The sequence below is a fragment of the Lithobates pipiens genome, unplaced genomic scaffold, assembly GCF_037356315.1.
Source record: "Lithobates pipiens isolate NorthernLeopardFrog02 unplaced genomic scaffold, aLitPip1_a1.2 Scaffold_28, whole genome shotgun sequence".
Lineage (NCBI taxonomy): Eukaryota > Metazoa > Chordata > Amphibia > Anura > Ranidae > Lithobates > Lithobates pipiens.
The window spans coordinates 174504205-174792562 of NW_027507789.1; the positions used below are offsets into that span (position 1 = coordinate 174504205).

At 44.6% G+C, this 288358-nt stretch overlaps 1 protein-coding gene and 1 pseudogene across 3 annotated transcripts; one reads left to right on the forward strand and one right to left on the reverse strand.

Moving 5' to 3' along the window:
- Positions 1-15766: 15766 nt before the first annotated feature.
- Positions 15767-205826, forward strand: LOC143935836 (NXPE family member 4-like). 3 transcript variants are annotated; one of them, XM_077459955.1, is made up of 7 exons: positions 15784-15871; positions 110248-110368; positions 158996-159099; positions 173681-174384; positions 179065-179126; positions 199499-199717; positions 203469-205826. In XM_077459955.1, the coding sequence occupies exons 3-7, from the start codon at positions 159010-159012 to the stop codon at positions 204002-204004; spliced, it is 1611 nt and encodes a 536-aa protein (XP_077316081.1). In that variant the 5' UTR covers positions 15784-15871; positions 110248-110368; positions 158996-159009; the 3' UTR covers positions 204005-205826. The 3 variants fall into 3 exon arrangements, with proteins under 3 accessions (XP_077316080.1, XP_077316082.1, XP_077316081.1); XM_077459954.1 differs by lacking the exons at positions 110248-110368; positions 158996-159099; positions 173681-174384; ... (1 more) ...; positions 199499-199717; positions 203469-205826 and adding exons at positions 46676-46786; positions 46876-47591; positions 58083-58144; positions 68427-68645; positions 84332-87416 and having other exon boundaries at positions 15767-15871; XM_077459956.1 differs by lacking the exons at positions 110248-110368; positions 158996-159099; positions 173681-174384; ... (1 more) ...; positions 199499-199717; positions 203469-205826 and adding exons at positions 46676-46786; positions 46876-47591; positions 58083-58144; positions 84332-87416 and having other exon boundaries at positions 15767-15871.
- On the reverse strand, positions 176138-176243 carry LOC143937547 (U2 spliceosomal RNA; annotated as a pseudogene).
- Positions 205827-288358: the final 82532 nt, after the last annotated feature.

Consider the following 288358-nt stretch of genomic DNA (forward strand, 5'->3'; position numbering starts at 1 on the left):
TACAGTCTACCTGGCGGGGCCCCCCACATAAGCCTGAACCTGAGCACCCCTCCCTCTAACCCGTGGACTGTGTACAATGGAGAAATGCAGGGTTTAATATACATATACTGTATATTAACACAATAGAAAGTACAGCAAGGAAAAGACTTTCACTCTGGGCACGGTGAATACCCACAATATTTTAGATATGTGGGAGAGCAGTATGCAGTATGGCCAACTTTATGCTCAGAGCCCGGGCCCAGTCTCTACCTCCACCTAACATGACCCCGACTTCTCAAGTACCTGGTCCTGCTGGCTTCTTTTATCTGGGGTCCTCATGCAGGGCATCTCCTGGGGTGGGGGGCTTGGATCCTCTGGATCTGGGAGCGTGGGGACCGGCCAGAAGCTGAGCTCCTCTAAAACCTCTGCTCCTTCCACCTGGGCACGAAGTTGGACAGCCGGAAGCAGAAAGCAAAGTATTTAAACACTTTCGGGAGTAATCTGCAGCCGTACATCCAGACAATTACATTACACAAGTCCCAGCCGGCGTATTGATATAGAAGAGACTGGGACTTGTGTAATGTACTGTATGTAATAGTCTGGACATACGGCTGCAGATTACTCCCAAAAGTGTTTAAATAATTTGCTTTCTGCTTCCTCTCATGCACACTACATGGGGCCCTAGCTCAGAATTAGTATAGTCCCTATAATGTGGGAGTCCCCCCTCTGCCTCTGGGCCCCCCTACAGGGCAGGGCCCAGTACAGGAGGGCTGGTGGTCCCCCCCTATCAGCGGCCCTGGTCAGAGTATCATTATGTGAGTGTGCTGTGCGAGAAGATAACACCAGCAGGGGTGTGTCTGTGAGTAAATGATATCCATGGTGTTTTTAAATTGTGAGACAAAGTATGCGTGACCATTAAACTATCCAACCAATTAGTAAACCCAGGTTCACGCTGAGCGATGCGAGTTCAGCTGAACTCGCACAATTTCACTCCCACATGTCAGTCCCGGTTTTGGCCGCGATTTCAGAGACATCTGTGCAGGTTTCTGAGGATGTCAATGTAAATCGCACCCCGAAATCACAAAAAGTAGTACAAAAACTACTTTTTGAAATCGGTGCAGCACCGCAGATGCGGCGTCGCACCGATTAGGATGGTGCCATTGCCGCTGATTTGATATGCGATTTGACATCAATTTGACACAAAGCATCAAATCGCATGTCAAAATGCTCCAGTGCGAACCAGGGCTGAAAGGGAAAAAAATGATCGTAGTGCTAAAAAATAAAGAAAATGCATCTGGACTACGTAACTCTATTACGAAATGCGTAGGGAGGAGTGACGCGCTGACGTAACTTCGCATTAGTGGTCGGTGGATCCAGGAAGGACGGGTTTGTCCGTGTGTGTGTCGGCCGATGCACCGGACTTGAGGCTCTTGTTTTCTTCGCATATTGTAAGTGCAATACTGTATTTTTTATTGAAATAAATTAAAGGCTTTTACACTATTGGAGCCATTATATGTTTTCTATGTTGCTCATACGTACCCACGAGTCTTGGGTTATGTGAGATAAGCTGAAGAGTTCTGGATACACAGTCTATATGTTGGAGATGGTGTTTTAAGAAGACCAGCGGGATCGGTTCGAGAACTTGGGAAATGCATTATTTATACACTCTTTGTGTGACCCTCTGTAGTGGGGGGTCACAGACTTCTGATAAGAAGTAAATCTTCACATATTGGTGGTAGATCGCACTTAGTTCACAAGTGGAGGAATCTGCTGTTTTTCGTCTTCTTTATTGAAGGACTCTCACATTTATTTTTTATATCTATTTGTGTTAAATGCACACGGGTGTAAGTTTAATGGTATTATCACTTGTAATTGGACTCTATTCTAATGGTCACTATTTACAATTTTGTTGTTCATAGACATCATTATTTATTTATAGAGTTTATCTAAGTTTGGATTTATTGTTCTATACATATATGGGTTTATCCAAGATTGATTATTGTGGCATTTGTACTACTCTGGTCATTTGATGTGGCTGCTGTGGTACAGCACATTGGTGAATTTCCACACTTTTTTATTCAATGTCACTATTGTAGCGTGACTTATTTATTTTTCTTTATATTTTTTCTGTAGTTATGTGGTACAGTTAGAGCCGGTTCACACAGCGGGCGATGCGAGGCGACACGACTCGCCTCGCCTCGCTCCCGCAAGTCGCCCCCGTTCTGTACAATGGAACCGTTCTGAGAGGAGCGACTCGAGTCGCTCCGACTCAGAAAAAAGGTTCCTGTACTACTTCTGGGCGACTTCGGGGGCGACGTGCATTGACTTCTATACAGAAGTCCTCTGCAAGTCGCCGCTGAGCTCGCCGCAGGTCGCGGCGAGGCAGTTCGGAGACGCCTCGCCGCGCCTGCAGTGTGAACCGGCCCTTAAGCTGCAGCTTCCAATAGGTCCTCATATAGACCATTTCCAATGCATTTGCGTATATTTACACACCGTAGCGCAGCTTCTTTTTCTATTTTTCCAGGTGCTTAAAAATAATCTGCTAAAACTAGCAGGAAAGATGAAACAACAGCACTAGCTTTAGCAGAGTCTGTTTTTCACTTTTACTAATTGGTCGGTCACACATACTTTGTCTCACTATTCAAAAACACGATATAGATATCATCAACTCACAGACACACCCCTGTTGGGGTTATCTTCTCTCACCACACACACATAATAACATTTTCCCACACACTACAGTATTTGCACATTCTATACTGATACATATTGTAGACATGTCACTGGAGAAGTGGTCGAGGGGGTGTACATCTCACCTAGGTTGCTACACAGTGTGAGATGGTAAGTCCAGGATGGATCAGTTTCTCAGCAGCAATATGCTGCTGAGTTGTTATTTAATCTTGCCGGGCCTGGGTTTATATGGAATGGCAGGTAGGTTTGGTAGAGGGACCTGTCATTCCACACACCCCCCGGTCCAGTTCTGGGTTTTGGATCAGGTGAGCTTTGATCCTAATTAGCCTGGGAAGGTAAAGGCTCTGCGGGGCCTGCAGGTGCTCGCTCTCAGCCTGGGAATGAACAGTCTGTGTGTTGGAGGAAGCTGCGAGCGCAGCCACTGCTGGAGCTAAAACCCACCCTGCGATATCCAGGCGAAAGACGCTGTGTTTATAAGTGTCAGATAGGTGAGAAGAACCTGTAAGTAAGCGCCCAGCCGGGCTAGGTTGTTTTTTTTTATTTATTTCTGTTGTACTTAAAAAGCACGGTGTTGCCGTATATTTTTGTTTGTTGGACTGTTTGTACCACGAATAAACGCCAAGGTCTGCTTTATAAATTCCAAGTCTGCTGTGAACTGTGTCCAAACTCACCCTACCCCGGGAAGATCCCCTACAATTGGTGGAGAATGCGGGCAACACGGTTGCTAGGGGCAACGGTGTGGACAGACTTGGCTACAGCTGCTTATGTCCTGGGTGAAAGCTGCAACTACACTCCAAGAACGATCCAGCAACATGGAGGAGATGTTGAAGCAGTTTATGCAAGTGAGTTTGCAACAACAGCAGGCTCAGACAGAGGCCAATAGACGACATGAACAGTCCATGGCTGCACAACAGCAGATGCATAAGGAAGAGTTGCAAGCTTTGCGCCAAAGCCAACAACAACTTATCGAGCACCTGATAGTAAATCGAGAGGCGCCTGTGGTTGCTAATCCACCCACAGTGGAGGGAGCCGCTCCAGAGATTTTTTTTGGGAGAAGGACTGTGCAGCAAGCGCTGCAAAAGATGACTGCTGAGGACGATGTTGAGGCCTATCTAACAGTATTTGAGCGCGTGGCTGAGCGAGAGAAGTTACCAGCCGCTGAGTGGGCAGAGGTAATTGCGCCCTATTTAACAGGTGAACCTCAAAAGGCCTACTATGACCTCAGTGAGCAAGAGGTTAAGGACTATACTCGGCTAAAAGAGGAGGTACTTGCCCGACTAGGAGTTACTACTGCAGTCCGTGCCCGGAGGGTACGCAACTGGAGCTACAGTCTGGACAAATCAGCGAGGTCCCAGATGTATGACCTAATCCATTTGGCAAGAAAGTGGTTGGAGCCAGACACTTCTACTCCTGCACAAATCCTAGAGAAGGTCGTGATGGATCGCTACCTCCGAGCGCTTCCTACTGACCTGCAACGCTGGGTGGGACAAGGTGATCCTAAGAATGCAAACGAACTTGTCAACCTTGTCGAGAGGTTCCAGGCGACTGAGGACTACCTCCGTGATGTTCCTGCAGCATCTTCACCTCCCCGGAGCGCCAGATCTGTGCCGTCAGCTGGTAAGAGACTTCCATCTATTGGGGGAGTGTGGAGGGGTGCTGATGGAGGGAAAAGGGCTCAAGTGGTGTCTCAGGGACAAAAGACTGGTGATGGTCCCGGGTGGCTAAGGGGCTCTAAAAAGGACTCCTTGCCAAAGAGACCAGGCCCTATCCAGTGTTGGAGATGCCATGAGGCGGGACACGTGTCTGCCCATTGCCCTCTTACCACTGAACCCATGGAGTGTGACGCTAGCCGGCGTCAGTCGCTATTTGCGGAACCATCTTGTGCTGCAGTTCCTGGACTAGAGACTGAACCGCAAATCTGCAATATTACAATTAATGACCTTCCTGTTAAGGCGTTAATGGACTCGGGAAGCCTCGTAACCTTGGTGCATGCTAGCCTGGTGGCTGGGGACTTAGAGTCTAAAAAGCATATGAGTGTTGTGTGCATACATGGTGATACAAAAGTGTACCCTATAGTGCTGGCTAAAGTCGGGACTGAACAAGGCATCGTACAATATGAAGTGGGTGTGGTTAAAAACCTCATGCATAATGTAATATTGGGGCGCGATTTTCCATTATTCTGGGCTCTCTGGGAAAAAAGAAAAATCCCCAAAAGGAGTGAGGATACCTCTAAGGGGGTTGCCTTGTCCCCTGTGAATGATAAAAGTGTGCAGGATGAAAATGATTGTTTTCCTTTGCAGGTCCTGGCTGGGGAGGAGGAGGCTCCTCCCACTGAGCAAAATATACTAGACTTAGAGGTGTCTAGGGATAATTTTGGCGCTGCACAATTACAGGACCCCACTCTCAAAAATGCGAGAGAGCAGGTTGCTGTTATGAATGGGGTACCTCAGGAACCAGATGCTGAAAAAAGATTTCCACATTTTTCGGTGACTAATGATCTTTTCTATAGAGTCAATAAGATTAAGGATGAGATTGTGGAACAGCTTCTGGTACCTAAGCCGTACCGGCGTCAGGTGCTTGACATGGCACATAACCATGTTCTTGGGGGACACTTGGGGACTGACAAAACGCGAGAGAGGGTTCTCCAGAGGTTTTTTTGGCCGGCGGTATATGATGACATTAAAAAATACTGCGAGTCGTGCCCCACATGTCAGGTTAGTGCCCCAGTGTCACATTTTCGCAGTCCTTTGGTTTCGCTCCCTATTATAGAGGTGCCTTTTGAGCGTATTGCCATGGATTTAGTGGGTCCCGTTGTAAAGTCAGCCAGAGGACACCAGTATATTTTGGTCGTCATGGATTATGCGACCCGCTATCCTGAGGCTGTACCCTTAAGAAACACTGCATCTAAAACAATTGCGCGTGAGTTGTTTTATATGTTCTCTAGGACTGGGATCCCCAAAGAAATCCTAACTGACCAAGGTACGCCATTTATGTCAAAACTGATGAAGGAATTATGCAAACTATTTAAAGTCTCACACATCCGTACCTCTGTATACCACCCCCAGACGGACGGATTGGTGGAGAGATTTAATAAAACTTTGAAACATATGTTGAAGAAAGTGGTGGGAAAAGATGGTCGTGACTGGGATCATTTATTACCCTACCTCATGTTTGCTATTAGGGAAGTGCCCCAAGCGTCCACAGGGTTCTCACCATTCGAGTTGGTCTATAGTCGTCACCCTAGGGGTCTACTGGACATTGCAAAAGAGACATGGGAGAATGAGTCCACCCCATACAAGAGTGTTATTGAGCATGTAGCACAAATGCAGGACCGTATAGCCACTGTAATGCCCCTGGTAAGGGAACACCTCCAGAGAGCTCAAGAGGCCCAAAGTAGAATTTACAACCGGTCCGCAAGAATCAGGACATTCAACCCAGGCGATAGGGTCCTTATACTAGTCCCCACTGTTGAGAGTAAATTCTTGGCGAAGTGGCAAGGTCCTTATGAAATTGTTGAAAAGATCAGTGAGGTGAACTACAAGGTGCACCAACCAGGTAGAAGGAAGCCTTTCCAAGTTTATCACATAAACTTGATCAAGCCCTGGAAAGACAGGGAATCCTTGGTGGCGACAAATACTGTTAATAATTTGTTACCACCAATCCCTCCAGTCAAGGTAGGTGATACTCTATCAGTGTCACAGAAACAGGAGGCTCAGGAATTTTTACAGAAAAACAAAAACAAGTTCTCTGACCTCCCAGGGCATACCCACCTCATCCATCATCACATTGAAACTGAGCCTAGAAGCAGAGTAAACCTAAAGCCCTATAGGATACCGGAGGCACGTAGGAAAGCCGTATCTGCCGAGGTAAAACGTATGCTTGATCTGGGGGTAATTGAGGTGTCACAGAGTGAATGGTCCAGCCCGATTGTGCTAATCCCAAAGCCCAATGGAACTTGGAGGTTCTGTAACGATTTCAGAAAGTTGAATGAGATCTCCAAGTTCGATGCTTATCCTATGCCCAGGGTAGATGAGTTGATTGAGAAGTTAGGTAACGCCAGGTACATAACCACCCTCGATCTCACAAAGGGCTACTGGCAGATTCCACTTTCTGGTGAGGCTAAAGAGAAAACTGCATTCTCCACCCCTGATGGGCTATTCCAGTATGTAGTGATGCCATTCGGGTTACATGGAGCGCCTGCAACTTTCCAGAGGTTGATGGACTTGATTCTGCGACCACATCGGGATTACTCAGCCGCCTACCTCGATGATGTGGTCATTTTTAGCCCTGATTGGGAAAGTCACCTCTGTAAGGTACAGGCCGTGTTGGATACCATAAGTGATGCAGGGTTGACCATAAATGCCGAGAAGTGTGCTCTAGCCCTAGAAGAGGCCAAATATCTGGGCTACATTGTTGGGAGAGGATTGATTAAGCCACAGCTAAATAAAATTGAGGCAATACAGAATTGGCCTAGACCCCTGACAAGGAAACAGGTTAGAGCTTTCCTGGGTATTACGGGTTATTACCGTAGGTTTGTGCCGAACTTTGCCTCAGTTGCTGCTCCACTAACTGACCTGACAAAGGGCGGAAAGACAGCAATGGTCACGTGGACCCCAGAGGCCGAGAAGGCTTTCCAAAGCCTTAAGTCTGCCTTGTGCCAACCACCTGTGTTAGTTACCCCCGATTTCAGGCGAGAATTTCTGGTCCAGACAGATGCCTCTAACACAGGCTTAGGTGCAGTACTCTCACAAGTAGTGAATGGTGAGGAGCATCCGGTGACGTACTTGAGTAGAAAACTAACCCCGGCCGAGAAAAATTATGCCATTGTGGAGCGAGAATGTTTGGCAGTGAAGTGGGCCCTAGAATCTTTAAAGTATTACTTGCTAGGCAGGAAATTCAAGTTGGTGACAGACCATGCCCCCCTAACATGGATGAAGTTAAACAAGGAGAGAAATGCAAGAGTGACCAGATGGTTTCTGTCCTTACAAAACTTTAATTTCACTGTGGAACACAGGCCAGGGAAATTACAGGCAAATGCTGACTCATTGTCGAGGGTAAGTTGTCTGTGGGGACAAAAGGCTCAGCCCTCCGGTCTGAAAAAGAGGGGGGGGATATGTAGACATGTCACTGGAGAAGTGGTCGAGGGGGTGTACATCTCACCTAGGTTGCTACACAGTGTGAGATGGTAAGTCCAGGATGGATCAGTTTCTCAGCAGCAATATGCTGCTGAGTTGTTATTTAATCTTGCCGGGCCTGGGTTTATATGGAATGGCAGGTAGGTTTGGTAGAGGGACCTGTCATTCCACACACCCCCCGGTCCAGTTCTGGGTTTTGGATCAGGTGAGCTTTGATCCTAATTAGCCTGGGAAGGTAAAGGCTCTGCGGGGCCTGCAGGTGCTCGCTCTCAGCCTGGGAATGAACAGTCTGTGTGTTGGAGGAAGCTGCAAGCGCAGCCACTGCTGGAGCTAAAACCCACCCTGCGATATCCAGGCGAAAGACGCTGTGTTTATAAGTGTCAGATAGGTGAGAAGAACCTGTTAGTAAGCGCCCAGCCGGGCTAGGTTGTTTTTTTTTATTTATTTCTGTTGTACTTAAAAAGCACGGTGTTGCCGTATATTTTTGTTTGTTGGACTGTTTGTACCACGAATAAACGCCAAGGTCTGCTTTATAAATTCCAAGTCTGCTGTGAACTGTGTCCAAACTCACCCTACCCCGGGAAGATCCCCTACAATATATATATATATATATATATATACACATAATATAAAACAACGTTATGAAGTACAATTATACAAAGATAATTATATATATATATATATATATATATATATATATATATATATATATATATATATATATATATATATATATATAAAACATATGTCAGGAAGAATAGGAAACACGCCTGATCGCCTGATTGCCAACATCCAATTAAAAGCACAAGAATTTTATTAAAATTTGGATATTGATTTTTAATATCATAATGACAGTGAAACATTTTGCTTATTTTATCTGTTTTAAGTGAGTACATACATATGAGTGCAGCTGTTGGGTCATTTATTTATATTTATTTAATTACTGAGCGCAGAATTTTATTCTTTATACATTCTGTCAAAATCGCTTAAAATTCAATCCTTATCTCATTTATTAATGTATTGTTACTATCTGGGAAACCTGCTGCAGGTGCTGTCTACCCTTCCTTCTGAAGGTGTTAAAAGTGTGGCTTCCACAGCTTGAACCCAATTGGGGTGAACGTGTGGTTGGGAATTCAGAGATGTTTATTTAAAGTTATATTAACATTCCTTCTTCTTTGTATATTAGTTGTCAAATATTATATCTATATTTGCTCAAATGTCATTATATCTAAGAAGTTCTGATTATATTGTTCTGTGTCGTATCCCATGCTTGTCATTTATTCTCATTTCATTTTCTAGACATTATTTGTCTTTTCCAGTATAAAACTCAATAAAAAGTTTGAACAAGAAAAAGTGTGGCTTCTTGCAAGCCCTTCTGGGCTGGATCCCTTTCTAGGGAGATGAGGATGGATCATGGAGTGTTCTGGACTATTCAACTATTTTTAAATTTCTGGTTCTTGGATCTTATTTTCAAATACCATCTTCCAGCAGTAAATATATTATTGCTGTGTACATAGATGTTTGTGCACCATGAAATGTTTTGAATTCTGAGTCTTTTGATCTATTTCTTTAGAGCCAATAATTTTCCTGAGGAAGACCAAGACTGTATGGGTCGAAACGCATTGGGATACCAATGTAGCTGACATTCTCTAATGTAATGTTTTGCTCTATCATGTGAACATCGCTACTTTGTGGAATATGTATTGTATCTTACAACCAGAGCTCATATTTTAATTGGAATGTGACATTCAATTTCATATTGTTAATAAATAATAAAGACCTTTTATAATTAGCTACTGTCTTTCGATCCATTAATATTGCTGTTTAACCGGTTCCCAACTGGCGCACGCCGATGTACGTTGGCAGAATGGCACGGGCAGGCATATTGGTGTACAGGTACGTCCAATCTTCAATGCCGCCCTGCCATCGCAATTTCAGTGATTGTCAACAACCAGTATCCAAAACAGAGGAACAATGAGTAAAAACAAGTCCAACATGAATCAGCTCTAGATATTTCCAATCGATCTATATGAAGGGTACATGCAGGGTAGAGGAAATCATCCCCTGTTGTAGATGTTAGCAGGGTTTATCCTACACCGTCACCGTTTGCACCGCAGTGTGGGTCCCCTTAGATGGCAGCTTACCAGAAGCGTTTTGCTTTGAAGCCTGTCTATTTAATCCCACTGGGTAGGCGCCTCTTATCTCCTCCTGCCTCCTTCGTTTTAATTGGCTGTCTTTAAAATCTATATATTAAAAGCATATACATGGGTTGTCAGTACTTCAGATCGAACGTTCTCACAGTCAGGCTGATATCCTCTCTTGTCACTGCCTGTCAGAAGAGTCCCGGGTGTTCGTCTGCTTGATTTATTAGATCAGTCACATTCTGTTACATAGTTATTTTGATATATAACAGCTGCTAAAAAGAGAGTGATTTTTTTTCTTAAAATTCAGTTATAACAGTTGCTGCCATACATGAGCGCTGAGGTCAGGTGTATGTACATAGAGTATATATCCCTGATATTTGTTTGAAAATAATAATAGATTGGTCTGGCACAAACGATCCTCAATGAATCCATGCTGATTATTGCTAATGTAGCACTGACCCCCGAAGGAGTGGCTGGTTATTTTTGGGCTTACCGTTACCTTCTTGACCTCATGTGCATCTAGGGGTTTCCCGAGGTTGATGGCCCAACGAACTACAGAGACTGACACTGAATCCACTTTAGGGATTTTTATTTGCAAAACATTGAACAGAACACAGTCCCTCAGTAGGGAATAGAGGGTATGAGTAGGAAAGCTCAGGTACTCTTGGAACTGCTGACACTTGAATGTCTCTCTCTATGCAATCCAGGGAATAGCCATTCGCAACTGGGTATTACAACTACCGGATGAATCCCCTTTTGGTGAATTTAGCAAAGTCTCTGCCACAGACTTGGTTGTAGAACTTTAGAATGAAAAGTCTCTGCCACAGACTTGGTTTAAACTGCAGGATGGAATTAGAGAACTCTCATACGGTACCAGTATCTTGCAGCCGGTCCGGTGATACCGTACGAGTGTAGATTCACCTGGTGTCCTTTCCTGTTTAGCTTCCAGGCTCTTGCTGAGCAGCCAGCCTTGTACGTGGCCCTCTTCTGAAAAGTCCTCCCCTGGTTGCGTTTTCAGTTGCTGGGCCTCTCCAAAACCGAGACGGCACTGGACCACCTTGGAACCCTCCTTCCAGTTACTGTGTCTCAGGCTAGCCAGCCCCGAGACTCGGAAACGGATGGATCCACACCCCAGGCCATGAGAGCCTCTGGGGGCTGGTCAGGAGGACCAGGACCAGGCAGTCAGAAAGAATCCTCTGGACTGGAACACCAAATTACGTGACCTCAGTAACTTAAGTACCCTTTCCCAGAATACACAGCGAGATAACGCACCCACTGATTGGTTCCGAGAAAGATTGGCACCCAATGCGTCCAACCGGACTGCGTTCCAATGCCTGCCAAAGGTGACACCCACACCTATGGCCAAGCAGAACACAATACAGTCCAGCCAAACTGATACTGAGACCATAATTTACTACAGTTAACCCTAAAACCCAACTATGGACTTAGAAACATAGCACATGCTCTTCAGGAGCCCAGCACTATACTAATGATACAATTTTCATCAGTAAAATCCTAGTTATGGTCCTTTATCATCCCTTACAATAGCTTATAAGCTATTGATTTTATGCCGCGTACACACGACCGGACTTTTCAAGGGACTAGGTCCGACGGACTTTTGGCGGAGTTCTGACGGACTTTCCGAATGAACAGACTTGGCCACACACAATCACACCAATTCGAACGTGATGACGTACGACCTGACTAGAATAAGGAAGTTCATAGCCAGTAGCCAATAGCTGCCCTCGTGTCGTTTTTTTGTCCGTCGGACTAGCATACACGCGAGCGGATTTCTTGGTAGGAACTGGGTCAGGCAGAGTTCCGGTGGAAAAATTTAAAACATGTTCTATTTCTAAAGTCTGCCAGATTTTTGGCAAGCAAAGGTCCGATGGAGCCCACACAAGATCGAATTGTCCGACGGACTCGTTCTGTCGGACCTTTGCTGTCAAAAAGTCCGGTTGTGTGTACATGGCATTAGGCTTACTGGCCTGTAGTTTCCAGGGATATATTAGTGCCCTTTTTTAAACATTGGTACCATGCTGGCTTTTCTAAAAATCAACTGCTACCATTCCAGTCAGTATACTGTCCATAAAAATTAGAAACAATGGTCTGGCTATCGACATTTGTAACAGTTCTAGATATAAAACTTGAGTCTCTTCAACAGTAATAACTGAGCAGCAGCACTCACTCAGGAGATGCAAATCTAGCAGGAGAACAGAAGACCAAGGCTGGCAGCACCTGACACAGAAGCGAAAGGCAGGCAGATGCAGTAAGCCCAAAAGTAGAGAAGTCTCCAAGGTAGTCTTTATCAATCCCTATACTGTCTCTCCTCTGGAACCTGTGCCTGCCATAGGTTCGATCTCCCTGACCAGTAGGTTCCTGTCCCTAATCTCACGACATGCAGAATGCGCATCAACTGCAGTGAGCCAGGGCTTTTTGTAAGCTCTGCTCTCACCAAAGATGACTGCAGGGTTCACCCAGGTGGCCATGTCCATTCGTACAGTAGCACACCCAATGACACATACAGAAGCCTTAGAGGAATAGGTCTCCTTCCTGTCCTCCACTCTCCCTGCAAGGTGGTTGCAACAGTGCCACTTGTGTAACGCGGTCATTCTGCACCTGGCTACAACCTGAATGAGTTTGTTTCAAAGCACCCAATCTGTGCTTTGGAGCTTTTTAGTGCTTTAAGCGGTGCACCAGGTTGTGTGTATATGGGTCACAGTCCAATATAAGCTTGCGTGAAAAATTTCTATTTCACATATAGTGTAGGGCAACTTTTTTGGGGGTCACTGAGTGGGGGAGCCTGGAGTTGGCCTTTAAGTCCCCACTCAATGAGTGTTCTCTGTATTAGCCGACAATTCATTCATTGATAAAAAAAATAAAACCTGCGTTACATCAGAGGGGGGCAGGGTCACCCATCACTGGGGAACCCCATGGCTTCCCTCATCAGCGTCAGAGGGGGCGGGGTCAGGTGACGGGTGGCCCCGCCCTCATAATATAAGAAACGTCAGCGCTGGGATCCCCGCAGTGTCTCCACGGTGGAGACAGAAGATGGATGTATGGACAGCGCTGGACTGAAAATCACCCGTCGCTGGATCAGATCAGCCATCGCTGGACCCCGGGGAGACGATCATCCATTGCTGGATAGCAAGAGTGGATTACCACTGCTGGAATCTTTTTTATATTTTTTTTATTTTTAATAAAATAATTTTTCAAAAGTGTGTTTGTCTTATTTAACCATTTTTACACTTTCTTTGTGAAATGGTAGGTGTACTTTTGTACGGGGGGGCGGGATCTGGGGGTCCTCTTGTTAAAGCCCCCCGCCCACAGACCATCACAACCACCGGCCAGGGATGTGGGGATGAGGCCCTTCTCCACATCAACATGGCGACATGGTGCTTTGAGGGATCACAGACCCCCAAAGCATCCTCCCAATGTTGAGGGCATGTGGCCTGGTACGGTTCAGGAGGGGGGGCGCTCTCTCGTCCCCCCTCTTTTCCTGTGGCCTGCCAGATAAAGGGTCTGGTATGGACTTTTTAGGGGGACTCCCATGTCAAATTTTTTTTTAATTTGACACAGGGTTCCCCTTAATAACCATACCAGACCTGAAGGGCCTGGTAATTGAATTTAGGGGAACCCCCACGCTTTTTTATTTTGCCGACCACCGATAATAACACTTTCTTTTTTAAATCTTGTTTAGCAGGGGGGTGGGAGGGGGTTGGGGTATGCTGCCGAGTGCCGACCACCATAGTAACCCTGTGAAAGTGGAGGGGGCACCAGCGGCAGCGCTGAAGAAATAAAGAAGAAGTGGTAAGCAGCCATGCTTGGAGGGGGTAGGTCACTGTACTAGTGGGGAAGGAGGGGGGCCTCTGTAATAGCAGGGAGGGTGGGGGGATTGCTGGTCTGTACTGGAGGGGGGAGGTCACTGTACTAGTGGGGAAGGAGGGGTTCTGCAATGGCAGGGGGTGGGAGAGGATCTGTAAGGGGGGTGTCTGTACTGGAGGGGGACCTCTGTACTGAAGGAAGGTGATCTCTACTGGATGGGGGATTTGTCTTGGAGGGGGTAGGTCACTGTACTATTGGGGAAGGAGGGGTTCTGTAATGGCAGGGAGGGTGAGAGAGGATCTGTATTGGGGGGGGGGGGTCTGTAGTGGAGGGGGACCTCTGTACTGCAGGAAGGAGATCTGTACTAGATGGGGGATTTGTATTGGAGGCGGTAGGTCACTGTACTAGTGGGGAAGGAGGGGGGCCTCTGTAATGGCAGGGTGGGGGGATCACTGTACTGCAGGAAGGAGATCTATTCTGGATGGGGGATTTGTATTGGAGGCGGTAGGTCACTGTACTAGTGGGGAAGGAGGGGGGCCTCTGTAATGGCAGGGTGGGGGGATCACTGTACTGCAGGATGGAGATCTATTCTGGATGGGGGATTTGTATTGGAGGGGTTAGGTCACTGTACTATTGGGGAAGGAGGGGTTCTGTAATGGCAGCGAGGGTGGGAGAGGATCTGTATGGGGGGGTCTGTAGTGGAGGGGGACCTCTGTACTGAAGGAAGGAGATCTGTACTGGATGGGGATTTGTATTGGAGGGGGTAGGTCACTGTACTAGTAGGAAAGGAGGGGGACCTATGTAATGGCAGGGAGGGTGGGATCGCTGTACTGCAGGAAGGAGATCTATTCTGGATGGGGGATTTGTATTGGAGGGGGTAGGTCACTGTACCGGTGGGGAAGGAGGGGGGCCTCTGTAATGGCAGGGAAGGTGGGAGGGGGAATCTCTGTACTGCAGGGAAGAGATCTGTACTGGATTGGGGACCTGTACTGGAGGGGAAAGCTCTGTACTGGTGGGAAGGGAGTGGGTCTGTATTGTTGGGGAGCATTGAGAGGGGGGGCTGTGGATGGGGTATGTGCTGTGGGGATGGTCTTTACTGGGGGTTGGGAAGGGGTCTATGCTGAAGGGGGTTTAGGGCTGTGGGTGTAAATCTGTCCCGAGGGGATTTGAGGCTGTGGGGGGGGGGGGGGGGAATCTGTATTGGTCGAGATATGATCATGGGGTTGTACTGGGAGAAGGGGATGTGTTCTTCTTGAATGTGTTACTGTCCGTATTATGATAAATATTCCAGTGCCAGATGGGGGATTTACTAAAGCTGCTGTAGGAAAAAACCACACCCATATGTCCATACCAACTTTCATTGACAGCACCTAATTTTTTTTTGCTATGGCACGCTATATATGCCACATTCTGCCCCTATAAATGTGTCCTTTTTTAGCACGTTCAGAAGTTGGGAGGCATGTGAATGTTACAACAATGGATCATGCCTGTGCAATATGTGTTGGCATGGCCACTTGTAGTCTTCACCAGGGGTGCATGTGACCACTAGTAACAATGTAGGAGCACATCTGGGAGATGTTGTCACCCCGTGACAGGAAGTGCCTGAACAAGGATCTTCATGGCAGGATCACCGGGCATTTTTAATAAAAGCTGCAGATTTAAACATTTTGACCACACTTTTTCAAATCACCTGAAAAAGGTTTTATAATTTTTTTGTTTATTCTACTGTAACAATTCATAGATGGATCCTCGGCACACATGAAAAGCAGGAACTGTGAAAAAGGAAGTTTGTGCAATATATAGCTTAGGCATGGGGACCATCAAATACTGAGTGTAGAGGAAAAAATTATAACTCCTTCCCCAAGAAGGTTGGAGCAGATCCCAGCATTCACCCAAAACAATTAACCTCCATCCTGTCTGAGCTAGCTGTTTTTTTTTTCATGTTATCAAAATGTAAAGAAAAAAAAAAATACTCGTTACTGCAGAGGAAACTCCTCCCTGATCCTGTCTATGAAACACAAAAACGCTTCAATGTTATTAGCATTGCACAAGTTCTGCCTTTGGACAGAGAACTTTGTCCAAATCTGACATCACAAGGTAAGAGATCCAAGCTGGGTACATTGCACTAATTAATGATTGCCTTATGTGAATTTTGGAAAATCTTTGAAAAAATGTTTTAATTTTTTGGCTGTTAAATTCCAAAGAGCAAAATTATTATTTGGGAATAAATAATATATAACATAGAATATTATTGATCCATTCAATATGTTTGTGTTTTGATTGGGTTGTCAGTATAAAGTTTATTTTTCTGTTTTGCTGTGTGTATTAACCACTTGCTTACTGGGCACTTAAACACCCCTCCTGCCCAGACCAATTTTCAGCTTTCGGTGCTCTCACATTTTGAATGATAATTATTCAGTCATACAACACTGTACCCAAATGAATTTTGTGTCCTTTTTTTCCCACAAATAGAGATTTCTTTTGGTGGTATTTGATCCCCTCTGGGGTTTTTATTTTTTGCGCTATAAATGAAAAAAGACCGAAAATTTTGAAAAAAAAACACATATTTCTTTGTTTCTGTGACAAAATTATGCAAATTATTAATTTTTCTTCATAAAATTTGGCCACAATTTACACTGCTACATATCTTTGGTAAAAATAACCCAAATTAGTGGATATTATTTGGTCTTTGTGAAAGTTAGAGAGTCTACAAGCTGTGGTGCGAATCATACAAAATTGATCACATCTGATGTACTGGTGGACTATCTCACTTCTTGTGACCCGAACAAGCCAGGAAAGTACAAATACCCCCCAAATGACCGCTTTTTGGAAAGTAGACATTCCAAGGTATTTAGTAAGAGGCATGGTGAGCTTTTTGATGTTGTCATTTTTTTCCCACAATTCTTTGCAAAATTAAGATTTTTTATTTTTTTTATTTTTTTTCCACAAAATTGTCATTGTAATAGGTTATTCTTCTCACATGACATGTGTGTACCACAAAAAAATTCTGCTACTCCTCCTGAGTATTACGATACCACATCTATGAGACTTTTTCACAGCCTGGCCACATAGAGAGGCCCAACATGCAGGGAGCGCCATCACATGTTCTAGGAGCATAAATTACACATCTAACCAGGACAATGACACTGATGACAGATGGCACTGATACGTGGCAATGATGACAATTATACATGGCACTGATGACACATGGCACTGATGACAGATGGCACTAATATGTGGCACTGATGACAGATGGCACAGGGGACAAATGGCACTAACAGGTGGCACTGGGGACAGATAGCACTAATAGGTGGCACTGGGGACAGATAGCACTAATAGGTGGCACTGGGGACAGATAGCACTAACAGGTGGCACTGGGGGCAGGTGGCACTGCGGTGGATGGTACTGGGGCGAATGGCACTGGGGGAGGATGTCACTGGGGCGGATGGCACTTTTTTTTTTTCCACTTACAGCCGCTACAGCCGTTCATCTCTCCCCTCTCACACGCTGTCTGTGTGAGGAGAGAGAGCGGCGCTGAGAGATGATCTCATATGTTTACATAAGAAATCATCTCTCATTGGATAGGCTGATTGCGCTGTAAACGGCCGCTGTGATTGGCCGTTTACAGCGATCTGTGTTTGCCTGTCCCCGGGGGACACAGCAAACACAAAACTTCCCCGATGCGCGCCCGCGGCGGCGCGCATTGCGGAAGTAAACATGAGGACCTCCAGGGACGGCCTCCCGGACGAAAGCGCCTTCTCTATAGCCGTCATTCGGCTATAGGGCAGGCGGGAAGCGGTTAATATACACAGTTTGTTATTGTAGCGGCCATAACCCGTTGCAGGGTGACCTTAACTGAATGGGCTTACCGGTTACTAGGGATGAGCTTCGTGTTCGAGTCGAACATACGTTCGACTCGAACATCGGCTGTTTGCCCGTTCGGCGAATTCCGAACGTTATGGGCCGTTCGCGCCAAATTCGTGTGGCGCTCACGGCCCACAATGCACTGCGCCATCGCAGTGCATTGTTGGCTCATGATCGGCCAAGCATGCACTGTGACCCCGCATGCTTGGCCAATCACAGCGCCGGCAGCGAGGAGAGCTATGATTGGCCACAGGCAGGATGTCTGTTTCTCTCACTTCCTGTCATCTCCCTCTGTTTGTAAGTAGGAGTCGTTTGTAAGTCGGATGTTTGTAACTAGGGGACTGCATGTATTCCATATAATGGTATAATACATGATTTAGATCACTGTTATTGATATATTTACTATATCGCGTATCCATTTATTTATTGTTTGGGCTGTCAATTCCAATATTATGTTATTAATATACAGTATCTAATTATGTAATATATGTTTGTACGTATGCATGTGTTTGTTTGGCCTGTCAAATTCCAAATGTGAGGGGTTAGCTCGGCAGCGGGTGTGTGTGACCCCCTGGATGAGTTCACAACACAAAATTAGGCACATCAAACAGCATTGCAGGTCAAAAGACAAGGTGTGGTTTATTTACACTATGTATAAGGTAAAAAAAAATTGCAACAAAACAAACAGAAACATGAAAATAAACCCTTGCCAACTTGGCAACTTACTACACGCAGGTTCCTTGGCTATCAACTAGTTGTAGCCTTGTGCTGCCCCCAGCACCTATCTCCGTGTTTAAGAGGATTGCCACATGGGCGTTGTCCAATTGTACAGGACATAGGATTGGTCCCACCGTACAGGGCATAGGATTTGTCCCACCATACAAGTCATAGGATTTTTTCCACTGTACAGGTCATAGGATTGGTCCCACCGTGCAGGTCATAGGATTGGTCCCACCGTACAGGTCATAGGATTGGTCCCACCGTACAGGGCATAGGATTTGTCCCACCGTACAAGTCATAGGATTTTTTCCACTGTACAGGTCATAGGATTGGTTCCACCGTACAGGTCATAGGATTGGTCCCACCATACAGAACATGGGATTTGTCCCACCATACAGGACATGGGATTTGTCCTACCATACAGAACATGGGGTTTGTCCCACCATACAGGACATAGAATTTGTCCCACCCCGCAGGACATAGAATTTGTCCCACCCCGCAGGACATAGAATTTGTCCCACCCCGCAGGACATAGAATTTGTCCCACCCCGCAGGACCCACCACGCAGGACATAGAATTTGTCCCACCCCACAGGCAGGTGTCAAGCTTCCCCCAGTCTACACAGGCACAAAACCGGTTCCAGGATGGAGCAACTCCCTAAGCAGGCTGGGAATGTTTGTAGAGGCCCTAAAGAGCCAACTTACTTCAGCTGGGCTCATTATCCCACCACTGATGGACTCTCAGCACTTCCCCCTAGTGGAATAAATCTGCATAGAGCCTGAATCTAGGATACACATACCTGCCATCCTGGACAGGGTGATTTTACCTACTTGCTGTTGTGGAAGTGGGGGTTAGACATCCGTGTTCACCGTAACGACACGGTTGCTGCTATCTGACATGTTTTCCGATACCACTTGCTCAAAACCCACCCCACCGTCACATAATATGCTGAGCAATAGGGTTGAGCTTCGTGTTCGAGTCGTACATACGTTCGACTCGAACATCAGCTGTTCGCCCGTTTGGCGAATTCCGAATGTTATGGGCCGTTCGCGCCAAATTCGTGTGGCGCTCACGGCCCACAATGCACTGCGTCATCGCAGTGCATTGCTGGCTCATGATTGGCCAAGCATGCACTGTGACCCCGCATGCTTGGCCAATCACAGCGCCAGCAGCGAGGAGAGCCATGATTGGCCACAGGCAGGATGCCTGTGGCCAATCATAGCTCAGGCTGTGTAGTACACGCCCCACACTATATAAGGCCGCCAGCGCGGTGGCCTAGTGTAGTGTGTTGGCGTCTGAAGCAGTTAGTGGGTGTTCTGTGTACCTTCAACACAGTACACACCGATCGTTATCGGACGATTTTCGATCTTGCTCTTCTGTAGTGGTTGTTGTCTGCTTGCCCTGACCGCAGTATACACCGCTATATTCACCTCACCTATATAGCTAGTGATCTATCTTTTATAATAGAGCTTGCAGTCAGTAGTGTTAGGAGCTTGTGCGTGCTGTCTGCATGCTCTGTACCCAGTACACACCGCTATATCCACCTACATAGCTCTTCTCTATTTGAGCCCACTTGCCATCTGCAGGAGTTATTGGAAGTTGTGTGTGCCTCCAGCACAGCACAGTATACATCTGTATATACCCCTTTATCTCTGGTGTTCTATAATAAAGGCATCTGCAGGAGTTAGTGGGTGTTGTGTGACTCCAGCACAATATACACCTGTATCTACCGTTTATTGCTGTTCTCTAATAGAGCCATCTGCAGGGCTTAGTGGGTGTTGTGTGACTCCATTACACTGCTGTTTTACCCAACTCCCTTCAGGCCATTACCATGTCTGGAAGGCCAGCAAGGAGAGGCAGACAGGCGAGAGCCGATAAAAGAGGGCAAGCAGGCTCTGTGTCTAGAGACAACAGTGCTGGTCGTGGACGCGGTGCATTGTCATCAGCACGTGGCCATGGGACACGCTTGTCCTTCTTTTCGGCAGCTGGACATGTTGAACCGCAACATGCCAACGACTTGGTAGAGTGGATGACCAAGCCCTCTTCATCCACCTCATCCTCTTTCACCCAGTCTCAGGGTACTAGCAAAGCAGCTGCCAACGCATCGTCTTCCCTCCTCTCAATGTCATCATCAGTGACTCCTTCCCTAGACCCACCACGTCCTCCTGACGAGTCTCCTGACCTCTTTGAGCACAGTGTTGGGTACATGCTCCAGGAGGATGCCCAGTGTTTTGTGGGCTCTGAGGATGACACTCAGCTAGAGGAAGGCAGTAGCGTGAGCGCAGAGAGAGGGGATGCTCAAGAAGGACAGCAATCTGGCAGTCATGTTCCACAAGCTGCAGCATACTGCCAGGTTTGCTACAGCGATGAAGAGGGAGGGGATGATGAGGGGACTGACTCCACATGGGTGCCTGGTAGGAGAGAGGAGGAGGAGGAGGAGGAGGCACATGTCCAACGAGGCAGGATGCCCTCCGGGGGCCAGCTTAGGGGCAGCACACCGACTGAATCACACCGCAGAGCTCCGCCTGCGATGCCGCGATGACGCAGTGTGACGCAGTGTGACCTTCAATGTTTTGGCTTATCATAAAGCCATCATTAGGAAGTGGTCCAGTTTTGTATGGGCAGAAGTGATGCGATGACCCAGTGTGACCTTTGACGTTTTGGCCCATCACTAAGCCATCATTAGGAAGTGGTCCAGTTTCATATGGGCGGAAGTGATGCGATGACACAGTGTGATCTTCGACGTTTCGGTCTATCACAATGATTTCATCAGGAAGTGGACCATATGGACCACTTCCTGATGATGGCTTTGTGATAGGCCGAAACTACCCAGGAATTGAGCTAAATGCCACAAGCGCCGGCTTTTCCTTTCAGGGACGATTACCCTTAATAATCATCTGCTACACACGCCAGGTGCCAGGACTATAAGGCACTTTTAAATGTGGGTAAATTATTTGAATTTGTATATTTAATAAACCCGGTTTTACGGCATTGCGCAATGAAGGTTCTTTGTCATTTCCATCCATACTTATGAGGTGCATTTTTGCATGAGACGTCATCTCAACAGGCTCCCTACAGGTATCCCCACATGCCTAAGAGATCATACTAGCGATAGTTGGTCAACATCCAGGGTGAGTGTACATCTATGTGGGGCACCCAGTCTGAACACCATTGTACAGGAGGTGTCAATTTAAGCACAAGCACTTTGTTTCATCACCTAATAGGACTTTATTAATATTTTTTTGTTTGTTCTGCATGTTTACATGAATGTGATCAACCCTGTACAGGAGGTGTCAATTTAAGCATGAACACTTTGTTTCATCACCTAATAGGACTTTATTAAAGTTTTTTTGTTTGTTCGGCATGTTTACATGAATTTGATCAACCCTAAGCGCAGTAAACTGTTTTTACAAATATAGCTTGCTTGCTGATTGTTAAGACAGATATGAAACTGCAAAGGGCAGCAGCTGTGAAAGACACAGGAAGCCTTACAGAAATATGCTATACTGAAATGTATTTATACCACGTACACACGATCGGAACTTGTTGTCGGAAAGTCCAAACGTGTGTATGCTCCATAGAATATTTGCTTTTGAAATTTCCACACACAAATGTTTGAGAGCAGGTACTCAAATTTTCTGACAACAAAGGAAAGTCCGATCGTGTGTACACAAGTCCGACGCACAAAGTTCCATGCATGCTTGGAATCAAGTATGAGACGGTCTTGTAAAACTAGCATTCGTAATGGAGCACATTCATCACGCAGCAAATTTTCAAATCTTTCAATGCAGCGCATTCTCTTCTTCTTTATAATGCTACAATAATGAAGTTGCTTTGCTGCTGATATTCACACACAGTTCTGACAAGTGGATTTCTTATTATTTCACTTGATCTCCTGAATAATCATTGTTTTTTTGGGGGGGGGGTTTTCTCAAGATCTCCAGAATAATCTTTATTTTTTTTTATAGTGATCTACTTTTTTCTTGTTCAATCTTTTTATTGAGTTTTATACAGGAAAAGACAAATAATGCCTAGAAAATGAAATGAGAATAAACTACAAGCATGGGATACAATACAGAACAATATAATCAGAACTTCTTAGCTATAATCACATTTGAGCAAATATAGATATAATATTTGACAACTAATATACAAAGAAGAAGGAATGTTAATATAACTTTAAATAAACATCTCTGAATTTCCAACCACACGTTCACCCCAATTTGGTTCAAACTGTGAACGCGCATGGGTATTTTAGGACATAAGATAAAATGTATCGAGACTAACAGTATATTATTTAAAGTAAAGAGGAAAAAAGAAAGTTATGTAGTAGACTATATGATTCTCATTTATCCTATATTTGATAACATAAGGAATCTATTATAAACGAGAAATCAGCAAAGTGACAGAGAAGAGTGACAGAGATTCTAAGATATATATGTGAGTAAAAAGAGTGATAGTGATCTACTTTTTATTTTTCATTTTTTTCTCAAGACCTCCTGAATTTTTTTTTACAGTGTCAAGTTACCACAACACCATTCTTATCTTGTATTTTTTAACCTCAAAGAGGTTGTTTGGTGTTGGTGTACCTTTTTGAAATGTACCTGCTTACTCACAAACAAACTGTCCTTTTTAATGTAAAACACATCCAAGTATTTCTCAAAACAAAAATGAAAATTTAAAATTTAATGGTGTCCTAACAAAATAAAGAGGAAGGCAACACTGGAGAAACAGTTGGAATTGGTGAAGTCTTTGTACCCCAGGGCAGACATCAATTATTTGAAAGGCAAAATTGGTAGCCTGAGAAGTCCTGAGGAGTCCATTTAATAGGGAGAACAATACGGTCCAGGACTCCGAGAGATCGGGAGCAGCAACAGATGACATATATGTCCTGAGGCTGTGGTCTTACAACAGCCTACATCTTTTGCCAGACCACACCAAACCCAGGCCATCACTCTCAAGACTTCCTTGCATGCTTCCTTCCAGGTTGTGGCTGTGTTGTTGGAGGTGTTGCTGGAGGTGGTGGAGGAGTCATATGATCCAATTCACAGACGTGGCTTTTATTGGTGAGTTGGCCCCTCACCCCCTTATTTAGGGCCTGAAATATTACCTCCTCACAGATGAGGCATTGGCTCTCCTCCATTCCTTGCACTCTACTGGCTGCCATACACGCAAAGGCCTCATGGACACTAGGGGTGGTTTTGAGGACTGCAGTAGCCTGCTGAATCAAAGTAGTCACTGACTCCTCCATGTTCCTTGCCTTCCTGGTCCTTTTTGTTATAAGGCGGAGGGGAGGAACCTGGGATTTGTTCAGGCTACTGTGCATGGCCACCTCCTGGCTGCCATTTTCCTCAGCTACCTCCTGGCTGCCACTTTCCACGGCCACCTCCTTCCTGCCACTTTCCACGGCCTCCTCCTTGTTGAGACTTTCCATGGCCTACTCCTGGCTGAGACTTTTCTGTGTATGATAATGGTACATAGTTTTAGTTTTTTGGTCATCCATCACACACAATTTTGAGCTCATGACTATTGCAAATTGAATCTTAACAAATAGAAAAGACTATCCTTCTGACCCCAGCAATTTTCCTTCTTGCCCCAATCATTTTTGGCTACTACTATCTATTGATATGTAAACCACAAGAAATATGTTGAACAGTGCTATATCTGGCTCAAGCTGGGCTCCTCTACATCTTCCTGGGTGTAAGGCCCAGGTTGTATGTCGGAAGCCTCATCTGATGTGGAAGGAAGTGTGGAAGGAAGTGTAGATAGTGAATGCCTGGGTTCACTCTGGTCTGACAAAAACCACAGTCTGTCGTAGTACCACAGCCTGGGGACATAAATGTCATCTGCTGCTGCTCCTAATCTAATGGAATCCTGGACCCTTTGTGCTCCCTATTATATGTGCTCCTCAGGCCACTAAGTTTGGCCTTCAAATAGTTTATGTCTGCCGTGGGAATCACCGGCTTCGCGAAGTCCAACAGTTGATCCAGCGCTGCCTTCCTCTTTAGTTTGTTGTTATAATATTGGTGTTTTATTTGCCAAAGACAGGTTAGCTCTCTGTGCTTATCAATAAAGTTTGGCAAGATATCTGGATCAGTAAATGTATCCATTTTATCTGCAAGACACAACACAAGATAAACACTAATGTCAGGCTAAACTCTTAACACAGGCCTCAATCTATAAGCAGTATAGGCCACTAACCACTGATGCCCAAAGTTAAAACTGTACCTTTGTTTGCACAATCGGTGCTTACGCTACTCCATCCTCCGCTCACAGATCGTACGTACGACGCAAGCGTGTTATGCTTTATATACACTGCGCATGTGCAAAACTCCTGACCTTCTTTCTAGTGTATTCCCCCACCACTTATCTTTCGGCCTATTGGGGGAGCACCTGGCGGAGAGACAACAGGTGCGTGAGAATAGCAGCAAGACGATAAAAGCCCGGAGCCAGAAACTTCTTGATCCAGGAGGAGATTTAAGGCCTCAAATATGTCCTTTGTAGAGATGGTGGACATCTTGAAGAGGGCCGACTATGATGGGAAGTATGGACCGTGCATAAACCCAGATGTAAGAAAGGCCAAGATCATGACTACAGTTGTGAGAAGTCTGCAGAGGAATTTTGGGGTACGACGATCCAAGAAGAAATTGAGGAAACGCTGGCCAGACCTTAAATTGAGGGAGCACGATCAGTACAGAAGGATCAGGAAACTGCTTCTAAAAAGTAAGTATTTGTCATGTGTTCCTATTATTATTATTACTTGCATGCTGCTCCATGTGCTTTTCTTTACTGTTATACAGTTTAAAATGGCAAGTTTTAGGTTTGTGGGCACAGTAATCGTTCGTAGTAAACATCATTCGTTTGCCCACTAATACGATGTTTTTGGCAGATGCAGGTTAACTACAATTTGTTCATGCCTATTTGTATTAAAAGAAGTTTATTTTTAGTTTTTTCACAATCAAGAATTTTATTAAAGAAAATGTTGCAAACATTTGACAATATGCAAACATAAGGTATATTATGAAAATAATGTCAGTTAACAGTGTAACAGTATACAGTTAGGAAAAACTAATTGTTTGTAATGTTAAATTAATCTTGTATGGGAGAATGGGGAAAAGGGGGGTGGGAAGAAAAAAAAAAGAGATGGGGGGGGGGGGGGGTAGGAGTATAGAGAGATGTGTTTTGAGTACAGACTAGTAAGTAAATATCATAAATGGCATTCTTTCTTTTTTTCCTCCTATACTTTCCTTGAGGGGAAAGTTTCTAAAGCAAGAGTAATTGTAACAGTTTCTTAAGGTGAGAAGAGCTTGAAACTCAGACATATAGGTAAATAATAGCCATGAGTTGCCATGTTTTAATAAAACCAATGCTGTTTTCCTTTTTCATCGCTAAGATTTCTTCCATTTTGTATATGTATTGGACTCTGTCCAACCAATCCTTGATTGTCGAAATTTGAGTGGTTTTACATTGCAAAGGTTTAAGAGTCTTTGCTGCAGTTAAAATATGTCTGGTAAGGGATTTCTTGTACTTGGTTATTGTGAAGGAATTAATATGGATCAGACATGCAGCTGTGTTCAAGTTTATCTTAGTTCAGTGACATGTTTAATCCAATGTGAGATTTCTTTCCAGTAAATAAGGACAGGGGGACAGCTCCACCAAATATGCATAAATGAACCTGTCTCCTACAGCGCCAACAAGAATCTGATGATGTGTGGAACCAACTGTTAGCGTTTTGTGGAGTCATGTACCACTGTGTGAGAATTTTATATGATATCTCTTGGTATTTTGTGCTCAATGAACATTTGTAAGCCATAATACATGCCTTTTCCCATTGGAATTCGCTGATTTTAATGCCCAGATCCATTTCACACTTTTCTCTATGTTTTTTATCAGTAATAAGGGTTGACCAATTCAACCATGAGTAAGCCATGGAGGTTGTTTTTAGGATCTGAGATCTCTTGTAGCAAATATACTCTAGGGGCGTCAGCTGTAAGCAGTATAAAGCCTTATGTTTGCTGTTGAGCAGAAAATCCTTGAGCTGAATATAAAACTATAGGCCAGGGAATGAATCTCCATATTCAGTTTTTAAAGTTTCTAGTGGTTTCATCTTTTTTCCACTTAGGCAGTGTGTGGCAAGGAGTTTTGTATTGCATTCTGGGGACCGTAGCATTTTCTGGTTTAAGCCGAGAAGAAAATCCGGGTTATTGGAAATTGGCTTCAAAGGGCCAGGGATTGAGGCTAGTTTAAATTGTGAAGCAATTTTATGCCTGATGTTTAATGTAGTGGCAACTAGGGTGTGATCTGTGTTCTTAATGCGCTTGGAATGAGTGGACCAAGGGTAATATAATAATTGTTGTGTAGCTGTTCAAGGTGAATCCAATCTTTGTCTTGACTGTGACAATGCCAATCAATTAGTATGGTGATGTGGGTGGCATAATAGTATTTTTTTGACGTCTGGAAGACCTATTCCTCCTTTGTTTTTGGGTTGAGTAAGAAGACGGAAGTTTATCCTGGCTCTTTTATCAGCCCAGAGAAATTTCCTTTGTAACTTCAGTAGTTTGGAGAAGAAGGAGCTGGGAATTGATATGGGTAATGCATTAAAGAAATATAACAGTCTTGGTAATATAGTCATTTTTTAAAATTGCAGCCCTTCCGAACCATGAAAACAATTTAGGGGTCCATTTTTGTAGACCTCTAGTTATAGAATTTAGCAAGAGAGTCAAATTAGCTGAGTAAAGAGCACCACTATTGGGCGTCAATTTGATTTCCAGGTACTTGAGGGTGGATTGTTCCCATTTAAAATTATCATTTGTCCTTCAGGAGGTATAATTTGTCAGGGGGTAAATTGAGATTAAAGCGGGAGTCCACCGGGACTCCGCGTTTTTTTTTTTTAAAAGCCAGCAGCTACAAATACTGCAGCTGCTGACTTTTAAAATAGTGACACTTACCTGTCCAGCGCGCCCGTGATGTCGGCACCCGAAGCCGATCTCTAGATCGACACTCGAGTGCTGCCGCCGCCATCTTGGGTATGGGAATCAGGAAATGGAGCCTTTCGGCCTCGGACTAGTAGCCAATAGCTTTGATGTAGGAATTTGATCTGAGCATGCGTGGCACTTGGTCCGATCAAAATTCTCTACACATGATCGGAGTATGTCCGATCGAACCAGTTGGTCGGAAAATATTTCCAACATGTTGGAAAATTGGGTCCGACGGATATTCCGACTGAATCAGTCCGATGCATACCACACACAGTCGGATTATCCGACAACACGGTCCGATGGGACACATTCCGACCGATTCTCTGACCGTGTGTACAAGGGCTAAATGTTGAACCATAGGGTGATACCTTATCCGACGCCCATAACTAGCATCTGTCTGGAAGGGCAACCAGGAGACCCCCCCCCTCCGACACCCCTAACAGGGAACTTGCTGTGTCGGGGCAGGGGTGCGGCCCCCCAATCCCCCCTCCCGCATGGAGTGGGTGTCCAGCGGGCAACGGGCAAGGGGCTCTCCAATATGCAATCTGTCTATATGATAAACCTGTCTTTTGTCAAACTGTTGAGGTAAACAAATGAAGAGTGATCAAGAGAGATAGAAAAGAGAAAAGAGGAGAAAGAAAGGCGGACAGAGGGGTGGAAGCGGAAAGCTACTCCTGAGGAAGGGTAAGAAGGGGGGGAGCGAGTTCGTCCACCGCTCAGTCAGAGAGAGTCTACTCTATTGTTTAGATTGTGATGTCCGGGAGGGGCCCGGGGGCACTCCTGGCAGGAGGGAAATTCCCATGTACCGGTCCCATGGATCCCACACCTTTCTAAATTTAGGAGTAGTGTCTAGCAGGATGCCTGACAATTTTTCTTGGGACATAATCCAGGATATCTTCCTCTTGGCTGTGAGGAGAGAGGGCCTGGGTTGTTTCCAAGCAGTGGCTATCGCAATTTTGGCACCTAGAAAAATAAAGTGGGTCAGTTTCTGAGTGTTTTTAGGTAGCGAAGGAACATGGGTGTTTAGCAACGCTACTTCTGGGGTTCTAGGGACCTGGCAGCTCGTTACCCCGAAAATCATGTTAAAAATTTTGCTCCAGAACGATCTAAGCCTGGGGCATTCCCACCAAATGTGGATCATAGAGCCACGATGTTGACACCCTCTAAAGCGTAAGGGGTTTGCCGTGGGATACATTTTTGCTAACTTGGAGGGAGTGAGATACCATCTAGTTATCAATTTGATGCTGGCTTCCATGAGTGAGATGTTTTGGATCCCTCCAAAGGATCTAGCCAGGGCCGTCTGCCAGGTCTCCAGACTGATGGAGGTTTGAAGGTCGGCCTCCCAAGCTACCATATAAGGAGATTTGCCCGTTGGGCTAGTGAGGGCCGAGTAGATTACTGAAATGCTGCCCCTCTGCTCCCCGATCCTACCACACCAGGCTTCGTATTCAGTAAAAGCGGCAGGAAGGGGCTTGTTCTTCCATAGCGAGTGTAGAAAGTGAGATAGTTGCTGGAAGTGGAATCTCTCTGATTCAGGGAGCTCCAAGTGTTCAGTACAGTGGGATAGGGTGATTGGACCCTTGGAGGTAAAGTAATGTCCTATCTGGTATAGTCCCTTGTCCAACCACCATTTGAAGGCGAAAATATTGAGACCAGGGGGGAAATCGGGGTTGCGAAAAATGTGAGCTAGGGGATGCATTGTGGAGACCAGGGACAACTCCCGGCGGAGAGTGTCCCACAGGAAGCAAGAATGGGAAAGGGTGGGAGAGAGGATGGGCGGCCTAGTTTTGGAAGGGCACCACAATAAGTAGTCTAGTGTGAATGAGGGGACCGCCCGGCGCTCAATGGATATCCAATCCGGCTTCTCATATTTGGAGTAGATCATGGAGAGTTGGGCCAGACGGGCTGTGAGATAGTATTTTTGGAGATTGGGTAAACCCAACCCACCCCTGCGTCTATGAAGGAAGAGTGTGTTTTGTGGGATACGATACCCCTTGTTACCTCATGTATACTTCAGTATCTTGCTTTGCAGAGATCAGAGGTGATCCTTCCGTACTGGGATAGGGAGTGCACGGAAGTAGTATAAGATTTTAGGGAGGAAAGTCATTTTAATGGAGTTAATCCGGCCAAGCCAGGATAGTTCATGTTTGGACCATGACCGGAGGTCAGCTTCCAATTGCCTGTATAGTTTGGGGTAATTATGGTTATACAACATCTCAATCTTAGGAGTAAGTGAGATGCCCAAGTATCTGATGGAGGTATCACTCCATTGGAACGGGAAGGATTGTTTGAGCGAGTTAGCTAATTGAATGGGGAGAGATATATTAAGTGCCACAGACTTAGAGTAGTTGACTTGTAGCCCTGAGATTTTGGCAAAGTTGTCTAGGACTCGGGATAAATTAGGCCAGGTGGTGAGGGGGGAGGTGAGGAATAGTAGTATGTCATCAGCAAAGAGCCCACATTTGTGTGTTTGGCTGCTGCACTGGACTCCTCTGATATCCGTATTGTGGCGGACTGCTATTGCTAGCATTTCATTTTTGTCTGGTACCCCTAGTAATGGGTATTGGTGTAGAGTGGTAACTCTGAAGTCTAATTTGGGCCCTCGGGTGAGAGTATAAAGCTTGTAATAGGCCAAGGAAGCGATCCCCAAATCCCCACCTTTCAAAGAGCTGGAAGATGTACTGCCAGGAGACCGAGTCAACGGCCTTCTGAATATCCAGGGAAAGAAGGAAGCCCGATTGTTTGGGTCCCTCCCTCCCAATTAGACTGCAATATTTAAACAATGTCTACCACCCTCCTTATTTGATCTGGGCCCTGCCTGCCAGGGATAAACCAAACTTGGTCCTTGTGGACATATCTTCCGATGAAGGAAGCCAACCTATTGGCCATTACTTTCGTGAGAATTTTGAGATCATTATTAATGAGAGAGATTGGTCTGTAATTGCTGACATCTTCCAAGTTCTTATCGGGTTTAGGTATGACCGTGATGAATGCTGTGTTTAGGTGGGGATCTAGGGGGCTTCCATCAGCTTTGTGATTGCCAAGCTTGGCTAGGTGAGGGGCTAAGGTATTAGCAAAAGCTTTATAATAAGGGATCGAGAGTCCGTCAGGACCGGGAGCGGAGCCTTTCTGGAGATCCTTTATGACTCCCAGAATTTCCTCTGTCCTAATAGGGGAGTCCATTATTTGTTTGTGAGTATCCGAGATAACGGGAATGGGGAGTCCTTCCAGAAACTGTGGGAGGAGGTTGGTTTTGGGAGGGGAAGGGCTGCTGTAAAGGGAAGTGTAAAAATCCTGAAAGGCGTTCAGTACTTTGATCGGGTTGGAGGTGGGCGGCTGACCCGCAGTTCTAATCCTAGGGAGGGTATTCAACTTGGTTCTGGGAGATAGTCTGTTCACTAGGAGTGTGCCTATTTTGTCTGCCTGAGTTTAGAATTTGTGGCTGGACCATCGAATAGATTTTTCAGCTTTAGTGGTTAGGACAAGGTTGATCTCTAATCTGGTCTTGTCGAGTAGGGCGGTGGGGACTCGAAGAGGGTCTTTTTTGTGTAGGGCTCTGAGTTTCGAGTATTCCTTTTCAAGTTTGAGAATATCTGATTGCCGTTCACGTTCATTTTGGGTTCCCAGCTGTATAAGCTTACCCCTGTTGAATGCTTTGTGCGCCGCCCACGGGGTTTCGGGAGAAATATCTGGCGTCGCATTGATAGAAAAATATTCCTGTATTGCTTTGTCAAGTTCTGCTATTCTTGTCGGTTCAGACAGGAGAGATTAGTTTAACCTCCAATGTCTGGAGTGTCTCCCTCCCGATCCCCCCGAGGAACGTCACGATTACCAGGGAGTGGTCAGAGACTACCATGTCTGTGATGGAGGCTTTGATGACCTGGGGCAGGAGCGAAGTGGGTACAAGAATGTGGTCAATTCTCGCGTAGGATTGGTGTGGGGCTGAAAAGTGTGTAAAATCCCTCTTCGAGGGGCTCAATTCCCACCATGTATCAGACAGACCATAGGCGTGAATCAATTTGGCGACCCGCAGGCTTGCTTTAGAGGGCCGGGTCAAACGAGCGTGTAGGGGAGAGGATTTATCGAGACCTTGATCAAAGGCAACGTTAGAGTCACTTCCGACAATGACAGTCCCTTCTAAATGGGGGGCTAGGTGTGCGCAGGAGGGATTAAAAAAATTTGACTTGGCCTGTATTCGGGGCATAGTAGGAGACCAGGGAGTAAAGGTGGTCTCCCATAGTGCCCTTTATAAGTAGGAATCTACCCTCCGGGTCTGCCATTTCAAAACTTTTGTTGAATTTTCACGTTTTGGCTACCAAAATGGCTACCCCTTTGGTTTTAGATTCTGCGTTGGCTAGATAGAACTGGGGGAAGTGTGTGTGGAGGAACTTGGGGCTATACCGGATAGGAAGGTGCGTTTCCTGAAGTAGGATTATGTCCAGTTTCAGGGACTTATAGTAATCAAGAACTTTTCTACATTTGATGGGGGAATTAAAGCCCTGGATATTGTGGGAGGCTACCTTAAGCCTGGCGTCCTGGTGATCAGTCATGGAGCAGAGGGGGAACCCAGCATCTGAAGACGGCCTCACTTACCCAGTTAATGACGGAGCTCCCGGCAGCAGTAGTGGGATCCTCAGCTTGTGGTGGTCATGTTGAGTGTAGAGCAGCATGAGTGTTCCAGTGTATGCCTAGAAAATATGACAGTGTCAAACAAACAATTCGTAGAAGCAGCTTATCATATGGGGGGAGAGAGGGGAGGATAGGATACGGAAAGAGAGTTCTCCTGGAGAGGGAAAGAGGAGAACGGGGCAGGAGACACCCCCCGAAATCCCAAGAATAATCAGTAACATCAACTGACCCATGAGCTCAGATGTCCCGACCCTCAGGCACCACGACAAAACGTGATTCACCTCTCTCTGGGCTGCACTACTCCTCGTGCCCCACTGGTGATTGATGTAAGCCACAGCTGTGGCGTTGTCGGACTGAATCCTGACAGGGGAGCCCTTTAGTCTGCCCGCCCAGGCTCTTAAGGCCAGATGGATTGCCCAAATTTCCAAAATATTGATAGTCCTTTCCAACCTGGACCACCTTCCCTGGACAGAATCCTCTTCCAGGACCGCTCCCCAGCCTGAAAGACTGGCATCTGTGGTTACTACCTTCCAGGTAGAAGGCAGAAATGTCCTTCCCTTTTGAAGGTTGCTAGACATCAGCCACCAATTTAGGCTCTGACGTACATGGGGAGCAAGCTGAATCGGAATATCTAAGGCCTGAACCTTTTTGTTCCAGGCTGACAGGATTGCGCTTTGTAGCAATCTTAAATGAAACTTTGTGTAAGGGATGGCCTCGAAGGAGGCCACCATCTTCCCCAATAATCTCATGCACAACCGAATTGAAGGCTTTTTCTTTGCCTTGTTGAGGTGAATTAGTTCTACAATGGAACTGATTCTCTTTGGAGGTAGAAATACCTTTCCCTGCCTGGTATCTATGATAAGTCCCAGGTACTGTACTCTCCTTGATGGCCTCAAGGACGACTTTTCTGGGTTGAGAACCCAGCCTAGAGATTCCAGGTAGTTTACCGTTGTCACCAGACCGTGGTCTAACCCGGAAACCAAATGATCTACTAAGAGTTGGTTGTCCAAATAGGCTAGGACCATTATGCCCTGTGCCCTTAACCTGGATAAAGCAGGAGCCAGAATCTTTGTGAATACTCGAGGAGCTGTGGCAAAACTCTGAACTCTAGTTTGTAACCTAGAGACACCACAGAAGCCACCCATTTATCCTGACATTGCTCCAGCCAGATCTTTGAAAACTGCAGGAATCTTCCCCCCACCCGAGCGAGCGGGGGCGCCCCTTCATAAGGAGGCTTTAGTACTCTGCTTGGTGGGCTTCTTTCCCCAAGATCTTTTCTGACCTTGGTGCTGTCCCTGGGGTTTCCCCCTTGAACCTGACGGCTGAGGCCATCGTGACTGACTAGAGGCTGATGTCCCTGATACAGGAGAAGAGGCCCGCTTAAATGAGAAATGTCTAAACTTCTTCTTTACTGGCAACAGAGAGAATTGGAAATCTTTTGTAAGTATTTATCCAAATCTTCTCCGAATAGCCTTTCACCATGAAAAGGGAAACTGGCTAGGAGCTTCGGCTGACCAATTCTTAGGCCAAAGAACTCCGCGAGAATCCACTCGTTCCAACATCAGACGGGGGAATCTGAATGGACGCATGTCTCATAGCATCTACTGTGAAACACAGTGTGTCTGCTAAATCAGCGTATTGCTAAACCTGTTCAACAGGTAAAAATGTAAGCATCTCCTCAAATTGCTTCTTATTGGCCTGGAATACACCCATTGCGGCCAGAACCGGCTGCACTGCTAAACCTGCTAAAGCCATCTGGTTCTTAGAAAGGTGCTCCAGCTTCTTATCCGCCGAGTCCTTCAACATGAGTGCATTATCAACCGGACATGTGAGATTCTTATTTATGGAGGTAATCCCAGCATCAACCGCTGGAATCCTCCATTTCTTATAGAAATCCTCTTCCATAGGATACTGTTTGGCAAACCCTTAGGAGGATAAAACTGTTTAGGATCTTGAGCACTTGAAGGGGATGTACTGCGTTTAACCCCGCTCTGAAGGGATAAAATCGCATCAAGCTTTTTCTCTAAGCCAGCGATGATAGAGGACAACACTTCACGTGTGACATACTTAGGGGCTGAAGCTTCTTGAGCGACTGCAGTAACAGCTTCCCCTGATGGCTCAATCTGACCGGCCGCAAGACTCTCCGAAGAGTAAGACATTCTTTTGGACAGGGTCTTAGTTTGTTGTGACCCCCTGGAACCCTTAGAGGAGTTCCTGGCCCCCTTGCCACTCATAGCTTACAGTAAAAAGCAGAGGCACTACCAGCAAAAGAATGCAACACTTGCTAGGCTATAGTACAGTACAATAACTGCTATTAGTCCTAGATATACAGTACAATGTTGTCAACAAAAGGGAGATGTCTGTGTCAACAAACCTGACTAGAAACCACTCTGCTCTGTCCCTACACCACCAGACTGCACCTCTGCTTGTGTAGCTAAAAATACTTCCTCCACGTGTGGCCGGCATCTGACGCCGTTTAGCCACGACCCCCCACCCCCCGTGCGAAACCCCCCCCCTCCTTCAACTAGGGAAGAGTATGAGTGCCGGCAACATGGCGGCCGGCGGTGGTGGGGGTAAAACGGCTGCGATTTGCCCCAAAAACAAAACTTTTTTCTTTTGAAAGCTTCTGAGGTTTCCAGCATCAGAATGGTGAGTGCTCAATACAGCCTCCAATGGTGATACATAGACATGATATGGCAACATAAATACATGGAAGGAGAGATTCCTTGCAGAAAATATCCCCTCCCTTTCGGTGCAGGGCTTTATCAGAGATAAAAAAAACAATCTTCACCCTTCACGGTAGGCTCCGAGACCTTGAAAGGAAACCTTCAGGAACAGGGGTACACTCAGGTAATCCCGCAATCCTGGACCTGAAAGAAGACCCTGCCAGTAAACTTTTATTGGCCTTACTACCAAAAAGTACTGGATCCCAGGGCCCAGCTTTAAAGCATTTTCAAGCAAAACCTTGTGTCTTCGGAGGCCGAGGCCAGGGTACCGTTCATTTAGTCCATTACAGAGACATCAGAATGGATCCAGTCAGGATGGCTTGCTCGCATCAAAGGATTACTGCCCGTGGAGCTCAGTACACGCATCCTTACACATGCCCAACACCTTAGACACTGGCAGAAAAACTGAGGACTCTATGTAGTGGGAGAGCTTATATGGGGGAAGTTCATGCCTTAAGGGGTGTGCCAGTGTCCAGCAGTGATGTAAGTAACTCAGTTAAAATAAACAGAGTTACTTAACCCAGTTACTTTAGAGAGTAACGAGTGATCTAACTGGTTACACTTCCCCTCAGGGTAACTCAGTTCCCATTACTTGGGCGGAGTTACCTCAATTACATCTACCACCCAGGAGGCCCGCCGTGGCCGCGCTGCCTGGCCGTTCATTCCGCCGCAGGGAGGGGGGCTTTTGCTGAGAAGAGGATGAGACTCGGGGAGACCGCCTGGACCGCCCCATTACGCCCCACCTATCCAGAGAGAGAGAATGTAGGGAGGTGGGGCGGACACTGAAAAATAAAGTCAGCTGACCAGCTGACACCAATCGAGTGAAGGGGAGGGTCTATCTCTCTCCCTATGAGGAAAGGCATCCCTGGAGGCATTCAAGTAAGTGACTGTCTCACGATTCGAATTGCAGTGCAATTGATCCATCCCAAGTCCTCCACCACTTCTGCTTCTTACTGATCCCAGCCCTACCCACCCACCATCACTTCTACAACAGAGGTGATGGGGGATAGGGTAGGGATGAGATAAGTGGTGGTGGGGGGTGGGATCAGTAAGAGGCAGACGTGGTGGTGGGAGAGGATGGCACCACCACCGCTGCCACCACAAAGTACCACCGCTGCCTGCCACCCCCCCAAGTACACCACCACTGCCACCCCCCCAAGTACTGTACACCACCACCACTGCCACCCCCCAAGTACCACCGCTGCCACCCCCTCAAGTACCACCGCTGCCACCCCTGTCACAGTTACTTTACTGAGTAACTAATTACTTTTTCAATGTAGTAACCGAGTTACTAACGCAATTACTTTTTGGGAGAAGTAATTTGTAACTTAACTAATTACTTTATTAAAGTAAGATGACCAACACTGACTGTGACATACTGAAACAGAGCATGATCCCCTCCCTTCAGAGACTGGGCCGCAGGGCAGTATTCCAACATGATAACGACCCCAAACACACCTTCAAGATGACCACTGCCTTGCTAAAGAAGCTGAGGGTAAAGGTGATGGACTGGTCAAGCATATCTCTAGACCTAAACCATGTTGAGCATCTGTGGGGCATACTCAAACAGAAGGTGGAGGAGCACAAAGTCTCTAACATCCAACAGCTCTGTGATGTCCTCATGGAGGAGTGGAAGAGGACTCCAGTGGCAACCTGTGAAGCTCTGGTGAACTCCATGCCCAAGAGGGTTAAGGCCGTGCTGAAAAAATAATGATGGCCATACAAAATATTGACACTTTGGGCCCAATTCTGCCATTTTAAGTTAGGGGTGTACTTACTTTTGTTGCCCTCGGTTTAGACATTAATGGCTGTGTGTTGAGTTAAAGTGCAAATTTACACTGTTATACAAGCTGTACACTCACTAATTTACATTGTAGCAAAGTGTAATTTCTTCAGTGTTTTCACATGAAAAGATATAATAAAAGATTTACAAAAATGCGAGGGGTGTGCTCACTTTTCTGAGATACTGTACATATTTATACATATCAAAACTCATATTAAAAACATATACTGTGGGTGTAGAAAAAAAAAAAATCACCCCCCTTCATTGCAGCCTTAAATGAAGACAGACACAGTTTTTGTTTTATTCACTGTATTTATTCAGTGCAACTTATAACATCTAAGTGAAAGATATAACACCAACAAAAAATAAAAATAAATCAAAAACAGAATAACTGAGTTGGAAAAAGGATCACCTCCTCCCTCCTAAAAATGACTTGTAAACCTAATCAGGTGTAGCTAATCACCTTCTCAATGGCATACAAGGCCATTTGACTTTCAACTGTGATCAGCTGTGGTCATTTTGATTAGCTCAGCATAAAAAGAGCTTTACTGGAGCATTTCAGTCCCTGGTAGTGCAACTGAAGAAAGCAATCAACTGTGGGTGACAAGGCACTGTTAAATGAGCTTCAGGATAAAGTTGTGGACAGGCACAGTCAGGAGATGGATACAAAAAAATGTAAAGGCTTTACCAATGCCAAGAAGCCCAGTGAAGGCTATTATTAAGAAGTGGAAGGTATTTGATACAACAAGGACCCTCCCTGGATCAGGACGTCCAAACTGGAGGAAGGAGCCTGGAGGAAACTGGTCAGAGAAGCTACCAAGAGGTCTATAACAACTCCGAAGCAGTTGCAGGAATTTATGACAAAGAGTGGTCATTGTGTACAAGTGACAACGATATCACAATTTTTTCACAAATGTAGCTTGTATAGGAGGGTTGCAAGAAAAAAGCCACTCCTCAAGAAAGGCCATATGCAGTCATGACTGAACTTTTCCAAAACGCACTTGAAGATTCTAAGGCCACACGGAAAAATGTGTTATGGTCAGATGAGACTAATATTTAATTATTTGGCCTCAACACCAAACGATATGTCTGGCAGAAATCCAATACAGCTCACATCCAAATAACACGATTCCTACAGTAAATCATGGAGGGGGTAATATTCTGTTATGGGGGTGTTTCTCTGCAGTAGGGACTAGAAGGAAAAATGGACGGGGCAAACTAATGTCAAATTCTTGAGGAAAATCTGCTGCCCTCTTCCAGAAAATTGTCAATGGGAAGAAGGTTTACCTTCCAACATGACAATGACCCAAAGCACACAGCAAAAATGCCCACGCAGTGGTTGAAGGAGAAGAAAGAGAATGTCCTTTCTGGAATGTTGGTGTTATACCTTTCAATTGGATGTTATGAGTTGCACTGAGTAAATGCAGCTGAATAAAACAAAAAATGTGTCTGTCTTCATTTCAGGCTGCAAAGCAACAAAATGTGATTATTTTAAAGGGAGGTGATTTTTTTTCTATATCCACTGTACAAAAAACACACTTGTGCATTGATTCAGACCCACCTAATGTTTAAATTCGAAGCGAGGCTACCTTGATGATGCGCTTAAAGGCAATGTTCACCTTTTCGGGCAGAATTTCACTTTTCATAATACATTGCAGAATTTCCTGTAGATCATGAGACATCCAGGAAGCTTCATATCCCATCGTGCACTGGCTTGCTGCATCACAGAATAGAGCTTGTTCACCACTCTGGACTACACCTCTCTCATGACTAGAGATGAGCTCAGTGTTTCGACTCGAATGCATGTTCGACTCAAACATTGGCCGTTTGTCTGTTCAGCAAATTCAGAACTTTGTGGACCATTCGCACCAAATTTGTGTGGTACGAACGACCCACAATGCACTACACCATTGCAGTGCATTGCTGGCTCATGATTGGCCAAGCATGCACTGTGACCCCGCATGTTTGGCCAATCACAGTGCCGGCAGCGAGGAGAGCCATAATTGGCCACAGGCAGGATACCTGTGGCCAATTATAGCTCAGGGGGTTTAGTACATGCCCCACACTATATAAGGCCGCCAGCGTGGCGGCCTTGTGTAGTGTGTTCCGGCATGCAGGGAAAGAGCAAGATAGGCAGGGACAGTTTTCTTTTCTCAGACATCTGCAGGAGTTAAAGTGGGTGTTGTGTGCTTCCAGCACAGTATGCACCTGTATCTACCCTGTTTTGCTGGTGTTCTATAATACAGGCATCTGCAGGAGTTAGTGGGTGTTGTGTGCCTCCAGCACAGCACAGTATATACCTGTATCTACCCTTTATTGTTGGTGTTCTCTAATACAGGCATCTGCAGGAGTTAAAGTGGGTGTTGTGTGCCTCCAGCACAGTATACACCTGAAGATACCCCTTATTGCTGGTGTTGTCTGTTGCATATCTTGCATATTAGCCTTTAAAATTAGCACTTTTGATTTCAAATGTTTGAGTCCCATAGACTTTAATAGGGTTCTAAAGTTCGCACTAATTTTTGGTCCGTTCGAAAAGGTTCTGGAGCAAACCGAACTGGGGGGTGTTCAGCTCATCCCTACTCATGACTATATTACCCCTTGTTTTATTTCCACCCACTTTTCTACTTCTCCCATTAAGGTGACCATACCCTGTACAATCTGATTGTACAATCTCCTTTATATCTCCTATCAGCTATGTAGTACAACAACCTGTCTGATTTTATACAAATTGAATGGATTGTTCAGGTGGGTCATCCTATTCCATAGTTTAGATAAATCTAAAGGAAATTGTACAGAGAGTGGTTGTGTCAGACCCCATTCACATCTCTGTATAGCAGGAACTCATGTTCCTGCATATGTTTTTTGGGGGGCATTTCTGCTTATCACGCATAGGGCAGCACATTTACTTGAATTAATTTTGACATGTTGTTGGTTGCATGTTTTTTACTGTGCATTTTGCTGTGTTTGTCGCTCATTTTTTTCACGCAGAAAAATGTGTGTGTGCTTCTGCATTTGGATCGCCGTTAACAATTAAAGGCACCGAAAGAGCGACTAGTTCATTTTAGGTGTATAAAGGTGGCCATGCACTATACAATCCGATTGTACAATTTCTGTATAATCTTTAGATTTACCAAAACTATATAATAGGAGCCGGAGGACACACCTATCCATCAAGTCACTCTGTATCCAATCAGGCAGGCCTTTGCATTACATATTTGATGGCAGATCTAAAGGAAATTGAACAATCAGAGTGTATAGTATATGGTGAGCTTTTCAGACTTCCAGAGACACACGTCTCCTGTTTTCAATACTACAGCTCTGCTCCACATAGGCTCTTATGTGATCACTCAGCTCCTGCACACTGAAGATCTAAGTAAGATGAAGGAACAAAGATAATTGATCATTGGCTGTGTATTTAATAAGAACAGATAATGATATATAGGCTGATAATGATTGCATGTGAGTACAGAGGTGGGTGGGAGCGATGTCAAGGTGTGGGAAGGCAGGTGCAGGGTGTAAGTTAATGAAGTCGGCTAGTGAAGTACTTCCTTCTATTGGGTTTTCCATCTTAAAGGCTAATTTTACCTTTGTTCTATTTTTTTCCCTAAATTCCAGCTCCACTATGTACCAATATAGCATTAAAGCGGGAGTCCGCCCGGACTCCGCTTTTTTTTTTTAAAAGCCAGCAGCTACAAATACTGCACTTTTAAAATAGTGACACTTACCTGTCCAGCGCGCCCGCGATGTCGGCACCCGAAGCCGATCTCTAGATCGTCTCTCGGGTCCTGCCGCCACCATCTTGGGTATGGGAATCAGGAAATGGAGCCTTTCGGCTTCATTTCCCGGTTCCCTACTGCGCATTCGCGAGTTGCGCTGCGCAATAAGGACGATCCCCGCTGCCTCTGGGATCTGTGTGTTTCCCAGCAGGCAGCGGGGCACTTGCAGAAAGGGGCGGGCACTTGCGGAAAGGGGCGTAATCCACGCCCCTTTCCGCAGAGAGCTATCCCGGAAGTGGGTGCAGATACCTGTACTGTACAGGTATCTGCACCCCCCTGAAAGGTGCCAATTGTGGTGCCGGAGGGGGAGAGGGATCCGATGAGCGGAAGGTCCACTTTAGGGTGGACCTCCGCTTTAATGTACTTATTTTTCAAAAACAAAACAGCTTTCCATTGATTCTATACAGGCTTACCTCACTCTCTTCATAGCTGTTTAAAAACCCTGCTTGATTACTTCTGCCTTACTTCTTGGACAGACTTCAGGTCATGACACAGGAAGGAGTTGACCAGCTGATCTCATTAGCACATACCCTGCATCATCTACCCTCAGCTGGTCAACTCTTTCCTGTGTCATGACCTAAAGTCTTCCAGGAAGTAAGGCAAACTTAATCGAGCCGTGTTTTTAAACAGCTTTGAAGACAGCGAGGGACAGTGAGGTAAGCCTGTGTAGAATTGATGGAAAGCTGTTTTATTTTTGCAAAATAAGTACATTAATGCTATATTGGTACATAGTGGAGCTAGAATTTAGAACAAAAAGGTGAAAATAATTTCAATCTTATTAAGATGGTCTACCTGCCGAAGTTTCTCTACCTCTTTAGAAACAGTCCAATCGAGATCCCGGGGGCTTATTTTAACAAGATAAGATCTATTATTACCTCCTTTGTGTGGCTGGGCAAGGTGCCGCGTTTGGCACTGTCCACCCTGCAACTGGCAGTTGAGCAGGGCGGGCTCGCCCTTCCTGACTTCCAGCGCTACTACTGGGCAGCGGTGTTAGTTACTGCCCGGTGGTGGTTTTTGCAGCCGCGGGACAACCCAGCGGTGACTCTGGAGGCTGCGATTCTGGGGTCTTACGCAGCTCTAAGCAACCTACCTTATCGAGGGGTCGGAGCGCATCCTAACATTACCTCCCTGATGCGTACGACGGTTCGGGTGTGGAGCCGGGTTGGGATGGCCCATTGGATTCCTGGGGTAGTCTCCCCCCACATGCCCCTGTGGGGTAATCCGAATCTGTCTCATTTTCAGAGTATCCCAGATCCGCAGGTGTGGGCTAAGAGGGGGATAGTCACTTTAAAGCATGTAGTGATAGGGGTAGGTTGGGTACGTTCCCCGAACTCTAAATTTGATCTACCGAACTGGATGTTTTTCCGGTTTCTGCAGCTGAGGCATGCCTTTCAGCACCAGTTCCCGGACGGGGTGACTCTTGGGAAAGATCCGGTGGAGGCATTGTTGACTGCTAAACTTCTACTGGCCCCCCTATCCACAATCTATTTTCACCTGACTGCCTCTAGGAAGCCTAGTCTGCCCCGGCTATACACTAAATGGAAGAGGGACATTCCGTCCCTGAGGGAAGAAGATTGGGAGTCTTGTGTCTCTTCCTATGTATCAACCTTGATATCGGCTAGAGACCGTTTTATTCAGTTAAAGTTTTTACGGCGGGCCTATTATACGCCGCAGAGATTGGCGGTTATATATAGAGATAGATCCCCCGCATGTGCTAGATGCGGTAGTGAAGAGGCCACATTTATGCATATGGTGTGGTCCTGCCCGGAGCTACAAACATGTTGGGTTCAGATTTTGACTGATATTAATCAGGCTGTTGAGGGCTCTCTACAGTTGAAACCAAAACTTATGCTTTTGAATGTGGTGGATGACCAGACTGTGGGGAAGTATGGAAGACTATTTGTGGCTTTTGCCGCTTATTACGCTAGAAGGGAAGTGTTATTGAAATGGAGGTCTGAGCTCCCGCCCACCGTCACCGCCTGGAGAAATACCTTGAATGCTGTTTTGCCGCTGTACAAAATTACATATATCAATAGAAATTGTCCGCACAAATTTGACAAGGTCTGGTCCTCTTGGATAGACTCGTGGGGCTCTCTGTCGTTGGTGGTATCCCCCCCTGACCCAGAGGAGGAGTGAGGATCCACCGGCAGGGAGCGTGGGACGTGCGTTTGGTGACTGTTACCCGTTCCCCGGATGGCCCTTTCCCGGTCCTCTCTCCCCCCCCTTTTTTCCTTCTCCCCCCTCCCCCTCTTTTTCATTGGATGGGCCCGCGGCTCAACCTTGCCCTCCCCTGCTTTCCTGGCCCCCCTGCATTTCCTTTTTCCCACTACTACCCCCCCCCCCTACGCCTCCGGGACCTGGCGCATCCTTTTTCTCCCCCCTTTCCCCCTACCAAACGCCGCTCACTTTGGTGTAGAAGATTGAATAATTCTATGCATAGATCTGAGGTATATCCATTATCTAGTGATAAGTGTCCTGTTTGATGTATGTACATGGATATTTTATTGACGGAATGTATGCCTTGAGCTGACCCGTATGTTCTTCTTTGTTCAAATAAAGTTCACTTTTGTAAAAAATAAAAATAAAAAATAAAATAATTTCAATGACACTCTTTAGAATTATAATGTGCCTCCAGGTGAGCAATGTTGGCACATGTGACATATTAATGTTCTGTGTGGAGGCGCTTTAAGACTGGAGTGACCATATGGACACTCCATCCTCGGAGCAGCTGGGCTCCCTCCCACCACTGCATTGTCACATAGACAGTACAGTGGCATTTTGAAGCTGGGTGGATAGAGCCTGATGGGGATTCAGACACTTGTTCCCATTCAGGTCCTCTGCTCTTGTGATTATAAGCAGGCAATGGGCATATCCTTACCCAAAAGACACCTTACGAACTGTAGGTAATTATTTTTGAATTTGCTGAATTAAAATCACAAGTTTGGTCCCCGAGATGCTGTCAAATAGTTTAGAGTTCTGAAGAGATGGACTTTTTCCCTTTGAGGGAATGAATCAATGAACTAAGAGGAGGGGAGCTGCTTGCCCCTGGCACCCTTTGGACTGGATGCTGGGTTTCTTTACAAAAGGCTGTCCACCTATGGACTGATCTTGTTCTAGGATTCTGTGACTAGAGCTTTCTGTCTATGCTGCAACTTAAAGCAATTTCATGGCCCCTAGCCGTGAACCTCTCTAACTATACCTGTGCTAAAGCTACTTTATGGTCCCCAGCCATGAACCTATCTAGCTATATCTGTGCTAAAACTACTTCACGGTCCCTAGCTGTGAACCTATCCAGCCTTATCTGTGCTAAAGCTACTTCATAGTGCCCAGCCATGAACCTATCTAGCTGTATATGTGCTAAAGCTACTTCAGGGTCCCCAGCCATGAACCAATTTATCTGTATCTATGCTCAAGCTACCTCTGGGTCCCCAGCCATGAACCTATAGACTATTCCAGTCTAGCTCTACCTGTGCTGAAAATAATTTCATGGTTCCCAGCTGTGAGTAAAAGACTGTGTTGCTGCTGTTTAGAGAGAGAGAAATTGATATTCTCTTCAGAATTATGCTAAAAGCATTTAGAGTAATCCACAGTACCCCAAATGCCCTCCCAAGTTTCTATAAGCAACAAAAATGTAAAAAAGACAAACTCCTAACTCAATGAGCAAGAGTGAATGGACTGTTGCTATGTGACTGGCTGCTTCTGCACTGTTTTCGGAAAAAAACAGTTAAATAAACAGCTGCCCCTGCAGGGATAGCGCTACGCATGCGTATAAAATTAATACAAACATACAAAATAATAGGATATCTATACATTTTAAATTAAGTGCAGGCCATACATTGGTCGAATTCCAAACAAATTTTCTGTTGAAAATCAGAAATTTTGTTTGTTTTGTAATCCAATAGTGCCACCTTTGAATTTGATATTCGACCAACCAAGCCTTCAATTTCACCTCATGTTGCTACAGAAGAAATTTTGTGGCTGGGCATCTTGTTTTCTTGTTGCCCAGCCCTGTCCCTTTGCTGGTTGAGGGGATCCTTTGGGGATCCATGGACTTTCCGACACTGGGAGGGGAAACGTTCACATATATGTCTCCCCTCGTCTTAGCCCCTTCAGTATCTAAAACATCCACTGGAGGCAGCAATACCAGTGCCGGCGGCGTTCTGTGATCGCAGCTGGACAAGAGTGTGGGGACTGATGTGCGGGCCAATCCTAGAATTGTCTCCCCCCCCCCTTGGGAGAGGCAATGTGCGGCAAGCTCTAGGACCACCTTCAGGAAGAAAGACGTGGGGTTCTTTTAAAGGAAAGTCTCTGGTCAGTGCAGAAAGAGTCCTTGGTGGATAGGGTAAATATAACAAACAGAAGGAAATAATAATGATTATAATTAATTGAATTAAATGTTAAAACGTGTCCTCTTGTGTATAGTATCCTTCTATGATCCACAAGTGTGCAGGAAATATGTTACACCTCCTTTCTGAAAAACTTGTGAAATAACCACGTGAAGATTCCCGTCACCAGGCGAATTGAACGCTTACCGGAATTATTGGATCCTCACAAATTTATATTTGGGGGATCATACAGACTTTTGCAACCATATGCAGATTCTCACAGCAACCAGTTATCCAGGGGGGCCTCGAGTATAAACAATCCCTTCATATGTTGAGAGGTATTTTAACTCCAGCCAGATATATCCATAGGCATGTTTAAATACATACGAAGAGAAAACAGGGACCAAAAATAGTGTAATTCCGTTTTTATAGAATCTTTTATTTTTCTATAAAAACGGAATTACACTATTATACTATACTCGAGGCCCCCCTGGATAACTGGTTGCTGTGAGAATCTGCATATGGTTGCAAAAGTCTGTATGATCCCCCAAATATAAATTTGTGAGGATCCAATAATTCCGGTAAGCGTTCAATTCGCCTGGTGACGGGAATCTTCACGTGGTTATTTCACGAGTTTTTCAGAAAGGAGGTGTAACATATTTCCTGAACACTTGTGGATCATAGAAAGATACTATACACAAAGGACTCTGTACTGTGTTATTGGGACTCTGTTTTCCCCTTTTTTCTTCTTTTTTTCGTTTCCTGGATTTTTTGGAAAAGTCTTTTCTTTCATTTTTGAGTCACAAATATATGTTTACATAGCAATTAACATTTACGTAAGAATTTATGTGTTATGTGCACCACTCCACAGTGGAATTTTCTCACTGAACACATTTGTATAATTTTGCACTTATAAGGAAGGTATAATTATGTTTGGTGTCTAAAAAATTTTTGTTAAGCGCTACACTTTTATATAGCATTTGTTTACCTTACACTCGATACCCCAGTGATGTGTTAGCAGCTCTCTTGTGTGTTTTATATTTTTTCATAAGAATAGCGCAGTGTTTTGTTACAAAAAACGTGTCCTCTTGCTGTACTTGCAGAAATGTGGAAATCATTTTTCCCTCTTACCCCCCTGAAGAAGACCGCAATATTTCCAAGGTCGAAATGCATTGGGGTATCTTGTATATCAGATGGTGATTCAAATTATATGCTATGGGAATTTATTTGTATTTAATATATTCGTTTTCTGAACGGTGAAATTGTATATGCATTTCCCTCTACCAATATTAATTTTTCGCACTATGTATACCAGAGCTCATGTTTTAATAAATACTTTTTGTACCTCATGTTAACTAATCAGTGTTTTGGATAATAAAACCAAGACATTTTTTATAACTCCTTTGTTTCTCATTTGCTGCAAAAAAAAACCCCATGGGGAAACCTCTTTTTTGTTTGTATTTTCCATGCGACACGGGGTGTGCAGCTAACTCAGATCCCTCCTATGTGCCCTTTTCGAGGCATCTTGTTTTCTTTCCAGGTCACAGCTCTTGCAATTCTTTTTTGATAATTTTTCTCCCACAATTCGCCCATCATTGATCAGAGATTTGTTAATTTTTAAAAAAAATTCCAACATGTCTGATCACTCAAATTCTATGGCTGCACGAAAATCCACCATTGCTGTGGCCCACTAAATTTTAACGACAGTTCTTAGTTTTGATTTTGGGGAAAAAAATCTTTGGGAATGCAAACCATGTTCATCTTCAGTTGTAACTTGCAATGTAGGTGATATATCACAAAACATTGTACCATTGAAAGTAAAGAGTTCATCAGGACACTCTCACAGTGGAATAATTAGAGAGGACTGTCTGATGGAAAGCTCACAGAATAACCCAGGGAAAGCTGCTCTTGAAGTTTAACTAGGTTTAAAGACCTCTACACATGATGTGCCCATGATTTATTAAGAAAAACTTTAAAGAGCAAACGGGCACAATGGGACATTAACCATCAAAAGGTAATTAGCATGACAGCTGCCTAAACTTTGGGTTGGCCAATGTTTTTAAGAACTCCCTATAATTGTACACATCACTTCTGTTTCAGGAAACTAATAGAATGTTCAAATCAACCAGAAAAGGCCATATGTTCATTTTGTGTTGTACAGTTATCGTTATGGTGGTGTTTATCTACATCATTCACATAAACTTCAGTCAGGTAAGTTCTATGTTGTAGACGTCGCAGTTAAATTGTGTTTGTGGATAAGGCTGTGTGTAACAGTAGAAATTTTAATGATTTCTCATTAGCTTTCAAACTTTCACTTTATCAATGTAAAAAGTCATCTGGCACCTGCCTGTGGATACAGTGGGTACATGACAACAGAATCCAAAACCATTGACCAACAAATAGCAGAGATAATGACTTTGATGAATTGTACAATTCCCCAAAAGGATACCATGCATTTTAATGAAACCACCAGTGCAATAAATAGCAAAGCAATACTATTGAGCTATAAACCGAATTATTGTCTTGGAGACACCTTGATTGTTCAGGTTGAGATGTTCAATTATTTGGGGAAAAGGAAGACTTATGGAGGAGACTTTCTACAAGCCCGGATCTTTTCACCAAAGCTTGGAGCTGGAGCTTCTGGAAGAATCAAGGACTTCAATAATGGAACTTACCATATTTATTTTACATTATTTTGGAAAGGACCAGTGCAAATATCTGTTCTCCTAATGCATCCCAGTGAAGGGGTATCTCTATTGTGGAAAGGGAGGAACATGGGATACAATTATATCAGGTTCACAGGAAAATTCCTTAATAAAAACCAGGAAGTGCAAACAGAATGTGGCTTTTACTTGAATTCCCAACAAGAAAAATGTAAATATGTGGACAGGAGATATAGAGAAGTGTTCTACTGTATCAAGTTACCAGAAGTACCTTGTGAAGCTTTCATATCATTAAACAGTGAAAACACACGGTATACGTACCTCACCAACGCGAACAAGACTTTGTTTTCCAAGTAAGTATTTCCTAAAATTAGATTTTCCTGGCACAGTTTGCATTTTAGTTTAAGAAGTTCCACACCTGTTTGTATAAGATGTTGCTAAACATTAAAAGTTATACCCATGTTTTGGAAAGAGGACCATTCATTAAAAGTATATGTAAGGATTGAGAGACCTCAAAAAACAGGACCAAACCTTATAATAATACATTATATACTTTATTATAAATAGGTTAAAAGCATAGAGGCATACAAACACCCTATATCAGGGATATGCAATTAGCGGACCTCCAGCTGTTGCAAAACTACAAGTCCCATCATACTTTTGCCTCTGGGTGTCATGCCTGTGGCTGTCAGAGTCTTGCTATGCCCCATGGGACTTGTAGTTCTGCACCAGCTGGAGGTCCACTAATTGCATATACCTGCCCTATATGGACACAGTCATAAGAATTTCAGAAATGGAGGTTGGATCATTGTATTAAGAGTAAATACTCATAAATGTATATCTGATTAGAGAAGTCTGATCCAACACGGCCTCCACACTTGCTTGTCAATGCGGTTAACAAAATAGTAGCTTCCTCAGGACACTACTGGGTAGGTGCTGTTGGACCTTGAATCCAAGGATATAGAGACACCACACAACGCAGACTACAAATAATCAGGATGATCCTAACAGGGATCAAGTGTATATATTTGAATAATCAATGTGCAAATATAAATATACACTTGGCTTCTGCGTGTAAGGACGTGGATGAACGGTGGCATGCCGCTTCAATAGGAACCACAGTCACCACAAATATACCTAATAGGTATTGAACATCTGAACAACGGAGTGGGACTCAAAGCCAGGAAGAGATATATGGTCATAAAAGTATCAATAAGACAGCCAGAAACAGATACAATAGATATATATCTCTACAGGACAATATACTGTAAGAGCCGGTTCACACAGGGGCGACTCAGATCCGACTTCAGGTCGCCCCTAGTCGCGCTACATGTAAAAATCAATGTAAGTGAATGAGAGCCATCTTAATGCACACTACTGAAGTCACTCCGACTTCAGAAAAGGTTCCTGTACTACTTCTATCCGACTTGTAACCATTGATTTCAATGGAGGTCACCTCCAAGTCGGATCTCCATCTATACGGAGGCGACTCTCACAGAATTATCAGCTCTCAAAAGGGAACTCCACGCCAAATTTATTAAAATTATATAAAAACTCCTCCGCTATCTTCTGCTAACTCTTTTACTAGCGGAGGAGCCGGGCCCTCTTCTTCTGACTTCGGGGGTCTTGTCCCCCTGTTCGGGGGTCTTGTCCCCCTCTTCGGTTCTTCTTGCCAGGCCACCGCGCCTTCTTCTGGCTCTTTTACAAGCAGTGGCCCGGTCATTTCTGTCGCCGCTGCCGCTGTCGCCGTCTTCTGTTCTTCTGTTCTTCTCTTCTGGAGATGTTGCCTCGTTGCTGTCTCCGGTCATTATGACAGGAGACGCGGCATGCGGCGACTTATATAGGGACATCACCGGATGATGTCCCCGCCTATTATGATGTCACAGTCCCAGAAGATGCTGGGACTGTGACATCATAATGGGCGGGGACATCATCCGGTGATGTCCCTATATAAGTCGCCGCACGCTGCGTGTCCTGTCATAGTGACTGGAGACAGCGACGAGGTCTTCTCACCGGACTCCTCCGCTATCTTCTGCTAGCTCTTTTACTAGCGGAGGAGCCCGGCTTTTTTCTTCGCCGCCGCCCTCTTCTTCCAACTTCGGGGGTCTTGTTCCCCTCTTCGGGGGTCTTGTCCCTCTCTTCTGTTCTTCTTGCCGGGCCACCACGCCTTCTTCTAGCTCTTTTACAAGCGGTGGCCCGGCAAGAAGAACCGAAGAGGGTGACAAGACCCCCGAAGTCGGAAGAAGAGGGCGCCGGCGAAGAAGAAAGCCGGGCTCCTCCGCTAGTAAAAGAGCTAGCAGAAGATAGCGGATGAGTCCGGCGAGAAGACCCCCGAAGGCGGAAGAAGACCCCCGGAGCTGTGCAATAAACTTTAACCCTTGTGTGTTGTGTTTTTTTTTTTACATTTTTTTCACAGGTGAATGGGTAGGGGTGCATTGTACCCCATACTCATTCACATAGGGTGGGGGGCCGGGATCCGGGGGCCCGTCTCATTAAAGGGGACTCAGAGATTCCGATAAGCTCCCTGCCCGCAGACCCCGACAACCAACGGCAAGGGTTGTCGGGAAGAGGCCCTTGTCCTCATAAACATGGGGACAAGGTGGTTTGGGGTGGGGGGGGCCACGCACCCCCCTTCCCAAAGGAAACCATGTAAATTCTACGCTGCGCGTGGCTCTGCCAGTTGCCGGGCGGCGGCAACCTCCACTCCAGTGCGTGTCTCCTCTGCTCCTCTTCCTAAGTGCCAGGCATCCAATAGGGTTGCCTGATGCTTTGGCCAATCAGGAAGCAGGTCTGATGCCCTGCCACCCCTTAGGGCCACAGAAAACTGGGATCATCCTACACAGCCAGGCACACCAAATTTCCACAGGCACTCCAGAGCCAGAGAACAGTCCGCAACTTTTTTTTTTGTATTGAGGGATAATAACTTAGGATAGGGATGAGATATTATGGGATGCTCACTTGACTTCAGAACAAACTTCAGAGAAAACTGTTCCTATATACAGTCTCTACAGTATATACAGCTCCTCTCTTCATCCAGCACTCACATGCTTTCAGAACCCAGTTAGAACACTGTAGAAAAAAGCAATGGTCCATTATAGGCAGGAACCCAACGCCCCTTGGTTGTGTGGCCAAGTTCAGTGTCAAACTTGCATCACTCCTTTGGCTAATGATCCCAGCACAACCTCTTCAGGCACTGTCAACCCACCTGGCTGCAGCTTCCCCTTTCACTAGAACTTCCAGGCTAACTTCTCCCTACAGTCCTCCAGTCCACCTGGCTGAATCTCAGGAGATCTCCCAGCCATGCTAATCTGCTCCCACTGTCCTCTCTCCTTGCTCCTATGCCTCCAGGAAGGGCTTCCTCTGTGTGTTTTGGTGGATCCTTCCAGCACCCGAGCCCTAGGCCCAAAGGTCACCCCCCAGACTCGGGGGGGCCCTTAAGGGCCACCAACAGCCTCCTCAGCAATCTATCTCCATCTTTCACCCCACTCCTCTGCTGGAAGGACTCATGCCTGTTTATGAGGTAAATCTGCCCCCTGACAGCCCTTTTTTGCTGGGTACTGGCTGAGGCCCACATAAATATTCCAGACATCCCCTCCAAGCTTCCACACACTACATCTAGCACATTCTCCAATGTTCCAGAAAACAGGGGGAGGCACCAGAAGAGCTGTTAGGATGGGTCATCCAGCCCTGAGTCACTCAACCCTGACCCAGATTCACAGCTCAGGTTTGGCCCTTAGCCAAATTGAATTTTCCTACACTAACAGCCTATTCTACAAAAGCTTATCTACATTAGACATGTGCATTCCTTTTCATCTGAATGGATTTTTGTCCGAATTTCAGGTATTTTCGTTTTTGTTTTGACAAACGATAACGAAAGCGCAGAATCCGAAAAACGAAAGATCTGAAATAAATAAATGCTTTATTTTCATTTTCGTTGTTACAACAGTTCGATATACGTAGATAGGAGATTCGCTGTGACTCTGACAATAACAATCTGTGTCTATTGAATCTGTGGTCGAATGTGCCTAACCTTACCTCTATTAGTCCATGTTTATATAGAGAAAAGATTTGACAAAGAGAAAATATTCAACATAGAGAGAAAAGATTCGATAGAGATAAAAGATTCTGGAATTGGGTGGGGGAAGTAAAATAAAAATAATGATGATGAATCTTATTGGCTGACTGTAACCAAAGAGGAGGAGCGGTAAAATAGCTAGAACTAAGTACACACGTACAGCCAACTTACTTTCACTTACGATAGCAGCTAGCAGAGAGAGACACACACCAGTGGCGGCCCGTCCATAGGGGGCGCCCGGGCGCCGCCCCCCCCTGTGTGGTCACAAAAAAAAAAAAAAAAATGTAAAAAAATAAAAAAAAGTTTTAAAACTGCCCCTTTAAAAAAAAAAAAAGTTCTTTAAGGAAGTGCACTGTGCTCGAGCGCCGGTCACAGTGCACTATGGGAAATGCCACGTCAATGCAATCATGAGATTGCAGGCGTGGCGCTTCATTTGCGGGCGTTTAGCCCGCCTCAGGGCGCTTTCTGAAGCGCTGAGTAGCTTCCGCCCGGCGCTGTAGTATGTGTTACTACGGCCGGGCGGGCAGTTTGATTGACATCTGAGTTGACTCAGATGTCACTTCCTGTCTTCTCTCTCCCATTTCACCTGAGAGAGGAAACAGGAAGTAAGAGGAGTAGAGCGGTGTGCAGGAGAGGAGCGGCTGCGGAGAACACCGGAGAGGAGCACACAGTCAGGTAAGTGTTTGCTGACTGATCAGTGTTCTATACCCAAGTCTTGTTCAGGTGCCTATAATTCTATCTTTAGTGTATAATTAGTGCTCAATTAGAATCTCAACCTTGGTGCCCAGTGCATGCCAGTCTGAGGATAATTTATAGCTATCAATGCCAGTCTGTCATGGGCTGCCCTCTGCTTGTTTTTACCAGCTAATGCATTGTTTGCTGATGAAGTGTTCTATAACCAAGTATTGTTCAGATGCCTACTTCTAGCTTTAGTGTACAGTTAGAGCCCAATCAGAGGCTCAGCCTTAGTGCCCACTCCCTGCCAGTCTGAGAGGAATTAATGATCAATGACAGTCTGTGTAATGGACATCTCCTGTCGGTTTCACCGGCTAATGTACTGTTTGCCTCCAGATCAGGTGTTCTATGTCCAAGTTTTGTTCAGATGCCCTTCCAGCTTCCCTATACAAGTACTGCAAAATCAGAGGCTCAGCCTTTGTGCCCATTCTCAGAATAAATTGATCAGTGCCAGTCTGTGTAAAGGGCCGTTTCCTGCCAGTCTTGCCCGCTAATACTGCTTGTGGCCAGATCAATTGTTCTTGTTCTGAATGCCCACTTCCAGATTCATTGTAATTATACTGGCAAATCAGAGGCTTAACCTTAGTGTCCACTGCCTGCCACCATCAAAATCCTTTGATCAATGCCAGTCTGTGTAAGGGACAGTCTTCTGCCAGTCTGAGAGTCTTACCCTGTTTGCTGCTAGATCAAGTGTTCTATGCCAATTCTTGTTCAGATGCCCGCTTCAGATGTCCAGGTGTCTATGTATAACTTTTCAGCCTCAATGTACAGATACTGCACAATCAGAGCCTTAGCCTTAGTGCCCACTACCTGCCAGCATCAAATTGATCAATGCCAGTTTGTGTAATGGCAGTCTTATCAGCACTGTTTGCTGCCAGTTTAAGTGTTCTATACTAAAGTCTTGTTCAGATGCCCACTTCTAGCTACTGCACAGTCAGAGGCTCAGTCTTAGTGCCCAGTCCCTGCCTGTCTCAGAATAATTTACTGTGATCAATGCCAGGCCAGCCTGTGTAATGGACCGGCCCTTGCCAGTCTTACCAGCTAATGTACTCTTTGCTGTAAGGCTCAGTCCTAGTGTTTGCTGCACCTAAATCTTGTTGAGGATGTCAATTTTAATAATATACTGATCAATGTCAATCTATGCAATGGACCACCCGATGCCAGTCTTACCAGAGAATGCACTCTTTGCTGTCAGCTCTAGTGTTGGTTACACCCAAATCGTGTGAAGAATGCCCACTCCTATTGGTAATGCCAGGGTATCTTAATGAACATGCGCTACCTTATCCAGAAGCTCCAGTCCCTTTACTAACAGCAACAGCTGTCCTTGTGCCCTGTGCCAGTCATGTCTGACTTTGCCCCACTGCCCCCAGCAGTCTCAGGAGACGGATCTGCCCTTGCCAAGCTCAAAATATAAGAGTTCATATGCCCCTGGCAGTCTGTACCCCCTGCATATATCCTAGCTCAAGCAGAGTAGAAGACAATCAATGGGGGAGATTGCTTATATAAGACGTCATTGTCTTGGGGGGAATTTCAGGGGCTGGCTATCACTAAGAGAGAGATTAATTTACCACTTTCACAGCTGTGTCTTAATAAGATTTACACTTCATACCAATCAGTAAGGTGTACATATATTATATATATATATATATATATATATATATATATATATATATATATATATATATGTGTGTATAGGTGTACCATTATCCAGGATTGCAGAGTGCTGTATATATATCTATGTATAGTATCCATGTGAGTCTGCAAAACTTGGATAATATCACATCTACAGTGGTGTGAAAAAGTGTTTGCCCCCTTCCTCATTTCCTGTTCCTTTGCATGTTTGTCACACTTAAGTGTTTCGGAACATCAAACCAATTTAAACAATAGTCAAGGACAACACAAGTAAACACAAAATGCAATTTGTAAATGAAGGTGTTTATTATTAAAGGTGAAAAAAAAATTCAAACCATCATGGCCCTGTGTGAAAAAGTGATTGCCCCCCTTGTTAAAACATACTATAACTGTGGTTGTCCACACCTGAGTTCAATTTCTCTAGCCACACCCAGGCCTGATTATTGCCACACCTGTTCACAATCAAGGCATCACTTAAATAGGAGCTGCTTGACACAGTAAGGTCCACCAGAAGATCCTTAAAAGCTACACATCATGCCGAGACCCAAAGAAATTCAGGAACAATTGAGAAAGAAAGTAATTGAGATCTATCAGTCTGGAAAGGGTTATAAAGCCATTTTCAAAGCTTTGGGAATTCAGCGAACCACAGTGAGAGCCATTATCCACAAATGGCGAAGACATGGAACAGTGGTGAACCTTCCCAGGAGTGGCCGGCCGCCCCAAATTACCCCAAGAGCGCAGCGACGACTCATCCAAGAGGTCACAAAAGACCCCACAACAACGTCCAAGGAACTGCAGGCCTCACTTGCCTCAGTTAAGGTCAGCGTTCATGCCTCCACCATCAGGAAAAGACTGGGCAAAAATGGCATGCATGGCAGAGTTCCAAGGAGAAAACCACTGCTGAGCAAAAAGAACATCAAAGCTCATCTCAATTTCTCCACAACACATCTTGATGATCCCCAAGACTTTTGGGACAACATTCTGTGGACCGATGAGACAAAAGTGGAACTCTTTGGAAGGTGTGTGTCCAAGTATATCTGGCGTAGAAGGAACACTGCATTTCATAAAAATAACATTATACCAACAGTAAAATATGGTGGTGGCAGTGTGATGGTCTGGGGCTGTTTTGCTGCTTCAGGACCTGGAAGACTTGCCGTGATAAAAGGAACTATGAATTCTGCTGTCTACCAAGAGATCCTGAAGGAGAATGTCCGACCATCTGTTCATGTACTCAAGTTGAAACAAACTTGGGTTCTGCAGCAGGACAATGATCCTAAACACACCAGCAAGTCCACCACCGAATGGCTGAAGAAAAACAAAATGAAGACTTTGGAGTGGCCTAGCCAAAGTCCTGACCTGAATCCTATTGAGATGTTGTGGTATGACCTTAAAAAGGCCGTTAATGCTCGAAAACCCTCTAATGTAACTGAATTAGGACAATTCTGCAAAGATGGGTGGGCCAAAATTCCTCCAGGATGCTGTAAAAGCCTCATTGCACGTTATCACAAACGCTTGGTTGCAGTTGTGTTGTGCTAAGGGTGGCCCAACCAGTTATTAGGTTTAGGGGGCAATCACTTTTTCACACAGGGCCATGATGGTTTGGATTTTTTTTCACCTTTAATAATAAAAACCTTCATTTACAAATTGCATTTTGTGTTTACTTGTGTTGTCCTTGACTATTGTTTAAATTGGTTTGATGTTCCGAAACACTTAAGTGTGACAAACATGCAAAGGAACAGGAAATGAGGAAGGGGGCAAACACTTTTTCACACCACTGTATACATAGCTATACAGAAGTCTGCAATCCTGAATAATGGTATACCTATAAATACACAGTATATATCTATACAGCACTCTGCAATCCTGGGTAGTGGTACACATATACACACAGATGTGTCTATCCAGAAGTCTGTAATCCTGAATAATGTTACACCTATACATATAGAACTCAGTAATTCTGAATACACAGCTACAATGTTGCACTACTGTTTTAATATATACAGTTTCTATACAGCTCTCTGCAATTCTGGGGCAATGATACGCCTATACACAGTTATACACAGGTATGCCTATACATAACCCTGTATTTCTGGATACATAGATAATGTTAGTACAGTATGTCTATGTACACAGCTACTGTATTTGCAGGACAATGAAATTCTGGATACACGCCAATATCATTCTACAAATTCTGGGTGTGGCTTATGAGAAGTGGGAGGGGCCAACCGTGGATGGGCGGGTCTTGCGCCCCCCCATCCTAAAACTTCACCAGCCGCCACTGACACACACACTGAATCATTTCAGAAGACAGTCAATCTTAGCTGGTCCGTTTGAATTGTCACTTGTCAGAGAACCCAAATTATTATTAAGCATAAGCACAGCAGCAGAACAATAGGGAAGCAATTCAACTTAGCTTTTTCCTAGTAATCTGCTGCTATTGTGTTAGTGTGAGAACCTTATAGTGTTGCTGCTAGTGTTGTTGTGATAGCCTCAGAGGCTGCCTGTGTTGTGGGGGGGATTTATTATTATAGAATCTTGTTACCCGTCTGATCAGTGATCGCTATCACCACAAATTGGACACTAAGTGACGCTTTTTTGTGGACACTTTTTTGGGGCCACTTTTTTGCTGTGTCCAAATCACAGCAGGAGCAGTTTGCCCGTGGTGTGTGACCCAGACCCAGAAGTGTCAGATAATTTACTAGGTACGTTATCTGACACAGAACAGCCACCCTACCACAGTATATGTGTGTCAGGTCACCTGAGACCAGGTGACAGATGCACTCCGTAGGAGTCGGAAGTGCACCGCTAGGTAGTGGACCTTAGGACTGACTGCTGTGGATAGTACCCAGGGAGATTCAGGACACAGGTCTACTGGATCACTAAGACAGATCTCAGTAGGAGCTAGAGCATAGATTCCCCAGGGCGCGGAGTCTAAGAGCCAGCAGGTGTTCACCAGAGCCTCCAGTGGTGAGGATGGACTTGGCTGCAGTCTGGCTCCAGGTCACGGCCCCTAGGATCTCACAGCTCACACCCACAGTAGACTACAGGAGAAGGAAGCAGCAGGCTGGAACAACAAGAATAGTAAGGGGATAAGGCAGAGGTCAGGGCAACTAGCAGACAGGAACAACAGAGTACACGCCAAAGTTTCAGGGTCACAGGCAGACAGGGATGGTCAGGGACATGCCAAAAGTTCAAGGTCACAAGCAGACAGGAATCGTTGAGAACACGCCAAGGTCGGTAACAGAGACAAACGAAGAGCACACGGCAAGCAGGAAACAGGAAGCCAAACACACAATGAATACACAATGGTTGATCAGCACTGATGGCTTGCAGTGCACAGGTTAATATAGGGTTCCCTGATAGGGCCTGGGGTGGAGCCATGCTTAGAGGAGAGGTTATAAAAACCACCAGGTGGAAGTGGCTGGCCACTTAGTCAGAACACATGAGGGGAGGTAAGAAAACACAGGAAGATCACTGCATAACCATGACAGTACCCTCCCTCTTAGGAGGCCTCCCCCTCCCCCGCCTGGATCCAGGCTTAATCCAAAACTTGACTAACCTCGTATTTTAGATTTTCCTCAGAGATGGAACTGAGGTATGGAGAGGATGAGAGGGCTTGAGGAGTAAAGGCTTTTTAGGAATGGGTAAGGGCATGAGAAGATCAGGAGTCTGAGCAGGGTCCCCCAGACCCTTAAAGATGAGCTGGACATCCAGCACAGGACCAGCAGACTGGGCAGAGGTCAGTGGATCCCTGAGGTCAGGTTGGTTAGAAGGTGACATGTCACAAGAGTCAAGCTGGATAGCTGAAACACAAACAGAATGCAGAGAGCCCTGAGAAAATGATTGAAAACCCCACCTGGCCGAATGAGGTATTCTATCCAAAGGATGGATTGAGCCTCTTAAATGGGTTTGAACGGGCATAGTAGCAGTAGGGTAAGGCCAGGTTACAGAAGGTCCTGAACAAGAAGCAGGAAGCTCATCGGGCATGGGCTGGACTGGCATAACTGGTGCAGAGGCCGACTGAATAGTATTGTCAGGTGTAGCGACCATCTCTATCGCATCACAGGGCATAGCGACTGTGGAACTTGCAGACAAGTTAGCCTGGCTGTGCGTCCAAGGGAGATTAGGGACAGGCAAAGGTAAATGGTTATGCAAACTGGAGTGAATGATAGACTCAGGTTCACAGGTGGGCCCCTCATCCAGAGTATCACATGACCTAGAGAGTTCATCAGTCCGACTATTGCAGGAAGCATCCCAGAGATTGTTTTATACAGCTGGAAGAGCAGAAGATAAACTTTTTTTTAGGGGGCGGGGGCTCTAGATAAAGCTACAATGAAAGAAAATTGGCAGGACTGAAATATTAAATGTATTTCTTGTTTTTTTTCATCATTTATAATTAAAGGTCCAACATTGGCATAGAGATTCCCAAACAAGTTGAAAGTATTGACGTTTTAAATTGCTCAAGTAAGTCTGCATTTCATATTGTATTTTTTGTTAGTAAATTTAAAGGATATTGTATAGTGAGATGTAATGTCTGTGGCCAGCTTTACACAAATGTGAGCAGACATTTTGGGGTTATTTTATTAAAAATAATTAGCTAAGTAAATGTTCACTTTGTAAAGTGAATGTTACTAAATAAGGCATGCATGTGTTCAATTTGAATCACCCAATCTGGTGCGTGGGAAGTAATAAAAATGTATTTTTGTTACGACAGACAGTTGATTGCTCTGTACCACCAGTAGTTATGCCCTTAGCGGGAATACACAATACAGCCAATCGCGCATAAGCTGCTAAATAACCACTCCATCTACATATTTTGAAGTGGAACTCCCACCAAATTTATTGTATGTTTGTTTAAGATAGAGTGGGGAAAGGCTTCTCTATTTGTCCTTGTGGCAATTTTCCAAGGACATAAAGTGAATAGAAACCAACAATTATTTGCCACCAGAACAAGAGTAGATCTTTTAAAGATCTTTTAGTAGAACTTTTAAATGTCAAAGGCCTCTTGGAAGCATGGAAGGTGGTTTGGTCTCAGGCTTCCAAAAGTTCCCTTTGGAGTTATTTTATAAAGAAAATGCATATAAAATACTCTACTTTTGGTACCTGACACCAGATAGCTCAACGCTATTTAACCTGCCAACTCCGGTCACTGCTGGCATCGTCAGTTGGTGAAGGGGTACGCTCCTTCATATCTACTGAATCTGTCCTGCACTCACCCCTTAATGAAAATCAGTACAAAACCTGTTAGGTAGGAATGGGCAAACGGTTCGACCAGAACGTCAGTTCGGGTTGAACATTTGTCAGTTCGGCCCTTCGCCAAACACCCGAATTTGCAGGGTGTTTGCCCCGACGAACACCCTGAAATGCACTGAGCACTGCACAATGCATTCTGCACCCTGATTGGGCAAAGCTTTGTGTCCTTAACAACTCATGAGACATCAGCTGTCAATGGGTTTCCCCACTGACAGCTGGAAAAAAAAAGTGGTGGTTAAAAAATAAAGGGCCAGTCCATGCCAGGCCCTTCGGGTCTGGTATGCATTTGGAGAGGAACCCCACGCTAAAATAATAAAATGGCGTGCCCCCCCCCCCCCGAAACCCATACCAGACCTTTATACGAGCATGCAGCCTAGCAAATCAGGAAAGGGGGGTGATGAGCAAGCCCCCCCCCGAACCATACCAGACCACATGCCACAACATGAGGGGCAGGTGCTTTAGGACAGGGGGGGCTCTGCCCCCCCTACCCCAAAGCACCTTGTCTCCATATTGATGGTAACAAGGGCCTCTTCCCAACATCCCTGGACTGTGATTGTCAAGGTCTGTGGGCAGGGAACGTATCGGAATCTGGAAGCCCCCTTTAACAAGGGGGCCCTCAGATCTGGACTTCCCCAATGTGAATGAGTATTGGGTACTTAGAATACCCATTCATCAAAAAAGTGTCAAAAAGTAGTAAACACAATAGATAGTTTTTGACAATTCCTTTATATAAAAAAAATAAACAATAGCGTCCCTCGATGTAAATCCATTGTTAATCACGCTGTCCACCAACCCGAAAAATAGAAAACCTTCTGCCTCCTGGGAGGCCTCCAGCTGACTGCCTGCTCTGCGCTTAGACATTTCTTATATACACCCCAGAGTGAGTGAGTACGCCCTGACATTTTCTTAAATATTTTAGCTGGGGGTGTATATTCTGTCTTGTGATTTTGGGGCAGTATACTCTTTCCTGTGATGCTGAGCTGAATACTCCTGACATTATGGGTGGAAGCAAGTGGAATACAGGGGACGGAGTAGGTGGATTCTATAAGGGGTGGGGCTTATGAGACGTGTGAGTGGTCAAAAAGGAGGGGGGGTCTGGCACACCCCCATCCTAAAACTTCACCAGCCGCCACTGGTTTTGTCAGACTTTAGAATAGGCCAATACCTTCTCACAATATGTTCCAGTGACTTACAGTATATTGCCAGTTGAAACCCGTCATGAAGGCCATATCTATATCTTGCTTTATATTCTTCTCCTTTGTTAGCAAGGAGTCCCTATTCATATTCCTTATGTCCTTCTTCAATTTCTTAGTGTCCTTCTTTGCTAGCCCTTTTCTTCAAATTTTTTCATTAGGGCTTCAGCCTGTTGTCCATAGTCTTCCAGGATGTGACAATTTCTCTGCAGTTTTATTAACTGACCTTAAATGGACGAATTGACCTTAAGCCTTATGACCCCTACACACGATCGAAAAAATTCCGCCAGCAAATGTGAACTTTTGTTGTCGGAAATTCTGACCGTGTGTATGCTCCATCAGACTTTTGCTGGCAGAATTCCCGCTTGCAAAAGATTGAGAGCAGGTTCTCGATTTTTTTCACTCGGAAAAAGTTCAGAACAGAAATTCCGATCGTCTGTACTAATTCCGACACACAAAATTCCTAAGTATGCTTGGAAACAATTCAATGCATGCTCTGAAGCATGGAACTTAATTTTCTTGGCTAGCTGTACATCACTGCGTTCTTGACAGTCGAAAGTTCAGAGAACGTTTGTGTGACAGTGTGTATGCAAGCCAAGCTTGAGCGGAATTCCGTCAGAAAAACCATCCAAAAATTTTCAGGCGGAAATTCCGCTCGTGTGTGCGGGGCATTGGGCATGTTCCCCTTCTACTTAGGATGCTGGCAACTAGAAATGGGTATACCTGTTTGAAAAAGGTTCTAGTAAATAGTTTGTCTTCTGCTTTGTATATTTGAAGGTCTAGATCAGTGTTACTCAACCTTTTTACGTTTGAGGAACCCCTGGCAAAAAGTTTGAGATCTCGATGAACCCCTGAAATAATGTTCACATCTACAGCTCACGGAACATTGGTATGGTCAGCAAGCTGTTGATAGAAAAAATTATTTGTAGAAATAGCATTAAATAAAGAATAAATATTAAAACGTACCTATTTAATGTGAAAAGTGTGCTTTCTTTTCCTGCAGAGCTGATCCAATTAAGGGGACATTACATGAAACAGAGCACATGACAGGGGACATTATATGGGGCAGGGCACATTACATGAGACAGGGGACATTACATGGGGCAGGGGACATTACATGGGGTAGAGCACATTACATGGGACAGAGCACATGACAGGGGGCATTACATGGGGCAGAGCACATGACAGGGGACATTAAAGGGGACATGAGAAGTCAGATCGCTTTGGAACCCCTAGGGGCCTCACGCGGAACCCTATGGTTGAGAATCACTGGTCTAGATATTCAATTTGTTGATAATTCCAACTCCCTGTCAAGGAGATAATTGAGAATAATCTTCTCAAAAAATTTCTCTAGTGATCCCTCTGATTCCTCCCACAAGATGATTTAGATCTATGTAGCGTCTGTAGAATCTCAGATTGGGTCGAGCAGTATTGAAAACCTGTTCCTCTTCCTACATGTTCGTGAACAGGTTAGCAACACTGGGAGCATTTCATGCTCCCATTGCTACTCCCTCAGTTTGGACATAATAGTTGTCCTTATACCAGAAGTACTTACTTTATATTGCTGATCTGTTCTTGTTTCAGGTCCATTTGTTTTTTTATTATTTATTTATTTCAGGTACTTATATAGTGCCGTCAATTTACGCAATGCTTTACATATACTTTGTGCATTCACATCAGTCCCTACCCTCAAGGAGCTTACAAACTAAGATCCCTAACTCACATTCATACATACACATACTAGGGACAATTTAGACAGGATCCAATTAACCTACAAGCATGTCTTTGGAGTGTGGGAGGAAACCGGAGTACCCGGAGAAACCCACGCAGGCACCCGGAGAACATGCCAACTCCAGGGAGGTAGTGTAGTGGTTTGGTTTCGAACCAGCAACCCTTTTTACTGCTAGGCGAAAGTGCCATCCACTACACCACTGTGCCATCCTTTATGTAGTGACCTTTTGACACCACTGAGTCCGTCCTTTTGTACTATGCTGGTGAAGAGTGAGTTAACATCAATGATAACTACAAAAACAATTCTCTATATCACTCTATCACTCAGTGGTGTCACTAGGCGGGGGCGGGGGGTGTGGTCTGCTAGAGGGGTGACACTATCCCTTTGGCAGCTTTTTCTTCAGCTGGGACACACCTCCAGTGCGGCAGCTGTGCCTGCCATGTTTTTTCCTCCTCCTCCTCTGTCTTTCACTTCTGCCCAAGCCTGTCTCGATCTGCTCTCCACCCGGGCGGCATGACTGCACACTGTCCTCTCCTCTCCAGCTGCTGCCCAGGTGGTCTGTGTACCTGAGCTGCCCAAGCTGGTGTGGTAATGGGCGGGAAGTGTCGACTTGAGATTGGGGGGAAATGTCCTCCACCGCCCGAGGAGAGGTGTTGTGAGGGGGGGGGGGCATGCTGATGAGGTTGGTTTATGCTGCTGGTCACAGCTATATCATATGGGGGGTGGTTTGTTCTGGGCGGGGTTTGTACTAATGCAGGGGGTGGTTTATTCTGGAGTCTGCAGTAATGGAGGGGGGTGGTTTGTTCTAGGGGTCTGTACTAATGGAGGGGGGTGGTTTGTTATGGAGGGGGTGGTTTGTTCTGGGAGTCTGTACTAATGGAGGGGGGTCTATACTGAGGGGGGCCTATATTGAGGGAGGGGAGGTCTATACTGAGGAAGGGGGGTCTGTACCGAGGGGGTGTTCTATACTGATGTAGGGGGTTTATACTTCGTAGAGGGTCTGCACTGATAGAGGAGGGTCTATACTTAGTGTAGGTGAGTCTGTACTGGGGGCGACACCAACCCTTGTGATGCCAATGCTATCACTTGTAATTCTGAGATTAATTCTGAGATTAATTGTGTACTATCCAATAAATAGGACCTCCCCTCTTGTACTAGGGGTTGTAAATATTGATCTAGGTATTCGCCTAGTCTGGAGAACAATGTGTCAGCTCTGCGTCAGCTCTTCTAATAATGGATCTAACCAGACCATTATCCAGTTTTTTTTATGAATCTTTGGTAGGTAGTACATTACTGGAGTTCTAGCAGCTTCAGGTAGGAGGTACCTTGCTTCTTCCTTGTTAAGGATACCACTTTCTTTACCTCTCTTTATATATGCTCTCAGTTTCCTCTCATATAGTTTCTTAGGATTGTTATTCAGCTTTTTGTATGTGTTCTCTACCTTTATCAACTTTTCCATTTCTTCCTCGTAATCCATTTTATTTAAACTCACCGATCCTCTGCCCTTTTTCACCAGGCGTATAACTGCCCCTTTTATCTTTTATAGCTTTTTAACAGTTTTCACTACATTTTTATTCTTATGTAGAGATGGGCTGAACGACCCCCTGTTCTGTTCAAGACAGAAGTTTCAAACATCTCAAATGTTCGGAACCAAATAACAAACCTGATTGAAATCTGTTTGACCCAAACTGAAAAAATCAAAAGTGCCCATTTTGCAAGTATGCAATTAATTGGGCATACAATGGTTATGGGGGTCCAGGTACTGCCCTGATGAACATGTACCAATGAAAAAAGTTTCTAAAAGTCTGTTGCTTTAACTGGCAATTGTGCGACACTGTACCTAAACAAAATTGATGTCCTTTTTTCCCCACAAATAGAGCTTTCGTTGGGTTGTATGTGATCACGACAATTAAAAAAAAAAAAAGCTGCTATATATTTATCTACGTATATATGGTTAAAAAATATATTTTCACATCTTTCACAAATCAACCAAATAATTCAAATGTGTTTATCCATGCCAGTTTGAAGACACACATTAATACAGCGATGTGCTAAAATATATATATTTATTAACTAAAAATTCAGTGCAAAATAATATCAAATATAATTGGTGAAAATACAAAAAGATATAAGTTAAAGTATCAAATATATGGGTAATATAAATGATGAGAAATTTTACCACAAGCTCTTATTACAAAATAGTATGTGTCTCAACACTTCATGACAGCTTAGTATATTTACTAAGCTGCCATGGCTTTACAGATTATGAAAACAAACTAGATGTTGATTCAATATGTGCGATTTCTTCTCAAAACAAATAGACCTTCAAGTTAAAACCTCTATTACGGTATATGGACAATTTTGCTAACCATATACAAACTTGGTAATTTAAGCAACACTTATTTTTAAATAACGATACATTTAGAATGAATCTATGGTTCAACACATACTATAACTAATCCAATTCTAAGACTTTGAAGTCAGTTTTGTTGAGATATAAAAAGATATGTATCTCTCTTTATTTAAAAGGGAAACAAAATCGTGCTGCAGTGAGAATTAATTTCACTCCAAAACTAAAACTACCAACATTGATTGGGTTAGTTAAGCATTTTCTCAAACAACTTCAATTACCAAAAAGGTAAAAATATAAATGAATACTTTACCAAGGATTTAAGAAATCTGTTGTTTTGAGAAGTATCAGCTCTCAAAGGACTTCTCCACCACTCCTACATTTTTCTGTACTGTTTTTGCCCTATGCTCTCGCCCTCTGTTGTTCCAATCCCCATCTTGATTTTTTCTCCCCCACTAGCATGTGTACCCAATCTTTATTACCCCAGGAATCTGTGTGGAAATGTCTTTCACGTCATGAGTGATGTCAAACACATGTTATTTCCTGCCAAAAACCTATAGGGACATTGAAGTGTCCTTACACATAGTTTTCAGTAGAGGCAGTATAGGTTTAAAAATTATATTGAAAGTTGTTTTAACTTGTCAAAAATCAATCTCCATTTAACCTTTAACTTAGGCTTAACAGAAAACTATAACATATCTAGAGCTTTCTCTTATGTGTCAAACTTGATAGACTTTGCAGCGGAAACTCAGATATATGATTTTTAAAATGTCCAATCCACATAATTAACTTCCCCCCTCACATCTCTGGAGAATGAGATGTTTGTGGCTGGACCTACAATAACCATTATTTACACAGTTTCACACCCAGAATTCCCATTCACTTAAAAATATTCATAATGTTATAAACATACTATCCTTATGAATAAAGATATTCCAATATATTTATATGAATATATCCAAACAATATATTATAAAAAATTAATATTAAAAAATATTAAAATACCTAAACCAAAATATATGTAAAATGATTCACTCAATTAGCATATACTATCTCCATTATAATATAATAATAAGATAATGAGAATTATTGCTAATTTGTATATTTGCAGTAATTAATATAGATCATTTCAAAAACACAATTTGTTAATATGTCTCTTTCTCTAGCCCTCAGTCAAGGAAAGAGAAAAAAATATGTGTTTCTATCCAGTGTTATTTTAACCCTTGGAATCAACATTTTCTTTTCTAACATAAACATCAACCTTCTTATAATACACATTAGTCCATGGCCCTTATCTTTAAGTGTCTGATTAACGCAGAAGAGCCGACCTGCCGCAGTATATCTGCGTGAGCTGGTCAGCTAGTGGTTAAAGTGAAACCATAAAAATGAAAAACAGTTACAATTTTAAATTGCTTTAAATATAGTGTCTGGGGGGACCCCTCTGTCTGTCTATAAAGTGGCACATCTGTGCCGTGTATAGAACCTGCTGAAGCAATAATGACATTTATAAAGCCAAAAAATTTAATTTTCCCTACAAACTTACCTTATTTTGGCTTGGGGAGCCGGTCTGTATGATGAGGCCACAACTTGGTGCACTTAGAAGAAGATTAGAGATTTTTTATTTTTTGAAGTTCTGGTGACTCTTTTACAGACTTTGAATACAAGTAACAGGTATGGAAAAATTGGGTTTTGGGTGTCGGTGGTACCTTCATACTGCAGAGGTACTCTTGTTATAAGCAACAATTGTCATTGCTGTCAAAAATTGAAATTATATGAACATATCAAACAGGTGCAGAAATATTGGTGTTTTCAGTGTTGGTGGTGCCTTCACACAGTAACCCTATAGAGGTACTCTTGATGAAAGCAAGAATTGGCCTTGCCATCAAAAATTGCAATAATATGCACCTGTCAAACAGGTGCAGAAAAATAGGTGTTAATTGTGAACATGAAACCTACAAAATATTTCTTCCAGATTAAATCAACACCCACAAAGCTAGACAGCCTAGACAGTCTTTCAGAGATTCAAGATTCAGAAAGCACTTAATCAGTGACATCGGCATCAGGGGCTTGATAGCTGCTTGTAATCCAGGACTGATTAATTTTGATAAATGTCAGCCGGTCTACGGAGCCTGGACAGAAGCGCTCTCTTATCAGCCACAAAACCTCTGGCAGCACTGAATGCTCGTTCAGGAAGCACGCTGGATGCAGGGCAGCCCAGCAGCTCAATTGCATACTGGGCAAGTTCTTGCCAGTGGTCTATTCTCATAGCCCAGTGGACCGTCAACTGGAAATCTCTCCATGTCTGTTTTCACGCCTAGATAATCTCCCACCATATGATGCAGCCCTTGCCGATGCTATGTGAAAGCTGGCAGCCCTGGGCGCCAAGGACTAAAGAAAAAGACAGCGTGGGGTCCCCACAAAATCCATACTTCACCTTATCCGAGCATGCAGCCTGGCAGGCCAGCACAGGGGAATGCCCCCCCTCCTGAACTATGCCAGGCCACATGCCCAAAACATTGGGGGGTGGGTGCTTTGGGGAGGAGGTGCTCTTCCCCCACCCCAAAGCACATTGTCCCAATGTTGATGGAGACAAGGTTCTCTTCTTCACACCCTGGGCTGTGGGTGTGGGTGTCTGCGGACAGGGTGCCCGCGGAAAAAAAAATGCTCTAATATCCATGAAGGCTGACCGCCTACTGAGGGCCCACCCCCCTGTAACATTACTGACCCAGCATGCACCTAGGTTCAAGAGGGGGGGGGGGCGCTCGCTTGTCCCCCCTTTCCTGGCCTGCCAGGCTGCATGCTTTTTTTTTAGAGGGGCCCACATCATTTTTTTTTTACTTTTTTATTGCGGGAAAAGTATTTTTTTTTTTATTCAGCTGTCAGCAGGGAAGCTGATGACTCATTGGTTGTTAAAGGCTGGCATCCTAGCCCCACTCCTTAACAATCAGCTATCCACTGCACCCTGATTGGGCAAAGTTTTGCCCAGTCAAGGTTTAGAATGCACTGTGCAGTGCAAACTTTTTCTCAGCCTGAACCATTCACTCAACTCTAGTAGAGAGATGGAATAAAGGTGTCTGCATGCAGTCCTTGTAGGGTGTACTGAGGGTGGGCTTCTGCCCACTCACCAATCCTGATGACACCAAGGCTCAAGGGAATAGGATGTCCCGCAATAGGCTCTTGAAGAATCTACAACCAGAAGACAGTGCCTAGCCGCACACCTCACAACACTGGAATTCAGCAGGGTCTGTATCGGTTACAATGAGAGTGACCCCAACTGTCATTCAGCTGACAGGGAGCTGGCGATGATAGATCCACTCACACACACCCATCGGAGACTTTCTACACCACCTCGGCCTCGGCACTCATCCGGGTCCCTGCTCCCACTTGAAGGCCGTGGTCCCAAGAGAAAGACTCCTCTCTAGGCCAGGCTATATATGTCCTCTCCCAGTATTCTGCTCTCTCTCCCAGCTGGCTGGAACTTGTAGTCTGCAGCAGTCTGGCTCCAGTGCAAATCCTTGCTTCTCGGACCACATATCCCAATATTTCCTGCTCTTAGCTGTGATCTCTGCTCGCTCATTCAGGAGATTATGATGCAGTGTCTGTGCTGAGCACAGAGGGAAACAGGCTCACTGCAGCTGATGTTAGAGAATGTTCCACAATGACACAGGCAAAGTTAGCCACTGCCAGGACCTGGCTACACATCCTTGTGTTCTTCCATCCATATTATACAATTCTAGATGGGACTCCTCAACCATATATGTGGACATAGGGGGGAATTCCATCATGGTGTAGCAACATTTTTATTCAGAATGAATATAAAACATTGCACTCACTTTATACAATATCATATGTACAGTATGCAGGTAAACGGTCTCCGGCCTTGACTGAGCTATTATATTACTAAAACCCCTCCTATTCCACCCAAAGCCTGTATAGCCCCCACCTACTCCCTTAAGTACTGATCCAAGTTTCTGTTAGTATACTATTCTTCTATACTCAAGCTTTACATAACAATGCTTCCATATGTATTAAGTATGATTTTATTATAGATAGCACTATGAATATATTTCAGTATACACTAAGGGTGCTTGGGCATCTTTTTAACAGCTGCTGTCTGAGAGGGGTAATTGCAACACCATTGGGTGTGGGTGGAGTATATAGCGTGGGTGATTTTGGATTTAAAAAAAAAAGTATTATGTTAACACAATTTTTTTTCAGAAACCTCTATGAATGTGACATCAAAATGCCAAATTGGGACCTCTCTTCCCTTCCCTAGTGGCTACTTCTTGAAGAACCAATGGTTCCCCTCACATTGCAACCTTTCTTCCTTTGAGCCCTTGTTAAATGCCAATAAATGTTTGGCTGGAAAAATGATATACTTGATGGGTGATTCAACAATTCGCCAATGGATAGATTTCTTCCCAAAAGTCATGAAAAGTAAGTTTACCCTAATGCTGTATTTAACCCCAAATCAAACATGAAAAATATTGCAGCTTACCAATGCTTAAATGTGCTGGCTGTGTTAGTTTTCTTTTTTAGTGTTTATTCCATTATTTCTACCTGGGGATCTGGCCAGTAGCACATCTCCTGTCTAAAGGCCTGTACACACAAAAGGAAAATTGGAAGTCAAATTTCATCCGACGAACGATCTGCCGTTTTTTGGATTGTTATTATGGTGCTTTTGACAGCCGATTCCAATTTTGCAGCCGACAAAAGCTGGATGCGCAGACTATAAAATTAGGGTGTCGCTACTCTGGATGGAGGAGACACCTTTGGACAGCAACATTATCAATATAGGGAAAGGGTAGTGCTATGTGCACTAGATGTCCAATTAATACTCTTCAATCAATTACAGCAACAGCATTTTTTTTTCTTTTTGGGATAAAGATTTTTTATGTATATATGTATGCGTGCGTGTGTGTATATATATATATATATATATATATATATATATATATATCTAGATATATATATATATATCTAGATATAGATATATATACCGTATTTATCGGCATATAATACGCACCCCAAGTTTAGGAGGGAATTTTAAGGGAAAAAAACTTTTAGGAGGGAAGTTTAAGGAAAAAAACTTACATTTAAACAAAAGTGAACTTTATTCATGTTCAGTACATACAGGTCAGCTTGCAGTACATTGCCAGTTAGAGTAAAATATCAATACATATATAGCTGCAAAATTCACGGTTACATATAATGTTCATAGTCAATAAGTGCGTATTTGGAACCAGAGTTCGTATATCCTGAATTGTTCTGCATAACATAAGGGGAGAAAAAAAAAGGGGGGGGGGGGTCACCAGGGAAGGATAGGGAGAGAGGGCAGGATCCAAGAAGAGGGGGAGTATGAGGAGAAAAGGGGAGGGGAGAGGAGAAATGGGGAGGGGGGGCAGAAGGGGGGGACATACTCCACTAGCTCCCAATTCCTGATCCACACCACTGGATTAAGAGTCTGCATCTGGGTCAGGGGGAGACAACTCCAGTGACAAGGATACCCAAGAGTCTATCCAGGAGGACCATATCTTGTCGAACTTATTCGGGCAATTTCTATTGACATATGTTATTTTTTACAGTGGTAAAACAGCATTCAGGGTATTTCTCCAGGTGGTGATGGTGGGCGGGAGCTCGGACCTCTATTTCAACAAAACCTCACTCCGGGAATAATAGGTGGCAAACGCCATGAACAATTTCTGGTATTTCCCAACAGTGGGGTCACCAATCACATTTAACAGCAAGATTTCTGGCTGCAGTGGGAGAGAGATTTTTAGCTGTCTGATTGACAATCAGCTGGGACCTGTTCCCAGAACCCTTGCAGCGTGAGGCATGACCAGGTCATGTGTAAGAAGGAGGCTTCTGCACCTCCACATCTAGCGCAGTTTGGGGATCTGTCCCTATAAATGGCTGCCAATCTCTACGGTGTATAATAAGCCCGGTGCAAGAATTTTAGCTGTATGAAACGGTCCCTAGCTGAGATCATTTTTGAGACATACGAGGAGACACAGGACTCCCAGTCTTCCTCTTCAAGGGATGATATGTCCCTTTTCCACTTTGCATACATTTTATACAGCTTAGTGGGTAGAGAGGCTGACAAGTGGAAGTAGATCGGGGAGCGATTAGGACCTTAGTGGTTAGCAGTCTCTCAACTGGATCTGACTCAAGGGTGACAGCACCAGGAAATTGATGTTGAAAGGCATGCCTCACCTGTAGGAACCGAAAGAGCATCCTGTTTGGCAGGTTGTATTTAGTTTTAAGTTCTGGGAATGTCCTCAGTTTGCCCTCCGTTATTAAATGCTTTAGGCCCACTATTCCTCTATTAGCCCATATTTGTGGATCCGGAATGCCACTGAAGTGAGAAAGGTTAGGATTGCCCCACAGGGGCATGTGAGGAGAAATAGTGCCCGGGGCCCGGTATATTGCCCTGGCTCAGCTCCACACCACAATGGTTGTGCGCATCAGGGTGTTTAAGTTGGGGTGGGCTCTGACACCATGGAACACTAAGCACAGCGTATGACCCCATAATTTCTGCAATGGCACCGCCGAGATACGGATGTCCTGTGTCCTGTGCTCGGCAGCTCTCGGGCGTTCTTGACGGCTTTCAGCCGCTCTTGCCGGCTTTTCGGACTGCGAGAGCAGCCGAAAGCCACCAAGATTGGCCGAAAGCTGTTGAGAACGGCTGAAAGCAGCTGAAAGCCTCCGAGAACGGTCGAGAGGCTTGCAATCGGTGGGAGATCGGCGTATAACATGCACCCACGATTTTCTCCTGATTTTAAGGGGAAAAAAGTGTGCGTTATGCGCTGATAAATACGGTATATATATATATATATATATATATATATATATATATATATATATATATACACATACTGTGTGTCTGTGTGTGTGTGTGTGTGTGTGTATATATGTATATAATATATATAAAAATATATACACACATACATAACATACATACACACACAGTGTGTGTGTGTGTGTGTATATATATATATATATATATATATATATATATATATATATATATATATATATATACATATATACAGTGCCTTGAAAAAGTATTCATACTCCTTGAAATATTCCATATTTTGTCATGTTACAACCAAAAACCTAAATGTATTTTATTGGGATTAAATGTGATAGACCAACACAAAGTGGCACATAATTGTAAAGTGGAAAGAAAATGATAAATTGTTTTCAACATTTTTTACAAATAAATATGTGAAAAGTGTGGCGTGCATTTGTATTCAGCCCCCTGAGTCAATACTTTGTAGATCCACCTTTCCCTGCAATTACAGTTGCAAGCCTTTTTGGGTATCTCTTCACCGGATTTGCACATCTAGAGTGACATTTTTGCCCATTCTTCTTTACAAAATAGCTCAAGCTCTGTTAGATTGGATGGAGAGCGTCTGTGAACAGCTATTTTCAATTCTTGCCACAGATTCTCAATTAGATTTCAGTCTGGACTTTGACTGGGCCATTCTAACACATGAATATGCTTTGATCTAAACCATTCCATTGTAGCTCTGGCTACTTTCTTCCACATGTTTGCTGTGTCCCCCACAGGCTACAAACTACAAATGGGACGTCTTATGGCTTTCTTTCAACAATGGCTTTCTTCTTGCCACTCTTTCATAAAGGCCAGATTTGTGTGGGGTGCACGACTAATAGTTGTCCTGTGGACAGATTCTCCCACCTGAGCTGTGGATTTTTTCAGCTCCTCCACCGTTACCATGGGCCTCTTAGCTGCTTTTCTAATTAATGTTCTCCTTGCCTGGCCTGTCAGTTTAGGTGGACGGCCATGTCGTGGTAGGTTTGCAGTTGTGCCATACACTTTCCATTTTCAGATGATGGATTTAACAGTGCTCTGTGAGATGTTCAAAGCTTGGGATTTATTTTATACCTTTTTTACCTAACCCTGCTTTAAACTTCTCCTCAGCTTTATCCCTGACCTGTCTGGTGTGTTCCTTGGCCTTCATGATGCTAATTGTTCACTAAGGTTCTCTAACAAACCCCTGAGGGCTTCACAGAACAACCATATTTATACTGAGATTAAATTACACACAGGTGGACTCTATTTACAAATTTGGTGACTTATGAAGGCAATTGATTCCTTTCGATTTTAGTTGTCGTATCAGAATAAAGGCCATTCTAAGCACTCCTGCCTGTGTTAAACTGATTGTTTGTCTCAACTCTCTAACTGCTAATTTGTCTGACAGCTTGGTCTGCTAAGGGAGGTTAAAAAATAAAATACTTACTGGCAGGATCACCAGATGAAACAAAGGGAAAAAGGAAACTGATGCCACCACATCAGCTGACTGACTCTGTGTCAGCATATGTTTAGGGGAAAAGCTAGCCAAAAACAAGGTTTGGAATACTAAATATAGCACTAACCCCCGAAGGAGCTGCTGGTTATATTCAGGCTTACCGTTACCTCACCTGCTCGCCTCTTTATCTTAGGAGGTTCCCGTGGAAAGTAGCCCAAATGTTGATAGATCAGACACGTGGTCCTTTTTGAAGATTTATTTAGGGATAACACCAAAGAAAGACACAAGACACAGTCCTTCAATAGATGGTTAGAGGATAAGGGGGAGTTCAGGCACCTGGAAATTACGGGTTAAAGGTTTTAGTCAGATCCAAAGGACAAACAGCTCCACAGACTGGATCCAGTAGTCACCGGATAGGTCCCTCTCACTTGACCTAGCAGCTGATGAGATGCTAAACAAAGTCTCTGCCACAGACTTATTATTTAAACTTAGTGGTTTTGAGAGTAGATGCACAACAAAGTCTCTGCCACAGACTTGTTAACTGAACTTAGAGATTTTTGATAGTTTTTAGGAAGGACTACTATACAGTACCAGATTCTTTCAGCCGACCCGGCGATACTGTAAGGATATTGATCCGGGTTGCATCCTCAAACTGAGTTTCCAGGCTCCTCCAGAGACATCAGCCTTGCGCTCGGTCCTCCACCGGAAAAGTCCTCCCCTGGATCCGCCAGCTTTCTTGGCTTCTCCCCGCAGGCGAGACAGCACAGGATCACCCCTGGATCAGCAGGCCCCAAGACATTCCTGGGCCTACACTCTCAGTTGCGAGGCCTCGGGCCAGCTGGCCCCAAGGTGCAAGACCATGCAACACAGATCCCAGGCCAGGAGGACCCTGGGGTTGAGATCATGGACCATGGAAAACGAACCCAAAAAAATGGCGTCGGTACCTTTAAATACCCTCTCCCAAAATGCACAGCAGGGAAACCACGCCCACTGAACCATTTCCAAGCAAGAGGTGGCATTCAATGCATCCAGCCTGCTGCTGTTCCACACCCACAGATGGTGAAAGCGACACCTATGGTCAGGTGGGAATCAATGCAACCCAGCTGAACTGGTACAGAAACCAGAACTTTTAGAGAAATTAGTCTGAGCCAAACTACAGCTTCAGACAATTAAACTTGAAAAAGAACAAGTGTCTGCTCTTCAGGAGCAGGGCGCTACATAAACAAAAAAGCCTTTAATTGCAACTATTAGCTCAGCCTTTCTCAACCTTTTCAACACAGAGGAACCCTTGAAATAGTTCTCCGGACTCAGGAAACCCCTGCTAAAAATAAGAAATCTATAACTCATGATACAATAGTGTGATGGTCAGTGGGAAGAATGGTCCTTATACTTGTTGTCATTGGGAAGAATTACCTTCTTACAGATAGCTAAAAAGATCCATGATGTCAGTGGGAACTTATCTGAGAGGCAGAAATTGCCCAATGCTGAAGGAACCCCTAGCAACCTTTGGAGGAACCCTAGGGTTCCACGGAACCCTGGTTGAGAATCACTGTATTAGCTGATGACATTTTAAGGCCAAATTTAACTGAAGATAACAAAGCTGGCATCATGTAGTAGTAAGCCATAAATGTAATGATGTATAACCAAGAATATCACCTTACAAATCACCTCCTTAGATGTCCTTTATGCCGCAGGAAGCTGCCAAAGTGTTGGAATACATTGTTCATGTATTTTGTAAAACAACTACATCAGCCAGTAGATGGTATTGTTTATACGTTTGTAGCTGCATCTATGGTAAAAGTTATGTCTTTTCTCTGATAATAAAGTTGGTTTCCTGTCTGCAATTAAGCAGCAGATAAGCCCATGTGGAGAGTGCACTGTTTGTTCTGTAGGGTCACAGAGCACTGTCAGAGCCCTGATTGAACAAAGTGATGATTACTTTGTCATGGCTCAGTGCTTATAGTGCTTATAGTCTCAACCCACACTTTTGCAGTTGAGATAGTTGAGATAGATTGAGCAGGGCACATTTTGCTACTAGTGAGTTGATTCAAGAGTACCTCTAGAAGGATATGGGGTGAAGTCACCACCAACACCCAAAATATTTTTCCACAACTGTGTGACAGGGGTGTCAAATTGCTATTTTTTACAGCAAGGCAAATTCATCAAGAGTACCTCTAGAAGGTTACAGGGTGAAGACACCACCAACACCCAAAGACCAATTGATTTTTGAATCAACTCACTAGTAGCAAAATGTGCACTGCTCTATCTATCTCAACTATCTCAACTGCAAAAGTGTGGGTTGAGACTATAAGCACTATAAGCACTGAGCCATGACAAAGTAATCATCACTTTGTTCAATCAGGGCTCTGACAGTGCTCTGTGACCTAATTGGCAAAGCAGGCTTGATCTAATTAGGGCCCTAGAACATTTGCTCAGGCCCAAACTGTTTGCCCAACACCAAGGGACCAAAAACCTATGATTATGCCCAAAACCTTTTTGTGCTTTTGCTCAGAATGCAGGAATCAGGAGTGTGTTGTGTTCAGAATGCAGGGATCAGAATTGCATTGTGTTTAGAATGCATGGTTTGGGGGGAGTGATGTGAAGGGTGGTAGTCTGATAGAAGACACTGCTATGGGGGTGGCCCTGCCCATAGCAGTGTCCTCTGCCCCTTCACATCCCCCCCCCGCCCCACACACACACACACACACACACACACACACACACACACACACACACACACACACACACACTAGTGCCCTCTGCCCCCCCCTCTCCCTTTGCCCTATAGCAGTGACCTCTGGCTTCACTCCCATAGCAGTGCACTACCTGTCTACAGTGCTCTACATGGTCATGCTTCAGGACCCGAGCCCCTGCACAGGCAGCCGCTCTCTTATTGCCTCTCAAAATACAGGAAGGGAGGAGTCACTCTTCTGTTCCTCTTGTTTACAGAGGCATTGTGGCGCTGCTTACAGCAGCAGATACTCAATGTAAGTCCTTTCCACTGGGCTGCTCTCAGAGCATGCAAGGAGAGATTTAAGTAAATCGCCCGCAGATCGATCACACTGATGCGATGAAGCAAGCCTGCTCCTCCATGCCGGCACTGCCAGTGCAAGTGACTGCCTAGCTGGGGGATTTCCACCCCTTCTATCCTGGTGTCACTGGTGCCATAATACTGTTACTTAAGCCACCTTATGGAAGCTGGCAACTTTGCTCGAGTGCCAACAGAATAGGCTCTGCGTGCCAGCTATGGCACGCGTGCCATAGGTTCACTATCACTGCCCTATATAATTTATAAAAAGATATTAAAACGTTTCCAAATGCCCCCAGGCTCAGAAACCCTCTTGACTGAGTTAATAGCCATGAGGAATGCTGTCTTGGTGGACTTATTCAAGATGGACTGGTAGTAGTCAAATCTAGCACTAGAAGCTGACAACAAGCCCACTTAGAAGTTCTCAGTTTTTTCTGAAGTCTTTTTCTGATGAGAGTCACAACCACCAGTAATACCCAAATAGAACTAGAGAGGTGGAAGTTGGGGAAACGTGAAGTGCCAATCCTCTTGCCCAACCAAAAACTGGAGAAACTCTCACCAAGGCTTTAGTATGGGAACATGAAAATAAACATTCTTTAATGGACGGCCTGCTTTACGTCTACGCTATTTGAAGGTATTCCCTTCTTCAGCGGGTGATCCGCTACAAGATAAAAGTGGTCTCTGTGGTGGATTCACCGCAAGATCACTTTTATCAGCAGTGGGAGAGGGCCCCCCCTCCCGCCGCGATCCGGTGCCCTCTGCCGCTTACCAGAGCCGTCGGCAGAGGTGGAGACGATCGCGTCCTGATGCTAGCTGGGAATGGAGACAAGTGAGGGGAAGATGACCCCCACCCATCTCCATACAATTGCTGGGCGGAAGCAACGTCAAATGTCACTTCCGCCCACAGCTCTTAAAGGGACATTTTTTAAAATAATTTTTTAAATGACAATTTTTTTATTGCATTTTAGTCTAAATGAGATCTGAGGACTTTTTGACCCCAGATCTCATATTTAAGAGGTCCTGTCATGCTTTTTTCTATTACTATTACTATATTTTCTAAGGTATGTTTAGATTCCTTGTAATAGGAATAAAAGCGATTTTTTTTTAAACAGTGTAAAAATAAAAAATAAAAGTGTGCAGAAGCAAATGCATACGTGAGTAGTGCTCGCATATGAAAACGTTGTTCAAACCACACATGTGAGATATCGCCGTGATCGGTAAAGTGAGAGCAATAATTCTAGCCTTCTGTAACTTAAAACATGCAACCTGTAGAATTTTTTAAACGTCACCTAGGGTAAGGGTAAAAGTTTGTCACCATTCCATGAGCGGGCGCAGTTTTAAAGGCTGACATGCTGGGTATCAATTTACTCGGCATAACATTATCTTTCACAATATAAAAAAAAATTGGGCTAACTTTACTGTTTTCTTATTTTTTCATTTAAAATTTTTTCTTTTTTTTCCCCAAAAAGTGCACTTGTACGACCCCTGCACAAATACGGTGTGACAGAAAGTATTGCAAATGTATAATGTTTGGGGGTTCTAAGTAATTTTCTAGCAAAGACAACTGTTTTTAACTTGTAAACAACAAATTTCAGAAAGAAGCTCGGTCCTTAAGTGGTTAAAACGATTGAGATGAGACAGTCACTTGGCTGAAATGCCTGGAATACAATGTTTTCATCTTTAATTTTTCTTTTAGCATGAAACTGTTTAGTCAGATCAATAATGGGCCTTAAACCTCCCGACTTCTTGCTGACCATGAAAAGTGGAGAATACATGCCCTGAAACCTCTCTTCTGCTGGGACTGGCACCACTGCCCCTTGCTCTACACATAACACTTGATATAAGACAGGAAAATGCTTCTTCTGTCACTGGGGCAGGGCAACTCTGGTGGCACAAACCTGACGGACCATTTAAACACTGGGCAGGTCCTGCGGAAACTGTTCTGAAGATCCAGGCATCCGAGTTGAGGCCACCCAATTATGAATTATGCCAATAAAGAAGAAACCAGACTCTTACAAGGCATGTCTGGGCAGGTGTGACCTCAAAAGAAAACATCCCAGATTCTTGATGCAGGGCCTTTCGCCAATATTTGGAAAGAAGCCGCCTTTCCAAAGCAGAGTAACAGCATAGCTAAGAAACCTCTGGACTTATTTCTTAAAGCAAATCTTTGCGATCCAATGGAAAAACTGACTCCAGGAAAGAAAAGAGATTTTCTCCGTTTTATAAATGATTACTCTATGTTTCTCTGGTATTTCTCTTTTGTTGTGTAACAGATATAGTGAAGTATACTTGGAGTAATCATTTATAAAAGTGAGAAAATACCTTTTCTTTCCTGGAGTCAGTTTTTCCATTGGATCGCAAAGATTTGCTTTAAGAAATAAGTAGTTGGCTGCAGTAAGCAACAAATTTGGCAAAATGCTGAGTTCATTGCGCACAGACAATGGAACTGAATATACAGGTGATAACACGCAGGTGATTCTTAGAAACAATGGCATAATATTTCAAACTATTGTACGATACAGCCCAGAACAAAAGAGGGTTGAAGAAAGAATGAACTGTACTCTATATGAAAAAGGAAGAACCATGCTGTTTGATGCAGATATTCCAACCACATACAGGGAGGGAGGCAATTATGACCACATGCTATCTCCAAAATCGACTATCAGGATAATCAGCTGTGGACTGTGAACTCTCTGTTCTGTAGGGCTATATACAAAATTTCTAACAGTTAAAAATATAGAAAATATTGAAAATGGGTTGAAGTCCAAAGGGACAAGAAATATGTTCTTTGGTGTAAAAATGGAAGGGGGGCTGTCTGTTATAGTGCTCACCTCTTCAAGGCAGTGTTATGTGTCTGACTAATGTCAAGAGAGCAGCATTAAATAAGGGAGCCAACTCTATATGCTGAATATCCTTATTCCTGAAGAAATAAAGCTTTGCCTTTATGCTTTGGAACAATATTTTCTTTTTCGGTCCTACTCCATTCCTCCAAAATGACATCCTTAAGCTCCAACAGCAATAGAAAGCTGCAGCGCTTGTTTGTAAGGGGCCTGAAATATTTCTGTTGTTTTACTGGGGATTCCACAGGAAACTACCATTTTAGGACATCTTTAACAGCTTTCACCAAAGGGAGAAGTTGAACCCCACATATATTGCATCATTGCACCTCTTAATCCCAGAAAGTATCTAGAGAAGGGCAATTAATCTGAGTAGGCTATACTCCATAATTACAGGTTCTTTGAGGCAAATTAGCTGCCGCTGTGGCTGGGCATGGCAGCCCGCTTTTTACAAAGTGTCTTGAATACTTGAGGGGAACGACTACGATTGGTTCTCATCCTTTTTACTCCCTGGAGTGAAACAAACTTCGCACAGAGTAGTCTGCAACAGGGCCCAACCTACACACACCCAGCAAGTACCAGGTCCAGGACAATCATAATGGGGGTGAGAGTGGTGCCTAGAGGAAGAGTAATGCCACGCACACACGACCATTTTTTCTGCCAGAATAAACTCTAAGCCCTTGTACACGCGGTCGGACATTCTGACAACCAAATCCGTTGGATTTTGTCCGACGGATTTTGTCCGAAACTGTTACATACACACAGTCGGACAAAGTTGTCGGAAAATCCGATTGTACATAACGTGATGACGTTATTTCATTACGATGGGACTATGTTCAGGCTAGTAGCCAATAGCTTTGGTCTAGGAATTTGATCTGAGCATGCGTGGCACTTTGTCCGTCGTAGTAGGCTACACATGATCGGAGTATGTCCGATCGGAAGCATGTTGTCGGAAAATTTTATAGACAAGTTGGAAAACTTGGTCCCTCGGATATTCCAACGGAAACAGTCCGATGGAGACCACACATAGTCGAATTATCCGACAATACGGTCCGATTCTGTCGGAATCTCTGACCATGTGTACAAGGGCTTACGGTTTTTCTGACGGAGTTCCAACGGAGTTTGGCTGAAACAGTCTTGCCTACACACAATCACACCAAAGTCCAATCATCTAGAACGTGGTGATGTACAACATGATGGGACTATAAAAAGGAAGTTCAATAGCCAGTAGCCAATAGCTGCCCATGCGTCATTTTTGGTCCGTCGGAACAGCATACAGACACCGGTTTTCTCGATAGGCATTGATTCCGTCGGAAAGATTTAAAACATGTTATATTTCTAGGCCCGTCAGAATTAAAAAAAAAAAAAGTCCGATGAGGCCTACACATGATCGGAATATCTGATGAAAAGATTCCATCTGACTTTTTTTGCCAGAAAGTCCGATCGTGTGTACATGGCATCAGAGCTGCTCCCTTACTGCTTTGATCTTACAGGCACTAGAGCCAGGGAAAAACAGAAAGCTGTGTAAAGAAAAAAAGAAGACAGCAGTGTCAAACATACCATGGCTGCCCTATTCATGCATCCTGGACCTCTTTTGCGGGGCAGTTGATGCACATGTGCGCCACAATCGGAATGATTCTAAACCACCCGCTGATAGCTGGACAATTGTCTAACATATTTTTTTTTTTAGTTTAGTGATACTTTCAAGTATATGATTTTTTTTAGTGGAAACTTATTTGAAAAATATGCAGTTTTCCATTGGCCACTTTCTAAAGATGTGAATTGCTTAAGGTCAGCATTGCAGGAGGAAACAAGGGAGCTAGAGAGCAGGAGGTCTTGGGAGAAGGGGAGAGGACAATTTGGGTGATATATTGAGACCAAATTATTGATGTACAGTAGCTTGGGGCAGAGTTCTGGATATTGTTGTTAGTATTTTGAATGTTATTTGTTGGGGATAGGAAGTCAGTGGATGGATCGGCAGAGATGGGTGACAGACACTGGTAAGGTAGGTTAATCTGGCGGCAGTATTCATGATGGACTGAAGGGGGGATAGCTTATGGAAAAGTAGGACTATGAGAAGGAAGTTACAAGTGAATGAGTTGCTTGGTGGTTTCATCAGTTAAAAAGGGGTGTATTTTGGAAATGCTACACAGGTGACACAGTCCACAAGATTTGGACCCTGATTGGATTTAACTGCCATAGTGATCCTTATGCTGATTTCTGACTTTTTTTTATTTATTTTTTTAGATTATTCTTAATTACTAACCCCTTATCAACAAAAGGAAAGAGAAAGCACTATCCCGTGTTTTTCTGTAAATTTGAGATTGAAAAATGTGCTTAATTAACGTGAATGCTTACTCCATTTAAGAGTAAACCTTATTGTATCCATTGCCAGTAGCTAGTAGCTTCCATCTCGTAGTTGAATCTGAGCATGCATGGGTTTTTGCGTGTTGGAATTGCATACACACGATCAGAATTTCCAAAAGAACTTTTTTCTGTCTCAAAAATTGAAAACCTGCTCTCAGTCTTTTGCTGGTGGAATTTCGGCCAGCAAAATTCCGATGGAGCATACACGCGGTTGCATTTTCCGACAAAAAGCTCTCATCGGTCCTTTGCTGGATGAAATTCCGACCGTGTGTACGCAACATAAGGGTATTTTTTTTTTTGCACCTTGAGAAAGACAGCCTACCTGTTTATAGTACTGAGCATCTCTCATTGTGCCTACTCTACTTGCTCTGCAAACCACTATTCACAAGACTTCACATATTACCACTTCAAACAGGATACATCGTTAAAAATCTTTATTCATTTATATTTGGAGGTTAGTACTAGTCTAATTAGTGTACAATGACAAGACACACACCCACAACAGGCACTGATGAGCAAATACAAAAAGAGTACAGCGCTAATAAATATTAAACCAAATAACCATTAAATATTGAAATAAATAAATTAATTAATATGAATTAATAATATAGATACCTATCTAACAAGAATAGATCATATATTAAGATGAAAAAAAATCATAAATAAATAAATAATAAAATTCATACAATTTTACAGTAGTAGTGAAACGAATCTTAGTGGATAAAACTAAGGCAAACAATCACCAAATTCATAAATAAACAAATAAATAAATAAATGCATACAATTTCCCAGTAGTGGTGAAAAGAGCCTTAATGGGTAAAACTAAGGCAAGCAACCACCAAAAAAATAAAGTGAAAAGAGTGCTTACTCTAATGAAAGTAATAAATAAATATTAAATCAAGTAATCATTAAATAAAACAATATTCAATATTAGTGATAAACAATTAAAGTCCATGCAACAAGTGTATAAAGATAGTCCAGTCTCAAATAGATGTGAAGCAGAAACTCCTTAATCCCAACCGGTGAGTAAAGGTAACCCTTACCGACTCCACATGACCACAAAACAATGGTCTCTCCAAGCGCAGGGAAACTTCGCAGGTGTCCCCAGAACCTTAAGGTTCCTCTAAACTGCTCATAAGCTCAATGCAGGTAGCATAACTATGCCGCTCATAAGGAAAGAACAAAAAGTGCCTCCATAGTGTAATCGTTCAAAATGATTTTTTAATAAAAATAGATAAAATTACACTTACAAACACAGGCTTTAGAATGGCATGTAACATCAGAGATAAAAATTGGGGCGTCACCACTCACTCCCTGCTGTATTCCTGTAGCCGGACAATCTCGAGTGCAGCGTGATGACGTCAGCGTCACTGGCTCCACCCTACGCGTTTTGTCATGAAGGGACGTCGTCTGGGGATTGGCCAAGTCAATATTTAATGGTTATTTGGTTTAATATGTTTTAGCACTGCACTCTTTTTGTATTTTAGTTTTTGAGTTGGTGTATTGGGACTCTAGTGTTAGCTGCTTTTTCTTAACATAGTTTATGATATTTTTATTGATGGGCAAATGCAGCATGCTTTGGACATCAGTTTGAGATGCTTATGGGATCATTTAGAGTTTATTGAGAAGGTGCAATTAACTGCAGCTGACCTCCTTTTGAATTGCCTATGACTTGCACCAAGCAGCTTTTTTAGTCCTATCGACTTGCGCAGGGAGAAAAACCAGAAATAATTACTTGTTCTGTTCATATTTTTTCAGTGGTTACATTTAACTGTATCAAGTGGTTATTGTTTTGTAGTGGGCTGCCATCTAGGGGTTGGTTTAGTTCACTGCAACTTGTTTACTTATGTGATTTGGTATCTCCCTCTACCCTCCCCTCCTGTTTTTTCCTTCCCTCCTACTTAATGCTGTTTAGTTTAGTCTTAGCTTGACCCTACCTGTTGCTCCTTTACAGAACAGGTTTTAGAAAAGTAATTTCCTTCTTACACTTCAAAAGAAAACATCTTCTTTACTGCAGTTATGTCAAGTAAAATTGTGTTGGATTTAACTTCAGTGCTTTATTATAGCGTTAAGCTGCCTGTGAATGGTGTCAAGTCTGTTTAGACAGAGTTACACGATGTGTCAATGTATAAAGTGCCATTTTATTAACCACTTTCAGACCGGACCAATTTGCTGGTCAAAGACCAGACCACTTTTTGCGATTCGGCACTGCGTCGCTTTAACTGACAATTGCGCGGTCGTGCGACGTGGCTCCCAAACAAAATTGACGTCCTTTTTTTCCCACAAATAGAGCTTTCTTTTGGTGGTATTTGATCACTCCTGCGGTTTTTATTTTTTGCGCTATAAACAAAAATAGAGCGACAATTTCGAAAAAAACGCATTATTTTTTACTTTTTGTTATAATAAATATCCCCCAAAAATATATAAAAAAACATTTTTTTCCCTCAATTTTGGCCCGATACGTATTCTTCTACATATTTTTGGTAAAAAAAATCGCAATAAGCGGTTATTGATTGGTTTGCGCAAAAGTTATAGCGTTTACAAAATAGGGATAGTTTTATAGCATTTTTATTAATAATTTTTTATTATTTTTTTTTTACTAGTAATGGCGGCGATCTGCGATTTTTATTGTGACTGCGACATTGTCGGGGACCCATCAGACATTTTTGACACATTTTTGGGACCATTGTCATTTATACAGTAATCACTGCTATATAAATGCAGTGATTCCTGTGTAAATGACACTGGCAGTGAAAGGGTTAACCAGTGGGTGGCAGTGTAGGGGTTAAGTGTTCCTAGGGGTGTGTTACTAACTGTGGGGGGGTTGGGCTTTCATTTAGTGTACACTGATCTCTGCTCCAATCACATGGAGCAGAGATCAGCGTCACTAGTTGCTAGGCAGAATGGAAAAATGTTGTTTACACAGCATTTCCTCCATTCGGCTGCTCCGTGAGACGATCGCGGGGATGCCCGCGGCGATCGAGTCCGCGGGTCCCGCGACCGGACTCACGGGGGTCCCGACCAGCGTGGGAGCGCGCCGGCGGCGGCGCGTTCCCGATGGCAGGGCGGCATCGAATATTGGACGTACCTGTACGCCAATATGCCTGCCCGTGCCATTCTGTCGACGTATATCGTCGTGCGCTGGTCGGGAAGTGGTTAAAGAGAACTTTTGTCAACATTGGCCCTAAACTCGCAGAGAAATATAATTTAACACATAACTGGATACTAATACATCAATGAAATAACACAATAAAAAACTGCAACCTTAAAAAAAAGGCATGCTTACCAACAAGGTTTATTATATAACACCCTTATATTCACCTTGCTTTCACTCTCTGGACTTTCTCCTACAGAAAGTATTTATTGAATTGAATGCTATTTTTATTTTGAATGAACTGCTTTTTTTTTTACTTTAAATTATTATTGTTCTTGTTGAGGTTTTATACAGTGATTTGATAAGTTTTCTCACAAAAAGTTTGGAAACTAGTCTTTTGCTTAACAATAAATCAATAATTATGTAATTTTTGGTGGATTTTTGCCAAATCTGTAAAAAAAGGACCAATAAAAAATCTGCTTTTTAAAATATATAACCATTTGTTTTTTGATCTTTTTTAACAGATTTGAAATTTTTTAACACCCACAATCCTGGTATTTATTGTGTTGCATTTGACTTACAAAACAACATCTACATTCAGTCGAAGAAACATGGACATCCATTTGTAATTTCGAGATTCTACAATGTCAAAGATCATGCTTACATTGCCAATGAACTTGACCAGGTTGCTGGCGGCTCCAACACAATTGTTGTGGTAACTGTAGGACAGCACTTCCGGCCATTTCCTTTTCCTCTGTTCATCAAAAGGCTTCTCAACATACAAAGGGCCATAAAGAGCCTATTTTTACGAAGTCCACATACAAAAGTTGTCATAAAGTCTGAGAACACCAGGGAGATTAACCCTAATGTAGAGCGATTCAGTGACTTTCATGGGTATATTCAGTACCTCTTAGTAAAGGACATCTTCAGTGGACTTAATGTTGGGATGATAGATGCTTGGGACATGACCACAGCATTTGGCTCTAGAAATGTCCATCCAGGGGAGGATATTGTTAAGAATCAGATCAACTTGTTTTTGTCTTATATCTGTTAAATATTTTTTTAAATATATTTTTACATTTATTGTACTTTTAATATAAAATAATTTTATGTTAACATTAAACCCCTGCAAACAATGAAATACCCAGTTACTGTAGGTCTATGGCTGATTTTATCTGCCATAGGATTTGTGATTTGGCAAAGCCATTTTGGATTTACAAAGCCCTGTGAGACAAGGCCAGGTTGGTCATTTTTCTCTACTATAGATATGCACTACAGTTAGGTCACATTCCTGCCCCAGCCTGTGAGTAGGGGCAGGTCAGGGTGACAGGGTAGTTGTCATATCCTCCATGTTTCCCTTTCATTGGGTGTCAAGCAAGGGTCGCATGAGAAGTCTACCCCGGGGTAGGTTCTTCTGGGCTACACTAGGCACTTTGAAAAGGAGCACTACCATACACATGGAGTACCTTTACTTAAAGAGGAAGTAAACTCTCCCCCGCTGATACTTCTTTTCATTTAGTCCATTATAATTAGTGATTATCAGACGATAGCCACTGTAATCCAGCCCAAATCGCATATTACTTACTGTTTAAAGAAACTTTAAAAAACTTGTTTCCAGGGGTTAGGCAGCGCCATCTTAAGTATTGTTTTCTGAGTCCACACTGGAGTGAATTTCTGCCCTTATATTGAGCACTTCCTGTACTGTTAACCAAGCCTCCTTCTCAATCCAACGTTTCTTTGGCAACCCTGTTTCCTTGTTCATAGCTTACTTGTTTATTTCATAGTATTCACTTATGCCGATGTCTAATGTTTGCCTTTGTTAGACTTATCAGCTTCAGCTGATAAGACTGCAGTAATGGCCAAGTTTAGACTGTATGTGAGGTGACATGGTCACATGGTGTGTAGGAGGAAGCTCTGAGTGATTAGCAGAGTTCAGTGCTGTGTGCCGTAGCAAGTCCTGATAACAGATAGATAAACACATAGAGAGTGTGCCGTAAATCAGGGGAGATCTGGGCATGCTCAGTGACTTCATTCTACAGAACAACAAGGATTACAACAATACTAAGCAAGTAAGGGATATCTACAAGCAGCGTTTATTAGGGTTTTTTATGCTGATTTACATGGGACAAAGTTGTGGGGGAGGGTTTACAACCACTTTAAGCCAGTTTTTTGACCCAGCAGATGAAAAACATGAACAAACTCTAGAAAACTATTTTGATTTATTAAGCATCACCATGGTTACTTTTGCATTTAGGAGGGACATACAGAGCCAATGGCCTCTCCACCTGTCCAGTGTATCACTACCACCTCACTCCCAGTAATGGATCGGGGTCCCCCATGCACCTAGCATGGACTCTATGAATGCATTTTCCATACCTGTGTACAGAATGAGGGCTTGGTGGTTGCAGATCTGTTCCTTACAAAATTTCCAAATTGACATCATCACAATTACAGGTAACAGTTTGGAACAAAGTGTAGACAGCATACATTTAGAGGAAAGAGTCCATGAACAAGAAAGGATTATATGTTGTATCTTGTCTGTGTCTCTTCTTTCTATCCAGACTGTGTGTGCGTGTGCAGAGCCCTCCTCCCTTTTATTTACAGCACAGCGAGAGAGTAGAGTAATAAATTGCCTTTATGTCACATCCATAATAATTGTATACCAACAAGAAAAAAACAGTCAGGCAAAGAGTTTGGAATTCCCCCCAGGTGCCCAAACGACAGAGGGCAAGCCCAAAAGCTGGCAGGTATCAGTCTCCAGTATAATGGTAGTCGGAATTCTTTTTCATGATAGCTGGAGCATTTGCACGTCTGGTTGCCATAAACGCCCCTTATCAGGAAATCCACCAATCAGGAGCTGAAGCATCATGCAGGAGCCAATCAGTAAGAAGACATATGTGCATGTAGTATGCGTAGCCCCACATTGGGTGCCAAATGTGAGCAAGGTCAGGTCTGCTAATTGAGATTATGTGTGGTTGTCAATCAAGATATGGGCCTTTGGTGAGTATAGTCCGTTTAGGAATTGTCCTAGGGTTCTGGGCTCACTTTATGCCCAATCTAATTCTCATATTGATGTTGTATTATACATATTGCAGGCCCCCCCCCCCTTTTTTTTTTATATTGCTGTAGGCCAGGGATATGTGATTAGCGGACCTCCAGCTGTTGCAGAACTACAAGTCCCATGAAGCATAGCAAGACTCTGAGAGCCACAAGCATGACATCCAGAGGCAGAGGCATGATGGGACTTGTAGTTTTGCAACAGGTGGAGGTCCGCTAATTGCATATCCCTGCTGTAGGCCATATTTGTACATTCATTGTATTTAATATTTGAATTGTTGTTAATGAATTGTTATGCTTTTCTCTTCCTTTTTCCTTCTACACACCTAAGGCTTTGCATATCTTGTCATTTTATGTCTATTGGATATTCTCATCCTTTTCCGGATGAAGCCGACTTGGTGAAATAGGACAAGAGAATAAACCTGTATGTGACCCCAGTTCTCTGGGCAGTTAGGGTTGAGATGTGTGTTATACCCAGAATGTTGACTGTAACTGTGGTGCTTACTTTTATCTTGTTTATGTTTAATAAATGATTTATATATTGCTTTTTTACATTGTTGTCTGTTTGTGTATATGGTGTACCTTTAAAATCCCAGTTCCTCAACTCTTTGTGCCTTATTATAAAAACAGTGAATAAAAATGATAAAAATAGGTAGGGATTATTTCAGTAACAGATTAGTAATACTGAATAGGGATGAGCTTCGACTCGAACATTGCCTGTTCGCCTGTTCAGCGAACAGTGAACAATTTGGGCTGTTTGCGGCAAATTCGAAAAGCCGGAACACCCTATACAAGTCTATGGGAGAAATCTAAAGTTCTAATTTTAAAGGCTAATATGCAAGTTACTGTCCTAAAAAGTGTTTGGGGACCTGGGTCCTGCCCCAGGGGACATGGATCAATGCAAAAAAAAGTTCTAAAAACGTCAGTTTTTTCAGGAGCAGTGATTTTAATAATGATTAAAGTGAAACAATAAAAGTGTAATATTCCTTTAAATTTCGTACCTGGGGGGTGTCTATAGTATGCCTGTGAAGGGGCGCATGTTTCCCGTGCTTAGAACTGTCCCTGCACAAAGTGTCATTTTGCAAGGAAAAAAAGTCTTTTAAAATCACTTTCCATTGTCTGCTCTCGTAATATAGAGAACACTCAATGAGTGTTCTCTGTATTAGCTGACAATTCATTCATTGATAAAAAAATTAAAAGTTAAAAAAAAAAAAGTGCAGGGTTCCCCTAAATTCAATTACCAGGCCCTTCAGGTCTGGTATGGATATTAAGGGGAAGCCCGTGTCAAATTTTAAAAAAATTGACGTGGGGGTCCCCCTAAATATCCATACCAGACCTGAATCTGGTATGGATATTAAGAGGAACCCCGCATCAAATTTTTTTAAAAAATTGACGTGGGGGTCCCCCTAAAAATCCATACCAGACCCTTTATCCGAGCACACAACCTGGCAGGCCGCAGGAAAAGAGGGGGGGACGAGAGAGCGGCCCTCCCTCTCCTGAACCGTACCAGGCCACATGCCCTCAACATTGGGAGGATGCTTTGGGGGTCTGTGAGCCCTCAAAGCACCATGTCCCCATGTTGATGTGGAGAAGGGCCTCATCCCCACAACCCTGGCCGGTGGTTGTGGGGGTCTGCGGGTGGGGGGCTTATCAGAATCTGGAAGCCCCCTTTAACAAGGGACCCCCATATCCCGCCCCCCCCTGTTTCAAATGGTAAGGGGGTACAAAAGTACCCCTACCATTTCACGAAGAAAGTGTAAAAATGGTTAAATAAGACAAACACACTTTTGAAAAATTCCTTTATTAAAAATAAAAAAAAGATTCCAGCGGTGCTAATCCACTCTTGCTATCCAGCGACGGATCTACGGGGTCCATCGATGGCTGATTTGATCCAGCGACGGGGGATCTCTCAGTCCAGCGCTGTCCATACATCCGTCTTCTGTCTCCACTGCGGAGACACTGCGGGGATCCCAGCTCTGACGTTTCTTATATTAGGAGGGCGGGGCCACCCATCACCTGACCCTGCCCCCTCTGACGCTGGTGAGGGAAGCCAGGGATTCCCTAATGACATATGGGTGACCCCGCCCCCTCTGATGTAACGGAAACCTGCGGAGATCCGTCGCTGGATAGCAAGAGTGGATTAGCACTGCTGGAATCTTTTTTTTAGTTTTTTTAGCTTTAATAAAGGAATTTTTCAAAAGTGTGTTTGTCTTATTTTTTTTTTTTTTTTTTTTTTTTTTTTTTTTTAATTCTTTATTTATAAGATTTTCCAAAATTTACAAAAAACCACAATTCATATATAAACCATTTCGCATAATAAATACAACATCATTTCTTATACAGGTTATCTTCCTTTTCCCTCCCCCCCCCCCCCTTCCCACCCCTCTCTCACTCGATCCTACTCCATGGGACTCCTTTTGACTAGCATTCCACCATCTTCAAATAACTTTCAGTTTTACCAAACAATACCCAAAGACGCCATTTATTCTGGTACCTTTCCTCCAAGTTATCCAGTTTGTACATTGACTCTTCTATGATTCGAATCTTTTCTAGTCTATCTGCCCACTCCCTCATTGAGGGAGGGTCAGATCTTTTCCATCTAAGCGGTATCAATGATTTAGCAGCATTTAATAAAGAGGGTATCAAGGAATACCCATACTCCTTCTCTCCTTTTTCTATATCATGAAACAAACATACCCATGGATCCCTCCTAATCCTTTCCCCTGTTATTTCAAAAATAGTTTCTATTACTTTATCCCAAAATATCTGTATCTTAGGGCACAACCACCATATGTGGGCAAAAGACCCCTCCCCCATGCAGCCTCTCCAGCATAGCCGGGGGGTCGCACTACATATTTTATTTCCTTGTTGTGGGGTTATGTACCATCTTGTTAAAAGTTTATATGACATCTCTCGTGTTTGCGAATCTACGGTAACCGAATAGGTTCGTCTAATTATCCTATTTCTATGGCCATCGTTACCTAAGGACCCGATTTCGCTTTCCCATTTTTCTAGATAGGGGGGGTAATTTTGCTCTATTCTTTCTATTAGAATTTTATAAAATTTTGAGATTCTTTTTTGAAGGCACTGACGGTTCACTAATAGCTTCTCCAACGGTCTAAGTTGTTCCATACCCCGTAGTGGCTGTGGTAAAGACTGAATGAAATAATATAATTGAAAATATCTCCATTTGTCTAATGGTTTATGTCCCCATTTCCCTATAATTTCTTCGTATGTGCACATCCTATTACCTTCCATCACCTCCTGTACTTTAATGTTATCTTTCTTAACCCAACTACTATAATATAAATATTCCTCTTGACCTGGGATAAAAAATTTAGTATCCAGTAGTGGCATTAATGGTGAGTTGTGTTCCCAGTTGTGTCGCTTGTTTATTGTGTCCCATATCTGAAATAAATTTTTTGTGAGTGTGCTTGTGTTAGGGCCTAATTCTCTGTGTTTTGCAGGTATCCATACTATTTCCCCTAATTCCCTTCTACTTAACTTAATTTCTAATTCAGCCCAGTCCTTACCCTTTTTATTATAAATCCAGTCCGGTATTCGAGAGATTGCTATGGCCTCATAATACTTTTGGAGATCCGGCATTGCCAGCCCTCCCCTTTCTTTACTTCTAATCAGGGTATTCCGAGCCACCCTCGCCGCTTTTTTTTTCCATATAAATCTATTAATCAAAATTTTTAATTTATTTAGATAAACCTGTGGTAACACTATTGGGATCATTTGGCATGTATAGGTGAAAATTGGTAAAATAAACATTTTAACTACGTTTATTCTACCTGTCCATGATAGAGCTTTATATTGACACCTTTCCAAATGTTGTTTAATTTTATTTAATAAGGGTATGTAATTGGCCTCGAACAGATCACTCACCTCTGCTGTCAGCCTTATTCCCAAATAGACCAATTCCCTCCCACACCATCTGAAGGGGAATTTAGACTGAAGGCGGCTCTGCTCTGTTATTGAAATATTCAAATTCAAAATTTCGGATTTAGATATATTAACCTTAAAGTTAGAGACCTTCCCATAATTTGATAGTTCTTCCATTATTGCTGGTATGGAAGACCCGGGGTTGGAAATGTAGAGCAAAAGGTCGTCGGCAAACGCTGCGACCTTGAATTCCCTCTCAGCGGCCCATATCCCATGAATGTTTGGATTCATCCTGATGGCCCTCAACAGGGGTTCAAGCGTCAATATAAATAATAATGGGGATAACGGGCAGCCCTGTCTTGTCCCATTGAACAACTCGAGGGGGCAGGACAGGGCCCCATTTATTCTTATTCTAGCTTTAGGGTGGGTGTAAAGGGCATCTACCCAACCCCTCATACGGTCCCCCACTCCATACCTTTCCAGGACTTCAAACAAGAACCTCCACCCCACTCGGTCAAATGCCTTTTCCGCATCTATTGACATGAGTACCGCAGGGGTACCCCGTCTTACCGCTTCTTGGCATAGCATAATGGTCTTTAGTGTGTTATCCCGACCCTCTCTCCCCTCGATAAATCCAACCTGGTCCTGCAATATCCATTCTGGCACATGTGGTCCCAATCTCTCTGCAATAATTTTTGCAAACAATTTAATATCTGAATTTAATAAAGAAATTGGCCTATAGCTTTCTACTGCCGCCGGGTCCTTACCCTCTTTTAAGATCAGGACCACATGTGTCCGAAGTGTTTCTTCGCGAAATTCTTCACCCTTCCCCACTGCATTAAAATAGTCGCATAATTTTGGGACTAGCTGTTTTTGGAATTGTTTGTAGTATGAGATCGGGAAACCATCGGGCCCCGGGCACCCTCCTTTAGCTGTATTTTTGATCGCCCTCTCAACCTCCGCCCTTGTTATTGGGGCTTCTAATGCTTCCATTTCTAATTGCTTGGCCCTGGGGATATCTAACCGATTTAAGTATTCCTTTATTCCCTCCTCTACTTGATTCTCAACCTTATCCTGTTGCCCGATATTATACAGGCCCTGATAATATGTGAAGAATGTGTTAACAATATCATCTGGCATATTTTGTAAGTCCCCCGCAGCATTTCTTACTTTTGGGATGAAAGTTCTATTTTTTTTTCCTTCACCCTCCTAGCCAGCCATTTACCTGATTTATTCCCCCATTGGTACCTTTCTCTTCCCAGAATATGATAGATCGATCTCCTATTCTGCTCTAAGCAATCCTCTAACTCACGTTTTTTTGTTATTAAGTCTTGGGTGTCCCGAAGCCCCCATGGTCTCCCCAACTGTTCCAATCTCTGAATTTCCTCGTATAATAGGGATTTCTTCTTCTCCCTCTCTCTCTTTTTCCCTGCGCCAATCCCTATTAATACGCCTCTTATGACTGCCTTGTGCGCTTCCCATAATACAGGGCTAGATGTTTCCGGTATATCATTCAGACTAAAAAATTGTATAATCTCCTGCTCAATCCTTTCTGCTGTATCTTTATCCTGTAGTAGAGATTCATTCAGTCTCCAATTCAACCTCGGTCCATGGTCCCCCCCGATCTCCAACTGGATCAACACAGGAGCGTGATCTGAAACAGTTCTTATCTTTATTTCAGCCTTCTTAAGTGCCCTTAAAAATGAATGCTCCAGGAAAATATAATCTATTCGGGAAAAGGAACCATGGACCGAGGAGAAGCATGGCCCCGCCCCGCCCTCCCAATATAAGAAATGTCAGCGCTCGGCTCTCTGCAGTGTCTCCGCAGTGGAGACAGAAGAAGGAGGTATGGACAGCGCTGGACTGAGAGATCCCCCGTCGCTGGATATGATCATCCATCGCTGGACCCCGGAGACCCGTCGCTGGATAGCAAGAGTGGATTAGCACCGCTGGAATTTTTTTTTTATTTTTTTTATTTTTAATAAAGGAATTTTTCAAAAGTGTGTTTGTCTTATTTAACCATTTTTACACTTTCTTTGTGAAATGATAGGGGTACTTTTGTACCCCCTTACCATTTCAAACAGGGGGGGGCGGGATCTGGGGGTCCCCTTGTTAAAGGGGGCTTCCAGATTCTGATAAGCCCCCTGCCTGCAGACCCCCACAACCACCGCTCAGGGTTGTGGGGATGAGGCCCTTCTCCACATCAACATGGGGACATGGTGCTTTGAGGGGTCACAGACCCCCAAAGCATCCTCCCAATGTTGAGGGCATGTGGCCTGGTACGGTTCGGGGGGGTGCTCTCTCACCCCCCCCTCTTTTCCTGCAGCCTGCCAGGTTGCATGCTCGGATAAAGGGTCTGGTATGGATTTTTAGGGGGACCCCCACGTCAAATTTTTTTAAAAATTTGATGCGGGATTCCCCTTAATATCCATACCAGACCTGAAGGGTCTGGTATGGATATTTAGGGGGACCCCCACGTCAAATTTTTTTTTTTATTTGACACGGGGTTCCCCTTAATATCAATACCAGACCTGAAGGGCCTGGTAATTGAATTTAGGGGAACCCCCACGCTTTTTCATTTTACATTTTTTTATCAATGAATGAATTGTCAGCTAATACAGAAAACACTCATTGAGTGTTCTCTGTATTACGAGAGCCGACAATGGAAAGTGATTTTAAAAGACTTTTTTTCCTTGCAAAATGACACTTTGTGCAGGGACAGTTCTAAGCACGGGAAACATGCGCCCCTTCACAGGCATACTATAGACACCCCCCAGGTATGAAATTTAAAGGAATATTACACTTTTATTGTTTCACTTTAATCATTATTAAAATCACTGCTCCTGAAAAAACCGGCCGTTTTTAAAACTTTTTTTTGCATTGATCCATGTCCCCTGGGGCAGGACCCAGGTCCCCAAACACTTTTTAGGACAGTAACTTGCATATTATCCTTTAAAATTAGCACTTTAGATTGTGAACGTTCGAGTCCCATAGACTTTAATAGGGTTCTAAAGTTCACAGGTTCTGGTGCGAACCGAACAGGGGGGGTGTTCGGCTCATCCTTAATACTGAACGTGTGTGTACGTGTGTATATATATATATATATAAACCTGAAATATTTGGCTTGTGCATGTATGTGAAAAACTTTAATTGCGCAACCTACGTGTGTGAAATAAATGACGAAAATTCCACCAAGGGGTTATTAATAATAAATATTAAGAATAATCCGTGTATCACAATGTTCAAAAAAGATTATTAAATGCTGAATGTCTTGTGAAAAAATAGTGAAATTAATAATACATAGAAATAAGTTCACTAGGGAATTGATTACTCAATAGGTTCAGACACATGAGAATGACACTTTATGAAAATATATTCACTGAATAATCAATTAATCGATCAATAGGTTCAAACACATGTCCATGTTAAACCACAATGTCCATGAACCTAATGTTGCAAAAAGTTCAATGTATCACAAAAGGTTCTTTCCAGTGTTGCAAGGATGGCTAAATGATACCAATTATGGCAGAAATTCCTTTCACTCTTTTCCTTCACATGAAGCACCATACGCTGAACTCATTCAGCAATACATCAATCAAGTGAGGTCTGACCAGGTGGCCGCTTACCAGATCTGAAGGATCTCAAATAATAGAGATCGTATGAGCATGAATGAAAGGTGAATCCTCACCACCAGGCAACCCGTTCAGGAGATATGACCATCCAATCCCATTCATCCCCACCCCTGATGTAAGCAAGCGGGACAGTTCCTCCACACAGCACTCGTCTGCTTACAGTGCTGTTCGTGTTCCCTAGAATTCTGAACACGCTGGGATCCCTCACACGTGATCACATAAGGCAAAAAAAGAAGGGGCGCATGTGCGACTTTCACAGGACCGGCTGCATGACTGAGTAGCTCTGTCCTACTGCACGAAAATCTCCACAACTGCTCCCAACACCCCCCAGACTGCGGTGTGCATGCCGCCGAAGTACAAAAAGGGTAAGAAGACTGCGCAGAGGTCATTAACCAACTATCTTCTGCGGACTCGAGAATGCTACAGCATGTCCCAAAATGGTGCCGGCAGCCCGGCCAGTCCATCATTACAGGCTTCACAGGATGTTTCTATTCCTTTACAGGACTGTGAGTACTCCCCCCCTCTTAGCCCTTGTACACACGGTCGGACATTCCGACAACCAAATCCAACGGATTTTGTCCGAAACTGTTGCATACACACAGTCAGACAAAGTTGTCAGAAAATCCGATCGTACTTAACGTGATGACGTTATTTCGTTAGGACAGGACTACGTTCAGGCTAGTAGCCAATAGCTTTGGTCTAGGAATTTGATCTGAGCATGCATGGCACTTTGTCCGATCGGAATTCTCTACACATGATCGGACAAAGTCCGATCAGATCATCAAATTTTATAGCCCAGCTGGAAAACTTGGTCCTTCGGATACTCAAACGGAAACAGTCCGATGGAGCCCACACACTGTCGGATTATCCGACAACACGGTCCTATCGGACATTGTCCATCGGAATGTCCGACCGTGTGTACAAGGGCTTACAAAGGCTGATTTAGACAAAAGCCTGGAGTCTATCTACAGTAAAATAAATTTCTTTGTTTACAAACTTTTTTATTGAGTACAAAAGATGGTACAAAAGCGATATGACATAAGTAAAATGAAAGTTTAAAAGAGTCAGATATAGACGTGGATAATATAACATACATATGTGACAGTATTAAATTTTGTTATATACGAAAAATTAAGACAGGTATTATAATCTTTGTTACAGTGATTTATATATGATCTTAATCAATAAGTTATGGAGGGGTATGTTGATCTGAGTTAAAGAACTCGTTGCTATGTTCGAACCAGGGATCCCATTTTATATATATATATATATATATATATATATATATATATATATATATATATATATATATATATATAATATATATGTATATATGGTTCGTGTTCTGAACATTGTAATATATTTTTTCCATTAGATTAATGTTAATAATTCTTGTTTTGAGATGTACTAATGGAACTGTTGGTATTTTCCAGTGAAATGCAATTAGCCAGTGGATTGCTACACATTTAGTGTGTATTAATCTCTTATTGTGGGTAAAGAGATCTATAATGGGAGAGAAGAGAAGGCAGTTGTGTAAGGTTAAAGTAATATTTTTATCTGAGATTAATTTGGAGAAAATTGTTGTGTTCCAAATCAGGGATTTGGTGTTTAGCATTAAGGGATGAGAGAGAAATTAAATTTGTGCCTTCTATAAAGTTGAAAAGAGATGTACGATTATTATTGTGCAATTCAGAGGAATTTTGGGTCGCCTATAAAGGATGCGTGTGGAGGGGTTTTGAATGTAAGATTACATTTCTGGTTATACATTTTCCATAATTGGTATGACTGTGAGACTATTTGATTTAAAGAGTCCATAGCTTGGTTTGAAATTTTGTTTCCTTACAGTAAACCTAAGATTGAAAATGGCAAGATGGAGCTCTTTTCAAATTCAACCCATGGAACTTTTAGATTGGGGATGTGCCACTGTGCCATTTGAGTCCATCTAGCAGATAGGTAGTATAACCAAAAATCTGTGAGGCCTAGTCCTCCATGTCTTTGGGATCTATATAGGATTAGTCTTGAAAGGCTCGGGTGGGAGTCCGACCATATGAATTTATTGACATCAGATTTATAACGTCATTTTTATTGCTGTGATCCTGCCCAAGAATGATATCTTATAGGATTTCCACATTTTTAGTGTCGATCTTAATTTATGCATCAATGGTATTTTGTTTTTTGCCACAAGATCATTGAAGATGGGGGTGAGGTGAATACCTATCTATGGTAGGGACTCTAATGAATAGGAAAAATTGAACGAGGAGCGTAAGGACTCTAGATTGGAGGGTAGGATATTGATTGGCATACCTAATGATTTGGATACATTGACTGTTAAGCCCGATAGGGATGAAAAATGATTGAGGGTGTATAAAAGATTAGGTAATGCAGTATTAGGTTGGGAAAGGAATAGTAACATATCATCTGCGTACATGCTCATTATATGTATTATTGTTTGTTGTATAACCTTTGATGTCTGTGTGTAGTAGGATTACTGTGGCTAATGGTTCGATCGCTAGGAATGGGGTAAGGGGGCATCCCTGACGTGTACCCCTGCCTATACTAAAAAAATCTGAATTGCAGCCTGGTAAGCCTTATTCTGGTGACAGGACTATGATTTGAAGCCATATCTCTGGAGTATTAAAGCTAAAAAATCCAGGCTCAACATTAAAAGTGGTCTAGAGTGTATATTCTCGTCTTGGATAATGTTTGTAACTAATCTAATGTTGTCAGTAGTCTTCCAGGGATAAATCCGGATTGGAATGGAGAGATAAGTGTAGGGATAATTGTGGCAAGTCTATTAGCTAGAAGTCTACTAAAAATTTTGAGATCATTATTTATAACGGAAGTTGGCCTATAATTTTGCTATAATGTATGATCCTTATTTGGTTTTGGGATGAGTGACATGTTAGCGAGTAGCATTTCTTCTGGGAATTGTTCTCCTTTTAGAATATTATTATATAATTTCACTAGGTGAGGAATTAGGAGTTGGTGATATTGTTTATAGTATAGAGATGAAAAACCATCTGGGCCTGGTGCTGAATTTATTTTAAGTGATTTAATTGAGATAGTTCTTCTGAGCATGGTGAGTTTAGGACATCTTTTTGTGTTTGGTTTAATTTTGGAAAAAGGAGGTTATTCAACCAAGAAAGTGAAGATGGAGGGATTGGTGTGTTTGGTGCTGAGAGAAGGTCAGAGTAGAAATTTTTGAAGATTGAAAGTATCCCCTGAGGGTGTGTGACAAGCTGATTCACGCTATTTTTAAGATTATAGATGTGGGTAGGTTTTATTGATTGGTTAAGTTGACGGGCGAACATCGTAGAGTAGGAGTTACTAGATAGGAAGAATTTTGCTTTTGACCAGCGGAGAGTTTTTTCTGCTCTAAATGTTAGGAGAGAATCTAATTTGTTGCTTTTATGTGTGGTCAACTTAAAGATGACCGGGTCGTGTGTATGTTTGTGGTCTTTATATAAGTTATGGAGGTCTTTAGTGAGGGAATGGATTTTTTCCCACTTAATCGTATTACATTGTGCCGCCCTTTTAATGAGATGGCCTCTTATGACAAGCTTTATGTGTGATCCATAATGTGGAGGAGGAGATATCAGGAGTGACATTACTTGTAAAGTAATCTTTGATTTCTGATGCTATCTCTTGCTGTTGAATGAGGTCAGCTAATAGAGATTCGTTCAGTCTCCATGAATATGGAGTGGAGATAAGGCCAATAAATTTAGTACTAAGGGTTACAATATGATGGTCTGACCAAGAGCAAGGGTGTATTGTGGCGTTTAGGGCATTAGCTAGAATTATAGGGGTGCAAAAAATATGATCAATACGTGAGTGTTGATGTTGTAATGTCTCTCCCAGCTAATGTGCCTTTAATAATAATGAACCTACTTTCTTGGTCTTTATAGACTTGCTGAACCTCTTTGGGAAAAGAGTGATGAAAAAATATTGCTACTCCTTTAGTTTTAGTGGTGGAAGTGGTGTAAAAAGATTGATTGGATTTTTTATGAAAAAATATAGGATGCACGTCTGTCATAAAATGTGTCTCCTGTAACATTACTATTTTCGCATTTCATTTTTTTATATTGTAAAAAGGCCTTTTTCCTTTTATTAGGGGAAATGAATCCCTTTACATTATGTGATATTATTGTGATCGTCATGGTGTGGCTTCATATTTTTGTGGGAGCAACAGGAGGGGTGTTACCTGAAATCCTTTAAGGTGGGGGGGGAATAAAGATACATATGTTATAAGCCTGTTTAACTACTTCTCACCCAGCCAATGTATATATACGGCCAGGTGGGAGCTCTCTACTTCTGACTGGATGTTCCTGAAAGTCCTTCGGAAGTAAGGGGATCGCGTGCTCAGCGATGCGATCCCGATGCGCTCGTGTCACCCGGACGGCGCATCTCGGATCGGCAGGAGGGCTCTGTGATTGGCCCTCCTGATCACATGACGGCCGTGTACAATCACAGCCATCATGTGATGTAAACAAACAGCTGGTTGCTAGGCAATCGGCTCTCCTCTCCTCACACGGAAGTCGTCGCTGAGGAGAGGAGAGCGGATCACTGCAGCCGGCTGGTGGTCAGTGAGTATGAGCTGTTTTTTACAGCTTTTTACTCACTGATCACCAGTCTAGTGAAAACACACATCACCACACAGTGTAAACACAATGTCCCCAAAACACACATGTCCCCAAAACACACATGTCCCCAAAACACACATGTCCCCAAATAATAAAAACACATGCCCCCAATAGTAAAAACACATGTCCCCCACATATGTCCCACTAAAATCACATGTCCCAATCATTATCTGCACACATATGTCCGTGATCACCTGCAGACATCTGTACATGATCATTTGAGTACATATGTCCGTGATCACACGAACCAATTATTATACACTTAACCCAAATTTTTTTACCAAAGACATGTAGCAGAATACATTTTGGCATAAATTTATGACAAAATTCGATGTTATTGGATTTCTTTTAAAATAGAAAGAAGAAAATATTGTTTTTTTCAAAATTTCCGCAATTTTTTCGCTTATATCGCAAAAAAAAAAAGAAAAAAGCGGAGTCATGAAAAAATACCACCAAAATAAAGCTCTATTTGTGCAAACAAAATTATAAAAATGTAATTTGGGTACAGCGTAGCATGACCAAGCAATTGTCATTGAAATTGCGAGAGCGCTAAAAGCTGAAAATTGGGCTGGGAAGGAAGGGGGCGAAAGTGCCCTGTATTGTAGTGGTTAAAGAATATAGGGTGCGTAGAACCTTGTGTAGGAATGACTCTGTTTTTTTTTGTGTCTGGTTTATCGGTTAATAAATTTTTTTTTTACCATATTTGAATAATCTTATACAGAATGAATTAACTAAAACTTTGCATGGAATAAAACCTGTTCCAAAATAAAAAAAACATTTGGGGTTGGAGAGAAAATTATTTCCCAACCGACCGCGAAGTAATAATAGACCTATCGGTCCAAGACACAGTCTTGTCAACTTACAAATGCGAATTAAGTTTTTATGAAAAAGTGATATAACCAAATATATGAGAAAACATGTATATTCGCATTTCAGTTGTATATGAGCCTTCCCTCTGGGGAGAGGGATCACTCTAACTGAGTGGAGGAAAATAATGGCGTCATAGGGTGGAGAGCCACAAAAGATAATCTTCGGAAAAATACCTTAGACAAAACTGAAGTCATTAAATCTTCTTTAAACAGAGGATGTACCACTTTTTTAGAACATTGGATAAAAAAGGTACAATAAAAAATAGAGGAGCAAAGTATATTGCTATATTTTATGCAGGGCAACAGCAAATAGTCCCTAGGGTATACATGCATTGTAGAAACTGGAAAATTCAACCTGAAATAAATGGCATAAATGATATAAATCATATAACCGATCTCCATGTGAGAGAAAAAAATACCTTTAGATTCAGGAGATCCAGTAAATGATCGTAAGTGGCACTATGACCGCATTAGTATTTAAAAATAAATAAATAAATAAATAAATAAAATTAAAGAAAAAAATAAAAATTGTATTCAGCAAAATAAATAAAAATAAAAAAATAAAAATAAAAAAACGGGGGTTGCTGCCCTAGGAAGTGGTCTTGAAAAACCCATTGAGTAATCAATTCAACCAAACACCTTCAGAGACATTGTTAAAGTGAAACAATAACTGTTCCACAATGAGGGCGGCAGTACCAAAGTGTTGGCGGAGAGAAAAAATTCACCAACAATATTAAAAAGGTGTTGGTGATACGAGGAGGAAAGAGAAGAAGAGAAAAATAATAATAATAAAAAAAAAATTATGAAAAAGTTAAAAGTCTAAAATGTTGCAGTTCCAGGTTATGACAGTAGATGTCAGCTTAGCACCATAAATTATTAATCTCAACTTTCAACTGAAATGCTTAGCACATAGTAATTTACATACCAGGAAAGCTTGTGCTTACTGCTGTATGATACATAGTTGCCAACATTGTAAAAAAAAATTTCGGGACACTTTTTTGGTAGTAGGCGGAGTTGTGTTATAATTGGGGGGAATGCGGTTATAGGCGTGCCATAGGAAAAGGATAAAATGCGGCGCGCTGCGTGTGCTGCAGCAAGATATGGGTGTGGTTTACGTAAAATAGTGGGCGTGGCTTACATGGGGCGTGGCTCAACGGGGTGTGGTTAGCGTCTGAGATGAATGCGGGATGGAGAGGGAGAGACCTGGTGTTAGCGCTTCAATCATCCCGGCGCCATGATTGTTATGGTGTCAGGATGATTGAAGCGCATTATTTCTGTTATTACATTGTAATATGAAATGAAATCATTCAACTCACCATAATGCAGAATCAGTGGGAGCCCTGAGCGCGTCACTAGCCACGTTGCCTGCCACCAGATGCCATCAGGTGCCCCATCAGAGCAGCCTTCCTCACATCTGGTGTCCATCAGAGCAGCCTTCCTCACATCTGGTGTCCATCAGCGGAGCCCCTCCTAACATCTGGTGCCCCTCTGACATCCAGACTCTGACTGCGCCCCTCTGACATCTAGACTGGCCCACTCTGACATCCACAAACTGGCCCCCTCTGACATCCACAGACTGGCCCCCTCTGACATCCACAGACTGACCCCCTCTGACATCCCATCCACAGACTGGCCCCCTCTGACATCCCATCCACAGACTGGCCCCCTCTGACATGACATCCCATCCACGGACTGGCCCCCTCTGACATGACATCCCATCCACGGACTGGCCCCCTCTGACATGACATCCCATCCACGGACTGGCCCCCTCTGACATGACATTCCATCCACAGACTGGCCCCCTCTGACATGACATCCCATCCACAGACTGGCCCCCTCTGACATGACATCCCATCCACAGACTGGCCCCCTCTGACATGACATCCCAACCACAGACTGGCCCCCTCTGACATCCCATCCACAGACTGGCCCCCTGACATCCCATCCACAGGCTGGCCCCCTCTGACATCCCATCCACAGACTGGCCCCCTCTGACATCCCATCCACAGACTTGCCCCCTCCTTCATGTTGCCGCGCTGCGCGGAGACTAACTTTGAACTGTGGCAGCTGGGACAAACCGAATTTCCTGGGACATTTCCCCGGGACAAAATTAATTCGGGACAAATGTCCTAATCCCGGGAATGTCCCGGGAAATTCGGGACAGTTGGCAACTATGAAGATAGGTATATATCCAGAAGGGAAAAAAGAAAAAAAAACTTGTTATAAATCAAGAATAATAGTCAGTTCTAGAGAAGCCTGAAGAAAATATGAACACCAGAAAACCGCCGAAAGGTTATGATTTAATTAAAGTTCAAAACTCCAGCCTCATGTCTGAATCTGCGTCTGTCTGTATGTGATGCCGGGGTGTTCCAGATGGGAGCTGGACGAGACGAGGATCGGGTACGTGGGAGATTGCCTGCATCCAGCAGACCTAGTTTGACCAGGATGTCTTGGCCTTCAGGGATTGTGGTGGCAATGTAGGTGGTGCCATTATGAGGTACAATCAGTTTAAAAGGGAAACCCCATCTATATCTGATCCTTGCTGTGGAGAGCACTGTAGTGATTTCCTTCATTTTTCTGCATCTGTCCAGTGTTGCTTGTGAGATATCTGGATAGATCTGTAGCTGCACTCCATCTAAAACAATGTTTCTCAGATCCCTGGCTGCCCTCATAATGTCTTCCTTTACCAGGAAACCTATGTCTCTAGGAGGTTTATCAGGGGGAGGTTTAGCTCTTAAAGCACAGTGAATGCGGTCACCAGGGCCGTCTTTAATATTGATTGGACCCTGAGCAAAAATTTTCTTGGGCCCCCCTCCCCATGCAGTTTCACTCTCCACCTACTCTGAGACATACAATAAATAGCAACTAGACCTAAAGCGTGACTGCACTGCGGTAAAAAATATTAAAAGCCAGCAGCTACAAATACTGCAGCTGCTGACTTTTAATAAATGGACACTCACCTGTCCCGGGGTCCAGCGATGCCGGCAGCCGAGGCCGATCGATCGCTCGGCTCTCGGTTGCTCCCGCCACCATTCTAGGTGAGGGAATCAGGAAGTGAAGCGATGCAGCTTCACTTCCCGGTTCCCTACTGCTCATGCGCGAGTCGCGCAGCGCAATAGGGATTGTCCACGCTGTCTCTGGGACCCGTGTGTGTCCCAGCAGACAGCGCGCAGGGACAGGAAGAGGCATAGACTCCCGTGGGAGTCTATGTCCGGAAGTGTGTGTAAATACCTGTCTTTGACGGGTATCTGCACCCCCCTCCCCTCTGATAGGTGCCAATTGTGACACCGGAGGGGGGGAGGGTTTCCGATCAGCGGAAGTTCCACTTTAGGGTGGAACCCCGCTTTAAAATCAGTTTACTGTATCAGATCAGGCAGCAATTGCCAGCAGTTACAACATAACATTACTGCTTACTGACTGGTTGCTAAAGGTCCAATGGAATATTCCGGATTCCAAAGTACCCTGGGTCAAGTTTGAATCAATATCTATCAAACCTTATTGGCTTCCTTATATACTATGGACTCCCACTAAATCTATACAAAAAATTGCCTCTCTAAATACCTTAGTGGTGCATTCTCTTATACTGTGGAACCGTTATAAGTGTAGACTCGGCCTGGTGTCGCCCGCTCCGCAAGGCTTATCTTTCCTAGGAGATCCATCATTTACCATAGCTTTTAAACATCCAGAAGGTTTCTGTTAGCGGATCTCTAACTCTTTGGTCACTTTAGCTGACCTTCAAGTGGGTGACTCCTTCGCCACGTTTGACCTCCTCCGCACACAAAAACAGATTCCACTCAGGGAACACTACCACTATTTGCAAATAAGACATTTTACACTTCCCACTTTGCCCTCTATCCATCTTTCCCTCCTACACTGTTTGAACAGATCTGCCATGACTCCCCCAGAGGAAGGGGCCTTTTTTCCACCCTTTATAAAACAGCACTATCTGCGGGGTTCCCAGGGGAACCACCATATAAAAATAAATGGGAGTCAGACTGTAATGAACAGTTTGCCCCAGAGTAGGGATGAGCCGAACACCCCCCGGTTCGGTTCGCACCAGAACTTGCGAACGACCCCCGCGTTCGAAACGAACGTTAGAACCCCATTGAAGTCTATGGGACTTGAACGTTCGAAATGGAAAGTGCTAATTTTAACGGCTAATATGCAAGATAGTGTCCTAAAAAGGGTTTGGGGACCTGCCTCCTGCCTCAGGGGACATGGGTCAATGCAAAAAAAAGTTTTAAAAACTGCCGTTTTGGCGGGAGCACTGATTTTAATGACGATTAAAGTGAAAAAAAAAAGGTGAAATATTCCTTTAAATATGGTGCCTGGGGGGTGTCTGTAGTATGCCTGTGAAGTGCCACGTGTTTCCCGTGTTTGGAACAGTCCCTGCACAAAATTACATTAAACGGAAATAACACCATTTAAAACTGCTTGCGGTTTTAATGTTATATCTGGTTCCTGCAATATGGTTGAAAATCATTGAGAAAAATGGCATGGGTAGCCCTCCCTGCCCATTACCAGCCTATTTGGGTCTTGTACGCATATTAAGGGGAACCCCGTACCCATATTAAAAAAAGGAAATGCGTGTGGCCCCCAGGCCCTATATACTCAGAACAGCAGTATACAGGCGGTGCAAACAAGACAGGGACTGTGTAGGTTTGTTGTGTTAAGTTGAATCTGTTTGTAATTTTCAACCGGTACATTTTTAAAGTGTAGCTCCAGTCAAACAAACTATTTTTAAGCTTTTTGGAAAACATAGGGAAGGGTTATCACCCCTGTATAATTTGTTTTGTCGTCCATCTTTTTTCATCTCACTTGCTGCTGTCTCCTTGCGTTTGCAAGTAGGAGATGTTTGTAAGCTGGATGTTTGAAAGTAGGGGCCTGCCCTATATTATAGCGGTATGTACTGGGTACAGGGCACGCAGACAGCACGCACTATCTCCTAACACTACTGACTGCAAGCTCTATTATTAACCACTTGACCACTGGGCACTTAAACACCCTTAATAACCAGACCAATTTTCAGCTTTCGGTGCCCTCACATTTTGAATGACAATTACTCATTCATGCAACACTGGACCTATAGGAAATGTTTGTCCTTTTTTTCACACAAATAGAGCTTTCTTTTGGTGGTATTTAATCACCTCTCAGTTTTTTATTTTTTGTGCTATAAAAGAAAAAAGACCGAAAATTCAGCGAAAAAATGAATTTTTCTTCGTTTCTGTTATAAAATTTAGCAGATTAGTAATTTTTTCTTCGTAAATTTTGGCCAAAATTCATACTACTACATATCTTTGGTAAAAATAAGTACAAATTGGTGGATATTATTTGGTCTTTGTGAAAGTTATAGAGTCCACAAGCTATGGTGCCAATATCTGAAAATTGATCACACCTGAAGTACTGACGGCCTATTTCCTTTTTTTTTTTTTTCCACAAAATTGTCATATTATCAGGTTATTTCACACACACAGCATATGCATACCAAAAGACCCTGGAGAATACAATGGTGGTCGTTGCAAATTTTTATCTCACACGGTATTTGCACAGCAATTTTTCAAACGCGTTTTTTGGGGGGAAAAAACTGTTTTGTGCTTAAAAAACAAACAAAAAAAACAGTAAAGTTAGCCCAATGTTTGCATAAAGTGAAAGATGAAGTTATGCTGAGTAAATAGATATCAAACATGTCACTCTTCAAAATTGCACATGCCCGTGGAATGGCGCCAAACGTCGCTACTTAAAAAATCCCCATAGGCGACGCTTAAAATGTTTTGAGTTGCAGAGGAGGTCTAGGACTAGAATTATTGCTCTCGCTCTAACGTTCTCGGCGATACCTCACATGTGTGGTTTGAACACCGTTTTCATATGTGGGCGGGGCTTACGCATGCGTTCGCTTCTGCATGCGAGCACATGGGGACATGGGCGCTTTAAATTTTTTTTTTTTTTTTTTTTTATTGTTCATTTTACTTTATTTATTTTAGTTTGACATTTTTTTCCCCAAAAATATATTTTTGATCACTTTTATTCCTATTACAAGGAATGTAAACATCCCTTGTAATAGGAATATGGGGTGACAGGTCCTCTTTACAGTGAAATCTGGGGGTCAATATGACCCCACATCTCACCTCTAGGCTGGGAAGCCTGAAATAAAAAATAAAAAAAAGATTCTGGCTTTGATCGTACTGGCGAGTTGGTAGAAGCACCGGAGGGCGGTGAGGGGTGGGGGGCGTCTATGGCTGGGTATTTCAGGGTATCACCGAGTATGGCTGGGTATCTCCGAGTATGGCTGGGTATGGCAATTTATGGCAGGGTATTGCAGAGTATTGGCGGGGTACTACAGAGTAATAGCAGGGTACTGCAGAGTATTGGGGAGTACTACAGAGTAATGGCAGGGTACTGCAGAGTATTGGGGGGTACTCCAGAGTAATGGCAGGGTACTGCAGAGTAATGGCAGGGTACTGCACTGCAGAGTAATGGCGGGGTACTGCAGAGTAATGGCGGGTACTGCAGAGTATTGGGGGGTACTGCAGAGTAATGGCAAGGTACTGCAGAGTAATGGGGGTTACTGCAGAGTAATGGGGGGTACTGCAGAGTAAAGGCAGGGTACTGCAGAGTAATGGCAGGGTACTGCAGAGTAATGGCAGGGTACTGCACTGCAGAGTAATGGCGGGGTACTGCAGAGTAATGGCAGGGTACTGCAGAGTATGCACTGGTATTGCAGAGTATTAGCAGGGAATTGAGGGGTTAAATTCGGTGAGCAGCGATGTGGGCACTGCAGATGCAGCCCACATCGCTGCTGACACCGATCTCTTTCCCTTCCGCTGTACCGATCGGTACAGAGAGGGGAGGGAGGAACCGGCGTCATAACATGACGCCGGTTTGTTTACAAGTGATCACTCCGTCATTTGACGGAGCGATCACGTGGTAAACGGCCGCGACGAGCGGCCGTTTACCGTGATCCGTGATGACCGGCGGTCACGGATGCTCTCGAGTGCGCGCCCCAGGGGGCGCGCGAGAGCAGAATTCTGGGAGGCCGTTAATTAATGGCCTCTCAGAGTTAAACAACCGCCCTGAAGCCGTTAATCGGCAATGGGCAGTTGTTAAGTGGTTAAAGCTAGATCACTAGCTATATAGGTGAGGTGAATATAGTGGTGTATACTGCGGTCAGGGCACAGACAACAACCACTACACAGCAGCAAGATAGGAAATCAGCCAAAAACGATTGGTGTGTACTGTGTTGAAGGTACACAGAACACCCGCTGCTTCAGATGCCAACACACTACACGAGGCCGCCTCAAAGGCGGCCTTATATAGTGTGGGGCGTGCACTACACAGCCTGAGCTATGATTGGCCACAGGCAGGATGCCTGTGGCCAATCATGGCTCTCCTCGCTGCTGGCGCTGCGATTGGCCAAGCATGCGGGGTCACAGTGCATGCTTGGCCAATCATGAGCCAGCAATGCTCTGCGCCAACGCAGTGCATTGTGGGCCACACGAATTTTGACGCGAACGGCCAAAACGTTCGGAATTCGCCGAACGGCCGAACAGCCAATGTTCGAGTCGAACGTAGGTTCGACTCGAACACGAAGCTCATCCCTACCCCAGAGGACTGGGACACAATGCTGGAGAACTTGCGCAAATCCTCAAAATCCTTAACTGTTAGAGAAACGGCCTATAAAGTATTAACTAGAAGGGATTACACCCCATCCAGACTTCAATCCATTTTTCCGGGGACATCCGGATTATGTTTCAGGGGCTGCCAGCTCCCGGGTACATTTAGGCACATATTTTGGGACTGTGGCCTACTTTCTCCAGTTTGGAAGAAAGTAACTGCCATAGCATCTGCAATTTCCGGTTCATCTTAATGCCACGTACACACGACCGGACTTTTCAACATCAAAGGTCCGACGGAACAATTCCGGCAGACCATTTGATCGTGTGTGGGCTGCAGCGGACTTTTGATTTGCAAAAATCCGACAGACTTTAGAAATGGAACAAAGTTTCAAATTTTTCCACCGGACCCAGTTCCTACCGAGAAATCCGCTCGTGTGTGTGCTAGTCCGACGGACAAAAACTGGCGCGAGGGCAGATATTGGCTACTGGCTATGAACTTCCTTATTCTATTCCGGTCGTACGTCATCACGTTCGAATCCGTCGGACTTTGGTGTGATTGTGTGTGGCCAAGTCTGTTCCTTCGGAAAGTCTGTCAGAACTCTGTCAGAACTCCGTCGAAAGTCTGTCGGACCTAGTCCCTCGAAAAGTCCGGTCGTGTGTACGCGGCATTACAGCTCACAATCTCCATGTGCCTACTTGGAGCATCAATTAAACGTATCTTCCGAAACAAAGAATGCTTATTCACACTATTTGCATAGCTACTCTGTGGGCCATTGCTCTGCACTGGCAATCCCCTGCAGTTGCCCTTTCCTCTGTTCTAAACAGAATACATTCCATTATGCTAATGGAAAGTTCAAACGTAGATAGAATGCCTGGAAAAGTCATAGGAATATCTTACTACCACAGGACTAATCACCAGTATGGGTTGTCAGACCTCGCGCAATTGAAATACTCAGGTAAACACTCCCTCTATGTCTAATAGGATATGCTGTGTCAGATATTAAAGATCGGTAATTTGTTTTGTTTTTTCTTTGATGATCTCTTGTATGCTTCGAAATTTTTCTTTTTGTTTTTATTTGACTTCTATAAATGTACCTATAACATTTATTATATGTTAAGTACTGTCAAATGACTGTATAATCTTATTTGCCTCAATAAAAAAATGTTTGAAAAAAAAAAAAACCTTATGGTGCAGTACTAGGTTTAAAAGGCTTCTTTATTCCAATTTAAAAATAGTAGTTGAATGGGTACAGACTTAACATCCCAAAAATATTTTTCCAAATATTTTAAAAAACAGTGTATTGATATAAAAACAACAGCTGCGGCACAAGGCAGCTAGCTGTAACGTACGTCTGGTCCTATAGCTCCACCCAACGCATTTCTCCGTAAGAGAAATATATATATATATATATATATATATATATATATATATATATATATATATATATAATATAATATAATTTCGTCCGAATTCGGTGGAATTCGTTAGCATTGTAATTTGGCAATTCGGATGCATCCGAATGTCCAAATAATGAAAACTCGTCTGAATTTCGATTCGGAACTAAACGAAATGCACATGTCTATCGGTAATCTTAAAGGATTTTTCCCTTGCAGGAGATATGCTATGTGTACAACTTCCATAACCACTAAAACTTTCACATTTATGTTGCATCTAACTTATTTATAGATCTTATCAGATTATGGAATTTCACATGTAAGACTGTAGGGGTAATATATCTCCTTAGGTGTTCATGTGGCTACCAATATATTGGCAGGACCACCAGGGCACTAAATGTCAGAATAGGTGAGCATCAGTCTAATATTCGACGGGCATTCATTGGACACAGTGTGTCATGGCATTTTCACCAATTTCATAATAGGGATCCATCTGGGTTGGAAATTATCGCTATAGGGAAATTTGTCCCCCTTTGGCGAGGTAATAATTTAAAACGACATATCTCACATAGAGAAACTCGCTGGATATTTGATATCCAATGTTATAGCCCCTTAGGACTTAACATCGAGTGGGATATTAACTGCTATATAGATAACAGCTGATGGAAGACACGTGTCTTTATACTAGACCTTTTAGTTCACCAATAAATATCATCTTGGCGTTGACTATTCCTTTTCTCCAGTTAAAAAGATACCAATATTAGTTCCATTGGGTGTTTATGTCTACCTGTTTGCAGCTATTTCAACAGTAGCACAGAACAACATATTGGGATGGTGGAAACAAGGTGTTAACTATATCCTGAAAAATAGGAATAGGTCAATAAATTAATGTTTAGTTAATTTTAAATTAAATTAATTTTAATTTCTCTTTAAAAATTTTTTATATACCACCTCTCTTTATATATTTTTTATTTAAATTTTTGGTATGTTTATATATATATCTTTGTATTTAGATTTTGTGTTTATATATGTGCACATAGGGAGTCCATAAGGACTGACTGATGATCAATAAGATATCCAAATGGGTTAAGGTCATCTTAGTTATGCACCCTATCAGATATATATATCAATATTTCTTGTCCCATTTATATATTAAATATATATACAGGTCTATTATGTATTGTGTCAGTGTGAAATTAGCGATGAGATGCCCGTATGGAGATACATACATTGGTATGTTTTCTCTTTAGGTATACATTTTTTGAAAATGATGACCCTGTATATATGTATTTGTTTTAAAAAAATTTTTTTTAAAAATAACCTTTTTCCATCATCCCTTACATTAGGGTTGTGGATGATCTATATCCAGGGATTGGATGGTCATATCACCTGAACGGATTGCCTGGTGGTGAGGATTCACCTTTCATTCATGCTCCGATCTCTATTATTTGAGATCCTACAGATCTGGTAAGACCTCACTTGACTGATGTATTGCTGGATGAGTTCAGTGTATGGTGCTTCTGTGTGAAGGAAAAGAATGAAAGGAATTTCTGCCATAATTTGTATCATTTAGCCATCCTTGTAACACTGGAAAGGACCTTTTGTGATACATTAATTGAACTTTTTGCAACATTACGTTCATGGACATTGTGGTTTAACATGGACATGTGTTTGAACCTATTGATTGATTAATTGATTATTCATTGAATATATTTTCATATAGTGTCATTCTCATGTGTCTGAACCTATTGAGTAATCGATTCCCTAGTGAACTTATTTCTATGTACTATTCATTTCACTATTTTTTCACAAGACATTCAGCATTTAATAATCTTTTTTGATTTGATTTCTGGTAAGGAGGCACTCTATGTGGTGGTGGTACACACATATTGTGTCATAATCACTGGTCCCTTCTTTGTGCACTATCTTCATATGCTTGCATGCTTTCACCTCTGCAGAGGAGTCTTTAAAGAGACATATATCCCTGTGTGCTTCTGGGATCTGGTAAGGAGGCCCTCTATGTGGTGGTGGTACACTTAACCGTTGTTCATCCACTGAGTGTTTTATTTTTAAAAAGTGTTATTGTGCATACTGCACTTCTATTGGAAGCGTAGCAGAATTATGCTATGTTGCATATTTCCTTATTTTTTTTTGGGTGATATGAAATTACGTCTTATGGACTGAGCATCAATTTATGATAAGAGCCTTATAACCCTACATCACAGCATCACAGCATATTGTCTTCCTGCAGAAACCATCAACCCGGGCTGCGTTAAAGCCACATGCGTGTTTGGCTTGCAATCTGGTGAGCATGTTCTCTATAAATTCATGAAGCATTCTGTTGTGGTTTTGCACTAGGAATATTGGATCTATCTCCAGCTGCTCAAACATTTGGAATTTTATATCCATCATAGTTACATTTTTTTTTACTTTGGACTACATTAGTGCAATTTTCTTTCTTTTTATTCTTATTTGTGTTTATCCCACATCAATTGCTGCTGTAAATTTGATCCAATTTATTATTTTTGATTAGCTCAGTTTTTTTACCCTTTATGTATGTACTTGTGGGTTTGTCCAAATAATGTAAGAAGGCATCTTCAACCAATGCCTCAGGATACCCCTTCTCCAAGAATTTTGCTACCTTGGAGGTGAGCCTTACAGAACATATTACAGCGCACACATTCAACAATGACATTTCCAGCAGGCTAGTTAAAAACACCTGAATATATTAAAAAAATATGAACAAATATGTTCGCTGTTGGAGGTGAGACTTACGTGCAGAGGGAGACCTCTCGTACAGCTCTGGTTCAGGGTTCACTGGAGTGGGAACAGTGACCCTCGGAGCACAGCGGGGTAGGAGAGCTTGGAGGGTCTGCTTGGCTGAAGATGGTATCCACTTGGCAGAGACAGGAACAGGCTTGATTGCTGCGGATGCAGGAACGCTGAGAAGTAGCAGACAGGTGCGAACTGATGCAGGACTTGTAGGCAGATGCGCAATGATGCAGAACTTGTGGGCAGATGCGCACGGATGTAGGCAGGTGCAGGGTCAGACAAGCCAGGTTACAGCAGCGGATCAGTCAGACAGAAGCAGCATGCAGGTCAAGTGCAGGCAGGATTGGCAACGGGAGATCAAACAAACAGGAACACTGAACAGGTCAAAAGCAAGCCAAGGGGTCAGGACTGGAGACAGCAGCAAGGTCAGGTAAAGCCGGGTAACTCTGGAGCAGATGCAGGTTTAGGATTGGGTAAAGGATGAGCTGCAGATCAGAAAGCAAGGATGCATTCTGAAGAGGCCCCATTTAAAGATCACTGGGCGCCAAAGCTGTGTAACTGTGCACGCGTCTGCGATCTGCACACGCGCATGGGCGCACATCTATACACTGCTGAATGCCTGTGGGCTGGAACATATCCCAATGGACCCGTGTGTCCGCGGCCAGTTGCAGGGCCATGCGCAGTACGTCCATGACAGTAGGTTTTGTATAGTTATGGGCATAAATATCACTGCCTTTGTGGTATAATTATGTGTCTAGAAAGGCTCATTTGTCTGTATCGCACAGAGAGGTAAAGAAGAGTCCCATATCATTGTCATTACAATGTTGGACAAACATCTCCACCTGAGTAGCTGGTCCGTCCCATATAATGTCAATATATATGCCATAAAAAATGTGATTCTTCATAAAGGGATTATTATGCCAGTAGGGATGAGCCGAACACCCCCAGGTTCGGTTCGCACCAGAACTTTCGAACGGACCCCAAATTCGTACGAACTTTAGAACCCCATTGAATCTATGGGACTGGGAATGTTCAAAATTAAAAGTGCTAATTTTAACGGCTAATATGCAAGATGCTGTCCTAAAAAGGGTTTGGGGACCTGGCTCCTGACATGGGTCAATGCCTAAAATGTTTTTAAAAATGGCCGTTTTGGCGGGAGCACTGATTTTAATGATGATTAAAGTGAAAAAAAAGGTGAAATATTCCTTTAAATATCGTGCCTGGGGGGGTGTCTGTAGTATGCCTGTGAAGTGCCACGTGTTTCCTGTGTTTAGAACAGTCCCTGCACAAAATGACATTAAACGGAAATAACATCATTTAAAACTGTTTGCGGTTTTAATGTTATATCTGGTTCCTGCAATATGGTTGAAAATCATTGAGAAAAATGGCATGGGTAGCCCTCCCTGCCCATTACCAGCCCCTTTGGGTCTTGTACACATATTAAGGGGAACCCCGTACCCATATTAAAAAAAGGAAATGCGTTTGGCCCCCAGGCCCTATATACTCAGAACAGCAGTATACAGGTGGTGCAAACAAGACAGGGACTGTGTAGGTTTGTTGTATTAAGTTGAATCTGTTTGTAATTTTCAACTGGTACATTTTTAAAGTGTAGCTCCAGTCAAAAAAACTATTTTTAAGCTTTTTGGAAAACATAGGGAAGGGTTATCACCCCTGTATAATTTGTTTTGTCGTCCATCTTTTTTCATCTCACTTGCTGTTGTCTCCTTCCATTTGCAAGTAGGAGATGTTTGTAAGTTGGATGTTTGAAAGTAGGGGCCTGCCCTATATGCTCTGCAGAAATGGCGGAACAAGGTGTTGGTTTTGCCACAACATTGTAAGCCCTCAAAGTGACTCTTGGTGGGCGCTGGAGCGCCCTGCTGTGAACGATTATATCAAGAATTGTAATTACATGCCATTGTTGAAAAGTGGTAGAAAAATTGAACTTTGGTGGTTGTGGTGCTGGTGCCACAACACTATAAGTCCTCACAGTTACTCTGGGTGGGCACAGGAACAGGCCCTCCTGTGAAATATTATTTTTTTTTTTTTTTAATACGAACTTTTATTGAGACATAAAGAGAAAAAATAGGCACATACATTGAGCGACTGAGTGCTCCAGAATACTAGCATCAAAGTACAGTACACAGAGTAACAACAATACATTGCTTGTGGTAATGGAATAGCAGGCATTCAAGTACAAAACAGAAAAATGGTTGATAATTACCTGCCACCCAACACAATAGTCATTGTTCATGGGGGTACAGAGAGCAAGGCATCAAACAGAGATAAAGTATCCCCCACTATACCAAGCACTGGAGTAGTGACTGTAACATCGAATAACAACAAGTATGGAAATGCCAAAGAAAACCAAAAAAAAAACAGGAAACATAGCACAAAACAATAACTAAAACTGAAATAATGAAATAAATGCTCAAAAAGGGTACGGATCTACAAGATCCTCGAACTAGGTCAGAACCCCGTTTGGGGGCGAGCAGACTCTCAGACAGTCCCAGCCCGAAGGCATAGGGTCTCAGGGGGACCAAGACTTCCATTTAAGGTCGTATACCGGCATGGTGTCCAAAATTGTATGGGAAATCCTCTCCATTAACTGTATTGCAGCCATCCTCTTGAGCACCCGTTCCCATGCAACCGTAGGCGAACGCCAGAATAAGGCAATCGACCAGTGTACTGCACTAAAGAGAGTATGGGAGAGCTTTTGCTCCGGGGGGGTAGAACCGGGGATATCAGCAAAAAAGAGGCACATTTGGAAGGTAAGCGTGACAGGGGTGCCAATGATACCTGACACTCTGTCCTGCACTTTCTGCCAGAGGGTTCTGAGAGCTGGGCAGCTCCAAAAAATATGGAGATGAGTGCCTGAATCAGGGCAACCCCGAAAACAAGATCCAGAAACGGTGGGGAAGAAGGTATGCAGCTTCGCAGGGGTGTAATACCACCTGGTATGGAGCTTCAACACCGTTTCCTTCACCGCCTCGGACCTGGTACACTTATGCATGTTAGAAATTCTGCGAGACCACTCCTCCGAGGAGGCTACCTCTCCCGTCTCCAGTTCCCATTTAAGTATGGCCGCAGATTTCTCCGAAAGGCCCACATCCGTAAGGGATAAGTATATGATGGAAATACCGCCCCTATCTCTAGATTCCGGGCCACATAGTCTCTCAAATAAGGTGTCCGCCCCCCAGGTGGCCCTCGGGAAATAAGTGTTATAAAAATGTCTAATTTGCAAGTAGCGAAAAAATTCCGAGTTAGGTAGGGCATGAGAGGACCGGAGGGATCCGAAAGACCGAAAGGTCCCCCTGACATGCAGGGAACCATAGGTGATCAGATCCCCCCTAGTCCATAATGCAAAACCAGTATGATCCTGGAGGGCCGCAGGGAACTCAGGGTTCCCGATAAATGAGGCCAGTTTTGGGTTAGGGGGACGAAGTGAGAATTTCCCACTGTACAGGGACCATAGGCGAAGTGACTGACTCACAACTGTATTCAGGGCTGAGAGCTCTTTAATGTGTAAGGATTTATTCCAGAGAAGACCGGGGAGGTAATAGGGAATTACCGAGGCGCGCTCAAAGCGCAACCAGGGCACTGATCTCGGGGAATAGTGCCATTGGGCAAGCTGGAGAAATCTGGCTGAAAGGTAGTACAACCAGATGTTCGGCAAACCCAGGCCTCCCCTGTCTCTACTCCTGTATAACATATGCTTGCCCAAACGAGGCTTTTTGTTGTGCCAGACGAACTTATTAATATCACTTTGTAAAGATTCCAGGGTGAGACGGGAAATATAGTTGGGTAGGGATCTAAATAAAAATAACAGTTTAGGGAGGATCGACATCTTAACCGCCTGAACCCTGCCCAAAAATGAAATATGGTAAGAGTCCCAGGTGTGTAACAGTTGTCTAACTCGGGAAAGCATAGCCGGGTAATTAGCAAGGTATATTTTATGGCTAGAAGCCGCTAGCTTAATCCCCAGATAGGAGAAGGTCTGGCCATCCATAGGAAAGCCAAAGTTCGCTTGAATCTGAGCTGCTATCTGTTGGGGAAAATTAATTGGCAGAGCTGAACATTTCGTGAGGTTAACACCCAGACCAGACAGACCCCGGAAATCATGCAGGACTGAAACTAAGTTAGGTATGGAGACCATGGGGTCCGTCAAAAACAGGAGCACATCATCCGCATACATGCTCAGCTTAAATTCCTGATCGCCCTTAACATAGCCCCTAATATCAGGGTTAAGGTTGATCGCCCGAGCCAGAGGTTCTATGGCGAGGGCGAACAACAAGGGCGATAACGGGCACCCCTGCCTGGTTCCACGACCCAGTGTAAAATAGTCTGAGTTGCAGCCTGGCAGCTTGATTCGGGTGCGGGGGTGGTGGTAAAGTGCCCTAAAGCCATGAACAAAGGCTCCGGAAAAACCAAACTTCCCCAAAGCCAGTTCTAGATAGGACCACAACACACTATCGAACGCCTTGTGGATATCAAGGCCCAACAGTAAAACTCTACGGGAAAATAGATCAGCATCCTGAATGACATTAGAGGCAAGCCTGATATTATCCGTGATCTGTCTGGTCGGTATAAAACCCGTTTGGTCAGGGGAGACTAGAGAGGTGATTATCTTAGAGAGCCTGTCGGCCAAAATGCGCCCAAAAATCTTGAGGTCGGTGTTGATAACCGAAATCGGCCTATAATTCTGTGGAAGAGTGTGGTCCCTGTTCGGCTTGGGGATCAGAGACATATTCGCTAAGAGCATGTCATCCGGGAAGGTATTACCCTCAAGGATATGGTCGAACATGGCCCTGAGGTACGGTGTCAGGGAGTCCTGAAATTTTTTATAGTACTGGGCCGAGAATCCATCCGGCCCAGGGGTTTTGGAGGGTTTAAGGGATTTGATAACTTTAGAAATTTCCTGATCAGAGCACGGGGCATTCAATGTTTGGATCTGGTCCGTAGTCAATCTAGGGAGCGGTATCCCCTCCAGCCAAGCCTCGAGGGCCTGGTCCGGGGGGGAGGCCGGGGGGGAGAGAAGGTCCGCGTAAAACTTGGAAAAAATTTTAAGGATCTCAGCGGGGTGGGAAACTGCAGTACCTTGAGCGTTTCTTAACCTGTATGTATGCGGGGCTTGAATAGATTGGTTCAACTTTCTAGCAAACATAGCTGAGGCCGAGCTGCTGTGTAACAGAAACTTGGCCTTAGACCAGCGTAAAGATTTCTCAGTTCTGTCAGACAAGATTCTGTCAAGTTCTAGTCTGTGCGAGTTGATTTGTAATAGGATGTTAGGGTCGTGATCTTGAGAATGTAAGTGATAAAGTCTGTCCAGTTCGATCGTGAGTCTGCGAATGTCTGCCAACCTTTGCCTATTCCTTTCTGCCGCTAACTGAATCAAGTGCCCCCTGACCACTACCTTATGTGCGGCCCACAGTATGGGGGGGGACACCTCATTCGTATCATTATGAGCAAAATACTCTGTAATATGGGCGGAAATCTGCGTTAACACGATTGGGTCGGAAAGAAGTGCCTCATTTAGTCTCCAACCCGCCACTGAGGGCTTAAGGCCCATGTGGGACAGGTCCAGGGAAACCATCTGATGGTCTGACCATGGGCAAGGGTGGATGGATGCAGCAGTGGAATTTGCCAGGAGAATTGCAGAACAGAATAAATAATCTAGCCTGGAATAACTGTCATGAGGGTGAGAATAAAATGTATACTCCCTGGCCCCTGTGTTATGGGCCCTCCAAGAGTCTGTCAAATTATGGGAGAGAAGCAATGCTTTTAAAGACTTCGAAAAGGCGTTAGCGGAGCCTCTGTCCCTACTACGGTCAAGCACTGAGTGAGCTACCAGGTTGAAATCACCCCCCACTATCATGTGGGGAGAAATAAAACCATCCAGGACCCGGAAAAACGCTTTAAAAAAAGCTAGTTGTGAGTCATTGGGTGCATAAACATTTGCTAGGGTGACCTGTTTACCTTGCAAGGAACCCTGAAGGATGATAAATCTGCTCTCAGGGTCCTTATACACTCTATCCAAGTCAAACAGAACCCCATTGCGTAAAAAAATAGCCACCCCTCGGGATCGGGATGCATAAGTGGAGTAATAACCACGAGAATAAGCCTTATCGAAAAATGAGGGTTGATTACCCGTAGAGAAATGTGTCTCCTGGAGGAGCAACACATCTGCCCGCAACTGTTTGTAGGCACTAAATGCTTTTTTACGTTTTTGAGGGGAGTTAAACCCCTTAACATTATGTGAGACTATCTTAATCCCCATTGATCATATTGAGGGAAAAGCAAAACCCAATAGAGGCTTTTAACTCCGATCCCGAGGGGGGGGGGGTGAAAGATAAACATAAACACATTGGACAGCCCAATAGGCCGCACTGCAGCGGAAGACAACTAACGTATATAAATAAGTGTCTCCAGAGGATCTTAACCTTAGGTATTCTAATGATATAACAAAAAAGTGTCCCGTACCTGAAAATAAAAACAACCAAAAAAAACATAGTGAACATATAAACCATTGGGGTCGGGAGGGGATAGACCATCCCGACATAAAGATAAACCATATCTGCCAGGTGAGTGACATTCCTGAACAGTAGGACCTCAAGGTCCAACACTCTCGGCCACCCGAGAGGAGACTGATGGCGGGAGGAGCAGGGACTAACTCGCCTCCACTCACCCCAACCCTCAACTCTCCCGCGGGGACGCAAGAGCGGGGGGACAAACAAGCGCGGGACCAATATCCCAGCACAGCGGGGACTAGGTAGAGCCAAAGGTGCATCAAGAAAAGCGCAGTGGGCCAGAGGGGGGAAGGGTGTCAAAAGCACTGTGTTCTAAGAAGAAAACCCCCCCAGCTGGCCTCTACACCAGTCCACCAGTCCCATCAAATCCCAGGCCGGGGGAAAAAAAAGGAAAAGAAAAGCAACCGGGCCAACGGGTTAAATATCAAAATGCAAAAAAAAAACAAGACACGTCCTCACATGAGGTGGGCTCTGAGGTTTTGCCTTTGCCGCCTGCGGTCTCTGTTCGGGGAAGGAGTGGCCCATATGGCCGAAGGGCGAGGTGTAGAGGGCATCCTGGGCAGGTCCTCCTTCGCCATGAGTCCCAGCTTGACCAGGAGCTCCTTGCCCTCCTGAATGGTGGTAACAGAGTACGTGGTGCCGTTTTGGATAACCTGAAGTTTGAATGGAAATCCCCATCTGTACCGGATTCGTGCTTCCTGCAGGGGAGTCGTGATTTCTTTAAATTTACGCCTCTTGTCCAGGGTCGCCGGGGAAATGTCCGGGTAGATTTGGATCTTGACCCCCTCCAGGGTAATGTTGGGGGTGGCTCGAGAAGCCCTTAGGATCTCCTCCTTCACCAAATAATCCTTGAGACACAGGATAATGTCCCTTGGAGGTTTGTCTTCCGGGGGCTTGGGCCGCAAAGCTCTATGCAGTCTGTCACAGGTAAATGCAGAGATAGGAGAAGCAGGCAGTAGGGATTGAAACAGCTTCAGCACGGCAGGGGCTATGTCAGTTATGGCCTCCGGGACCCCCCTGAGCCTCAGGTTGTTACGTCTGTTTCTATTGTCAAGGTCCTCCAAGTGGCCCTGGAGCTGGGAGACAGACTCAGAGAGGGTTTCATGATCCCTGCGGAGGTCAGAGTATGCAAGCTGCAGCTCATCATGCTTAGTTTCCAGTAAATCAGTTCTGCCTCCTAAAACAGCAAGCTCCTGTTGCAAAGTGCTGGTGGACTTATGGAGTTCGGTTTGAAACTTCTCCGCCAGTTTTGTATACATAGCTGTGAGGCTGTCATCTAAGTCCGCTTTGGTGAGTTGTAAAGAGTACTCACCATCCCTGATCGAATGTGCAGGGGAGGCTGCAGGGCTGCCTCTGAGCTCTGGCGTGCGTCCCAGGTCAGCGCCATCTTGAGAATTCCCCGCCATCTCCCGGGCCCTGAGGAGATAAATTTGTGAGGGACCGCTGTGCTGGTTTCCCGCGACGGGACTTGGCGGACGGCATGCACCGATCTTTCCTCCGGGGGTGCAGGTACTTCAGGTGCTCGAACAGCGCGTTAAACGGCCCCGGGGAGTGAGATAGCGTCCCCGCTGTGACGGAGCTCCGCTCAAGTGCGACCTTCCAGGTTCGCGCCGTGCATGCGCCCCCCCTGTGAAATATTATATCAAGAATTGTAATTACATGTCCCTGTTAAACAGGGGCAGAAAAATTGGGCCTTAGGCATTGGTGCTGATGCCACCACACTGCAACCTCTCTCATATACTCTAGTTTTATTGCAGGAATTAGCCCTGCTGCAAAGCATTGCATCAAAAAGTGTAATTAAACGCCCCTGTTAAACAGGGGCAGAAAAATTGGGCTGATGGCATCACCCAGAACCAGAAATGTTCTTCCAACATATCAGCGGAGGAGGAAGAGGATAGACAATCAACATAACAGGACAGTCACTCAGCATCAGCATAGGCAGTCTTGAAGGGATGTGATATTTCAAAAAAAATTATTCGGTTACATCAGCTTCAGGTGCTTGGTAGCTGTGGGTGATCCAAGACTGATTCATCTTGATGAAGGTCAGTCGATCAACTGATTCGGTGGACAGGCGCACCCTGTGATCGGTAACAAAGCCACCAGCAGCACTGAAGGTGCGTTCCGAATGAACGCTGGATGCAAGACAGGCCAGTAGCTCAATTGCATACTGTGAAAGCTCTGGCCAGTGATCCATCCTCAAGACCCAGTAAGCCAGAGGATTTTAGGTGGGAAAGGTGTCCAAGTCTGACCTTGCCCCTAGGTATTCCTGCACCATGTAAATCAGACGTTGGCGATGGTTGCTGGAACCGATCATACCTTGGGGCTGCGGACTAAAAAATTGTCTGAAAGCATCAGTCAGACGGCCACCTTCTCCACCACTCCTTCTGACCGATGCCTCAGCAACACGTTGTCCAGGACCAGGAGTTTGTAACCTCCCAGTCTCTGGGAACGTGTTGCACAGACCTTTCTGCAAGGCCTCCCGGAGATGTCTCATCCTCTGCTCCCTCTGCGATGGCAAGATAAGGTCGGCAACTTTACCCTTGTACCGTGGATCAAGGAGAGTGGCCAGCCAGTAATGGTCCCTCTCCTTGATCCGAAGAATACGAGGATCCTTCCGCAGGCTTTGCAGGATCAGGGAGGCCATGTAGCGTAGGTTAGCTGAGGCATTCGGTCCGGAGTCCTCTGGGTCACTAAGGACAACATGATCCGCAGCTACCTCCTCCCAGCCACGTACAAGTCCACGGGTTTCTTGGGACTGTAAATCATCCCTACAAGACTGCTGCTGCTGATGCTGAGTGCCAGCCTCCACCTCCATGCTGACACAATCATCCTCCTCCTCCTCTTCCTCCTCCTCATCCTCTTCCTGTGTGATGGGTGGCACAGCAGGAACACTGTCTGGATAAAGGGGGCCTTGAGAGGCAAGGAAGTCCTCCTCTTCCTGCCTCTGTTCTGCCTCAAGTGCCCTGTCCGTTATTCCACGCAGCGTATGCTCCAAGAGGTGGACAAGAGGTACAGTGTCACTGATGCATGCACTGTCACTGCTCACCATCCTTGTGGCCTCCTCAAATGGTGACAGGACAGTGCATGCATCCCTGATCATGCCCCACTGGCGTGGTGAGAAAAAACCGAGCTCCCCTGACCCTGTCCTGGTGCCATAGTCGCACAGGTACTCATTGATGGCCCTCTGCTGTGTGTGCAGCCGCTGCAGCATGGCCAACGTTGAGTTCCACCTGGTGGGCATGTCACATATAAGGCGGTTCTTGGGCAGGTTCAACTCCTTTTGGAGCTCAGCCAGCCCAGCACAGGCATTAAATGATCGGCTGAAATGCACACAGACTTTCCTGGCCTGCTTCAGGACATCCTGTAAGCCCGGGTACCTGCACCAGGTTAAGGACGTGAGCTACACAGGGCACATGGGTCAGTTGTCCCTGTCAGAGGGCGGAGAGGAGGTTGGTGGCATTGTCGCAAACCACCATTCCTGGCTTAAGCTGGCGTGGCGTCAACCACCTCTCGGCCTGCCCCTGCAGAGCTGACAAAACATCCGCCCCAGTGTGGCTCCTGTCCCCCAAACAAACCAGTGCAAGCACGGCATGGCATTGTTTTGCCTGCGTACTTGCGTAGCCCCTGGAACGCCTACTGAGCACCGCTGGTTCTGAGGACAGAGCACTGGAAGAGGCCATGGAGGAAGAAGAAGAAGAGGAGGGGGTGGAGGAGAGAGGTGTGTCACAACCAATAGTAGCATTTTGGAGGCGTGGTGGCGGAACAACCTCCAACACTACTGCACCTTGTCCTGCATCCTTCCCAGCTGCCAGAAGAGTGACCCAATGGGCCGTGAAAGACAGGTAACGTCCCGGTCCATGCCTGCTGGACCATGAGTCAGCGGTAATATGCACCTTACCGCTGACCGCCCTGTCCAGCGAGGCAAGGACATTGCCTTCCACATGCCGGAAGGGGGCCGAGTCTACCAACTGAAAAGGCAGCAGTTGAAGTGCTAGCAATTTAGCCAAGCTAGCATTCAACCGCTGGGCATGTGGATGGCTGGGAGTGAACTTCTTTCTCCGGTCCAGCAGCTGGGGCAGGGACATTTGCCTGCTACAATCGGACATGGGTGTACTGCTAGCAGAGTGCCCGGAAGCACTTGGCTGTGACACACCTAATTCTATACCTTCATTCCTCTCAGAGCAGGTTTCAGAGAGGACTGAAGGCCTAGTGGGGTTGGAGATGCCAGCTGATGAGGAGCAAGGAGAGGTCCGCTTTGTTCTTTGGTGTGGGTCTTTGAGGTACGCTTGCCAACGAGCTGCACGGTAGGTCAACATATGTCTGGTCAAGCATGTGGTGCCCAAGCGGCTGATGTTTTGGCCACACGAGATACGCTTGAGACATATGTTGCAAATAGCAGCGATGCGATCTGATGCACTCGTCTCAAAAAAGGCCCACACCAAAGAACTTTTAGAATAACGCGCAGAGGCAGCGCCCTGCACAGGATTCATTTGGTGTGCTGCCCCTAAGCTGGCGCCCGGAGGGCATCCTGCCTCTTTGGACATGTGCCTCCTCCTCCTCCACTCTCCTACCAGGCACCCACGTGGAGTCAGTGCCCTCATCATCCCCTCCCTCTTGATCGCTGTAGCAAACCTGGCAGTATGCTGCAGCTTGTGGAACATGACTGCCAGATTGCTGTCCTTCTTGAGCATCCCCTCTCTCTGCATTCACGCTACTGCCTTCCTCTAGCTGAGTATCATCATCAGAGCCTACAAAACACTGGGCATCCTCCTGGAGCATGTACCCAACACTGTGCTCAAAGAGTTCAGGAGACTCCTCAGGAGGACGTGGTGGGTCTAGGGAAGGAGTCACTGATGATGACATTGAGAGGAGGGAAGACGATGCGTTGGCAGCTGCTTTGCTAGTACCCTGAGACTGGGTGAGAGAGGATGAGGAGGATGAAGAGGGCTTGGTCATCCACTCTACCAAGTCATTGGCATGTTGCGGCTCAACATGTCCAGCTGCCAAAAAGAAGGACAAGCGTGTCCCATGGCCACGTGCTGATGATGACAATGCACCGCATCCACGACCAGCACTGTTGTCTCTAGGCACAGAGCCTGCTTGCCCTCTTTTATCGGCTCGCGCCTGTCTGCCTCTCCTTGCTGGCCTTCCAGACATGGTAATGGCCTGAAAGGAGTTGGGAAAAACAGCAATTGGGTAGTGTATATTGTGCTGGAGGCACACAACACCCACTAACTCCTGCAGATGCCTTTTTTATAGAACACCAGCAATAAAGGGTAAATACAGATGTATACTGTGTTGTGCTGGAGGCACACACAACTTCCAATAACTCCTGCAGATGGCAGATGGCTCAAATAGAGAAGAGCTATGTAGGTGTATATAGCGGTGTGTACTGGGTACAGAGCACGCAGACAGCACGCAGACAGCACGCACAAGCTCCTAACACTGACTGCAAGCTCTATTATTAAAGATAGATATATCGCTAGCTATATAGGTGAGGTGAATATAGCGGTGTATACTGCAGTCAGGGCACGCAGACAACAACCACTACAGAAGAGCAAGATCGAAAAATCGGCCGATAACGATCGGTGTATACTGTGTTGAAGGTACACAGAACACCCACTAACTGCTTCAGACGCCAACACACTACACAAGGCCGCCGCGCTGGCGGCCTTATATAGTGTGGGGCGCGTACTACACAGCCTGAGCTATGATTGGCCACAGGCATCCTGCCTGTGGGCAATCATGGCTCTCCTGGCTGCCAGCGCTGTGATTGGCCAAGCATGCGGGGTCACAGTGCATGCTTGGCCAATCATGAGCCAGCAATGCACTGCGCCATCGCAGTGCATTGTGGGCCATGAGCGCCACACGAATTTGGCGCGAACGGCCCATAACGTTCGGAATTCGCCGAACGGGTGAACAGCCGATGTTCGAGTCGAACGTATGTTTGACTCGAACACGAAGCTCATCCCTATATGCCAGATATAATTGAGTTCCAACAGGCCCGTGGTCAGATTGGCATATGTGGGCACAAAGTTTGAGCCCATAGGTCTGTAGGTAATAACTACCATCAAATTCAAAATAGTTATGTGTTAAGCAAAAGAGAGTTGCTTTCACAATAAACTCTGACAAGGATTAATGGGCCTGAAAAAGGATTAATGGAGGGGTCACCGGCAAGAAAATGTGTTACTGCTCTTAACCCGATGTGGGGTATCGAGATGTATAGTGAGATGACATCCAAAGAGAGCCAGGTGTATGTGGTTTCCCAGGTGTAATATTTTAACTTGTCCAGCAGGTGGATACTATCTCGGACTTAAGATGGAAGATTTCACGCTAAAGGTTGTGGAAAATGGTCTATATGGATGGAAAAATATCTAGATGTGCTTTCCATAGAGGCCACTATAGGACATCCTGTGGTGTGGGTGTGATACTTATAAATTTTGGGGAGATGTTAAAAATAATGTCTTTTGTAATATTCTCTCTGATGCCGCGTACACACGATCGGAATTCTGGCCAGAAAAAGACAGATGAGAGCTTTTCATTGGAAAATGCGACCGTGTGTATGCTCCATCGGAATTCTCGCCAGCCAAAAATTGATAGCATGTTCTCAATTTTCCCCACGGAAAAACTTTCTATCGGTAATTACGATCGTGTGTATGCAATTCCAACATGCCAAAAATCACGCATGCTCAGATTCAACTACGAGACAGAAGCTATTGGCTACTGGCTATTGAATTTTCTTTTTCTAGTCGCGTCGTACGTGTTGTACATCACCGCGTTATAAACAATCGGAATTTGGTGTGACCGTGTGTAGGCAAGAAAGCTTGAGCCGAATTCCGTCTGAATTCCGTCGGGAAAACCATCAGAGCTTTTTCCGATGAGAATTACGATCGCGTGTCCACGGGATTAAGGAAAGCCTTTTCCATAGAGTTAATGATGCCCTAATCTGAAACTCTATTGATGAGTGCATGGGCCTTTTTTGAACTGTGTTATTGTGTCACTCGTCAGACGTTTGTATGTATTGGTATCGGATAATAGTCGTGTGGATCCTAGGAATTAGTCAGACATATCCTGTACTATTATGGCTCCCCTCTTATCCACTGGTTTAATTATGAGGTCAGGATTACGGACTAGTTGTCATAAAGACACTGTCTCCAATGGGGTAAGGTTCGATCGAGAGTGGTGTTCTGGCACATATGTCGTACTTCCACATAGACTACCTGCTAAAAAAAACTCTGCACATAGGGTCCTTTGAAAAAAATATATATAGCCAGTGCCGCTACCTAAAAAGAAATATCATGTGCCACATCCGATATTGAAAGAACCAAAAGAAAGGATCCCCTATAGGATGGACTTTTAAGGCAAAGGATATTTATTCTCCCAAAAAAATATTCAATGATAAATTTTAAATAGTTTATTGCAAAAAATACACAACAAAAACATATGTATACATCAAAAACATGAAGCTTTTGAATATCTCTCAGAGAGTAGGTACAACTTGTGAATACACCTTATAGTCAAAAATGGTTTCTCACACCCAAAATGCGTCGGGTTCTCAGTTCTCTCAGGGGAGAGGAGACAGATCATGTGTTCATTCTAATTATTTAACATCTCTCTCCTCCGCTAGTCAGTCCCACCCCCCCCCTACAGTTAGAGACACATCTAGGGAACACAGTTAACCCCTTGATTGCGCCTAGCGTTTACCGCTTTCCTACCAGTGACATTTATACAGTAATCAATAGCTATTTTTAGCTATAATCAATGTATAGATGTCAATGATCCCAAAATAGTGTCAAAAGTGTCCAATCTGTCTGCCGCAATGTCGCAGTCCTGATAAAAATCGCAGATCGCCGCAATTACTAGTAAAAAAAAAATAATAAGAATAAAAATGACATAAATCTAGCCCTTATTTTGAAGATGCTATAACTTTTGCACAAACCAATCAATTTTTTTTTATCAGAAATATGTAGAAGACTATATATCAGCCTAAACTGAGAAGAAAATTTTATTTTTTTTTAAAACTGGGATATTTAAAACGACAAAATATTGTTTTATTTTCAAAATTGTCGCTTTTTGTTTTTTAGCGCAAAAATTAAAACCGCAGAGGTGATCAAATACCACCAAAAGAAAGCTCTATTTCTGGTGAAAAAGGGACATACATTTTGTTTGGGTACAACGTCGCACGACTGCGCAATTGTCATTTAAAGCGATGCAGTGCCGTATCACAATAAATGGCCTGTTCAGGAAGGGGGAAAATCCTTCCAGGGCTGAAGTGGTTAAAGGCATGTATCATAAAATGACAAAATGTATTAATCAACAAAAGACATAATACCACAATACAAAATGATAGAAATAAGCAAAACATTAAAAATTACATAGGATTTCCTGTAATTCTCCTACAGATCTGGTACCAATGTACCTATAAAGAATGCACATTCATTGTATCCGGATGCATCATCCATGAACGTGGGAATATCACAGGTCCTGATATGTACATGACAAACTTGCTCAACATGTTTCGCGGCAAAGCGTCGCTTCTTCAGGAGCTTGCAGTGTCGATTGAATAAAGATATACATATTAATATACATAAAAACAAAAATTAACATAATGGTAAACATAACACATATCACCACACTCACTTGTAAGTCGGACACCAAAACCGCAGCACCAACTCCTGAACTAGCATTAGCTTTTCGCATGGTAAGCAAACAGTGCAAGCTCTTGTGGAATAACCAATCTGTATTGTGGGATCCAAGGGTTCCTTCCATGCTCTATCATCACTACCACAGTGTGTCTAGATCAATGGGATAATGGGGGGGGGGACTTGAATCTCCCTCGTAGTGTGCGCACTTAGCTCCGATACGGACAGATCGGTGCTAGTGTTCACTGCACACGGTGACAGGGGAAAGTGGAGTGTTCACTGTCCCCTGAATGCCGAGGGCACAGGTACCCAATCTCCCCAATGGTGGGTGGAAGTCCCACCACTAGGAAGCGGGGCCCAAACTCCACCGCCTGAGCAGCCGCACATTCCAGCTGAACCTATTTGATTGTGTGGCGACCTCTAGTGGGTAAAAGGAGACACTGCAGCACACATGTCCGCCCAAGCAAGCCAGTACAAAACATTCAGAATAAAAATCATGGAAGGGTGCTCAAAATGATATGCAAGCCGAACATTCTGCCATGCATACAACATACATAAAATTATACAGAATATTATAAGATATATTGAAGCAATACCATGGTGTACATCATACATCAACTCATCTCCTATTGGCTGTAAGAATATTATATGGACATAGCATAGTATAGCATATATCATATTAGTCATTGGTAGTCTATATGGACAGAATTTCTCGCCTCCAGAGAATCTCCCCGGATAACTACAAAAGCTTCACTAAAGCATTTTATATGTGGGACATACAGTAATTATAAGGATGGCTATGAAGATAGATTGTAAATGCTACCAACTTCCTCCCTAGTGATCCAGCTTATTCTTATACAATACTGATATTGTCAATTACATTAACCACTTGCTTACGGGGCACCTAAACCCCCCTCCTGCGCAGCTTTTTTTTCAGCTTTTAGCGCTGTCACTCTTTGAACGACAATTGCGCAGACATACAACACTGTACCCAAATGAAATTTTTATATTTTTTTTCCCCACAAATAGAGCTTTCTTTTGGTGGCATTTGATCACCTCTGGGTTTTTAAATTTTTGTTTAAATTTTTTTTTAAAAGGCCGAAAATGTAAAAAAAAACGACAAAACCGTTTTATATTTTGTTAATACATTTTGCCAACAGGTAATTTTTCTCCTTCATTGATGTACACTGATAGGCTGCACTGATGGACACCGATATGCTGCATTGATGGGCACTGATAAGGCGACACTGATGGGCACTAGCAGGTTACACTGGTGGGCACTGAGGAGATGGCACTGGTGGGCACTGAGAGCTGGCACAGGTGGGCACTGAGAGCTGCCACTGATGGGCAGCACTGAAGGGCATTGATAGGTGGCACTGAAGGGCACTAATATTATTATAATGGCAGTGATGGGCACTGATGGGTGGCAGTGATGGTTGTCACTAGGGATGTGCTTTATGTTCGGGTCGAACATGAGTTTGACTCAAACATTGGCTGTTCACCCATTCGCCAAATAGAAAACAATTTGGGGTGTTCCGCAGCAAATTTGAAAGCCGCGGAACACCTTTTAAAAGTCTATGAGAGAAATCAAAAGTACTAATTTTAAAGGTTAATATGCAAGTTATTGTCATAAAAAGTGTTTGGGGACCTGGGACTTGCCCCAGGGGACATGTAACAATGCAAAAAAATTTTTTTTAAATGCCCGTTTTTTTCAGGAGCAGTGATTTTAATAATGCTTAAAGTGAAACAATAAAAGTGTAATATTCCTTTAAATTTCGTACCTGAGGGGTGTCTATAGTATGCCTGTAAAGCGGCGCATGTTTCCAGTGTTTAGAACAGTCTTACAGAAAAATTACATTTCTAAAGGAAAAAAGTAATTTAAAACTACTCGCGGTTATAATGAATTGTCGGTCCCAGCAATACACATAAAATTTCATAGATGAAAATGGCATGGGATTCCCCCACAGGGGAACCACGAACCAAAGTTAAAAGAAAATGTGTGGGGGTTCCCCGAAATTCCATACCAGGCAATTCAGGTCTGGTATGGATATCAAGGGGAACCCACACCAAAATTTAAAAAAAATGGCGTGGGGTCCCCCCAAAATCCATACCAGACCCTTATCCGAGCACACAATCTGGCTGGCCTCAGGAAAAGAGGGAGGATGAGAGAGCGCCCCCCTCCTGAATTGTACCAGGCTACATGCCCTCAACATTAGGGGGTACTTTGGGGTAGCCCCCCAAATCACCTTACCCCCATGTTGATGGGGAGAAGGGCCTCATCCCCACAACCCTTGCCCGGTGGTTGTGGGGGTCTGCGGGCAGGGGGCTTATCGAAATTTGTAAGCCCCCTTTAACAAGGGAACCCCCAGATCCCACCCCCCGTGTGAATTGGTAATGGGGTACAAATGTTCCCCTACAATTTCACAAAAAAGTGTCAAAAATGTTAAAAAAAAGACAATAGACGTTTTTTGACAATTCATTTATTAATGTTTTCTTCTTTCCCCGCTTCTTTTTCTGGTCTTCTTCTGGTCTTCCTTCGGTGTTCTTCTTCTTCCTCCATCTTGTTCTTTCCCCGCTTCCTCTTCTATCTTTGTCCGCTTCTTTCTCCGGTCTTCTCGTCCGGCATCTTCCTCCGGCTTCTTCTTCTCTGCTTCGTTCTCCAGACAATCCGCCTCAATGGGAGTCTCCCACTGTGTGACGTTTTTGTTCAGGTGACAGCTCTTATATAATGGAGGTGGGCCACCCGATGACCCCACGCTCCTCTGACACATGGGGACTTAATGTTGAGGGCATGTGGCCTGATACGGTTCAGGAGGGGGGGCACTCTCTGGCCCCCCCCTCTTTTCCTGCGGCCTGCCAGGTTGCATGCTCGAATAAGGGTCTGGTATGGCTTTTTGGGGGACCTCATTACATTTTTTCTTTACATTTTGGCACGGGGTTCCCCTTAAAATCCAACCAGACCTGAAGGGCCCAAGTGGCAGCTAACTGGGGTACAAATTTTGGAATACTGGGAATAATATATGTGATCATAAATTCGTTGTGTGAACTGGCAAAATGTTTTGCCCACATAGAAGGCTCCACATCTACGAAGCATCAGGTAGACAATGTCCTGTGTCTGGCAGTTAGCATGAAATTGTGGGCAAAACTCCTCTCCATTAGCTAATTGAAAGTGTGTGTCTTAACCCATGGGCAATATGTACATTTCCCACATATGTAAATCCCACGGGTTAGTGTTGTAGTATTATTGCGGGAAAAACAATCTCTGCAGAATCTCTGACATATTTGTGAAGTGTTTCATCCTCACATAACAAATGACAATGTTTTTGGAAACAGTTACGTAGATCTCAGTGTTGTGCCGAGTATCTAGTAATACATTTTGTAGTCTGGTGTATAGTAGTACGAGTCTTGCTGGAATATATCAGGAAATTTCTCTTCTGGCCACATGCCTTGTTATATGCTTTATGTAAAAGGGTCTTACTATAACCCCGCTGGAGGAGACGTTGGCCTAGCTCTAATGGTTGAGTTTTGAAGTCTGCTTTGTGTTTACAGTTACGTCTCAAATGGATGTACAGAATGTTTCTAATGAGTGGTTCTGGGTGTCCACTCTGGGCATGTAATATGGTGTTGCCTGTGGTTTCCTTACGGTACAATTTTGTAGCAACATTATTGTGTACATCCCTGTGGATCGTTCGATCGAAAAGGATATAGATTCTCTGTGCTCTCTTAAACTCATTAGTGTTTAGAAGGCCCATGAATTCCTGGAGTGATTCAACTGCCCCAGTCCAAATAAGCAGCATAGCATCAATATACCTGAACCTGTAGAAAGCTTGGTCCAGGTATTGACTAAATCTCTCTTCAAAAAAATAATCTTGCATCTTACCCCGACCCCGTTTGGTGTATGCAGGGGCACAGCATGTCCCCTTTGCAACGTCCTGCACCTGGAGGTAGTGGGAACCCATAAAGGTGAACCAATTGTGTTGCAGAATGAAAGAAAGTCATTTTAACACAAATTTGTTAAACTCCTGCTGCCTATGATCTTGCTCCATTAGGAAGGTTTTGACCATTTCAATGAGGGATACTTGAGTATAAAGAGTTGGGGGGAATAGCCAACCCATCTAGCCATCTTAGGAGGTCCAGGTTGTCACTAACATAGGAGGGGAGTCTAATGACATGGGGCATCAAAAAGAAGTCCACAAATCTACTTGCATTTTCTGTGATAGATCCGATCCCTGACACTATGAGTCTTCATGGAAGTGTTGATCTATTCTTGTGGATCTTAAGAATAGAATAGAATATGGCATCCCTAGGAAAGGGTACATTAAGGTATTTATAAGTTTCCTTATCAATGAGCGTATCTAGGTAGGCCGTATAAATTAACTGTTTTGAATTCAGACCTGAACTGAGATGTGACTTCGGTTTAAAGCTTTTGGTACCACTCTCTATTGTCTAAGATAGCGAAACACATATTGCTCATGGGTCATTAATACGATGTTTCCACCTTTATCTGACGATTTTATACTTGTATCTTGTCTTTGATGCAAATATGTTAAAGCTAACTGCTGTTGAAAGGTGAGAATGGCCTTGTAACGATATCACGTCCGGGACAGGAGATGTTGTAACTAGTTGCCATGTTGTGTGGAACACAGCCAACATTACAGAACAATTTTAACTTCCCCCTCCCTTGTCTTAGGAATCCAAAGCTTTTAACATTTTCAAAAGGAAAGGTTATCTCAGCAGAGGAAGCAGAACCAGGCTAGGTCAATAAAAAAGGCTCAAGTTGCCTGGCCAGATATTCAGGCCTGTTGTAAAACTGTCACCCTCTCCATTCAGAGAACCAACAGATACCCGTCGTAAATACCTCAAACCACATAGAGTGCAGACAGATTAGTATAGTTTTCTCTTAAACAGGGGTGGTGGCAGTTAAAGGGTTAATTGTGTAATTAGCCCAGTGACAATCGCTCTCAGGCTGCCCGCACCTAGATTGTGGTCCCGCAAGCTGGAAAATCTTTGTGCTGGGTGCAGCTGAGTGTGGCATTGTTACGTAAGTGACAGCGTGGTGTGAGGTTGGCCGGTCTTTTGTCGCCAGTTAGCGAGGAGGGCAGGGATTTGACACCCGCGTTCGTCACAGGCCTCACTGACTGTGTCAGGCATATGCTTGATTTCACTCACCATCGCAATAAGAAAAGCTTAGATTTGAGGATTTAGCGTCAAGAAATTGGCATGATTTCTTTTTAAAGCGTGTTGCACCAGTATGTGCAATATCGGTTAGTATTGAAGTAACTGAAGTAACCTGTGTCTCTGCTCACTTCCTGTGTGGCAGAGACACAGGATATCCTCATAAACCAAACGGAACCTCATAGTGTAAATCCGGATGATTGTTTATTAAAAAACTTTTTTTTTAAAGATATATAAAAGCAAATTGATCCAAAAAAGCCTGACTCAGTCAGGTACAAAGCTAGTGTGTCTCAGTTGCAGTGTATGAGCTCCTGACCGATGTGCTTTCCACGGAAGACCATGATATTTGGGCAGAACGATGCTCCATTGCATGCACCGAAGTACTCCACTGTGTGGCTAGCCAGTAAAGGACATAAGGATGAAAAAACAATGACATTCGTCCCTTCCTTACCTGACCTAAACCCTATTGAGAACTTGTGTGCCCTTCTTAAAATGGAAATTTACAATCAAGGAAAAGAGTACACCTCACTGAACAGTGTCTGGGAAGCTATGGTTGCTGCTGCACAAAAAGTTGATTGTCAACAGATCACGAAACTGACAGACTCTATAAATTAAATGCTTATGACTGTTATTGAAAAGAAGGGTGGCTTTATTGGCCACTGATGTTTTTTGAAAATGTCAGAAATGTTTATTTTTAAATTTTGAGTTGTTTGTTAATTATTCTCACTTTAACACAGGGGTAGGCAACCCCCCAGAACTGGTGCTGCAAGCAGCACGCAAAGCCTCTTTTGCTGGCACTTGACTCCCACCCATCAGCAGAGCAGCACAGGGAAGTGTCGATGAGACACCAATGCATTTCGATTTCAAAGTTCCCCATGCCGCACCTGCACTGAGGGGGAGGTACTGCACCCCCACACAATGTAAAAGATGGCAAACAATGTTTGGTTCTCTAACTGCTATAGCTGCGATTGTCAGCTTTTGTGATGGGGGAGAGATTGGGTGCAGTTCTGCTGGGGGGGTTCCTGTTTCCAGGAGGAGAAGGACTGTCTTGGCCACTGCTAAAGCTAATCACAGTCCTGCTAGCCCCGTCCACCATCTGGAGGAAAATGACTTGCTTGGTTGCCACTACCAATCTCAGAAAGAAGGGATTTCACTGTGATTGAGAAAACGACAATCAGGTAACAGTTTGTGGAATTACTGTTGAGCTTCTGGTAACTTTTTTGAAATTATTCATAAACCTTTGCATCCCTTTAAGCCACAGCCAGTATTCAGCGCAGTGAAAATCACACCCAAGCACTTTTTCTCATCTAGGGGGAGGCAACTTATGATCCTGCACACAGGCCCACTGCTTTCAGAAAATACCCCTGACCTGAGCTCATCATTGCATATCCATTCCAGATGCTTGTAATTGACATCACATACAAGCACGTGGGCTGGATGCAAGAGGTGAATCAGCAGGATGAGTGTGCCAAAACAAGTAGATGTGTCTCATCTCTGCTTCCTTTCACCACTCTGCATATCACACATATCATAGATGTGAAGACGGTACAGTGGTGGAGCAGATGAGCAGGAGGTTACAGCAGTGGGGAAAATGAGCAATAGGGGTTTAGAGGTGGAAGAGATGAGAAGGAGGAGGCTGAGACAAAAGTACAGTTAATTCACACTTGTTTAACCACTTCAACCCCGGAGGATTTGGCAGCTCAATGACCGCAAGACTTTTTACAATTTGGCACTGTGCTGCTTTAACTGGTAATTGTGCGGTCGTGCAATGTTGTACCCAAACTAAATTAGCTTTTTTCCCCACAAATTGAGCTTTCTTCTGGTGGTATTTGATTGCCTCTTCAATTTTTATTTTTTGCGATATAAATGAAAATAGACTGAAAATTTGGAAAATAAATGATATTTTCTAATTTTTGTTATAAAATTTTTTTAATAAACTCAATTTTAGTCATACATTTAGGCCAAAATGTATTCAACCACATGTCTTTGTTAAAAAAAATTTTTCAATAAGCATATATTTATTGTTTTTTGCGCAAAAGTTATAGCGTCTACAAACTAGGGTACATTTTTCTTGAGGTTCTGAAATGGCAGGGCAGTACAACCCCCCCCCCCCCCATGACCCCATTTTGGAAAGTAGACACCCCAAGGAAATTGCTGAGAGGCATGTTGAGCCCATTAAATATTTTATTTTTTTGTCACACGTGATTGAAAAACGACAAAAAAAAAAAAAAGAAATTACACAAAGTTGTCACTAAATGATATATTGCTCACACATGGCGTGGTTATATGTGGAATTACACCCCAAAATACATTCTGTTGCTTCTCCTGAGTCTGAGTTTTTGGGAGCCTAGCCACGAAATCCAATCACCGCCTTTAGGATTTCTAAGGGTGTAAATTTTTGATTTCACTCCTCACTACCGATCACAGTTTTCAAGGCCATAAAATGCCAAGATAGGACAACCCCCCCCCCCTCCCCCAATGACCCCATTTTGGAAAGTAGACACCCCAAGCTATTTGATGAGAGGCATGTTGAGTCCATGGAATATTTTATATTTTGCCACAATTTGCGGGAATAATAGGATTTTTGTACTCACCGTTAAATCCTTTTCTCTGAAGGTCATTGACGGGCACAGCAGCTTCATCTTGACCTTAGGGTTATATCGGCCCTTTAGGAGAGGACTAGGCAGAACATGTTAAAAACAGCAAAACTGCACAGTACCGCCCAGGGGGCGGTCCTACTGGCTATAACCCCTCACACTGCATCCAGCAGCTCAGTTTGTCAAAAGCAGTAGAAACATAGATAGGAGGGGTGGGTGCTGTTCATTGATGGACACAGCATCTTCATCTTAACCTTAGGGACGTCCCCAAGCAGTGTCAAAAAACGAGGGGTGGAAACAGCAAGAAAATAACTCCACCCATAACAACTAGAGCTCCTCAACGGAGGGGTTGCAACCTTAAACAGCTGCCTGCAAAACCTTGCGGCCGAAACAAGCATCCGAACATGCGCTCACATCAACCTTGTAAAATTTAGTGAAAGTGTGAACGAATTACCAGGTCGCCGCCTTACGCACCTGAGAAACAGACGCTTGATGTCGGAAAGCCCAAGAGGCACCAATTGCCCTGGTAGAATGCACTGTGACACTGTGGTTTAGGCATAAGCCTAAACCACAATCTGTCCAATCTACCAAGAAATGGTGGCTGAGTCCGTCAGGCCCTTCTTCGGCTCAGCCACTAATACAAACAGCGAGTCCGACCTCCGAAAAGGAGCCATAGCAGACAGATACACCTGCAGAGCCCGGACCACGTCCAAGGAATGCAAAGCAACCTCTTTGGTGTGTGACGGCTGAGGACATAAGGACGGAAGCACAATGTCAATATTTAGATGGAAGGCCGAAACAACCTTTGGAAGAAACGAAGGCTGCAGGCGCAGCACCGCCTTATCCATGTGAAGGACCAAGTAGGGAGACTTGCATGACAAGGCCGCCAACTCAGAAACCCTCCTGGCAGATGTAATAGCCACTAGAAAGACTACTTTTTGAGAGAGTGTCAATAAGGGAATCTCCCTAATGTTTTCAAACGGCGGTTTCTGAAGCACCGAGCGCACCAGATTCAAATCCCATGGAGGCAGTGGTGGTCGAACCGGAGGGGCCACATGTTGAACCCCCTGAACAAATGTACTCACCAATGAATGAGTCGCCAAAGGTTGCTGAAAAAAGACAGCCAAAGCTAATACCTGCCTCTTAATGGTGCTTAAGGCAAGTTTCTGATCCACTCCTCACTGCAAAAACAGCAGGATCCTGGAAACTGAATATGTACACGGACCGCCACCCCATCTCTTCACACATGGAGATGTAGGCCTTCCATGTACGATGATAAATCTTCCGAGAAGATGACTTCCATGCCCTCAGCATAGTGGAGATTACCAAATCCAACAGACTTCGGTCCCTTAACACCTGGCTTTCAACAGCCATGCCATTAAAGCCAGTGACGGTAAAGCAGGATGAAGTATTGGACCTTGCGACAGAAGGAACATCCGCCACCATTCGTACTATGTCGGCATACCAAGGACGCAGAGGTCAATCTGGAGCAATCAGAATTACCGGAATTCCCTTGGCCTCCACTCTGCAAAGCAGGGGTGGTAGAAGTTTGAGTGGGGGAAGGCATATATCAGCCAATAATTCTCACATGGAGCCACCGTGTCTGCTGCGTCCGCCCAGGGATCTTTTGACCTGGCCACAAACCTCTGTACCTTCTGATTGAGTTGAGAAGCCAGGAGATCCACATCTGGCGTGCCCCACCTTAGGCAAAGGAGCCGAAATACATCCGGATGTAGTGATTATTCCCCTTGGTCCAGCATGTGACGACTTAAGTATTCCGCTTGCCAGCTTTCTACGCCAGGAATGTACAAAGCCGACAGAGCCAGCACATGCCGCTCTGCCCACCTCAGGATGTGAGCGACCTCCAGGACTGCAGCCGAGCTCCTTGCTCCTCCTTGATGGTTGACATGCATCACTGTCGTGACGTTGTTTGTCTGGATCCTGACCGGATGCCCCTGCAGCCTCTCGGACCATGTGGAGAGGCACCATCTGATCGCCCGAAGCTCTAGCACATTGATTGGCAGCCGGGATTCTTCCTGCATGCAGCGACCCTGGACCGACTGTACGCGCCCAAACTCCTCCCCAACCGGTCAGGCTGGCATCCGTTGTGATCATCTTCCAATGAAGAGGAAGGAATGACTTCCCGGACCGAAGGGCGGGGTGACCTCAGCCACCAGAGCAGGGAATCCCACTAGCTGGCTCACCCGAATTTGAAAATCCAGGGACAATGAAGATTTGTCCCATTTGGACAGGATCTCCTTTTGCAAGACTCACGTGTGAAATAGAGCATACGGTACGTCCTCGAAAGTGGCTACCATGAGACCCAGGACTCGCATGCAAAAACGCAGCTATGACCACCCGCGGAACACCAACAACTTCACTGCAGCTTGAAGACTCTGCAGCTTGTCCGAAGGGAGAAAGACTCTCATCTCTGAGGAGTCCAGAAGCAAGCCTAGGTACTCCAGGTGTTGAGTCGGCACCAACACGACTTCTGGAGTTTCAGTACCCAACCAAACTCCCGAAGAGTTTGAATGGTGATCACCACATCCTCCCTTAATTCTGAAGCGGAAGCTTCTCTCAGAAGGAGATCACCCAGGTAACCCCTGATTGCGATCCTCGCTGCCTTAGTGAAGCCAGAATTGGGGCTAACACCTTGGTGAAGACCCTTGGTGCCGAAGCCAGGCAAAAAGGGAGAGCTACAAATTGGTAGTGCTCGTCCCTGACAGCAAATTGCAGAAACCTCTGATGCTTGATGCGTATGGGGACATGCAAGTATGCGTCCTTGATGTCCAGGGATGCCAGGAAATCCCCCTGATGGAGTACAGCGACCACTGAGTGAACTGATTTCATCCCGAACCTTTGTACTTTCACAAAGCTGTTGAGGGCCTTGAAATCCAGGACCGAACAGACCCCTTAATTTTTTGGGACAGATTGGAATAGAATCCCTGAAACATTTCCAGCATCGGTACAGGCCCTATCACCCCGTGCAGCAGCAGGTCCTGTACTGCCCTGAACAGGGCTTCCCGACGAGCCGGAACAAGATGAAGGATGGAGGGAAAAAATCCGTTTGGCAGACAAGAAAGAAACTCTATCTTGTATCCTGATGAAAACAGTTCGCAGACCCACTATTCGGAAAGCTGGGAAGTCCACCGAGCTGCAAACTCCCAAAGGCGATCCCACACCCAAGAGTTGGGCGGGGCAAACCTTCATGCGGCAACAGATTTGCTTGCAGGTTTGTTTTGCTTGCGAAACCAGGGACGTTTTTGTCCCTCAGTGGGCACCTTGTCAGACTGGGAACGCTTACCTGCCGACCCGGGCGGATGAAAAATCCGCTTCTGAGCAGAAAAGGAGGGCCCTTGCCTACGGCGTGGCTCCTTACCTTTCCTGGACTGTGGGAGCAACGTACTCTTACCCCTAGTAACATTCTTAATAATGTCATCCAGTGAGGCTCCAAATAGCCTCTCTCCCTAGAAGGGCAAATCTGCCACTGCTTTCTTAGATGCCTGGTCCGCAGACCAGCATTTCAGCCAAATCAGGCGACATAGCACTACTGCTGATATTGAGGCTCTAGAGAGCAAGGGGGCCATATCTAAGGCCGCATCACAGACAAACTTAAGGCCCTGCACCAACTGGTCTGCAAGCTCCATGCAGACCGGTGAAGCATGTTGCTTCTCCAACTCACGGTGCAACAATTTAGCCCATTCAGTAAGTGTCTGTGACACCAGGGCCATGGCTAACACTGGCTGCAATGCTGACCCCACCACCGTAAACATGGACCGGGCAACCACCTTGGCCCTCCTGTCGGCAGCGTCCTTGAAAGCAGGGGTCCCTTCTAACAGAATCGTGGTCCTGGACACCTGGGAGTCCATTCCTTCAAGAAAATGGGGTAATGCACCGCCATGCATTTCGGGACTAAAAAACGCCCACTGCGGGGTTCTTCACTCCTTGTAAATAAAGGAAACACCTTAGCCATGCGGGCTGGCTTGTGGGACCCTAAAGGGACCGACACCTCTGTAGATGCCCCCGCTGTATCCTCCATCTTTAGGGTATCCCGCGCTGCTGTGATGAGTGCTCCTATATGCACTTTTTTTTTTCCTGCGCTGACCTGGAGTCATTCTCACTGTCCAAACGGTCCTGGTCCGCATCCTCTGACATGTCATAACAGGGGCCGCCTGCCACAGCGGGACCCAAGTCTGAATCAGAGCTTTCCCCAGAAGATGATGGGGGGAGGGGGTGTTTTTTTACCCCCCTTGCGTCCGCACTCAGCTTCCACCCTGGCAACAAAGGCCTCCAGGAACGCGGACAGAGCGTCCATAAGCACCGCAGGTGCAGGTGAACCGGTTGCCATAACAGGGATGTCTATGGAAGAAGCGCCAGCTTCTGACGCCATGCTGACCCGCACTCTCCTGTCACCACTTAGGGACCTAAGGCAAGTCACACAAAATGTCCACTCTCCTAGCTGCCACAGACTGAGGGGCCCACCGCAGGACTCACCACCCTGACTCAGGTACTGTGCTGTGCTGCTGCTGTCTGCTCTCCCCATGTCAGTCTGGACACAGGGGGAGAGAATATTATTCTGTTACATCTCAAAGATATAGATTCAAACATATAAAAAAGGGAGAAAATAATAAAAAAAAGGTACAAAGAAGGTAAAGGTACCACATGTAAAAAAGAGAAAGAAAACTGCAATGACTCAACAATATAGTACTGCATGTAAGAAAATAAAGATTACATCATTAAAAAGTTCAAGTTCAATATTATGAGGATGAAGCATCATTTGGAAACGACCGCACAATTGTCAACTAAAGCGACGCAGTAGCGAATTGCAAAAAAAAAATGCTCTGTTCTTTTGCCAGCCAAATGGTTCGATCTGTAGTGGTTAAGTGGCTGCCAGCAATTGCTGGCAATACAAAAAAAATGTGGGGCCCCCAAAATCCATACCAGACCCTTATCCAAGCACACAACAGGCAGGCCAGCAAAGGGGGGGATGAGCGAGGGCCCCCCTCCTCAACCACACAAGTCCACATGCTCTCAAAATGAGGGGGTGCTTTGGGGCAGGGGGGGCTGTATAGTATTTGCAATGATCACTGTATTAGTGTCACTGCTGATGTCAGCCACTTCCAGCTCAGTGTCAGTTATTGCCAGATTGCCTAATGCACTATCACAGTGCCATTATAAGTCGCTGATCATCGCCATTAACAGTATAAAAAATACAGCATACATATATATAGCAAAGGGCGGGATTGCTCGGTTACATCAGTGGGTAGCCCCGCCCTTGCCGCCAAAACAAAAAGACGGCAGTCGGCAGAACACCTCCCATGGAGGCAAAGGGGGTTATTTACGAAAGGCAAATCCACTTTGCACTGCAAGTGCACTTGGAAGTGCAGTCGCTCTAAATCTAAGGGGTAGATCTGAGGGGAAGCTCTGCTGATTTTATAATCCAATCATGTGCAAGCTAAAATGCCTCAAAATGCATGTCCCCCTCGGATCTACAGCGACTTTATTTTAAAGTGCACTTGCAGTGCAAAGTGGATTTTCCTTTAGTGAATAACCCCCAAACCATTTTCATTTTTTTCTTTCTATTTTTCGGGACCGTCTGTGCCGTGATTGACGATGGATTTACATCGCGGGCACCTTTTTTTTATTTAATAAAGGATTTGTCAAAAACTGTCTCCAGTCATCTTTACTTTTTTTACACTTTTTTGGTGAATGGGTATCCAAAAAGTATGGGGTACCCCATACTTATTCACATAGGGGGTGGCCAGGATCTGGGGGCCCCCTTGGTAAAGGGGGCTTCCAGATTCTGATAAGCCCCCACAACCACCGGGCAAGGGTTGTGGGGATGAGGCCCTTTTCCCCATCAACTTGGGGATAAGGTGCTTTTGGGGGGAACACAAAGTTCCCTCCCCATGTTGAGAGCATGCAAGCCTGCCAGATTGCATGCTCAGATATGGGTCTGGTATGGATTTTCTTTTGCGTGGGTTCCCCTTAATATCCATACCAGAGCTGAAGGGCCTGGTATGTATTTTTTTTTGGGGGGGGGGCTCACGGCTTTTTTTTTTACTTGGGTTCCACTTAATATCCATACCAAACCTGAAGGGCCTGGTTTGGATTTTGGGGGGATCCCCATGCCATTTTTTATTTTTTGGTGCGGGGTTCCCCTTAATATCCATACTAGACCCTAAGGGCCTGGTGATGGACTGGGGGGGGGGCTGTGCCATTTTTTTTCAAAAATTGTATCTATTTTGCCAGGATACGGCAATACATTACAGCCACGAGCTGTTTTGAATTACATTTTTTCCTTTAGAAATTTAATTTTGCTGTGGTATTGTTATGAACATGGGAAAGATGCGCTACTTTACAGGCAGCTTAATGGGGACACCCCAGCCATGATATTTAAAGGAATATTTCGGGTTTTTTTTGTTTCTGTAAGCATTATTAAAATCACTGTTCCTGAAAAAACAGCTGTTTGTAAAACTTTTTTTTCATTGATACATGTCCCCTGGGGCAGCCCCATACACTTTTTATAGCAATAACTTGCATATAAGCCTTTAAAATTAGCACTTTTGATTTTTCATGTTCGTTTTTTTCATTTACTGTGTAAAATAAAAATAAACAAAACCAAGTGGTGATCAAATACCAACATAGGAAAGCACTATTTGTGTAAAAAAAATATAATTGTTTTGTGTACAGAGTTGCATGATCGCCCAATTATCAGTTAAAGTGGTGCAGTGCTAAATAGCAAAAAATGGCCTGGTCATGAAGGGGGTAAAATCTTCCTGAGCTCAAGTGGTTAAAGTGGAGGTTCACACAAAAATTGAACCTCCGCTTTTCAGAACCGCCCCACCCCCCGGTGTCACATTTGCCACCTTTCAGGGGGGGTGCAGATACCTGTCTAAAGCCTCATACACACGATCGGACTTTGTACAAACTTTCCCGTAGACTTTTGTACAAAGGGCGTAGTCCACAAGTTTGTATTGCATACACACGATCTGACTTTTTGACAACAAACACGAACGTAGTGACGTCACAACGTACTGATGACACTTCAAAAGAGGACGTTCAATTACTCCAGCGCCACTTTTGGTCAACTTCTGTATTGTAGTCTGATCTTTTGCATTGGTTCTGAGCATGCGTGTTTGTTCCTTGTACAAAAGTCCGATGGTTTTGCGTACACACGATCAGACTTTGCTCCATCGGACTATTGTTGCCAGAAAGTTTGTCCGTTCGCACAGCCAACAAAAGTCCGATGAAAACAGAAAAAGTTTGTCCGATGGAGCGTACACGCAGTTGGATGTTGCTCCAAAACAGCTAATTTTCATGTTTGTTGTCAAAAAGTCAGATCGTGTGTACGGGCCTTAAGACAGGTATTTGCACCCATTTCCGTGCATAGACCACCACGCTGTCTGCTGGGACACACACGGGTCCCAGAGACAGCAGGCACCATTCAGATTGCGCTGCCTGACTCACGCATCCGCAGTAGGGAATCAGGAAGTGAAGCCACAAGGCTTCATTTCCTGATTCCCTTACCGAAGACCGAGGGATGGTTCAGCCTCGGGTGAGGACATCGCTGGACCCTGGGACAATTGAGTGTCCTTATTTTAAAAGTCAGCAGCTGCAGTATTTGTAGCTGCTGACTTTAAAAAAAATTGTGGGAATCCTGCTTTAAAGGGCCTCTGTATTGAAAAACATTAAAAAAAAAAAAAAAAAAAACAATAAAGAGAACTGGTTAGCACTGATACGTTGTTTGAGAGTTCAGTTCAGGGCACGTGATTTCTTGCAGAATCAAATCTTGCAGAAAAATGTTTTTAGCCTGAAAAAATAAAAATCTATGTAGACACCACATCTAAGGACTGGTAAGGTGAAATATATTATACACATTTTAGTTCTTCGATTTAGATATAGGCCAGCCAATAAAGCCAAGGTCCAAGATGCAATAACCCCCAGTAGCTGATGTGATTTTGTTTTAAAGAAAAATGAGGGAAAAATGAAGTGTGCTATTACTACCAATTGACTTCTGTACAACAAGCCTGATGGGTTTTTACAGAACGATCGGTACCGCTGGATGTATCGGGCAACACTGATCAATGTGTTCTGATGGTAGGGAAGGCTCCCCACTGTCAGAATACAATTACACAGGGGAAGTGATTCCCCCATTCATCTCAATTGTGTGGATGGGGGAATCAGATCATTTTTTTTTTCCATCCAACCTACACAAATATCAATTTTTTTTTTAACTCTGAGTGTTTGGGCTTAGCCTTACAGTCCCCCTCCTTTGTTTTTTACATATCCTATTGGTCAACATATTGGTATATGAGGGAGTCCTTGTATAGACATATCCCCCACCTAATTGGTGGGTTGATTTTATTTGGAGTGTCTCCTATATATCGAGTTGTGTTGAGAGAGTTAGTGTATTCCTAACTGTAGTAATATGCCCAAAACATGTTCGACCAATTCAGTATACAAGTATGGCTTGAATCTGCAACTGTCAAATAATGTTTGGGGAGATGCTGGCATAAGCACTGTACTATATGTCTTGTAGGACTTGTATAAACCATATATCGCTCACCAAACCAACCTCATTCCAAGTCTGGTCTCAAGCTGGTCTTAGTTACCATTAAAACATTTGCAGTCCTCCATGGGATTCCGGTACGTATTCGCGATTTCAAGATCTCTCTCTTCGCTGATGACGTTCTCCTGACTCTTACGCAGCCCCATATCTCTCTCCCGAACTTACATCTCGAACTGGATAGATATAGTGCTCTATCGGGGTACAAAATCAATAGCTCTAAAACGGAAGCCCTCCCCCTTAATATCCCCCCCTATACTGTATCGGTACTGTCACAATCATTTGATTATACGTGGAGGACGTCCTCTCTAAAATACCTGGGGGTCCACCTAACGCCTTCCTACGACTCTCTCTATGCAGCCAACTTTCCCCAACTGCTTGTATCTATCAAAACATCCTTAGCCAAGTGGAGATCTCTGAGGCTGTCACTGCTTGGTCATCTCGCAACACTAAAAATGACCGTTTTACCCAAACTTTTGTACCTCTTTGAGACTTTGCCCATCCCTATCCCTGCCTCACTTTTTAAAAAACTCCAGAGTGATCTTTTAAATTTTTTCTGGAACTATAAGAGACACCGGATCAGCAAATCAGTTCTGTACGCCCCCCGTACCCAGGGCGGCCTAGCATTCCCCAATATAGCCAAATACTACCTGGCTGCCCAGTTGCGTCCTGTGGCCTCCTGGTGTACTCTCCACGCTTTTAATCGCTGGACGCAGATTGAGAAGCTGTGGTTAGCCCCCATTCACCTGAAATCCATGCTTTGGAGCTCGGATATTACACATGGGGGGGCACCCCTCTTGGGCCCCATGGCGCTGCTGCGCACACTTTGGCGGCGTGCGAAATTGTCGTATCTGCTTACTACTGACTCCTCACCGGTGACCTCATTCCTGTTCACGCCAAATATCCCGGACAGCCTGACCTCGCAGATGTCCCACTTTTGGATGAACAGAGACTTATTCCATTATGGCCACCTGATAGACCCCAGAACTAGATTTTTGAAATCCTTCCAAGACTTACAGAACACCTTTAATCTACCCAAACAGGCCTTCTTCAGTTATCTGCAACTTCGGCACTATGCCCATTCATTCGTGGCCAACCTTTGTTTTTCCCCTTTAACTGAATTTGAAAAAATATGTTTGGAGGGCTCTTCCCCACAGGGTATGATATCCCGCACCTACCAGCTTCTGATTGCGTCCCCCTCACCGGACGAGCCAAGGCATGCCTATATGGGCAAGTGGGAGCAGGCCCTGGGTGAAACTATACCCCTAAACACGTGGCAGCGTATCTGGTCGCAGGCTTCCAGAAGCTCCATTTGCACACTCTACAAGGAGAACCAATACAAGATTCTATTCCATTGGTATCAGACCCCGGACCTGCTCCACTCCATATACCCACTGTCTGACTCCCGTTGCTGGCGCTGCCATAAAGATAGGGGAACGTTATTCCATATCTATTGGACGTGCCCCCTACTTCACCCATACTGGCTGATGGTGCAGTCCTTGCTCCGATCTATCTTCGGCGCTGAGGTGCCCTTGGATCCCAAAATTTATCTGTTGGGTCTGCCACCCGTCTCCTTCACTAAAAGGTCACAGAAACTATTGTCGCATGTATTAACCGCAGCCCGCTGCCTGGTGGCCCTAAAATGGAAGCAGACGGACCCCCCCTCCTTATCTGAGCTCCACGCCAGGATCAGAGATGTTAAGAGGATGGAATACCTGACGGCCTCCCTGAATGACACCCTTGATAAGCACGACGGAATCTGGGGGCCTTGGGTCCTATTCGAGACTCCCCCAGCCTACTGATGTATTTTATTTTTTTTTTCTCATGGGGCTATTGCTCCCTGAGGGGGCTGTTTTTTTTTTTTTGGGGACAGCCCTGGGCTCTGGGGGCGGGAGGCTGCCTTAACCCTTTTGCACCCTATTTCTATTCTTTCTCTTCTCTTCCTGACTTAGCTTTTCCCCTCTCGGATGCTCCTATTGCTATATGTTGAAGTGACCTGTCACAGGAGACCCGCTATTGCGGCCCTTTTACTCTATAGTAGTTTATTAGGATCTCAGGGGTCATAAACTTTACGAACCGCCACCTACTCTTACCCCTACTCGGGATGCAGGTTTAACTGACAATCTGATGGTGTGCTTATGACTGTACTATGCATCATCCTGTGCTCTTTATTGGGAATGCTCTGTTCTCCTTTTTATTCTTTTTCCCTTTGTCCTGTTCGCACGATTCTTCGTGTTCTTGTTCACCTTTCCTATTTTCCTTCTCTCTCTTTAAGTTCCCTTCTTTTTTCTTTTTTGGTCACAGAAAGGTTTGTTAAATTGACCGGTAGCAGGCTGCAGGAATCTAACTCTCCCGGTAACTGAGTGTCATTGTACTGTAATGCATGAGTTGATGCAATGTTGTATTCTTTGCCTTTGCTTACTGTGGTCTGTGACCGCTTACTTTTATTGCCTGTGCCTTATTGTTCCTTCTTTGATTTCTTTGTTTCACTTGAAATTTCAATAAAATGTCAGTTTTCAAAAAAAAAAAAAACATTTGCAGTCCTACAAGCGCAAACCCAACTTCCACACAGGGAATGCTTTAGATATCTTCAAATTGTTCACTTTGCTCAAACAGTTATAGGAGCTTGCTCAGGACAACTTAACCATGTTTGAGGGTATATGCGACTCAGATCCACATGCTCCAGGTATCATCTTTCACCTCTATACTCAACTCTCCCTCGTTTGCTCTACAGTGGTCCAAGGACCTAGCATTAGACATAGATGTAGAGGACTGGACGAGCATATGGACTCACACAAAAAACTCATCCCAACATGTTGTCACATCAGAAGCAAATTATAAAGTCCTCATGCGGTGGTATCTGGTCCCAACCAGAATTGCTAAGTTCCTGCCAAGTTCTCCACCGAATTGCTTCCGAGGTTGCATTGAAAAAGGCACACATTTGGTGGACATGTCCGATTGTACAATGCTTCTGGGTGGCAACATTTCAAATGGCCTCCACATTGCTCCGAGAAAATCTAGACCCTGACTCTTCCATTGCTTTACTAAGCTATATTCCACCAGATTATACCAGAGCACAACTGCACTCCTTCAACTCACCACAGCGGCCAAGCAAATGATAGCTAAGTCCTGGAAGACACCGACCCTATATATAGCTGAAGTGAAAAGTAGGATCACCCATGCTATGATACATGGCAAAATTGAAGCAATGATCTTAGACAAGATTCTCCAACACTTCAAAATTTGGCACCCATGGATAGATCATAAATCATTTCCTGCCCCCTGACTTGATAAGCATCTCCTAGAACCTTAGTTTCACCCTGACCTTCAGCGACAAAAAAATTGTACATCCTAGGCCCATGCGGACTACCTGACCACCTTTCCACTAACTAACCTTTCCTTCTTTCTTCCTAGCCCCCTTTTCTTCTTGACTCCCTTCCCCTCTCTCAAACCCTCCCTCCTTATTCATCGTGTACCACTGGTAACTAGTTAATACAAATTGTTCATTTGGTACCATGCTCACCCTCTTACAGAGTAATTCCATTAGCTAGCCTTCTTGTGTCAAAGGGCGCTTGTCCCCTCCCATGTTATAGCATTTATAGCTCCTACTGGATTGTGTAATCTAAGTTGGCTTATTCAAACTCTGTACCCCTTGCCCCAATATGTTTTCATCTCATTGTTCTATCGAGATGTACACTGTTATTTGTACTTACTCAACTTTAAACTGTATTGTCAGTAACTGTTGTTACCAATAACAATTTTTGAAAAGAAACCATATATCGCTGACTTAATTATATTCATGACATTAATGATATTACTGTATTCCTTTACTAACCACCCCCCCCTGCCGGTACCGGGGGTTTTTGATAGTCTGCAGTATTAACTATTGGCTGGTCTGTCATGTACCTGGAGTACCTTGAAAACCCCTTTACTAACCCTTCTCAACAATTTTATTTTCTATTTTGTAATTCCCTACTGGACCCCCACAGTTTATACTTTCTAATAATATAATATTTCTATTCTCTTCTGTCTCCTCCTCCCTCAGGTACCACATTTGGCACCTTTCAGGGGGAGGGGGGAACAGGCACCATCTGACAGGTACCATTCCTCAGGGAGACGGGGCAGCTTCAGGCATGAACAGTAGGAAACTGACTGTGAAGCCAAAAGGAATGTTCCTTTAACGTTCCCTTAATGTTCCCTTAACAGGAATGGCGGTGGCTGCACCCGACAGCCGATCCAAAGATCAGCTGGGGTGCCGACATCGTGGGCTCCCTAAACAGGTAAGTGTCCGTATATTAAAAGTCAGCAGCTGCTGACTTTTAATTTTTGCATCTTTAACGTAGAGGTCTATATTTTTTTTCTTGGCATTTGCCTTCTTGTTTTTTTTTTTTCCTGCCTTATCCCTTAGCTTCCCCTAGGGCCCAGCCTCTCCAGCATTACACCCCTTGATGAGCCTTGAAGAACTCTTCTTTGAACGGCCTCACCTTGTGCATACACGTGCTATCTTAATTGTGCCATCTATTCAATTTACCTTGTATAATGTACGTGGTTTGAATGTTCCAGAGAAGTGTTCTAAACTAAAGTCAGAAACTAGGCGTATCAAGGCATATCAAGTGATGTTTCCGCAAGAGACACATTTCTGCTTGAATAAGAGTCCTAGTTTGCATTGCTCTAGATTTCCCTTTGCATATCACAGCACTTCCCCAAATTCGAAATCCAAAGGTGTTTCTATCCTCATTTCTAAACAACTTCCCTGGAGGGAGACTGATGTTGTTTCGGACAATGAGGGGCTCTGTTTGATTGTGAAGGGAACTAGATTTGAGCATAAAACCTATACCTTCCAAATGTTAATCAAATTATCTTCCTAGAAAGATTTCTAGAACGTATAGTCCAACAGAGAGAGAACATTCTTATTATTGGAGGTGATTTTAAGATTTTAATCTAGCTTTTTTTTTTTTTTTATAATTGTATTTTTATAAAATTTCAGAGCAGATACAGTATAGTCAAGCATTGAAATAATCAATAGGCAGAAGTGAGTATAGATTATAACATAAACGTTAACTACAGAAGATTAATGTCCACATATGCAGGCACAAAGGTGAACTGCATAACTATAACAGGTAAAGTGAGTAACATACAGTTTATGAAAGGCAAAAAACAAAAACGTATGACAGTAGGCCAGAGGCCAAAGAGAGACAAAGCAACAAAACATCCATATAATCATCTTGGTGAGTCTCGGGGGGGGGGTAGGTTACCTGGGCTAGTACATAGAGAAGGTAAATGGGAGGGAGAAAGATGGGAATAGATGCCAGGAAGGAGGGGTTACGACCGGCAGCTGCGATCATTAAGGGTGTACAGACAGGGGAGCCCCATACTCCGACCGATCCCATGATTCCCAAACTTTATCCAACTGGGGAACTAAGTCATGCACCGAGGCCATCAGATACTCCATTCTCCGTATCTCGGACAACAGTTGAAGAAATCTAGGCCAGGGAGGGGTTGTGTCCGATAACCAGCATAACGGGATAAGCAGCTAATAGAATATAGGAGATCAGCCGGTTTGTATTTTTAGGTAGGCTCGGGATAGGGAGGCCCAGCAAGCAGTGCAAGGGATCGATCGGAAGGTACACCCCCGTCACCAACGATCCCACCTCTATCCAAAAGGAACGTATCAGGGGGCATTTCCAAAAGATGTGGAACAGTGACCCGACGTCAAGCCCACAAAGTCAGCAACGCGGTGAGACTGAGGGGTCAAATTTGTGGATGACATCGGGGCTCCTATACCAGAACATAAGAATTTTAATTGCTGTTTCCCTTTGCGTGACACACTTAGAGGATTTAAAGGTAGAGGCCCAGATCTTATCCCATGTCTGTAGGGTGATAGGTTTATCCAACAACTGAGACCATTTACTCATATACAGATGTGTAAGTTCATTTAAGGGGGATGACTCATGGAGCATTCGGTGGATAGAGGAGATTAGATGTAATTGATGGGGTCCCTGAGCGCAAAGGTGTTCAAAGGCCGTGGGGTTATCAAGGGTTAAAGTCGGAGATTTGGAGCTGAAGAGGTGTCTAACTTGTAGATAGAAGTAAAATGACTGCTTGGGGATATCATATTTTTCCACGTAGGGTCTCCAAAGCATAAAGCCTTCGCGAAATGGGGTGCACCAAATTTCTAAGTTGGAAGGGGGGGTCCAGCCACGCGAAAGTCCTACCCAAGGACAATCTATCGGGGATAATTGGGTTAAACAACACATTCGTGAGGGGGGGGCAGGGTGAGGAAAGGGAGTATTTTTTTTGCACTTTTGCCATATGTCCAGGGTAAAGGACATTGGGGCCGTACATTGACGCCTAAGGTTAGGGTGCAGAGGGGATGGAGCGCCCCAGATCAAGGAGCATGGGTGAACCGGATATAGGACCCCCTTCTCAATAGCAGCCCACTGACTCGTGGTGTTAAGAGAGGACCAAGTGGTAATAATTCTTAAATGGGTAGCATGATAATATTTCACGATATCCGGAGCCCCCAAACCTCCTCGAGCTTGAGGCCCAAATACCCCTGAACTGGCTAGGCGGTGGGATCTGTCAGCCCATATAAATTTAAAAAAATGTCTTTGGAGAAGTTTAGGCTGTGGGATTGGAATGGCAACTGGCAGTGTCTCAAAATGATAGAGCAGTCTAGGCAAGACTGACATTTTAAGGACGTTGATCCTGCCCAAGAGGGACAGAGGGTATTTGGACCAGGACAGTAGGGAACTATTTATGTCTTGGAATAGGGGAGGAAAGTTTGCATGGAACAAGTGGGAATATGAAGGGGTCAAAAGAACACCCAGGTATTTGAGTGAGTCATTACACCATCTATAAGTATAAGTTTCTTTAAGCCTAGAGAGTTGTGTAGTGGGAATGTGTATGGGTAGAGCTTCAGTCTTTGAGGTATTCACTTTGTAACCAGAGATACTACCAAAGGATGAGAGTAGTTTGTGCAGTGAGGGGAGGGAGACCAATGGCTTGGTAATAGTTAGCAAGATGTCGTCCGCGAAGAGTGATAATTTATACTCCCCCTGTCACATCACCACCCCACGGATATCTGGATGAGAACGTATGGACTCGGCTAGGGGTTTAAGGCATAAAATAAATAACAATGGTGATAAAGGACACCCCTGCCGAGTTCCATTCATCAAGGGGAAGCGAGGCGACATGAAGGACGACATCTACAACTGAGCAGTAACAGTTGAGTATAAAGCCTCTAGTGCTTTTAAAAAGGGGCCAGTAAAACCATAAACTTTGAGCGTGGCGAACATATAAGGCCAGCTAAGCCTATCAAAGGCCTTCTGTGCGTCTAAACTAAGTATCAGAGCTGATTTATTGGTCCTATCCAGAAGATCCACCAAATTGATTTTGCGGCGGGTGTTATCTCCGGCGTGTCTGCCAGGGACAAACACCACCTGGTCTCTGTGAATAAGTTTTGGAGCAAGAACTGACAGTCTAGAAGCAAGGATTTTCGTAAATATCTTGTAATCCGAATTTAGAAGGGCTATAGGCTTGTAATTGTCTGGGATGGAGGGGTCCTTACCCGGCTTGGGAATTACTGAGATGAAGGAGTGTGAAAAATGGGGGTGGGGAGGGGTGCCCTCTAGTAGAGATTCGAATAAAGTGAGAATGTGTGATCCCAAAATATCCAGGTAGGTTTTATAGTAAAAATAGGGGAGGCCATCAGGGCCAGGCGATTAATGCGAAGGGAGCTACCGTATTATAGCCGAGAGCTCGTCCGCCGTTACTGTTTTATTTAGGGCCTCTAAGTCAGTTGTCTAGAGCTTGGGAAGTTTCAGGTTGGAGAAAAAGGACTTAAATTTCTCTTGTGTAAAATGGAAGTGGTTTTCTGGGGATAGACAGTTATAAAGTTTGTGGTAAAATTTGCGAGAAACTCAGGGAAGGAATTGAATGTGCGTGGTCGTAGTTTGTTAACTAACATTTTATGGGGTTTATTGGAAAATTCGTAAAATTTCTGCTTCATCCAGAGCATCGATTTAGCTGCCTGGTCGAGTTTTTAATCTGTTCCCTGAGCAGTGTGACTCTCCGCAGTCTCTCCACCGTGGGGGAGCCCAAAAGCCTCCGCTCCGCCGAGAGAAGAGCAGAAGTTAGAGATTGAATAAATTTGGTTCTGTCTCTCTTCAGTCTAGAGCTCTCAGCAATGCAAGCACCCCTAAAAATGGCCTTGTGAGCTTCCCACAGGGTGGAAAAATCTGAGACCGACCCTTTGTTTAGTTGGAAAAATTCTGCAAGGCTTTGCGCACGGACAGAGCGGGAGCTTTAAGATTTTAAGAGATGATTATTAAGTCGCCAGTGGCAAGATCTGGGGAAGGCCTGAGTGAGCAGGAGATCTAGGGCGATGGGGGCATGATCAGACCAGGTAATCGGCATCACCTCAGAGTCAACCACGTGTGAGATGAGATGAGCAGATATAAAGAAGTGATCGAGCCGTGAGTACATTTTGTGAGCTGGAGAATAGAAGGTGAATTGCTGAGCTGTGGGGTGTTTAATCCTCCATGAGTCGAAAAGTTGGTGGGATCTTATAAGCTGACGGAAGGAGGTAGCTTGAGAGGCAAGCTTCTTGGAGGGCATTGAAGAGAACAGTGTTTGTCTATCTCTAGTGGGGGACATAACCAAATTAAAGTCCCCGCCGACTATCATAAAGGGCTGTGATGGATAGTGGGAGGAGTCAAATCATTAAAGAAATCAATCTGACCAACATTAGGGGCATATAGGTTGACGAGGGTCAGAGAGGTGTTAAAGTATTGGCAGTCAAGGATTAGGTATCTACCATGGGGGTCTGCATGGGAGTTTTTAACCTTAATGGGGCATGACTTACTGATCAAAATCGCAACACCCGCCTTGCCTGTGGGGTCAGAGGCCAGGAAGGAGGTGGGGAAGTGTTTGGAGGCAAACTTAAGGGAGCCATCTGCTTTAAAATGTGTTTCTTGCAACATAATCATGTCCGCACCGGAAGACCTGAATTCCTTCAGGGCCAACCAGCGCTTACGTATAGAGCCTAAGCCCTTTACATTATGACAAGAGCTTTAAAGCCTTAAGGGCGGTCTAGGTAGGTAAGCATATGTAAGTGCCTGAAGGTTGCAGTACAGCTGAAAATAAGTATCAATGAACCAGAACTCTAATCGGTAGAAGGTGACATTAGCGTCAGTTATGCCTAGGCAATGGGGAAAGATTAGATTTACCCAGAGCCAGGATAACCTGAGGCCATACCAGCATATGCAGTGCATAAGTAAACAATGAAACTGATCTATAGGAATGGACACAGTAGGGCAAAAAACATTAAAAAGAAACATTAACAAAAGCGTCAGAAAAAGAAAAAAGAAAACAAAATCAACAAAAAAAAAACAGAACATCTTGAGAGCCTGAGGGTAATGTACCTCAGGGGACCCATGGTATTAACCCAGGCCAAGAGGGTCGTGGCCGGACAATCACCGGAGGTGGCCGTACGTAAAGGTGGGAGGGCCATCTACTCTCCTTATGAACTCAGAAATTAACAAAGTGCATTAACAACATATAGTCTTTTGTAAGAACGGAACCCCATGGGATGGGGAAAACTAGTCCCAGCTTTAACATTCAAGACAGAGGACAAACTTGATATAATCGTTTCAACAGGGTCTTTTACTTTCAATTCACAGAGGGAAAAGAAAAGATGAGGGAGTATGAGCAGCATACATAACTGAACCATGTGGGATCTGGCGGGGGAAGTCAGGGGGGTTGCTTGGAGAACCGTGGGCGTTGAGGTGTGGAGAGATACCTCCTGGATTTGCTCCTCATGGGTGTCCAGATGCGGCTTGGAGTATTGGGAAGTGGGCAATTCTGGGCTTCAGCTGAATGCATGTCCTCCTCAGGAAGGGGGGGGAGCCCGAGGCTCTTTAGAAAGGATTCGCTCTCCGGAAGATCAAGGAGAGTGTACTGAGCTCCATTTGTTGACACCAGCAAACGGAAGGGAAATCCCCAATAGTATGGGACCTTGTGATGTTGCAAGTAGGAGGTGATCGGCCGAAGGTTCCTGCGTTTAGCCAGGGTGATGGGAGAAAGGTCACTAAAAATCTGCAACTTCACCCCTTTGTAGACAATTTGAGGTTTGTTGCGCGTGGATTGGATCAGTGCCTCTTTTCTTTCAAAGAAATGGAACCGGACAATAACATCTCTGGGTCTAGCTCCTGCAGGAGGTTTGGGGGCCAGAGAGCGGTGGGGTCTATCAAGGTGCCAATCTTTGTCCACGACCCTGGGGGCCAGGGTATTAAAGAGGCCTAGGAGATAAGCACGTAAATCAGGATCTCCCACAATCTCCGGGATACCTCTAAAGCGCAGATTCTGGTGTCTCTCTCTATATTCCAGGTCTTCCTGTTGCAGCTGTAATTGAGAAACTGAGAGGCGCAGATTGTGGTTGTCCTCCTCGACGGCCTGAACATAGCTAACCATCTCATCAAATTTGTTTTCGAGTGTGTCTGTGCGCTCCCCAAGCTGGTTAATTTCCTTTCTCAGTTCCACCGCAAGTTTATTTACCTCGGCCGAGACATTAGTTGTGATCTGTTGGAGCAGGAGATGTAATTTGGCATCCATTTTGGCGTCCAATATAGCAGGTGTAAGGATCCCCTGCGGGGGTGGCGGTCCCAAGTCGGAGGCTTAGGGGACAGTAGCTGGGGGGATGCCAGAGCCCTCCATTCCCAGAGGCGAGTCCATATTGGAGAAAGGGTCCGGAGGGGAATGGGAGGGTGGAGGCTGAGATCTGGTAACAAAGCCATCCATAATAGGCCCTGTCTGCTGTTCAGGGATGTGTTTGTAATATTCCTGTTGCTGACCAATTTTTCCCATGGGGTGCTTTGGTACTGTAATGAAGAGGAATGCTTACCCCCGGAGCTTTTAGTAGCTAGTGTGTCGTTGTGGGGGTCATGGGGAGCAGATAGGCCCTTTAACTCATTTAAAAATCATGTTGATTAAAGGTGGTGAAGCTCATATCGATAACTGATGGTGAATACAAATGATTTCAGGAGAATCCACTCCCCCCTCACACTAGCAGGCTGTGGTATTAGTAACTGTAAGGTGCTGGGTGTAGCAAGATGGCCGCCTACATCCAGAGTAGGCCGAAGCCAGGGCCTTGCCTAGAAAGAGCTGCAGCCAGATGATACCAGGCTCAGTATCAGGGGGGATTGTCCGGGCCTGCTTAGGATACACTCAGGATTCAGCCCCCCTATAGCACAGAGAGGCAGCGCCCGTCCGGTGGGGGGAGATTGGGAGGGGGATCCAGGAACAACCCCTGAGGGGACTCACCGAGCTGGGGAGAGTCCGTGTAGGGGATCGCCAGGCGGCTCCCGTTTGCGAGGGCCCAGCGACTGGGCGATTCCTCCCCGGATGTCCCTCCACCGCTGTTGGATCGGCTCTCGGCCGGCTCCGTAGGCGAGTGCGATGCTCCTGGAGGCCTAGTAGGCCGCAAGATGGCGGCCAGCCAATTGAGTCTGCAACGGGCCAAATCGTGCGGCCTGTGGACAGCGGGACTCGGCCAAAACCGTATGGGGCTGTAGAGGGAAGCCAGGTGGACAGGATGCGCTGCTTTGGGGGAAGCAAAAGCGATCCACAGCGGAGGATGGCTGTGGATTCCAATACGACCGGCGGAGCACAGGCAGAGAGCGTCCTTCCTCAGTTACCGCCGGCCACGCCCCCCTTTAATCTAGCTCTTGATTCCCTACTTGATGTGTCCAGGATTGCCTTCAAATTGTTATATGCAGCTTTGAGAAGAATGAAAAAAACATCTCTATTCTTACCAATTGATAGATTTAAGACCAAGATTATTCCTACTTTTCCGTACCTCACAACACATAATCTTGGATAGATTATATTTTGATAGAGCAACAGGCTCCCTCCCTGCTAGAATCTTCTTCCATTGGCTCTTTCTCCATCATACCATGCCCCTATACACTTTATATTGAGTATTGACCCGTGTTGTGGAAAATTTTATGAAGATGTATTGGATGTATTTTAATATGTATTGTCATAAAAGTCCCCCAGTTTAAAGTCCCCCAGACTTTAAAGTCTAAAGAGCTGACTGGGGCAGACTGACACTGGTTGAGATCCGTTAGTTAGTGGTAAACTTCCTGGGATTGGAAAGAGGTGTTTGCAGAGTGGGGGTATGTCCGCCAGTGAAAGGGCCCTTGTGCATTGCAAAGACGATCATCTGAGGGGATATGTTCACTCTGCAGAGATCTGTTATGGGCAGATGTACGCTCATTGTCTCTGATGTGTCTGATCAGCACATGTCGGGATTAGCAGCGTTATCTGTGGATAACCTTTCATCCACAGGGAAGGTAGCATAATGCAGGTATACATTGTTCTCTGGAACAATGTATATTAAGGATTTCTATCAGCGGAATTGTAGTCATCATTCATTGGTTATTGTATAAATTAATTTGTCCTGTGTCATATTTTTATTTGGTCATTCACATCCTGTGTTGCTCCTGTGAGGTCACAAGCTTTGTAGGAGGCGTTTCGCTGTTGGAGGCAAACCCTCCAGGGTGTGGCTTCCTATTGATATGTAAATAAAAGTAGATGCTCAGGTCAGAGAGCTCAGACATGCTGATTGATTGGAGAACGTAAGGGTGCTGGTGATGTCTCTTTAACGGGGAACCAGAGGGGCCTGGCTGAGAAGCAGCCAGGCTGAGATGAGGATGTAGGAATACTGGTGATGTCTGAATACTTGGATGAGTGAGTTGATAGCTAAGGTAAAGTATTATATCATTAAAGTGGAAGTAAACCCATCAATTTAAACAGTTAAAAAAAAAGGCATGCCGGGAATGCTAACTGTACATTGGCTGTGCTCTCAGCCAAACTATCAAACCATCCAATGGCTGGTGTCATAACGAATCACATGTGCAGCACCATAGCAGTTGAAGATTAAACAGAGGCAAAGATGGCAGCTTCCTTGGCTGAAAACGATAGGGGAGTTCACTTCCACCTTAAGACGGAAATATTATTATTAGAAACCGGAAATTTGGCTGTGTTCTCTGTGTACAGCCAAATTTCGCTGACACCCGTAGATATCAAAACATTGGAACTGGCAATTAAATGAATCACTAATTCAAGACTCTACATTTACAAACACTTTGGAAGGTATTATTTGGGCGTATCCTGCCTCCTTTATAAGCAGACATATTACCACCTTTCACGCTGTTAAATACATTTTCAAGACAACTTCTCTTTCTCCTTATCCTAGGCTGCTCCTGCTGATTCTCAATTCAAATTTATTACCACATAGTTCTACTGACTCAGCATTTTGCAATCTCTATGCCAAAGGGATATTTCGACGATGTCATCTTTCATTGCAAAACAAACCTATATCCATGGAAAGTATACAAGCCATGTTTAGTTCAGAGTTGGATTTTTTCCGTTTTTATCAAGTAGGGTCCTGCTTGCGAGCCCTTTCACCGGAATTTCAAATTGTTCAGTCTCTAACATCATTTTAGAATATTTACAATAAAGCAGTGGCGGTTTGACATGCCCTATCACAATCCTATTACTTGCTGATAGCCAAAGACCATCAACGGGACACTGTCTGCCCTCCGCTATTTTTTATCACTCTGGGCCTTCCTTTCAGGGTGATTCCTGATCATGTGGTTATTTTATCAGCCGTGATGTAGTGATCACATTGAAGCTGGAGGTTCATACAATCAAAAAGAGCTTTCAACCTACAGATATCACTGCACAAACTGTAGTAAAAAAGGAAAATACATATGTACAGTTAAAACATATATGGGAACTGCTTTTCTGTATACATAAAGGCCTGGGTCAACAAGCTCTTATTTGATTAAATTGGTTTTGTATTCCCAACCAAGTTCATGGGAATGCAAAACCCACTTGAATCCTTTCACATGCAGGACAGAAGGTGATCGACTGTAACGATACTGTAAGCATAGGCATGTGCCGGGTGTGCCTGAGCACACCCTAATCACCCCGTGCTGTCTCCAGAGATTTGGCCCAAAATACTGCATCCAAGAGAGTGTGTGGCCCGTGCTGCCTGTGAAACAGTTTCACAGGCAACAGATCGTGAGAATTTCCAGAGCTGTTCAGTGTATGAAACTGTCAGATAAGGACACTGCATGCAGGGAGAGACACCAGCTGTCAAAACTCAGTGGTGATGTGGGGGGTGGGCAGGACCGAACAGCCATCAAACACCAGCCAATGGGATGGGGTCTGGGTGGGCAGCTACATTTATGTGGCCGGCCCCTTCTCTGAAGCAGCTCAGACATTGGCTGGTGTTTATAGCGCTTGGTCCCGCCCACCCCCAACATCGTGTCTGAGTTGTAAGTCATCAAAACTCAACCGCGATGTTGGGGGTTGGCGGGACCAAGTGCCAATACCAGCCAATGATTGTGCTGCTTCAGAGAGGGGGCAGAGCCATATAAATGTAGCGGCACACCCAGGCACATTCTATTGGCTGGTGTTTGGTAACTGTTCAGTCCCGCCCACCTCCTGAATGTGAAACTCCCCCTCTCCCCTATCTGTGCCACTCAATGCTGCCTATCAGTGCCCATAAGTGTTGCTCATCAGTGCTGCCAGTCAGTGTCCCTCAGTGCTGCATATCAGTGCCCATCAGTGCTGCCTATTAGTGCCAATCAGTGCTGACAATTAGTGCCAATCAGTGCTGCCTATCAGTGCCACCTATCAGTGCCAATCAGTGCTGCCAGTCAATGCCCATCAGTGCAGCCTATCAGTGCCAGTGTCCATCAGTGCTGCCAATCAGTGCTGAGAATAAAAGCCAATCAGTGCCCATAAGTGTTACCAATCAGAGCCCTTCAATGATGCATATCAGTGCCCATCAGTGCTGCCTATCAGTGCCAATCAGTGCTGACAATCAGTGCCACCCATCGGTGTCACCTATCAATGCCAATCAGTGCTGCCTATCAGTGCCACCTATAAGTGCCCATCAACGCAGCCAATCAGTGCTGCCTACCAGTGCTGCCTTAGCAGGGATGGTGGAAACCCCTCTACACATAATTGCAATACAAATTACCTTCAAGTGCAACAACTTTTTAGTTGGGAGGTTTACACCATTATAGCACTTTGGAATTTTTATTTTTTAGAGTGTTACACTTAATTGTATATGTTTTAGTTGTGGTTATAATGTGAATTATTGCACTTGAAGTTAATTTCCCACCACCCCTGCTAAGCTCATGTCTTTATGGATCTTGCTTTGTGCACTGGTGCAAAGTCATGTTGGATCAGGAAGGGGCCATCCCCAAACTGTTCCCACAAAGTTGGGAGCATGAAATTGTCCAAAATGTCTTGGTATGCTGACGCCTTAAGAGTTCCCTTCACTGGAACTAAGGGCCAAGCCCAACCCCCAAAAAACAACCCCACATCATAATCCCCCCTACTCCAAATTATTTGGACCATGGACAAAGCAAGGTCCATAAAGACATGGATGAGCGAGTTTGGGGTGGAGGAACTTGACTTACCTGCACAGAGTCCTGACCTCAACTCGATAGAACACCTTTGGAATGAATTTGAGTGGAGACTGCGAGCCAGGCCTTCCCGTCCAACATCAGTGTCTGACCTCACAAATGCCCTTCTGGAAGAATGGTCAAACATTCCCATAGACACAGTCCTAAACATTGTGGACAGCCTTTCCAGAAGAGTTGAAGCTTTTATAGCTGCAAAGGGTGGGCCAACTCAATATTGAACCCTATGGACTAAGACTGAGATGGCATTCTATTTTATTGTAACAAGATAGCACAGAATAACAGAAGTAACCTATTTTTTTTTCATTTCAGTTTATGAAGTTGTGATGGCCACTACATGGAACCAAAGGTTTTTTCTGACTGTTGCATTCTTTACTATCTTGCTGATAAGTTTTACAGTGCATTACTCCACAAAGGTAAGTACTAATCACTCAGATTGTTAAAGTACATCTAAAGGCTCCTGAATGAAAGTCTAAACAGGTCCCACATGCACAAAGATATATAGTATACCATATCCGTACCCTTGTTACCCCATATATACCATATTGACAGCGCTAGAACAAAAAAAAAGAAATAATCAAAAACAAATAAAAAAAAATGTAATATATCTATGTGCACCAAAATAATGACATATATAGAGGATAATAACTCTATGTTTAGAAAGAGTCACTAGCAAGTGTCCATAATATTTCCAGACATATAAATCTCAATTTTCAAATGAGCTATCACACTTCGGAAAAATTCAGAAGAGAAGATCCATCTCCAAGAAAGAGAACACCAGTGTGCGAAGAGTCTGACGGCCGGTGACACCCCTTATGGTAATTCACTCACCAGAACCCAAAGGGTTAACAGGCACTTCACTGCGACTGTGAAAGCAATCCCACTAGTGTCCCTCTGGAGAATAATCACACCACCATAGGTTCCTCACTCTCGGGTTCCCTGATCTCTCATCGATAAAAGTTCACTTGATTCTCATTGACAGCACCAGATCCACCTATTTTGGCCACTTGCTTCCATAAAACTGAACTCTGTTGGATCTTTATTCCGTGAAGATCCTCTCTCTGGTGTAATGAGTTCTAGCCATGTGCTGGGTAATTTTTGCAGACAAAATAATAGGCGTAAGGCTGGCTGTGATTGGCCAAGACTCTTGATCAGTGTGAGATACAATCTCACACTGATCAAGAGTCTTGGCCAATCACAGCCAGCCTTACGCCTATTATTTTGTCTGCAAAAATTACCCAGCACATGGCTAGAACTCATTACACCAGAGAGAGGATCTTCACGGAATAAAGATCCAACAGAGTTCAGTTTTATGGAAGCAAGTGGCCAAAATAGGTGGATCTGGTGCTGTCAATGAGAATCAAGTGAACTTTTATCGATGAGAGATCAGGGAACCCGAGAGTGAGGAACCTATGGTGGTGTGATTATTCTCCAGAGGGACACTAGTGGGATTGCTTTCACAGTCGCAGTGAAGTGCCTGTTAACCCTTTGGGTTCTGGTGAGTGAATTACCATAAGGGGTGTCACCGGCCGTCAGACTCTTCGCACACTGGTGTTCTCTTTCTTGGAGATGGATCTTCTCTTCTGAATTTTTCCGAAGTGTGATAGCTCATTTGAAAATTGAGATTTATATGTCTGGAAATATTATGGACACTTGCTAGTGACTCTTTCTAAACATAGAGTTATTATCCTCTATATACCGTATATACTCGAGTATAGGCCGACCCGAATATAAGCCGAGGCCCCCAATTTACCCCCAAAAAACTGGAAAACTTATTGACTCGTGTATAAGCCGAGGGTGAGACATGGCTGTCCATCCCTGTGTGTCCGTCCATCCATCCCTGTGTGTGTGTCCATCCATCCATCCATCCATCCATCCCTGTGTGTGTGTCCGTCCATCCATCCCTGTGTGTGTATCCATCCATCCATCCATCCCTGTGTGTGTGTGTGTGTGTGTGTGTGTGTGTGTGTGTGTGTGTGTGTGTATTCATCCATCCATCCATCCCTGTGTGTGTGTGTGTGTGTGTGTGTATCCATCCATCCATCCATCCATCCCTGTGTGTGTGTGTGTGTGTGTGTGTATCCATCCATCCATCCATCCATCCCTGTGTGTGTGTGTGTGTGTGTGTGTGTGTGTGTGTGTGTGTGTGTGTCCGTGCAGCCTTGTGTGTGTGTCCAGCCTACCTGTGTCCCAAGCCTCCGTCCCGAGCCGCCTCCGTCCCGAGCCGCCGTCGTCCCGAGCCTCCTCTGTCCCGTGCCTCCTCTGTCCCGTGCCTCCTCTGTCCCGTGCCTCCTCCGTCCCGTGCCTCCTCCGTCCCGTGTCGTGCCGATGGATCGCCGCTCTTCTCGGCGGCCATTCTACAATTCAAAAGCCGCGCCTCCGTCCTCCGCCTGTGATAGGCGGAACACTCAATTTCCCAGCAGCCTGTGTTCCGCCTATCACGGACATCCTCTCATACTCGTCCGTAGTATGAGAATGAACGGATGTCCGTGATAGGCGGAACACTGACTGCTGGGAAATTCAGTGTTCCGCCTATCACAGGCGGAGGCGGAGAAGGAGGCGCGGCTTTTGAATTTTAATGTCCGCCGTCTGTCTGCTCGATACGCTGATCGAGCATTCAGACAGCGGTGACTCGAGTATAAGCCGAGGGGGCACTTTCAGCCTCAAAAAGAGGCTGAAAATCTCGGCTTATACTCGAGTATATACGGTATGTCATTATTTTGGTGCACATATATATATTACATTTTTTTTTATTTGTTTTTGATTATTTCTTTTTTTTTGTTCTAGCGCTGTCAATATGGTATATATGGGGTAACAAGGGTACGGATATGGTATACTATATATCTTTGTGATTTGTCTTTTTGTATGATAGCAGCTTGTTAGGGTGCATTTTGACTCACTTCGTAGGGCGCTGGGATCAGTGGTTGACACTCTCAATACTTTGTGTTTTGTGTGTTCATTCCAGTGATACTAGTACAGGTCCCACATGCAGTTTCTATATAAAACTTACAAGCCTCATAAAGGCTTTCCTTCACCTTCCCTGACTGAGCCTAATGCCCCGTACACACGATCGGAAATTCCGTTATCAAAAGTCCGATGAGAGCTTTTGGTCGGAAAATGCGATCGTGTGTATGCTCCATCTGACTTTTGCTGGCGGAATTTCTGCCAGCAAAAGTTTAAGAGCAGGTTCTCAATTTTTTGGTCGGAAAAAACTCAGATTGGAGATTCAGATCATCTGTACAAATTTTGACACACAAAATTCCTACGCATGCTCGGAAACAATTCAACAGTATTTGTAGTTGCTGACTTTTATTTTTTTCATGGGGAGACTGAACCTCCTCTTTAACGCAGAGGTCTAGAATTTTTTTTCTTGGCATTTCCCTTCTTGCAGGGGCGGACTGACAACTGATGGGGCCCCCAGGCAACAGGAGATTATGGGGCCCCCAGGCAATCAGAGATTATGGGGCCACACAGTATACACAAACACACACACACACACAGAGTATGAAATCACACAGGTTACACATACATGTACACACAGTATACACAGATATGTTTCTATTGGCTGAGAAGGTACTGGAGCGGTGGGGCAGCTATAATCTCGGGATTTTTAGACCAAAAGGATGTCGGCAAGGGACATTTCAGATGGCAGATCTAAAAAAAAACACTGATTTTTACATACTGTCCCTGGTTTTACTGAGGCTGGCAACCCTGATGGGGCCCCCTAGTGGCCCGGGGCCCTCGGGCAGTGCCCGAGTTGCTGAATAGTCAGTCCGCCCTTGCCTTCTTGTTTTTTTTTTTGCCTTATCACTTACCTTCCCCTAGGGCCCAGCCTCTCCAGAGTTACATCCCTAGCTGAGCCTTGAAGAACTCTGTTTTGCTTTGAACGGCCTCACCTTGTGCATACGTATAATGTATGTGGTTTGACTGTTCCAGAAAAAGTCAGAAATTAGGTGTATCAAGGCTCAAGTGATGTTTCTGAAAGAGATACATTTCTGCTTGAATAAAATCCCTATTTTGCATTTCTCTAGATTTCCCTTTGCATATCACACACTTCCCCGAATTCGAAATCCAAAGGTGTTTCTATCCTCATTTCGAGCCCTGGAAGGGAGACGGATGTTGTTTCGGACAATGAGGGGCGCTGTTTGATTGTGAAGGGGACTATACTAACTTGAGCATAAAATCACTCTGGCCAACCTATACCTTCCAAATGTTAAACAAATTATCTTCCTAGAAAGATTCCTAGAATTTAGGCTGCATTCACACCTGAGCGTAGCGTGTTTGAACGTTTTTACCGGCGTTTTGTCGCGCGACAACGAGCGTTTTGTCACACTACAATGCGCGACAACGAGCGTTTTGTCACACTACAACGCGCGACAACGAGCGTTTTTTAACTTCGGCGTTTTTTTTTCAGCCAATAGGAAAAATAGTTTTCATCTGCTTATTTTTTCTTGAGCAGATACAGCGTCAAAACACCCGTAGAAACGCTCGTTGTCGCGCTAAACGCTTGAATCGAGCGTTTCCATTAGTTTCTATGGGAATGAAAACGCCCAAATCAGCCCAATTTGCGCGTCAAAAAAGGGTCCGGAACTTGTTTGAGCTTCAGGCGTAGGGCTTCAGGCGACATGGAGTGGAGATGTGAACCATCTCCATTGAGAATAATGGATTTTTTCCCCTCCAGCGTTTTGTAGCTTCAGGCGTAGGGCTACAAAACGTTCAGGTGTGAACGGGCTGTTATAGCTCAGCAGAGAGAGAACATTCTATTATATTATTGGAGGTGATTTTAATCTAGCTCTTGATTCCCTACTTGATGTGTCCAGGATTGCCTTCCATTTGTCATATGCAGCTTTGAGAAGAATGAAAAAACGTCTCTATTCTTACCAATTGATAGATTCATGATGAACTACATATCCTCAAGACCGAGATTATTCCTACTTTTCTGTACCTCACAACACATAAACTTGGCTAGATTATATTTTGATAGGCCAACAGGCTCCCTCCCTGCTAGCAGATAGAATCTTCTTCTATTGGCTCTTTCTCCATCATGCCATGCCCCTATACACTTTATATTGAGTATTAGTGATGGACGAACTTCCGACGGGACGTTTCGCGAACGCGAAATGCGAACGGACCCAAACGTTCGCGAAACCGAACGTTCGCCGCGGGCCCCATTGACTTCAATGGGAGGCGAACTTTGCAAACCTTCATGTCGAATTTGCGGCCACGTGGTAATTATTAGGGGGTAAAACGTAGTCCCACCATCTGGACAATGACATAATACATGTATGAGGTGAATTTGGGATCGATAACTACAAGCATTTTTATTTTATTTGGGAAATTGTTCTAACAATTCAGGACTATGGAGCTAATGAAGGCAATGGAGGAGAGGGAAGGTCAGGGACCAGGGTAGGCAAAGAAGAGGGTGCAGGAGATGATCACCAGCAGCGTGACATACCGGAATGACACATGCACCGTGATAGAGGCATCTGACAGCAGCACCGTAATACAGAGCACTGACAGCAGCACCGTGACATACAGCGCTGACAGCAGCACCGTGACATACAGCGCTGACAGCAGCACCGTGACATACAGCGCTGACAGCAGCACCGTGACATACAGCGCTGACAGCAGCACCGTGACATACAGCGCTGACAGCAGCACCGTGACATACAGCGCTGACAGCAGCACCGTGACATACAGCGCTGACAGCAGCACCGTGACATACAGCGCTGACAGCAGCACCGTGACATACAGCGCTGACAGCAGCACCGTGACATACAGCGCTGACAGCAGCACCGTGACATACAGCGCTGACAGCAGCACCGTGACATACAGCACTGACAGCAGCACCGTAAGCAGCCCCAGGAGGAAGTCAGCACAGCACAGGGATGGTGTGATCCCCTCATAATAAGAACCCCCAGGAGGAAGTCAGCACAGCACAGGGATAGTGTGATCCCTTCATAATAAGAACCCCCAGGAGGAAGTCAGCACAGCACAGGGATATCATAAGCAGCCCCAGTAGAAATATGACACCGCTCAACCTCTTCAAAGAGGAGGGTAGGGGCATATAGTACGGTGTGCTTTTTTGGGTCAAGGAAGTGAGCAGACTGTACGTCAGTCCCTATACCGCTGAAGGACTGCTGCAGTATAGGGCAGCGGTCAGCAGTGGTGCACGTCAACCCTATCTATTGTGGACCTATAGCGGTCCTTACAGAACAGCAGACTGTACCGCACTCAAGCCTATGTACCGTAGCACCCTATACCAAGTTACCAGTCCTTATAAGAACTTTTGTGGACCAAGCAGGTTGTGTATTAGTGTTTAGCAGACTGTACGTCAGTCCCTATACCGCTGAAGGACTGCTGCAGTATAGGGCAGCGGTCAGCAGTGGTGCACGTCAACCCTATCTATTGTGGACCGATAGCGGTCCTTACAGAACAGCAGACTGTACCGCACTCAAGCCTATGTACCGTAGCACCCTATACCAAGTTACCAGTCCTTATAAGAACTTTTGTGGAACAAGCAGGTTGTGTGTTAGTGATTAGCAGACTGTACGTCAGTCCCTATACCGCTGAAGGACTGCTGCAGTATAGGTGAGCGGTCAGCAGTGGTGCACGTCAACCCTATCTATTGTGGACCTATAGCGGTCCTTACAGAACAGCAGACTGTACCGCACTCAAGCCTATGTACCGTAGCACCCTATACCAAGTTACCAGTCCTTATAAGAACTTTTGTGGACCAAGCAGGTTGTGTATTAGTGTTTAGCAGACTGTACGTCAGTCCCTATACCGCTGAAGGACTGCTGCAGTATAGGGCAGCGGTCAGCAGTGGTGCACGTCAACCCTATCTATTGTGGACCGATAGCGGTCCTTACAGAACAGCAGACTGTACCGCACTCAAGCCTATGTACCGTAGCACCCTATACCAAGTTACCAGTCCTTATAAGAACTTTTGTGGACCAAGCAGGTTGTGTATTAGTGTTTAGCAGACTGTACGTCAGTCCCTATACCGCTGAAGGACTGCTGCAGTATAGGGCAGCGGTCAGCAGTGGTGCACGTCAACCCTATCTATTGTGGACCGATAGCGGTCCTTACAGAACAGCAGACTGTACCGCACTCAAGCCTATGTACCGTAGCACCCTATACCAAGTTACCAGTCCTTATAAGAACTTTTGTGGAACAAGCAGGTTGTGTGTTAGTGATTAGCAGACTGTACGTCAGTCCCTATACCGCTGAAGGACTGCTGCAGTATAGGTGAGCGGTCAGCAGTGGTGCACGTCAACCCTATCTATTGTGGACCGATAGCGGTCCTTACAGAACAGCAGACTGTACCGCACTCAAGCCTATGTACCGTAGCACCCTATACCAAGTTACCAGTCCTTATAAGAACTTTTGTGGACCAAGCAGGTTGTGTGTTAGTGTTTAGCAGACTGTACGTCAGTCCCTATACCGCTGAAGGACTGCTGCAGTATAGGGCAGCGGTCAGCAGTGGTGCACGTCAACCCTATCTATTGTGGACCGATAGCGGTCCTTACAGAACAGCAGACTGTACCGCACTCAAGCCTATGTACCGTAGCACCCTATACCAAGTTACCAGTCCTTATAAGAACTTTTGTGGAACAAGCAGGTTGTGTGTTAGTGATTAGCAGACTGTACGTCAGTCCCTATACCGCTGAAGGACTGCTGCAGTATAGGTGAGCGGTCAGCAGTGGTGCACGTCAACCCTATCTATTGTGGACCGATAGCGGTCCTTACAGAACAGCAGACTGTACCGCACTCAAGCCTATGTACCGTAGCACCCTATACCAAGTTACCAGTCCTTATAAGAACTTTTGTGGACCAAGCAGGTTGTGTGTTAGTGTTTAGCAGACTGTACGTCAGTCCCTATACCGCTGAAGGACTGCTGCAGTATAGGGCAGCGGTCAGCAGTGGTGCACGTCAACCCTATCTATTGTGGACCGATAGCGGTCCTTACAGAACAGCAGACTGTACCGCACTCAAGCCTATGTACCGTAGCACCCTATACCAAGTTACCAGTCCTTATAAGAACTTTTGTGGACCAAGCAGGTTGTGTATTAGTGTTTAGCAGACTGTACGTCAGTCCCTATACCGCTGAAGGACTGCTGCAGTATAGGGCAGCGGTCAGCAGTGGTGCACGTCAACCCTATCTATTGTGGACCGATAGCGGTCCTTACAGAACAGCAGACTGTACCGCACTCAAGCCTATGTACCGTAGCACCCTATACCAAGTTACCAGTCCTTATAAGAACTTTTGTGGAACAAGCAGGTTGTGTGTTAGTGATTAGCAGACTGTACGTCAGTCCCTATACCGCTGAAGGACTGCTGCAGTATAGGGCAGCGGTCAGCAGTGGTGCACGTCAACCCTATCTATTGTGGACCGATAGCGGTCCTTACAGAACAGCAGACTGTACCGCACTCAAGCCTATGTACCGTAGCACCCTATACCAAGTTACCAGTCCTTATAAGAACTTTTGTGGAACAAGTGAGTTGTGAATGTTTAGCAGACTGCAGCAGAAGGGCAGCAGTCAAGTATAATATCCTTTCTATATTTGGAAGAAAGAATATTATACATGTACAAGCCTATTACTGTACCACTGATACCAGTCCTGAAAAGAACCTTTGTGGAACTAATAATAACAGCAAGTCTTTAAAATTACCCTCACTGCCTGACAACACTGCTTCCTTCCTGTCCCTATACAAATTGGCAAAAAAAGAGAACGATTAGTGGTTACTGGAACAGCTCTTTTGTGGACCTTGATAGTAACAGCTAATGATGATGATGATGATGATGATGATGAAAGACTAATCTGGCTGTCCCTGTAGCATACACCGTCCTTTCCCTTTCTCTAAACTAACAAAAGACACTCAGGCTGCTGCAAGAATCAGCAGCACAGCAAACCTATCAACACCTAACACCTATACCAGTCCTGAAAAGAACTTTTGTGTACCAAATAGCTAGTGGTTTATCTCTCCCTACTCCACACAGGAACCTGTCCCTATCGTAACAGAAGAAAGAATGTAAAATGGCCACCGGATCGGGTGTATTTATAGGTTAGGGGGAATGTCCAAGTGTCCATGTGCTGTCATGTCTCAATTGGCTGTCCTGTATCACATGATAAACGTGTCACCAAAGGTTAAAGTTCTTGTATACATTAAACACGTAAGTCCGCCGCGGCGAACGACGGAAAAAGGCGTTCGAACGTGCGGACCGCGAATGTCGGAAATTCGCCGCGAAACGACCGCCGGGCGAAACGTTCGTCCATCACTATTGAGTATTGACCCATTAATACCAAAACATTGGAACTGACAATTAAATGAATCACTAATTCAAGATTCTACATTTACATACAATTTGGAAGGTATTATTTGGGCATATCCTGCCTCCTCTATAAGACATTACGACCCACACTCTTGTTGGGGCCACCTTTCATGCTTCTGTTTTTTTTTTTAGGAAAGATCAGGGTTTAAAATCCCACAACATGACTAATGCATTCCAGATATCATTCCTTCCAACTTTACCGCCTCCCCGCCCCTTTATTTTAACATTCTATTAACCTTTACCTTAAAATAACTAGGCGACACAAGAGTATTTGGAGTGTAACTGGCCTTAGCAGCCTTTTATTAACCAATATCTTTTAACCAATATAAAATTAACCTCATTAACATATGTACAATTTTTTTTCCCAACAGTAGTTTTCTCCCAGTCGAATGGTCTTTGACGGCACCCGATTTTTTACCTTTCCACTTAAACACTTTTCCACCAGTACACTGCGGGACCAACTTTACCATAACGGGCCTCCGGCCGTTTATCAGCCTGGAGACAACCCCCTTTCCCGCAGTGCAACCATTTCCGTATGCCAGCCTACCCTTCCGCTGGGATACACCAGAAAGGGGGCACATACCACCTATGAACCCCCCCACCATTCCATCACATCAGTTCACTTGCCACCATCAAAGACCAAAAGACCCTGCTGCAACAATGCTATGACGACCCGATCTCCCGAAACCTGCAAAGAGAAAAACACAACAGAACACAGAAAACAACACCAAACCCTAAACAATGGGAGGGTGGGTGGGAAACTTCCTTTCTCTGCTGGTCTCCCCCTCTCTGCTCCCATTCTTGGCCACGCCTCCCTATTTATCTAGCTCCTCCTTCCATCCCAACACTGCCCCTGCTTGCTCTCCTCCTCCACTAGCTCTGCTCCACTTAACCCCTTCTCACTCACTGTCCCCATTCCTCATGCCAGGCCCTCCATTAGTACCTGCTCTCCTATTCTGGGCCTCTCTGTTCTGACTACATTACTCCTGTCTCTTTGGCCCCCGAATCCTCTCAAAACCTCTTCTTTGTCACAAGATGTCCTCAGCCTTTCTGTTTGAATGAGACCCAGAAGAATGAGGACATACAGTGGGTGCTGGGTGCCATGGACCCACCTCCTGGGAAGACATCCTGCATACAGAAAGTATCACTGAGATCATTACATTGGCACACAACCAAGAAAAGATAAGAAAAGGAAGACAACCAGTGGCAGCTGGTGGTCAACATTTTAGGGGGCACAAAACAGACCTGGCCTTTTCACTAGCACCCCCCCCCCCCCCCCAAGACAGGCTCTTGCACTACATAGTAGATGGCAGATCTATAGGAGATTGCACAGACTGTATTGTGTATGGTCTGATGAAAAAGGGGATTGGACAGTATATGATCAGCTTTAGGACAATACCAAGAAATAAACTGCTTTCATATTGGAAAGTGGATGGATGGCCAGGCTATACAAAACCAGCAGTGAAGAGTGGGCAGGAATGGATGGACAGGTAAGGGAGTAGGTGGGTGGCTGGATGGATAGGTGGGTGAGTGGATGGATGGATGGATGGATGGATGGATGGATAGGTGGGTGGATGGGATGGATTGGTGGATTGGGTGGGTGGATGGGATGGATAGGTGGATGGATAGATAGGTGGATGGATGTGTGGGTGGATGGATGCAGTGAGGAAGGAGATATTTAATGATCAGGAGATAGTAGATCTGCCTGTCTGTGTTCTGATCCAACACATATCAGTGTACAGTGAAGGAAGCTTGTCTGGATGGATGGGGTTGATGAATGCAGTGGATGGATGGATGCGGTGGATGGATGGAATGGGTGGATGGATGGATGCGGTGGATGGATGGATGCGGTGGATGGATGCGGTGGGTGGATAGGATGGATGGATGCGATGGATGGATGAGATGGATGGATGGATGCGATGGATGGATGGGATGGATGCGGTGGATGGGTGTGGTGGGTGGATGGATGGATGGATGCGGTGGATGGATGCGGTTAATTGATAGGTGGGATGGATGGGATGGATGGATGTGGTGGATGGATGATGGGGTGGATGGATAGATGGGGTGGATGGATGCAGTGAGGATGGAGATATTTAATGATCAGGAGATGGTAGATGTGCCTGTCTGCGTTCTGATCCAACACATATCAGTGTACAGTGAAGGAAGCTTGTCTGGATGGATGGATGGATGGATGGATGGATGGCTGGGGCTGATGGAAGAATGAATGGGATGAATGTAGTGGATGGATGGATGGATGCGGTGGATAGGTGGGGTGGATGGATGGATGCGTGGATGGGGTGGGTGGATGGATGGACGCGGTGGATCGGTGGGGTGGATAGATGGATGGATGGATGGGGTGGGTGGATGGATGGATGTGGTGGATGGGTGGGGTGGGTGGATGGATGTATACGGTGGATGGGGTGGGTGGTTGAATGGATGGGTGCTGTGGATGGATGGATGTAGTGGATGGATGCGGTGGATGGGTGGGGTGGATGGATGGATGGATGCGGTGGATGGGGTGGGTGGATGGATAGATGGATGGATGCGGTGGATGGATGGATGAGTGGGGTGGATGGATGGATGGATGGGGTGGGTGGATGGGTGGATGGATGCAGCGAGAAAGGAGATATTTAATGATCAGGGGATGGTAGATCTGCCTTTCAGTGTTCTGATCCAATACAGATCAGTGTACAGTGAAGGACGCTTGTCTTCCCCTCCTCCTGTCCTCCCAGCACAATGTCACCATGCCACCCAGTATGATCAGATCCCTCCTGCCAGGGAGAAGCTCTGGTCTCTGCTCTCAGACTGGGTGTAAATGTAGCTGGCTAAGATGAGAGGAGAGTAGAGGACAGCCTGAACAACTAGCATAACATCTAGCATTATCCACTGTGCCAGGCTGCCCCTCCCCCTACCTGTCACACATTTAACACTAGCGGCCCCATACACATGTACTATCCTGGGAATTTGCTAAAAGCGTCTCTCTCAACCCTTCACTGCACTCCCCCCTCCTCCTCCCCAGATCCACTACACAGGCAGCTGCTGCGGGTCTGAGAGCACAACACAAGTTGCTAAACCACTTCAGCCCCAGAAGATTTTACCCCCTTCCTTACCAGAGCACTTTTTGCAATTCGGGACTGCGTCACTTTAACTGACAATTGCGCGGTCATGCGACGTTGCACCCAAACAAAACATTACGTCAATGACATTACGTCATTTTTTTCCCACAAATAGTGCTTTCTTTTGGTGGCATTTTATCACCTCTGCGGTTTTTATTTTTTGCGCTATAAACAAGAAGAGCGACAATTTTGAAAAAAAAAACACAATATTTTTTACGTTTTGTTATAATAAATATCCCAATCTAGAAAAAAAAAAATTTTTTTCCTCAGTTTAGGCCGATACGTATTCTTCTACATATTTTTGTTAAAAAAAAAAAAGAAAATCGCAATAAGCCTATATTGATTGGTTTGCACAAAAGTTATAGCGTCTACAAAATAGGGGATAGATTTTTATTTTTTTTTACTAGTAATGGCGGCAATCTGCGAATTTTTTTTCGTGACAGTGACATTGTGACGGACATATCGGACACTTTTGACACATTTTTGGGACCATTCACATTTACACAGCGATTGGTGCTATAAAATTGCACTGACTACTGTGTAAATGTGACTGGCAGGGAAGGGGTTAACACTAGGGGGCGCTGCAGGGGTTAATTATGTTCCCTGGGAGTGATTCTAACTGTGGGGGGAGGGGACTCACAAGGGGAAGAGACTGATCGGTGTTCCTCTGTACTTGGAACACACCATCGGTCTCCTCTGACAGGACGTGGATCTGTGTGTTTACACACACAGATCCACAGACCAGCTCTGTTTCCGGGCAATCGTGGACATCGCAGCCACCAGGCGCGCACACCGGGTCCCGAGCGATGTCGTGGGAGCGTGTGCGCACCGGTGGCGCACTGGCGCGGTCCCTTAGATGGCCGGGAATGGGAGGACATCATATGACGCCCACCCAGGATGGGAGATCCCATCTGCGGGCATCATATTACTATGGGCGGGTAGGGAAGTGGTTAATCTTACCTGCTAGCAGCTTAAGCCAACTTCTCTGCTCATGTTCAGACAGGCCAGGATGAGTCATTCAGAAAACCGGACGTGACTGACTGGTCTGATAAAAGCACCGCCCTACGCCCTATGGACCAGCCAATCACTAACCACCAATAGGACACATAATGCCAGAGTGGTAGTGCGGCAACCACAGAATTTTGCGCTCCATGGGTAGTCTAAAAGCCAGCCGTTAGATTTACTTGCCTGCAATCACATGATAGCAATGATGTAATTCTTTCAATAGCATCTCTGTGTCCAGCGCCCCTCCCCTCCACCCCCCCTGCACACACTTAAAGGGACATGTTCTCCCTATGGACGGGCCGCCACTGAAGACACTCCAGGAGAATTTGGAAAGATTTAAGTATAAAAATAAATATTTTATAAAATAGTGTGGGGCAACCTTTATGGGGGTCACTGGGAGGGAGAGCCTGGAGTTGGAGCCCGTAAAGTGGTAGAAAATACTGAAGGTATTTTTTTACTTCACGCATTCAGGTCCGAATTTGCTTGAATTCAGACCTGAAACAGAGCCAAAGATGTACAGGACCCTTCTTCTGTGCGCTCCACAGCCACCGCGGAGGTGTGTGAACCGACTCCATTGTGAGCCAGTCAGTCTCCTCTCATGCGAACTGGATGCAGGGAAATCCACATCCAATTTGCATAAGTGTGAACCCAGCCCTAGTATGTAGCTCCCCCCCTATATACATAGCTGAGTCCAATCCCGATTCAGCAGTGTGCACAAGAGCTGCTGCTGTCCAGGCTCTCTGCCTCCTCATTGGTTGAGGTGTAGCAGTAGGGGCCATTGGCTTCCACCGCTGTCAATCACGGTCAGTGAGGATGGACCTATGGGCGGAGTTGAGTCTTGTTGTGTGTATCTTATGGACACAAGAATAGGGCTCAGGAGCTTGCTATGGGGGCACTCACAAGGGGGAGGAGCCCAGTGTGCCAGAGGAGGACCCAAGAAAAGCAGGATCGGGCTGCTCTGTGCAAACTCATTAAGGTATTAGGTAAGTATTATGCCCTGTACACACGGTCGTACATTCCGATCACAAAATCCATCGGAATTTTTCCCAAAACTCGTGTTGCATACACACGGTCGGACAAAGTTGTCGGAAAATCCGATCGTTCGGAACGAGGTGACGTACGTTGCGTACGACGGGAGTACATAAAGGCTAGTAGCCAGTAGCTTTGGTCTCGTAATTTTATCGGAGTATGCGTGGCACTTTGTCCGTCGTAATTCTCTATAAATGATCAGAAAAAGTCAGATCGTATTTTGTTGTGGGAAAATTTTAGATCCAGCTCTCAAACTTTTTCCGTTGGAATTTCCAACGGAAAAAGTCCGATAGAGCCCACACACAAGCGTAATCCGATCGGACCTTTTCCATCGGAATTTCCGACCGTGTGTACAGGGCATAACTTTTTTTTTTTTTAATGGAGCCTTTAATATTACTTCAAGTTTCCAATTGTTAAATCTCCCTTGCCTACCTCATTCCAGCATATCATTTCTTCAAAACCTTGAGCTCCTTTAACTTATTTATAACAGTATTTATTTATTTATTCCAGAGCTCAGATGCAGTCATTCATTCCAGAAATCCCACTGTAAACTATGAGGAAAACACAGCCAACTTTTCTTTAGAGGATGAAATTCAATTTTCTCTCATCTTCAAAAACATTTCTGTCTGGATTCCTTCCATCATGTTCATCCACAAAGACAACACAACCAGTGCTAAGAATAGTAGAGCCACCATACTGAACCCAAGAAAAAAGTATTGTGTTGGAGAGACAATAATTGTCCAAATTGAGATGTTTGACCATTTGGGTAACAGGAAAACATATGGAGGAGACTTCATAAGAGCTAGGATCTTTTCTCCAGATCTTAAAGCTGCGGCTTCTGGAAGAATTGAAGATTTTAACAATGGAACATACCATGCCTATTTCACTTTATTTTGGGAAGGAAATGTTTTCTTTTCATTGGTCCTCTACCATCCAAGTGAGGCTGTTTCGGCATTGTGGAGAGCGAGGAATCAGGGCTATGGCCTCATTTACTTCATGGGGACTTTTACAAATGGAACTCATGAAGTAAAGTCTGAATGTGGATTCCAACTGAATACAACAAAGGAAATATGTGAATATAGAAAGGAAGAATATAATGAGATATTTTACTGCACTAAACCAGAATCTTTCCATTGTGGGTCATTATTATACCTCCAGTCTTTCAACAGGAATCTCTCCTTTCTAAGCATCCTTGAAAAATCTCTCTTTGAAAGGTTGGAACATATGAAATGGAAAATATCTTAAATTCCATCAATAAAAACAGGAAATCAATAAAATATATTTTTTTTGTTGGACAGAAGGGAAATGGACAGTGTTCTAATGGCATTCAGTGACATAAAATGAAAATAACATTTTAGGCAGGATTACTCAACATTTTACACAACTTTGCCCAGGGAATTTAGAGCTGAACTCCAGATATACACTAAATTTATATATGAAATAAATATATAGGAGCTTTTTTTTTGTGAAAAGCCCTTGGCGTGTGAAACATACCCAAAAACTCCACCCAGTGGCAAAAAAAGTGCACACACATAGACCCCTTTCACACCACACCGCCCTTTGCGTTGGCGGTAAAACGCCGCTATTTTTAGCTGCGTTTTACCGCCGGATTTGTGGCTGATTCGCGGCACATTTTGGCCGATGGCGGGGCGCTTTTACCCCCGCTAGCAGCCGCGAAAGGGTTAAAACCGCCAGCAATATGCCGCAATAACGGCGTTTTGCCGGCGGCATTACAGCGCTGCCCCATTGATTTCATTGGGGAACAGCGGTGGAGGAGCAGTAAACACACCGCTCCTTCACCGCTCCAAAGAAGCTGCTGGCAGGACTTTTTTCTGACATCCTGCCAGTGCACCGCTGTAGTGTGAAAGCCCTCGGGGCTTTCACACTACACACAATGGTGCAGCTTCTTTAGGGCGGATTGCAGGCGCTATTTCTAACGCTATAGCGCCTGCAAAACGCCCTGGTGTGAAAGGGGTGTTAAAGAGTGACACAAAACGTGCAACGGGTGTTACACGGTTCTCCCTAGGAAGGACCTTTCCCCTTATCCGCCAGGGCATTAGGCTCCATATGGGGACTGAGGTACTTCACTGGGGCCATCTGGCAAAAACCAGATGGACCCCCTTTCTCTGGAATGTCTGCTGAAACAGCCCCCCCCCCCAGTACTTGGCGGGGCTCCCCCGAAAGGAGACGCCATGAGAGAGTACGAACCAAGCCAGAAGGCCATATCCACCTCTTTCCAAGACTTTCAGGGTAGGCCCGAGGACCCACACCCTACTAATCACACTGTGACAAACATGTAATAATCAAACAAAAAAATTAAAAAAAAGTGACAACACAAGGGGTTAATAAGTAAAAAGTGGGGAGAAGGAAGTGGAAGAAGTGAAAGTGACCATTGTGCAATACAATGGCTGGCCCTTTGGCCAGGAATAAAAAATTCCTTTGGTCCTAGCCAAAAGGCTCATCCCTAGAGGCAGGTGTGAAAAAAGTGTGTATGGTGAAGTGACCATGGTGCCATAAATCAAAGTGACCCTCACTCACAGTTATTCTATGGCACCCCTGAACTGCCACTTCAGGGGCATATTAACCACAGACTGTTCTCCCAACCCTGACCAACAGCCTAGTCAGCACAGCCCCCAGGAAGGCCCGGAGTTCCGAGAGCTTAGGGAGAGCCCTTGACCCGAAGGCTCAACTATCGCTCCCGTCACTCCTACCTAATTACATTCGGGAAACACTAACCCCCCCGGTGCTTTAGGGGAGCCAGCGTTCTCTCCCAAAAAACTGACCGCAGCTAGGACTACTCTAATCTAGGCCAGAAGGCCAGGGACCCGACCCTCTGGCCAGACCTGATACAGCACCCATTCTCACCAGTAGCACCCTTCCAGACAGCTCAGACGCAACCATTGATCGCCCCCCAGTACTGTTGGGCAGTTCTATGTAGTCCCTGCTGAAACCAGGCACAATTACACCATTGGATTTGCATAGCTCTCACCTTTGGGAGTAGCACAGTGCCCCCTTTGGCAACTAATAAGAACAGATACTACACTTGATCTTAGCCAAAAGGCAGAGAAGAGCTGAAAGATTTCGGCTTTCCCAAATTTCACACTTTTTACACTCCATATGGATTAGTAAGCCTGATCCCCCTCAGATAACCATTTATGAACGCTGGTGCTCTTGGATCTCAGACCAGAGGGGAGATATCTCTATCATCTAGTCAAAGCGGGGGACAAACCCACATATGGCAGGAGCTGGCAACTTGATCTAGAAGAGGAATGGGATGTGGACACCTGGCATCACTGCTTCCAATGCTCCCTCAAGGAAGTTATCAACGTCTCGCTGATTGAGGCCAATGTGAAAATTATCTTGCACTGGTATCTCCTGCCTATATGTCTAGGCAAAATTTCCCAGACATCTCCTCACTCTTCTTCCAAGGCTGTGGCCTCCTAGGTACCTTTTTCCATACCTGGTGGGCATGTCCTCTGATACGAGTTTTTTTGGAACAAGGTCTTCCAAATAATACGCAAGGTCACTGGTTATCCCATCCCCCAAACCTCCCAATTAGCGCTACTGAACAGACAAACAGGTAAAACCACTAAACACAGTCAATCCCTTCTGTTCTTTAAGTTCCTAGACGCTAAAATTACAATAGCACAGGCTTGGAAAAAGCTCTCCGTTTCCTTTAAGGCAGCCAAATGGAAGATTTCTTGGACCATGGTGCAAGAAAAACTAGTGAGTATCCGACAGGATAAGGTTAGGAAATTTGAACTGATCTGGGATCCCTGGGCAGACTACGTCCACACGCCCTTACTGAATACCACACACACTACTCTACTCTACAATCTCCCTGGTGACCGCACAACCTTCCCCCCCCCCCCCCTTGTTCATCCCCCTACACATTTTTTCTTTCTCTTTTCCTTTTTTCATCTCACTCAGTTTATTTGTTTGCGTTCCACAATGCTACGTCTGAACACTACCCAATTTGCCTCCACATTTGCGGTCTGCATACATGCGGGCCTAGGAGGGAACTGAGAACTCCGTTCTCTGCCCTCCCTAGCCCCACTGGGAACTAAAGCTCCTTAAGGATTTACTCTACTATTTGATCACTGTACTCTTCACAATAATATCTGGAATACCTAGAAGAGCTTCGATGTTCCCTCATTCAGGGTTTCCTGGATTATTTGCTAGGGGGGCACCAGGGAACTGTATGTGTCATAACGTTTACTAGGTGCATGGCCCCCGTGTTCCCCCACCCTTTAGTTCAGGTTCACCAGGTGGTGGCCCAGGACATGGGGATTACCTATTCTATGTTCCACACCATGCTTGTTTCCTAATTGCTATGTCTCTCTGGAGACCATGCATATCATGTAAAAGTAATCCATATAAACTGACAATTTTTGATTATCTGTTTATACTGGTCATTCAGCGTTTGAAAATATTCAAAAAAAATGATTAAAAATGAAAACTCCCAAATCCCAATTATATATTTTCTTAAATCAGATACCCTGCAGAATAAACTAGTGGTAGTTCCAATTTTTAATTTCACGCAATATTAGCATGACTATTTAGAAAATGTACGATTTCAGTAAAAAAAATACACTAATATTAATTTTAGGTCAAGTGCCATATATTACCAAATTTAAAAAGTAAAGACATAGTAAATATATCAAGGCTTAAAATCATGTGTGTGCTACTCTATATTTTTCACAAGTGATGCTTTAACCACGTGCTGACCGCACTATAGCAAAATGACAGCTACAGAGCAGTTGGCCAGTTCTGTCCTCCCGTGATCATGCCTCCAGTGCGTCCACAGCGTGCACCCGGTGCGCTCTGTAATTGCTGTGTTCTTCAGACACAGCTGATCAATGATTGGGGTAAAGAGCTAATCACAGCGGCTCTTTACCACATGATCAGCTGTGTCCGATCACTGATGTTGGAGGAAGGGTTCGGCTGAGCAAAAGTTTGGCCCGAACATTGCCTGTTTGCCCAAATTTGCGGGACGCTCGGCAGGATGATCGCCCACTGAGTGTCCTACAATGCATGCTGCACATTGCATTCTAGGGCCCTAATTGGGCCCTCATTCCGGAGGCAGACAGAACCGCGGTCTGCCCATGTAAACAAGGCTGACTGCCATTTAGTCAGAGGGGAAGCAGGGACACAAATTTCTGTCTTCCCCTGTCATAGCACCCCCCCCCCCCCAGTTAGCAAGCACACAGAAGGAACACATTTAAACCTTTGATCACCCATGATGCTAACCCCTTCCCTGCCAGTGTCATTAGTACAGTGACAGTGCATATTTTTTAGCACCGATCACTGTATTGGTGTCACTGGCCCCCAAAAAGTGTCACTTAGTGTCAGATTTGCCTTCTGCAATGGCGCAGCCCTGCTAAAAATCGCTGGTCGGCGACCATTACTTTTTTCCCCCAAAAATTGGCAAAAAAAAGTACCAAATTATTTTGGTCAGGTGCGGGGGGGGGGGCTTTAGGGGGGTGTTGTCCCTGAATGGCAGTTTGTAAAATGTGGTCATCCTAAAGTATAGGGACTAGCGGGCCGTCATGAGCTTGTGTCCTAGGCATCTGTGTCCTCACAACCAAGGATGTTAGGCAGCAGGATGCAAATAGATGTGCACTATAATTGCCCTTTAACATCCCCAATGTGCAAGCTCATCTAAAATATGTACCTACATTACAAATAAGTTGTCAATCATATGCAAAGTACTCTTAATACCTCTTTTATATTGCCAAAAAAAAATAATCATGACTTTGCATGCTAAGTGCCATATAAAAAAAGATTTGTGTTGGTTCTAAAAAAGTTTCACATAAAAAAATGTTACATAAAGGAGAATGCATTTCCTCTGAATTGTGGAAAAATAATAAAGTACAATATTAATCTTTTTCCAGGGGAAATATTGCTAATGAAATTCCAAATAACTTTAAATCCATTGGTGTGTATTCATGTACAGGTGAGTAATCCTTCATATTTGACATGTTCTTAAAAATATATTGCAATCGGTTACAGAGGACTCCAGCCAGGGTTAATCCTCCTGAAGCATCGAGTAAGAATGTCTTTTTTACCCAGAACCCTGTATTAGGTCTCTACCTTTCCAAGAGGGTCTCACAAGAACCAGTCATGTTTGGGCTTATATAAACTGAACATCTGATCTTCAAGATCTTCATTCTTACTATTTTTCTAAATAGATTTACCTATGAAAGAGTTACGCTCCTTTATTTATAAAATGATAATAGATAGAGGGCGCTAGTGTTAAAGTGATAATACTACCAATAGCGAATAATACAAAAAAAAAGTGCTAGCGATTAAACAATTGAAACATACGAAATAAATCATACAATATATGATCCCAAAATGTGAAACTCTAGAGAACTCAAACAAGAACGTGCTTAAAAATACAAAAAACGTGTGTTCCAAGAGTGATAGTTCACGCTAGTGCAGAGAAAGTCCCAATAATGTTAGCCACAATAGAAATATGGACACTGTTTGTGCAAGTAACCATATGATAAATCATTAATAGGGGGAACACCAAGATTTCATTCTAGCCTATAACAAATATAAAGCGGAACTCAAAAATGCAGCGGCAGTGCCGGTTTATGGTTTGCGGTCGATACATTGAGTACCATTATTGACAAGCGAGCAACCTCAGTGCCGGGGGGGGGGGGGGGCACCTACAAATGTAAGGGGCCATTTGGGCATTTTATTTTGTTTTTAATACCAATTTTAATAAACTGTAATATGCTATGGTAGCATCTATTGTCTTTCTATATACCATGCTTAACTATACGGGGAGGAGTTGTTTTTCCTATCTACATATGTGAACAGGCACGATATACATCTGGTAAGCAGACTCTCTACCTAGCACTGTGGGGTGACGTCTTTTCTCTTCATGGTGAAGGAATTTCTATCCACATAGAAGATTTTATTCAGAAGACTTCAGTGTCCATATTTCTATTGTGGCTAACATTATTGGGACTTTCTCTGCACTAGCGTGAACTATCACTCTTGGAACACACGTTTTTTGTATTTTTAAGCACGTTCTTGTCTGAGTTCTCTAGAGTTTCACTTTTTGGGATCATATATTGTATGATTTATTTCCTATGTTGCAATTGTTTAATCGCTAGCACTTTTTTTTTTGTATTATTCACTATTGGTAGTATTATCACTTTAACACTAGCACCCTCTATCTATTATCATTTTATATTGATCACATTGTGCAATCAGATGAGCAGCTTAATTATTATTTGTGATTAGTGATGGACGAACGTTTCGCCCGGCGGTCGTTTCGCGGCGAATTTCCGACATTCGCGGTCCGCACGTTCGAACGCCTTTTTCTGTCGTTCGCCGCGGCGGACTTACGTGTTTAATGTATACAAGAACTTTAACCTTTGGTGACACGTTTATCATGTGATACAGGACAGCCAATTGAGACATGACAGCACATGGACACTTGTACATTCCCCCTAACCTATAAATACACCCGATCCGGTGGCCATTTTACATTCTTTCTTCTGTTACGATAGGGACAGGTTCCTGTGTGGAGTAGGGAGAGATAAACCACTAGCTATTTGGTACACAAAAGTTCTTTTCAGGACTGGTATAGGTGTTAGGTGTTGATAGGTTTGCTGTGCTGCTGATTCTTGCAGCAGCCTGAGTGTCTTTTGTTAGTTTAGAGAAAGGGAAAGGACGGTGTATGCTACAGGGACAGCCAGATTAGTCTTTCATCATCATCATCATCATCATCATCATTAGCTGTTACTATCAAGGTCCACAAAAGAGCTGTTCCAGTAACCACTAATCGTTCTCTTTTTTTGCCAATTTGTATAGGGACAGGAAGGAAGCAGTGTTGTCAGGCAGTGAGGGTAATTTTAAAGACTTGCTGTTATTATTAGTTCCACAAAGGTTCTTTTCAGGACTGGTATCAGTGGTACAGTAATAGGCTTGTACATGTATAATATTCTTTCTTCCAAATATAGAAAGGATATTATACTTGACTGCTGCCCTTCTGCTGCAGTCTGCTAAACATTCACAACTCACTTGTTCCACAAAAGTTCTTATAAGGACTGGTAACTTGGTATAGGGTGCTACGGTACATAGGCTTGAGTGCGGTACAGTCTGCTGTTCTGTAAGGACCGCTATCGGTCCACAATAGATAGGGTTGACGTGCACCACTGCTGACCGCTGCCCTATACTGCAGCAGTCCTTCAGCGGTATAGGGACTGACGTACAGTCTGCTAATCACTAACACACAACCTGCTTGTTCCACAAAAGTTCTTATAAGGACTGGTAACTTGGTATAGGGTGCTACGGTACATAGGCTTGAGTGCGGTACAGTCTGCTGTTCTGTAAGGACCGCTATCGGTCCACAATAGATAGGGTTGACGTGCACCACTGCTGACCGCTGCCCTATACTGCAGCAGTCCTTCAGCGGTATAGGGACTGACGTACAGTCTGCTAAACACTAATACACAACCTGCTTGGTCCACAAAAGTTCTTATAAGGACTGGTAACTTGGTATAGGGTGCTACGGTACATAGGCTTGAGTGCGGTACAGTCTGCTGTTCTGTAAGGACCGCTATAGGTCCACAATAGATAGGGTTGACGTGCACCACTGCTGACCGCTCACCTATACTGCAGCAGTCCTTCAGCGGTATAGGGACTGACGTACAGTCTGCTAATCACTAACACACAACCTGCTTGTTCCACAAAAGTTCTTATAAGGACTGGTAACTTGGTATAGGGTGCTACGGTACATAGGCTTGAGTGCGGTACAGTCTGCTGTTCTGTAAGGACCGCTATCGGTCCACAATAGATAGGGTTGACGTGCACCACTGCTGACCGCTGCCCTATACTGCAGCAGTCCTTCAGCGGTATAGGGACTGACGTACAGTCTGCTAAACACTAATACACAACCTGCTTGGTCCACAAAAGTTCTTATAAGGACTGGTAACTTGGTATAGGGTGCTACGGTACATAGGCTTGAGTGCGGTACAGTCTGCTGTTCTGTAAGGACCGCTATCGGTCCACAATAGATAGGGTTGACGTGCACCACTGCTGACCGCTCACCTATACTGCAGCAGTCCTTCAGCGGTATAGGGACTGACGTACAGTCTGCTAATCACTAACACACAACCTGCTTGTTCCACAAAAGTTCTTATAAGGACTGGTAACTTGGTATAGGGTGCTACGGTACATAGGCTTGAGTGCGGTACAGTCTGCTGTTCTGTAAGGACCGCTATCGGTCCACAATAGATAGGGTTGACGTGCACCACTGCTGACCGCTGCCCTATACTGCAGCAGTCCTTCAGCGGTATAGGGACTGACGTACAGTCTGCTAAACACTAATACACAACCTGCTTGGTCCACAAAAGTTCTTATAAGGACTGGTAACTTGGTATAGGGTGCTACGGTACATAGGCTTGAGTGCGGTACAGTCTGCTGTTCTGTAAGGACCGCTATCGGTCCACAATAGATAGGGTTGACGTGCACCACTGCTGACCGCTGCCCTATACTGCAGCAGTCCTTCAGCGGTATAGGGACTGACGTACAGTCTGCTAATCACTAACACACAACCTGCTTGTTCCACAAAAGTTCTTATAAGGACTGGTAACTTGGTATAGGGTGCTACGGTACATAGGCTTGAGTGCGGTACAGTCTGCTGTTCTGTAAGGACCGCTATCGGTCCACAATAGATAGGGTTGACGTGCACCACTGCTGACCGCTGCCCTATACTGCAGCAGTCCTTCAGCGGTATAGGGACTGACGTACAGTCTGCTAAACACTAATACACAACCTGCTTGGTCCACAAAAGTTCTTATAAGGACTGGTAACTTGGTATAGGGTGCTACGGTACATAGGCTTGAGTGCGGTACAGTCTGCTGTTCTGTAAGGACCGCTATCGGTCCACAATAGATAGGGTTGACGTGCACCACTGCTGACCGCTCACCTATACTGCAGCAGTCCTTCAGCGGTATAGGGACTGACGTACAGTCTGCTAATCACTAACACACAACCTGCTTGTTCCACAAAAGTTCTTATAAGGACTGGTAACTTGGTATAGGGTGCTACGGTACATAGGCTTGAGTGCGGTACAGTCTGCTGTTCTGTAAGGACCGCTATCGGTCCACAATAGATAGGGTTGACGTGCACCACTGCTGACCGCTGCCCTATACTGCAGCAGTCCTTCAGCGGTATAGGGACTGACGTACAGTCTGCTAAACACTAATACACAACCTGCTTGGTCCACAAAAGTTCTTATAAGGACTGGTAACTTGGTATAGGGTGCTACGGTACATAGGCTTGAGTGCGGTACAGTCTGCTGTTCTGTAAGGACCGCTATCGGTCCACAATAGATAGGGTTGACGTGCACCACTGCTGACCGCTCACCTATACTGCAGCAGTCCTTCAGCGGTATAGGGACTAAGAGTTTTGTCACAGGGTCATTTAAAAAATGACAGGCAGAGGAAGAGGCAGGCCCTTCCGCAGGGGTGGTAGGGGTAGGGCAGGAGCAACAGGCTTGAGCCAAAGTGGGAAGTTGCAGAAGGTGCGTTCAATTACTTTAAAGGATGCACCAGACTTGGTTGAGTGGCTCGCTCAGCCTTACTCTTCTGCACCCTCCTCATCCTCTCGATCTGCACCCTCTTCTTCACTCTCTGCTATGTGCACCCCCAAAGACACTACCACCAACAACACGACCACCACCACCACCACCACATACCTTCCGCTTGAGTCACTGGAATTATTTTCCGATCCATATCAAGAGGACATTTCTGATGCGCAGCCACTCTTGGTATTGGATCAGGAAGAGGAGGTAGCAACAAGCGCTACTCAGCAGTCTGACGCCAGTACCCAGATCAGCCCAAGGAGGAGGTTGGTCCCCGGTGTTGCTGCCTACTCCGAGATCTCTACTTATAGCGGTGGGGAAGGTGACGTTGATGATGACGTGTCTAGTGATGTCACGTGGGTGCCCACAAGAGAGGAAGAGGAGGGGAGTTCAGAGGGAGATATGGACCAGCAGATAGGGAGGAGAAGCAGCAATGACTTACATTGCACAGCAGGGACAAAGCAGACTGCAAATGTATCAGGAGCGAGTCATCGACCATGTACGGTCACATCTGGCGCTCCCAGGACACCGGCACATGGCTCCGCAGTGTGGGCTTTTTTTAACGTGTCCGCTGCTGACAATAGCGTTGCCATCTGCAATCTTTGCAGTCAACGCGTTAGTCGCGGTAAGCCCAATACTCACCTAGGGACGACCGCCTTAAGAAGGCACATGAGCAGCCATCACCGAGCCCAGTGGGAGCAACGGAACACACAAAGCCACACTGCAGGCTCTCACCGTCCAGCCTCGTCTTCTACTTCTCCTTCTCCTCTCTCCTCACAATTGTCCTCCACTCCACCTTCCATCACGCCAAGCTCACATTTTTCTGCAAAAAGGCAGGCTTCCGTGGGCCTAATGTTTGAGCGTAAAAAAATGATGACGCCGGATAACCCTCTTGCCCAACGGTTGGCGGCTGGCTTGTCAGAACTCATAGCCCGCCAACTACTGCCATATAAACTGGTGGACTCGGAGGCCTTTCGCAAATTTGTGGCCATTGGAACACCACAATGGAAGGTCCCAGGAAGGAAGTATTTCTCAGAGAAGGGCATCCCAGAGCTATATGGCCATGTTCAGCGGCAAGTGAATGTATCTCTGGCACACAGTGTCGGTGCCAAGATACATCTGACCACAGACACGTGGTCTAGCAAACACGGGCAGGGAAGGTATATCAGTTTTACTGCCCACTGGGTGAACCTTCTGACGGCCGTCAAGCATGTAACCCGTGGCACCCGTGTAGATTTGGTTTTACCGCCACGGATTGCATGCAGGCCTGACTCTTCTTCTCCTCCTCCTACTCCATCCTCCTCCCTCTCCTCCTCAGCTGCCTCCTCCTTTTCCGCTGCTAGCGTCTCTTCCACTGCACCGCCCAAGCTCCCCAGAACCTATTCCACATGCCAGGTGAGACGTTGCCATGCCGTGCTGCGTCTGTTGTGCCTGGAAGCAAAGAGCCACACTGGCCCGGCACTCCTTTCAGCTTTGCGTTCACAGGCAGATGAGTGGCTAACACCGCTCAATTTGACAGTTGGTAAAGTGGTGTGTGACAACGGTGCCAATCTGCTTAGCGCATTGAAACAGGGCAAAATCACGCACGTGCCGTGCATGGCACACGTCTTAAACTTGGTCGTGCAGCGATTCCTTGTCAAATACCCTGGGGTCCAGGACATCTTGCGGCAGGCAAGGAAAATCTCGGCCCATTTCAGAAGATCTTACACGGCCATGGCTCGCCTTGCTGACATTCAGCGGCGACACCATCTGCCGGTCAGACGTCTTATTTGCGATTGCCCGACGCGATGGAACTCAACCTTCTATATGCTTGATAGGCTGCTCCAGCAGAAACGTGCAGTTAACGTCTACCTGTATGAACTCTGCGAAAGAAACGGTTCTGGGGAGCTGGGTTTTTTTTCACCGCGCCAGTGGCTGCTCATGCGCGACACATGCAGACTTCTGCGGCCATTTGAGGAGATCACCAAACTGGTCAGTCGCAGCCATGGCGCCATCAGTGACATGGTACCTTATGCCTTCTTTCTGGAGCGTGCATTGCGTCGTGTCATTGATCAGGCTGTGGAGGAGCAGGAGCGGGAAGATGAGGAAGTCGCAATGCTGGATGAATTCCCAGGGGGGGCTACTCTATCTGAGACAAGTCAACAACAGGAGTCTGATGAGGAGTCAGAGGAGGATGGTGCCGGGGCGGATGAGCAGGAGCAAGAAGAGCATGCTTTAAACCTTTCTGGGATCCCTGTTGTGCGAGGATGGGGAGAGGAGAATGAAGAGGACGACATTATCCTGGATGATGAGCAGGAGCCAGGCCACCACACCGCTTCCACTTTAGTGCAAATGGGGGCCTTCATGCTCCAGTGTTTTAATAGGGACCCCCGTATAAAAAGCATGAGGGTCAAGGACCAGTACTGGGTGGCAACGTACTTAGACCCCCGGTACAAACACAAAATGGCGGAAATGTTACCGCCGTCGCAGAGGGCTGTCAGAATGCAGCACTTCCAGGCCTTGCTTCGAGAAATGCTGCATTCTGCTTTTGCGTGCGCTGGCAGAGGAGCAATTCCCACTCCCAGAGAAGGATTTGCGGGTACCAATCCAACAGCGCCTGCAAGAAGAGGCCGGTTTGAAGATGTGTTGGTGACTTCGGATATGAGGTCATTCTTTCAGCCGACCCATCGACAGGTGTCATCCGGATCCAGCATCAGGGAACGCCTAGACCGTCAGGTGTCCGACTACATTGGGTTAACGGCCGATGTGGACGCTCTGAGGAGTGATGAACCCCTAGACTACTGGGTGGGCAGGCTTGACCTCTGGCCAGAGCTTGCCCAATTTGCAATCGAACTGTTGGCTTGCCCCTCATCCAGTGTCCTGTCCGAAAGGACGTTCAGCGCAGCAGGGGGGGATTGTGACCGATAAGCGTACTCGCCTAGCTCACCACAGTGTTAACTACCTCACATTTCTAAAAATGAATGAGGCATGGATCTCGGAGGAATTCAACACATGTGACCAGTAGACCATGTATATGTCTATAAACTATTTTTTTAATCAAGCACACAGACCTTCTTAATTCATTTGGCTCACTTCCTTGACCCAAAAAAGCACACCGTACTATATGCCCCTACCCTCCTCTTTGAAGAGGTTGAGCGGTGTCATATTTCTACTGGGGCTGCTTATGATATCCCTGTGCTGTGCTGACTTCCTCCTGGGGGTTCTTATTATGAAGGGATCACACTATCCCTGTGCTGTGCTGACTTCCTCCTGGGGGTTCTTATTATGAGGGGATCACACCATCCCTGTGCTGTGCTGACTTCCTCCTGGGGCTGCTTACGGTGCTGCTGTCAGTGCTGTATGTCACGGTGCTGCTGTCAGCGCTGTATGTCACGGTGCTGCTGTCAGCGCTGTATGTCACGGTGCTGCTGTCAGCGCTGTATGTCACGGTGCTGCTGTCAGCGCTGTATGTCACGGTGCTGCTGTCAGCGCTGTATGTCACGGTGCTGCTGTCAGCGCTGTATGTCACGGTGCTGCTGTCAGCGCTGTATGTCACGGTGCTGCTGTCAGCGCTGTATGTCACGGTGCTGCTGTCAGCGCTGTATGTCACGGTGCTGCTGTCAGCGCTGTATGTCACGGTGCTGCTGTCAGCGCTGTATGTCACGGTGCTGCTGTCAGCGCTGTATGTCACGGTGCTGCTGTCAGTGCTCTGTATTACGGTGCTGCTGTCAGATGCCTCTATCACGGTGCATGTGTCATTCCGGTATGTCACGCTGCTGGTGATCATCTCCTGCACCCTCTTCTTTGCCTACCCTGGTCCCTGACCTTCCCTCTCCTCCATTGCCTTCATTAGCTCCATAGTCCTGAATTGTTAGAACAATTTCCCAAATAAAATAAAAATGCTTGTAGTTATCGATCCCAAATTCACCTCATACATGTATTATGTCATTGTCCAGATGGTGGGACTACGTTTTACCCCCTAATAATTACCACGTGGCCGCAAATTCGACATGAAGGTTTGCAAAGTTCGCCTCCCATTGAAGTCAATGGGGCCCGCGGCGAACGTTCGGTTTCGCGAACGTTTGGGTCCGTTCGCATTTCGCGTTCGCGAAACGTCCCGTCGGAAGTTCGTCCATCACTATTTGTGATTGATTAGTTTTGGCGTGGAGTTTTTTTGTATACATTTTTCTCCTTTATTTATAGTTACTTAGTTTGTCTGAGGATGAGATAATAGCCACTTTACATCTGACAGATAGGCCACTTTTACACGGGGAAGATTCTGTTCTGATCAACAGGGGATCTGTGAGTGGATCCCTTGCTGATCGGAGCAGAGCCATTTATACTCAGCTACCTCCTATCTGCTCTGCTTAAATGGAAGAAAACAAAGACCTCTCCCATTTTTTCAGTGGACATGACCAGACCAATAGGTCGGCAGGTGTAAATTGACACAAGTCTATTTACACCCACCCGTTCATAGTGATGAATGGACCTTCCAATCAGGACTGCCTGTAAAACTGACCAGCCGACCTTATCAGAATGTCTGTCTGAAGGGGTCCTAATGACTTGTCAAGTGCTTTAACTCAGTACAATAAGGCCTGCTCTTTTCTAGCTCCTAAGTAAAGGAGCTGGAAAAATAAATACCTAACTATCTAAATACCTCTAAATTAACAGGTCTGTTATTTTTTATGCTGTTATGCACACTCAGGAGACAACAGGTGTTATTAGCCTGAGGTCCGGCAATTTGGTGGACTGGCACAACACCAGCTCCACTCAGACAGGGCCATGCAGGGTCAATAATATTCTAACCGAACTAACATAGTCCAACTGGCTATACTAATAACACACTACTACCCCCCCCCCCCCAATACCCCACTACCCCCCAACTACCAATTCAACCAACATCCATTTATGTACATAGCAGGATATTATTTGAATCAGAATTGAAACCATCTATTGTTTCAACAGAAAAATTATAGGCAAATCACCAACCAATGAGTAAATTATATTTATTGTGTAATCCTACTATATATTCTGAGACCGTTCAGGGCCAAGAGGACTCCCATCCAAATTCCTGCTCAATATTTAGAATAACAGAAATAGTTCACTACTTCACAGTAGAGGTGGAGTCGATCCAAGCCCACCAAACCTTATACATTTTTTTTACACAACTCCTGGAGATATAAGTTGCTCTGTAAAATGGCATCATGGAGTTCCCTAAACCTTTCCAGAAGATTGTTGTGGGGGCATTTGACTTTTTCCAGTGTAGCAGTATGACTTTCCTGCCATAAAATAATAAGATATTTAGTAGGGTTTTATGTGCCCGAGATGGATCTACCTCCTCCACAAGGCCTGGAAGACATACTTTGACCGATAGAGGTATGGGGATTGTCAGAACATCCGATATACAGGAAATTACCTCAGTCCAAAAAACCTGAATCTGCAGACACTTCAAAAATATGTGCTCTGTGGTGGTTTGGGAAGAGGAGCAATGCCAGCATTCATCTGAAGAATTGGGATAAATCCTGGCCAGTCTAGCTGGGGTATAGTAAATCCTATCAAGGAATTTGAAGTGTATTAATCTATCCCTAGCTGACACTAAATGTTTGGACAGTTGTTCCCAAAGCTCATCCCACTCCTCCCCCTGTATATCTGGCACCTCTGACGCACATCTCTGCATTTAGTCACTGCAGGCAGGGTTCTATTAAATAGATCCTTATATGTCACTGATAAGGGCTTAACGACCTCTTCAGTCACCAGAAACCTCTGCTTGAGTCAAGACACCGGTGGGAGAAGATTAAGGGACGTGTAGTTATGTATATTAGCAGTTACTTGCACCCCTAGATAAGTGATAGATAAAAACCCATTTCGGTACTACCACAGTTTGTTTTTGTTTTTGGCCTAGACTCAGTTGATGGGAGAGAATCCCCCAGGGCAGATACATCTGCCCTTCTGAATAGATGTGCCCCTCTCCACATAGAGAGGTCCATTCTGCGCTATCCTCTAAGGAACTCCCATCACCCGATCCTACCGTTACCGAGGCTGACTTTTTACTGTTATTGTAACTGATGCTTTTTCTCAGGAGTGCACACTCCCTTAAGGAGTAAACTAACCTGTTCTGATTGTTATCACCTTTTATGTATTTAGCCTGTTCCATTACATATTTCAGTTTAACGGGTTTCTGAAAGGTTTCATGAATGGTTGCAACATGTTATTGCCTTCAATGGTTTGTGACATTATAATCTGTTACAATGCACAACTTCAACAATTACTAGCTGTCACAAGGGTCCCTCTTTAAGACCCCATACACGCCGACTAGGCCCCTCACACGCTATATTAGTAGATTCACATGATTACCTGAGATACAGACTGACGCACTAGAATCATCCATAATTCCCAACCTACTGCCTCCACCCTGAGGCATTCCCCTTTGCCTCTCACCCACCACCTCTAACATGATCACCCAACTTCTCACCATCACGGTGCCCAATTAACTCGCTTCAAGATAAACCAGCTGAGGGGTTTGGCCCTCGGTTGGCTCCTTACCTAGCTAGTATATCATTCCATTTCATAATCACTTTGACCTCCCAGGAACATGGAAGACACCCATCTTGTAGAGTGTATCCTACCACTCCCCCACAAAGCAGTCTCTAACAGAAACCGCTGCCCTCATCGATACTCCATTACACATAGTGGGCTTGCAGGCCAATACCCACTTCCGATTTCTTCTGTACTTTCCCATACCGGGAAAGTCTCACTAACCACCCTCCCTTTACACCACTCATCCCCCCCCTTCTCCGCATACCCCTCCCCTTTTCTGATCTTCCCCACCCTTCCACTTTTTTTTGTTTTTTGTTTTTTGTTTTTTTTTGTTTTGTCTCTGGCTCCCCCCTACTTCCCTCCATACCAATAATTAGACGCGCTCCACGCAATTATGCCACCGCAGAGGACTAAAACTCTACACCAATCTATAAAAATACTGTCGCTTAACACCAAAGGACTGAATACACCTGAAAAACGTTCCCAATTGTTCTCACTTTTACGCAGCCAAAAAGCTGATGTGGTTTTCCTACAAGAGACCCACTTTAGCTCTAAGAAAATTCCTAACATCACTAACAAACTTTACCCTCACGGGTTTCATGCAACCTCACCCATTTCTAAATCTAAAGGAGTCTCCATCCTCATTTCCAAACACATCCCTATACAGATATCAGACACTCTGACTGACGATCAAGGGAGGTTTATCTTCCTTAAAGGCCACATTGGCAACAAACCAATTACGTTAACGAATATCTACAGCCCAAATTATAGCCAAGTTCCTTTCTTTCGAGATATCACACGTCAATTGCTCTCCTTTCATGAAGGAATCTTGATCCTTGGTGGAGACCTGAACGTCCCTCTTGACCCCCTGCTAGACACCTCTTCTGGTAGCTCACACTTACCCTACAGGGCACTCAAACAAATTAAAAAATGCCTTTGGGAGCTATTGCTACATGACTCCTGGCGAACCAGTCATCCTACTGTAAAAGACTATACCTACTTTTCCACACCTCACAGCAAATATTCGCGTTTAGACTACTTACCGTCTTTGTCAAGGGCCACCATCGAACCGATTACCTTTTCTGATCACCACCGCGTTACTATGACAATTACCTTCCCTGAAAAACTAGAGCATTCATATGTCTGGAGACTTGACCCGACTATTCTCACAGATCCATTGTTAGAACAGCAGATCCGTGACTGCCTCACAAACTACTTTAAGGAAAATGATACCCATGACACATCCAAACTTACCCAATGGGAGGCCCACAAATGTGTGATTCGGGGCAAAATGATTTCCCTAACCGCCTCACTCAAGAAGGAGAGAAAAGCCAAACTTACAGCCCTGTATACAAAATTAGCTAAATTAGAATCTTCCCATAAGCGTTCCTTAGCCCAAAAAACCCTTCTAGACCTGACAGAAACCCGCCGGCTCTTACGGGAAGAATTGAATAGCTCCATTAAGAAACGTTACGCTCTATCCCAAAAAATGTTTTACGAGTTTGTTAACAAAAGCAGCCGCCTTCTAGCGCAAGCGCTCTGCAAAAAAAGAGCCAATAACACTGTCCATCATCTTCAGTCCCCTACGGGTAGCAAATTGACGCACAATAAAGACATTGCCACAGAATTTGAAAGATACTATTCCTCTCTGTACAACCTGAACAGCTCTGAACCTAAAACGCACTCACCATCCCAACGGAATTCTGATATACACTCATTCCTACAACGCTTTTCCCCAGGCAAAATCTCAGCTGAGGTTGCCACAAGCCTTGACTCGCCAATCACAGAACAGGAATGGAAAGACGCCCTAAAACAATCAAAAGCGGGCAAGAACTAAAACTTTTTCTGAAATCTTACAAACACCATTTCTACAAGCCTTCAACTCCATTTCCCCCTCTAACCCCCTCACCCGAGGTATGCTAGAGGCCCATGTAGTAGTTATTCCCAAGGAAGATAAAAATCCCACTCTCCCATGTAATTACCGCCCGATTTCACTCTTGAACGTTGACTTAAAAATATTTTCAAAAATATTGGCTAATAGGCTACTTCCCTACCTTCCTTCTCTCATATCACAAGACAAGGTAGGCTTTATCCCTGGTCGTGAGGCCAGGGATAATACTGTTAAAGCCATCAACCTACACCATCTTATCTCTCGAACCAAACAAAAGAGCTTTTTCCTTTCGCTAGATGCGGAGAAGGCATTCGACAGGGTAGCATGGGACTATATGGCAGCAGTGCTTGCAGCGATAGGTCTAGGACCTCACATGATAGAAATGGTTCTTTCACTATACACGAACCCAACCGCCAAGATAAGAGTCAATCGCACCCTGACGAATGCCTTCCCCATCGGTAATGGAACGAGACAAGGCTGCCCACTATCCCCCATTCTTTTTGTCCTCACACTTGAGCCCCTTCTCAGACAGCTTACACTCAATCCAGACATCCAAGGCATCCAAGCACCTACCAAAGAATATAAATATGCCGCATTTGCAGACGACATATTACTATTTTTAACGAACCCTATAACCTCCCTTCCTATCCTATTACAGACATTCCAAAAATTCCAGGTTCTATCCAATCTCAAAATCAACTTTTCAAAGTCCTTTGCCCTTAAAATATCCCTCCCGCAACACATAGTAGATCAATGTAAGGCTAATTTTCCTTTCCAATGGAAACAAGAAGCAATCACTTATTTAGGGATTCAACTCCCCGCACAACTTTCCGACCTATATACCAAAAACCACCTTCCCCTCCTTTCCAAGTTGGAATCTGACTTCAAAGTATGGAATAAACCAACAATCTCTTGGTTCGGTAGGCCTGCAGTTCTCAAAATTAATGCATTACCTAGATTACTATACATCTTGCAAACTATCCCCATAAGGATTCCCCCCTCCTATTTCCGAACATATAACAGTATCTGCTCCAAATTCCTCTGGGGTGGCCACACACCCAGAATACATTTTCTCACACTTACTCGTCCGAAACATCTCGGAGGAATAGGACTTCCTAATCTCGCTAACTACAACACAGCGGTATATCTCACAAGAATACTTGATTGGAATCTCCATTCAGCCCGCAAAGATTGGGTCTATCTAGAAGCTTCCTTCCCTGACCTACACTTGAACACCCTCCCTTGGATATCCCCACACCACATCCCACAGGCTGTGTACAAACACCCCTTGATTGGTCCAACTTTATCTTATTTTCACCAAACATGTAGGAAAACGCATATATCCTCAAGTCCGGGTCCTATGACGCCAATAAAATTGAACCCTGACTTTCCCCCAGGCATGCACGAATGTTAACTGACTAAATACTGGCCAGACAGGTGCCCTAGAGCACACCAAATATACAGTTGAGGTAAACTCCTCTTAGCTCATCAACTCTCCCTGACAGTTGAACGCCCGCCCATCCCCCCATGGGACTACTTACTCCTCACACAATACCTTAAATCCACAGATAAAAATGCACAATACTCAAGACAACTATCTTCTTTTGAGAGACTATGTATGCAACAGAGGCCCCAGTCTCATCTTATCTCTCTCACCCACAATCTCTTGTATGAAAACTTAAAGGCAAACGACAGTAAGGCATGCAAACAATGGGAAAAGGATCTGGCGATCCCGATCTCAGAAGAGAACTGGGAGCAAATTTTCCTGAACATCCACAAGGGCTCGAGAAATGTGTATGCACAGAAAAATGGATATAAAATTCAGTCCAGATGGTATCGCACACCTTCTCTCCTTAACAAATTTAACCCGACCGTTTCAAATGCTTGCTGGAGATGCCAGCAGTCGACAGGTACCCTACTTCACATATGGTGGGAATGCCCATCCCTTCAGATATTTTGGAAAGCTGTCCATCACACTATCTCCACAATTACCGGTCTTGACCTTCCATTCACACCAGCACAATTTCTTCTTCACCACTCGACGCTTCCTCACAAAAAATATCATAAGTCCTTAGCAATGCACCTCATAAATGCTGCTAAACAATGTATACCCCTACACTGGAAATCCTCACGTACCCCATCACTCAAAGAATGGATTACCAGAGTCCAGAAAATCGCTGATTTAGAAAAGCTTATTCACACGGCCATGACACCCCTACCAAATTTTGTAAAAAATGGGCTGGCTGGTTATCCTTCCAAACAACCACTGAATTTGATACTCTAAATGGTTCTACCACTTAGATCACCTGAGAAGCTTAGGAATCCATGGATTGACCATCGCAAATTCTTACAATCTATCTCGTCAACGACTTCCAAAACATACCGATCTCCTCCTCCTCATACCTTTCCCAAACTAACAGAAATCTAGACATCCGGTCCCTCACACTATTCTTTCAGCTAACCGAACAGAAGAGTCTACCATCCGAGACCAGTTACTGGGGAGTCAGAGACAAACACCCCCCCCCCCCTCCTTCCCTCCTTCTTTTCAACAACTGTTGACGCGCAACATATACTCGAGACTCTATACTATATGTAGCCTCCATACAGGAATTTGCTTGGTTCTCGAGTTCACACGTTTCAGTTCCAGGAAATGTACCTACTGACCAGTACAGGACTAGTAATATTACTTATAGTATTACAGTGCTGACCAGGTTTTTTTTTTTTTTTTCTATTTTTGACTTCTATACTCATGCCAGTATTCTGTGTATGTTATTCTATGTACTACCTGTTTCTATTAATAAAAGAAATTTTATGGAAAAAAAAAAAAAAAACATTTCAATGGGAGACTAATATCAGACTCCTCTTTAGCTCTCTCATCCAATGGCAATGCAGAAGACATATCCCAATTCACCCTGAGTCCTCAGAATGTGGCAAAATTGTTCAAAATAGTCAGTGCTGCTTGTAGGGATTGTCCAGGGTTTATAAGGAACAAGAGCACGTCATCTGTATATACAGTAATGCAAGATATTCCTGTATAGTACCTACTTTAATGGATACCAACCCTTGGGAAAATCTGAGTGCGATTGCAAGAGGATCCATTGTTAAAGCAAATAGGGAAGGGGACACCCCTGTCTAGTGTCTCTACCCATGGTAAAAATGGGGAGACAGTTAGGCCAAGCCGGATCACCGCATGTGGGCCACTATAGAGCAGGGCAATCCACCTCCTGAACATAGGTCCAAAACCCATGAGTGCTAATACCCTATGCATATACCGCCAATCTACCGAGTCAAAAGCTTTTTCAATATCTATAGACACTATAACACTCGTGTGCGATTCCCCATCAGGAAGTTGTAGATGGGTGAAAAGTCTCCTTAAGTTTGTGTCAGTGAATTTCCCTGACATAAAGCCCGTCTGAATAATATTAACCAATGAGGGAATAACCATGGCCAGACAAGTCGCTAACACTTTGGTCAGAATTGTAAAGTCCATATGCAATAGAGCTATGGGACAATATGAGGAACACATTGTGGGGTTCCAGGCTTAAGGAAGAAGAATCATATACTCTCCAAGCATGGAATCTAGAGGGGTCTGGTGTTCCAAGCAATGAGCCCGAAGCGTACTGATCCTAGGGGCCACCTGCTCTGCATATGTCTTATAAAAGTCTGTTGAGAAGCTGTCCGGTCCCGGAGCCTTATGTGGAGGGAATGCAAACATAGCTGTTTCTATCTCCATTGGCCTAACCCAAGCCTCTAGGGAAGCCCTGTCAGTATCCGTTAAGACTGGAAGAGACAGACTACCTAGCAGCTCATTTAAAGCAGAGAGGTCACATTGAGGGATGGGTGCATAAAGTGAAGAGCAGTACTGTATAAATTCAGTCATTATACTGGGAGTGTCTGTAACTAAACCACCCCCTGTCCGTCCAATAACAGGAATGCTCACTGGAAGCTTTTGGTCTGCCACCAGCATGGCAAGAAGCTTACCGTTTTTATCGCCTTGAACAAATAGAGACTCCTTTTGCCCATTTTCAGTGTGTGCCAGATCATTGAAGTAGAAAAAAGAAAATGATGGCGCAAAAAAACAACTGAATCATGAAATAAAAAATAAAAACAATGATAAAATTACTCAATAAATCACCAAAAAGGAGAATAAAAGTCAATGGGAATAAAACAGTTCCAGTTCCATGGCTGCAGCCCTGAGAGTAGAAGCACAACTCTAAAAGACACAATAGGACAAAGACAAGGCGCACCAGACTCAGTGCAGTATTAAGATATTCATTTAATAGCACAACAACAACAAAAGCCACTCACAAGCGGGGAGTGATATCAGGCATATATGTAAAAAATTCGGGTCACTCTTGGGTCTGGGCTGCTGTCCGTATGGTAACAAGCTGCCTTAGTCACAATGCACGTGGATAGTATGCCACTTAAGGATGAAATTGCGGTGAGGTGGTGGTTAAGCCTCTGTAGGTGCCTGGGACATAGAAAAGCCAATACGCTGCAGTTCTCTATGCAGAAGTGCGTGTCAGCGTGGAATGCAAGCTACACAGACCGGAAGTGGCGTATCCAAGTGGCCAATCAGATGACGCGTTTCATAGTCTCCACTGTTTCATCAGATCTAGCTAACCAGAGAGTCTGGTATATATAGGACAAGGGGGAGGGGAATAGAACAATGTAAACAGAAAATGTCACTATATAGATACATGGATATCAGATTACAATCATTAACATGAATCGAGGCCACACTGCACAAATACCAGAATGAATAAATAGATAGGGGGGGCTGATTTACAAATGGTTTGCGCCATGAGTTGCCGCGCACCAATTCGCAATGGCTGTTTTCGTATTCACAAAGCATTTGTGCCTGTAACACCGCGCAATTCACCATTTACTATTATCATGCCGGCGCACGGGAGGCGGCGATCGGGGCGCCGCTATAGACATGGAACACGCATTATTCAACTCAGAATTAAAAGAAGGTGGAAGTGCTAATATTATGGGGGTGATGTGTGTGATGTGAAGAAGTATAGTTATAACTGTCTAAGTAACAATTATGCCCAAAATAGAATAGAAAAGTAACTTGCTCTGAACAAGCCTGCTACACCTGCAAATACACTTGGAACTCCGCGAGGTCAATTTATGCACTGTGCATGCGCAAGCGGCATTTGCGCACGTTCAAGTGCTTTGGTTCATTTCGCCGGCAAAATCTTAGTAAATGTCAAGCCACGTAGATGCATTTGCATAAGTTGAACAGGCGCACCTCTCAACTTGACTTTTTTTTTTTTTTACGCTGGTTCACTTTTATGTTTTTTTTTTTTAAGGCTATTTGCACACAGGTCATGTTAGCATTAAGAAAAGAAAAAATAATGCATGGGGGTACCCCGGAAATTCAATACCAGGCCCTTCAAGTCTGGTATGGATATTAAGGGGAACCACACGCCCAAAAAAAAATGGCTTGGGGGTCCCCCTCAAAATCCATACCAGGCCCTTCAGGTCTTTTTTATTTTAATTTTAGATTAAGGGAGGGTTATAATCCCTGTCAGTTTTTTTTTTGCTATCTGTATCCTAATGGGGAGATTTCCCTTCACTTCCTGTCCCATTAGCCAAAACAGGAAGTCAGAGGAAATCTCTACAACTTAAGGGAATCCGTTGTGCCCCCCCAGGTGGCCATAACTAGTGTCGCCAACACTACTACTACCACCCACCAAAGACCCCCACAACTACTGCCCAGAGTTGTGGGGATGAGGCCCTTGTCCCCATCAACATGGGGACATGACCTCCAAAGCATCCTCCCAATGTTGAGGGCATATGGCCTGGTACGGTTCAGGAGGGGGGGCGCTCTCTCGTCCCCCCCCCTCTTTTCCTGTGGCCTGCCAGGTTGCGTGCTCAGATAAAGGGTCTGGTATGGATTTTTGGGTGGGTACTCCACGCCATTTTTAAAAAAAATTTGGCGTGGAGTTCCCCTTAATATCCATACCAGACTGGAAGGGCCTGGTAATTGAATTTGGGGCGAACCCCACGCATTTTTTTTTTTATCACTGACTTTCAATGACTGTTTTCTGTATTACGGGGAGCCGACAATTCATTATAGCTGCGAGTGCTTTTAAATGACTTTTTTTCCTGCAGAAATTACAGTTTGTGCAGGGACAGTTCGGGAAACATGCGCCCCTTTACAGGCATGCTATACACACCCCCCAGATACGAAATTTAAAGGAATATGACACTTTTATTGTTTCACTTTAAGCATTAAAATCACTGCTCCCGAAAAAAATGCCCATTTTTAAAACTTTTTTTGCATAGATACATGTCCCCTGGGGCAGGACCCAGGTCCCCAAACACTTTTTATGACAATAACTTTCATATAAGCCTTTAAAATTAGCACTTTAGATTCCCCCATAGACTTTTACAGGGTGTTCCACGGCTTTTCGAATTTGCCGCGAACAACCCAAATTGTTCGGCGAACGGGCAAACAAGCAATGTTCGAGTCGAAGATGAGTTTGACTCAAACTCGAAGCTCATCCCTAGTCCTGAGGACAGGGTTGATGACCACTGGTCTATAGTCCTCAATGCACTGTGTTGATAATAATTATTGCCTTTCTTTCCAGGATACTCCTGCCAGATATTAAAAAATATTTGAATTATGTATTTAAAGTGTTTGTAAAGGTATTTTTTTTTAAATTTAACTAACAAACATTTTAAGCCCCTTTCACATGGAATGCGTCCAAGCGGATCAGTCTGCTCAACGGGTTGGATCTCTCAGCTAATCCCCGCTGAGCAGGCGAATGACAAGTCCATGTCTACTCCACTATGCAGAGTGGACACGGACACATCCCGCTGTTCTCCATGGGGCGGTTGGGTGGGCATTTCCATCCATTCCGCCGTACGGATGGTGAACATATCCAGTCCGTCTATTTTTAGCAGATGCCAGCGTGTGACAGCGGACACATGTCCACACTATAGAGAACAATGGGTGGTGCGATCGGATCTGCCTGAAAAATGGACAGCAGATCAGTCTGCTGGTGTGAAAGGGGCCTTATACTTACCTGCTGTGTGAAATGGCTTTGCACAGAATGGCTTCCAACCTCCTCTTCTTGGGTACTCAGCTGGCACTCTTGGCTCCTCCTCTTCTTTGTGTGCCCCCATAGCAAGCCAATTGCTATGGGGGCACACCTGTAAGTATAAAGGGAGGTGAGTGGGTGATACAAGCACTGGGATATTTTTTACATTAATGCAGGGAATGGATTACAGGGAAACAATTACATATCCTGTGGCTGATAAGACCGGTCACCAATGTTTATTTCTACTTCTATTCTTACAGAATCACCTCCTCCAGCTCTAGAACAATGCAAGATTGGGATGGTATCTCCATTTCCCAGCGGATTTGTGTTACAGAATAGGTGGACACCTACCTTCTGTCGCCTTACAAACTTCACACTCCATGAACAACTGTACACCTGTTTATATGACAAAATGATATATCTTATGGGGGACTCTACTGTACGACAATGGTATCTGTATTTAATAAAATCATTTAAAGGTAACAATAAACTATTATTTCATGTAGTTATATTAAAAAATACTTTTTGCAGAAGCAATTTGCACAGTGATGTATCTTAAAGCAGGGTTTCTCAACATGTGGTACACTTACCCCTGGGGCCATGCACCAAGAGCAGGAGGTATGCCCAGTGCTCTATTTCCCGAGTCCTGCCTCGCACAGCCTCCTCCCACACACACAGTCCCCGGCAGCTTGCTGTAGCGCAGCACTGTGGAGTACCAATGGGGGGGGGGGGGGGTGTGCCACACATTGGTTGGGTGGGGTGTCAGGCTGGCGGCAGCTGCCAGGGGTCCTGTCATTGTGATGGAGCCCATCGCACTGCCCGCAAGAAGTTTCCCCAGCCAGGGCTGACTGATCAGGGTCAGTGGGTGGCCCCATATCTTCCCAGCTCCCAGTTCCTCTCCAACGCACCTCAGATCTCCTTTCATGCGTGGAGAACCTGTTCAGATGATGCCTGCTGCGGCTCCCTGATCTCCTCTCCAGTGTGAAATCCTGCACATAGCCAGCACAATGCAAACAGGAAAAAAGGGTCATGTAAGTCTTGCCTGTCACTTCCCATCTCCCTGTGTCTGCTCAAGAACTGAACATCCCAGCATGCCCAGCTATCAGTGCAGCCTCATCAGTGCCCCCTATCAGTGCCTTCCATCAGTGCAGCCTCATAAGTGCAGCCTATTAGTGCAGCCTCTTCAGGGTCGCCCATCACTGTAGCTTCATCAGTGCCTCCTATCAATGCAGTCTCATCGGTACCCATCAGTGCCTCCTATCAGTGCCTCCCATCAGTGCAGTCTCATCAGTACCCATCAGTGCCTCCTATCAGTGCCCATTAGGGCTTCCTATCAGTGCCGCCTATTAGTAGTATCCATCATTGCCTCCTATCAGTGCCGCCCATCAGTGCCACCTATCAGTGCAACCTCATCAGTGCAGCTTCATCAGTGCAGCCTATCACTGCAGGCTCATCAGTGCCACCTATCAGTGCAGCCTCATCAGTGCCGCCTATCAGTGCAGCCTCATTAGTGCCCCCTATCAGTGCAGCCTCGTCAGTTCCCTCTATTGGTGCAGCCTCATCAGTGCCCATCAGTACAGCCTCATCAGTGCCTCCTTTAAGTGCCGCCTATCAGTGCAGCCCCATCCATGGCACCTATCAGTGCCACTTATCAGTGCCCGTCAGTGCCTCCCATTGGTGCAGCCTCTCAGTGCAGCCTCGTCAGTTCACAATACCACCTATCAGTGCCTCCTATCAGTGCAGCCTCATCAGTGCAGCCTCATCAGTGTCCCCTATCAGTGCAGCTTCATCAGTGCCCACCAGTGCTGCCTATCAGTGCAGCCTCATCAGTGCCCAATAGTGCTGCCTATTAGTGCCTCCTGCGTTTATCTATCAGTATATGTTTATCTGTCATTGCAGCATGCACACATACAATGATATTGCACGCAAACAAAAACCATTGCAAACACACACAGAAATCATCACAAACACATACTGACATTACACACACACACACAGACCATGACACCCAAACAATAGAAATTACTTTCTGGAGACACGGGTAGTTAGGAATTTTTTTTTAGGCTTGCAGGGGTACTTCACCGTAAAAGGTTGAGAAACACTTTCCTAAAGCAACCAATTACAATTTGATCTTTGACTAAATGACTTCACTAATGTGAAATCTGTTTGCTTCCTGTAGTTGAGGTTCTCACATCACCTTTGCTTTGTGTATCCTCTTGAAAAGAGAGCATCTTTTTTTTAATACTGTTTAAAAATGCTGCTTTATGTATTGACATTATGCATAAATGTATTTTTATTATTGCACCATAGACCCAGCCTGTCTACACAGTATGGTCACCTGTTCACTTCCCACCATCCAAAGGCAGCTTAATGTGGTTGTAATGTCACAAGGTGTTTTACCTTGTAGCATCCTGATGTTTAGGCAGGGTTGCTAGTACAGTTACCTGCCAGGTATGGTTGTCTTGGCCAATTGATAGGAGATCAATTGATTTCCCCCTAATTCTGGAATTGCTGCACTTCTCTCTCCTGCGCTAGATGGCCGGGTGCCTAGTGGCATTAGATAAGACAAGGGCATTGCAAGGACAGATTAGGTATAGATGGGGTATCTCAGCCAATGGACAGGATCTTCTTGGGTCCCTTGGCCTGCTGGGAGAGCCTATTTATTTGCGTGAGGCCAGGTGATTGGAGTTCTGTGCCACCTGGACAGCTGTTTGGGTGGACATGTGTTGTGCTGCCCTGGGCTGCTAGGCCAGAGCCTGAGGCCTATCCTTGGGACATCTGGTTGCTAGGCTGTCTGAGGGCCTATCCAGAAGCAAGAGAGCAGTGGCTTGCAGTCCAACCAGAACTGACAGTTCTGCTGGCTGGAGAACCTGTCGTGGTCAAAGAGATATGGGAAGCTGTCACCACTAAGAGACCAACCACCTTATTACAGGGACCACAGTGAGTAGCTGAAGCAAGTACCAGAGTAGTATTCTCACCAACCGGGGACAGTGAAAAACTGGAAAAAATTCAGCAGGTGTTAAGCCAGGGACCCAGCCAGCGGAGGTGACGCTTGCAGAGCAGCCTTGTGTTCTTCAAACAGGGAACTAGCAGGCCAGTGGGGTGATGCTTGAGGAGTATCTGTGAATGCCAAGCTAGGGACCCAGCAGGGACTTGAGAATGACGCTTGAGGAAGATACTGAGTGACAGAGATTGAAAGACCTCAGAAGACCCAGTGGCAATGGATCAGCAAGTCTAATGAGAGAGACTAGGAGCTCAGTTGAGTGAAGATCTACAAGAGCAGATTGTAGAAGAAGTGAAAGAGTTCATTGTAACCTTTGTTAGAAACTGTTCAAGATTGTTGCCATAGGAGATGGTGTGTCTACACATGCAGTTGTGGCTGTCTACCTATAGAAGTCTCAGAGTCTGACAATTAACATTGCACCTACTAAAGGATGTCCTGGCCCTGGCTCTCTCCCACAGTTCCATTTAAGATACAATAAATCTCTTTGAATACAAGAAGTGTCTGGCACCCATGAATCCACCTTGCATTACACCCACCATGCCTTGTAACCCACTCTACATAGAAGGATGTCAGCTGTTCCTAACTCTGGAGGTTTCTCATTAGACCAAAAGGGGTCCTGCATAAAGATAAAAAAAACCTTCTGTGTGCACCCCCCAGCCCCCCCCCCCCCCAGCTGAGCCCTATCTTGATCCAGTGATGTCTATGAGAGCCTTGGCACTCTGGGGGGTCACACTCCTGATTGGCTTTTGGCAGCAGCAGGAGCCATTGGCTCCTCTCCTAAAATGCTGTATCGGTGTGAGAAGGGAGCTGAACCGGACAGGACACTGGTTTGTTGACAAAGTGATCACTCCGTCATTGGATGGTACAATCACGTGGTAAATGGCCATTGTGATTGGCCCTTCACCATGATCCATGATGCACTGGGTCCCACGGACCCAGCGTCTATGGACACTTCTGAGTGCACCCCAGGGGGTGTGCGTGAGAAATGGGTGCACAGGAGGACATCAATTGACACCTGCCCAGAACTAGCCGACCGCACTGTAGCCATAATTTGGCTATAGCGTAGTCGGCAAGTGGTTAAGATGCAGGCTTAGTGTTTCAAAAGGAAAAAAAAATGAATAAAGCATTATTGTTATAGTTTGTGCAGTCACTAAAAAAAAAATCATACCATCCAAGTTCAAACACAGTTTAAGCAATTCACTTTTTTTGCATTTTTTTTAAACCAGGATTGAAACCTTTTGATCTGCATCGGACAGGATTGGAGTCAATGGTGTTATCAGTTGATCTGCAGAGGAACATCAGGCTACAATGGAAAAAGCACAGCCATCCAATTGTTGCAAGTCGGTTTTACTTAGTAAAAGATGATTTTTATGTAAGTGAGCAAATAGACCAGCTGGGTGGAGGTCCACACTATGTCATCGTTATCTGCCTGGGCCAACACTTCAGACCTTTTCCCATCCACCTCTTCATCATAAGAGTTATTAACGTACGCAAAGCTTTGGAACGTCTCTTTTTACGGAGTCCGGACACAAAGGTTATTATTAAAGCAGAGAACACCAGAGAGATAAGTACAGATGCCGAGAGATTCAGTGACTTCCATGGCTATATTCAGTATCGTATAGTGAAGGACATCTTCAGGGACCTTCATGTTGGTGTGATTGATGCTTGGGACATGACCACAGCGTACAATACAGATAATGTTCATCCTCCAGAAAATGTTGTCCAAGACCAAATATATATGTTTTTAACGTACATTTGCTAGTTTAGGTTAGTTTCTGATTGAAGCATAAAAATAGCAGAACAAAACAAAGAGAAGGACACAGGTTACTATCCAACAAGCCTTAAAATGTAATTACTAAAAATACTTAAAAATAATAGCTTGGCTGGAAACTAAACTGAGAAGTTGAAGTTGTAGAAGAAGAACTCCTATGACAGTTTTTGATTCAGGGCTTTAATACTTATACCACATACACGCGGTCGGATTTTCCAACGGGAAATGTTGGATGTGAGCTTGTTGTCAGAAAGTCCGACCATGTGTTTGCTCCATCAAACATTTGCTGTTGGACTTTCCACTAACAAACGTTTGATAGCAGGATCCACAAAGTTTCACGCATGCTCGGAATCAAGCAGAAGGAGCCGCACTGGCTATTAAACTTCCTTTTTCTCGGCTCATCATACGTCTTGTACGTCACCACATTCTCACGTTCAGAATTGTGTGACCGTGTGTATGCAATACAAGTTCGAGCCAACAACAATCGAACAAAAATCCACAATTTGGTTGGTGGAAAGTCCGATCGTGTGTATGAGGCATAAGAGTATGTGAACATAAAACTTTTCTCTGTAACTATAAACTGTACTTAAAACAAAACTTTTTTTAAATTTGCACTAACATCCAAATTTTCAAGAAAAGCTTTCAGGGTGTACCCCATACTTCAAGGTCCAAGCAGTACTAATACACATAGTTTTAGCAAAAGGTTAAAAAGACAATCTCTGAGGGAAAAAAAAGGCACAAACAAACTTACACAGTAATAATAATTAAACTTGCGTAGTTAGTGAGATAAGGCAGAGTGAGGGCTATAGACTGGGAGGTGGAGTAACAGGGGATAGGATGGTGCTAAAGCTGCAGGATAATGATTTATAAAACTGAGGTCCATATTAAGTCTACAACCTTTTGTGTCAAATAGAATTATCATTCTTATGCCACGTACACACAATCGTAATTCTCGTTGGAAAAAGCTCTGATGGTTTTCCCATTGGAATTCTGACAGAAATCCGCTCAAACCGTCTTGCCTACACACGGTCACACCAAATTCCGACCACGAAGAACGCGGTTACGTACAACGCGTACGACGGGACTAGAAAAAGGAAGTTCAATACCTAGTAGCCAATAGCTTCCATCTCGTAGTTGAATCTGAGAATGCATGAGTTTTGGCATGTCGGAATTGCATACATACAATCGGAATTTCCGATAGAAAGTTTTTCCATCGGGAAAATTGAGAACATGCTATCAAATTTTTGAAAGAATTCGGCCAGCTAAATTCCGATGGAGCATACACACGGTCACATTTTCCGATGAAAAGCTCTCATCGGTCTTTTGCAGGCCGAAATTTCGATTGTGTATTATGCTGCATTAGTTCAAACTTTTTTCTTTCCCGAGAAGTTTTGAAGCTCCCTTTAGGAACCAAAACATTCATGTCTTCCATAGTGTGGTCTGATCTTGAGAAATGATCTCCCATAGGTGTGCAGAAATCATCTTCCTTAGGTTCCTTAATGGTGTGCCCCTATAAAGAATTCTTGTTTGCAATTTCTGTCCTGTTTCGCCAAAACACAAGAGCCATTGTTGCATGTTTTTGGGATTGGGTGAGGTGCACAGCATTACTAGAGGTAAAGGTGAATGATCCTGTACATGAAGCTGAGTGCTCACTAAAATGACTTTTATGACAATTATTATGTGATCACTACTGTATATCAAATCATGAATGTGTAAAGCAAATTATCTGATTATTTCTCATGGCTTGCTGGTATCCTCACCACTATAATCATATGTTTACCTCTTCGTAACAATAAAAACTGTCAGGAATTTTTGCCTTGCCCCTACTTTACAAAAAGACATGAGACTATTATCTTTAGAGAGGAAATCTCTCTAAAGGAACCCCAGACAGTAATAGTTTTCTATCCTATCCAAAACTCAAAAGTAACATTTTAACAAGACATCCACTTTAACCTCTAGAGCAGTGGTTCTCAACCTTCCTAGTGCTGTGACCCCTTGATAAAATGTCCCAAGTTGTGGGGATCCTTAACAGTAAAATTATTTTCGTAGCGTGGGTTGGCAACACCCAAGGCAAGACAAGTAATTTACGCCCCTAACCCACTGACATTTAGCGCTCCCCGAGTCCCTTCCATTCGTACAGTATTAAAACCTTTTATGATACATTTTAGGATGTACCACTCTTTCTCTTTGATCTCCTTTCTTTCTCTTTTAGCTCTCTCTATCCCCATTTCTTGTCCGTCCCCCCCCCCCCCCCCATTCCTCTCTCAAGCCATCTTTCTTGTTCTTTCTCTTATTCTTTCTCTCCATTTTTCTTTGATCCTCCCCCTCTTTTCCTCTCCCTTCCATGTATTCTCTATTTTTATTCCTTCTCTTACTCCTTGGTGGAGTGAATGCGATGAGTGGCAGTGCTAGTGGGAAGTTGGGATGAGTGGCAGTGCTGGCTGGGAGTTCTGATCAGCCAACTTAGGTGTTCGTGATTAAGGCCATCTGCTGATCTGAGAACTGTAGTGAAGACTTTTAATGGCAACTATAATCACAGGTAGTGTTACTCACTGTCTCTGGTTTCACTGTGTCTCTGACTTTGTGGTGTCTCGTAGCAGTGACACCTATGCCAAAATCAGGAGATATGGTCTCCTCCAGCCCCTCCCACTTCACCTTACTCACCAGTCAGCTGACCTCTAGTTTCTGCCCCCCAGCCATGCCGTGAACTGAATGGGTGGCTGCGAAGAGGCTGAGTGGGCGTCCACGGGCTGCAGGAACAGCCCAGCTGGGCGGCCACAGGCTTTAGGGACAGCCCTGCTGGATGGCCGCAAAAAGGCTGGTAGAGCCGCGCGAGCTTCAGGAACAGCCCAGGATTAGGTGACCCCTGGCAAATCATCATTCAACCCCCAGGTTGAACCCAGGTTGAACCACTGCTCTAGAGGCAGTTATAGGACAAGGTTCTTTAGCACTCAAGCTACTTCATCAGCATAATTATCTCCCAAGGAAATAAACTACCCATAATTAACACCAAGGGGAGAAGGGCAGAAATGACCTTAATTAAGAAGGATGTCTTTGGCTTCCACACCAACTATCCTTATGCAAAGCCAGGAAAGGTTCCTTGAAGGAAAAGGCCGCTTTTTCAGATGCTCCACTCATTACTTACTGCAAAAGTCTCACTGACAATTGTCCATGCCGCTAGGATCTACATGGTGGACAAAGCTGAAACATAGTTTTGCCCAGGGCAGGATGCAGTCAAGCAGGATACCGCAGCAAGACTTTTGGTTCCTCCCTAATGGTTGATGTATGCCACCGCTGTGGCATTGTTTGACTGAATCTGGATATGAGGACTCTTTAGAAAGATGGTTCAACGTTATGCCCTCTACACATGAGTTGCAAGCTACTTCAGCAGCAAAATTAGAACCTATGTTGAATTTCAGCAGCATACGTTGCAGGTCCTGCCCTTTTTGCACCCCCTTCTTGCTGAAGCACCCAAAATGTCTGCCTCTTCTGCCCACCTAGTGGCCTGGTCCTACCTAGAGGTACCTGCATATACTGTAGCTGCTGCAGTTTTCAGGCCCCTTGCGAATGCTCTGATGGTTGGAATGACCAACGCTTTCTGGTACTGTTGAAATTTGGGTACTGCCAGCCCTCTCCTACTATCCCATCTCTGTGATAATCTGCTTTATTGGTCAATTCCATTATTAGAGATGTGGGTGGAGCAGGCAATAGTCAAATATTTATTGTCCACGTATATCATTTTATATATGCCAGACAAGCATTGTATATGGCTAATTCACTGATATATGTAGATAGATACTAAAGTACTATCATCCTTAGGTAATATTTATGTATCAATTGGTTATGAAGACACTGGTAAATCATGTATGAGAGAAATAAACTTCTGCTACTCTAAGGCCGCGTACACACGCGGGGACTGTTCGCCCAACTTTGTTCGTCAAACAGTTTGAGCGGACAGTCCGCTCAAAATTAGCATGGACGGACTTGGCCACACACGACGAACGAACAGTCCGCTGAAACTTGCGCGATGACGTGAACGGCACGTACGACGGGACTAGAAATACGACGTCCTATACACTGCAATGCAACCTTCGCCGTGTAAATCCTTTCTGAGCATGCGCGGAACTTAGTTTGACGAACAAGCCTACACACGGGCGGACTGTCCGCTCAAACTAAGTTTCAGCGGACAGTTTTACGGAATTTCCGAAAAACTTTGTTCGTCAGACTGTCCGCTGAAACTGTCCGCTGAAGCCCACACACGAGCGGACTGTCCGCTGAAACACTGTTCAGCGGACAAAGTTGAGCGAACAGTCCCCGCGTGTGTACGCGGCCTTAGTTACTGTTTAGGTATGATCTTTTATGATTTGCTATTATTATATAATAATTTAAATGTGACATGGACTTTCACTGTATTGTTCATTTAAGCACGCTGTGGAAATGTGTTCTGTAACCTTCACCTAGCACACAGACACATCTTCTGCTAGAAGCTCTCTCTGTCTCTACTCCCCCCACCCCCCCACCTCCCCGACTCCTCTCAAGGTTTTACTTTTGCAATTGTTCTGTTTGCTAGCTTTTAATAATATATTCCTATTTGTCAGGGGTCAAGTCCTGGGGAAAAAAGTGTGGGAACTCCCACCCAAGATCCACTCCCCCACCAAAAAAAATAAAAAATGATACGCTCATATGCATGAACGCTTTAAAAGTGGTATTTTTTCATCCAATTTTCGTATTTTGTGTATGAAGCTTAACTGTTAGTACAAAAAAAATCCTCAATAAACATAAATACGGTAATTCTTGGAATAATCAGCATTCATTCAATTGTGCTTCCATACAAATGTGAACATCATATTCTGATCTTTATTGGGGAATTTTATTTTGTATATAGAGTGTTTATGTGGTGAGTTTATACTTTTCATTGACCAGAGTTTGGATAACACAGGGTTAAACGGAAAGTTCATAAATTAACTGCACATTATCTGGACAGAATGCTTAGGGAGATAGTGATGTGTTCCTGCTTAGGAGATGTATGTTAGCTTGGGGGGCTACAAATTCTGCAGGGGCTCCAACACACACTCGCTGCTATTCCAACCCTTCACTTATTTCCACATAAACTTCCCTCCTGGCATTAAACTTTGCCAGATATTGTGCTCAGCTTACCACCTCAAACTGATGTTCCTCCCTCAGCTCACCTCTCTCCCTGCATGTTCCTGTGAGCAGAATAGCTGTGCTCCTCCTCTGGGTTCTCTCATCATATGGCACTGAATATAGAGGAGGGGGGATTCAGCGGGACACACAGAGCAAGTATGTAGGAGACTGGGGGGGGGGGGGATGAGGATACAGAAAATCAGGAGGTGGCGGTGGGGAGGAGCGCATCACGAGAGGTCTGACTAAATACAATCTCTTAGCAGCAGGGACCTGATCTACCCATCAGCTAGCTGTGATTGATGGGTAGGTCGAAGCAGAAGCTGTCATGGGGCCCCGTACTGGCAATGCCTGAATGGTCAAGTGTGCGGCACTTACTATTGTGAGCTGTGTCAGCAGCTGCTGGTGTAGCACCTGCCACACAGCTCGTATACTTCAAAGTCTTGCAGGACGCGGCTGCTAACAGGAACTGAGTTCCTGTTGTGGAAAAAGTACAGGAACTCCGTTCCCATGCGTTCCTGCAGGACTTGAGCCCTGCTATTTGTTAGCTTTTAATAACATTTGTTATTTTTTAATAACATCTCACACCACCCCTTTCTTATCTATGTATAACATGTAATAATAAACTTTGGCACTGAACAGGCATTTAAACACAGTGATTGTGTCCTGTGAATCTGTTCCTGCAGCTGCAGTATTAACTTCTGTTTTTAGAGTTCCAATCAGAAATAATTTCATAACCGTTTGCGAGTCATATCAGGAGTTTGGCAGCATTTTGATCAAGATCATCGGGAACGCAGACCTCTAAATAAAGGCTAGGTAAGCTGTCCTTAAGCTTGCTATATTTCTGCCTTTCCTATTTATCCTATTTGTCAGTTCTCAAGGAAACCAGACCACATTCTGACTTTTCTGGTTGGGTAATGTGTGTGTTAATGTGTTGGTGTCCCCCTTCACGGGTTGGACTGTGTGTGGATAGGGAGAATCCTCTACAGTTCCCTGCATTGATTCGTTGTGGGCGATCTGGGTCAGAGGTGCATGATAGGGTCAGAACCCACAGAGAGGAGAAGAGATGAGGAGGATCTCTTGAGTATTTTGTAGTATTGAGTATTATAAACCCCTCCTATCCATGTAGGTAAGTGGAGGCTATTCTTGTAAATCTGCAGATTTGCTATACTATTTGTTTTAGAGGCAAGAGAGTATAGGCACAAAGTAGAGAAGACTGGCCAGTCATTATGGGCATTAAATTGAATAAGGGAATGAAGGGTGAGAGGCCTTCAGAAAATGGCAAGAGCAAGATAAGCACTAGAGAATATATGACCCCAAGGTATGGTTCTGCCTATACTGAGCCCCAAGATAAATGGGTAGAATGGACGAAATGAACAGCTAAACCTTTAAAATCTGAAGGGACTTTTGATTTACAAGTATGGCAAATTTTTCTGCATAATTATGGCCCACTACTGTGCAGTGAAGGAATGCGGAGAATAGCTTGCACATGGGAGACAGAAGCTTAAGTAGAAAATCAAACTGGCTTGACGGAGATGTTTAATAAAAGTACTGTCCAAATTTACTACGTTTGGCCACAAGACTCTGTAGAGGAGGACACCCCACCTTATATGGCTGCCAGTTTGGCTTTAAGGGGTCCATCCACAAAAGCATAAGAATTAGATTACATGAAACACACATGTAGCGCTGGCTCCTGATGAGCAGGCGCTATTGCTTTTGTAAAATTAAGTTGCCTGAAGCAACAGTTGGGCTTTGGGATTATTTCTCAAAATTTCTGGTTTCAGTACCAGTTCAGCTGGGTTGCACTGGGTTCTCCTTGACCATAGGTGTCACTATCACTGCCGGCAAGGGTAGTAACGCAATCTAGCTGGATGTATTGAATACCACTTATCTCTCTGAACCAGCCCAGTGAGAGTGTTCTCCTGCTGCGCATTCTGGGGGGTAGTATTTAAGGCACCGACACCATGTTAGCGGGGGAGTTTTTTCTGTCTTTTTGGTTCTGGTGGTCCTCCTGACCCAGCCCCATGTCCCTCCTGGTCTGGGGTGAAGGAACTCTGCAACCTGCATCTGGGGGCTGGCTGGCCCAAGGCGACGCAACTGAAGGGATGGGCCCGAGCGAATTTCGGGGGCCTATTGATCCAAGGATGGTCCGGTGCCATCTCATCAGAAGGGAGAGGCACAGCAACTGAAGAACACCAGGGGAGGACTCTTTCAGGAGAAGGCCGTGCGCAAGGCTGGCTTCTCTGGAGGAGCCTGGAGGCTTAGTTGAAGGACGCAGCTTGGATCAACACACATATGGTATCTCCAGGTCGGCTGAAAGAAACTGGTACCATATGTCAGTTCTTTAAATTTACCCACATCCTTCAATAATGTTCAAGTGCATCTCACAAGTCTGTGGCAGAAACTTTACCGAGCATCCCACCGGCTGCTAGGCCTAGTGAAAGAGGTCTATCTGGGGGTTTTTGAATCTAGTGTGGGAACCACTTTATTCTCTGGATTCTCTTAATATATTTACCCTGCAATTTAAGTGCCTGAACTCACCCCTAACCCTCTACCCTCCGTTAAGAGACTTTTGCCGCGTACACACGAGCGGACTTTTCAACATCCAAAGTCCGAAGGACCGAGTCCGTCAGACTATCCGATCGTGTGTGGGCTGCAACGGACTTTTGATTCACCAAAGTCTGACGGACTTTAGAATATGGAACATGCTTCAAATTTTCCCGAAGGAACTCCGCCGGACCCGGTCCCCTTCGAAAACTCCGCTCGTGTGTATGCTACTCCGATGGACTAAAACCGACGCTAGGGCAGCTATTGGCTACTGGCTATGAACTTCCTTATTCGAGTCGGGTCGTACGTCATCACGTTCGAATCCGTCGGAGTTTAGTGTGATTGTGTGTGGCCAAGTCCGTTCGGCCGAAAAGTCTGTCAGAACTCCGTCGGAATTCCAGCAGAACTCCGACGGAACTCCTTTGGAAGTCTGTCGGACTTAAGTCCGCTCGTGTGTACGGGGCATTTGTTTTTCCAAATAAATAACCCAAAAGAGGATTCAGTGTCAGTTTCAACATTCTTTGGGCCATTTACCACAGGATCCCCAAGACGAAAAAAGCAAGCAGGTGAGGTAACGGCAAGCCCAAATAAAATCAGCAGCTCCTTTGGGGTTAGTGCTACACACAAAAGATGAGCTGGGCAATAAAGTGGAGAGCAGGGGTTTAACAGCCCCATATCAACCTACAAAGAGGGATTTTGCTCATATTCTAGATACAGACGATTGCCAGCAATCAAAAGGCACATATGCAAAACTAGAACTCTCTGAACTTAAGGCTTTGGCCAGAGAAAGCAAGATAGTGTCTGAACTTCCAGAGCAAACCATAATATTCAAATTGTGGCAGCAAGATGAAGAGAGAAAGAAGGGAGAAGCCACCACTTCTGCCCCGGTCACAGAGCAATCTGTTGCAGTTTATCCTGTCAGAACCCATTTCGTTTTTGAAGGTAATGCTGTTGACAGTAAGTCTCAAATTAAATGGCATGTACCTTTTAGTCCCCAAGATATGAGATCCATATTAGAGGGATTGGGAGATCCTAGAAAGAATCCAATTGGGTTTGCAAACAAACTTAGTGCTGCACAGGAAGAATATGAGGCTTCTGCTACTGACATTATTAAAGCAGTGGGAAGCAAAATGTCTGGCTATATACCTAAACAATGTGGTGTAGAAGTCAGAAATCTAGAAAAGTAGGCTAGTGGATGGAAGGTTTGTGAAAAATTAAAGGAAAAATTGCCCCAAATACATGGACAAACCAGACATGCTGAATTTATGAATGTTAAAGTGGATATAAACCCATTCTCATCAATTCTAAAGTACTGCCATAGTACTGAACTTTAAGGATATACATGCCTCCTGCATGTATCCTTACCTGTCAAATGTGTCCCGTTTAGCAGTTTGAAGCCCTCAAAAACAGCAGATTCAGTGGGCGGATCTGTTATCTGCGCTTGGTGGGCGGAGTCATGATGTCAGCAGACTCCCCGCCCACCTCTACACTCCCCTTGGCCAGAGCGTGCAGGAGAGGCAGATCGCATTCTGGGTAAAAGCAGAGTGCGCTCACGGCCCCCTGTCACAACTACACAATGTGCTCTGACAGTGGGGGATGATCGGTGCAATGGGACAGCTGTGAGCACTGATTCCCCCCATGCCTGGCTTTTCATCATCTGTTTCTCTCCCTCCCGCGGCTTTCACCTGTCCCATCGCACCGATCATCCCCCATTGTCCTCAGGTTCTTCCTCCAGAGCCTCGTCCCTCTCCGTGTGTCCACATCCCCCCACTGTGTCTTCCTCCTCCGCCCCCCGTCGACTGCAGCTGGCTTCCCTCTCCACTCCTCTCCTCTACCGCGGGGTGCGAGGGGGGGCATGCAGGGGATCTGTCAGGATGGAGAGCCAATCACCAGCCCCTTTCTTTTCTGAACGGGACACAGAGCGTTTGTTACCGATTGCTCTTTGTGCTGAGATAACTGAGTAGAGTAACCTGTGTGTTACTCTGCTTCAGTTTATGAATGGAGAGGAGCTGCTGTCTCCTCTCAATTCATCTTCAATGCAGAGAAAGGAACTGGGGAATCTGTGTACTCTGTCCCTTTCTCTGTCTTAAATGGGAGATGTCAGGGGTCTCTGTTTAGACCACTGACATGTCACCAAAGCCCCCAACAGGGCTGTTAAAAAAATTCCAAAATTGTAAAAAAAAAAAAAAGATAAAAAAATAAATTGTAAAAAAAAAAAAAAAACTGACACGGTCCAGAGCCCCAAGACCACTGACACTGTCCACTGCCCCACTGACACCATCCACTGCCCCACTGACACCGTCCACTGCCCCACTGACACCGTCCACTGTCCCACTGACATCGGCCACTGCCCCACTGACATCGGCCACTGCCCCACTGACACCGGCCACTGCCCCACTGACACCGGCCACTGCCCCACTGACACCGGCCACTGCCCCACTGACACTGTCCACTGCCCCACTGACACCATCCACTGCCCCACTGACACCGTCCACTGCCCCACTGACACCGTCCACTGTCCCACTGACATCGGCCACTGCCCCACTGACATCGGCCACTGCCCCACTGACACCGGCCACTGCCCCACTGACACCGGCCACTGCCCCACTGACACCGGCCACTGCCCCACTGACAACGGCCACTGCCCCACTGACACCGGCCACTGCCCCCCCACTGACACCGGTCACTGCCCCCCCCCCCCCCCACTGACACTGAACACTAGTGCACGAGATGTGTAAATCACCTGTCACTCACAGCAAGGGGGAGGGTTTGACAAAGTTTTTGTCTGTTTGTTTGTTTTTTTTTCCCTGAAAATTTTTCTTTTATTAAAGATAATGGTAAACAAGACATGTATCACACTGTACAAAAACGCAACAGACAAGCATATATTGTTATCATTACAGAAAAGAATATAGAACATCATCTTCGGTCTGAGTAAAAGCAAGATGTACAAGTAATTTCAGAAGAACTACTGTTATGCTTTATGTGCATGCCCTTCATTCATAAAAGGAAAATCTATGGTATTTAGGGCAAGCAAAGTGAAGTAAAGATAATCGTGTGAGCTCCTAGAAGAGCCTCACCTTCAGTTGTACATTTCTCGTTTTGGGGGGATGCTGACCGCAGGCCCTTCTCACATTGGGACCTACACTCCGCCCCCCCCTTTAGATATTTCCCAACGTCAAAAAATAGATGACGGAGAGCTCAAAAAATTAAATTGGGAAGGGTGGTCAGGGAGGGTGAAAGGGAAGGTGGAAAGGAAAGATTGGGAAAGTGAGGGGGGGAGGGTTGAGGGGACTCCCAGTCAGTGGCGGAATTATCAGGGTCGCAACAGTCGCAGTTGCGACTGGGCCCTGGAATTCCATCACTGTGGGGGGGCCCCGGCGTGGTTGCTATCCACAGGGCTGTGAGTGGAGAGCGTGTCTCATGTAAACAGCAGCACAGAGACACCGGCACTTGGGAGTGAAGTTTCGTCCGCTCTCGCAAAGCACACAGCTGATCCTGCTCCCCCTTCGGCCCCCCTCCCCTCCTCTCCTCTCCTCTCTCCTGTGTTCTCCGCGGGCATTCAGGTGTGAAGCGAACAAGCTCACATTTCCCGCGGAGAACACAGGAGAGAGGAGAGGAGGGGAGGGGGGCCGAAGGGGGAGCAGGATCAGCTGTGTGCTTTGCGAGAGCGGACGAAACTTCACTCCCAAGTGCCGGTGTCTCTGTGCTGCTGTTTACATGAGACACGCTCTCCACTCACAGCCATGCTGACCCCTCTCCAGTGTGTGTGTGTAGACTCAGGAAGATCCCGCCGTCCATCAACGTCATAGAGCTGCTGATCGCTGCCTCCCCCCAGGTGGGGGGGGGGGGGGGGTACAGAGATCTGCTGGGGGCCAAGGTGCACAGCAGAGTCCAGCAAGGTACAGAGAAACCTCTTTAAGGGGGGTGACTGTCTAGGGACCCTAAAGTAAGGGGGGGTATCTGGGGATCCTGATGTCCAGTACCACCGCCAACCCTCCTCCAGTACCACCACCCCCGTGCCACCCACCTCCAGGACCACCACCCCCGTGCCACCCACCTCCAGTACCACCGCCACCCCCTCTCCAGTACCACCACCATGCCACCCACCTCCAGTACCACCGCCACCCCTCTCCAGGACCACCATGCCTCTCTAGTACCACCACCCACCTCCAGAACCACCATGCCGCTCCAGTACCATTGCCACCCACCTCCAGTACCACCGCCACCCCTCTCCAGTACCGCCACCCCTCTCCAGGACCACCATGCCTCTCCAGTACCACCACCCACCTCCAGAACCACCATGCCGCTCCAGTACCATCGCCACCCACCTCCAGTACCACCGCCACCCCTCTCCAGGACCACCATGCCTCTCTAGTACCACCACCCACCTCCAGAACCACCATGCCGCTCCAGTACCATTGCCACCCACCTCCAGTACCACCGCCACCCCTCTCCAGTACCGCCACCCCTCTCCAGGACCACCATGCCTCTCCAGTACCACCACCCACCTCCAGAACCACCATGCCGCTCCAGTACCATCGCCACCCACCTCCAGTACCACCGCCACCCCTCTCCAGTACCGCCACCCCTCTCCAGGACCGCCACCCCTCTCCAGTACCACCACCCCCCCTTCAGTACCACCACTGCCACCCACCTCCAGTCCCACCGCCACCCACCTCCAGTACCACCGCCACCCCTCTCCAGGACCACCATCCCCCTCCAGTACCACCACCACCCCTCTCCGGGACCACTATTCCCTCCAGTACCACTACCACCCACCTCCAGTACCACCACCACCCCTCTCCAGGACCACCATCCCCCTCCAGTACCACCACCGCCACCCACCTCCAGTACCACCACCCCTCTCCACGGCCACCACTGCACTGGTGACACAAGTTCCACTCGGGACACAGGCTGCACAGAAATGTTTTACTTTGTTGTACAGTGGAAAAAAAATATAGTATCAAAATCATGCTTTTCGGGGGGGGGGCCCTTCCTGATTTCTTGCACCGGGGCCCTGAGGTTTCTAGTTACGCCTCTGCTCCCAGTCCCCTCCGTCTACCAAGTATCAAGCTCATGACACCTTGTTAAAGACAGATCAAAAAGTAAGTAAGTAGTAATAAGGTCGTTAGGTATTATCGTTTGCTATCATCGCCCATTACGAGCTATTAGCTGTTGGAATTCCTGTGATCTACGGAATTTGTGCCAGTTTTCCCAAAGTGCTGTGTATCTAGTGATTTTATCCTGAGAAGAAAATATCAGCTCCTCTATCCCTGCAATATGGTCAATGCGTGAAATCCATTCAGTCAATGTTGGGACCGACACGGACCTCCAATGAACCAATTTAGACCACTTAATTCTCGTCCCTTTAGTTCCCCACAGAAAGGATCTACAGAGTTTTTTATATGTCGCAAAAAAGGAAGGTGGCAAGCCAATTGGTATTGTCTGCATTTTATATACGATACGCGGGAGCACCGTCATCTTTAAGATCGCCGCACGTCCAAACCAGGAGATACCGGGCACATCCCATTTATTTAAGTCCAAGCTCAACTTTCTGAGCTCAGTCAGGAAGTTTAGGGTGTAGAGGTCTTCCAACTTACTTGGTAACTGAATACCCAAGTAAGTGATAGCGTCAGTTTTCCAAGCAAAGGGGAAGTTCCTCTGGCAATGTGTAACAACGTCAGGTGGAAGGGTAATATTTAGAGCAAACGATTTTGAAAAGTTGATTTTTAAATTGGAAATAGATCGGAATTGTGTCAGTGTGCGCATTAGATTCGGTAGGGTCGTTAGGGGAGAAGAGAGGAAGAGAAGGACGTCATCTGCAAACGCCGCCACTTTAAATTCCCGGTTATTGATCTCAATGCCTTTTACGTCCGGGTTTGCGCGAATGCATCTCAAAAAGGGTTCGAGTGTAAGTATGTAAAGTATGGGGGATAGGGGACAGCCCTGTCTGGTGCCATTCTGGATGGGGAAGGCCTCTGACAGGTGGCCGTTGACGCGGACCCTGGCACTTGGATTTGTGTACAGAGACATAATATATGCTCGCATACGTGAGCCCAAGCCCAATCTCGCCAGGACCGCGTCCATATAATCCCAGGCCACCCGGTCAAAGGCCTTCTCCGCATCCATAGAAAGGAAAAAACCTGCATTGCGTGTGGAAGTCAACCAGTGGTGTAGGTTTAGAGCCTTAATGGTGTTGTCCCTGGCTTCTCTGCCAGGGACAAAGCCCACCTGGTCCAATCCCACCCATGCTGGCACGTGATACGAAAGCCTGTTAGCTAACATTTTGGAGAAAATTTTTACATCTACATTTAAGAGCGAGATCGGTCGGTAATTAGCTACGTTGGTAAGGTCTTTGCCATCTTTCGGAATTACCGCAATGTGTGCAGCCAACAGGCTATGCGGGGGGGTCTACTGTGTTTGTCATAGTATTAAAAGCCTTCAAAAAGTGCGGTCCAAGAAGGTCTGGGAAGCATTTAAAATATTGCGAGGAGTAGCCATCTGGCCCCGGACTCTTACCCGGTTTCGTGGATTTTAGGGCCGCCACCCATTCTTCTGAGGAAAAAGGGGCTTCCAGAGCTTGCTGGTCCTGATATGATAGGGTTGGTGGACCGTGCTGTTGAAGAAAATCTTCAATCAGGTTCGCCCTCTCTCCCCTCGGGCCTAGAGTAACTTCCGTCTGCTGTATGTTATAGAGACCTTTGTAATACTCATGAAACTGACGTGCTATCTCCTCGTTTTTCGTATGAGCCTTCCCTTTATGATCTACAATATGATGAACGGTATGGGAAAGAATACTTTTCTGTATGCAACGTGCAAGGAGCCTACCGGGTTTGTTGCTATTTTCATAAAAGAACTTCTGCGATCTCAATTGCTGTTTCCGCGCTCTTTTATATAATTCCTCTCGTAGGAGCATCCGAGTTGCGTCCAGTTCAGTCGCAACTCTAGCTGCCCCTGAACGTTTATGTTGCGCTTCCAACTGTGAGATTTTGGCTGTCAGCTGCAAAATTCGGGCTTGTTGAGCCCGTTTTTTCTGTGCAGCGAGAGCCAAGAAATGCCCGCGTACCACGCATTTGTGTGCCTCCCACTGAACCATAGGGGAAACGTCTGGTGTTTCATTATGTCGGAAAAAATCGCTTATGGCTTGTTTAATTGTTGCCACATCCCCTACATCTGTGAGAAGGGATGAATCCAGTCTCCAAATTTTTGAATATGTATCCCTTTGGGGGAACCTGAGGATCAAGGTGACCGGGTGGTGGTCCGAGATCACCATGGGCTCTATGGTAGCTTTGTGTAGGTAACACAAGTCTCTCTGGCCCACGAACAGATAATCTAGGCGTGAATAGCGGTTATGAGGGGCCGAAAAGAATGTAAAGTCTTTCCCCGTTGGATTTAGGGTACGCCAAGTGTCATGGAGCGCAAGGGAAGCAAGTTGTAACTTCGCCTGTCGTAAAGTTGAAAATGGTATAGACGATGTGCCTGTGGAAGTGTCTAAAAGTGGATTGAGCGCCATGTTAAAGTCTCCCCCCAGAATCACAAGGCCTGACATGAACGAGGTCAATTTCAGTAAGATTTCTTTTAGGAAGCGTAATTGTTTCGAGTTCGGACAATAGATGTTTGCCAAGGTCAGCGGTTTGCCTTTCCATGTACCTTTCAAAAAAAGGAATCTGCCCTCAGAGTCTACCAATTTATCAGTGACCGTAAATTCAAACGTCTTTGCCAATAAGATAGCTACCCCTTTGGTCTTTGAATCAGCACAAGTTGCATGGTGCACTGTTGGGAAACGATGATTAGAAAGCCGGGGAATGGACCCTGTTTTGAAGTGGGATTCCTGAATAAATACAATGTGGGCTTTCTGCCTCTGGACTTCGGATAATAGACTACTACGTTTTTCTGGAACATTAAGACCTTTTGTATTTAGAGAGTAGACTTTGAGGGACAGGGGAGCTGAGGACTGCATCTCAAAGGGTATTCTAACACCACACTATAAAATAGAAAGCGTTCCCGCTAATGGCAGACGGAGGGGGTCTGAGGCAGAAGGGGGGGGGGGATAAGGGTGGGTGAGAGGGGGGTGAGGGTAGGAAAGGGAAAGAGGGGGGAGGAGGGACAGGTGGGTAGGGAAGAGAATACGAGCTTAAACAGAGACTCGGACGGGGGTTTGTGGACCCCAATCCGAAACCCGGGGTGACACCGTATTCCAATAGGATGAAATACGGGGCACAATTCTCGTACCAAAAGTACACCTACTCAGTCTAGAGAGGTGATAACCGGAGACAGCCTCAGCCTGCTAGGCTATCTAGGCAGGGTATCCCTGCGGGACAGTGATGTTACAAGTCCCAACCGGAACTTTCCAGAGGGGGAACCAGCCTACTCTGGCTAGGGGAAGGAGTCTAACACCAAAACCAGAATAAACGTCCGTCCTCCGTCTCTCCATAAAGTATGGTGAATTTCCGAAGGGGAGTCCTCTGCATCGGCCCGCCAAGAATGTGTGGAGCCCGCCATCACAACCCACCCCCGATTAGGGGGGTGAGCCCCAACAGCTAGCCCCCACCTAATTTCAGAGTCGTCCAGTGAAAGCCGCGAGCACAAGACCTCCGACTGTCCACTACACACCCCGAAGAGGAATACTTTGTGACTGGCATCTCAGCAGTCCGGTGTCCCGGAGCCCCATCCGTGGGGGGGGGGGGGGCTCCAGGAGACCGGAAAGCACAAAGCTAGGTCATCCAAAATCGGGTGTTCTTGAGAGATATAAACATAAAACATAAGAAGAACAGTGTCAAAAACAGTACAAATAAAAGCAATAAACCCAAACACATAGTCCAGTAACTTATTTAACCTGTATCCAGAGTTTCACAGCTTCTCCGTGATGATTTCCAGCTTCAAACCCAGCGTCATCGGCACCCTAATCCTCAACATAAAGCCACTTAGTTAGCGAGGGTTTATGCTGTAGTCCCCCCCATCTAGGGGCCTAGAACCTGCTCTAAGAAAGGGATGGGATACTATTCCCTAATGTGATCCAGCGTGTGCCTCGACCCCCACACTATTCAGGATAGTAAGGTACTACTGATGTTGATAGCTAAAACACGAAAAAAATAAAAAATAAAAAAAATTTTCAGCTAGCTTTCCTTTTGACTTGTCAGACTACCACTATATCTACCCCTCACCTAGTCGACATGGACCCTCGTTCCCCGGTGCCTCGGCCATAAATTGGTGGGGTGCCTACCCCCTTGACCAATTCTCCCAATGTGATGGTCAAGTCCCTGGTGATCACAAGGGACAAAGATAGTGGGGGGCAAAGCAGCATATTAAAAATAAAACAAGCAAAGAAAAATATACATATATATATATATATAAAAAGGAAAAGGGGAAAGGGGGTGAATGGATACAAAACCAGGAGTAGCTACTGTACGAATTCCAAGTCCAGCACATCGGGGGTGAGGGGGGGGGCTCCACGCTAAGCAGATCGGGTTGTGGATGAGTAAGGCACAGTCCGTAGCCGGGTCAGTTCTTTAGGGGGGGGGATTGCATTCCTCCCATATTCCAGATATGGCTCTGCATCGTACCAAACGAAAAATGGCTGCTCCTAAGGCAAAAGGATGATAAAAACGCCTGGGAGCCTGCGAAGTGAACACACCATTCATATCCAAAGCGATGCAGCGGCCGCCCATAGAAGTCTCCTTCTTTGAAGCCGACTGACCCCAGTAGCATCAGGTATATCGGCTAAGTGACTTCCCCCCTTCCCCACCTAGAGCGAAATAAAGGCATGACCATATAGTAAAACCCCGGTAAGCATCCAAGAACCTTAATTAGTTTAAAATCGTGATCCCAAGTTAGGTGGCTACCAGATGGAGTGATCAGTTTAGGCATAGTCCCGGGGCCCAGGGGTACCGGAGGGTGAGGGAGTGGAATTGTGGCAATAGGGAACGAGGGCTCAGTCAAATCAGTCAGGGAAGCAGCTTACCAAGCCAGACCTGGTGTTATAGGGCGGTCAGTTCTACGCCGAACTGAAGATGGTGAGGCACGTGGGCTCTCTTCTGTCTCCATGTCACCCCGTCTTCTTGGTGGGGTAATGGACGAGGATCTTCTTCGTCGTTGTCTGCTCCTTTGGGTCCGAGGTGTTACTTCCTGCCGTGAGGAGATCCAGGGTTCCGGTTGCATAAAAGCGCCATACCAGTCTGGCACTTCTACATACGGTATGTTAAGAATATCACAGAATTGCCGAAGGTCCCCTGGTGTCCTCAACATCGCTGTGCGATTTCCAACTGTAGCTTGCAGGCAGAATGGAAATTTCCAGCGGTAGGGAATGCGATGTTCTCTGAGTACCTGGAGAAGCGGCCGAAGGTCCCTTCTGTGTTGTAGGGTAATGGTGGACAGATCCTGGTATATCTGGATACGTGCACCTTCATGTTCTAGGTTAGCATGGGTACGTGCAAGTCGCAGAATTTCTTCTTTCTGTGCAAAGTTGACCAAGCAACATACAGCATCTCTAGGTGGGTCAGTATCTCTGCCTCTTGGTCTCAGCGCTCTATGACATCTCTCCATCTCTACCGGGGCGTCCGGCGGTCTGCCCAAAAGCGTGTTAAAGATCGCCCAAACTGCAGCTTGTAGATGGGGGCTTTCTACGGTTTCTGGGATCCCTCTGATGCGGAGGTTGCGCCTGCGGCCCCTATTGTCAAGGTCCTCCATATGTCTATGCATGTCAATAAGGTGCTGTGCCTGTACAGTGGATGCATGCTGCAGTTGGTGAATGGCCGCCCCATGTGTTGCTGTGGATGTTTCAACTTGATCCAGCCTGACAGCCACTGCTCTAATCTCAGACTTCAGGTCTGAGACTGCTGCGCTCAGTGAGCATTTAATATCAGCCGCCACTTGTTGGAGGTCAGCCAATCATAAGAGGGGCGAGGTGTGTGAAGCTCCCCTACCTGACTGGTGGCCGTCCGAGTGCTCCGAGTCTGCCGGGAGGTGTCCACTCTGAGCCGCGGCTCGCGGTGCGGCCTGGGAAGCGGTTGACATTGCGGCCTGTGATTCGGCCGGCTGCGAACGGAACATCGCCGGTATGTTCCTGCTAAGTGGCGGGGCCGGGTCCTGTTGTGGCCGGGAGGTAGAGCGACTTCTCCCAGTCATCTGCGGTACTTTTCCGGACAGATCCCTGCTTATGTAAGGGCTTCTAGGAGGAACGGAGGACGGAGCTCGTCTCCTAAGCTGCCATCTCGCTCCGATGCCAGGCCACGCCCCCTTGCCTGTTTGTTAAGATTTATCTCACTGAACAATAAAAGATGATTGCTCAGAGATGGAATAACGCTGTGTGGCAAGACTGGGCTCAAATCATAGGAAATCTTATTCTCTACATCAGGGATATGCAATTAGTGGACCTCCAGCTGTTGCAAAACTACAAGTCCCATCATGCCTCTGCCTCTGGGTGTCATGCTTGTGGCTGTCAGAGTCTTGCTATGCCTCATGGGAATTGTAGTTCTGCAACAGCTGGAGGTCCGCTAATTGCATATCCCTGCTCTACATTATGACATAGAAAAATAAATAAATACAATTTCAGGTTTACATCCACTTTAACCACTTTCAGACCGGACAATTTAGCTGGCTTAAGACCAGACCACTTTTTGCGATTCGGCACTGCGTCGCTTTAACTGACAATTGCGCAGTTGTGCGATGAGGCTCCCAAGCAAAATTGATGTCCTTTTTTTCCCCACAAATATATATTTATTTTGGTGGTATTTGATCACCTCTGCCGTTTTTATTTTTTGCGCTATAAACAAAAAGAGAGCGACAATTTTGAAAAAAACACATTATTTTTTACTTTTTGCTATAATAAATATCCCCCAAAAATATATAAAAAAAACATTTTTCCCTGAGTTTAGGCCGATACGTATTCTTCTACATATTTCTGGTAAAAAAAAATCACAATACGCGATTATTGATTGGTTTGTGCAAAATTTATAGCGTTGACATTATGGCGGACACATCGGACATTTTTGACACATTTTTGGGACCATTGTAACTTATACAGCAATCAGTGCTATACAAATGCAATGATTCCTGTGTAAATGACACTGGCAGTGAAGGGGTTAACCGGGGGTGGCAGTGTAGGGGTTAAGTGAGTCCTAGGGGCGTGTTACTAACTGTGGGGGACTGGGCTGTGTGTTATTGAACACTGATCTCTGCTCCAATCACAGAAAGCAGAGATCAGTGTCACTTGTTGCTAGGCAGAATGGGGAGATGCTGTTTACATCGGCATCTCCCCGTTCGTCTCACGGGGAGGCTGATCACGGGTATCCCGGCGGTGATCGAGTCTGCGGGACCTGCGACTGGCATGCGTGCGCGGCGGCGCACACGTGATGGCAGGGTGGCAATTACAAATGGATGTACCTTACGCCAATTTGCCTGCCCGTGCCATTCTGCCGGCGTACATCGTCGTGCGCCGGTCGGGAAGTGGTTAATGACCAGGTCATTTTTTGTGATACGGCACTGCAGTTCTTTAACCGACAATTGCCCAAACAAACAAAAGTGTATGTCCTTTTTTTCCCCACAGACAGAGCTTTCTTTTGGTGGTATTTCATCACGGTTTTTATTTTTTGCTGTATATATATATATAACACATAATAAAATTATACTGGCATAAATCAGAATAGATGATAATAAAGTCAGCAATAAATTATAATCAAAGTTCATTAGACAATCCATTGAAAAAAATCCATTAACCACTTTGCGCCCGCTCTATAGCCAAAAGACAGCTACAGAGCGGACGCTAACTGCCAGGAGGGCGTCCCTGGACGTCCTCCTGTTTACTTCCCCAATGCGCACCGCCGCGGGCGCGCATCGGGGAAGTTCTGTGTTGGCCGTGTCCCTCGGACACAGCCAGTCACAGATCGTGCTAAATGGCCAATCACAGCGGCCATTTAGCACTCGATCAGCCTGTCCAATGAGAGGTGATCTCATATGATCTCATATGTAAACATATGAGATCATCTCTCATCGCCGGCTCCCCTCCTCACACAGAGACAGCGTGTGAGGAGGGAGAGCTTCCGTGCTGCAGCTGCAGCGTCAGTGAGAGTGAGCACACACACACAGTAACACACACACACAGAGTAAAACACACACACAGTGAAACACACACACATGTCCATCTGTCAACCAGTGCCATCTGTCCCCTGTGCCACCTATCAGTGCCATCTGTCCCCAGTGCCACCGATCAGTGCCATCTGTCCCCAGTGCCACTTGTCCCCAGTGCCACCTATCAATGCCACCTGTCCTCAGTGCCACCTAACAGTGTCATCTGTCCCCAGTACCACCTGTCCCCAGTGCAACCCGCCACCCATCCCTAGTACCAGCCATCTCTAGTGCCACGTGTCCCCAGTGCCACCTGTCCCTAGGGCCATGTGTCCCCAGTGACACCTGTCAGTGTCACATGTCATCAGTGCCACCTGTCAGTGTCACGTTCCATCAGTGCCACATATTGGTGCAATCTGTCATCAGTCAGGTGTCCTCAGTGCCACGTATTAGTGCCACCTGTCATCAGTGTCACATCAGTGTCCCGTGCCATCAGTCCCACGTATCAGTGTCATCTGCCATCAGTGCCACGTCAGTGTCACGTGTGATTGTCCTGGTGCTCCAGGGCCTTCAAAAGTTTAATAGGTAGTCAACAAGTTAGATGTGTAATTTATGCTCCTAGAACACGTGACGGCACTCCCTGCAATTTATGCTCCTAGAACACGTGACGGCACTCCCTGCATGTTGTGACTCTCAGAGTCAGGTGTTCTCAGTGCCATGTATTAGTGCCATCTGTCATCAGTGCCACGTATTAGTGCCATCTGTCATCAGTGCCACATCAGTGTCACGTGTCATCAGTGCCACATATTAGTTCCATCTGTCATCGGTGTCACGTGCTATCAGTGCCATGTATCAGTGCCATCTGCCATCAGTGCCACGTCAGTGTCACGTGTCATTGTCCTGGTGCTCCAGGGCCTTCAAAAGTGTAATAGGTAGTCAACACGTTAGATGTGTAATTTATGCTCCTAGAACACGTGACGGCACTCCCTGCATGTTGCGCCTCTCTAAGTGGCCAGGCTGTGAAAAAGTCCCACACATGTGGTATCATAATACTCAGGAGGAGTAGCAGAATGTATTTTGGGGAATTATTTGTGGTATGCACATGCCACGTGAGAGAAATAACCTATTACAATGACAATTTTATGGGAAAAAAATAACAAAACAAAAAAATCTTAATTTTGCAAAGAATTGTGGGAAAAAATTACAACACCAAAAACCTCACTATGCCTCTTACTAAATACCTTGGAATGTCCACTTTCCAAAAAGGGGTAATTTGGGGGGTATTTGTACATTCCTGGCTTGTTCGGGTCACAAGAAATGAGATAGGCCACCAGTACATCAGATGTGATCAATTTTGTATGATTTGCACCACAGCTTGTAGACTCTCTAACTTTCACAAAGACCAAATAATATCCACTAATTTGGGTTATTTTTACCAAAGATATGTAGCAGTATAAATTGTGGGCAAAATTTATGAAGAAAAATTTATAATATGCATAATTTTATCACAGAAACAAAGAAAAATGCATTTTTTTCAAAATTTTCAGTCTTTTTTAATTTATAGCGCAAAATATAAAAAACCCAGAGATGATCAAATACCACCAAAAGAAAGCTCTATTTGTGGGAAAAAAAGGACAAAAAATTAATTTGGGTACAGTGTTGCATGACTGAGTAATTATCATTCAAAGTGTGAGAGCACCGAAAGCTGAAAATTGGTCTGGGCAGGGGTGTTTAAGTGCCCAGTAGGCAAGTGGTTAAAAAAATCTATCAAAAAAAATGTGAATGTCTGCTTTGTTTATGTGCTGAAGGAAACTGGAATAGAGTGGGGACTGGATGTCCGGGGACTGAGGTCACATCAGTCTGGTTAATTGTTTTGTTTTTTATGCCTACTGCATAATGCAAGTGCAACAACATTATTTTTCTTCTTTCTTTTTCTAAACTTGCACACACATATCTTTAAAGATATAGAGCTATATTAAAATACCCACCGACCATATAGCTGATCAGCTTAGAGCACGGTCATTATTGGGCCATATATATATAAAAAAAACAGATAATAAAATGTATGCACATCATACGGGCATAAATCTGATTAATTGTTTTTTTTTTTTAATCCATTAAAAAATCCCATATATATATATATATATATATATATATATATATATATATATATATATATATATATATATGGGATTTTTTTATGGATTTTTTTCAATGGAGATTGTCTAATGAACTTTGATTATAATTCAATAGCGTAGTCGGCAACAGTTCTCGTACTCTGTTTGATGGACATGAGGCACTTGGCAACAGAAGCGGAGCATGCGGGAACGTCAAAAACCCTTTCAAAGGAGGCCACAAACTGAGGGTAACTCAAGACAACATGTTTTTGCGTCTCCCATAGAGGGTTAGCCCAGGCCAAGGCTCTCTCAGAAAGCAAAGATATCAAAAAACCCACTTTGCTTCTGTCCGTGGGAAAAGCCTGGGGCAGCATTCCAAAGTATATCTCAACCTGATTGAGAAAACCTCTGCATTGAACTGGATCGCCCCCAAATCGCTTTCATCGAAAAGGAAGAGTTACTACAAGCCACACCTGGAGACATCTTGCAAAAGACTTGATTAAGGTACTGTCATTATCTTCACCCATTCCTCACTCATGGCCATTAATATAGTCTCATTCAATGTTAACGGTCTCAACCACCCAGTCAAGAGAGCCTCTGTTTGGAGGGAAGCTATCAAATTACAAGCAGATATTCTCTGCATCCAAAAGACCAATTTCTCTGCTGGCAGTACACCCAACTTCGGCACAAATGATTCCCACATATTTTCTTGGCCTCTGGTCCCACGAAACAGAAGGGTGTACTTATCACCATCAAGGACTCTGTTGCTTTCACTCTGAAGGAACTACACACTGATCCTGATCGTTGCTACCTTATTCTACTTGGTGAACTCAACAATAAGCCCTTCACTATTGTGAAGTTATATGCACCCATTTCCCATCAACTGTGTTTCTTGAAACGTCTACATGGTAAAATAACTGCCATTAAATGGGGTTCCCTGGTGATATGTGGAGATCACAATCTGTCGCCAGATTACTCCATGTATACTACCTCAAAAGCTAAACGACCACCGTCTACCCTTCAATCTCTCCTCAACACAGAAGACATATATGATGTATGGAGATGCCAGCACACAAATAAACGCGATTATACCTACCATTCCTCCAGGTATAATTCATACTCTAGAATTGACCTAATTCTTGTAGACAAACTTCTTCTACAGGCAGTGTTCTCCTCCACCATACATGACATCACGTGGTACGACCACACTCCTGTCTCCATAACTGTGGTGGAGGGGCACACTCCAGGTCCTGCATTTATTTGGAGAGCCAATTCTCAAATTTTTTAAATGCATGTGCACACCACTAGCATAGCTAACAATCTATCAGAATTTTTCTCCTTAAAGAGGGATTCCACCTAAAAAAAAATATATTAAAAGCCAGCAGCTATAAATACTACAGCTGCTGACTTTTAATAAATGGACACTCACCTGTCCCGGGTTCCAGCGATGCCGGCAGCGGTTTCTGACCCAATGGCGCTGTGGTGTGCACATAAAGCATACATAAGAGGGGTAATCTTACAAATTTGTGCCAGAGAAAAAAGGCAGAGGACACAAAAAAATTATCAACTTCTTACTAATATCAAAACACTGGAGACTCTCAATAAAAATAGTGCCAACTTACATTTAGCCCAAAATCTGGCCCAATACCGTTTTGATCTCAGGCTCCTACTAATAGAACAGTATGACAAACACGTCCGATCTCTCAAAATATCCCATTATGCCTCAGGAAACTGGGCAGGTAAATTCCTGGCCCAAAGGCTTAGAGCTGCAAGGATTAAATCCAAAATTTCACATCTCATCCAACCTCCAGATAATAAAAAAATATACAACCCCAAAGAAATAGAGCACTCTTTTGCTGAATATTATGCCTCACTTTACAACCTAGAGAAAGATCCTGGCACCCCGCAACTGAATGATGAGAACATACAGAGGTTTCTAGCAAAACTCCATCTCCCTTTCCTTACTCCAGACCAACTCACATCTCTAAATTCCCCTATTAGCCTGAGATCAAGAAACTTATAAGGACCCTCCCATTAGGAAAGTCTCCAGGCCCAGACAGGCTCCCTAATGACTACTATAGGTCCTTCCAAGACAATCTTATACCAACACTTCAAAATGTTTATTCAGCGGCAATGTCCTCTGCCTCGTTCCCCTCAGAAATGCTCAAGGCATATGTGGTCACAATTCCGAAACCAGGTAAAGAACCCACGTCACCAGCCAATTTCAGACCGATCTCATTGCTTAATACTGATGTTAAGTTATGTGCAAAGATCCTTGCTCATAGACTGCTCCCGATACTTCCCCTACTAGTTAAACCCAATCAGACGGGCTTTACCCCAGGCAGACAGGCCTCTGACGCCACCAGAAGAGTCATTAATATAATGCAATATGCAAGGACCTGTCGGGTGCCTTCCCTGCTCCTTTCTTTGGCCGCGGAGAAGGCATTCGACAGGATCCACTGGGGCTATATGAGACTTACCCTACAAAAATTTGGATAATAATGGCTCTTTACTCTTCTCCTTGGTCCAGGTCTACACGTCTAATATGTTGTCAACTACATTTACCATATCCAATGGTACGAGGCAAGGTTGTCCCTTATCCCCCTCAATTTTTAATCTACTCATTGAGCCGCTAGCGGAAAGAATTAAGACTCATCCCCATATTTCTGGATTCTCCCTTCCAAATAGCTCACACAATATAAACCTTTTCACAGATGACATTATCGTGTTCTTGACTTCACCGCAAACCTCCCTTTTTCATACAAACAACACGCTTGAAGAATTTAGTAATGTGTCATATTATAAGGTCAATTGTACTAAATCACTCATTCTTCAACTAGGCCTCCCTCCTCCTCTTTGCAATAAACTACAGAAAGCCCTCCCCTACACCTGGTGCAAGGATAGTATAACATACCTCGGTTTCAAACTAACGGCAAATATTAACCATTTAGCAGAAGCCAACTATACACCTCTCTTAGATAAGCTCACTAAAGAAGCCAAGAGGTTAGTCAAAACTGAACTGACCTGGTCGGGCCGGCTTGCTACATTTAAAATTCTATTCCTACCTCATGTATTATATGTCTTTCGAACTCTTCCAACTCCCCTAAATAAGAATCATATCAAATCCTTAAACTCATTACTAACCAAGTTCATATGGAAAACCGCAAGACCTAGGTGTGCGAAGGTTTTATTGATCAAACATAGATCAGCAGGGGGCATGGGGCTAGTCGACATACAGGATTACTACAGGGCTTCCATCCTTACTCAACTTAAAAGTTGGTTCAACCATTGTCCAGACATTCTTTGGTGCAGCATTGAACAAGCTCTAAGCCCAACTAAGACTCTCAAGGCCATTTTACTCTTCGATGCTCTACAACCAATCCCCATTCACAAATTACCACCTACTGTTCATGCCTCACTGGCTGCCTGGAGAGATCTTCAGAAAATTTCTCTCTCTGCCTCCAGTTTAGTTGACATTCCAATACCCATATCAATTCTACAACAGGCAACTCCTAATCTTTCAATTAGGGGCTGGCATGAAAAAGGAATTCGGCTTATTGCTGATCTATATAATAAGGATACCCTTATCTCTTTTAATATGCTTCAGAACCAATTTAATTTATCGCCTCCACACAAATACAGATATAACCAAATTTCCCACTTCCTCAGATCTATCATATCACCCAACATTCGCATTCCAAAAGAGGCTTGGCAGTTTTATAATAAGTTCCCCTCGCCCTGTAAAGTATCTCCCTATTCTACAACCTATTCCAGCAAAAATTTGAATTTGTTAAATCACACCCTTATGAAAAATGGGAGGCTGATCTCAACACAACCTTACAGTGGAAGGAGGCTTTCCGATGGATCTTTAAAGCCTCAAAATGCATTAATCATTGGGAATTATCCAAAAGATAGCCTTTAGATGGTACCTTGCCCCATATAGAATCGCTAAATTTGGAAAAAATGGTTCCCCGTTGTGCTGGAGGAACTGCGGAGAAATTGGCAATTTGCTCCATATGTTTTGGACATGTAAACATCTTACCAGCTACTGGAACTCCGTTTTCCGCTCGATCTCCAGCATCACGGGAGTTATAACACTCCCTAACCCTAACCTAGCAATATTAAACATAGGTATCGACTCCTTCCCTCCGGCGGTTCAGAGTAGTGATCACACACATACTTCTGGTAGCCAGATCCCTAATAACAAGACAATGGAAAATGGACAAAGCACCTAATGTATCTGAGGTATTCACTACTACTCAGACCCACTATGCCTATGAGTCATTGCTAGCTACTACAAGTTATAATAAAAAACACTTTGACAATAAATGGAAAATATGGACAAACTGGTACAAAGCAAATAACTGACCCTCACCATACCTTCCAACTAGATTATACCCTCCCCTCCCCTCCCCTCCCCTCCCCCTTGTTTCCTTTTTCCTCCTCCTCCCTCCCCATCTTTGACTTCTATTTTGCAATACCTGTCTCTTTTATTATTGTTTTTCTGTGTATACATTAATTTGCATTGTATTGTTACAGTTCAATAGTGATATAGTCTCATACCTCCTTCTCCTAGGACCCCCATGACTTCATGGGGGTTGGATCTTAAGCATTGAAAAACCTTGGCTACAAGGCAAAGGTATTCAACTTACTAGACTCAATGACTTACATTTTGAAACGTGTGGTTATTATTCTAACTCGATTTTTCCAAAAAAAAGCTGCGCTATAATGAATCAAACCAATGTGTGAAACAAATGAAAAAATAAATGAAAGAATGAAATCCAAAAATACAGACAAAGGAATCTATATATAAATATTCAAATGTTAGTCCATTTCCCAGGTCAACAGTAATTCTGCTTATCATCTCCACCGTGTTTATATCACACTGCACCAATGGAAAGAAGTGTCATCAAAGTTGCAGAGAAAGGCTTTCCACCACCAACAATACTGACGCTTACCAGCTATACTGATCCCATCTCAGAGATCAGATATCGCCACTATTAAATCACTCCCTCTGAACATGGACTGCATGGAGGATGTATCTCTTTAAGCGCTCTGTTCAAGTGGATGGTATCGGAACATCGGAACAGAGAGGGGAGGGAGGAACCGGCGTCATAACGTGACGCCAGTTCATAAGGGGGCGCACGGGAGCAAGATTCAGACATCCACGCAGAATAAGCCGACTGTGCTGTAGCCACCGGTCGGCATTTGGTTAAGTGCGCATGTGCCAATGACATTGGCACATGCAAATATAGGGATATCTCCTAAACCGTGCCATACCTTAATATGGGCCAGCATTTCTTGTACCCCACATTGCTTTTATTGGTTTTATTTTACCTTGTGATCACCATTTATTTATTTTTGTCATTTATACCATAGGACTTTTTCAATAAACCTACTGGTTTGTTTTTTGACCTGCACCATCCGGAGCCCCTCTTTCATTTTGTTTTTTATGATGAGCTTTGTCTAAACGGTATCCTGGATACAATTAAACCCTGAGTATATGATCCTCTGGAGTCCGGAGATGGATAAGTGAGCATTCCATACCAGGAGTACCTGCCTTTTCGGAGCCCAGAGACGAAAAAGCGAGAAACCCTTATCAGGATTCATTCAACGTACAGCATCCGATTGGGACCAGTCGGGATTCTAAGCTTGATAGGCTCACTGTCGTACAACACGTGTGTCCAACTTTTTGGTAAGAGTATCCACCTTCTTTCCATTATTGATATAACTCCAGACAAGCATTTGTTTGTTCCTGTTGGTCTATGCGGTCTCCACCTCGATTTTAGGACCCCCACCGATACATTTCCATTGCGGATTATATGCGGACTGTTTACCGGGACAAATGTTGTTCTTTTTAGCATGAAACTCACATACCCAATGAATTGTGGACTTCACATCTGCATAGTTTATTTTTAATATTTCATATTTGTAATATTATTTAAAAAAAAAATTTCACTTTCACCTGTGTTTTACCACTATGGACTTTTTATATGATTAGCCATCATTAGAATTTTGTATGTTTAGTCACATCTTCACATATAAAATCGTATACTTTTATATCAGCGCTACACTATTTTCCTTCCATACCTTATTATAGGCTTGCCTGTAGTTTAAAGTGGTTGTAAAGGATTTTTATAATTTGGTGCGTTAGAAGCACCTAAAATGTGTGAGTACCCTGATGTTATGTTTTCTAAATACATTTTTAAACTAGCGATAACAGGGACACCCACTGAGTGAATTTTGGCTGGTTCACCAGGAACTGGTTGCAATTCATGACTAGGGTAGCTAAGAGCTGACCTTGCAATTATTACTTTTACCACTATTTACATCTCCACCATAACTTTACCTTAACAGAAATAACCACGCAACACCTGAGGCGCGGTAAATGGTCGAACACGGCCTTTTATTAACAAGCCAACTTTATTCACATTAAACAATATATTTAACTCGTAAAACAAGGACACACTTACTCTTTCCCCCATCTATTGTGTATCACCACTGCGTTAAACAAAAAACTATAAAACACTTTAAAAAAAACAAAATGTGTACAATATTCCTTATCTAAACAATAGAATAAGCAGCGCTGAATATAAATCCACACCAGTGAATTCAAAAATATTAAAGATGATAGACCCAGTCCAGTGAACATGAATTACTAAATGTTACTACACTGTGCAAGCCCTGCCCCGAGCATACAGAAAATAGAGAAAATTAATTAATAGTTTGTATCTAAATTAATTAACACAAATTATTATATAGTGCATATCACCAGATGAATAGTGATAACAAATATATACGATCTGTTGAAAAAAATATCCTGTGACTAAATATTATTCAACACTAAAAATAAATAAACAAATAACGAGAATCAAATGAATTGTTTCAAGTTCTATCAAACAATGTCCACTTCCTAAAAACATTGTTACCAACACCACTGTGAAAGCTCCTGAGAATATAATGTATCCCAGTAAAATCATAGTCCATACGTTGAATCTTCAGATCATAATCCAAATAATGGAATAGTGAAAAAAACGTTTAACCAGTGTCTCTTGAAAAAACAGCAGATTACATCTACACTCCTCCACCACACCACTCTAGATGTGACTCCTCTCCCCTTATGTGATTACACTCACCCGCTGTATATGCCTCACACTTTCGTGTTTGGCTGGATGTGCTTTTTCCCCTTACAGGGTTTAAATGGGGTATCCAGGTTTCCACTCCAGAATGCAGGGCTAGTACCATGGCTGTTCTCATAGACGCCACGGATGTTTCCATAGGTGTCACGGCTGTTCCCATAGATACTCTCATGCAACAAAGAAAAGATTTGCTTCCATAGCGTGATAGCGTGATACAGTATAAAACAGTACAAATCTCTCACATTGCACTCACATCAAAGGATGAATAAACACGCCAAATATAAAAATTCACAGCACTCTTGAGTAACCCATACTGAAGCATAGGTGGTCACGGCGGACCCAGGATATGCGGGAATAATGGATAGTCTCTCACCGCTCCTTAACTGTACCGCCGCTTTACAGGGATCAATGTAAGATGTTCAGCATCCTATATGTATCTCTCTCATTCGCCTAGTAGCCAAAATCCGACATGTTTCGTCATAAAATTGACTTAATCATGGACCCGGTCACTAGGCAAGACAAACTGACTTATATTTTCCCAAAACTGCTCTCAATGGGCGGTGTATAATCACCACACATGCGCATCACCTGTGTCCCCAATTCCATCAATGCTTCAGTTCACACTGCTCATTAATACAGAGTCAATCCATGATGATATAATAATTTGTGTTAATTAATTTAGATACAAACTATTAATTAATTTTCTCTATTTTCTGTATGCTCGGGGCAGGGCTTGCACAGTGTAGTAACATTTAGTAATTCATGTTCACTGGACTGGGTCTATCATCTTTAATATTTTTGAATTCACTGGTGTGGATTTATATTCAGCGCTGCTTATTCTATTGTTTAGATAAGGAATATTGTACACAATATATTTAACTCACCTAAACTTTACTAACCAAAATCAAATGTAAAGATTTTGAGATTCTTGACGGTACCAATCTATCCAATACCCCCTTTTATCGTGTCAGAGGCACCAGCTAGCTGACCTGCCACCCCAGCCACTACTTATAGACTCAGGGCCTAAACCCAGCTGACCTCAGCCACCCAGGCCCCTTAAGCTAGCCGGTCACTAGCCAGTGAACCATATCCACTCGAGGATACCATACCTGAGATGGTTCCCCACCGCTTACCCAAATGAACCATATTCTACAACCGCCAAGGACCCCAAAATGTACCACACAATGATGTATAACCCAAACCAGTTATAATAATAAGGGCGGGGGGGGGGGTGCACTTCACAGTTTCTCCTAACACTGTTACAGCCCCACCCTCTCATCTGCTTTTATCACCTCTCAAGCTCCCACCATGCACCATTTTTCGACCAATAATACTCCACCCATGTACATCTTCCTTACTGCCACACCCTTAACTCCTTAAATGCTGGCTTGCCTTAACTCCCTGTCATGTTCCCACTCCGCGTTCTATGTTCCTGCTCAGCTACGGGCTTTTCTTTCTGTGTATGGCCAACTTAAATTATTTTCCCTATCACTGGTCTCTTTCTGACAAGTGTGCAGTGCATTCCCAATAGTTACTCCATGAGTTACCTCTGCAAGGGCCAGTTCACTTCAGATGCAGTTCTGTGCGCTTTTTTCCGCACTAAAAATGCATGCACAGGGGTGTGGCTACCGAGCTACCGCATGGACGCTTGAGCAGATAGCTCCATGCCAGAAACGGGAACTGCGGCGAGCCGAGGTGTTCCGACAAGGACCTTCCAGACCCAGAGCATACCACAAGTGCCTCTCATCATCCGGAGATGGCCTGCAAGCAGAAAGGAACGGCACAGCTCTAGAAACTGCCTCAGTTTTTCCTGAGAGCGGACCGTAGCCTAAGCCAAGATGGTGCCGGCGGCCTCTCTCCACACGCATCCAGCAGCAAGGGTTCAGCGACACCTAGCCCTGCCTCACAGAGCTGCTCTCAGCTCAGATGCATTGACACCAATATCAGGAAGTCCAGTGAAATCCAGGCCCTGGATGGCTGTAGATCTCGGCGGTGATAAGGTGAGCACAGCAATGAAGGCACTAGACGATACCAGAGAGCTAGCTGATACGATCAACTTCTTTCCCACCAGCAACCAGCTGCTCTCTGATACTAAATTAAAAGACATGTTAGTCTTTCTCCGTAGCACATTACATGCGGACATGATGGAATGCATGAGGGGGATTAAGACAGAGGTGAATGAGCTGGGTGGACGGGTAGATCATGTAGAACATAAGATGGGCGAATTTGCCTCCATGTTTAATTCACTCGTGGATGCCCACAATTAGCAAGTGGATGATGTGACATGGCTGAGAGCCAAGGTCGCAGACCTGGAAGACAGGTCCAGGAGAAATAATATAAAAGTGCGGGGCATCTCTGAATACGCTACTGTGGGACAACTGTTGCAGTATGCACACGATCTGTTTAAGGCCTTCTTACCAGACTTGTCAGATGCAGAGATGGTGATCGATAAGATCCACAGGCTACCAAAACCAGCACATCTCACGAACATCCCGAGAGATGTTCTGATGAGAGTGCAATTTTTTCACATTAAAGAGCGGATTATGTCAGCGTTTTGCACTAACAAGCAACCCCCAGAGAAATACGCTTCCATTCAGCTCTTTGCGGATCTTTCGCAGTTTACAATGCAAAGGCGTAAAGCCCTCCTACCCATTACCAAAGCCTTGCGTAATCATGCAATTATATACCGTTGGGGATAACCATCTAAGTTGACAATTACAAAAGAAGACAAAACCTCTGTGGTCAATAACCTTGAGGAGGGGCTTGCTCTACTCAGGTCATGGAACATTCTCCCGGTAGACACAGCAGATGCCCAGGACTCTGCCTCCACCTCCAGGATTACCACACAGGATACTTGGCAGGTGGTATCCCGCAAGAAGAAATCTCAAAAACGCTACAGTTGAACACCTTGCGCACAACCTTTAAATATAAGGCATACTTTCCCGTTGCACCAAAATGTTGAGTGCCTTTTTTCTCCCCTTCTTGCATGATGCAAGCTATGGGTATTGTTAACCCCATCAGATTCCCCCTGGAATCCCCATTTTTATTTGACTGGTTGTTGTTTAACCCCTCACTGAAATTACTTCTTTTGTATTTTGTTTCTGCTTTTCCTTTCTTAAACAGAGTTGGAGTCCTGCTTGCTGATTGGAATACACCGCAGAATCTAAGATGACCACTACTTATTAAACTGTGCGATACTATGGTGAGATCTAGCCATGATCGAGGTACTATATCTTATGGTTTAATGCCACAGAAATGGTGTTAAGGGTGGTCTTGCTCAATGCGCATGGTTTAAATCATCCAGCTAAGAGAACTTCCCTGTGGAGAGAAGCCCAAAGACTACATGCAGATGTTATATGTGTGCAGGAATCACATTTCTCCAGTTTAGAACCGTTATCCCTTAAGCTTAAAAATTTTCCTCATATCTTTGCAGCATCGGCGACACAGGAGAAAAAAGGGACAATTATTGCCATTAGAGACAGCATGACGTTTGCAGATAGAGAAACTATAGCTCCAGACGGAAGATATTTAATATTGGCCGGTGATCTTAACAATAGAACTATAGTGAGTTTATACGCTCCTAATTCCCACCAATTAAGATTCTTTAGACGTCTGATCAACAAAATCTCAGAAGTTAAAAAGGGAGCATTGATGTTATGTGGTGATTACAATATAACTAATGACAAGACATGTGCAGACTGAAATATTTCGTTGCGGAATTTCGTTTTAAGCAAACCAATCAATATACGCTTATTGCAATTTTTTTACCAAAAATACGTAGAAGAATACATATCGGCCGAAACTGAGGAAAATGTTTTATTTATTTTTTTAATTTGGGATATTTATTATAGCAAAAAGTAAAAAATATTGTGTTTTTTCAAACGTATCACTCTTCTTTTGTTTATAGCGCAAAAAATAAAAACTGCAGAGGTGATCAAATACCACCAAAAGAAATCTCTATTTGTTGGGAAAAAAAGAATAAAAATATCATTTGGGTACAACGTCGTATGACCGCGCAATTGTCATTCAAAGTGCGACATCGCTGAAAACTGAAAATTGGCCTGGGCAGGAAGGGGGTGAAAATGCCCTGTATTGAAGTGGTTAATAAATAACGTTTGTACGGATTACACTATGAGGGGTTTTCTGTTCTTATCTGTAGTGGATGGTCATCTCTTTCTGGTAAGCCTCGCGCGTGACCACTTGGTGAAGGGCTTCAGATCCTAGCTACCACATCACAGGATGTATGTTGCACGCATGTCTTTACGTTACTTACTTGGACTATATCCCTTAGGAACTACTTTTATTTTACATTTACTTAATTTTTTCACTATTTGTTTTCCATTTTTTTTCAATGCCTACATTTTTATGTGAGAGGCTGTTAGTCTGTCCTTGAGTGTACATGAAGTATAGGCACAACTTTATTTTCATTTTTGCACTGTTTTTATATCACATGGTATGTCACTGCTTTACTCTTTTTTTTTATTTGTTTACACTGAGTGCAGTATACGTTTTCTAATTTACTTGGGTGTGTGTCATAAGCTACCAATATGCAGACTGTGGCCAAACTTGCCCTTGTAGATGAAGTTTTTCTGCTTTAAACTGCAAAGGAAATGAGCAGTGGCTTTCTGGGCAGACAGGAAGCTGTGGCCTGGTGGCTGAGATCCACCGGTGTCAAGATATTTTTTTCAAATATTATAGAGTTGGGCTGACTATTAAGCAAATTTTGTTCGGTTCATTAGTGTACGGCTAGCTCATCACCAGCGACGCTTGGATGTGTTTATGCATTCATAGCCAGTATGATCAGTTTAAGTGTATTCCTGTGTGCCAGCTTTGTGAGAGATAGGGAAGGCTGGATATGATAATCCACTGTGTCCTCTTCTTCTGACTACAAGTTGGTGCACATGAAATACGCTTTATTACCAAAAGTATTGGGAAGCCTGCCTTTACACGCACATGAACTTTAATGACATCCCAGTCTTAGTCAATAGGGTTCAATATTGTGTTGGCCCACCCTTTGCAGCTACAACAGCTTCAGCTCTTCTGGGAAGGCTGCCCACAAGGTTTAGGAATGTTTTTTTGGCGAATGTTTGACCATTCTTCCAGAAGAGCATTTGTGAGGTCAGGCACTGATGTGGGCTAGAAGGCCTGGTTCGCAGTCTTCACTTTAATTCATTCCAAAGTTATCTGGTTGAGGTCAGGACTGCAGGCTGGTCAAGTTTCTCCACCCAAAACTCGCTCATTCATGTCTTTATGGACCGTTCTTTGTGAACTGGTCCAAATAATTTGGTGAAGGGGGCTTATGGTCTGGGGCTGTTTCTCAGGGATTGGACCTGGCCCTTTAGTTCCAGCGAAGGGAACTGTTAAGGCGTCAGCATACTAAGACATTTTGGACAATTTCATGCTCCCAACTTTGTGGGAACAGTTTGGGGATGGCCCCTTCCTGTTCCAAAATGACTGAGCATCAGTGCACAAAGCAAGGTCCATAAAGAGATGGATGAGCAAGTTTGGGGTGGAGGAACTTGACTGGCCTGACCTCAGCCCAATAGAACACATTTTGGATGAATTAGAGTGGAGACTGTGAGCCAGGCCTTCTCATCCATCAGTGCCTGACCTCACAAATGCTCTTCTGGAAGAATGGTCAAACATTCCCATAGACACACTACTAAACCTTGTGGACAGCCTTCCCAGAAGAGTTGAAGCTGTTATAGCTGCAAAGGGTGGGCCAACTCAATATTGAACCCTACAGACAAATGCTGGCCATACACTATACAAAAAATTGCCCGAAACCCAGTTTCGAAAAAATTTATTTCGGCCGTGAGTGCAAACAATGGTGCCATCATGTAATGACCGATAAATCATTCAGTGGACATAAATAACAATACAGGCAGGAAGCTAGGAGGAAGAGTCTGCGAGAGTCCAGCATTGCACCAGTGATCCTCTGATCACGGGTTTAATGTGTTGCAGGATCTTTTTCAAACAAATTTATAAATTAACATTTCTTTTTCTGCAAATATATGTGCATTTAATATTATTATAATTATTATTTGTAAAGAGTGAGGTTGGCTTTTAAAAAGCATCTACGTTACTTTTTCTCATACCACATTTTCCAAATCTTATCAAATTTGTTAAGACTGCCTTGTTTAATGTATAATGTCCTTTCCTTAATAATCCCTACCTCCATATTCTGTTCCCATTCTCTGCTGGATGGGGGGGCAGAGGACTGCCACCTCTGGGCAAAAAGTTTCCTAGCCTGGAAAAGGCATCTCAGAATTGCTAACTGGGTATCCTTGGGTCTACCCTTTTCCCCTATCCACCCCAAAACACACAGAATGGGATCCATATCTATACGGACTTATCTGGGCAATAATGTCTGCCACCTCTCTCCAATATCAAAATAGTTTTGGGCATCTCCAAAACATGTGTATGAGATCTCCCCCTGTTCTACCGCATCTTGGGCAGGTGTCATCCCATCTCCCCCCAAACCAGAACAATTTTTGAAGCGTATAAAACTCTATATAACAGAAATAGGTGGGACATCTTCTGAGATGGGAAGAGTGATACCCAAGGGGGTAGTTCAAGAATCCTTTCCCATTGTACTTCCGTTATAGGTCCCACATCTTTTTCCCATTTCTTCCTATAGGGCCTTATTTGCAGCCCTTCTTGGCTCCCTTTATAAATACTTAAGTATATTTTAGATATTAGACCCTTCCGAGACTTAGCCTTAATGCTGTTCTGTAATACTGGGAGGTTAGTCCATTCTATTGTCCTCCATTTAAAATGCTTTATCAGAGCATGTCTTATCTGCAAATACCTGAAAAATTATCTTTTGGGGAGTGCAAATTGGTCTCTCAAGTCCTGAAAGGATCTTATCTTTCCATCATGATAGATCTGGGAAATTAACTTTAAACCTCGTCTCTCCCATTCTCTTATCCGGCCCATTTTCTGAACCTCACCCAACTTACTATTTTCTAGACATGTGCATTCGTTTTCGTCCGAATGCATTTTCGTCCGAATTTCAGCTATTTTCGTTTTCGTTTTGACAAACGATAACGAAAGCACAGAATCCGAAAAACGAAAGATCCGACATAAATAAATGCTTTATTTTCGTTTTCATTGTTACAACAGTTCGATATAGAATAGGAGATTCGACGTGACTCTGACAATAATCTGTGTCTATAGAACCTGTGGTCGAATGTGCCTCACCTTACATCTATTAGTCCAAGATTATATAGAGAAAATATTCGACAGAGAAAAAAAATTTGACAGAGAGAAAAGATTCTGCAAGTTATTGTCCTAAAAAGTGTTTGGGGACCCGGGTCCTGCCCCAGGGGACATGTATCAATGCAAAAAAAAGTTTTAAAAATGGTAGTTTTTTCAGGAGCAGTGATTTTAATAATGATTAAAGTGAAACAATAAAAGTGTAATATTCCTTTAAATTTCGTAGGGGGGGGGGGGGGGGGGTGTCTATAGTATGCCTGTGAAGGGGCGCATGTTTCCCGTGCTTAGAACTGTCCCTGCACAAAGTGTCATTTATGTAGGAAAAAAAGTCCTTCAAAATCACTCGCAGCTATTATGAATTGTCAGCTCCGTAATACAGAGAACACTCATTGAAAGTAATTGATAAACAAAAATTTTTTTTAAAAAAGCGTGGGGGTCCCCCAAATTCAATTACCAGGCCCTTCAGGTCTGGTATGGATATTAAGGGGAACCCCGCGTCAAATAAAAAAAATTGATGTGGGGGTCCCCCTAAAAATCCATACCAGACCCTTTATCCGAGCACGCAACCTGGCAGGCAGCAGGAAAAGAGGGGGAGACGAGAGAGCGGCCCCCCTCCCTCCTGAACTGTACCAAGCCACATGCCCTCAACATTGGGAGGATGCTTTGGGGGTCTGTGACCCCTCAAAGCACCTTGTCCCCATGTTGATGAGGACAAGGGCCTCATCCTCACAACCCTGGTCGGTGGTTGTGAGGGTCTGCGGGCGGGGGGCTTATCAGAATCTGGAAGCCCCCTTTAACAAGGGGACCCCCAGATCCCGCCCCCCCCCCCCCGTTTGAAATGGTAAGGGCTACCATTTCACAACGAAAGTGTAAAAAATAGTTAAATAAGACAAACACACTTTTGAAAAATTCCTTTATTAAAAATAAAAAAAAAGATTCCAGCGGTGGTAATCCACACTTGCTATCCAGCGACGGACGATCATCTCTCCGGGTTCCAGCGACGCTGATCTCATCCAGCGCAGCGAATCCATCCATCTTCCGTCTCCACTGAGGAGACACTGCGGGGATTTCGGCGGCCTGGGAAGCCCGGGTTTCCCCTTGCATCAGAGGGGGGCGGGGTCAGGTGGCGGGTGGCCCCGCCCTCCGAATATAACAAACGTCAGGCCGCCGAAATCCCCGCAGTGTCTCCTCAGTGGAGACAGAAGATGGATGGATTTGCTGCGCTGGATGAGATCAGCGTCGCTGGAACCCGGAGAGATGATTGTCCGTTGCTGGATAGCAAGAGTGGATTACCACCGCTGGAATCTTTTTTTTAATTTTTTTTTATTTTTAATAAAGGAATTTTTCAAAAGTGTGTTTGTCTTATTTAACAATTTTTTACACTTTCTTTGTGAAATGGTAGGGGTACTTTTGTACCCCCTTACCATTTTGAACGGGGGGGCTGGGATCTGGGGGTCCCCGTGTTAAAGAGGGCTTCCAGATTCTGATAAGCCCCCTGCCCGCAGACCCTCACAACCACCGGGCAGGGTTGTGAGGATGAGGCCCTTGTCCTCATCAACATGGGGACAAGGTGCTTTGAGGGGGTCACAGACCCCCAAAGCATCCTTCCAATGTTGAGGGCATGTGGCCTGGTACGGTTCAGGAGGGAAGGGGGCCGCTCTCTCGTCCCCCCCTCTTTTCCTGCGTCCTGCCAGGTTGCGTGCTCGGATAAAGGGTCTGGTATGGATTTTTAGGGGGACCCCCACGTCAATTTTTTTTTTATTTGACGCGGGGTTCCCCTTAATATCCATACCAGACCTGAAGGGTCTGGTATGGATATTTAGGGGGAACCCCACGCCAATTTTTTTTAAAAATTTGACGCAGGGTTCCCCTTAATATCCATACCAGACCTGAAGGGCCTGGTAATTGAATTTGGGGTTCCCCCACGCTTTTTATTAATTATTTATTTATTTTTTTAATCAATGACTTTCAATGAGTGTTCTCTGTATTACGGAGCCGACAATTCATAATAGCTGCGAGTGATTTTAAAGGACTTTTTTTCCTGCATAAATGACACTTTGTGCAGGGACACTTTAAGCACCAGAAACATGTGCCCCTTCACAGGCATACTATAGACACCCCCCCCCCCCTACAAAATTTAAAGGAATATTACACTTTTATTGTTTCACTTTATTCATTATTAAAATCACTGCTCCCGAAAAAACGGCCGTTTTTAAAACTTTTTTTTGCATTGATACATGTCCCATGGGACAGGACCCGGGTCCCCAAACACTTTTTAGGACAGTAACTTGCAAATTAGCCTTTAAAATTAGCACTTTAGATTGTGAACGTTGGAGTCCCATAGACTTTAATAGGGTTCTAAAGTTCACACGCAGTATGCTATATACTAGCTTCGTCGAATCTTCTTTATACATTCGACAGACACCATAAGCCTTCAAAGACAGATTCGACCGTAATTCATGTGGATTTTCGGACGAATGCAATTTTTGAACAAAAAACAAAATAAATAAAAACGAATTTCGGGAGTAACTAAATAAATTAATTTTACTCTGCACATGTCTACTATTTTTCCAAAGGGGGAACACTCCATGAATCCTCTATAACTCAAGATTTTCTTTGCCATGTCTCATACTCTTGCCATCAAGTCAAGAGTAGGGAGTCCCCTCAAAAATGTTACTGCCTCTAATGTCTCAATCAAAGAGTTATGCAGTGAGTTATAAAGCAAGATCTTCCTCTCTCGCCCTCCTCTTTCAGTTTCACATCCCCCCATGTGTTGGAGCTGGGCTGCCAGAAAATAGCTATAAAAATGTGGAAGTAGTGATGGACTAACTTCCGACGGGACGTTTCGCGAACGCGGACCGCGAACGCGGCCGATAGTTTGCTAACCGGAACGTTCGCGGCGGGCCCCATTGACTTCAATGGGAGGCTAACTTCGCAAACCTACAGGTCAAATTTGCAGCCACAAAATAATTAATAGCTGTGCAAACATAGTCCCACCACATGGCCAATTACATAACACATGTATGAGGTGAATCTGGGATCGACAACTACAAGCATTCTTTTTTTATATGGGAAATTGTTGTGACAATTCAGGACTGTGGAGCGCATAAAGGCAATGGAGGATAGGGAAGGTCAGGGACCAGGGTAGGCAAAGAAGAGGGTGCAGGAGATGATCACCAGCAGCGTTTCCTTCCTTGGAATGTTTTTTTATTTTTGAGATTTGCTGAATCCCCGGAGGAAGGCCTTAATGGTATCCCAGACTATCACCTGGAAAGCTGAGCCAGAGTTCAAGTCTATGCATTCTCTCAAGGCCGTTAATACCTCCTGAGGATCTTTCATAAGTTCCAACCAGGAGGGGCTAATTCTCCATTCCTGATAATTACCCCTTACCCCAACCTCCAGTGAAGCCATCATTGGTGAATGATCCGAGAGTCCTCTTGGCATATACCTGAGATTACTTATCATAGTAATCACTTCATCATTACCAAGCATCATATCAATCCTCGATAATGTGGAGTGTGTGTTGGAAAAACAAGAATAACTCTGGGATCCTGGAGTCCTTATTTGCCAAATATTTTTAAAGCCCATCTCGCCCATAAAACAGGGTAGTCGGCCATCTGCTAGTCCCCTCCGTTGGATCCCACAGGGAAGCCTATCCAGCGTCTGGTTGACGACCGTGTTGAAATCTCCTACAACCAGGATGGGAAGTCCCAGAGCCTCTAGCACAAACTCCACCAAATCGAGTAAGATCGGTGTGTCGAAGCGGGGGGGGGGGGGGGGGGTATATACACATTAGCCAGTACAAAAGTACTATTTTCTATCTTACAGCGTAAGAAAACATACCGCCCCTGATCATCAATCCTACTTCGGATACATTTGAACATAACACCTGATCTAATCAGTGTACTCACTCCTCTAGAAAAATAGGTATGGACCAAGTGAAACTGTACAACAATTCTCCCCACCCCTCCTGGGGGATGGTGACTTTAGTAAGATGTGTTTCCTGTAAACATAAGACAGAAGCCCCATACATTTTTACCATTGACCGGACTGCAGCTTTTTTCCCTGGGTCTCCCAACCCCCTGATATTCCAAGAGCATAAAGTGATGTTCTTCCTATTAACCAGTGTTTCTCTAATCATTAGTGAAAATGAGTTCTATTAATTCTGTGACTGTGTGCACTAACCCTTTACTCTTTATTACATACCCTTTTTTGTTCATACTTTTTACTTGCAATATCTTACTGATCAAACCTAAGTTGTGTAAATCTTTCTTATCTTGAACATAAATCTTGCATTCTTCCCTACCCCTTGCAAACAAACTAAACCTTACACACCATGCAACCTTATCACATTCTTCACCCATGTGTCTATCTCCCATTACCTCACTTGGTTTGGCCGGGGGCCATCTACTGTGACCTATCCATACACTCCTTGTCTGAGAATTTATCAATGTGATTTTATTTACTAGTGTAGCCTCCCCATCCCTAACCCTCCCTTTCTTCAAAACCAACCATCTTCCCCCCTTCCCCCCAAAAATAAACAAAACCCACATACTACCATCACCCAAAGCACATAATCAAGGAGAACTCTTTGCTGCACCCCTTCAAAAATGGGCTACCATGCTTTTTGCCCTCCTTTTCCCATACCCTCACCCCAATCTCTGCCCCCTTCCCCCACCTTCCTCAAAGAGGAGTGGGGAGGAGAAGAAGGCGCCAAAAAAAAAGTAAAAAAAAAATAGATGTTTACCAAAAATCAGTCACATTCTGCTCCCCCCCCCCTTCACCCCAATAGTGATCTATCACATAAAAAAAAATTCCCATTGACCCCAGGAAGACCTAGTTAACACCATATAATGATCTCATTCTTCTACAGTCTCTCATTATGGGATGTCAGCCACTCCTCCACCCCCTCTGGGGTATCAAAGAATATAGCCCCCCCAAGAGCAGTCAATCTTAGTTTTGCTGGATATAGTAGTGCATATGTTATGTTGGCTTGACGCAGCCTACATTTTACTTTCCCAAATTTAGCTCTCTTCTGGAGATCTGGTGAATAATCTGGATAAATAGACACTCTGGTGCCGTTGTAGAATATATTGCCCATTTCCCTTGCTTTGCGGATAATAGTCACTTTGTCCTTGTAATATAATAATTTTGCCAAGAGAGTTCTTGGAGGGGCACCAGTATGGGAGGGCCTAGAGGGAACTCAGTGGGCTCTCTCTATTGCAAGAAATGATTAAAAAGATTCCTGTCGCGATCAGCCATTTTTCTAAGAAGGTAACTGGTCTGCACCTTCACAATGTTCTGGGAGGCCTAGTATACGTACGTTTTTCCTTATCCTGTTCTCCATTTCATCCATTTTATTTATTTGTTTGGTCAGCTGTTCTTTCATAACTCCCATTTCCTGTCTAAGGGGGGCCAGGTCATCCTCCACCAAACTCACTCTACCCTCCAAAGCAGTAGTCCTCTCCTGAACTTTTTGTAAATCAAACCTAACGAAAGAGAGTTCTTCTTGAATTGCTTTCAGTTGGATACTCATTTTCAGGGAACTTCTGCAGGAGTTAATCGCCTCCAACACCACTTTTAAAGTTGGCTCTGGGTCCACTACTATGTCAGGCCCTATCCCTGACCCCTGGACCCCTTCCGCTGCCTGGCACTGAGGTCTTCCCGCTGACTCACTCCCTTCCATTTGCGCTAATGCTTGACTCTTCCCATGGCTTTTTCTTACCCCTGTAGACTGTCGATTGGGCTGGGTCTGTTGATTCTGATATGAGGATTTAGAGGGGTCTGGGCTAGCGCCTGGCCTAAAGTATGAGCGTATTTCTCTAGTTTTGCTGCTGCTGGGCTTGCCGCTTGGCTTGCCCTTGTAGAGCGTTGTGACGGCATGTTGTTGGTTTCAAGTACCACAGAGCGGGATGAGAAAAAAAAGGAAAAGCAGACAACATAAATCCTCCCTCTCTCCCCTTCTCCCCCTCCTCCTTTCTTTTGCCCATCTTTCTTTTCCTCCTTTTTCCTCTTTCCTTACCCTTTTCACTTGAGATAAGCAAGTGTTTCAGTCCGTAAAAACAAAAAGGACAAAAAGAAAGTGGCAAGTATAGTAATTATTTAGTGTCGATGTCAGAAAGTCTCTTAAGAGGAAGGAGGGAGGGTATTTGGTTTACTAACATAGTCCATCAAACCTTCTCTTGCCTTACCCCTCCAAAAAATTAAGACAGGTCTCCCCCCTTTTATTGTCCTTTGAGCGTTTAGAGAAAGAAAGAAAAAATTGGATGTTTCTCATCCATCTAAGCCTATGAACAATAAGTTGACAGCAGGGAGATGGTCGGCTCCTGTCGCCCTGCAATCCTGCGATGTGGAGTTTTTAGGGTGCTGCACAGCCAAAAGAATTTTGGGAGCGGCTCTTGTATCTCCACTGGCAGGGATGGGGAGAGACCTCTCACATCTCTCCCCCAGCTCAGTACACTGCACAAGAAACGGCCGAACCTCCTCTCCGCTAGCCGCTCTCACCCACAGCCGGTTATATCACAGTCAAAGGGAAGAGGGAGAGGGCTAGCTGAAGTCTCTTACTCTCGCTCCGCTTGCCGGGGTCCCACCCGTCAGCCAACACCAGCTCTCACCCAGCACAGTTCACCATGCTGCTGCGTCTGTTATCAGCGGCACCGCCGAACTAATCCCGGGCGTCAATGAGGCAACATACGCGGGAAGCGGGAGGCAGGGAGGATGGAGAGCGCCACACACACTCCTCTCTCGCTCTCACCTGCATCCCCCCCACCCTCATCAGAGTATATAATTCAGTACAGTGCAGAGTATATAATACAGTGTAGTGCAGAGTATATAATTCAGTGTAGTGGAGAGTATATAATTCAGTGTAGTGGAGAGTATATAATTCAGTGTAGTGCAGAGTATATGATACAGTGTAGTGCAGAGTTTTTTTTTCATTAATATTTTTTTTCTTCCTTGCAGTATCAGATTCTGTTGTTGCATTATTAGTGGCCCCCTTCTGTGTCACGGGTTTTATTCCTTCCGCGCCTGCACAGCAGTGGTATATATATATATATATATATTTATTTATATTGTGGGGCAGCTGCATTAAGAATATTTAGTGGATAATTGCTGCCCCCACCCTTTTGCGTCACAGGTGTTTCTCTTTCTGCGTCAGCAGTGGTTCCCTTTTTTTGGGGGGGGGGGGGGCTTTTTGATCTTTTGATTATTTTTTTTTCAGCAGCAGCAAAAAAAATGTCTGTATAATTGCTGTTCCTTCTTCTGAGTCGCAGATGGTCTTCCTTCTGCGTCACCACTGTTTGATTTTTTTTTGGCCTTTCTTATTTTTTTTATATATATTTTTTTATTTTTTACATCAGCAGTAAAATAAAATCTGCACAATTGCTGCACCCTTATTTTCTTTGTTTTAAAAAAAAGCACAAAAGTATTGCACCCAAGCATTATATTTCCACCCCACACTTTATAATAAAAGTTATAAAAATCCCCCCAAAAAATTTAAAACAATAATAAAATGGTTTATAGTACTGCACCCAAGCACCACATTTCCATCTCACACTCTATAATAAAAATCCCCCCAAAAAATCCTCATATCCGAAAGACCAATAAAGAGAGGCAGACGCTCACAGGCCACTAAGGCCTGGTTCACACCTATGCATTTTCAGAAACACACTACAGTACATATAACATGGTTTCCTATGGGTCATGTTCACATCTATGCATTTTATGGAAAGGGGGAAGGTTCTTTTTTCTAGTTTTTGGTTCTATAGACTTCAATGGATCAAAAAGGTGTATTGAAAAATGCAAAATTCACCTGGAATATACAAACTGCAACCTGCACAGGTATGAACCCGGCCTAAAAGAGGTCAAGCAGCCTCTGTGTCTACAGTGAAAAGTGGTGATTGTGGACATGGTGCATCCTCTGCAGGCGGGGCAAGCTTCTCCTTTTCCGGAGCTGGCTGTGTTAGGCTGAATTCACACCTATGCATTTTTAGTGCTTTTTGCATTTTGCAGATTTGTACTACAGAATGAGTTTCATAGGAAACAATGTTAAATGGACTGTAGTCCAAATGTGCAAAATGCAAAAAGCACTAAAAATGCATAAGTGTGAATCCAGCCTTATTGAGCCTCAACATGCAGAAGAGGCCCATTTTTTCTGCACCTGTTTGGGTGCATGCAATTTAATTTTTTTTTCTCATTAAAAGCAGGGCCCCTTCCTGTGCCCAGCAAGAGTAACTGTGAGGGGTTACAGTGTTTAGGGACCACCAACACCCAAGGCCCAATTTTTCAGCACCTGTATGTAAGTTTAAAAAAATTGGGGAACAAATGGTGTAGGGGGACCCTTTGGGTCTGATATGGATTTTAACCACTTCCCTGGTTAAAATGATGCCAGCAGGAACACTCCCCCTCTCCTGAAGGCCATCGGAGTACCCGAGTACCTGTTTACAGCCCATTAGACTACCTGAGTACCTATCTGCAGCCCATCAGAGTACCCAAGTACCTATCTGCAGCCCATCAGAGTACCGAGTACCTATCTGCAGCCCATCAGAGTACCGAGTACCTATCTACAGCCCATCAGAGTACCCAAGTACCTATCTGCAGCCCACCAGAGTACCCAAACACCTATCTGCAGCCCATCAGAGTACCCAAGTACCTATCTGCAGCCCATCAGAGTACCCAAGTACCTATCTGCAGCCCATCAGAGTACAGAGTACCTATCTGCAGCCCATCAGAGTACCCAAGTACCTATCTGCAGCCCACCAGAGTACCCGAGCACCTATCTGCAGCCCATCAGAGTACCCAAGTACCTATCTGCAGCCCATCAGAGTACCCAAGCACCTATCTGCAGCCCATCAGAGTACTCGAGTACCTATCTGCAGCCCATCATAGTACCCGAGTACCTATCTGCAGCCCATCAGAGTACCCGAGTACCTATCTGCAGCCCATCAGAGTACCCGAGTACCTTTCTGCAGCCCATGTCTCATAGAATATAAGTCGAGGTGTTTTCTTTCCAAAATTGGGTAATTTGGTGGGTAATTCCACTGTTCTAGTGATCCAGGACCTTCAAAAGTGTGATAGGTAGGAATGAAATGTGTGATTTATGCTCCTAGAATGCCTGATGGTGCTCCCTGCATGTTGGGCCTCTGTATGTGGCCAGGCTGTGAAAAAGTCTCACACATGTGGCATCGCCATACTCAGGAGGAGTAGCAGAATGTATTTTGGAATGTAATTTGAAGTATGCATATGCTGTGTGTGAGAAATAACTTGTAATTATGACAATTTTGTGTAAAAAAAAAAAGATTTCTTAAATTTTCCTTAATTGTGGGAAAAAATTAAAACTTTAAAAAATTCAACATGCCTCTTACTAAATACCTTGGACTGTCTACTTTCCAAAAATGTGTAATTTGGGGGGGGGGGGGGGGGCATTTGTACTTTCCTGACATTTTAGGGCCTCAAGAAATGAGATAGGCACTACATCAGGTGTGATCACATTTGTATAATTTGAACCATAGCTCTCTCCTGAAGGCCATCTGTGTACCCGAGTACCTGTTTACAGCCCATTAGACTACCTTAGTACCTATCTGCAGCCCATCAGAATACCTGAGTACCTATCTGCAGCCAATCAGAGTACCTGAGTACCTATCTGCAGCCCATCAGAGTACCCGATCACCTATCTGCAGCCCATCAGAGTACCCAAGTACCTATCTGCAGCCCATCAGAGTACCCGAGTACCTTTCTGCAGCCCATGTCTCATAGAATATATGTTAAGGTGTTTTCTTTCCAAAATGGGGTAATTTGGTAGGTAATTCCACTGTTCTGGTGATCTAGGATCTTCAAAAGTGTGATAGGTAGGAATGAAATGTGTAATTTATGCTCCTAGAATGCCTGATGGCGCTCCCTGCATGTTGGGCCTCTGTATGTGGCCAGGCTGTGAAAAAGTTTCACACATGTGATATTGCCATACTCAGGAGGAGTAGCAAAATGTATTTTGGTATGTAATTTGAAGTATGCATATGCTGTGTGTGAGAAATAACTTGTAATTATGACAATTTTGTGTAAAAAAAAAAAAAAGATGAGTAATTGCCATTCAAACTTTGAGAGCACTGAAAGCTGAAAATTGGTCTGGGCAGGGAGGGGGTGAAAGTGTCTTTTATTGAAGTGGTTAAGGGAAACCCTATGACAGAATTAAGAAAAAAAAAAAAAAAACAATGTGAGGTCCTCACCAAAATCCTCGTCTGGTATAGATTTTAAGGGGAACTCCATGCCAAATATTTAAAAAAAACAGCCTTTGAGTGTAAACACACAGAGCCACATCCTGTCAGGGGAGAAGAGACAGATCGTATGTTCCTAGTATCAAGGAACATCGATCGGTCTTCTCCTCTAGCCAGTCCCACCCCCAAACCCCACAGTTAGAACACACCTAGGGAACACATTTAACCCCTTGATCGCCCCCTAGTGTTAACCCCTTCCATGCCAGTGACATTTACACAGTAATGAGTGCATATTTATAGCACTGATCGCTGTATAAATGTCAATGGTCCCAAAATGGTGTCAAAAGTGTCCAATCTATCCACCGCAATGTTGTAGTCCTGCTAAAAATGGCAGAACAATGCCATTACTAGTAAAAAAAAAATAATAAAAATGCCATAAATCAATAGCCTATTTTGTAAGCGCTATAATTTTATACAAACCAATCAATATACGCTTATTGCAATTTTTTTTACCAAACATATGCAGAAGAATACATATCGGCCTAAACTGAGGAAAAAAAATATTTTATTTTTTTTAAATTTGGGATATTTATTATAGCAAAAAGTTAAATAGATTGTGGTAAAATGGTTGCTCTTTTTTTGTTTATAGCACAAAAAATAAAAACCACAGAGTTGATCAAATACCACCAAAAGAAAGCTCTATTTGCGGGGAAAAAAATGATCAAAATTTAATTTGGGTACAGTGTTGCATGACTGTGCAATTGTCATTCAAAATGTCACAGCGCTGAAAGCTGAAAATTATAAAATATTGAAGTGGTTAAATTAAATTTTTTTCTTTAGAAACATCATTATTGCTGCAGCATGTTCTATACAGCGTATAGATGCACCACTTTAGAGGCAGACTAAGGGGGCCCTCCAGGCATGATATTTAAAGTAATATATCCTTTTTAATGTTTCACTTTAAGCATCATTAAAATCGCTGCTCCTTTAAAAACCATTGTTTTAACCGTTTCCCGACCAGCGCACGCCGATGTACGTCGGCAGAATGGCACAGGCAGGCAAATGGGCGTACCTGTACGTCCCTTTAAATTTGCTGCCCTGCCATAGCGAGTGCGCCACCGGCGGCGCTCTCGCGTGCTGGTCGGGACCCCTGTGAGTCTGGTCGCGGGGCCCGCGAACTCGATCGCCGTGGGCATACCCGCAATTGTCTCACAGGGCGGCTGAACGAAGAAATGCCATTGTAAACAGCATCTCCCCGTTCTGCCTAGCAACTAGTGACACTGATCTCTGCTCCATGTGATTGGAGCAGAGATCAGTGTTCACTAAATTAAAGCCCAGCCCCCAACAGTTAGTAACACACCCTTAGGAACACTTAACCCCTACACTGCCACCCACTGGTTAACCCCTTCACTGCCAGTGTCATTTACACAGGAATCACTGCATTTATATAGCAGTGATTGCTGTATAAATGACAATGGTCCCACAAATGTGTTAAAAATGTCCGATGTGTCCGCCATAATGTCGCAGTCACAATAAAAATCGCTGATCGCCACCATTACTAGTAAAAAAATAAAAAATTAATAAAAATGGCATAAAACTATCCCCTATTTTGTAAACGCTATAACTTTTGCGCAAACCAATCAATAATCGCTTATTGCGATTTTTTTTTACCAAAAATATGTAGAAGAATATGTATTGGCCTAAACTGAGGGAAAAAAAATTTTTTTTATATATTTTTGGGGATATTTATTTTAACAAAAAGTAAAAAATAATGCATTTTTTTCAAAATTGTCACTCTATTTTTGTTTATAGCGCAAAAAATAAAAACCGCAGGGGTGATCAAATACCACCAAAAGAAATTTGTGGGAAAAAAAAAAGGACAATTTTGTTTGAGAGCCACGTCGCATGACCGCGCAATTGTCAGTTAAAGCGACGCAGTGCAGAATCGCTAAAAGTGGTCTGGTCTTTGACCAGCAAAATGGTCCGGGCTGAAGTGGCTAAAAAAATTTTTTGCATTGATACATGTCCCCTCGGGCAGTACCCGGGTCCCCATACACTTTTTATGCAATAACTTGCATATAAGCCTTTAAAATTAGGACTTTTGATTTTTCATGTTCGTGTCCCATAGACTAATAGGGTTCGCATGTTCGGTAGAACTTTTTGCCTGTTCGAGATGTTCTGGGGAAAACTGGACTGGGGGGTGTTTGGCCCATCCATAGTTCTCAGGAGAGGCTGAATGGAAGATAGAGATATTGTGTAGCATTCCAGATGAGCCCCCAAATGTAGCACGGCCCCCTAAGGGAGGGGGGCTGCTTAGATTTACCTGCTCATCTGCACCGCCTTGACCTGATGAACATTCCAACCCACCTGACACTCTGCGTTCAGACATCTTTGCACCACCTTAAAGTAATAAGTCAGACAACTCTGTGCGTTTATGTTCTGATAATGTTTACTAGAAAGATATTGTCACAAAGAGGAGTTAATAGATCTGCTGAGTTTTGGGCAACGGCACCAACTCAACAAGGGAATTTCTCAGAATAACACAAGCCAAGATATTTGTAGATAAACAGTCAATTATATACAAACATGTATAGTAGAATACTGCTTGCACCTGAAAGGATAAACCTTTAACCCTAATGAGAGGTCGGACTTAATGGAAATGGTATAAGGATCCTTGTAGCAATAATGACAGCAATATCCCCATTGCAGGTATGATGGTCTTCACCAGCAGTAGGAGCTCATTAACTTTATCCAATAAGGGGTAGTAGCAACCAATAAGGTTTCTTGGTATGCTAGAAGCTAAAGGTGTCTATGCACAGTCTTCAAGATAAGTTCAGTAAAGTATTCCCAAGGTAAAGATGTCTGTGCAAAGTGTCCCAGTGAAACCGTAAGAAAGGATTTGTAAAGGTGGGCGATTGCCATCTCACCAACGACCAGGGTGATTTAATACCTTTCGGACAGCAGCTCCTGTAGCGACACTCAATCAGCGGATCCACCGTATCGATCTCCCTCAATGCAAAGCTCAAAACACAGGTTGGCAGGTGACCGAAGTGGTGCTGGATGGATGTGTGATGGACAGCAAGCAGTTCTAGGCCCTTCTCATCCGGGTAGGAATGTTGTACACTGTGTGGTAGGCCGCGACCTCTCTCTCTCCATGAACGGAGAGGTCAATCTTGCATCTAGCCCAGGAGGAAGAGAGCGCAGGGTGGGGCCAGTCATACGGTCCATCGTCATCCGATCTCCCATAGGGGAGAGCGGCTCTCTAAAAGGTCCGTCCCTACGCAGTGTGCAGGGACGGACCTGTCATCTTCCTGCTCAGCGGGGATCGAAGGAGCGATCCCCACTGAGCAAGCGGCTATCCACGGGGCGGATCATCACTGATCCGCCTCGTGTGAAAGGACCCTAAGTTTTCCTGAATAAAGGTTAATCTGTCCTGTGAAAAGAAAACTAAAAGATGATACTGCGCTACGGAGTATATGAAGAAATGCAATTATGGTTTGGAGGGGAGAAGCTGCCTCTACAATTTACTTCTACTCGCAGGTAGAGTAAGAGAAATGAGAAGAAAGCGTGTAGAAATGGCTCTAGCCCTCTGACCGAATGGAAGAGAAAATAAAATATATTGATATATAATATGCTTGCAAAGTTCTACTACATAAAAAGTGCCGTATGAAATCGGCCTATGATATCCAAAAAAAAAACTAGAAAAACACAAATGCCCTAGAAATGGATGTCCGTGTTGGACCCTCTGTCTGATGTTTGACTGGCCAAAGAGCGTGATCAAGGTGAAAAATGGATATAATTATAAATGAGCTTGTTCACTCCTACTGTAATCAAAAGAAAAATGATAAAATGTGGGTAAATGAAAAGAAGATGGAATGAAAAATGTGTTAGACCCTCTGTGTCATAAGTGTGTGTATTCCAAATCAAAATGAAAATAAAAATATTAAAAAATGTAACCAAAAAGTGGTTGAAAACCTGTGTTAGACCCTCGGTGATGGACCTAATTTTAATTGACCGACTATAAAAACAGAGTGATAAAGCGTGGAAACTATGTGATCTCTAAAATGTTAAAAAAGAAAGGAAAATAAATCTATCAGTTGCTTATGTGATGTGTTGAAATGTGTTAGACCCCCTAATAAATTAATTGGTGAAATAAATTGAACAATAAAATTATGATATAAGTGTTATCACCAAAAAATTAAAAAACTGAAATACCAAATGGTGCTAAATAAACTTGTTGCATTTACGTGGGTTTGACCCCATGCAAAAATGCAATATTTGAGGGTGTGGTTAAACTCACTGTGTGAATAATAAATCATACAATGTGTTGCACGGTGAAATAAAACAGTTAAAAAAATATATATACATATACAGTATATATATATATATATATATATGTATATATATATATATATATATATATATACACACACACACACTGTATATGTATATGTATATATTTTTTTTAAATACAGTTAAAAACGACTATATAGTCCATAAATATGGTGAAAAAGGAAGGTGACTCATGCTCAGCGGACGATTTCTAGTGATTATAAAAAGTGCTGCAATCAATCCTTCATGTGCTGGGAGAAGGTGCCAGTGAGCTTATCCGTGCTGATAATAGTTTTGCACTCACCCCCTGTAGTAGCACTTTGCAAGCATATTATATATCAATATAATCTGTCCTGTATGGCAGGTACTACTGCTTCTGGAATGGCATTAGGCAAGAATGCTGATCGGTGCTAGCATGTACAGAATTATTGTATGGAAATTCGGCGCACAGGAGCATGGCTACCAAGTTATCTTGAGAAAAGATCGAGAAGCAACGGAGATATTGCTGTAGAGTCTGATTCATCCTTTCCATCTGGCCGTTACTCTGCGGATGATAGGCAAATGACAAGCAGACTTCAATGTTCAAAGCTTTGCAGAGAGCCCTCCAGAACCTTGAAGTGAATTGCACTCCTCTGTCAGAGACAATACTGTTTGGCAGGCCATGTAATCTTACAATCTCCTTGATAAATGTGTGACATATATCCATGGCAGAGGGAGTACCCAGTAGAGGCAGAAAGTGGGCCATCTTTGATAGATGGTCCACCACCACCAGAGTAGTGGAAAAAACTTCAAAGGGTGGTAACTCCACTATAAAGTCCATGGATAACATCTTCCAAGGGAAGTCTGGGACAGATAATGGCCTTAGCAGACCCCAAGCTTGCGTGCGTCTTCCTTTATTTAGGACACAGTTTGTACAGGAACCTACAAAGTCTTTGCAATCTTGCCTCAGGTTAGGCCATCAGTAGGATCGCTGAATCAGCTCAGAAGTCTTATGGACCCCTAAATGGCTGGAAAGCTGGTGTTCATGAAAGGACTTGAGGACCCGAAGTCTAGCTCCCTCGGGAACAAAAATCTTGTCCTCATGCCACAGGAGTCCTTCCTGTCTTCTGAGTGCAGAACCCTCAGATTCAGAGCATCGAGCAGAGGCTTTAATCAAACCATCTAGTAGCTGGTTCCCTGCTTGTCTGCGAATCGACCTTAGATCTGGCTGAATCAGAAGAAAATTCTGAGGGGACAAGATGATGCTTGGGGGGGGGGGGGGACTCTCTGGAGTTTCTGGGAACATACGTGAGAGAGCATCTGCCTTCCCATTCTTGTACTCTGGGCGATAAGTGAGATGAAAGTTAAATCTCGAGAACAAGACCCATCTTAGACGTTACTCTAAGTTTTTATGATCTGTGAATATCATGATGGGGTGAGCTGCGCCTTTGAGTAGATATTGTCATTCTTCTAGTGCAGCTTTTATTGCCAGCAGTTTCTGATCCCCCACATCATAATTTCTTTCCGGCTGACTCAGCTTTTTGGAGAAAAAAGCTACTGGATGCAGTAATGCTTTAGGACCTTGGCGTGGAGACAGTACAGCCCCTGTGGTGACTTCTGATGAATCGACCTCCAAGACACAGGGCAAAGCTGGATCTGGATGCTGCAGAATGGGAACTGAGGTGAACAAAGCCTTTAGCTTATCAAAAGCTGCTTGGGCCTCCTGGGACCACTGGAAACGGGTATACTGGCGAGTCTGTTGAGTAATTGGGGCAATAATGCCAGAAAAGTCTTTAATTTTCGATAAAAATTAGCAAAGCCCACGAACCTTTGGATGCCTTTCTTGTTGGTAGGGGCTGACCACTCCAGAATAATGGACAACTTCTGAGGGTCCATGGCTACCCCAGATGTGGAAATAATTAGGCCCAGGAATTGTATGGATGTTTTTTCAAATTCACACATCTCTGCTTTTGCATAGAGCCCGTGTTATCCAGGAACTCTCTAAAGATGTTGTTCACAAAATGCTGGAAGGTAGCTGGGGCATTACACAGTCCAAAAGGCATAACAACATATTCAAAATGTCCAAAGCGAGTTCTAAAGGTGGTCTTCCATTCATCTCCCTCCCAAATGTACACAAGGTTGTAGGCGCCTCATAAATCTAGTTAGTAAAGATTTGAGTGGTACAAAATCTCAGGAACGAGACGGAGAGGATAACAGATCTTGATGGTGATTTTGTTGAGTTCTCTGTAGTCCACACAGGGCCTGAGGGTATGGTCTTTTTTCTCCACAAAGAAGATCCTGACACCAGCTGAGGAAGATGATGGATGGATGGATTAACCCCTTTTCTAGGTTCTCGTCAATTTATTGATGTAAGGTCTCAAGCTCAGTCTGAAATTGGAAACATTCGTCCAAAAGGAATCTCCGCATCAGGCAACAACTCGATTGGACAATCGTAAGGAAGATGGGGTGGTGATGTGTCAGCTTTCCTTTTATCGAAAATGTCTAGGAATTCATGGTAAACTGGAGGGACATTTTGGCTGGTATTGGAAACTGGCTGGATGGAAAGGCAACTGGAAGGGATACAGATTTAGGCACTATGCAATGTTGAAGGCAGTAGGTTGACTTGAAGGAGATATTCCCAGTGTTCCAGTCTATCTGTGGGTTGTGTGCCCAAAGCCAGGGGATTCCCAGAATTACAGGAAACATTGGTGAGCAGTGAACATCAAAGCAAAGGTATTCTTGATGGCCCAAGTCAGTTATGGTAAGAATAGGTGAAGTCTCTTGAATAACAGGCCCAGACTGAGGTGTGGACCCATCAGCCAGAGGTGTGGACCCATCAGCCAAATGAACTTCAATTTTATGTTTCTTTTTTTTTTTTCCCATAATAATTTTATTGAAATTTTTTTAGAAAGGTATACAATCCTCGTATAAACATTTTACATGCGAGTTGAAAAAAAACTCATACAAATAGTTTTTGAACTAGACAAAATTAACACATAAGGACATGCGCATTTGTATATTGGACCTGGTCCCCTTGCCTGGCGATTTCTAGTCAGGCTGTTGCAAGCTGGCTTTTATAAGATAGTTAGGTGACAAAAGTTCCCAGGCCAGCTAGGAGATATTGTCACCAGACGCAGTGTATGTAGAAAAAGTCAAGTGTGGGGGACATGAACTTATATTTGATCAGAATAGCGGGGGTCCCGTCAGAGGACCGATCCGTCGTCGCGTCCAGTCTAGTCAACGTGTGTAGTGTTAAGATGGTCAGGACAATACGAGCTGTTGGGCAGTTCAGCGAATAGTTTATAGAGAGGAGAGGTGGCATGGTCCTGAGTCCGTGCTGGGTTATGGGGGGGGTGAGAGGGACAGAGGAGGACAGAAAGGGAGGGAAAAGTATCAAGGAGAAAGAGAAAGGGGAAGGGGGGGTCGGGTAGGGGAATCAGAGAGACAGAGGGGGGAGGTCCCCCCCCGGGCCCCGCCGCACAAGTTTATGTTTCTTATCTCGAAGGGGAATCTGAAAGTCTCTTGCAAGAGAAATGTCCATAAAGCAACTGCAAGCCCCGGAATCGACTATTGCTGAAAGTCTGACCTCCCCTCTTGCCAATTGTAATGCGACATGGAGAACAAGGTGAGTTGGGAAAGGTTTTGGGACTTCGAGGCGCATAGGGCTGCAGAGAGAAGATCTACTGGGCCTCACTGGACAGTTGCAAAGAAAATGTCTGGCTCCTCCACAGTAGAAACAAAGGTTGGCTTGCCGGCGATGAAGTCTCTCATTAGAGGTTAGAGCAGAGCATGCCAATTTGCATAGGCCCTCTTTCAGAAGTGACTGGAATGGAAGGTGCCGGAGCAGCTGGATCCTACCTAAGGTAGCCTCCTTAGGTAGCATCCATGAAGGCCAGAAGGATTTTGCACGTTCTGACCGTCACTCCCGCAGGCTCCGATAAAGTCGGATGGCTAGCTAAATGAGCCCTTCTAATGTGGCTGGAGCTTCCACTCATGCTAGCTCATCTTTGAGAGCTTTAGACAGGCCAAGCCGGTATTGATATGTGAGAGCGGCCTCATTTCACCCTGTGTCTGCAGCCCAATAATGAAAGTCCACTGTATAGTCTTCTACAGGGCACTGTCCTTGCTACAAGACATGAAGGACAGCTTTAGCAGTGGCCATGCGTTGTGGGTCATCATATTATTTGACCATGGCTTCAAAGAACAAATCCACTGAGTTAATAGCAGGATTTAATTTGTTCCAGCAGCTAATGGGGCCAAGACTGAGGTTTATTGGACAGCAGAGAAATGACAAATCTTACTTTAACAGTATCTAAAGAAAAAGTTCTTGGCTGAAGAGCCAGGTAAAGTAAGCAGATATCCTTGAATGTTCTGAACTTTCTTCGATCACCCGAAAAGAATTCTGTGGTGGGTACCCTTTGTGGGAACCACCACGGTTTGAGTGGATGTAGCAACTGCATTAGGTGGGTTAGGAGCTTCTGTAGCAGAGGACATCGCCCGGTTCTTTAGGCAACCCTCCAACAGGAAACACCACTCCTGTAGGCTTGTCACTGCTTGGGTAAGGGCTACGACTTTCTGGCACAGAGCCTTGAGTGGGGGAGCACCTCTGTTGACCTCTGACATCTGTCTGGATGATACTGTCACATATATGGTCAGAGGCCAAAGTGCTGAGAGGGCTTCCCTTGTGGCTAAGTGCAGAGTGCCCCCTGAAGGTGGTACAGGGAGTGTTATACTCAAAGAAAGTAAAGAAAGATGTTGCTAGCTGCGACAGGCTGAAATGATGAAGAGATGTCTGCTGGAAGGCAGCTGGCGAGCAGGGTGGATTGCTGGGCAGGAATCCCTCAGGAGTACCAGATGAGACTTGGTAGCAGGGAGAGCCAGGAGCAGACTCAGGGGCCAGGCCAGAAGTCATACACAGAGGATCAGCAGGCAGAATTGGAGTCACTGGAACAAGCCAAGGGTCAAAGCCAGGAAATAGAGATATGACTGGTCAAATGCAAGCCGGGTCGGGAACAGGGAATCCAATGATAGCAGGAACAAGAGCTTAGAAATACACAGGGAAGCTGACGATCATCCAGCAGTTAACAGTTGCTGCTGCAGGCTTTAAATAGGCCACTGGGCACCAAGAGTCTCTCACGTATTGCCTGCGCTTTGGCGTACGCGCACTGGAGAATATAACTTCCAGATCGTTCTTGCCCGTGTGTGCATGCGCATTAGCATTGGCGAATTTGCGCTTGTTAATCCGCGATTCTGCTGGCCATTGATAGATATGCCATTACTTGTGGATTGTTCTCTGACACCATCATGCTAGGCACTTCACTTGGTTCCATCTTGACTCCCTCATTTCCCTTTGAGTGAGAATCTGATGTTTCAGTTTCAGGCAAAGGAAGACGTATCCTCCTCCTAAAGGGTGTCTTTTCAGTCTTCTTCCTCAGTACCAGGGGCGCTGGGATCGTCTTCCGAAGGAGAAACCCACAACCAGTCAAGAGTTAATTCTTCATCGTCACTATCCTCTTCATGGAGTGTGGGTGGGCAAGCTTTCTGGGCCCTAGGTCTCAGCGTCGGGGACTGATACGTCGGGTGAGGGTACTCAAACCGCCTTTGATATGGACAGCAAATGGTTTCTTTGCCAAGTGTTCAGAGGGCTGGTCTTTCCTTTAGGCTGAATCTGGTATACAGGATGCCCAGGTAGCCGCCTACAGACAATGTAGGGTTGGGAACGCCATTGATCAGCCAGCTTATGCTTCCCAGACACCCCAAGATTGTGCAACAACACTTGATCTCCAGGTGGCAAAACCTGAACCCTCACTTTAAGTTAGTTCTGTTACTTTGTTCTCTGATGACAGAGGCCTCCTTGGATTTCTTATAAGCCACTTTTAGATGCTTCCGAAGTCTGTCAATATACCCCCTATAAGAGACTTGGGAAGTGTGATCTAGGCATGTTCCAAAAGCCAGATCCACAGATAGACAAGGTTGACTCCTGAACATTAACCTGTAGGGGGAGTACCCAGTAGAATCATTTGAGGTGCTATTGTAAGCATGAACTACTGCAGCTATATGGTCTCCCCAATGCGGTTTCTTCTCCAATGACGGGGTTCCTAACATGTTCAGCAAATGCTCAGGTTGTGGATCCCCTTTAGGATGGTAAGGAGTAGTCCTGGATTTCTTTGCTTAAGAATTCATATAATCTTCTGATCAGTTTGCTCTCAAAATCCAGACCTTGATCCCAATGCAGGTGCTGAGGCAACCCATAATGAACTAAGACACAGTACTAGCTTGTTGATCCCTAGTGGGAAAAGCTTGAGCATATCGGGTGAAATGATCTGTCACAACCAGGACATTACTTTGTCCACTCAGGTCAGGTTCCAGACACAAGAAATTAAAGCACACCAACTACATGGGCCCCTGGCTTTGAAGATGGCCCATTGATAATTAAATATATAAAGAAGGAAATAATAATAGTATTAAATTCATTATAATTCCATTAACATTATCATGAATTTAATACTATCATTATTTCCTTCTTTATATGTTTAATTATCATAGTATATGATGGATCACTGTAACTGTCTGACCGTTCAATAGATAAATTGAATAAACTATTAATTGCCGTAGGTTCTGTGCCCATCTAGGCTCTGATAAAAGGGGTGCGCCCCTGAAACACGTCAGCCATTCAAGTCGTTTGGGGTACCATCCGATCTTTCTGACATGTCCTGTCTGCAGTTGCCATGAGATGCTGTTTGACCGATAAGATAAGCTTGTCTTTACGCTCAGTTTGTGAGCAGTACCATTGTTTTTATACAATTTTAATAAAACTTTTAAGCGGTAATGCACTAGGTCGGTGCGCCCTCCTTTTCTTCTTTTCTTTAATTCAGGGCTGATGCCAGACTTGGGGCACTCAGCTCGGAAGTGTCCAATCACCCATAACATCTCTTCTCTCGCCCCTGGTATGGTTTTTGCTCACCTTGACGGGTCCCTTGATCCTGGACCTTCACTTGGGTCTTCATCACTCACATCAGAACATGATACATTTGGGTTTGGGCTTGAGCTACCTGGGCCATCAATTTGGTTTGCCTGAGTTCAGCTACTGGTTTATTAATGTCAGGAATGGCCAATCCCACCCCTGCAGACTCAGTTCCACTATCTTCATCTGAGAAAACCATTTCCGCATTAACAGCTCGAGCCACAACTTTCTCTTTGTTCCCAGCAATAGAGCTCAGTTCTCTCTTTTCCCTTCTAATAGAGCCTCCTCTTCTTGTACTTCTCTTATCAGTTCAGGGTACATGGGTACCACTTGAGTTCGCTTTAGTAGTAACTTTAATACAATGGGATGATTTGGACTAGCCCCTTGCAGAACCCAGACTAGGCGAGCCTGGTCAACATCCTTGGGGTCAATAACTCTCTTGAGGATAATTTGATGCAACATCCTGTCTACTCGAGAGATGTATTCAGACAGACTCTCTCCCCTCTGTTGCTGAGTGTGGTTGAATTTGTACATCAGGTCTGCAATAGGTTCAACTCTCCCAAATACAGCATACAAAGCATCTATGTAATCCATGGGGACACAAGTTTCATTGCCCATTTTCAGATTACGGATCACATCAGCCACTGGGCCTTGAAGGTTTTTACTAAGCCACTGCTGTTTCACAGCCTCTGGATCACTCCACTCTTCCATGGCCTACAGAGCCTGACTCATCCATGTTTCAAACTCATCTCTCCCCACAGGAGTCAGCAATTGCCCTGAGAAGAACCTACATTTTCAATAGCTCTGGTTGGCATTTCCAGATCCATTCTTTGCTAAGCTATCAACTAGTCGGCTCATGTCCTTGTAGAAAGAGAGAGGGGGAGCACTGGCCCCTTGAGAGTCAGCTCCCATAGGTACGGGACCCTTCTCCTGAATTCTAGTTGAGGGCTGCCTCTCAGTCTATTCTCCCCCCCACTTTGAGTGGGAAAACTTTAGCAATCACCCCTTCAGCCTACCGTACCTCTTTCTTCTGAAAACACACAGGTACCTCTTCCTGCCATTGTAGTAGTACTCTGACTTGATCCAACTTTGTGGCTTCAGTCTCCACAATGTAGGCCCAGTGCCCTGGGACCAGAGCTCTCAGCCACCTTCTCTCACGTCCCGAGATCTCCAGAACAGTGTTCTTCTCTGTTGGAGCTCCCTGACTCCTGGCCCAAGCAACAGTGGCTATCGAAGTGACTTCTCATGCGGATTGTGTCTTGTCTATGTCGGCTAAGGCCAGCTGCAGATAGCATCCCAGACAAACCCCCAAATGTAACACAGCCCTCTAAGGGACTGCTTAGATGTACCTGCTCATCTGCACCACCATGACCTCATGATGATGAAAATGTCTGAACCCACCTGACACTCAGACATTTTTGCACCACCTTAAAGCACTAAGTCAGACAACTCTGTGCTTTTATGTTCTGATAATGTTTACTAGAACAGTCCAAAGAAGATTTTGTCACAAAGAGGAGGTAATAGATCTGCTGAGTTTTGGGCAACGGTGCCAACACAGCAAAGGAATTCCTCCGAATGACACAAGCCAAGATATTTCTAGGTAAACAGTCAATTATATACACACATGTACAAAGGAATGCTGCTTGCACCTGAAAGGATAAACAAAGATTAAGTGGTTATACTGATAGATTTCTAAAAGGGAAACCTCGGCCAGCCTATAAATCTTTAACTCTAATGAGAGGTCAGACTTAATGGCAATGGGCCCTTATAGCAATAATGATAGTAATGTCCGCGTCGCAGATATGATGGTCTTCACCGTCAGGCCCAGGAGGAAGAGACCACAAGGTGGGGCTTTGGCTTCTTTTATAGCTCCTTCCAGCAATCTCTCTGATGGTAGCAAAGATCTCTGGGATATGTAGTCCCAAGGGCATAGTCATGTGAAGAAATTCTCAGTCTCAGGAACTACTCATCCCATAATCCCTTTAGTTTGGCTCACAAACATGATGTTAGTTGATAACACTGGGCAATAGAGGGTCATGCAATGCATAGAAACACCGGAGGATCACTGTGCTTTGCAATTGTAGTCCACATTGCTACATAAGCATGAAACATGGATCTCTGTCTTCCCCCAGTCAAAGCATCCCCCACATAGTTAGAAAGTACTCCCAGGGAACACATTTAATCCTTTGATCAAACCTGATTTTAACCCCTTCCCTCCTAGTGTCGTTAGTATAGTGACAGTGCATATTTTTAGCACTGATCACTATATTGGTGTCACTAGTCCCCAAAATGTGTCATTTAGTGTCAGATTTGTCCACCACACCACAATGTCACAGTCCTGCTAAAAATCGCTGATCGCCGCCATTACCAGTAAAAATAAAAAATAAAATAAAAAATCATTAAATATATCCCATAGTTTGTATACTCTATAACTTGCACATACCAATCAATATACGCTTACTGGGATGTTTTTTTACCAAAAATATGTACCAGAATACATATTAGTCTAAATTGATGAAGAAATTTGATTTTTACATTTTTTTTTTTTGGATATGTTTTATAGCATAAAGTAAAAAGTATTGTTTTTTTTTCTAAATTGTCAGCCTTTTTTTGTTTATAGCACAAAAAATAAAACAAGCAGAGGTGATCAAATATCACCAAAAGAAAGCTCTATTTGTGGGGAAAAAAAGTGTTGCACGACCGTGCAATTGTCAGTTAAAGCAACGCAGTGCTGTATTGCAAAAAAATGGCCTGTTCATGAAGGTGGTAAAACCTTCTGGGGCTGAACTGGTTACTCAAGTCCAATCAAAATGTTACTGCTGTGTCAGTGATTGTTGGGTACAGGGCATGTAGGCAGATGCCTCCCAGAGGGTTCAGACGGGTTAAATGATTAACAGCACTGCAGTGCAGGGTTAAGACTGCGGCTTACAGTCCAACCAAAAATGATGGCTCTGCAGGCTGGAGAACCCATGTCATGGTCAGAGATAAGAGGAAAGCTGTCACAACTAAGGGACCAACCACTTTTACCAGGGAGTGCCAAGCTAGGAACCCAGCAGGGAAGTGTGGGTGAGCTTGAGGGAGATACCACCACAAAAGCCTTGATAAGCTCAGAGTCAGTGAATCAAAGAGTCCATTGAGAGACTAGGAGCTCCAGGGGCTGAAGAACTACAAGTAGAAGTTGTAGTGAAGCTGAGTAAACTGTTGAACTTTGTGTTAGGAACTATTAAAGACTGTTGCCATAGGAGACAGCAATCCTGCACATGCAGAAGTGGAACCTTGCTGGGGGCCTTTCTCTGTACGGCTGTCTTCCTATTGAAGTCTCAGAGTTTGCTCTGTGGCGGCACAGTGGTGTAGTGGGTAGCACTCTTGCCTAGCAGTAAAAAGGGTCACTTGTTAAAATCCCAACCACGATACTACCTGCCTGGATTTTGCATGTTCTCCCTGTGCCTGCGTGGGTTTCCTACAGGTACTCCAGTTTCCTCCCACACTCCAAAGACATGCTGGTAGGTTAATTGGCTTCTGTCTAAATTGGCCCTAGTATATGAACGGTGACCTTGGATTGTGGGCTCCTTTTAGGGTAGGGACCATTGTGAGTGTGCAGTATATACAGGGATAGGGGCAATTGCAGACACTCACTCAGGTTGAACTGGATGGGCTGGTGTCTTTATTCAACCTTATTAACTATGTAACTATGTAACCACTCAAAGGTGTCCTGGCACTAACCCTCTTTTCCTTCAAAATATAAAAGGACTGTTAAAAGAAATAAAACCTCTTTTGCATCCAAGAAGTGTCTGACTTTCACCATCTTTGCACCCACTATGCCTCACAACCCACTGTATATGGAAGGATGTCAGCTGTCTTTGTCCTTGAAGGTCCTCATTATGCTGGAAGAGACTTTGCTACATTTGGTGCCCAACGTGGGGCTAAGGTGTTGTCTTGGCAGCAGTTGCCCATAGCAACCGGTTTCAGCTCCATCGGGACTTTGCCTGGCTCCGTGGGAAGGTGGCAAGTAATATTTATCCTTCTTATAGACTGTATTGTCGTGTGTACCATCAGTGTGGGGAAGAACCAACAAGTCTCACTGCTCATTGGAGAGAATCAGCCTGGTATTTTGACACATCCCACCAGTGCTGTAAAGGTTAAAACAGGCCCGAAATGGACTTCATTACAGTTTTGGCACACCACAGTAACAGGGGGGTGGGCACCACAGTTCCCAAGAAACATTTGCACCAATCTGTTGGCGGGGGAGGAGCTCCCGCTCTGCTACTCAGTTCAGTATCCCTTTGGGAAGGGTATTTAGGTAACCTGCTAAACCTTTGCTTCTCTTTCTGCTGCATAGAAGTAATAAGATAACTTGTGATTGATTGATATTGGTAGATTGGTGATTGATTGGTATTGGTAGCAGCTTGGGGTTTCTATAATGTTATGTCCAGGTTGGCTTTAAGTGTTTTGGGAACGCTGTAGAAGCGTTTTGAGAATGCTATGGAAAAGTGTACACGCCCATTGGAAATTGGTGCTTGTGGGAATAAAGGTGATCGATCAGGTAACTAGGGATTTTAGTCAGAAATAGGGACAAAGTAAATTAGAATGTTCCCTTGCTTATATCCAAATATCGTGAGAGTGGTAAGTACTTTTGTATGTATGTTCATATAATCTGCTAAGTTTTCTTTAAAGAATGAAAGAAGGTATGGGAAAAATTCAAATGTGTGTATGTCATTACTTAAGGTGTTAAAAAGAAATTAAGAAAACGGAAAATTGTATACTCACCTTTCCGTAGTTTTCCTTTCCTGTTGCATCTCATGGCAGCATACACCTATGGGTTGTGGCTCCGCCCCCGCAACCTGATAGGACCGTTTAACTATTAAATCTTGAGAGGGCCTCTGCCTCAGCATTCTCAATATATAGATACCTCACCTTAGACGGGTGGGCATCTGTATGCTGCCATGAGATGCAACAGGAAAGGAAAATTACGGAAAGGTGAGTATACAATTTTCCGTTTTCCTGTCGCATCATGGCAGCATACACCTATGGGGAATAACTCGCAAAACTGGGTGGGTATGAGCAGAAGTTTATTTACAAGGAATGGAGGAATTGGACTGAATAATTGCTCTCTCAAATTCCACCGTGGACAGCCTAGCGGAGTCCACTTTGTAGTGGGATATAAAAGTGATTTTTGAAGACCATGTGGCTGTCCTGCAGATGGTTTCTGAGGAGACTCTGCAGAAGGCTGCCCAGGAAGCCTTGTAGACAGGCCTTCTGGAGAAATAAGAGGCTCTTGAGCCTATTTCACCCCCGTTATGGCTGATAGAACTGATACGTGCACCTTCAGGGTATTTGATCCAAGACCTTTGTCGAGACCTAGCTGCAGGAACTCTAGGATCTGAGCAACTGTAGGAGATGAAGGGTCCCAGGCTTGTTGTTGTGCGATCGAGAGGAACTTATCCCAGATTCTCTTATAGGTGTTATTAGTGGTAACCCTTCTGGCTTGGAGAAGGGTGTTCACCACTTTGTGGGAACAGCCGTGAGCTATGAACCTAGCCCTTTCAGTCTCCAGGCTGTTAGGTGTAATTTCTCTGGGCATGGATGGAGGAGTTGACCTTGAGAGAGTAGGTCCGCTGTCACGGGAATCGGCAATGGTTCTGCTGTATTCAACTGAAGCAGGGTCGTGAACCATGGCTTCCTCGGCCAAAAGGGCAGGACTGCTATTACTGTGGAACTTGAGTTCCTGAGTCTGAGTAGAAGCCTCGGTATGATTGGGGTTGGTGGAAACACATAACCTAAGTGGAAGTTCCAGTTGTGTTGTAAACAATCCGTGCCTTCTGCCGAAGGAAAGGGAATCCTCGCCAGGTACCTCTGACACTTTGCATTGTTCGGAGTTGCTGCCAGATCGATATCCGGAACTCCCCAAATTTTCGTTATCAGAGAAAAAGCCTGACGGCTTAGGGCCCATTCGTGGTTGGATACGAACTCTCGGCTCAAGGTGTCTGCAATCGGATTCTGGACACCTGGCACGTATGTTGCCCTCAGACTGGCTAAATTCAGCTGTGCCCATTGGAAGACTGGTTGGACTTCCTGCAACATGGAGCGACTCCTGGTTCCTCCCTGCCTGTTGATATAGGCCACTGCCACTCGATTGTCCATCCTTAGTAGGACTTCTTTCCCCTCCAGAAATGGGCTGAAAGCTAGTAGTGCCTGGAACGCTGCTTTCATCTCCAATATGTTGGAGACCACATGGTGTGTCTTGAATGACCAACAACCTTGGACTGCGTGGTGACAGTAGTGTGCTCCCCATCCTTCCATGCTGGCATCCGAGGTGATTACCTCTTGAGAGGGAAGGACTATGCGTTTGCACCTCTTCAGATTGTGTGGTTTGCTCCACCATGATAGTGATTGCTTCACCTCCTTCCGAATCACTATCGGCTGGGTCATTGACAAGCCATTCCATTGCTTCAGAAATGATATTTGAAGAGGTCTGGCATTCCACTGGGCCCATTGAATCATCGGAATAGTTGCCAAGAATGACCCTAGAATACTGAGACATTCCCTGGCGGGAATGGTAGTGGGCGCGAGTAGTCTCTTTGCTTTCCGGATCAGTATGGGAATTTTCTCCTCCGGGAGCTCTACTGTATTGAGTCGGGTATCCAGTTCCGTGCCCAAAAAGATCATTCTCTGCGTGGGACTGCTCTTCCCCCAGTTCATCAGCCACCCGAATTTTTGCAGGGTGGAGATTAGGATTGCGCGATGAAGTAGGAGGGAATCCCGGTTGTCGGCCAGCAGAAGGATATCGTCTAGATAGTGGTGCACTCTCAGGCCTTGTTCCCTTAATAGGGCTATTACTGGGAGTAAAACTTTTGTAAATGTTCTCAGAGCAGTGGATATTCCGAACGGGAGACTTCGAAATTGGAAATGTTGCTGACCTACTACAAAGCGGAGAAATTTCTGAAATGAGGTGTGAATGGGAACATGCAGGTAGGCGTCTTGTAAATCGATGGAGAGCATCCAATCTCCTATATTGATGGCCTGGAGAATTGTCTGCAGGCTCTCCATTTTGAATGCTTCCACCTGGATTCTGTGATTGAGATTTTTTAAGTCCATGACAGGACGTAAGTCTCCTGTTTTCTTTTTTACCAGGAATAGAGGAGAATAGAATCCTTTCCTTCTCTGTGGCAGTGGAATTTCCCTTATGGCTTAGCAACCTCTTTTGGTGAGATGACGGTAACTTTGTTGCCCGGAAATGGTTCCTTGGGTGCCTTCGGAACCTCCATTTGTGGCCGAACTGGACAGTTGCCACTGCCCATGGATCCTTTATTGCCTCCGCCCCTACCTGCCTGAACAACCTGAGCCTGGCTCCTACTACAGCTGGTTTGGGCGGGCGCACCTTCAAAAAGACTTTTGATCCCTTTTAGTAGGGGTCTTGGCTTTCTGGAGCTTGAGGAAGGATGATTGAAGGTTCTTCCAGTTCCTCCTATACTCTCTGCCAGGTCTGTAGGATCTTGCCTCCCTATATTTGTCTGGGAGGATCAGACCCGATTTTCCCCCCGGTAACTTTTGAAATCGCCGAGTCTAGTTTCTCTCCAAAAAGATTTACCCCGTCAAAGGGAATCTTGCACCAATTTGACTTCGAGGATGGGTCTGCTGACCAGGGTTTTAGCCAAAGTGCCCTTCTGGCCATTACTGAGCTCAGCATTGCTCTTGATGTAGATTTAATTATGTCTACAGAGGCTTCTGCGACAAAATCGCCTGCGAGAGACAGTTCCTGGAGGGCTGAGATTACTTTCTCTTGTTCCACTCCTTCTGATACCAGCCTCTCAGCATTGGCGGACCAGTTGGAAATGGCCCTACCGACAGCTGCTAGAGCCACAGCTGGTCTGCATGCGCCTCCTGCCGATCGGTAAGATCTTTTAAGATCTAAGTCAATTTTCCTATCCAGCACATCTTTAAATGTAACCGCATCTTCGATTGGCAGTGTCACATGTCTGGCAAGACGCATCAGAGAAGAATCCACCACTGACGGGGTCACTAATGGAGTGACACTAGGCTCCTTCAGGGGTAAAGTTTTGCTAACCCGTTAATTAGGCTGATCTTCTTTTCCGGCTTTTGCCATTCCTCCTTAATCAAATCCTCTAGTTCATCAATAAATGGGAATGTCTCAGGATCTTTTTTGAGATTTGGAAAATATTTCCTCACTTTTTGAGGAGTTTGTTTTTCTTCCACCCAATCGATCGCTTCCTTCACTGATTTAATGAAGGGTTTGACCAGTGCAAAGTCAAAGCCGGTAGAAGTGTCAATGTCATCATTATCTGACAAAGGATCTGACATCTTTGAAGAGGAAGGAGCAGCAGATGTGGTACCTTGTAAAGGTCTGCTAGTTTCTGGCCCTGCGATTTGGAGGGGCGATTCAATAGCTGGAATACTAGGATCTAATTCTCTGTCTTTGGTTGCTTCATTGAAGCATGAACGACAGGCCAGCTTATCTGGAAGTGCTATTGCGCCACAAACCCAGCATGAATTCCCAGAAGGACGGAGACTTCGAGCGCGAGAAGAATGTTTGCGTGTGGGGGATCTTCTGTGGTAGGAGTGGCTATGTTGAGAGTAGGATCTTGATCGACTCCTCCTGTGACCTCCACTCTCTCTGCACCTTGAACCGCTTCTGCCATGGTCTCGGTTTCATCTATGACTTGAGCGACTTCTTCTTGAGCGCCTTGAGTGCGATGATCTGGATGACCTGATAGGACTGTGCAATTTAGACAGCGTTAGTGACAGGCTCTCTTTTTTCCTCTTCGTACTTACCAAGTTGACCCCACTTACCTATTAGGCTGGCGATGGTCTGCTGGGGCAGCGGCCTCCGGAAGTCAGTGTGCAAAAAGGCAGGTAGGGAGATATGCAAAGTTGCAAGAAAGAAAAAAACCTAAGAAACAAAGAGACTGACCTTAAGATCCGAAGGAACAAGATGGAAAACGATTGGAAAGACTTTAAAACGAACTTATTAGGAATGCAGCAGCAGCCACAGTACACAATGAAAAAATGCTGTTTTTTAAAATCAGCGCCACCGCCGTCCGCAGCGTCGACGTCATCCCGCGCATGTGCAGAAATGTCCCGTGACGTCCGGCTCCATCTTGGAAACTGGCGAACCGTTAGAACAGCGAGGTACTGGGCGCCAACGCATGCGCTGAAGAGTCCAAACATCGGCGCCCGAGAGGGAGGAGAGAGGAACTACAGAGCTCAGCAAGGAAAAAGTACCGAACATACTGAAAAAACACAGGTTAGAGGCCGCTGCATGATAAATCTATTTAAGATTTGTAAAGATACGAATGGTACCCCCGAGACCATCAGAGTGGGGATTCCTCCATTAAGCTCATTTAGAGGCTGTACAGGTAGGACTTCCACCCTGGAGAGGCTTGAACCTGGCTGGGGCGATAGCGGTAAGGGGTGATGTCCGGTCTTCTCAGGTGAGGAAAAAAAGGAGAATGCTGAGGCAGAGGCCCTCTCAAGATTTAATAGTTAAACTGTCCTATCAGGTTGCGGGGGCGGAGCCACAACCCATAGGTGTATGCTGCCATGAGATGCAACAGGAAATGTTGTTGCTGTGGTGCATTTTGGGAAAAAGGGGTTTTGGCTATGCGATTTAGATTTGGAACGGATATTTATATTCTTGCTGAGTGTCAACAAATATCTTAAGAGAGCAAAATAGACACACAGGGGGTTATTTACGAAAGGTAAATCTACTTTGCACTGCAAATCCACTTGAAATTGCACTGAAAGTGCACTTTGAAGTGCAGTCGCTCTAAATCTATAGGGGTAGATCTGAAATGAGTGGAAGGTCTGCTGATTTTATCATCCAATCGTGTGCAAGCTAAAATGCTGTTTTCTGTTTTCCCTGCATATCCCCCTCGGATGTAAAGTGACTTTACTTCCAAGTGCATTTTCAGTCCACTTTCAAGTGCGCTTGCAGTGCAAAGTGGGTTTGCCTTTAGTGAATAAGCCCCACAGTGTATAAAGAGAATGCATATTAAACGGCCAGTCTGCACAGTAAAAGTACAATAGTATATGAGGTCCCCCCTTTATTAATATTTGTTTATAGAATTGTAATTATAAGTGCTTAATTTCTTTGCAGGATGTGTAATTGTTTGAAGTACATGTTTAAATACATGTTTAATGTGTTTGTTGGCTCTTTGGAGGTAAAAAGAATAGCATTTTGAAGTTTGCAAAAGAATGTGTTAGATGGGCTGGGGGGTTGTGTAAAGAGAGGGAATGTTTTGATGCAAACACCCTACTGGTAAGGATCAAGTAAGTGAGTTTAACCACTTCGCATTCTGGTCAATTCTGCCATTTCTCTCCTACATGTAAAAGTCATAATTTTTTTGCTAGAAAATTGGCAAACATTATTTATGTTTTTTAGCAAAGACCCTAGCGAATACAATGGCAGTTTTTGCAACACATTGTCTTACAAAAAACAAAACATTAAAGTAAGCCTAATTTTTTTGAATAATGTGAAAGATGAAGTTACACTGAGTAAATAGATACCTAGCATGTGATACTTCAAAATTGCACGCGCTCATGGAATGGCGCCAAATTTCGGTACATAAAAATCCCCATAGGCGATGCTTTAAATTTTTTTACTGGTTATATATTTTGAGTTACAGAGGAGGTCTAAGTCTAGAATTATTGCTCTCGCTCGAACGTTCACGGCGATACCTCACATGTGTGGTTTGAACACCGTTTTCATATGTGGGCAGGACTTACGTATGCGTTCACTTCTGCGTGCCAGGGTTGCTTTAAAAAAAAAAATTATTGTTAATTTTATTTTTTCAGTTTGACACGTTAACCATATCAATACTGGGCACTTTTGCCCCCTTCCTTCCCAGACCAATTTTCAGCTTTCAGCGCTCTTGCACTTTCAGTAAGAATTGCGCGGTCATGCTACGCTGTACCCAAATGACATTTTTATCATTTTGTTCACACAAATAGAGCTTTCTTTTGGTGGTATTTATTCACGACTACATTTTTTATTTTTTGTGATATCAGCGAAAATAAACAGAAATTTTGAAAAAAAAAACAACAATATTTTCTTTATTCTATTTTAAAAGAAATCCAATAAAATCGAATTTTGTCATAAATTTAAGTCAAAATGTATTCTGCTACGTGTTTTTGGTAAAAAAAAAATCCAGTTAAGTGTATAATAATTGGTTTGTGTGATCATGGACGTATGTACGCAATCATCATGTACAAATGTGCGCAGGTGATCGCGGACATAAGTGTGCAAATGATCATTGGGACATGTGATTTTACTGTTATCAATGTTGGGGACATGTGTTGTGGGGATCATTACTATGTGGGGACATGCGTTTTGGGGACATGTGTGTTTACTTGTGTTCACTATGTATTTTACATTGTGGGGACATGTGTGTTTTACACTGTGGGGACACTAGACTGGTGATCAGTGAGTAAAAAGTTGTAAAAAACAGCTCATACTCACTGATCACCAGCTGGCTGCAGAGATCTGCTCTCCTCTCCTCACCGACAATTTTTTTTTGAGTATTGATTGCTGAGTAATATAGAGATGGCTGAGCATGGATGGATACATATTGATGGTATATTGACGGCGCGACCACATGGTAAACGGCTGCTGTCAGCGGCCATTTACCATGATCAGTGATGCAGTCATGGATGCTCCCATGGGCACTCCTCAGGAGGCGTGCGGGAGCGCGATTCTGGGAGGACGTCATAGTACGTACCTCCCTGTAGCCGTCATTCGGCTATGGGCACATTGTTAAGTGGTTAATAAATGCACAGGGTATTATTATCTTAAAGTGTTTGTTTAAAATGTACAAAAAGACTTGTCTCATATTGTGTTTTCTTGTTTTGGGAGTAGAGGTTATTACGCCCATGTTCCTGATAATCTATATTTCCCTAAATGTTTGGGGTTAAATTAAAATGGATAATGGGATTTTAGTAAAAAAAAGGGTGAAACTATAAATGTATGAAGAGTTACTTAAAGCGGAGGTCCACCCTAAAGTGGACCTTCCGCTCATTGGAACCCTCCCCCCCTCCGGCGCCACAATTGGCACCTTTCAGGGGGGAGGGGGGTGCAGGTACCTGTACAGTACAGGTATCTGCACCCACTTCCGGCGTAGATTCTGCAGAAGGTACGCCCCTTTCCGCAGAATCTACGCCCCTTTCCGAAAGTCCCCCGCTGCCTGCTGGGAAACACACGGATCCCAGAGACAGCGGGGACCATCCTTATTGCGCAGTGCGACTCGCGCATGCGCAGTAGGGAACCGGGAAATGAAGCCGAAAGGCTACACTTCCTGATTCCCATACCCAAGATGGTGGCGGCAGCACCCGAGAGACGATCCAGAGATCGGCTTCGGGTGCCGACATCGTGGGGGCGCTGGGCGGGTAAGTGTCACTATTTTAAAAGTCAGCAGCTGCAGTATTTGTAGCTGCTGGCTTTTAAAAAAAAAAAAAAACGGCGGAACTCCCGGCGGACTCCCACTTTAAATGAAGCAACCAGGACCAAAATAAATTGCTGCATGTATTGAGTGCATGAGATAATAAAATATTGAGGGGAAAGTTTGTTTGAATAACAGAGTGACTATTCTGGATATATTTACCTTTTTGAATTCCCAGATTGTCAATCATGAAATGTTATTAATGTAATGTTGTTTATCCATCAATGTTTTGTTTGTTGCTGATAATCAGATATAAAATGTTTTGTTCAGAGACCTTCGGGTCCACTTGGGTCACTGGAATAGAAGGAACTAAAAAGAGGATTTTTATATACAGCTTACCTGTAAAATCCTTTTCTTGAGAGTACATCACGGGACACGGGAGCTCATTACATAGTGGGTTATATAGGCACCTCTGGTGATTGGACACTGGTTAACCCCCAATTAAGGAGAATCCCTCCCTTATATAACCCCTCCCATATGGGAGGCACCTCAGTTTTGTAGCAAGCAATAGGAAACCACGTAAAACCCAAGAGGGGCGGGAGCCCTGTGTCCCGTGATGTACTCTCAAGAAAAGGATTTTACAGGTAAGCTGTATATAAAAATCCTATTTTCTTGACCATACATCACGGGACACAGGAGCTTCATTACATAGTGGGATGTCCCATAGCAATGCTCAGATTGAGGGGAGGGAGACACAGATCATAATTATAGACCACCAGGGACCGGAGGACCTAAACTGCAGCCTGCAGTACACTGCGCCCAAAGGCGATATCATCTTGCCCTCTGACATCCACCTGATAAAATCTGGTGAATGTATGGACTGATGACCAAGTTGCAGCCTTACAGATCTGAGCCAGGGAGGCCTGGTGATGCACTGCCCAAGAAGCACTTACAGCCCTAGTAGAGTGCGCTTTCACCTGAAAAGGAGGGATCTTCCCTTTAACACTATAGGCCTGAAAAATAATCTGTCTAATCCACCTTGAGAGAGTGGATTTTGATGCCGCTTGGCCCTTCCTAGGGCCTTCCGGCAAAATAAAAAAGCAATCAGTCTTTCTTATCTGAGCAGTTGCCTGAAGATAGGTACTGATTGCCCTTACCACATCTAAAGTGTGCAAAGATTTTTCTTCTGCGGACTGTGGATCCGGAAAAAAGGATGGTAGGATTACATCTTGATGCAAATGGAATCCCGAAACCACCTTAGGCAGAAAGGACCTGTTGGGACGCATGACCACTCGGTCCTCATGAATTATTAGATACGGTTCCTTGCTGGAGAGAGCTGTTAGCTCTGACACTCTCCTAGCCGAGGAAATGGCTACCAAGAAAACAATTTTTTTTGTCAAAAGAACTAATGAAGCCAGATGCAAAGGTTCAAAGCTGAGAGAACCAAATTTAGATCCCATGGGCATTCCGGAGGTTTGACTGGCGGTCTTATCTGCATGGCCCCCGGGATGAAAGCCCGCACCAGGGAATGTGATGCAAGTGGCTTCTGAAAAAACACTGACAAGGCCGAAATCTGCACCTTGATAGTGCTTACAGCCAAATTCATTTCTAGGCCTGACTGGAGAAAGGCCAAGATCCTGCTAATGACATACTTTCTAGGATGCCATTTCCTGAGTTCACACCAGGAAACATATGCCTTCCAGATTTTGTAATAAATAAGCCTGGAGGCCAGATTTCTGGCATTGACCAGAGTAGAGAGGACTGGCCCCGAAAGACCACGATCCCTCAGAATGTGGGTCTCAGCAGCCAAACCGTCAAATTCAGACTAGGGATGAGCTTCGAGTTTGAGTCTAACTCATGTTCTACTCGAACATTGCCTGTTCGCCTGTTCGCCTGTTCAGCGAACAGTGAACAATTTGGCTGTTCGCAGGACATTCGAAAAGCCGGAACACCCTATACAAGTCTATGGGAGAAATCTAAAGTGCTCATTTTAAAGGGTAATATGCAAGTTACTGTCCTAAAAAGTGTTTGGGGACCTGGGTCCTGCCCCAGGGGACATGGATCAATGCAAAAAAAAAGTTTTAAAAATGGCCGTTTTTCAGGAGCAGTGATTTTAATAATGATTAAAGTGAAACAATAAAAGTGTAATATTCCTTTAAATTTCGTAGCTGGGGGGTATCTATAGTATGCCTGTGAAGTGGCGCATGTTTCTGGTGCTTAGAACTGTCCCTGCACAAAGTGTCATTTGTGCAGGAAAAAAAGTCTTTTAAAATCACTTGCGGCTAAATTGTCGGCTCCCCGTAATACAGAGAACACTCAATGAGTGTTCTCTGTATTAGCCCACAATTCATTCATTCATTGATAAAAAAGCGTGGGGGTTCCCCTAAATTCAATTACCAGGCCCTTCAGGTCTGACATGGATATTAAGGGGAACCCTGTGTCAAATTTTTAAAAGAAAAAGAACGTGGGGGTCCCCCTAAATATCCATACCAGACCCTTCAGGTCTGATATGGATATAAAGGGGAACCCCGCATCAAATTTAAAAAAAAAATTGACGCGGGGGTCCCCCTAAAAATCCATACCAGACCCTTTATCCGAGCACGCAACCTGGCAGGCCGCAGGAAAAGAGGGGGGGACGAGAGAGCGGCCCCCCTCCCTCCTGAACCGTACCAGGCCACATACCCTCAACATTGGGAGGATGCTTTGGGGGTCTGTGACCCCTCAAAGCACCTTGTCCCCATGTTGATGAGGACAAGGGCCTCATCCTCACAACCCTGGCTGGTGGTTGTGAGGGTCTGTGGGCGGGGGGCTTATCAGAATCTGGAAGCCCCCTTTGTACTTTTATTTTACAGGTGAATGGGTAGGGGTACATTGTACCCCATACTCATTCACATAGAGTGGGGGGCCGGTATCTGGGGGCCCCCTTATTAAAGGGGGCTCCCGGATTCCGATAAGCCCCCCGCCCGCAGACCCCGACAACCAACAGCCAGGGTTGTCGGGAAGAGGCCCTTGTCCTCGTCAACTTGGGGACAAGGTGCTTTGGGGTGGGGGGGCCGCACGGCCCCCCCTTCCCCAAGGCACCCCCCATGTTGAGGGCACGCGGCCTGGTACGGCTCAGGAGGGGGGGGGCGCTCGCTCGCCCCCCCTTTCCTGGCCGGCCGGGTAGCGTGCTTGGACAAGGGTCTGATGTGGACCTGGGGGGACCCCCACGCCGATTTTTTTCGGCGTTGGGGTTCCCCTTTAAGTCCATACCAGGCGGCGGGGCCAGCGACGTCGGAAGAAGAGGGCGGCGGCGAGGAAGAAAGCCGGGCTCCTCCGCTAGAAAAAGAGCTAGAAGAAGATAGCGGAGGAGTCCGGCGAGAAGACCCCCGAAGACGGAAGACCCCCGGAGCTGTGCAATAAACTATTTTATCTTGTGTGTTGTGTTTTTTTTGTACTTTATTTTACAGGTGAATGGGTAGGGGTACATTGTACCCCATACTCATTCACATAGGGTGGGGGGCCGGTATCCGGGCCCCCTTATAAAAGGGGGCTCCCGGATTCCGATAAGCCCCCCGCCCGCAGACCCCGACAACCAACGGCCAGGGTTGTCGGGAAGAGGCCCTTGTCCTCATCAACATGGGGACCAGGTGCTTTGGTGTGGGGGGGCGCGTGGCCCCCCCCTTCCCCAAGGCACCCCCCATGTTGAGGGCACGCGGCCTGGTGCGGCTCAGGAGGGGGGCCGCTCGCTCGTCCCCCCCTTTCCTGGCCGGCCGGGTAGCGTGCTTGGACAAGGGTCTGATGTGGACCTGGGGGTACCTCCACGCCGATTTTTTTCGGCGTTGGGGTTCCCCTCTAAGTCCATACCAGGCGGCGGGGCCAGCGACCTCTCCTTCGCGGGGCCCGCCTACCTGGAGACGCGCTCGAAATGAGCGGACTTTCCTCTGTGTGTGTGGGCGAGTCCGTTCATTTCAAAAGTAGGGCGGATAGTACGGCGGACTTAGTACGCCGTATTAGTCCGCTCAAAAAGTGCCGTGTGTGGGCAAGTAGCCCGTTCGGAAAGTCCGACGGACAGTCTGGCGGGAAGTCCGCCAGACTAAGCACGTCGGACATACCGCTACGTGTGTACGCGGCTTTAAAGACCTGGACCCTGCAGCAGCGAGGCCAGCTTATAATATTTACTTTGGGCACTCGATCCTATGAGGTGTGTCTAAAAAGTTTGGTGAATGGTATCAGAAAAGAAACAAAACAGAAGGTACAAACAAATTACCTTCATTGGCCTTCAAAATAACAACCATCCTTTACAACACACAGCGTTCATAAAGCTTCTGGAAACTATCACGGAACCAATGTCACACATTTTTGGATTGCTGTCATGTCAACACAACATGCGTCTTTACTTTGCTGTTGGCACGTTTATCGTTGCCATTTTTATAAACTGTTATATTCATTTTTATTTTCATATAGGACCTATTGTCCAAAATTATTATTAATATAATATTTTTTTCGAGTTTTATTATGTTTATGAATCATGCAAGTTCCTGGGGGCACTCGCTCGTTTTTTTCTTGTGCACGACCGCCTTAGCCCCCATCTAGAACTCATTATTTTAGTTTATTATTATTACAATTTTTTTCATCCATTTGCCTACTGCTCTGGGGCTTATAATCGCTCGTGGATATTTGTCTACTTGTTTTTCTGAACTATGATATTTAGTCAGTACACATATAATATTTTTATTATTTACATACACCCACGATTGTTTAAACATATCTATCTACCCTGTTTTTTTCTTAGGACTATAGTATACTATATAGAACGTATTTTTCAGCACTTTAGATCACTTTGTTTTTATACAGTTTTCTCTATTTAATAGATGGCTGTATATATTTACATATTGGACCCCTGTTTGTCCATATGTAAACGGCCCCTGTTAATGTTTATTATATGATTGGTAAATGGCCCCCGATAGAATTGTACTTAATTCATTATTGATTATACATATAGAGCTGCCTCTAGTATTATCCTAATTATCACAAGTTGGATCTATCAATATTTACCCCATAAACTTATTTACATAATCCTAATGGATGAATAGACCAACGTTGTTTGGTCCACATGAATATGGCTGCTATCCACACTACATTATAGCACTGACAAGATGGCCGCGTTGTAAACAATGCGTTTCCACGTAATATAAACCCTATTTGCATGACCATTCTGGTTCCCCAGATGAAGGCATGTGATTTGCCGTAACGCCTAGGGATTGGCTGAGATGGACGTGCACCAGGAAGACAAGTGAGAGGGCGCTGAGAACGCCATCCTTTACTGTTTTTATCTTTGACCGCTTTTAAATTGATACAATGTAAGAGACCACCTTTAGCTACTTAAAGTGGATTTTTTTTGTTATGTCATAATGTAGAGAATAAGATTTCTTTTCATTTGAGCCCAGCTCTGAACAATCCTCTTTTTTTGTTCAGTGAGATAAATCTTGACAAACAGAGAAAAACTTTATCAAATCCTCCCCCTTGCTGTGAGTGACAGGTGATTTACATATTTTGTGCACTAGCCTAAGAGACATGCATTATTTTTTAATTCCCTCCCACTCCTTTCTTCTGCTGCTCTGCAAGGATTGGCTGTTCCACATCTCAGCATGATTTAGCATGCTGAAGTCATGTGGGGACTTTTTTGGGTTTTGACTGGATGTTAGAGATCATAGCAGAAGTTCAGTGTAAGAAATACATAGGAGAAAATGCATGTTGATAAGGGGAGTGTAGAGGTGGGCTTTTTAGACTCACCTAGTATGTTTAGTGCACACCTTGGCACATGTTGTTAGCCATATGGTGTGGTCCATTCCGCTGGCACACAGACCCACAGACCCTGAAAAGCTCTTTGGGGTATGCCCACCCTGAACAGAACCAATGACATGGATAAGGTAAGACATGGTTTACCTGTACCTTTATATACTGGTTCCTGGCTATACTGTATGTAGCAGTACCCTCGTAGAGGCTGTTGAAAGTTGTGGCCCATCTGTCACCCTGCCCTGCCCGGCATTCACTTCCCAGTCAGACTGTAAAGCCTTGTACACACGATCGGATTTTCAGCAGACTTTTATCCGAAGGGCGTGTGCCAGGAACTTGTCTTGCATATAATGAAAAGAAAGCTGTGCTAAAAAAATTATATAATAAAATAAAGTGAGCAACTGATCGTGTACCACTCAAAATATTGAATATTAAAAACAGTCCTCAAAGAATCATGAATATTCCAAAGGTTGCATGCAAGTGAAGTAAACTCTTGAACAAAACACCACCAATAGATGTAAACCACCACCACATGAATTGCACGCTTACCAAAAGGCAAGCATTAACAAGCCTGTATGTGACCAGTATCACGGTCTGTATCCAGCAGCAGCTCACAGAAGTTGAGCAGAAGGTAAACCAGGTAAGCTCAAGTCATCAGACATTTAGGGTTGAGCATCAAACATGTACCCAAAAATTAAGAAAACTCACCAGTGTAAACCCGACTACTATAACATTTATTTGAAATTAAAGGTCACACTTACAGGAGAACAAAGATAAAGGTCACAATTACAGGAGAACGAAGATAAAAAGTTTCACTGGCCGGCCTGCAGACACCCGTCCGCTCACAAGGTACACTGCGATGACGTCAGTATGTCAGCCTCCCGACGTAAGTTTCGTCATAAAATGACATTGTCTTGGGGAACGGGCGACGCACTGACTCATCGATTTAAATAATAACACAGAGAACCATGCCTTGTTTTGAATCCTGAGTAGCAGAACCTGGTTGCCTTGAGATGGAGCTAAAAGGCTTTCTGAGATCAATATAAACACAAAATAATTAAAATACGTAAAATAAGACCTTAAGATAGCTCTAGAAAACCTAGAGCTATCACCAAAAGGCAAAAAGTGAGCATGTATATACTGCCTCCAGTGGTGAAAAATGAATATAGCCCCTAACGGAGACGCAGTATTATACTATTAGCTAGGTCTCCATTAATTAGAAGTTTGATAAAACACTCAAAAATGACACAGGGATGATACTCAATTGTGTCTTCACTGGTGAGAGGTGAATATACCATATACAATACTATTATACGAACAAGGGAGATTCGATATCCCCAATGATAGGACATAAACCCCAAAAAGTTCCTAGTGACAAAAATTAACAAGAATTGTAAAAAAAAGAAGAAAAAAGAAAGGAGAAAAAAGGAAAGCAGCAAGGTTATCCTTCTAAGGGACAGTGCTTGACTTGAAAGGATCACTCAAAATCAAGTCAGAACTGACAATATTATTAAATAATTATGTGAAAGGTATTGCTACTAAGGATTCACATTGAGATCACATAATAATAAATATAAAATAAAAATGAAAAAGTTGATACATACATTATTTCTTTCCACAACAGGAGTGGATACCAGGAGTGGCTACTTACTAAGGATGGCTGCTACTTGCTGACAAATGTTTATTGCTGGTGTTTGCCGCTGCTGGTCGGCGAACGCTGCTACTTTGATAACTGACACTATTTTTTTTTTCACAATTTTTCCCTGCTTGCTGATAACCCTTGCTACTTGAACAGCCTCTATTTGCTGATATCTACTAGACTTGTGCACAACGGAAACATTTTGTTTAGTTTCGGTTTATTGTCATTCATAAAATACATAATTTTATGTTACGTTAATACGTTTTCGGATAATTTGTTATTTCTGTAGAGTGTCGATATTCGTTATACTGAATCTCAAATTATGTCAAATTCATTTGTTATATGCACTATAATTTTGTTCGTATTCATTGAAATTCAATATTTATGTATGTATATATATTCGTGATAATGAATCGTAGTTTGGAAAGTCGTTTGTTTATTGAATATTTTAACACACAATGACAATATCTCTTCTCTGCTCAAATACAATACAACCCCCTTCTCACTCAATTCTCAGGAATGCACTTTGTCAGTAATCCAACCTCCAGCACAAAATAATCAGCTGATTGGACTGTAAGATTTACTTTGAGTTGACCTTTTGTTTCATTAGATCTTTAACAAATTACAGAATCATGTCGAATTAATTCGTTACATCCGTTATAATTTCTTTTGTATCCGTTGAAATTTGTTATTTTTTTATTCGGACATTCGGATGCATCCGATTGTCCGAAAGCTGCAAAATTCGGCCAAATTTCGATTCATTATGAAACAAATTGCACAAACCTAATATCTACCACTACCTGCTAATAACTACCACTATTTGCTGATAACCACCCTTCTCCACTGATAACTGTTGCTATTTGATGGAAACTGTCGCTGCTTGCTGAGGACTTCCGGGGCTTGTTGTCAATTACTGCTATGTATTGAAGAATGTTGCTACACGCTGACAACTGCTGTTACTTGTTGACAATCCCCTGACACTTGTGGATAGTTGCTGCTCTCTTAGATTAAAGCGGGGTTCCACCCTAAAGTGGAGCTTCCGCTGATCGGAACCCTCCCCCCCTCCGGTGTCACAATTGGCACCTTACAGGGGGGGAGGGGGGTGGAGATACCTGTCAAAGACAGGTATTTACACCCACTTCCGAGCATAGACTCCCATGGGAGTCTATGTCATTTCCTGTCCTGCCGCGCTGTCTGCTGGGACACACACGGGTCCCAGTGACAGCGCGGACAATTTTTCATGCGCAGTAGGGAACCGGGAAGTGAAGCCGATTCGCTTCACTTCCTGATTCCCTCACCTAGAATGGCGGGTTCGAGCGATCGATCGGCCTCGGCTGCCGGCATCGCTGGAACCTGGAACAGGTGAGTGTCCATTTATTAAAAGTCAGCAACTGTAGTATTTATAGCTGCTGGCTTTTAATATTTTTTTTTTTTTTTAGGTGGAATCCCTCTTTAACTGCTCCTACTTGCTGACAACTGGCGCTACTCTTTAATAATCTGCGCTATTTGCTGTGAACTGGCATTATTTGCCGATAATCAACATTATTTGCTGCTGATTTGATTTTGGCATCTTCTGATAGTAGACGTTACTGCTAGTTGCTGTTGCCTAGTTAGAGCTGTTGAAATCTCTAAAGTGGACTGAGCTCCCTCCTTTGCATTATAATATATTACTAGATAATATTTGCTGAAGGATATCTAATACACAGAGTTTGTTGACTCATTGGATTTATATAAAATATTAATTTACTTTATTTGTGCTATTAATAATAAATATTAACTTTAAGACGTTCTTAGATACATTAAACGCACCTTATTTGAAAGCATTGAACTCCCTATCTTGTTCCAACCCACTCACGCTGGGAATGCTTGAGGCCCATATAACAGTTATACCCAAAGATAATAAAGATCCTCGCAATCTGCAAATTATAGGCCAATCTCACTTCTTAATGTAGACATCAAAATCTTTTCCAAAATTCTGGTTAATAGACTTTTACCATTACTTCTTTCAACTATTTCCTGAGACCAAGGCGGATTTGTCGTTGGAAGAGAGACCAGGGACAATACTATAAAAGCCATTAATATACACCACGAAATGACAACATCAAACCAGAAAGGCTTCTTTCTCTCCTTGGATGCAGAGAAGGCATTCGACAGGGCAGTTTGGGACTATATGGCAGCAGTTCTAAAGGCCATGGGAATGGGCCCACACATGCTCAGCCTCATATTGTTCCTCTATGCCAAACCTTCAACCAGAATCAGAGTAAACGACACCCAGTCGAGTGCCTTCCCCATCCACAATGGAACAAGACAGGGTTTCCCCCTCTCCCCTATTCTCTTTGTACTTAAATTTGAATCCCTACTATGTTCCATAAGACAAAACCCTGACATACAGGGTATTAGTACCAGCCAGAAAGAATACAAATTAGCTGCTTACACGGATGATATTCTTCTATTTCTGATGAACCCACATATCACAATATCAGTACTACTTGAAGAATTCAGACACTTTGGCTGGATTTCCAACCTCAAAATCTATTTCACTAAGTCTTCCGCTCTTAACATTTCTCTACCATTGCCCATGGTTCCACACTGCAAAACAAATTTCCCCTTCCAGTGGCAATCTGAGGCGATCACCTACCCAGGCATACAATTTCCTGCCAAATTATCAGACTTATACATGAAAAACTACCGTACTTACCAATACTAAGCAAACTCACAGAAGTTCTCAAAAATTGGAACAGGCCGGTTTTCTCGTGGTTTAGAAGGACAGCAATTCTGAAAATGGATGCATTACTGAGAATCTTATACATACTACAGACTGTCCCGATTCATGTACCACTTGATGCGGGATGGAAAATGTCTAGCGGTTTTACCCACATAAAATGCATTACATTTACATGACATAAAATATACTATGCCTTGGGTGTCACAATCAGTGCGAAAGTTGGGAACCAAAAGTTCACCATTTGGAAGTATAAATTGAGTCCCTGTATTGATCCAGGGGCAGAATGCGCATTTGCCACATCTGGTGATTCCATTCTGCCGACGTCTAGATAATGGGTTATTTACATAGTGGCTGGATGTTAGCTTATCACGTAGAGACTTTGACCTTCTAAATGTAATGTACATCCAGCCACTATGTAAATAACCCATTATCTAGACGTCGGCAGAATGGAATCACCAGATGCGGCAAATGCGCATTCTGCCCCTGGATCAATACAGGGACTCAATTTATACTTACAAATGGTGTATTTTTCATTCCCAATTTCACGCTGATTGTGACACCCAAGGCATAGTATATTTAATGTCATGTAAATGTAATGCATTTTATGTGGGTAAAACCACTAGACATTTTCGATCCCGCATCTAGGATCATGTTTACTATTCTGCGGGGGGGGGGGGGGGGGGGGGGAAATGATAACCTCAGTAAGCAGACATCTTGATCTATTGATGAGTTAAATATACTTGAATATAATTTAGTATATATTCTAAATGCTGTTTATTCATACTGACAGCAATTATTGCCATTTTTGGCTCTTTCTATTGGACACCCATTTTATAGATTAACTGTTACCATTATGTTACCTGTTTATTATATTCTGATTTGTATAATATGTTACATATTTGTTTGGCATGGCTATTGTGGCTCTCTGGTCCTTGCGACACAATTGGGCTCTTTTGGAGGTTCTAATTATTCTCCCTGTGGCTGCCCAACGTCACGCCGTGCTTTAATCCAACTTCTGCTGTCATGACGCTTGTATTGACCAGCGGGGGGAGTTCTTCCCCTGTTTGCTGATCGATGCTGGGCACTTCGCTTGCCATTCCTCCTTTATCCTTGTGTGTCATTGCTTTGCCTTGCACGCTGGATTTTGGTTGGTGCTTAGCGCATGTGCGGTGTCCTTTTTTGACTGGTCCGGATGACGTCACATCAGCACAGCTGATTGTGACTACAGGTGGGACGTACGTATAAATAGCACGCTGGTTTAGCGTGTTATTTCAGCTGTCATTTTCCACTTACACCAGATAATTTATTGCTGTTATCAGAGGGGATTAAGATTACATCAAGGTCTGTTGTACGCAATGCTAGCTTTATCTGGTTGTTTGTTAGGTGATTCATTAATTGCCTCCCTTTGTAAATTATATGCTTGTATTTCTTATAGGCTTCTCATGAAATTACATTGGTTATTTTACTATCCTTTTTGGACCTGGAGCATATTGATCTTTACCCGATCATACTTGGTGAGGGATAGTATCTACCATAATTTTTCCCCACCATTAATCCTCTCCTCTAGCTATGCTTGTCTGGCCTTGTATATCCTTCTTGACTATTGGCAAAACAATATCGGTGAGTTCCCAGTTATCTATAGGTAGCTTTTTATAGCTAAACTATTTATTTATCAGCTATTTATGGACATATAAATCTATATATCTACTGTAATTTATATAGTGTTTTTTACGCAGCTTGCAGATGTATTCGTGCTTTTACCGTTAATTCATGAATTCTCAAAACCTGCATCTTCGCATGCGTTTCTCCAGGCTATTTCTATCCACGAACGCCTGCTACGCATCTATATTGCAAACTATATAGTAAGTTATTTCAATATTTCTTTGGTGTTTAAACAGTAAGCATTATAGGACTACCCTAGTCCATTCTTAGTCCAGTTATTTTTGCTACTAATTTAGCCAGTGGTATCCAAATATATTATCTCATGGCCACACACTAATATCTAGCGAAATTATTATACCTTGTTTCTACTAATTTTATTCTGTTACGTACGCCCCCAGGGTGCCCTAAAGTGCTCTGTTCCTGCTTGTTTTGTTGCCGATTGCACCTGGTTGCTATATCTCTATGCCATTACAAATGTTGTGTTTACTTTCTCCAATGTAGATTATATATGATTATGTAATTTTTCTTTATTTTCTTTGATAGCCACAATTTTTTTTAAAAGTTCCTGAAGAAGCGTTAATATATGCGCAACATGTTGAGCCATTAATATTGATATTTCACCATGTCGCTGCCTTCCAAACGCAGTTGTGAATTTTCCTTATATGATGGAATGATGAAATATGCATTTCCCTTTCCTATTGCTAAATATTGGTTATATTATATGTTATATTGGTATTATTGTAATATATCTCTATTAGTAATTGTGGTAGTTTTTAACCACTTTCAGACTCGGACCATTTTGCTGGCTTAAGACCAGACCACTTTTTGCGATTCAGCACTGCATCGCTTTAACTGACAATTGTGCGGATGTGCGACGTGGCTCCCAAACAAAATTTATGCCCTTTTTTTCCACACAAATAGAGTTTTCTTTTCGTGGTATTTGATCACCCCTGTGGTTTTTATTTTTTGCGCTATAAACGAAAATAGAATGACAATTTTGAAAAAAAAACACATTTGACTTTTTGCTATAATAAATATCCCCCAAAAATATAAAAAAAAAAATGTTTCCTCAGTTTAGGCCGATACGTATTCTTCTACATATTTTTGGTAAAAAATTGCAATAATGGATTATTAATTGGTTTGCGCAAAATTTATAGCGTTTACAAAATAGGGGATAGTTTTATGGCATTTTTATTAATATATTTTTTTTACTAGTAATGGCGGCGATCAGCGATTTTTATTGTGACTGCGACATTATGACGGACACATCAGACATTTGACACATTTTTTGGACCATTGTCATTTATACAGCAATCAGTGCTATACAAATGCACTGATTCCTGTGTAAATGACATTGGCAGTGAAGGGGTTAACCAGAGGGTGGCAGTGTAGGGGTTAAGTGTGTCCTAGGGGTGTGTTACTAACTGTGGGGGGCTGG

Coding starts and splice junctions, on each gene's coding strand:
- LOC143935836 (XM_077459954.1), top strand. CDS start 46,688: ATGTTCAAATCAACCAGAAAAGGCCATATGTTCATTTTGTGTTGTACA. Junction 46,787..46,875: donor TTCACATAAACTTCAGTCAG/GTAAGTTCTATG, acceptor ATTTCTCATTAG/CTTTCAAACTTTCACTTTAT. Junction 68,646..84,331: donor CTTCCCAAAAGTCATGAAAA/GTAAGTTTACCC, acceptor CTTTTTTAACAG/ATTTGAAATTTTTTAACACC.